This window comes from Peromyscus eremicus, chromosome 6 (genome assembly GCF_949786415.1).
Source record: "Peromyscus eremicus chromosome 6, PerEre_H2_v1, whole genome shotgun sequence".
NCBI classification, from domain to species: domain Eukaryota; kingdom Metazoa; phylum Chordata; class Mammalia; order Rodentia; family Cricetidae; genus Peromyscus; species Peromyscus eremicus.
In genome coordinates this window covers 106,295,259-106,583,616 of record NC_081421.1, presented here as the reverse complement: position 1 = coordinate 106,583,616, position 288,358 = coordinate 106,295,259, and the positions used below count along the sequence as shown (strand labels likewise).

The following is a 288,358-nucleotide window of genomic DNA, read 5'->3' as shown; positions in this document are numbered from 1 at the left end:
CTCATTAGCTAAAATATTCAGTGCACAGTGTTTTACCACTTACTCAAAAGTCCATCTAATCCAAGTCTTGTAATTTTTCAGATGCAAAAACAGAGGTCACCTTGAGTTTAACTAGTATCCAAAGTTACACACCCAGCAGTTGCAGAACCCTGGTATTTTGAATGTCTTAATACTCCTTTACTATATCGAGTCAATATTCATGTTTTAACTACTTCTCTGAATAGATATATATTTAGTTGCAGCTGCTTGCTTGAAAAAAAATTTCTTAAGACAGAGTCTCACTGTGTAGCCCTGGAATTCACCATGTAGAACAGACTAGCCTCTACCACCCAGTGAACTACTTTCCTCTGCCTCCCAAATGCTGTGATTAAAGGCATGTGCCACCACACCCAGCAAATGTTTTATTTTTAAATATGTATATATGTTTAAATATATATTTAAGTTAGGTATTTGTGTGTGCACTTGCCTAAGTTTATGTATACTGTATGTGTGCAGGTACCCTCAGAGGCCAGAAGAGAGTGTCAGATCCCCTGTAACTGGAGTGCCGGTTGTGAGCTGCCCTGTGTAAGTACTAAGCACTCTGAATTGTTGAGCTATCTCTCCAGCTTGTGTTTGAATGTTTTCAAGTGTTAGTTTCTTTTTTTGTTTTGTTTTGTTTTTTTCAAGACAGGGTTTCTCTGTATAGTTTTGGAACCTGTCCTGAATCTCACTCTGTAGATCAGGCTGGCCTTGAACTCACAGAGATCCACCTGCCTCTGCCTCCCGAGTGCTGGTATTAAAGGCGTGCGCCATCACCGCCCGGCCAAGTGGTAGTTTCTTACTTTAAGCAAATATCCCTTGCAAACCTGTGTGAACTTGTTCCATAAGACTCACAGCTACTACATTGTCCTTAGTTGCAGCAGGCATTGCTCCATGACCCACTGGGAGTGCTCAGGAGATTTCCTTGCATTCCATTGGTCACTTAGTGCTATACCACAAGAACGTTTCACTGGAAATGAAGCCTTGTACTTTTGGGAATGTTAGGAGATGTTTGCACTGGTGTGAGGCCCAGACATTTGACTGCAACTGGACAGCCCATTGAGTTAAAAAAAGGACAAAGAGACTCCTTCCTTACATCAGCAAGGGTACATGCTACAGGGTGGGCATAGCAGCCCTGTTCCATGTTGTCACAGATCCAGAGTCCATCCACCTATGTGGTAGAAGCCAGGTCTTCTCTACATTTGTGGTTTATTCTGCATAAAGTATGATTTCGAGGTACAACCACGTGGTTCGTCATGTTTATCAGGGCCTCTGGGTGATTGAAGATTGCTGGAGCCTGTGCATATTCATAGCTGGCCAGAATTCAGTAAATTTGAAGTTTACAGGTTTGATGCTGTCATTGGTATTTTCTGTTGTATAAGAGTTTCCATTGCACTTTGAGAAAGGCAGAATGACCTCAGTGGTCCTCACAAGAGGGCAAAGGGTGGCATTCTATGGCTTCCGTCCCCAGTGTTATGCAAATTAGGATCAGGACCTCCTGGGCTTTTCAACCAAGTCTAGAGAGTTCAAAGACCATTTCAGAGTTCATGAGAAAACAATACACATAAGGGATAAGGCTGTAATCTGTTGATATTTGGACTATAATAGTAGAAAGGGCCACAAGACTCCATCTGCACATGATTTTTACACACAGGTAAGGCCAGCTTAGTGAGGGTTTGGATCCTGCAATCTCCCTGCCATGAGTTAGGTGCCAAGGAGGGACTGCATACAGCATGCGCTCCTTCTGAGGTCTCTTGGAGCATGTATCTGTCATCCCCACAGTAATTCAGCCTATCCCTGCAGATACGCCAAGGTTGTGGGACTTCAGAGGGCCATTCCAGTATTACAGTTTTGATTTCTTTTGTTTTGTGTACAGCTTCAACATGGCGGACGATGATCCATACGGAACTGGGCAAGTAAGTCATCATCTCACTAACAACTTTGTTTAAATGTATTCATGTTCCAGAGTACACAGAGACAACACTGATAACTCAGTAGGAGGCAAACTCTAAATTAGTAAACATTACTCCTTTTTTTTTTCAGTTTTTCTGCTCTTCCAGGGTAGGAGAGGGCCCTTTCATATGTATTTTTTGCATAAAATTGTATGTACACTGTATACACGGTGGCCAGAGATAGCCACTGAGCCAGCTGTGGTGGTGTTTGCCTCATCCCAGTATTTGATATGATGACCATGTGTATGTACACACACACACACACACACACACACACACACACACACACACACACACACACACGATAGCCAGTGAGTAAGATTTCTAGGGCCGCTATTATCATCGCTACAAACCCAATGACTTGAGACGATAGAAATCCATCTTTTCATAGGTCTGGAGGCAAGGACTCAAAACTGGGGGCTGGCAGGGCAGTTCCTGCCTCACCCAGCTTCTGGGGGTGGTTAGAGACCCTGGCACCCTCGGCTCACAGCACACCATCACACCAGTTGCAGAGTCTGTTGTTACGTGACTTTCCTCCCTGTCTTTATACACACGTCTCCTCTGTCTTATGAACACATCACGCTTTGGATTGAGGGCCCATCTCCTTCTAGTGTGAATTCATCTTGAGTCATAAAAGCAGAGGCTGCATTTCCAAATAGCAGGAGCACTTAGGGATTCCAGATCTATGTTTTCAAAGGTCTGGAGTTAAACTCTCGATAGTCCCTGGGAATGCATGCTCTTTGAGAGCATTGACAGCATAGCTCAGCTCTGTCTTATCATTGTGTCATCACCGCTGCCATCAGTGTGTTAGCAGTTATGACACAGGTTAACTAGGATATCTGTGTCCTCCTTCTTCCTCCTCGCCTTTTCAACCTACAGAAATGTTGAACGGTCTGATGAATCCACGTTGGTTATTGGGACTTGTTTCTTTCTCTTCTCTCCAGAGAGAGAGCATAGAGACTCTGGAGAGCAGTTTCTAGACACTGGTGTGATTACAGTGGTAATATTAAAAGTGGACTATAATGATCTTTCAAATTATTTAAAACTGGTGTCTGCTTGTTCCTTAGCTATTTATTGAGACTTTATTATGTACAGACGTTAGCGTCCTAGAGATGGAGAGACAAGGGATATGCAGACGGATGGCAAGAGCTGCATTCTAATTGGAAGTTCAGCACCACACTTTCTGTAGTCAGTGGATGCTGCCATGGTTCACTGAGGGACAGAAGCATTAGCAGGGATAGCCGTTTGCTTCTTTGGGGAAAGAGCAGATTAAGGATCACTTTCCAAAGGCAGTCTAAGCTGAGCTGTAAAAGCTACAACCAGTCCAGAAAACACTCCTTACCTAGCTAACCCTGGCACAACATTTGATATTACTTCACATTTACATTTTGATGGTAAACATCTAAGACTACCATTTCCCAAATTTATGCATGCAAAGAACCAGCCAAAAATAAAACTGAAAATGAAATATTTTTAGGGGATCTGGTGTTTCTACAATCAAACAGCCTAGAACAAAATGGGCATCATGTTCTTACCAAGCCAGGTAGAGTAAGCATGTATGACATTCATGTCACCATTATCTCTTCTGATTTTGTTGTAAAAATGGTGCTATTGTATAAATCTAGAACATTTCTCTTTTTTTTTTTTCAGCATAAAAGACACCCGGCAACTAGCATTATCAAAACCCTTTGTTTTACCTTTCACTTTTAATATGCTGTTTCTAACAAAGGCCAACTCTCACCAACATGAGGGCTGTTTCTGCTTGGTTTCAAACCATGCTTTCCGGTCTATACACAGGAAATATTATCAACCAGAGATGGTCTTTTATGCCACAAAAGAGTAAAACCTGCTGAGCACAGTCATTTTGAAAGTTTCTTATGTGGGCAGTTTTGAGCTGCTCAGCAGCAGGAGTAGGCATGTTCTAATATTTTTAATTGGGGAAGGGGGGAAGAGGTCCTTGAAGTTTTGTTTGTTTGTTTTCCTGTCTTGAGCTTTGTATTGTATTTCCTAAAGTCTGCATTCTTCGGGGAAGTGCCCTCAGTGTGTTAGCGTACACTGGAGTTCTTTCTCCACTCCTCACCAAAGAAGCACCCGAGGATGCATGCAATACAGCCTCTGTCTTATCGGACATTTCCCTCGGTCCGTCATTGTGGACACTTCCATGAATACAGCAGAGGATTTCTTTTTGAGGTCATCCTTTCTGCACAGAGATAGTGGACACCCTTTGTGGCCTGGAACTTATTTTTGCAGGATGTAGTTTCCCATTCTGTATTTCTTTGCCGGCAAACAGTGAATGGCACAGGAGAGCTTTGCTAAGCATTGCATTGTAGCCCACTTTTTGCTCCTTCATTGAGAATTTGCATCCCTCAAAACTAGATTTGAAGTGATTTTCATTAAAACATCACATTTTAGGAGCCAGTGATATTTTTCAGAGAATGAAGTGCTTTCTGAAAACCTGAGTTTGACAACCCCCACCCAAACACACACACAAATGAATGTAACAAAATAATTTAAGCATTACTTTTCTTACTCTTAACTGGACATATTAGGATTTGAGGTACCCAGGAATATCCAGTGATTTACTAATGAAGCCAAAAAATACTTACAGCTTGCAAGCTGAGCAGAACAAGTGAAATAAATAATTTGTTTTCTGTGTTACATTTCAACAAGTGACTTTTGAGAGTGAGAAAGACCATAAGCTCATGAATAGGAATGTGAATTTCTAAATGAACTAGTTCCTTTTGGAATAGTTATGAATAGTAACTTATCAAGATAGAGGTTAATTCTATCAAAACCTGTTACATGTCCACTCTTTCAGTTTTGTTAGTTGTGTGTTGTTCCTGTAACAAGTTACCACAATCTTATGACTTGAAACAAGACAAATATCTTCTCCTGTAGGTTGGAGTAAGAATTCCCAAGTCAAGGTACTGCCAGGGCTACATCTTAGCAGCTGTTATTTCCAGATGAGTCCTCCCATCACTCCAGACTCCTGCCTCCGTAGTCATGCTTCTCTTTGATTTCTAACTCTCCTAAGTAGCACACCTGGATAGTCCGGGATAATCCCGTCATTTAGTAGTCTTACATCAATGTCACATGCAATACGTCTTTTGCTGTATAGAGCCTAGGTTCTTTGTATAAAGCATGTAGACATCTTTGGAGCCATTGTGCAGTGTACCACCCTCTACTCAATTCCAGGTTGTAGTAGAGAAGTAGAGGTGGGGGAGGGGAACATGAACTCCTGGCTCACTTGTATTGTCAGTTACTTTGTAAGTTGTGTAGCTACGGTCTGTAACTCTTCCACGCCCAAGAAGGAATCTATTTATCATCAAAACACAGAGATCTAAGATTACATGCATGTGTGTATATGTCTGTCTGTATGCACACATGAGTTCCTGTGAGTGTGCATTCACATGTGTTTGGTGACTGAAGGTCAATGCTGAGTGTCTCTCCCAATCACTAGCCATCTTATCTGTGGGGAGAAGATTTCTCACTTAACCTAGAGCTCGTGGATTCAGCAGGATACCCCACCCAGCAAACCCGATCCTCTCCATCTCCCAGAGCTTGTATTGCAGACAAACACGGCCATAGGCTGCTTTTCACATAGGATCTTGGGCTCTGACCTCAGGTCCTCAGGCTCGTGCGTGCGGCAAGCACTTCATCCACCGAATGGCTCCCCACCATCTGGGGTTATATACTCTCATTCCTCAGAGGGTGCAAGATTCAGATCACTCATTCAACAGATGCTGCTGAAGTGTCCACCGAGCCTGAAGCTCACTTGGCTCTGAAGAGGCACTAGCTAGTGGGATCCACAGGTCCTTGCCTTTGGGGACCCATAGCTCTTACTCTTCTTGAATTCCTTTGTTATAGACATAAGTTCCACATGCCACAGCCTAACTGGGTCTCAGAAAGTCACCTTAAAATCCTGATTTCATATAGACTTTCATTTCTAGTTTTCATTCTTGTAATTAGTTTTTTGGCTTCATGTAAGTTAGAAGAGGAATTAAAATATTTGTATTTTCTTCTTTACAGATGTTTCATTTGAATCCTGCTTTGCCTCATCCAATGTTTAATACAGAATTATATCAACCAGAAATGCCAATGTCAACGGGTAAGATAAACAGGCCCTTTTTCCTGTTGTTTTGCTTTCCCTTAAAAATAGCATTTGGGGTCAGGGATCAGGGAGATGTGGATCAACCCTAACTAAGTATATGTGAAAATACTATAAGGAAGCCTGTCACCCTGTGGGTGCTCAGGACCAAACCCAGGTCCTCTGGAAGAGCCACAAAATGCTCTCAACCACTGAACCATCTCTCCAGCCACAATGGTCTCTTTTCAAATTCAGTGATGTTCATAGGAAGGAAGTGGTGATTTATGTTTTAAAACCAACCTTTCAGTATGCTTTCTGGAAATGTATTTCACAAAAATGTTTCAGCTCACTCACACATTGTTTTAGTGAATGTGGTTTCTGGCATCTACTAGAATACTCCGATGGTATGAGGACTTTCCTTTTCTCCACGTTTTGTTACCCTCTTGTGCTCCTCTTTGCCTTGTCTCAACTCCTCAGTTCCGTACCCGGGGACCATTGTCGTGATCAGCCAGGATGCTAGACACTGGATAAACAGCACAGAAGTCACCTCCCTATTCCGATCCATCCGATAAAGCTTCCAGTCCTAATCCTCCTAACATGACTGTCAATAAACGGATCCACACACTGTTTAATGTCATACGTGCAATAGCACACACACTTCAACTCTTTATTGATTGGCTTGTGTATAACCTTGGTGTGATGGCTCTTTTCACTACTTTGTTTGCACACTCACGTCACCTGCTAGAGTTAACCCATCTTCCCTAGCAGTGTGTTAGTCAATGGAGATTGTATGTGATGTTTTATCCTTCTCGTTTAGAATACTATGGTTGCACCAGCATTTGCCTTTCATTGTTCAAATCAGAAAGTTTTCTACTTTTCCCTCTTCAGACACACACGGGAGGAAGGAGAGTTAATGTCACACCCTCACCAGCATAGGAGAAGTTACAGCACAGAGGCCTGTCTGCCTTTACCCCTAAGTCACCGTCTTTTATGTGAGATCATGAGCTGTCCAGTGTACATGCTAGGTCAGCTTCCTGTGAACAGTAAATGCAGCAGAGGCATCTCTGTTTCCTGCGAACTTCTAAACTCTGAGATCCGAAGTGTTTGCTTTGGTATTACTGTTTTATTGAAAATGTTAAGGACTTGGTTTTACCCTCAGGAAAAACACACGTGTCTATAAAATGCTTCATGAATACTAAACAGTATCCTGAGGCAGATGATTTTTCAAATGTGTTTTTCCTCTTCCTTAGGTTTATAGACTTAGAAATAAAATTATCCAAAGAATCATCTCAGGAAATAGTCAGTGTTCATATTGTGTTGTGGAAACTCTCTTTTCCATAGTGTTAGAAAATTCTTTATAGTTATACCTAAAAATACATTATTTTCTAGTGTTACCAACCCTTTGTTTTTACTGCCGTTTCCTCCTCTCTGATTCAGTGTGTTGTCCAGTTTTTATAGTCCAAGATGGACAGGTCATTTTGTTGAGATTTTAAAGGAACAGGAAGTTTGTCTAAGCCAATATTTGCTTATAATTTTCGTGTGGATTTTTTTCAATCTTCTCTGATTCTTAAAATCTCAAACTATTAGTCTTTCCAACTATGTGTTGGAAACTCTGAAGCAAGGGGTAGCCGCTGGGTCTGTGTTATTTTTCTGTGATTTAATATTCTCTGTACAACAGGAGATCATTTCTCTGGCCCAGAAATGTGGCCAATAGAAAGTTAGCCTTAAAACAATCGTGTGTATATCCAATCTAATGTTCTACTTGGCTTTGAGTGTGCTCTTAAGGGTAATAATGCCCACTCCACATGGAACTTCACATATGTAAGGCAGCTCCTAGAAATAATCCCACAAGTAAGAAGGAAGGGACGTGAAGCCTAATGTGAGGGGGCTCCCTACACCTCCACATCTCAGCAACATCCTGTCCAAATACTGCTTTCTTCCTGGTCTGGCTTCTTGGTAGATCTTTAGGATGTCTAGAGGAAATGTATGTTTGTAATATTGTCATACAAGCTGTATGGCATTCATAGCATGAAATCTTTTTCTAATCAGTTTTATTTCCTTAGAAAAAGTTAAATTCTAGCCGTTTTCTTTCTTAAATTTGAAATTACAGTTACTTTTCTAAAAGTTAAAAATGTCAAGGGATGTGTGTCCTCAGACAGAAGAATGTAGTTTGCTACTTCACCGCGCTGACCAGTGGTACCCACCGCCCATTTGCCTGGCTTGTTTTGCTTCAAATTTGGTCATTTCCTAACTGCCTTTGTACAATTTTAGTCTTTAGTGTTTCTGATTCATCATAATATTGAGAAGATAAACTATATTCTCTTTGAAGTTATAGTTTATTTAAAATTACAACTTCAACTTTTATCTCTTCTCAAATTTATTTATGCAAATAAGGCTTAAGCTTTAGCTGAGAGGGTGAATTTTCAAATGAGCACAGAAGCATTCTTCTAGAATATCTTTAGCTTCAAAGGTCTTCATTTTCATTCAAACAGATACAAAACATCCACTATGTTTGCGTGCTGCACAGCTATGGGTTATCATACTATGACAAAACAGCCAGCTGAGGTCCTCAGGGAATTTCTCATCGTAACATTTATGTTTATGTTCTCAGAAGTTGTGCCATTTATTTATTGTTATTCACTTAAACTATAAACTACTGTTAAAATGCACTGAACTTTGGGGCTGGAGCAATTGGTCAGCAGTTTATAATGTTCGTTGCTCTTCCTGGGGACCCAAGCTTGGTTCCCAGCACCACATGGCAGCTAACAACCACCTGTAACTCCAGTTCCAGGACATCAGACATCCTTCTGGCTTCCTTGGGCACCAAGCAAAACACTCAGATACAAAAAAATAGAGTAAATATTTTTAAAAATAAGGATATATTTAATATTTCAAAAGAGAACACATCTTTGTAGAATCAATAAAATTGATTTGAAACATAATTTCAGCTTTTGACTTGCTTTGTATTTCATACTAGATTCTAGAAGTCTCACAGTTTTTTCTGGTTTTCCTTTGTTGTGTTTGTTTTTAACAGATGGCCCATACCTTCAAATATTAGAGCAACCAAAACAGGTAAGGATGAAGGGGTGGGGCGTTTGTTAATGTCAGAGCTCTACACCTAATACTAAGGCTCAGGCATTGAATAATGGTAGCTAATCTGATACCAGAGGTGGTTTATCAGGATGATCAACAGCCTGCCATGTTATGTAATACCTTCCTGTGTCTACTTTACATTTTCCTTAGGCATTCTTCAAAAGGCCTTGAAACTTCAGTGAATTATAGATCTTTTGTATTCTGCATCTCTTTTGGCATAGCTTATCAGCCACTTCTAGGGAAAGCACTGGTGATTTTCACTCATAAGGAAATATTCATGTAGAGGTTCATATCTACTCCCTATTGGTCATGTCCATGCCCACAGGATACTTCTCAGGCCTTTAGAAACTCCGGCCTTTTCTGTATGTGGAATGTGGAGCCCGAGGCACTGAAAGCATTCAGGGATGATTAGAATGGACCATAGAATCCCCACCACACATGCCAGTGACCACTGACTTTAGTCCCAGCTTCTCTGGAGCAAGAAGAGGACCGTGTGTGTGTGTGTGTGTGTGTGTGTGTGTGTGTGTGTGTGTGTATAAGCATGTCAATGCAGGTCAGACCCCAACTTTTGGGAGTTGGTACCCTCCTGCTATGTGGGTCCTGGAGATCAAACTCACACCAGGCTCGGTGGCAGGCACCTTACCTGCTGATCAGTCTAGCCACCCCAGAACCTTATTTTTTTAAGCTTAGCACTATGATAAGACTTTCAATGTGCAGTTTGTTATCATGAACCCCAAAGTCATAGGTATTTGTGATTTATTTGAACGGTTAATATGGTTCCAGAATTCAAAATTTAATTCACTATGTGTGAATATATAAAATGTGAGTAAAACATTGTCTCTGTTTACCACTCTGTTTTTTATATCTAGCTTTAGTGGAAGTAAGGAGGTTGTATCTCAGTCAGACTTTTGACTGCATGGATGTGGCCTCTCTGAGGTTAATGACTCGTTTTAAGTAAATGGAGTTCCTGAGATGAATAGGGGTAGATAGCAAACATTTAATTTCAAAATGTTAGCATTAGAAATTCATCAAGATTATGTATTTAAGACATCTTATTTTTTAGTTTTTTTATTTGATTTCAAAAATTGACTTTTTTTTGAGACAACAATCTCTGTAGTCCTTGCTGACTTCAAACTGGTGGCAATTCCCCTGCCTCCACCTCCCAGCTGCTAAGATCACAGGTGTGAGTCACCACACCCAACTCAGAGTCATCTTACCATCCTAAAGAGCAATATAAAGTTCCATCTTTAGAATAAATGCCACGTTGTATAGAACTTTAGATACTCTTATGCAACCAGGAATAATACCTAGTTAAGTTTAATGGTTTGAATCACCATTAAATCACATTGATTACAGCATTAGGCATCACTCTCCATAAGGTATGAAAGTGTACGTGTACATATTTTTCCAATGCCATAAAGGAATGTTGTGATTAAAGATAAGGAACTAACTGCTGTGTTGATTTTTTGAGTTAGAAATGTTCTTTTTCTTGGGGGTCTTTTGGACACAGATTTTTTTCTAGGTCTAATGGAAATGAATCAAAGCATAGATTAGTAATATTTAGACTATTTAGTTTCATTGCATAGTTCTCAGTGTTAACTGTCTAATCATGTTGTGCTGTGTCTTGTTTTGTTTTTGAGGCAGGGTCTTACTATGTAGCTTGGCTGGCCTCAAACTCACAGAGCTCCATCTACATGCCTCTGTCTCCCAAGTGCTGGGGTTAAGGATATGTGCCACCTAATAGAGTTTTAAACTGGAGGTGTGTTTAGATTTTCTCAGTTAAGTAGGTCTCCATCTTTATGGTTAGCCATTTGTAACATCCAGGAGCTAGCTCTTACACATGCTGCTGTCTAGTTTTGGATTCATTGATTTCAAGTATTGTGCAAACTGGATTCCAAGTGCTGAGAAGACTGTCAAGTTTAGAGTAGTGTAGCACACGGACCATGTCCGTAACACTGATGCACTTTATTTGAAAAGACACGCCTGTGGCCTGCCCCAGTTCAGCTCCAATCAGAGCAGATAAAGGAACACCTTCAAATAATTAGCGTAACTATTTCTGACTAAAGGTGAAGTGGAGAGCTTGGCAGCAGCAATCTGAGATGAGAAGGCTGCAGCTGAGACAAGCTGTGGCATTGTGTCCAAAGCCCTGAACTTCTCGTCATTCCTCCTCAGCAGAGGAGCCAGTGAGGTGCTGAAGATGCAGACACCAGCCAGCATCATTGACATAATAACTTCTGGAAAGTACTTCTTGTCTCCATAATTGTCTTCCATAGTTATATGTGTTTAGAAACTTGTGTGTAACATTGTCATTGTTGTTTTAATAATTACTGCTTGTGTTCACCTCTGCAGAGGGGATTTCGATTCCGCTACGTATGTGAAGGCCCATCACATGGCGGACTCCCTGGTGCCTCTAGTGAGAAGAACAAGAAATCCTACCCTCAGGTCAAAGTAAGTTTGAAGTCTACCACTAGCCAGGGAACTGTTTTAAATGAATATGAATGAATAGGATACTCCTTTGTCCTCAGCAGAAGTGTTTACATGGTTATTAGGATTTTTGAATAGAAATTCATCTCATGGAAATGACAAATTTTCAAACACCATTAACATCTCCATTTAATTGAAATGGTTCCAATGCCAACTAAGAAAAACTTAATACCTCTCCATTGATCTTAAAGCTGTCTTATAAAATCTTGAAGATTTAAATTGTATATTCTCTGATGTTTTAGTAAAACTTTGAGCCAGGTGTCGTGGTACATACCAGTAGTCCTAGGGCTTTGGAGGGTAGGGGCTGGAGTACCAGGCATTCAAGGCCAGTCTCAGCTAGATAGCAAGTTTGAGGTCAGTCTGGGCTATGTGAGACCCCTGTCCCTAAGAAAGCCAAGCAAAAAAAAAAAAAAAAAAAAAAAAAAAAAAAAAAAAAAATGTCTTTGAGACAAATTCCAAATACTGGGTTTATAAAGATTTCATGACAGAACAGTTGACAGACTATGTAGTCTATAGAGTATATTATTTAAGGTCATAAATTTAGTCCCAAAGTGATGAGCTGAATGGGCTTCGAAGAGACTTATCCAACTGTCCAAACGTATAAATACACAGATACTGCTAGTATGTACTTCATAAAATGTTTTAGATTTAAATGAGGAAATATACTTAGGTACTCCATAGAGAGCCTGACAGGGACCCTGTGCAGCCACTCAGAATGAATTCTGTAGTATGGAACGGGCATGAGATTGGGTACAATTTCACTGTCTTTAGCTTCTGACATTGGTGATTTAATTGATAATATCATTCTCTAGTTCTGAGTTTTTTATTTTCCTAATTCAGTGCCATGTTTTCAGAGACTGATAATGATTTTTCAGGGAAACAATGAAAAATTGCAATTTAGTCATTTAAAGTTTTTGTTTGCTCAGTAATTCAAACTTAGACTAACAGTTACCAGCAGTAGAAGTTACCATCCTTCGATCTCTGTCTTCCTGCCAGCTTGTTCTGTGAACTCAGTATTCTGACACTGGGGGTTTACCTTTGGTTTTACCAGCCTTGTAGTTTATTCCTCCTTTTCATACCCCCTTCCAGGCCCAGGCCTTCCTAGTTCCTCTCCCTCTGTCTCAAACAAAAGAGCCATGGCATCCTTTATCTTTCCAGTGAAACTCAGCTCCTGGCCTGGATTCTATGAGTCACAGTTTCATTTTAAGACTCTTAGCTCCAGTTGGGGAATGAAACGTATTTTTCTTAGAAAAGGTAATTGGACATAGAAGTGCAATGTTTTTCATTTGCAGAAGGCCACAGTTATATTAGACAGTGTTTTTCAGAGAAATAGAACCAGTGGAATGGAGATGAGTGGATAGATGATGGATCAATAGGAAGGTGGATAGACAGATGAGAGGTGGAATTGACTGTCCTAATTATGAAAGACAAGAAGTCCTACTGTGGACTATCTGTAATGTGTATCCAAGGATGCTGGCAATGTTCCAAGCACAGAAGCCTGAGCACCAGGTGACTGATGGGACTCTCAGTCTAGGACCAGTGGCCCAAGAATCTGGGAGCGGCAATGCAGGAGAGCCTGAAGTTCTGATGCCCTGGGGGCACAGGGGGCAAAACTGAGGAGTGCCCCACTTTCTCCTGGGACAGAGGAAGGAGAAGGAAGAGGAGGAGAGGAGAGGATTCTCTCTGGCTTTTCGTTCTAGCAGGGCTTCTACCTCACTGGATACATCTGTCCACACTGAGGGTAGGTCTTCCATCAGTCCAGCACACTTGCCAGTCTGTCATGTGCAGACACTGGGCAGGGAAAATGCTTTCTACATTTTCCCACTGTAGTTGACTGCACACTTAAAATTATCCATCAGGACAGTCAGTGGCTTCAAGTCCTTTTTAACCTAGCTGAGGAATGCAGAACAGAACACCAGCAAAGAAAACAAATGATTTCTTCAACATCAATGATTTATCATCTATTACCTTTTATAATATTTATTAGCACTGAGGAACTGGGGCTCAGAGTTAGGGCAGGGGCCTCTCTCTCCTGCAGCTTGCTGGCCCTGCCATGTAGAGTGTGTGCTGCTGCTTGGGCGGGGGCAGGAGCTTAGGACAAGACCTGGAGGGCTGTAGTAAATTAGGGCAGGGAGGATGAAAATTCTGGACTGCAAAGAAGAAATGGGCAGAGGGCATCAGGAGTTGTCAGATCTAGAACTTCCCACCTTTCTGTGTGTCGTATATAAATACCATGTGCACTTATGTGTCTGTATCTGTGGCAGGTAACTGAGAATCACTTGTCAACGCTAACACTAAATGATGAACTAAAGATCTAATGTTAGGAGAAAAATAGGGTTTTTCTGTGTGGGCCCTGTACAAACAGTATAAGTTGTGGTCTGTTCATGAACTCTTTCCTTCAACGGCACTAGAACTTTGTGGTCCACTGTGCATGAAAAATGGGAGCATCTGTAGAATGCTGCTTCCAGGTGGTGTCATGAAATTACCTCACGTCCACCCCACAGTCCATCCCCAGAGGTGGGCGCATGCACTTACTGAGAGAAGTAACACTTCTGTAGCCTTGCACGAGCACGGCCTGTGACCTGTAGCAAGTACATTTGTTCAGACTTACAGGAAAGATGGTCGGGCTCGGCTTCTTCTTCACCCTCATCAATATCCTCTGTCTCTGAACTCGGGCCCTGTTTCCCTGCCCTGCCTCTTCAGGCACCCCACCCTGCTGTCCGTGGAAGGCTAGTGGTTGATGTGATGGGAAGACGGCAGTACGGGTTTAAGGAATGTTGGAAGCTTTGGGAACTGGTCGTGACTGGGGTCTACAGAAATCAAGCTGTACTTTGCGGAGCGTGTGAACTTCTGTCTTCTTTGGGAGTCTTCTTGTTGACTGTTCAAATCAAAGGCCCAAGGTGACTTTCACACCAACTCAAGGAGTCTCCCCAAGCCCAGCATTTCCCATGAGAAGTACTCCCATGCTTAGAACTATGGCAGATAACTGGGACGAAAGCTCTGCCTAGGTACCCTCTCTCTGCGGTACTTCCTCTTCTGGAACTCGGGCCACTGTACCGTGTGGCGATGCATGTTCCTTTCACGGATCTGAGAGGAAAGAAGCTGCTTAGCTCTCTAATCTTGCTGTACATTCTTTCTATTTCCCTCTTGATTAACTGCTCTGGGATTACTTATTCCTGTGTCCTCATGGGTGTAGTTAACGTTCTCTTCAGACTGAAGCATTCTTTCCGCTGCCTTTGGTAGCGCTGGATTGGTGAATATTCTTTTTTAAAAACTAATTATTTCACATTACAAAATATTTCAAGCCTACAAAATTTAAAATTCTATATGGCAAATACCATATACCAAAATGTCAATTTAAAGGATAGTAATATTTTCCCTATTTGCTGTTTGTCTGTGTCTTTCTCTGGGTCTCTGTCTCCCTCTCTCTGTGAACCTCACCATAGTTATGGTAGAAGCGCCCCACACCACTTTGCCCTCTTACCGTCCGCTGTTCTGAATGGCCTTTCTCTGAGATGTTTTTATATTTTACCACATAAGCATGCATTCATAACTAAAATCACTTTTAAGAGAATTACTTTTTACTAGCTTTAACCCAAAGTTTTTATTATATATGATGGCTCCTCCTTTTCAAACCAAAACAGGGTTAAAACTGATCTGCCTGAAGATTAAGCCATGATCGCTTTGATACTGTCTGTTCCCTTTTACTGTCTGAATAAAAATGTCTTCAATCACATTACAGAATTCATGCCGACCCTTAAAGCAAAAAAGTCATATTCAAGGGGAAACCTCGGGAAACAAAATACGCAGAATTTAAGGAAGCTTTCCGCTGTTTAAAAACTGAGTAATCCATTGTCTGTCCTAAAGCTCTCCCTTGGGTGTTTGCTGGGTTCTGATTTCATCAGGGAGACAGCGGAGAGCCTCTTCTGGACCCAGCCTGTCGCTGCCTGTTCTTGACTCAGCAAGGAGTGCCAGGGAAGGGTCGCTGCCATCCTTTTCCCGAAAGTGGTGCAGAAAAATTTTAAATCAAAGTGCCTTCCTGAAGCAGGTGGAGCGAGGCCAAGAGAAGCTGCATGTGCTTTAGGAATGCTTCTGCAGCCCATCGGCAGTCTCTTTGAGTCCTTCTGCACTGGCACCCTGTGCAGATTGCACATGGACATCAGTATCTTTCATTTCTAAAATACGATTTATTTGTGATCGTCAAACTCCAGGAGCTTGGAACACAGTGGTGCCAGTGTGACTGTTGCGATCAGCTTTGCAGGCCACTGCTTCGCTGCCCGCCTTCTGGGGTTGTATGTGCACTGAAAGGGTATACTGGAATGTTCCGGTTAACAGCTCCTGGCCCCTTCCTCCCACCTGCTGTAAAGTCTGCACTCTTAAGTACCTCTCACTTAAAAATCCTTAATGTTAACTTTCTGTCAAAGTTAATAAAGCCTGGCTGATCTGCTGTGTGCTTGAGGATATCAAATATCTTTGCATAAGCTCTCTTTTCTTTGCACGGACATGTCTGAATCCGGAGGCTTGCCATCCTAAAGATCTAGTTGGAATACTAATTTTGAATAATTTAGCCTGATACAGTTACCTAACATGCCAGGGGGAAAGAACACCATAACCGATTGGGCGTGCATTCAGAACCTGTTCATAGAACAGAACCTGTTCGTAGCATTTATTAGGATGTCCTTTGACACTGCTAAGATGTTTGCTCTGCTCAGATAAAAGAAAATAGCCACATTTTCTACAGATGCACACCCTGTGCTTTGTAACACACATGCACACAGATGCACACACATACACACACAAGCTTATTGAAACAAGGGCTTTATAACTCAAGATCCATGGATCCTTTCATGGTTTCAGAAAGGGTTGGGACTTGTTAGTTTACACATAGAATTTTATGTATATTCATGTGGATTTTTAAAATCTTGAACATGTATAAAAATAATGCTGAAGGGTATTGGCTTTTTGACAGCAGCTCATTAAACTGGTCTCTACAATTTTTCTTTTTCTTTTTTGGATAGGGTCTCATCATGTAGTGTAGGCTGGCCTTGAACTCACCACCCTACCTCTGCCTCCAGGGTATTGAGGAATTGCAGGTGTGCAGTTGCCTTGAATATTTTCCTTCTTTCTTTTTTCATTTCTAAACTTTATATTTACATTTTTACCCATTTTTGGTAAATTGAAGCACTTCGTGTTTCTCAACACGTAATTTAAGGTAGTTGCCCTTCAGTTTTCCAGTCAATGGAAAAGATGTGAGATTTAGTGCCAACAGCCAGAAAAGGGGAAGTCTCAGTTAGTCATCTGTCTCCGTCTGTCTATCTGTCTCTCTCCCTGTCTTCCTGCCCCCTCCTCCCTCCCCTCTCCCCCCACTCCCACCTCTCTTTGATACTGATTAAATATGAAGCCAGTCGTGGTTAAAACCAAAAAAGAAAAGAAAATTATTTCACTAATATTCACTCAGCACTGTGGCAGGCCCTAAGCTACAGACAGGTGACGTTCTCTGTATAACCATCTACATAGTCTTTCTTCTAAGTAGCCTAGAAGTTTTGCATTTGGCTCCCAGAATAAAATACTGACTTAGGAGATTTTAAAAATAGCCCTTTAAATCAGTGTTACCATTAGAAGTTGGAGAAAGCTACACATTGAAGGAAACTTTTGACATAAATCAGAGCAGTGAAAATTAATCCTGAGAATTAGGAGAATCAGGCTTATCGGATTTGCAGGTTGTCTGAATTTCTAGGCCTGGCATGGTGGCCTGCCTCTCCTGGCCTTCCTCTACCCCTCCCATGTTTTTCTGCATGTACACGTGTTCTTAGGATGGTTGTTTGTATGGTCATCTCTGATCGAAGTGGTCTCTGTTTGAAGAGGATTAATGCATCCACCATTCAATCAGGAAGCCACATATGGTCCTCAATTGTCTCCAAGCACCTTCTCCATAGTCAGGGACTTCTCAGTCTTTGGCAGGTACAGGGGTGCTGCTGCTGGCTTTCCCACAGTCCCCCTCCTTCCTCCTAAGTGGACTCCAGGTCAGAGTCTTCCAAATGGTGTTCACTTTCTTGAGGTCTAAGGGAGGTGGGATGGAGGATACATGCAGAGTTTCACTGACACCTTTGGCCTCGGTGTGCGGAACAGAGGGACGTAAGGATGCTCATTTACCCTTCTCCTGCGGTCATCACAACACTGCACAGAAGCAGCTTCTCTGATCCTCCTTTTGTCCATGAGGAAGTGGAAGTGCAGGAAAAGCTGAGCCACTCTGCCCGAGTCCCACTGCCTTTCAGGAGTGAGGCCCAGGGTTCTAGTGTAAGCAGTGTGATGTGAGATCCCATGCTTTTTAAATAAGAAGTCTCTTATTAAATACGTCACCAAGCTAGTGCTGCCATCAGCCTAACTAGCTGTTGTACGAACTTGATAAAAACTATCATTTCCTCAGGTGTAAATGTTTTGTTACTGTCTATTTCTCAGTAACAATTACTGAAGATAGTACTTCTGTATACATTATGCAAGTAAATGATTCATTATAAAACAATGGGAATTTTCAATGGTTCATTATTAAGAGCTCAGAAATCACTCAGATATAATTTGAATCTACCACACAGATGGCTAGAACCCACACTCTCAAGCACATGGAATATTATTAATTATGATACTAAGTACTTCTCTCTACTTAGATCTGTAGTTCTGAATCATAGGTGTGCATAAGAATTATTCAAGCCGGGCGGTGGTGGCGCACGCCTTTAATCCCAGCACTCGGGAGGCAGAGCCAGGCGGATCTCTGTGAGTTCGAGGCCAGCCTGGGCTACCAAGTGAGTTCCAGGAGAGGCGCAAAGCTACACAGAGAAACCCTGTCTCGAAAATCAAAAAAAAAAAAAAAAAAAAAAAAAAAGAATTATTCAAAAATGTCCAACTACAGTGATGTTTAGGGCCCACTTCACATATATGAAACACAGCATGTCATCTAGTGGACCAGGTTTCTGTGGTCATTTCCTGAGGATGTCTATTATTTTATAATGATAATATGTGCTAGCAGGGTTGAAAAGAAGTCAAGTGTCATCAAGGAATAGAATATTATATCATTGTATTTTTAAATGATAATTGAGAATCTGCGTGACCTAAAAAACTGCCGAGGATCTAGTATTAAGACAGTAGGCTTGCAAGACCTGTGAGATGGCTCAGCAGGTAAAGGCATGTGCCACTGAGACTAACAACATGAGTTTGATCTTCCGATCCATGTGGTGAAGGAAAAAAATGGACTCTGAGAGTTGTCCTCAGATCTCCACATGTATAGCATGCACTGCCCCCCAAAGCCAACACTAAATAAATAAATGTAATTTTAAAAACGACAAATAATCTGAAGTATTCCTTTCTAATAGTTCAGATATTAGCCTGTGTGCAGCCGAGACTGGAGCAAGTGTGTACACTTTAGTTTTGTTTACTCGTGAATTAAACTAAATTGCTTGAGCCCGGGCTCCTACTAGAGTAGCTGGACTTTGGACTGAAAGGAAAACACTGTGAGTCAGACTCACTTAGCAGCTACAGTATGTTTTAGCTGCAGGCAAGAGACATAAAGACACAGAACTACATAAACTGATCTCCTCACAAGCCCCATGGGAGACAAGCCAGAATGGTTCCCAAGCTTTACTCCACAGAAAACTTTCCTCTAAACTTATTTCAAGTGGTGGCTTTGTTCAGTGTCAAAGCCTTGTCTGTGGAGCAGGTGATCCTTCAGTGTAAAACACTGAGAAATGTGTCTACTATAGAAAATATAGCCCCTGTGCCAAAGACACAGCAAACCTTTTCTATAATGTGTAAATAAACTTCTAAAAAAGTAGGAAGGAGGAAGAGGTCGGGGAGAAAGATCAACAAGATGTATGTATGAATATGTCATAATGAAACATATGCCTTTGTATACTGTTTTTAAAGCACACACAGGCACATACACAGACAGACAGACAGAGAGTACTCAAATGCCATTAAAACAATGGGGGAATTTCGAAAGCACAGTAGCTTTTCATGCATACTGGGGTCATCCTGTCCTAGACCTAATTGCTGACCTGAGTAATTCAGGGGCGTGGTTTCTAGCTGTCTCACAGAAGTAAAAGGTAAGGTTTGGGTCTTTCCTGTCTGAGGTCCTGAAACTGAGTCCTCCACTGAAGTCAGGACTCTTTTTTTTTTTTTTTTTTTTTTTTAAGATTTATTTATTTATTCTGTATGTAGTGTTCTGTCTGCATGTATGCCTGCAGGCCAGAAGAGGGCACCAGATCTCACTATAGATGGTTGCGAGCCACCATGTGGTTGCTGGGAATTGACCTCAGGACCTCTGGAAGAGCAACCAGTGCTCTTAACCTCCGAGCCATCTCTCCAGCCCAAAGTCAGGACTCTTGCAGGGCTGCAGTGTCTGTTAGTGGGTGACCTTCAGAGCCATAGTGAAACGGCAGGTTCCAGTCTGGACCCTGAGGAGTCAAAAGATGTGATATCTCTCCAGAGAATCAGGCCTGGCTCTTACAAACACAGAGCTCAAGTTTATATACCCTGCAGACTCTAGAAACGCCAGGTCTAGAAATGAATAGAGTGAGTCCAGGTCCAGGGATACCCTCCATTCCTGGCAGGAAGAAACAAAATATAATCTTTTCACATATGAACTCCTGACCACAAATGAAACACATACGCAAGCAAGTCAGTATTATCGTCAGCACACCAGTGAAAAGCAGGAATAAATTTCCAGAATCTTTAGATACCCGAGTTATCAGTTGTTTGATACATTAAGTACAAAATAAGTTTGCTTGTACTAGAGAAGATTTGGGGATTGAAAACAGGCCAGGAAGAATTAAGGCCAAGTACAAGTTTTTCAAATCATATATCATTGAAATGGTCTAGACATCAGAAAAATAATCGTCAGATGGCAAAGTGGATAATGAGGTTCCTCAGAGTGGAACAGAGAGACATGGAGACCGGAAGAAAGGGTGAGCCGGAGGGTGAAGAGCAGCAGGTGTCTGTCTGAAGTCCTGGGAGGAGTTAACATGGCTGTACATGTGTGCTTCTCCGTGTATGGGTCCCAGGCTGGCATGCAGTCCTCGGCTTGTGGACAGCATAGTCAGGGTTTTAAGCAGCAGCTGTGAAGTCACCTCCAGCACTGGGTGTAATGTCGCTTCCTAGATTTACATTTATTAGTGGTGTGATGAAGCGTGGCTAAGCCTCAACTTCTTCACCTGTGAAACTGGCATAGAGAACCAAATTCATAGAATATGTAGGTAAATTCAGTTGTTCTATGCCTGGTACACAGCCAGCACTAAAACATAATTCCTTCTGTTTTTTGTTTAAAATTTCATGAAATTGAATACTATACCAAAAGCTTGTATTTAGAGGTAACACATGATGTTGTAGGAAGCTCATAGAAAACAAGAGGCAGAAAGAATTTTTAGTTTGGTTAGGTCCCTTCACTGCCTCCTGGCAGGCCCTATGCATCTAATGTGCACAGTATTATATTCATTTCCTAGGGCTGCCATTACAAATAACTGTAACCTGGGTCATTTTCAACAACAGAAGTTTATTCTCCAAAGGTTCTGGAGACTCCAGAGTCGACAGTGAAGTTGCCAGTGGGTCGTGCTCCCTCCGGAGGCTTCAGGGAAGAATCAATCCTTGCCTGTTTCAAGCTCCGGGTGGTTGCTGGCAGTCCTCAGCATGTCCCAGCTTGCAGCCCCGTCTCTGATTTCTGCTTCTCTCTTCACATGGCTGTTCTTCCTGACTTTGTAGCTGAATCTCCCCCTCCTTTCTCTTATAAAGACACCAGCCAGTGTGGTTAGGGACTGCCACATTGTGTAATAGGACCTCTTCTGACTAGTTGTGTCTATAGAAAGACTATATGTAGATGACGTCATCTTCTGAGCTTCTGAGCGGGTATGACTTCTGGGAAGCGCTCTTCTACTCACTCACTGTGAGCACCATGCCCACTGGTTAAGCAGTGTTCCTGAGAGTATGTGGTTAAGGCCATATCATTCCATGCAGCACTCAGAAAGCAACTTATGCGCATCCATGTGCAACGTTGTTATATAGTTAGGTAGTGGTAGAAAATCTTTCAGGTCTGAGGGATTTGCCAGTGCACTGGTGTTTTAAATATTGTATTCTAGAAAGAGAAATTCCTAAGGTATTTCTTTATTGAGTAGATGGAGGGTATGGTAGTGAATGTTTGACAGCAGTCTCTTAGATGTAGTGCTCTTAACTGTAACATCTGCCAGTTTCCTTCCCACAGGAAATTCCAAGGTACTAATGTGAAGTCAACTGGCTTGCAAAAAAATACAAAATAAAATAAATTTGTGAATTTAACTATCAACTCTGTGAACTACTCAACCCATTTCCAACATACTACTTCAAGATTTCATTAAAAATGATAATTTACGAAGTCACATCTTAGATATTAACCCCATGAACAATAGTGAGATCAAGAGAAGGTGATAATTTTTTTCCCATAGGAAATAGGTTCTGTACCCATATGTTGCACAACACAGTTGCCAAAGATTTGCAGGATATGAGTGAGCCGGTATGTGCTATTGTGGAGAGTTGGTCTTGTGAGAGTTAGAGAGCCGTGGGTTAGTGGGAGGGACACTGTGTTGGAAAGCAAAGCCCAGATCTCCTTCCCGATTGTGCCGCTTGCAGGTGGTGCCATCTTCAGCAAGCTGCCAAAGCTCTTCAAACTTTGCTTTGTTTACGAGTTGAAAACAGAGACAACTACTTTGCAGGAATTGTGTGTGGTTAATGAAGAACGAATCTGTTTTTAAAAGCAGCCTAGCATTGTCCCTGGCACATCTGTAGCATGAAAAGCTCGTTTGAGGCATGTGTGTAGACTGAATAAAAAGCCACGAAGATGCTTGTTATTTCCACAAGAGCAGAAGTTTGCGTGTACTGTATTAACAGCACCTGGAAGATATCCAGGCATAGAAGGTAGTCAGCGGTTACTTGTACTGTGAACAAGTGGTCCGTCAGTGTGCAGAAGCTGAGAGAATGATCTGAGGGAGCCCTAGTCCTCCCACGGTGGAGCTAAAGGAGACACTGGCTGCACACGTGTCCACCGGGTCTCCACCTGCCATTCCTGCTCGCTCTCCACCAGCCTACTTCTCTTCTGCTTCTCCAACCCAACATGACTAGCAGCCAGGACAGCCACATCCCAGTCCTGGCTAGACACTTAGGCGTAGCACCAACCTTTTCCAGGTTGAAATCGGCTTTTCTGCCTCAGTTTCTAAGCCCATTTGAATCTTCCAATTGCAAAATAAGAATTTAAAAACAAAAGCTAAAAAGGTTTAAGCAAAATGGACATTTATTTATTTTAAAAACTCAAAATTCTAAGGGAAGAAGTAGTAAGCACCAAATTCTACCAAACCTGTAGAAAAGCTTCCATCTGGCTTTTCTGCCTCTCAGCTGTCCTCTCAAGGCCGTCGGCAGCTCGGCTCACTGTGAGCAGCGTGAGTTTTCCAAAAGCTGACATCAGTGCTTGCAGTCCCCTCTGGGCTGTTCCTAGGCCTCTGTTGCTGGGTAGTTCCACCACCTGCCCCTAAAGGTAGCAGTCCAGCGACAGCCATTCCCACCCTCTGCCCTGATTCTGAAAGTGACGTTAGCCACTGACAACCAACGTGGAATGAATTGAGTGGGTGGCTCACCAAGCAGAGCTCTGTATACTAGTCAAATGCAGAGGACCCGAAGTCACAAGTGTCAATTAATTCTTCCCTCTTATGATCAGCCTAAAATGTCTAAACTCTTTAATTCCTAAAGCTGTGTAATCTGGGTGGTTCTTCCTTTGAGAACGGCTGCTCCATGTCACTCCTAGTGTGAAACTTTTGTTTAGAAATAAACCAAAAAATTATTTATTTATCTACAGATATCACTTGCATTAATAAAATTTCAAGAAACACAAAGACATATAAGTGAAGAGCAAATTCCCCTTCTGTTCAAGATTCCTTTCTTCCCTGGAGAGAAGGCTGTTATGAACTTCTTGAGTGCACTCCCAAACATCCCATGCATTTACAGGCTCACCATGTTATCTTTATGCCGGTCAGCACATTTATACTTGCACATCCAAATGCATGTAAACATAAGTAAAAGCTTATGGATGCACATGTACTCTACTGATCTATAAAACATCCATTGCTTACTTTTTTTTCCACTTAATGAATCTTAAACAATCTGCAGTACCCCCCCAAGACCTCTCAAAAAGTGAGATTGCATGAATACGCAGCAAAGCCAGATGCAAATGCAGCCCTGTCCCCTTAGTAACTGTGTAACCTTGAGCCACCTTCTCCATGCCCCTGTAAAACTAGCATCAGAATCACTCCATACCTCAGAATGTTGTTGGGAATATGAAATGAATTAGCGCTATAAAGAGCGGTATCTGGCCCAGGGAAGTGTTCTGATGTGGATTTTCATATCAGTTCACTCTGTCAAGGCTGAGTTGCTTTCTGCTACTCACAGGCTGCTCCTCCTAGCTGTTTGGGACATGCTGCCTTTTCTAATGTCCCAGTCTGCCTTCTGTCAGCGGCCAAGCTTAGTAATAATGATTGACAGTCATTTCTGCCTTATCCTGAGGTCTTTGTTGCTTTGGAATGTTTTGTCATTGAGATAGCTTTTTTTAAAAAGATTTACTTATTTTTATTTTATGTGTCTGAGTGTTTTTGCCTACATGTATGTATATATGTGCCTCATATGCATCCAGGGCCCATCGAGGCCAGAAAGAGGGTGTTGGGACCCTGAAACTGGAGTTACAGTTGGTTTGAGCAGCCACATGGGTTTGCTGTAAGAGCAGCAAGTGTTTTTAACCACTGAGCCATTCTCCAGCCCAGAGATACCATTTAAAAAATATAATGTGTAATTTTTTGTTTTGTTTTGAGATAGAGTCTTCCTATGTAGCCCTAGCTGGCTGTGAACTCACTATATAGATATTGCTGGACTTGAACTCACAGATGTCTGCCTGCCTCTGCCTCCCAACTGCTGAGATTAAATGTATGTGCTACCATGCTCAGCCCTTTTTTAATATAATACTTTTATTTTGGGGGAAGTCATAATATATTGTGATTATATTCACTCTTTCACTCCCCACTGTTTCTCCTAATTCCCCCCACACACCCAGTCCAATTTGAGCAGTCTATGTACTCATGGATGTGAAACCATCCACTGACCATGGTCATTCATAGCGATCACGTTTTCTTTTCATAAATGTTACCCCATGCATGTGGAGGTCAGAGGACAGCTTTGCGGAGAAATTCTCTCCTTCTGCATAATCTCTGTTGGTTACCACTGTGGTACATACTCCAGACTCACTGGCCCTCAGCTTCCTTCCAGCTGACTCTCCTGTGTCTGCCTCTCATCTCTCTGCAGATGTGCTGGGATTGTAGATGTGCATCATCAAATAAGGCTTTTGACCTGGGTTCCAGGGACCAGACCCAAATTACCAGGTGTGCACAGAAAGTGCTTTTACCTGTGAGCCTCTCTGTGGCCCTGAATTCTGATTTGTTTAAAACGTGGCTTTTTTTCCACTCTGTGTTGGATCATTTAGTTCTTCCATGTTTGATGATTTTTTCAATGTGATGACCCTTTCGGACAGTCTGCCCTGGTTTGTTCCCGTTCGCCAGCTCACTTGGCTGAGTTCTTAGGTCCCTTCCTCATGGCCCCGCTACACCTGCGTGTCTGTCATGCTGACTCACTGCTCGTCTCCTCATCTCTAGGCCTTATTCCTTGAGGACAAGAACCATGTCTTATTAGTTTTATGCAGGAAGACCTACAGTACATACTTTGCAAAAATTCCTTTTCATTCTTTGGGTACTCAATTATTACCCCAATTAGTAATAGAAATATAGTAGATGTAAGGCGACACGTCATTCCCATTAATCTTACTGAGCTCTTGTGGTATCTTGTTGCAAACGTTTTTCAGCTCTGCCGGGGAAGGAAGTGTTACCATCCCAGTGTTTGGTCAGGTTTGATGAACACTTGACCAAAACCAGCTTGTCTTTACCTCTCCTCTCCTGGCATCTGTACAGGCACACGCATATCTTCTAATTACTTTTTCCATCCTTGACTTCTCTGAAATCCAGGATTCAGGTTCAGCTGCTCGGTCGACTTTGTCATTTGGATGTCTGGTAGGCTTACCAGGATCAAAGCTGAAGTCTTAATTCCCTACTTGAAGTTTTCCATTCTTAGAAATGGTAACCCACCCACCCCCCCCCAGTTTCTGAGACCAAAAGGTCTTAGAGTTATTGTTGACTCTTTTCCTCTTGAGCTCCATTTGTGATCTGTCCTACTGGCTGGACCTCAGACTGCTGAGAATGGAAATGCTTGTCTCCACCTCCGCCCCTCAAGCCTGCTAGAAGCTACCATCTGCATCCTGATGGTTTCAGTATCCATGGCTGATTCTTTTCTCAATCAAATGTCTAACTGATTACAAATTTATGGTTTTCCGTTTCTGCCAATTGTTTTATTTCTTTTTTTTTTTTGTTAGTTGGCATTTATCTTTTTCCACTTTTCAAAGTATTTTTCTCTTCTCACTCATTAAAAAATATTTTTAATATAGTTTAAACATTCCTAATTTGAAAATACAAAAATCAAAAGTGCTCTGAAAGGGCCAAGGAGAAATGGCTCAGTGGGGTAAAGCACTTGTCATACAGACACAGAGACCTGGGTTTGCATCCCCAGAACTCACATTACAGCTCGATGTTCAACAGTAGTGCAAGGCTCTATAATTCCAGGGCTCCTACAGAGAGAGGGGAGGTGGGCACAGAAGACTCCCTGAAAACCTATGGGCCAGTTAGCCTTGTATGCAGTAGGGGTTGGGAAGAGAGAAAAAGAGAGAGACAGAGACAGACAGACCCTGTCTCAAATAAGGTGGGAGTTCAGATTTTTAGAAATGCCCAAACTGTGAAGTTTATACAAATATTCCAAAATTAAAAAGCTTCATAATCTGGAGCATGTTTGGACCTGATCACATCAGATAAATACAGTTTTGGATTTTTGTGTCATTCTGGGTACCATGTACCATTTCTGCCGTTATTTATTGTCTGTTTGAATTGTGCCAGTCACCACCAGTGGAAGTCTTGCATGCCAGCTCTCATGTCCTTTAGACATGGCTCCACCCACTGTTCACACTCTTGGCATGATCTAGGTTCATCCTCCCTCTTCCTACACTGTCCTGAAATGAGTCATCCGTCCAAGAAGCCCTGACTCCTCTTAGCAGAGTGGCATTTTCTGGACTTTCACTAGGCTGGATCATTGGTCTTTTCTTCAGTCTTCAGTTCAAAGCCTATTTCACACCTCTGATTGTAGCCAGCATCACAGGCGCTCCTCCCTTACCCCAGCCCAGGTTTGTGTCTCCTTTCCCCAGTAACACAGACCCTCATTTCCAATCATAGCAGTAATACCTACGCGGTTGGTTGGTCTCACAATGTTTCCAAACACACAGGGAGATAGTATACTAATATTAGCCCTAGCAACCTAACAAACAGAGTTGAAATTTTCTTTGCATTTTTTAACCAAAATTCAGAAGGGAATAATCAACCAGAATAATATTTTCTTTGGTTACATTTTTCCTGAAGTTATAGGGTTAGACTATTTTCCTTACGTTGAATTTTAGGAATTCTCCTATTCCTACTGACTTTATTTTATTTTTAAAAGTTGGTATTAATCAGCCTCACATAACCTTTCATTTGTATGAGATAAACTGGACCCTTTAGAAATTATTGTAACGTCGGTTTGTTTTGTTATCAAAGTCTTGACTAAATGGTTATTCTGGAATCTGAACCGAGTAAACTCACAGTGCTCCGTGTCATTTGGCGCCCTCTTGGCCTTCTCACATTCATGAAGTGCATACATGTATACAGTGCACTTGCTAGGCAAGGTGCTGGCTCTGAGGTCACACACATGCATGACATCGTTCCTCTGTCCCAGGGCCACAGGGAGTAGCCAAGCAGCAGACATGTATAAGATGGTATTGGAGTGTTTCCTGGGAATTATTGGAGGATGCTCTGCAGTGTGTGTGTGTGTGTGTGTGTGTGTGTGTGTGTGTGTGTGTGTGCCCGGAGTGGGTGGAGGTCTTCCTTAGTGGGAAGCACTCCTAGCTCTGTAGTCATTCCCCCGTCTCTAACGATGGGGTGCCAATGGCACACTGAGTGGTGTGCTTTTTACACTGAATGTCAGAGAGGTAGGCACATCACACTGTGTCTACCTCACTGCCTCTGTTATAAGACTTCTAGAATGCTGAGATGATGGGGAGAGACTGGAAATGCCTGCTTTGGCCCTTCAGAGATTAACAGAATCTTCTGAGCTGGTGATGTCATCCTGGAGAGATCAGCCCAAGGGATTGTTCTTTTTTTTTTTTTTTTTTTTTGTTTTTTGTTTTTCGAGACAGGGTTTCTCTGTGTAGCTTTGCGCCTTTCCTGGGACTCACTTGGTAGCCCAGGCTGGCCTCGAACTCACAGAGATCCGCCTGGCTCTGCCTCCCGAGTGCTGGGATTAAAGGCGTGCGCCACCACCGCCCGGCTTGGGATTGTTCTTAACCATTTCAATATATGTTTTAGCCTTGATGGCTTTAAGGTTCTTATCAAGTTTTTGACAAGAAGTGATAGATAACAGATACTTTAAATACAAATTAATCTTGAAAGCAGGAGCAGAGTGCCAAATTCTTAAGCCTTGATGTTGAACAGAGACACACAGGGCAGAGGAATGAATCAGCAGCCAAGCATGTACAGTGTAGTTGATACACTCAGCATGCTCCTGCAAGGCCTGCAGCTGCCAGACAAGTCACTCCTCATTAGGCGACATTAATGGGAATATGGTACATAAGCCCCAAGAGGTGATGGTCTCACGCCTACCTTGTTGAGATGTGTGCAAGCTGCTGGGCAGAGAGTAGAAGTCGCCTGTGAGTGGGTTCAGATGAGAGCAGTGAAGTGGGTGTACTCAAGCCTTCCTCACAGGAGAAGTGGTTCCTGAGCCTGGGAATAGTTACAGTGTACAGGCTAGTCTTGGGGGCCCTCAAGTATTGGAATAGCTGTCCTGGGAGAAGATAAAATGTGCCCTGTCGTCACAAGAGGGCAAAATAAGGAGCAATGAGTTGGCGTCCCAGGAGACATGGGTTTCATGGGACTCACAGGTGACATAGGACAGAGTGAAATGGTTGTCACTGCCGTGGCTCAGAACTGACCTGGAAGACTACAGAGAAGGAAGGGAGGAAGCCAAGCAAACGTGAGCTCTACAGTTGGGGGTTCTGTGGCTCTTCTTTATATGCCTTTAGAAAGACTTTTCCTTAATAAATCATAACTTTATAACAAGGGCTAATCAAGATTTGGGTACAGGGAAGTTGCACTCTTCTGATAGATAAGAAAAAAGAAAAAACAATAGATGCTAGTGTCTTGCTGGCCATTTTCTCCAAGGCTCAAAGTGCATGGCTACTCCTTACACTTGTGTGTCAGTTTATTAACACAGGCCAGACAATTTAGTTACAACTTGAAAGAGTTTGGTTTGGTTTGGTCTAGAAAGACCAGGTAGAAAGTGAAGCCATTTTTCCGCTCTCTTGCTGATGTTATCCTAGAAATCAATAGAAATGTTGGTGTTTCCCCCTTCCTGCTTTTGTTTACATCATGCTGTGCAGAGCACGCACTGTTTTGGTTAACCTCAGTCTGATACTCAGACTGTCATTTCTCTTTTGCCATGCTCCTGTCTGGGGGCGTAACATGACCGACGAAGTGTCACCAAGAAGTAAAACAAAATTTCCCAGGTCTACTCACTTGTAATTCTCCTTCTTTAGTAGGGGCTTTCCACAGGAAATTGCAGGGCTGAAGTGCTCCTGTCTAGCGTACTTTCCTCCTACTTTCCTTCTTCCCAGTGGCCTCACGTCCCTTGTAATGCAGCTGTATTTACCATGGAACAAACTAAGTTGTATTCATAATGAGGGCCCTGGCTTCTGCCCATCAGTTCAAGCGTGATTGCTTCTCTACAGTGGACTTCTATGGGGGTGATACAGTTGGTTTTCTGAACAAGAAAAATCCAGACGGGCTGGAGAGGTGTCTCAGCAGTTAAGAACACACACTGCTCTTGCAGAGACCCCAGGTTCAGTTCCCAACACCCATATTAGGCAGCTCACCACTGTCTGTAACTCCAGATCCAAGGGATCCTACAACTCTTCTCGCCTCTATGGGTAGCTGCACCCCTGTGTATATACTCATACACAGTCACACATATATACATGATTTAAAATAAAATAAAATCTTTAAAAAATTAAGAAATATATACCCATAGAATGATTATATGCCTCTAAGAAAAAATAAGTTAGTGATATTTAATCCCAAATAAATTAGGACATCATAGAATCAAAAATATTCCTAATTATCCCAAATTAGGTTAGGATCAAAATCATTTTAAGGGAAGTCTGGAGAGACAACTGAGAGCTCTTGGCTGCTCTTATAGAAGACCCAGGTTCAGCTCCCAGCACTCACATGACAGCTCACAACCATCTGTAACTCCAGGAGATCTTGACACCCTCTTCTGGCCTCTGCAAACACCAGGCACACATATGGTACACATATATTCAGGGAAAACACTTATATACATAAAACTAAAATAAATTTTAAACTATCATTTTAAGATAATGCTGGAAATTTTATATGAATTATGTCTGGTTTAGGAAATAAACAGGTCAGTGATTTAGGTTTTGTTTTGGACTTACTTTACCTAATGTGTTTTAGACTGCTTAGTTTTTAAATTTATACAAATTTTTTAAAATTTGTTGAAAGTAGCTAATTATCTCTTTGTTTGCCTGTTGTGTCCCCCACCATCATGACCAAGGCCTTGCTGGCATCCCCAGAACAAATAGTTGATTAGTGCCAGTACAGAGCTACCCAAGGCAGAGCCTTCACCAGTCACTGAGAAGAAATACCTTGAATACCTAGGCTCAGCCTTGAGGAAAAAAGTTGAAATTATTGCCTAACATAAAGGTTTTTCTTTGTCTCTAAATCTTGATTTCCATGCTTTCAGAGGCCCCCTTGCAACAGGTAATTTGAGTGTTGATTGTATGTTTTCTCGGTTTGTAATTGTGGTTAAATGTATTTAAAATACTCACAGTTTTAAAGCTGTTTACTTGGTAGGGGTTCTTTGCAGCTTAAATTCTGTGTTGTCGGATCCTTTTTTTTTTCTTTTGTTTTAGATTTGTGATTGGTGACCATTGTCCTGTGTGTCTTACATATATAGTTTAGGGAACCATAGCATTTTAAAGCTGGAAGCTATGTTAGCGGTGGGCTAGGAATTTTCCAAAGGAAGCATAAGAGACCAAAGTGGTTAGTGATTCAAACAAAATTACTAGGGGCTAAGACATCTACAGAGCACTAAAAATTAATCTAAATGTTCTTATCTGAAAATTTGTAGACTCCAAGTCAGACCTTTAAAACAAACTATATATGTGTGTGTATAACAGGGAAGTTACGCTCTTCTGATAGATAAGAAAAAACAATAGATGCTAGTGTCTTGCTGGCCATTTTCTTACATACACACACACACACACACACACACACACACACACACACATACACACACACACACATAGTTTTTACCTCAAACAGAGTAAAACTTCCTAATTTTATACTCGTGTGTGTGTGTGTGTGTGTGTGTGTGTGTGTGTTGTGTAGTGAGGGAGTTAAATATTTTTGAGAAAGGTAAGCTTTGGTAAGACTGTCTGACACAAAATCCAAAATGCTTTTGCTATAGGCAGGATCATTCTCTCTTTATACCAAAATGGAAATTTCTTAACATTCTGTAAATTTGAGAATGACAGTTCAAACTTTTAATAAGCATCCCTGTTGTTTTCTTCAATCCTGAAATCACAGTTGAAAACAGGGTAAAGCTTCCGAATTTTGTACTCCTGGATGTTTTTCCTTTACTTGCAAACATAAAAGAATGGTGTGAAGCTGGGGCGGCCTCTTGTGGGAGAAAGGCACTTGTGTCGGGAGCAAGGGAAGCCAGCCTCCTGTGCCACCCTGCTGGCCTTTGCTGATGGTGACTTGGGAGCTGCATCCAAACCACAGGCCTGTGGCCCAGAAGAGCTTGCCCTCTACCCAGTCTCATTCTGTTTTACCTAGAACCCGCTCCTGATCATGTCCCACCCAGCCGCCACTTTGGCCAGACCCTAGCACAATCAGGATGTCGTTTCCCAGGGTTGAATTCTGAGAGTTGAATTTTGAGACTTGAAAATTGCTTGAGCATTTCTGCTGCTAGTCCCTCAATGGATGAGTTATATTTGCAAGTAGAACAGCCTAAAGGAGTACAAGGATTCAAAAAAAAAAATTCCTCTTAGAAATTTCAGTGCCAAGTTAGTGTCCTTAATTTCAGTTTCCAGCCAAGGAAATAGTACAGTTTCACAAGCTGGTTGGCTTTGTGTGCTCACCTTTACTAGTACTTTCCAGATCCTCCAAATCAGATTAATGAGATGAGGCTGCCTAGCAGGGCCCCTCCCAGCAGTCCTTAGTCAGGGATCCTGGGATGTTGTCGACATCTTTTCCTAAGGTGCCAGGAGCTGGTCACCACCATCCACTCCCTCCTGCCTTATTCAGATCTTTTCACAAAGCATATTCAGAATGTTCTGGTTCTGCATCTCTGAAACGCAGTGAGGTCCTCTTGAGAGCAGTACTTGCTGCTCTGTACTGGCTAGAGTTTGTGTAAGAATGGCCTCAATATAATTGTTTATTGTTTTTTGTTTTTGTTTTTGTTTGTTTGTTTGTTTTCAATAAAAGCACACATGATCTTATGGCTCTAAAGTAAGGTAGGTTTATGTGAGTCTGCCATTCGGAGTGTTTATGGGAGGATTCCTGTCCAGGATTGGGGTGGCATCTTAAAGGTAGGCATTTGAAAGCATCTATCTAGGTAGAGAAAACAGCACCTGTAGAAAAATCAACAGGTTCAAAATACAAATCCCACAGGTTGGATGGGGATAGTGAATAGTTTGCTGCAACGAAGTGCCCTTAAAGGGACCAAGTGAAAATATTTTTTAGAAAGAAATAATAGAGACAAATTGTTAGACTGTATGTTTTTTTAAGAAAATGGATCCACAGTAGAAGTTTTATTATGGTAGAAGCACGTACTATTAAGCCTTGTGCTTCAGGAGCATAAACCTAGTAGCTGTTGCAAAAGGGTCTCAGGATGGAAAGGCCCAGGGACAGCAGTTAGAAGAATTTTGTGATTCCTCCTGAGTTAGACTTAGATTTCAAGCTAAGATGAGTAAACTGAGGCAGTGAGAACAGAGAAAAGGGGTGAGTGCAAAGTGGGGAGCCCTTGCACTGAACTTTGGCAGTTAAGTGATCATAAGAGGAAACAGAAGCAGAGCACTCCCACATGATAGGAAGGTTTGGGTACAGTCGCTCTGCTTAACAGGAGGCAAAGTAGGTTTGGGAAGGAGGGTGATTAGTCCAGCCTTGGGCACATTGAGTGGTAAACCTGCTGTAAACAAGGTATCCTGCTAATGGTGAGAAATGTCAGACATGCTCATCAGGGTGGTGAGAACATTGGTTTTGGCTTGGGGGTGGGGGTTTAAGTGTTTATTAGTGCAGATAGCGCACGCTCTGCACACTTGTGCATGAGTACAGGTGCCCAAGGAGACCAGATCACACTGGTGCTGGAATCACAGGGGGTTGTGAGCCTCTCAAGCCAACATGGAACTAAGAACCAAATTCAGATCTTCTGCAAGAGCAGTCTGAGCTCTTAACCAATAAGCCATCTCTCCAGCCCATAGATTTTAATTTAGTATCATATGGAGTAGATAATTCAACCCATAGTGGATGAATGTCGGAGACCAGAGACTAAGAACCAAGGACCATTGCTGAGACCGCTCCTGGTTGGTGGGGTGGCGGGGGAGGTGGGGGGTGGGGGGAAGCCAGCAGTGATGTGGGAGAAGGGAGGTCAGAAGAGGGACTGTGCTTCAGGGGTCATCAGTGGGGTGAACAATAAGTGACTAGTGGGTCTGGAAACATGAAGTCAGTCACAACCTTTAAGCATTTTTTATTTGAAGACTAGTAGAATTAGTTAAGTTTCAGAAGGCTTCAATTTGAGGTTCTGCTTGATAACTAGAGACGTTCTTGAACAATTGGTGCAGAGACCGGCAGGTGAGCAAGTGTGAGTAGAGTCTTAAGAACCTCTCTCACGGGCTTAGAGAAAACATCAAATGAAAAGCAATGGTTCTGCTTTCCTGGAGTAGCACCAGGCTGTACGTGTCTGAGTATGTGATGGCCTTTGTACTTCCCATCATCAAGAAAGGGCTGCTGTTTTTAGAATAAGGAAGAAAAGGGTGTATGTCCGGAACTAAGGGAAGGGTCCTTTAGATCCTTGTACAGGTGGAGAGTAATTCAGGGGATTCTAGAATAAACGTTAAGGGTAAGAACAAGACCATTGTTCCTGGAAAAAGGAACAGACACAGTTCTCTGAATTAGTGACCGGTCTTGAGCTTCAGTGACAGAAAGGAGAAAGATGTTTGTGGAAGAGCTTGCCTGCGGAGGCTTCTCATTAAGTCACAGGAAATCCCAGCAGCAGATATCTGTGAGGGCAAGAAGAGATAAAGGAGAGTTATTTTGCATCAAGAACTGTCCTAAGCTTTTTAAATGATCTCCTTTTAATCCTTGTGAAAACCTAGAGATTATGTTTTCATGTTCACATTTTTCATATGAAAAGAAGTCAAAAGTCAAATAACTTTCCCAGGGTCTGGTAATGAAGGGTCTAAGATTCAGAGCCAGTCTGTCTGACCCCAATGCCTGTGTTCCTGCTGTAAGAGGGTCCATTAGTTTGAGGTCTTGGAGGTACAGCTCTGTCTCACATCAGGATGAGATCTTTGAGGGAGGTACATCCATCCACCAAAGAAGGATCCTCTAGTCTGAGGAGTTGTGAGGCTGAGAAAGTGGGGTGGAACAAAAACATGTACCCTGCCAGTCTGAGGGAAGTAAGAAAATAAGTGGACAGGAAGCAGGTGAGGCAGGTGCAGGAGAGAGGCTGCCTCAGGCCAGCAGCAGACTGGTGACAAGAGGGAGGCAAAGGAATACCCTGGCTTTGAGGGGAGCTGTTGCCTTGCCTTGATTTTCCCAGTGGTGAGGATCAAAGAGTCAATTCCCACAGCTGCTGGGATTCCTACCTCCTGGAGGGTTCAGTACTTCCTGTCTAGTGACAAGCCCAGGGCCCCTGGCACAGGCTCAGGCTAATGTACTCTGGTATATAATAATCACATTCTAACTCAGGCAGCTTGTTAAGAGGGTGTATTAGGATCCAGGCATCTTTTAAGGGAAAAGAAAAAAATACCACTTTAATTTTCTTCCCATATTTTAGTAATTTGTCTTCACTAAATAACATTTTAATACTATCTCAATTGTTAGTTATGCACCCAGTAACAAGATAATATAACATGAATTATTTCAGGCACTAGAGAGGAGAAAGGATAAATGAAAGAATTACTTCCATTCCTATAGTTTACCATTCTTTTTGGGGGGTGAAGGGGTTTTGAGACAGGGTTTCTTTGTGTAGTCCTGGCTGTCCTGGAACTCAGTCTGTAGACCAGGCTGGCCTCAAACTCATAGAGATCCACCTGCCTTTGCCTCCCAGGTGCTGGGATTAAAAGCGTGCGCCACCAATGCCCAGTGGCACCACTGCCATTCTAATGGAGCAGATAAGACATTATTAATATAGGGAACATGTTGATGTTTATTGGTTGTTAACATATAAAGGAAAGGGCTGGAGAGATGACCCAGCAGTTAAGAGCACTGGCTGCTCTTCCAGAGGTCCAGAGTTCAATACAGGTGGTTCACAACCATCTGTAACTGTGGTCCCATGGGATCTGGTGCCCTTTGCTGGTATGCAGATGTACATGAAGACAAAACATCCATGTACTTAAATAAACATACAGAGAAAAGATGAAGCAGAGAGAGGAACAGCAGGTGGAGTGGGAAGTTTAGGTAGAAGACGACTCAAAGAACACTTGTCTAAGAAGAGAGTGTGCAAAGCCTGGAGGTAGGCAGAAGATCGCAGACATCCTGAGCAGAGTCCCAGCAGAGCACACAAGTCCAGAAGCTCTCTGGTAGGAGCTTACCTGGAAAGTTCCAGAACAGCAGAGTCTGATGTGGATGCATTGGAACTACAAGAAACAAGATCCAAGAGGAAAGGAGGAGCAGATTCCCAGCCCTGGGGCCTCCTCAACTGCTGTAAAGGCTTTTTGAGAATAGAGAGACACTAAAATGGTTTGTTTGGTTTGGTTTTTTAACATGGAAAATTGTGATCATGTAAACACGGAATTATATAATGAGCCCCTTGTGCTAATCACTCAGTTTCAACCATTTTTACTTTTGGAATTTTGAGCAGAGGAATGATGAGACTTAGCATGACTGGACTTGAACAAAACCCCTCAGCATAGATCCTGGGGGCGGGGGGGGGGGGGGGGGGGCGGGCTCACAGCCAAGGAGTAGCCCTGGAGATGCTGAAGACTGGTTATATGGAGGGTTTCTTTTGACAGTCTGGCTTGATATTATTTATATTCTAATTTCTTCAAAAGAAGAATTGACAAAGCATATAGTATAGTAAGAAGAGTAAAATAATAAACAGAAATGTTGCCAGTGAGCACTATTTATACACTTGGTTTTCTGTTTAAAATGCACTCAACTGGCAGAAGCTGGCAGAAGTGAATATTCCTAGCACCATTTATCCAGAAAACACTAGCTGCATTCCTATGTTCTTTTGCAATCATGGATTACTAAGTCACAAAAGGTGAGGATTTGTCACATGTTACCAAAGCATCAGGACTTCCCTGCACCTGAGGTGCTGAGGGAAGCCTGACCGCTAGACATTTATGTCTTATGTGATAAAATTGAAAATTAAAAGAAAACCAAAAAGAAAAAAGGAAGGCCCAGGGTCAAGGTGTGATGACATGAAACTCTCAGAGCAGGGGTGTATGAAGTAGAGGTGTTACCTACTCTCAGAGCAGGGGTGTATGCAGGGAGAGGTGTTACCTACTCTCAGAGCAGGGGTGTATGCAGTAGAGGTGTTACCCATTCTCAGAGTGTGGCGTATGCAGTAGAGGTGTTACCCACTCTCAGACAGAGCAGGGGTGTATGCAGTAAAGGTGTTACCCACTCTCAGACAGAGCAAGGGTGTATGCAGTAGAGGTGTTACCTACTCTCAGAGCAGGGGTGTATGCAGTAGAGGTGTTACCTACTCTCAGAGCAGGGGTGTATGCAGGTAGAGGTGTTACCCACTCTCAGAGCAGGGATGTATTCAGGGAGAGATGTTACCCACTCTCAGAGCAGGGGTGTATGCAGGGAGAGGTGTTACCCACGCTCAGAGCAGGGGTGTATGCAGGGAGAGGTCTAACCCACTCTCAGAGCAGGGGTGTATGCAGTAGAGGTCTAACCCACTCTCAAGCAGGGGTGTATGCAGTAGAGATGTTACCCACTCTCAGAGCAGGGGTGGTTTGCATTGTAGTCCCGGCCTGAGTCTTGAGCTACATGTGCTGTTGGTCACTGTAGTAGGGAGTGTTGGGAATAGTACAAATCCTTGAATCCCGCTAGAGAAACAAGTGTGCCATTAACAGTGAGTGAATCAAAGAGGTTTTCATGCGTCCCATGCCCTGCTTACAATACCACACCAATACTCAGAGGGCTAAGAATGAATTCCACAGTGCTCTGCATCTTGGCCCTCTCTCAGAAGGTTACATCACCTGTTGTTCAGTCTGTCTAAACTTGTTTTTTTTTATCTGCAAGATGGTGCTACTAGTGCCAGCCCTGCCTATCTCAGGGTCATCAGGGGGCCCAGGTGATCTCCACAGATAAGGAGGAAGGAGAGAAAAAAACTTCCTGGTGCCAGACACTGTGCAGGCCGTGTAACAGGCTGCCCACAATGTAGACACAGAGCATGAGCTTCGGAAGTCACCCAATTCATGTAAGATTGCAGAGTTGGGAGGAGGCAGAGCTGGGTTCGATCCTGATTAGATCCACTCAGCATCCCCTGTCTGAGCGAGAAGGGACCGACAGCGCTTTCTGTGCCGGGAGCCGTGATCTCATTTAGCGAGCTTTGATCTCTGCTTCCTGGTTACACAAATAAATAATAGAGAATAGTAAACTGACTACCTGTCCTCCTTGGGAGGGTATATATTTTCCAAATAATCTCCTATTCTCTCTCTCTCCTCCCCCCTCCCTCCTTCATTCTCTCCCTCTTTATAATTTGACTTCCATGGGGAAGAGTAAGTGTCATTGTTTAATGATAGCTGTAGAATTTTTTTTTCTTTAAATGGTAGAGACTTGCAGGAAGACAAGAAAACTTTCGAGCCTTCTTCTCACGCCTGGCTCTGAGGCCTTTCTCACAATCCACATCAGCAGTGCCAGTGAGCAGGCGGTTCTGTAACCGCCATGTGCATGTGCTGATAGGCACACAGAGCCAGAGAGCACTAAAGGAAGTTAGACACAGAGGAAAGTCACTGAGCCAGGTGGTGACGCGGTGCAGTGGAAATGTGAATCGGCGTGGGGGTGGGGGTGGGGGAAGACCGCAGTTCAGGGAACTGCCCAGTTACTCCAGTCATAGGAACCAGGCCTTGCACTTCAGCTTGCCCACTCTGGGCTCTTCCCTAGTGGCATGGGGTACCACTACTGACCCCACATGGCTGTTGTGGGGATTGCTCCCTCCCCTTCCATAGATAGAGGTTAGGAAGCAGATATACACATGCTCTGAGAAATTAACAAGCAAGCGAAATAAGACCTTGTTAACACTTACTTGCCAGTTACATATCATGTTCCCACCCTGTGCCCTCCAGTCATTTTCAAAACAAGGACAGCAGTGGAACCTTGATGGGCTAACATCATGAGGAAGGTGTTATGGAAGATTCGGGGTTAGGTCTTCTCTTAAAGAATGGGTACCATTCTCAGAGGGAAAGAGAAGAGACATGACTGTTGGTGGAACTGTTGAAGGAATGCCTCTGGGGTGGAATGAGCAAGGCCAGGCCGGGGGTCGGGAGGACTGTGAAAGCCCTGTGCATGCTCTCCACCAGCCAAGGATGCCTGCCAAACTCCCTGTTCTCCACCTGCCCTCTGCTGCACTCCACCTGCAGATCTCGCTCCTCGTTAGTTGTGCTGGAAGGATCTCTCACTTCCTGATCATGTCAAAACCCTATGAGAAATTCCTTCTGATGAGTTAGTTCTCCAGTTAGGTTTACATGGATTAGCGTCTGCCCCGATGTTTAATCCCTGTGAGAGTGGAGGATCGGACTTGTTCGGAGCAAAGTGCAGCCTGTACTCCCTGACCTACAGTGTGGAACCCTCAGGGGCTTTACAGACGTGTACACAAGAAACTGGTGAACTTTAGCTCTCAGTGAAATGATGGACTAGATAGGAGACAGTTTATATGTGGGGTTGGTGATCTCAGTGAAATGATGGACTAGATGGGAGACAGTTTATGTCTGGGATTGGTGATCCCATGGGCACCAAATGTTGTATTCACTCATTTAATCTTAAAGCAATCCTGTGATCGTGTGGTTTGGGTTGGATTTTAAAGGTGGAGAAGCTGACTCTCAGGAATGTTAAGTGTCACTCACCAGCAGCTGGGGGATTTGAACCTGACTTTCAGAGCTCTTAACCATGCCATTTTGTGTGGTAGAGAGTAAAGTCAGGTTCACAAGCAGAGTTGGGACACTGAGGATGTTCCCTTTCCCATTCATAATCACCACCATCATCATCGTGAAAGAAAATCTAAGCAGAAAAGAATGATTTTATGTGTGATGTCTTACATTTATGCTGCTTCTACTTTCTGTCAAAGTGCTTTCGCCAGATTTACCCGGAGAGCAAACTGGACTTTTAAAACTCTGATTCTAAAACAATTCTAGACCACTGGGCTCTTCTAAGCCCTTTGAAGAAGCAGCATGTGCTTTTCCACGGTTGGGCAGGTTATTTTAGGTCAAAGTGCATGGTTGACTAAGATGACATACCTGAGCCCATGGCTTCTAGTTCCAAAAGCAGCTCTGACCTGTGGACCCAGAACTTCCAGAAGAATCTTCAGTTTTGTCTGGGAGGCCAAGGAGTCTTGTTGTCCCCAAGAATGGCAGCTGCCACTAGAACAGCATAGTATTTTCTAGAAAAATAAAATACAGCAATGTGGGGAAGACTTCTCCTCGGAGGGGAAGTGAGCCTCGTATTTTCCAGCCACTCACTTCCTCGGATGTTTTCAAGGTCATCCTGGTCAGCTGATATTCCAGGCCCCATAAGTAGAGGAGTGCCAACATAATGAATGACTCAGATGGCCCTTTTCTGTCATCTGCTACACACTGCCGGGAGGACTTGCAAGCTTTAATGCATGTATTCCTCACCACAACTCCTTGAGCGTTATTATCCATTGTCCAGATAAGGAGACCAAGCAAGGTCACACAGCCTTGAGTGTGGACTGTCCCGGACCCAGCCAGCCTGTCCCTGAAGTCCATGCTCTTCCCATTCTCCTGAGCAGCTGACCAGGCAGGGCGGCATCTTTGTCTCCCTGCCTGTGTTGAATGCCTACCATGTATTTAAGAATACGGGCAGACTCACAGAAAGACCTTGCTAACAGATACAGTTGTCCTCTGTAAACTTTATTTTCAAGAGACTATTCTGTGGAGAATTTAATATTTTCATTGTCTTCATAGAATAAATTTCTAAACTCTTAGCGAACACCTCTTGGTCACCATGGCATCATAAATGATGGTTCTCCCAAGTTGTCATGTCAAGGTTTGCTTGTGCCATACAGCTGTCCCCACACTTTAGGTTCTGTCTGTCTGTCTCTGTCTCTGTCTCTCTCTGTGTCTGTCTCTCTGTCTCTGTCTCTTTCTGTCTCCCTCCCTCTCCCTCTCCCTCTCTCTCTCTCTCCCTTCCTCCCTCTCCTCCCCCCTCTCTCTCTGACAGTATCTTGGAAAGTACAGAAAGCACAGGGACCTCCCTCTTCTTATTCTGTGGTCTATGTAAAAACCAAATGATGCCATCCTGACTTGGACTCTTTCAGAAGGATCAAACAGCACATTAGTCACTGGCAGATCTTTCAGGTTCCTTACCTCAGAGTCTTCCCAGTTCCTCATTCTTGCCGTCCACCATGAAGTCAGTAGTGAGAAAAACAAATGAACACACCTCCCAGCTCTCTATCAGCGCCAGTGACTGACTACCCATTCACGGTAGCATCAGACAGTTCAGAGGCCAAAGTGACTGGCCTTCCTGGCTGAGCTCGTTCTGCCTAAGTGGAAAGCTAGCCTGATTTCACCCAAGTGAAGCGCTTCCTCCAGCCTTGCTCTGCTTCATTCCTGTGCACAGTGTCAGTGAAAAGTAAAATCACTTGTTTTACTTAGTGCTCCTCTGTTGATCATTAGCAGATCGATTTCAGATACAATCACCCAGAGCTGGCATCAGTTCAGGGACTGTGGAGGGGTAACAGTCACCCTCGGAACAAACCCAGACTTTTTATTCTTTGTCCTACACTTAAATGGGAAGGCCTTTGGCCTGTTAGGAAAGACCACTTACCAAATTCCCTTTGAGAGCTTGAAGTGCTGTTCCGAAGAAATTGGTCCATGCTTTGGGGTAGTGAGGGCTAAAGCTAGTGCAGAGATTCCTTTGAATTAGCTTGCTCTACAGCTGTGGGAAGGCAGTCCCGCAGACAGCCTGGCCCCTGGGGAAGGAGCATGTCTGGGTCTATTTCACGTTGCCATAGCTGACAAGCAATTTGCACAGAGTTAAAGTGCATTTGGCCCATGGTTCGAAGGCTGGGAGGCTTCAGATTGGGCAGCCATATCTGGTGGGAACTCTCTGCAGTCCCAGGACAAGACAGGAAATTGTATAACAAAATAGGCCAGCCTGGCTTAAGTATCTCTTCCTCTTTGTGTAAGTCATGGCTCCATTGGATGAGGGACTGGCTCTTATGACATATTTGACTCTACCTCCTACAGATCCACTTCTAGACACCGTAACTGGATTAAGTTTATAGGCCCAAAACATCTCATGAGTGTTTGGGTGGATTCAGAAGCAAACCATTATAATGCTGCATCAGGGCTCAGTCAGGGAGGCCTTTGAGGAGTCTAGGGCAGCTGCCTTGCTGGTTAGAGAACAGACCATTGTTCAGAGCTACAGTATCTCTTCTCCATAGCCTCTGGGGAATAATAGCAGCAGCAATCAACATCTCAGCTCTGACACTCAAAGGTTCCATTGGGGGAAATCCATACTGAGAAAAAGTTCTACAGAGCCCTGCCTCAGTGGAGTCCGGACCCAGTTGATGGTGATATTAGAAGTAAGCTGACTGAGGGAGGCTGTGTGTCTTTACAAGAAGCTGCATTAGCAGATGCAGGCGCTTCATGTTTATGTCGGAAGGACTTCCAGAGATGCCGTGCATTTCCAACAATAGGTGGGATCTGTGGCAGCTTCCGACTTAATAGAATTCAGAAGGGGAAAATGATGCCACCGAGCTTTTGTATTGGTGTGATTTTCATGTGGGGTCTTCGTGGGGGAAAGGATCTGTGCTGTGGAAGTCTGCATGATCAACTAGACAAAAAAGAATGCCTGGTCTCTTCTATTATTTCCTCTTCATTGCTGCTCTCATCATGTTAAACATGCACAAGTAAAAAAATGACCTTATATGGAAAACTGAACTATGTAAAATCAGAGCTGAACAACCAGAGGTGAACCCAAGACTTCTCAGTTAGGGAGAGTGCTCTTTCAAGAACTTAAGAGGTCTGAACACGTACAGTGTGAGTGACAGAGTCCATGGCTGAGGAAACTATTGAAGGCTAGTTGGGTGTCCTATTAGGTGACTGTGGGCCAAGCCCTGGGTTTGTATAGTTAAAACCAGCCTTCAGAGCCAAGTCCCTGAACATTTTCCTTCCTGGCTTAATTCCATGGCAAGGAGTTGGGATACACTCTTGTATCCACTCCCTTATGTCATCAGTCATCCATTCTCTCATGCACAGCTTTCCCAGTTTTGTCTCCAAAAACTGTGACAAGGATACAAAGAAAAACACAATGTTAGTTAGTAAGGAAGGACTACTTAAGGACTCATGTGTTAGTCCAGTCTGATGATGCATACTGTGTTTAAGTGACTTGCTTCCTGGATATATAGTCTTACACATAAAACAACTCCCACTAACATTTTGATTTATGTTCAACCTGTCATGTGTTCATAATGTATTTTTAAGTTGAGCTATAGTCACGTATGTATACATTTGCAAAATTTTATATTGTATTTATGCTCACTGGTTCCATTTTACAATAAGGTCAAATATACTAACTGTTTAAAATGTGCTTCTCATGTAGATTTGCAACTATGTGGGACCTGCAAAGGTTATTGTTCAGTTGGTCACAAATGGAAAAAATATCCACCTGCACGCCCACAGCCTGGTGGGGAAACACTGTGAGGATGGGATCTGCACTGTGGTGGCTGGACCCAAGGACATGGTGGTTGGGTAAGTGGGGGCATGTGGTGCTGAGGGGGATGGAACAGTAGAACATGAAACACGTGGATGTGAAATCAGTAAGCCCTTCTCCATTACCGACCTGTGCAAGGCCTGAGAGGGTCTCAAAACACAAGCATAGAAAGCCAGGAGAACCCCAAGGAAAAGGAGGTGACCAGATACCTGCACTGCCTAAGATAACCCTTGCATCTGTAGTCTTGGCCTCTCAGGGGTGGGTGGTTCAGTATGGATGATGTTATAATTATAGGCACGTGACCTGAGAGGCATTTTCAATATATCTCTGTGCTACTTTCAGAAGTATTTTTCTTCTCCTGGAAATAAAGATAAAGACAAAAAAAAAACAACAAAAAAATCACCACTTTAACTGTGCAGAAATGGTTACCTTATAGATGCTTTGTACTTCTTTGGAGCACGATCTCCACTCTGTGGTCTAAGCCGGCCTTGAACTCACGACTACTCTTCTACCTTCTCTGTCTCCCAAGTGTTCAAACTGGGCTTAGAAACATGCACCACCACAACCAGCTCTGAGTCTTATCTATTTGTGATTCCCTTAATAGATTCCTAGTGGGAACATTTGAGACATGAAGCAGATAAGTAAATATTGTTTCAACTCTGTGCTACTTAAAAAGTATGCAGATTGAATAACCAAGAAATGCAAAATGGTTTGAGCATTCATTAGATCTGGAATGTAAATAGAAATTAGTGTATTCATTCAAGGTCAATCAAATAAAATAATTTTTAATGAATGAAACTTTATAGAAATAATTTCTTATCAAAAGAATCAGGAAATACTCAATAAGATATAATTATGGGCTGAGAGTTAAAGAGCTTATTGAGCAAGTGTGATGACCCAGGTTCAAATCCCCTGACCGCACATAAAAGCCCATTGCAGAGCATGAAGATTAGTAACCCCAGCTCCTGAAGGGTAATGGGAGGCAGAGACGGGAGACTGTCTGGAATCCCATGCGCCACCAGCCTGCCTGGTACAGTGGACAAACAGACTCCATCTCAAGCCTGAAGTTGTTCTCTGACCTCTACATGCACACCATAGCTCATACACACCCACATTCACACACACAAATGTGTGCATACATGAAATAAAGACATCTGTTATCCTAAGGTTTTATATTTCATTATCCTGAAACACTAAAATAGCAGATAATGTAGTAACTTAACACAGAGTAAAAATTGATGTAAGCATTCAATCATCTCAGAAACAGTTAACTCCTGCTTTGGGGATTCTTAAAAACCAAAGATAAGGGCCAGTCCAGTAACTCAGTGGGTAAGTGCACTTTCCACCAAGTCTGACAACCTGAATTTAACTCCTATAAACCACGTGGTCAGAGAGAACCAAATTCCATGGATTATCCTCTGACTTCCACATGTAACAAAGGGTTATGCATGCAGCACACTCACAAACAAGTGTAATAAAAAATTTTTAATAAAAATAATAGTTGTTTTAGTTAGGGTTTCTGTTGCTGTGAAGAGACACCATGACCACAGCAACTTTTATAAAAGGAAACTTTAATTTGGGTGCTTACAGTTTCAGAGGTTTAGTCTATTATCATCATGGTGGGGACATGGCAGCATGCAGGCAGACATGGTGCAGGAGAAGGAGCTGAGAGTTCTACATCTTGACTTGCAGGCAACAGGAGTGAACTGTGTCACTGGCATAGTCTGAGCAAAGGAGACCTCAAAGCTCACCCCAACAGTGACACACTTCCTCCAACAAGGCCACACTTCCTAATAGTGCCACTCCCTTTGGGGCCCATTTTCTTTCAAACCACCACAATAGTTAATTAAAATAATTTTTAAAAACAAAAGATGAGAGCTGGGGAGATGGGTCCGTGGGGTAAGGTTTTTGCAGTACAAATTCCGGGACCTGAGTTCAGGTCTCCAGCACCTGTTGTTGTCTCTTTGAGAGGCCCACCACCCAGCTACAAAATAAATCACACACAGAGGTTTATTCTTACTTATGAATGCCCGGCCTTTGCTTGGCTTAGTTTCTAGTAAGCTTTCCTTAAATTCACTTGTCTAACTTTTGCCTCTGAGCTTTTCCCATTCTCTTATTTCTGTAAATCTTACTCTTACTCCATGGCTTGCTGGTTGTGTGGCTGGGTGGCTGACCCCTGACATCCACCCCTTCTCTGGCTCCTAGATCTTAGATCTCTCCTCCCAGTTTTCTCCTTCTATATATTCTCTCTGCCTGCCAGCCCCACCTATCCTTTCTCCTGCCTTGCTATTGGCCAGTTCTTTATTAGACCATCAGGTGTTTTACACAGGCACAGTAACACAGCTTCACAGAGTTAAACAAATGCAACATGAACAAAAGTAACACACTTTAAAATAATATTCTACTACAAGCACCCACATAAAAAGTCAGGTGTAGAAAACCAAAAACATAAATAAAATAAAAAAAGGAAAAGGCTGGGCATGATGGTGCACACCTTTAGTCTCAGCACTCGGGAAACACAGGCAGGTGGATCTCTGAGTTTGAGGCTAGCCTGGTCTACAAAGCAAGTTCCAAAACAGCCTGGACTACAGAGAGACTCTGTCTCACCAACCCTTTACCCTTGCAAAAAAAAAAAAAAAAAAAAAAAAAAAAAAGCCAGGTGTGGTGATGCACCTGAAGCCCCATGCCAGGGTGGCGGGGAACAACAGACAAGCAGATTCTTGGGGCTCACAAGCCAACTAGTCTAGCCAGTTAGTGAACACTAGGTCCAGTGAGTAACCCTGTCTCAAAACATTAATTTCCTGCCATTGCCCTGTGGCCTCTGTGCTTGCATGCAGATACACTTTTTGTTAATTTTATTTAATTATGTATAACATCAATCAGTTTTCTAATCTTAGTTTAAGTGGTGTCTGCTAAAAGCCCAGCATATGTGGGCTTTTTATGCAAAGAAAGGAATTGCTTAATCACCTGTGATGAAGTTTGAATTCCGTTGTTTTGAATCACTTGTTCTTGGGAGGTACAGACAGCTTTCATGTTCCTGGGCATTTCTTTGTTTGACTGTGAAGATGTTCAAGTGTGAAAAACCTAGAGAGAGGGAGCTTTCCTCTAAGTCACTAAAATCTGACGCTTTTTGATGTTGGGGGGAAAGGATCTAAATTAAAGGAAGAAGCTTAAGTTGATTCTTGTGTACTGTAACTTGTCTCAACATCTCCTGGAAGGGCTGTCTGTCCTGCTTCTTGGTCTTCACATTTGGTTCCCTTCCAGCTCCTGCCTGGCCTGTGAGCAAGGTGAAATGCAGGGTTCTTGTCAGTTTCAGACAATTGAGCAGTTAGTGTTTCTGCTGATTTTACCACAGCATTGCCCATCCCTTCAAAGCATTTGTCCTCTTTTGGTCCTGTTTAACCCATCTTACAATTGCATGTTTTTGAGGAAATTACACATGGAATTCTCTATTAGTAATATTTATTATTATAAAACTTCCAGTATGTAGTCTGCGTACTGTTGTGTCTCTGTACTGGTTGAATAATCTTTCATGATTTTATAAGAAATTACCGGTGGCTGTCTCTAGCTCAGTGGTAGAGGGCCTGCTTAGCGTGCATAGGGCCCTGAGTTGATCCCCAGCAGCAGCACCAATAAAAAGAACTAATGGGTATTTACGCTAGAGCCTAGGCTGGCAGCAGTGGGAGTGGATTCTGCGGCTGTGAGCAGAGTGAGGTGGTCCTTCAGTGTCCGGCAGTGCAGTGGGGTGTATGGCCCTGGGGTTGAGAGTGCTCATCATTCGTTCATTTAGCAGTGTTTTCAGCATCTCATTCCTGAGTTTGCTCCCTGTGGTTTCAGTTAGTTGTAGCTGGATGGGATTTTCTAATTTTGGAAAACTTCTCTGAGAGATGTCTTCAAGGAGATGCCACCTGAGTGATAATGAGCTTTTCTCATTGAAGGTCCTATAGAGTGTCTGTACTCACTTCTACATTTGCTATTTAGCTGAGAAAATTCTGCTCACAGTATTTCCCAAAAGAAACCATTTCCTTCATGATTCATGCATCTCTATGTCTCTGAGTTTCTAACATCAGACCCATATCTTACTTTTTCTTTCTTTCTTTTTTTTTTTTTTTTTTTTTTTTTTTTTTTGTGGGTGTAAAAACAGCATGCTAGTAGCCTGGAAGTCAACCCTGCTTACACTTCTGTCGCTGTGCTCAAAAGAAATGGGGACAAGTTGCATGACTTTGGAGGCTTGAATTTCCTTCCTTACAAAATCAGAAAGACACTCTATCTCCAGGCACTTTCTAGCTGTAACATTCTAGACCAAGCCAACATTAGCTAATGCTATAAATTAGCGTGAGTAAACTTGCCACTATCTTTCTATGGTATGACATCGATTAGTTTATTAGTTCTGACTTGTAGGCAAGAAATTTAGGAAGGCAGCCAAAGTTATTTCTTAGACTTGTCAATACTAGAAATAGAGTGAAGATAACCTGTTTTCAATAATACACATTAGACTGAGTATAGATTCACAAGCAAGGCACAGGTCCAAAACATCAAGATAAGTAAAAATGACACCAAGAAGACACATAGCTTTGAATGCATCAAAACCAGGAGACTCCCCTTTATTTACAGTGTCTTTCACACATTCTCAGTTTGAATTCTCAATGAGTTTAGTTCCTATTTTTTTCAAAATTATTTTATCAGTGTTAAAGCATTCATCTTTTAAGTTTTGATTATGGATTTAATGATTTTAACATAGGGTTATTATTTTAAAAATTTAGTTAGCTTTCACTGGTGCTCTAGTTTCTTATTCTTTTATCTAAACTTCACTACCTTTCTTGATAATCAATAATCCTATTTGGTATTTTACTTTGACCGAGAATGTTAATTTTTTTGGCAACATTCTAGTTCTTTGAAGTTTATCATTCAGTGGAAAGTGTCTGTGCTTTTCTACTTTTTGTAGGCCACGTTAACCAACAGCCACCACACCCTGTTTGTTTCCTGGCAACCTGGGTTGAAAGAGTTGTACAGTTCTTCTCTTTTTTTTTTTTTCACAACTAATTTATATAGCTTTATCAGTTAGTAAGCACTAGCGCAGCGGTTCTCAACCTGTGGGTTGTGACCCCTTTGGGATCACCTAAGACCATCAGAAAACACAGATACTTACATTACAATTCATAACAGTAGCAAAATTACAGTTATGAAGTAGAAACAAAAATAATTTTCTGCTTGGGGGTCACCACAAAATGAGGAATGTATTAAAGGGTCGCAGCATTAGGAAGGTTGGGAACCACTGCTCCAGAGACTATATAAATGTAAAAACACAAAGGAGAACCTTCGGTCCCCCTCAGGGGAACTGCTACATTCAATTACTATTTTCGAGATCCAGACTGATTGAGATTGGTCATTTTGTGTGGCTAAACATTATCCCCCTGGAGAGGCACTGACTGGAGCAGACTGGTCAGATATGGACTTAGGTTAGAAGTGTGCTATTCCAAGTTGGGGTGTGCACTATGAATCGGGAGCTGTTTTTGAATCCTGTGAAATCAAGGACTAAGTCTTAAAACAACAAATGCCAAAGAGGGGCCACTTGTGAGCCCCAACCCAGTGTCAGAGATTCGGACACATCAGGACTTCAGATGACGAGGAAGATGAAGACAGCTGGCCGACTGCTTCATGTTGATTGTGGCTACAGGGTCAAGTCAGCCTGGGTCACCTAAGTAAGACTGATGCCAGCCTCCATCCAGGAGAGTTTGATTTCACAGAGCAGGGGAAGGCCAGGCTCTCCAGCCTCGGCATTCCTCAGAATTAACTGAAGAGCTGGTTAAAACCCTTTGTTTGTTCAGTAGGTTTGGATCAAACCCCCATATTTTAATATGTTCTAAAATAATGATGTTGCTGGTCTGAAGACTCTCATGTCAGGAAAACAAGAGTAAGAAGCACGGTTGTGGTTCCAGCCCTTTTATTAGCGGGTGTGGCCTTTCTGTTTTTAAAATGTCATTGCTGTAGTAATCACCCTTTCACATGTTCATCTCTGTGAATTTTGAGAATCATATGGCCACTACCATCAAGTATGCAATGGTTCCTGACCCCAGAATCTCCTCATGCCCCTTAGTAGTCAACTCCTCCCTCCACTCGAGGCCCTTGAGAATACTGATGAGTTTTCTTTAAGTATAGTTTTGCCTTTTCAGAATTGCATGCAGTAGAATCGTACAGCGTACAGCCTTTTAAAGCCTGCCTCCCTTCGCTCAGCATCGTGCACTGAAGTCCTCCATGTTGCTTCGTGTGTCTGCTCTTGCTTCCTTCCAGTTCCTCTGTGGTAATGCATTGTACTGATGCCTGTAGTTCGTTATCCATTCATCTGTTCAAGGACATGAGGTGCTTTGTGTGTGAGCAGAAGTTGTCATTTCTCTTGGGTAAACACTGAGGAACATAATGACAAGGACACAGGCTCCTAGAGCAATATTTACAAGAAAGTGCCACATCGTTTTCTAAGGTGGCTAAAGCATTGTATATTCCTTATGTGCCCATATTTATAAGACTAACAAAATCGACTCTCGTTTTCTTTGACATTTTATTGCAAAATTTTCAAGCATTTTTGAAGTCAAAGAATATCAGAATGAGCTACTATTATGCCCTAAACCAGAATCAACAACTAATTATTTCATTTCCAAACTTTATTAAATACATTCTTACTTGGATATCTTTTGACTATGAATATCTAATTCCATTATGGTAGGAGGATATTTTATATAATTTGTGTCATTTTAAATTTACTGATGCCTATTTTATGGCTAAGGTAACAACCACTGTTACTCTAAAAGCATGCTCACTCTTGTCTAGTAGAGTAGATGATCTGTAAATGTCAGTTGGGTCCAGATATTTGAGTGTTATCCTAGCCTTATGTCCTTATGGCTTTTTGTCTATTAGTTCTAGCAGTTACCAAGAGAGGAATGTTGAAATCACTGATACATTTATAGATAGGTCTATTTTCCTTTCGTTGTTGTGAGATTTTTACCTCCCATAATGTGGAGCTTTCTGTATCAGGTGCATAAATATTTAGGATTCTTACTCTCTCTTGGTGAGTTGATATATTTGAAGAAATAGTCTTCTTTCATCCTTGGTAGTGTCATTTGCTCTAAAAATCCACCTTGGCTGACAATAATATACTTAGCATGATCTCACTGTGCATAGGATTTTATGTGTTGTATGTATGTGAACCTAAGGGCAGCATGCTTTCACTTCCTGCTCCAGGCCCTGTGCTGTCTTGTCATATATTTTACAACCACATGCTTTATCAACTCTCAATATATTTGTTTTGTGGGGTTTGTTTGTTTGTTTGCCCTAGACAGGAAAATAATTTTTAGGTAAATTGCATAAACTAGGGGACTTGAACTTGTATTTTCACACATCAGAATATGCACTGCTCTTCGTCCTGGTTTGCAGGTCAGGATCTCTATCTGGTCCCGTCTTCTGCCTGTATCACTTCCTTTAACTTTCCTCGTATTGCTGATCTGATGCTGATGAGCTCGTTTCGTTATTGTGTCTGAAAAGTCTTCTCTTCATCTTCGCTGTTCAAAGGTGGTTTTTGAAGAGCAGAAGATTCTGAGTTGGCAATGTGTTCTTTCATGTCCTGGTTTTAGGTTGATTCACTGTCTGAGGACTTGACCTGTTTCCAACAGGAGCTCCCCTGCACATCTTGCCTGGTTAGCTGTTTTGAAATGTTCTTAGTACTGTTTCTGACTTCTCTTCACCCATAGTTGTAAGCACTGAAGGTTTTAAAGGACTTAAGTATAGTTTTCTTCATAAGCTTTAGCTTCTTGGGATTCCATTTTTATTAAATTGTAAAAATTTCCAACTGTTAAATTTTCTGTCCACTGCTTTTCTGTCTGTGACCCTTCCCTTCTCTCCATCCTCCTGTTCTCCTCTCTCTCTCTCTCTCTCTCTCTCTCTCTCTCTCTCTCTCTCTCTCTCTCTCTCTCTCGGACTAGGGTTGTGTTGGCACCATTACTAAGGAAGTACCCTCTGAATATTCAGTCTGATGCTTCATGTATTTTGAGGCTTCTTGAACTGGTCCAGCCCTGTGGATCTGTGAGAACAGTAGCTCTCTCCAGCCTTAGAGGGCTTTCTCACAAACGTCAACAGCCAGCTAAAGGTATGCCTGGAGCTCTGGCTATATAAATCCTAGTCTCTATTTACCTCAAGTCCTTACCTGTCTCTGCAACTGCAGAACACTGGGCTTCCCATCCTGCAGCCTGGTTATTAAGCCAGGGAATTGTAAGAGTCGCTTCATTTATTTCTCTTTTCTTAAGGATCACTGTTCCATGTCACCTGTTCCCCAAAGCCTGAGGGTCCATCTAGCTCTGTATTACTCCGCTGTGGACTATGGCAGTACACTGACTTGTGTATTCTTTACTAGGGTAGCTCCTTCCGTCATGGTTGACATGATAAAGAAGGATGATACCTTTCTCCAGATGTGCAGTTAGGTTCACGTAGGAATGCACTGTGGAGAGAATGTGAAGTGCAGCCGAGGTGCTGGTCGCTGATGTTCCCAGATGGTCCTGTCCTCCTAGCGGGGGGGGGGGGGGGGGGGGGGGGGGGGGGGATGGTCTGCGAAGAAGGAGACCCAAAAGAGCAGACATGAGGGCTGTTGCTCTGGGAGGCCCGCCTGGACCTCCAAGCACATCAGCAGGCCCTGTACTCGGCAAGCATTCGCGGAGCACTCACACTCACATGTCCGCCTCTATGCCAGAGCTGGCGATCTCTGTCCTGAAGGAGCTATGGAAGTCCGGCACGTTTGCTTCTCGGAATGTCCGTGTAACTCACTCCACATCTGGGCTGCTGTGTCTCTTCGTTCTGTCTTCACTTCCCTTGTCTTTCTCTAGTTCATATGACCTTTGCACAGTAGCTTGTTCTTATTTGTGCAGCGAGTTGTCATATCTCTTTTATTGGAATTTTGTATTACGTTTAGCATATGTGTTTGTGTGTGTTTCTGCCTGTCTGTCTGTTTCTGTGTTTGTCATGGGGGAGGCTGTGTGTGTGCGTGCGTGCGTGCGTGTGTGCGTGCGCGTGTGTGTGTGTGTGTGTGTGTGTGTGTGTGTGTGTGTGTGTCCGTCTGTCTGTCAGTGTCACAAGACAGAAGACAACTTGACAACTTGTGGGAGTTGCTTCCATCCTCCTACCGTATCAGTTCTAGGGACTGCGCTCATGTCATCAAGCTTGGCAGCAAGCGTCCTTACTAACTTGGCCGTCTCACTGGCCTGTATCTCTTTCTTCTAGTGACACTTATTTTCCTGTCAGAGTAAAAGTTCTTACAAACATCTCTCTGCTGTGAGAGACCTGGGCCCTGCACTTTTCCCTTGGAACTTGTCTGTCACCTCTGAGTCTGCTCCTTTCCCTCAGCCCACATGCTGCCTCTCTGCCCCTGTTGAAAACACCAGAGTGGACTGCCTTGCGGTCTTCATCCGCACTCTTTCTGCAGCTGAGATATGCCTCATCCAAAATCCACTTCTTCCTCTTACCTCCCTCAGTCCTGGCCGAGCTGTGACCTTTTCAGGGTCCTGTCTGGGGTTCTCTCCTACCGTCTCACCTTCCCCCCATTCCTGTCTTCTTTTCCTTGATTACATGCTTTTCTCTCTAAGGTACACTGTGAAATGAACTTGTTGGCTGTCTGTCATCATAACAGCGTGTGCGTTATGTGAGAGCAGAGGTAATTTACTGACAGAAACACCTTGACCATGGTTCCACACTACTGACAACACACGTGAACACTTGTTGAATTAAAGAGTGTCTTCACTAAAGTGTCGTTTGCCTTCTTTGCCATATTACAGTTATTGAATACACTCATTTCGTATTCTTAAAAATGGATGATGAGAGCATTTTACATATTTTTTTCTAAGATCTTCTCAGTTGCTATATTCTATTTAACACATTTGCTCTATTGTAGACATGTAGCATTCGGGAGATAAAAAGTTCTCCAACACTGACTATGTGCATAATTTCAGGCTGAAGGCCACAAAGAATTAGAAGACAGTTTTGGTAGTGATAAGTGACTCTAGGGTTATAGGTAAGCCTCAAGGAAATGGGATTCTAGGGAGACATCACATCACATCCAGAAACCCAAAGAAGATCCCTAAGAAACATAAATCCCTCTACATGTAACACTCCTCCTATCTAAACATTAATATGTGTTTATGAGTTATAATTCTTTTCATACAGTCCTCATAGAAAATACTCTAAAGTGAAGCCACATGAAACTTCTTTAGTAAAACATATATACAAGTGTACCCCTCACACAGTGACTCGTGATTTGAAATCCACTATGCTCTGAGACCCAAGGTGCTTCGAGTTCACTACCAACTAACTCATTTAGTAACCCAGTTTAACCTGGCCCGACTCACGTGCTAAGTCTGGTTCTAGGCTCTCTGTGGAATGTTAAGGAGCTGAGTACATTGTGCGCCCCACCCTGCCAGCACTGTTGTGTGTTATACACTGTATACCATACATTACCCTCATACTGTAACAATCCCAAGTTCTGATGTTCATCCAACTCAGATTTGTGTAAGACCTGAGTGCTTGTGTATTGTTTCACAATGCCCTTTACTGAACTGAAGCCCACTCTCCTCACAGCCTGCGTAACTTGTGGTTCTTTTTGCTGCTACTCTTACTGCATTTCTCCAGCTTTGCCAACCTGGGAATACTTCATGTAACTAAGAAAAAGGTATTTGAAACACTGGAAGCGCGGATGACAGAGGCGTGTATAAGGGGCTATAATCCTGGACTCTTGGTGCATTCTGAGCTTGCCTACCTACAAGCCGAGGGTGGAGGAGACCGGCAGCTCACAGGTGAGCACCCTTGCCCAGCCTTACTTAAGGCCTTCTGTGTCACCAGAGGACGACTGTGTCCATCAGCGTGGTAGTCCCTGGCGGGAAGGAGCTACTGCCATTGAGTCGTTCCTTTCTGCACTGGACACCTCCCTCATGCACAAAGCCTTTACACACTTATTTCCCCCTTTTTAGTGCACAGTGGTGTATAGTAGGCGTATTTCACTCTATTCTCACATACTACGTGTGCTTTAAACTCTTAACCAAAGTAGAAAGGTAGATAAGGAGAGGATGGCAGAAGGCTGTTGTTACAATATTCCAGAGAAAATGCAGGTTTCCTCTGATGGCTTTAATTTTACACAATTCAGTGGGGCTGTTATGTAAAATTTTACTAACAGTTGGAAGGATTTCAGGCTGAAGTATCCAAGAGAAGACCAAAATTATTAAATTAAAGATAAAAATCAGGAAAACATTACCAGAGATACCGGCGAAATTCAAAAGATCATTAGGGCATGCTTTGAAAGCATATATTCTAATAAATTAGAAAATCTTACAGAAATTGATAAATTCAGATATATTTGGCCTGCCAGTATTAAACTAAGAAAATATAAACAACTTAAACAGACCTAAAATAAGTGATGAAATTGAAGCAGTAATAAAATGTCTCCCAGCTAAAAAAGTCCCAGTCCCAAATGGAATCACGGCTGAATTCTACCAGATCTTTGAAGAAGAGTCAATACAAATTATCCTTAAACTGTTCCATGAAATAGAAAGGGAAGGAACATTACTGAATTTATCTTCTGAAGCCAGTATTATCTTTATACCAAAACCAGATAAAAGAACAACAGAAAAAAAAAAGAGAAAAGAATAAGCCAGTATCACTGATGAACATGGATTTATAAGTTCTTGATAAAATGATACAAACCCAATTCATCAACACATTAAAGAGATTATTGACCATGATCAAGTTGGTTTCATTCTTAAAGAATGGGTCAGCATATGAAAACCAATAAATGTAAGGCCTAAATAGACTTGAGAACAGAAATTACATGTCATCTAAATAGATACAGAAAGCTTTGGACAAAGTACAACATCTCTTTATGATCTAAAAACAATTAGAAATAAGAGAACCATACCTCAACATGCTGAAGACTATATACAATAGACAGCCAACAAAAGGGGAAACAACGTATTTCCTTTGAAAGCAGAAATAAAACAAGGTGTGCCTTTCTCCACTCTTGCTCAACATAGTGCTTGAAAACTTAGCCAAAGCAGTAAGACAGGAGAATGAAATAAAAGGATACAAATAGGAAAGGAGGTGGTCAAAATATCTCTATTTGCAGACAGTATAATCCCATACACAAGAGACCCTCACGACTCCACTAGGAAGGCTTGGGTCTGATAAAGTATCAAGTTCAGAATCAGCACACAAAACTCAGTGGCTTTCCTCTATACCAACAATGAACATGCTGAGAAAGAACTCAGCAGAGGTAACAACCAAGTCTAGTGACAGCCATTCACAGTAGCTTCAAAATAAGTAAATCAGATTCCTGCCGATAAACTAACCATGTGGAAAGGCCTTTGCAATAAAAATTCTAAGACACTGAAGAAACAGGTGACAATAGATGATGGAAAAACCTCCCATGCTCCTGAGTGAACATAATTAAATCACAAAAGTATTACCAAGAGTGGTCTGTAGAGTGAATGCAGTCCACATCAAAATCTCAATGGTGTTCCTCATGGAAATAAGAAAAACTATCCTAAAATTCATAGAGAAGCACAAAAGACCTCAGATAGCCAAAGCCATAGGATAATAAAGAGTGTTGTTAGAGGTGTCACAATTGCTGATTTCAGGTTACACTGTAGAGCCGTGGTAGCAAAACCAGCATGCAACTAGCATCAAAACAGACGTATAAATCAGTGGAACAGATAATGAAGAAATAAACGTAACCATAGCCACCTGATCCTTGAGAAGATGCCAAAACATGCATTAGAGAAAAAGACAGCCTGTTCAACAGGTGACGCCAGGGAAAGCAGATAGCCACATAGAAAGGAGGAAACTGGATCCCCATCTCATCCTGGACAAAGTCAATTCAACATGGACCAGAGATCTCAGCGTAAAAGTTAATGGTCTGAAACTGTTAAGGGGACACACACAGAAAATGCTCCAGGAGGTAGACATAGGCAAGGACTTTCTGAAAAGGGCTCCAGCCACTCAGGAAATAAAATCAACAGCTAACAAGTGAAATTAAAAAGCTTTTGTACAGCAAAGGAAATAGCTGAGTGAAGAGACAACCTTCAATATGGGAAAGAATTTTTGCCAACTATGTATCCGACATATCAAAAACTCAAAAAATTAAATTCCAGAAAACCAAACAATCCAGGCAATAAATGGGCTGAGGGACAAGTAGAGAGTTCTCAAATGATGAAGTACAAGCAGCCAACAGACGTGGTTATGCCGCTAGCCATTAACATTGCTCGAGATTCCATCTCACCTTAATTAGAATGGCAGTCATTAAGAAAACAAGTAGCAGGAGCTTGGCATGCAGTGCAGGTAGCATAGGGCTTGCCTGGTATACAGGAAGTTCTGGGTTTGAGTCCCATACTCCAGAAAAACAAACAGGGCAGCACATAATCCCCGCAGCTGGGAGCCGGCATCAGGAGGATCTGCAGTGCAAGGCCACCCTCAGCTGGACATTGCAGATGATTCAGCAGGTCCCCAGGGCCTGAATTCAGTCCCCAGGGCCACATGGTGAAAGAAGAGGGCCACCTTCCTCAGCTTGCCCTCTGACCTATACACATGCACTGTGGCCAACAAATGCAAAGAGATAAAGAAATAAGAAAATCAACATGGAAAGTCCTCAAAAATAAAGTAAAAGTAGAACTACCATATGACACAGCTGTACACTCCTGTGTATACTTGCAAAACTCTAAGTCCGCATACTACACAGACATATTTACTTGCACATACATGTTTATTGCAGCCATATTCATGAGTCAAGTTAAAGAATCAACCTCGCTCTCTCCATCAACAGATGATGGATAAAGAAAGTATGATATATATGCATAATGGAGTTTTTGTCAGCCATTTAAAAAAAAGAAACATCGCCGGGCAGTGGTGGCGCACGCCTTTAATCCCAGCACTCGGGAGGCAGAGCCAGGCGGATCTCTGTGAGTTCGAGGCCAGCCTGGGCTACCAAGTGAGTCCCAGGAAAGGCACCAAAACTACACAGAGAAACCCTGTCTCGAAAAACCAAAAAAAAAAAAAAAAAAAAGAAACATCATTTACAAGGCAATGTATGCAACTGGAAGTTGCATAAGCCAGACTACAAACATCATATGCTGTCTCTCTCATCTCTGGATCCTAGATTTTATATAAATATGTAATATTATTTGCACATATGTGAGTAGGACATGAAAGTAAGAGAGGGGTATTCTGTTGGTAGGAAGGGAACTAGTGGGCTTGAGGGAGAGGGGCAAGGAGGCTGTGGGACTGAGTATTGGCAGAGGACTTGTTCTGCTGGGGTGGAGATATCTTTATAAATCTGTCACTACGTACAGAGTATATGCCAATAAAAACTTTTAAGGAAGTATTTCTAGAGGAAAAGAATTGGTCTTTAAGATGTTCTTTGTTTGGGCTTCTGAAAATATGCCATGTTAAATGTTCACACTCCCACCTGCCCTGGCATGAGCAAACTGTACTTACTATGTGACCCTAGACAGGGAGAAGGAGATCATCCGCCAGGCGGCTGTGCAGCAGACGAAGGAGATGGACCTGAGTGTGGTACGCCTCATGTTCACAGCCTTTCTTCCTGACAGCACGGGCAGCTTCACCCGGAGACTGGAGCCCGTGGTCTCAGATGCCATCTACGACAGCAGTGAGTACTCAGTCCTGAGGCAGGGTCGCTTCATCCAGCATCGAGATCAGACACCAGCTCTACCTAGGCACTTACAAGAGCCGAGGCCTGCAGACAGTGACTCAGTCACCTCGAGCTCTAGTCTGTTGTCTGCGGAGTGTGACTGCTGCAGTCTAAGGTAGAGGGTTGGTGTCCATTTAAGCATCTTAAGCCATACCAGCCAACAGAGTGCTCTTCCGTGTAACACCAATTTCTTACTTCTGAACACGTGACTGTAGGGCAACTTGCTGGTGCTCTTTAAGATGGCCTTATTATCTGCCCTGGCAGCTCTAAAGGGAAACTAATAAAAGACAATTATTATTTTTATCTGTCCTTATCCCCACTTGGTAGTACATTCATTAAAACAGGAATGCCGAGGTAACTGAAGAAATAGTATGTCAACATTCTCTTTCAGTCTGTAGATACTAGACTGTAGAGGGCTTTCACTAGCCATTAGCATTTACTGTGTAACTCTATTGTTTGGCATGCATTGGGCTTGATAAACAGTTGCTTCAGGAACCCTGCAAGTACAGTAGTCTCATCGAAAGGTTATAGAATATGATGTACTAGGAAAGCCCATGTTCCACATGCATCAGCTAGGTGATTTGTCTGATTTAAACAAGTGTAACAGGAAGTGAGAAGTTTATCAAATGAAAAAGATTCTTACTCAACAGAGAACCTTAAAATGCAGCTGTTGGAGTTTTTAAAGGGGAAGCTCCATAATACTTGCTAGTTCAGGCAGCTTTACCCCAAACCACACAGAATGCTAATTTAGTTTGGGGAAAGGAAATAGAACGTCTTCATTTTCCTTTGTAGAATTAAAAAAAAAAAGTAGCTTAAGAATTGTACTTTTCTTAAAATTTTTAGGACTTTTATAAATGGCATAAAATTATCATGAAACAAGCCACTGACCTGGCAGTTCTGGGAACATTGGGAAAGCTTCCTTCCATATCAGCCTGTGTGTTAGGGGAAACCAGATACCATCATCCAGAAAAGCAAATACCACCATCTGTTCCTCATCTGCTCCTTTCTGCCTCACCTGTTTTGGGGAGAATGAGTGGCCCAGGCCCAAGAAGTGCTCCAAGGACACGGGCAGCTACTCTTTGCTCTGTTTGTGTCTGTATAAGTGTAGGAGTGAGCTCATCCATCGAACTTTGTGAAACCAGGGCTGAACTAGGGTGTGCCTTGTTTTCTCCCTTTGAACAGAGGCCCCCAACGCATCCAACCTGAAAATCGTAAGAATGGACAGGACAGCAGGATGTGTAACTGGAGGAGAAGAAATTTACCTTCTCTGTGACAAGGTTCAGAAAGGTACGTGTACACTTCCGTCTCCAGATGTGAAATGCAGCTGTCAGAGTCATCTGTGAGTTGCTCACGGTGGACCAGGAGTGTTCTTTTTGCTGCGGGACCTCTCAGAAACATTTCCAAGTGTACACTGTGTTGTTTCCATTTTGCACAGAGGTAAAAGGACAGGGATCATACATAGAGCTGTTCAGCATGATGATACTTAGTAAACTTTGTTTCCGGTGCGCAGTTAAACTAAGTCACAGTTATTATCTGAGTTTTACATAAGGTGAAATTACAGAGCCTGTTCTTTTCTCTGTGCCGTGTTGTGATGTGGAGAGAGCTCCTCAGTCTCCTCCACATGTCACTGTGATGCCCGGTGGGAAAGAGAAGGATAACACACACAGAGTCCTCAGCACTTCCCTCGGTTTGCACTTTGAGAAGTTCTTCATGTTTTACTCTCACTAGATACAGCAAGATTGGGAAATTAGTCAAAGCTGAAGGAGTTGTTACTTTCCCAAACGTCATTTTAAATAAAATTATAAATAAATAGTCTTTATTTTTAAACATCTTTGCCTAGACTGGTGTCTTATGGTTTCTGTTGCTGGGACAATTATCATGTCATGATCAAAGCCAACTTGGGGAGGAAGGGGTTTGTTTTAGCTCTCAGCGTATAGTCCACCATCCAGGAACGATAAGGCAGAACTCAGAGGAGGAGCCTGGAGGCAGGATCTGATGCGGAGGATCTGGAGGAGCGCTGCCTACTGCCTTGGTCCTCATAGCTCACTCTGCCTGCGTTAACACCCAGACCGCCTGCCCAGGGTTGACACTGCCCACAGTGAACTGGGCCTTCCCACATTATCAGTCAAAAACAAAGTGCACCACAGGCCACAGGTGGGGACATTTTTCTCATTTGAAGTTCCCTCTTCCCAAATGACTCTGGCTTGTGTCAAGTTGACATAAAACTAATTCCAGCATGACTGGTATCAATCTACACCCAACCCACTGAACCAAAGTCATATTCATTTCCAGACCCTGGCTGTATGTGCCATGGGCAAAATTATTTGTATTTAATTCTTAATATTTATCATTACACTAATATGTCTCAACATCAGAGGCCTTAGAAGACTATCTTTTTTTTTTCTTTTTTGTTTTTTTGAGACAGAGTTTCTCTGTGTAACAGCCCTAGCTGTCCTGGAATTAGCTCTGTAGACAAGGCTGGCCTTGAACTCACAGAGATCCATCTGCCTCTGCCTCCCGAGTGCTGGGATTAAAGGCATGTGTCACCACTGCCCAATGACCATCTATTTCATACTGCCACAGTGACTTGACCACATAGTGTTCTCACACTGTCCATAATGAACCTGGGGATGGGGGTACCCTAAGGCCTGGGGACCCATGCTAGCAAGTGTGTGACGTGGTTAAGAAGGTGGGCTCAGAACCCACCCTTGGGTGCCAATCCCTGTTCTGCAGACCCTTCCCTGAGAGAAACAACTAGAAATGATAAACCACACCTTGGAGAGACATGGTATGACATTCCCAGGGCCAGACCTTTGTGGCAGGAGGCTATCTCCAGAATGTGAAGCTGGCCCCAAACCCGAATGCTCTGGACCTCCTCATTCCCTCCCCAGAACTGGAAGTCTTACTAACAAAAGATGCCACCAGAAAGTGAAACGTAACTTGTCACCAAACCATGGTCCTGACTCTGAGGTATCAGTGCATTAGATCCCTGTGCCTAAAGGAGGTAGCTAGGCCACAGAGGCTCATGGCCTCCTCTGCAAAGCATCTGTTGGTGGTTATGCAGAAGTGCCTCCAAAGGACAGAAGACTGTGAGAAGAGCTGTTAAAATGGTCAGCTAAAATAGTGACTTAGAGTTTCCTCCACACTGTGCAACGAAAATAAAAACATGATAAACTGAACGTTAAGTATCATAATACAGTTGCATTTCCCCATCACATACATAAGTAAAATGAAAAGGGTTGGAGGTGAGATAAAGGGAGACAGACAGACAGAGTATGAAAGTGACAGGTATCCTGTTCTACTAAGCCTAGGATAGACCTATCCAAAAGCAAAGAATTGGACCAGAAAACAATGAAATGATTTATTTAATCCTAATATATCTAAAATTATATTAAAATAGAAATATCAACTTTCACTAGTCAGTAGAATGGTCCTTCATATGAACTGAGAAGTAAAGTCAAAGAGATGCCAGCCTGAATAACATGTCATAGTTCTGCAGAACTAGAGTGAAAAAAAAAATCCTAGTTTCATCACAAGAGGACATGGCCATCACTGTATTTAAACCAACTGCTTAATAGGGAGTAAGGAAGTGGTGTGTGGAGGTAGTTCAGCAAAGCGTGTAAGAGCTGGGACTTTGCATCTATGATGCTTACATCCCGATTCCTTCGTTTATTAGCTATTCAACCGTGAATAACTTAAGACACAATCTGGGGCTGACAGGATGGCGCAGAGTAAAGGCACTTGCTGTCAAGCCTGACAACCTGGGTTCAACCCACAGGATCCAGGCTGAAGGAGAGAACCACCCTCCATAAGTTATCCTCTGAGCCCTGGTGTGCTCGGAGTATACATGTGTACTCCCATGCATGTGCACACACCAATAGACCCAGATGAGGACAGCATTAGTACACCTATATCACAGGACTGGTTTGAGGACTAAATGAGTTAATATTTATGCACAAAGCACTTAGGATAGCATCTGCCATGTGGGAAGCTTCATTTATGTCAAGTGTCACAGTATACATCTCCATACTGGGTTGAGTCACACCCAGAGATTCTGATATTCTTCCATACTTCAAGTTTCCCAGAAGTAAACTAGTTTAAGGGTGGAGAAGTGGGAGGTTCATGTGTTGACTAAGACAAAGCTTAATGGATTGGGTAAATCTAATACTCCGCTACTAGGAGTGAGTAGTAGATGCCCATTCCTGGAGTAAATAATGTGTAAAGAGTCAGCAACCTGTGAAAACTTTAAATGGTGCAAATCTCCTGCTACAAATTCTTTTTCAAACATTTATATTTACATGAGGTAGAGTGATGTGCTAGCTGCATTTGCTAGCATGCTCATCAACGTGATTACAGCCATTGCAGTCACATGCCTGAATGTAACCGTTTGCAGATGACATCCAGATTCGGTTCTATGAAGAGGAAGAAAATGGTGGAGTTTGGGAAGGATTTGGAGACTTTTCCCCCACGGATGTCCATAGACAGGTAGGTGGGTTGTTACTGCAAGTTTTATTTTAGTACATGTTCTGCCTTGGTGGAATTCAGTGCTCAGTTCCACATGCTGAAAAGAAACCAAGTTAGTCTCTTTAACATCCATACAGCAATGCTATTTTTATGGCTCTTCCAGAGAAGTACCCTAACATAGAGCTTCAGGCAAGGTGCTGCTGGCTCTGAGAGCCTGGCATGGTGCCTCATTTGGGGACTGTTGTTCAGGTACTGAAGGCAGTGGCCCTCAGTTCTTCCCATGAAAATGGTTAAGTATTGACCTTTATGGCAAAGCCTGAGAAGAGGGAACTGTGCTGAGGAGTCTGAAGGCTGAGGCTGATCTCATCCTGATGAGTCAGGGTCTCCAGCTGCTTATATGACCAGGGGTGAAGATGCTGAGCCACCTCATTAATTGTCACCCTTTGAGGGTGACTGAGAAATGTGTTTTCGAGGAATTATCAACAGTCCAAATATTAACCAGTAAATGGCTAGTTAGTTAGTGGGGTGTTTCTATGTGGTGAAATATCATGCAGTTACTAGAAAAGGAGAGTCTGTGAATGAACAGAGACATCAAAATAGAATGCTAAGATTTGTAAAGATTTATTGAGAACATAGTGTATATAAAAACAATTCACTGTTCATGTGCACAGGAAGCATGAGAAAATAACAGCAGATCCCTCTAGGAATCTGTACTGCAGAGGTGTGTGAATGGGAGCTAGGGAGGCAAGAAGAATTATCAGTGTATGCCAGTGTATTCCTCCTACATTTTATGAAATCTTGATCCTTGTGAATATAAAGATAGAAAAATATGAACCTAAGTGTGTCCATGCCTTTAATCCCAGCACTTGGGAGGCAGAGGCAGGCAGATCTCTATGAGTTTGAGGTCAGCCTGGTCTACAGAGTGAGTTCCAGGACAGCCAGGGATACAGAGAGAAACTCTGTCTCAAAAAACCAAATTTTTTAAAAAAAGTAAGGGTGTGGCATACTGACTGGAACTCTGTGCAGGTGCTGGGTTTTGGCACACGTTATTTGAGCTTGGAGTTTGAATGTATGCATACAGAGTGTGTCTCGTGCTCACCACCACTAGAAAACAAATGCCCTCACCAGTGTCTGGGTTTTGTACCCTGCAGTTTGCCATTGTCTTCAAAACTCCGAAGTATAAGGATGTCAACATTACAAAGCCTGCTTCCGTGTTCGTTCAGCTTCGGAGGAAATCAGATCTGGAAACTAGTGAACCAAAACCCTTCCTCTACTACCCTGAAATCAAAGGTACCTGGGTTATTTAGACTCTTGAGCTTGCTCTGGAAGATCAGTGGGTCACCTCCTTCACACAGCCTCCTAGACACCACTGTCTGGATGTGAAGGGCTTATTTTTAGAGACAAGAAGGTCATGAATTGAGATCATGGAGTTAGCCCCAGTCACTTATGATACTGTTATTACTGCTAAGCTTGTATATGATGTAGACATTTGGCGACTTAACCTTTGAATAGTAAAATCTAGGGTTGAGCTGACAAGATGGCTCAGTGGGTTAAAGCACTTGATGACCTGAGTGTGAGCCCCAAAACCCGTGTGGCGAAAGGAGAGAACCAACTACCAAAAGATGACCTTTGACCTCCACATTCGTGCTGCAGCCTGTGCACAGAAAGAAGAGGAGGAAAGGAGGAACAATGAGAGAGAGAGAGGGAGGAGTAGAGGATGCAGAGAGGGAGGGAAAGGAAAAGAAAAAGAAAGGCTCAAATGTTTTTTCAGCTACTCAACACCACCTCAAGCGTTAAACAGAAAACTCAGCCACCATACAGTGCAGAACTATAAATGAAAAGGTTTCTATACTTTTTCTCGCCAAGGACACATCAGGAAAGGTAGACTATAGTTAAAATACAAAGTATGATTTTTTTTTTTTTTTGAGATGCTAAGCATCACATTCTGGGCCTTGTAGAAGCTAGGCAGATGTCCTACTATTGAGCTGTTCTCCAATTATAGTAAGTTCTCAAAGCAAAGCATTCATAAACCTATGAAATTGTTGAGGAGACAGCCCTGGAGCCCGTGGTCTAAAGAAGCCTCCAAAATGTCTTCTTCAGTGAGAAGCCACTTGGGATGTTATTGAAGGTGAATAGAAGTCAGGGGTTCCTCTGTTTATAAAATAAAGAAATGCTCGGGGGCAGAGGAGTGACAGCTGGTGTTAGTCCTGGGAGAAGTGATCTCTGTGGGTGCTGAGATGGATGAGGAAGGCTGAGGCAGGGGAAGGAGGCCAGGTCCAGGCGGTGTGAAGGATTTTACATTGACTCTAGAGTGAAGGCCAGGCCTGCCTGAAAACTGTCTGGGATGACACAGTGAGATTGATGCAAGAATCCAGTGGGCCTTCAGGAGGGTTAGAGAGGTCCCAGAGCCTGGGAGCGAGCATCGGCAGACACTGCCATGGTGGCGCTGTGGAGACCTGGGCCTTGGCTGAAGGGAAGTGGAAGAGAGACTCAGAGTAACAGACAGTTCTAGCATTTCCAGACTGGAAACTGGTGGTGTGGTTAAATTGATAAGGCCATCAAGAGAGGAAAATCTGAGGGTGAAGGAGAAGCTCAGTGTAAACATGTTTCAGTTCAGGTCAGGTGCAGGGTGGAGGCCAACCAAAGGCCAGACCCAAGTGGGTGGAGACTCAGCAGCATCAGGAGAATCCCTGACCCTACAGAGTTTAAGTGCAGGAACACACAGCACTAGTCAGCCTCTTTATACCTCTATTTTCAATTTTTTCTTGAAATCCTTAGTTCTGAGAGGAGATCTGTAAACTTGGAGGCTACACAAAGCTCCAGCAAAATCAGCAATGTCTGGATCAGAGGGAGTGAGGCTGGAGAGGAGGAGGTCAGCAGCATGACTGCCACCAGATGCAGGGCCCTTGCTGAGGTTGGGAACACAGAGGGGCGGCAGCACCGAGGCCCACCCAGTGTTGGCTCCTTGAGGGCAGAGGGTGATGTGCTCAAGAATGTGCTGTAGCAGAACCGTTTAAAAAGCATTTCTGGGAGTCCATGTTTCTGAGCTGTGATCTCTGCTGGGTCAGATTTATGGGACATTCTGTGGCTGGCCTACTTCCTTCCTTACTGGCCTGAAGTCTTCTAGATCCTTCCATCCACACAAGGCAACGTGAAAATCCATGCTTTACCTGAAGCCCCTGCCCTCTAAAAATAGGAGAAAAAAAATTATTATCTTTCCTGAGAAAAACAATAGAATTCATCTCCTAAAATATGCCTTCAAAATAATGTTATCTTTGCTGGTGCAGAATCATGAGAAAAAGAAAAGAAAATACAGGTTAGCTACACAGGATGTGAGCCTACAGACGTTCTGAGCTTGACTCCCAGGCCGCCTTTTCTGGTGCTGTCTGCACCAGACACTTTGCTACACTAGCAAAGGCCCAGCTTCCTCAGTACTCCACCTCAGCAGGGTAGGGGCTGTCTAATAGCTGGATGAGAGGATGGGGTTCACCCAAGTTCTGATTTCCTCAACAGACTTCAAACACACCATCTATACCATCATAAATACAAATACAGCTCCATAGAGTACAACCAATGTAAAGATTATCTGGAGAAGGAGAAGTGGCAGCTGAGCTCCAAGGACGGAATGGCTGCCGTGCATTAATATAGTACAGTCCGGTTATTGTATTAGAACTCTTTTTTTTTTTTTTTTTTTTTGGTTTTTCGAGACAGGGTTTCTCTGTGTAGCTTTGCGCCTTTCCTGGAACTCACTTGGTAGTCCAGGCTGGCCTCGAACTCACAGAGATCCGCCTGGCTCCGCCTCCCGAGTGCTGGGATTAAAGGCGTGTGCCACCACCACCCGGCTTGTGTTAGAACTCTTAATTGTGGATAGTAGATTCCCTTGTTTCATTTTCTTTTCCACATTCTGGGTTTTGTTAATGGTGTTTTGCCTGTGGGTATGTCTGTACACCACGTGCATGCCTGGGGCCTGAGGAAGGTAGGAGGGCCTTTCAGATCCCTGGAATTGGGGTTCCAGAGTTATGAGTTACCATGTGAGCACCAACATAACCACAAAGGCTAAATATGCACTGGATCCATCAAGTCAGGCATTAGCATGTATGAAACATCGCCCTCTCGTTACCACCCTGAACTCTGCATCCTCTGGAATCCTTCCTTGACACCATATCTTACAAACACTTCTTGGGGACAGTGAGGTCAGCAGACAGTTAAAATAACCAAGTGAGGGGTGGTTATGTGGCGAGAAGATACTCAAGGACTTCCTGTACTCAAGCAAAGAAGGACCATAGTGAGTTTTCAATAGGAAAAGCTAGAAGTCAGGATGGAGAACAGTCATGTTTTAAGTTATAAAAGACATGACCAAGCTAAATACAGGCATTTGCCAGAGAACCCAGAAACTGAGACCAAAGTGCTTTCGAGGCACGTGCGCAGGAAAGGTCAACAGAGGCTGGGCTCCTCTCTGTGCTGCAGCTCTTATCTACGGTCATTATTAATGCAGCGTTAATGTGCAACACTGTTTCTGAAGTGTTGCCCAAAAAGTAATAGTCTGCTGTGATAGAAGGGCACTGGGCTCTGGGTCTGACCTTCTCGACCGTAAGATGAGAAAGTCACTTAACCACCCCCAGCTTCAGCTTCCTCTTCTGTGAAAGGAGATTCTGTAGAAGTGACCGTGAGCTTCCTTCTAGAACGAGCATCCACAGTGTACCCTGTGGGACCACTGTGAAAAGCAGACTGAGAGGCTGGATGGACCCGGTAAGAAAATCTCCGCCTTCCGGTCTGTGGGACTGAGACTAGCAAGTTCCTTCATGAAGGCTGTCTTGTGGAATCTTCTGAAATAGCATCTTGTCACTGAAATAATCCTGGCAATGCTATACCCAATATTTTGAAAATTATCTCTTAAAATTTTGAATTTGGAGAATAGAGAGATGGTTGAGCAGTTAAGAATGCTATTGCCTTTTCAGAGGGCATGAATTCTGTTCCCAGCACCCACATAGGCCAATTCACAACTGCTTGTAACCCTAGCTCTGGGGGACAGCACCCTCTTCTGGCTTACACAGGTACCTGCTTACATGTGGCATACACTTACACAGACACATAAACAAAAACAAACATTAAAAACTTTAAATTTTACAGTGAACAGTAAGCATCTCTACTTTAAAAGGGAGTACACAGTAAATATGAAGCCTTTTTGCTAGAAACCCTGTCAGCAAACATCATTTTGCCTGGGGGACAGCTCAGTGTGTGACGTGCTTAGCACACAAGCATGAGGCCCTGAGGTCAGATCCCCAGAACCCACACAGAAGCCAGACACGTAGCGTGAGTGATTATAACCCCAGTGTTCCCACAGGATGATGGGAAATAGGTCTTTGAAGCTCATGAGCCAGCTAGCCTGGGATACACAACAGCAAAGAGATCTGCTTTCAAACAAGAAGGAAGGCAGGGACCAACACCCCAGGTTGACCTCTGACCTCCACATGCATGCTGTGGGCACACCACGCCCGCTCACACACATGGATGGGATGGGGTATCTTTTATAAAAATTAACATTTCTAAAGATGAATAAGTTACCTGTTGTGTTTCATGCTTCTACAGTGGAACAAAATTCCATGTGAGATAACAGTTCATGGGCTGACTGAATATAGCTATTAGTTTTGGTGTAACTGGTAGGGAAACTTTACAAATCTTTCTATAAATCTTTAGTTAGGAAGTAGCCAGGGTCTCTTCCCCCCAAGTTCACTCCTTTCTGGCAGAAGCTCATTTTCTTCATAATCATCCTGGTGTGCCCGACTTTGGCTTTAAAGGGACTAGTGCGGTTCACCATACTACTGTTCTACTTTCTCCTTCAGCTGCAGTAGATGATCCAAGGTAGCCCATAAACACCAGCCTTGTGCCTCACCATGGGGTGACAGAAACACCCACAGAACTAGAAAAGTGGAGATCTTTCTGAGCATAAACTGGCATTGAAGAGTCAGACACAGGGCAGTTGTTAAAAATCGGCCTGTTCACTGCATAGAGAATGCCATGTTGACTGTTTTATGTAAACAAAAGCTACCTTCACTTCTCGGCCCCAAAGACAAAATAAACAAGTATCTCCCAGGAAACTCACAGACCACAAAGGAACAGGGACACCGTGGTAGATGCCTCACATAGTGACGGACTGAGAGCAGAGTGGCTGATGGCCACACAGGCCATGATGGAACTGAGGGCAGTCACAGAATCATAGAGGACACCTTGGCTAATGAGAACACAGACAGTGAGAAACAAGAACTAGAGAACCCCATGAGGAGCAGCAGTCCAAGTCTCAAGGCACGTACACCTGGACAGGCCACTGTCCCAGAGGCAGTCTCTATATTTGATCTGAGACCCTAGGGGCCAAACCGTCAGTCACGAACCTGTAGGCCTTCTCTGTGTTCCCAGGATCTATCTATTTCTCTTGTCACAATAGTCAAGAAGGAACAGGTCTCCATTGCTCACGTCTGCAGTCTTCCTTGGAGTTTCTAGAAAGTCCTATATACAGTGACAGATGTAGCTCCCTTACATACTGTCCTATACACATCATTCTCTGAGACATTCAGTAACTCTCCTCTAAGCAAGACCCTTAGGTTCATATTCCTGAGACTCCCCAATGTGTGTGACCTGAGTCCACCTTACTTCTCAAGAATTTCTTATACTAACTTTTCACTCCAGCCAAAATGTTTGCCTTTATTGTCAAAAGCACCCCATCCATGTTATTACTTTGAGAAATCCCTCCATGTCCGCTTGCCAGAATATCCCCTGTTCTTCTCACATAAGGTCTTTGGTCTTTACAGAAGTTTAACAGACCATGAATCTGCTCCATTAAGTTTTCACATGCATACCATCATAGGGTCCTTGACAGCAGAGATGTTGGGTCATACATCTCTTTATTCCAGCACCTAGCTCAGTGTATGTACATAATAAATGTTAGCTGGTTCATCATAATTGTCTTAGATGTGCAAGAACAAGTGTTTACAATGTTGGCTGGGTATGGCAGCGCATGCCTCTAATCCTAGTACTCAAGTAACAGAGGCAGTTAAATCTGTGTGTGTTTGAAGCCAGACTGGTCTACATAGTGAGTTCCAGGCAGCTAGGGCTATATATGGTGAGACCCTATTTCAAAATAAATAAATAAATAAATAAATAAATAAATAAATAAATAAATAAATAAATAAATAAATAAATATAAATAAATAAATGGAAGTGCTTTTTAAAAAGATTGTGCATCTTTGGGTTATCTAGATCTTGAAGAGCAATCAGCTCTTTCACAAACTTGTTAACACTGGGAACTTAGAAGATGTTGCCCAGTGGAGTTGGGTGTGTGTTGAGCTGTGGTCGTCAAGGCTGGTCTTGGTCTTCATGCCCACTGGAATAAGTATCATGCTTCCTCCTTGGGTGCCCTCTATTTCCCTTTAAGGATTTAAAAATATCCTGAGAATCAATAGTCTCTCTGTGGCTGCTGGTGGGACCCAATCAGTCTTTCCCCTCTGGTTTCCCTTCCTGTAAATACAGACAAAGAGGAAGTGCAGAGGAAGCGCCAGAAGCTCATGCCCAACTTCTCAGACAGTTTCGGCGGTGGCAGTGGAGCCGGAGCTGGTGGTGGAGGCATGTTTGGTAGTGGCGGCGGTGGAGGGAGTACCGGAAGTCCCGGCCCAGGTATGAGAAAAGTCTCTTGTGTCGAAAGCCTTTTCATGTTGGTGAGGGGATAGTTTCCTTTCCCAGGTTTCCAAGCATGTCTCCTGCTTGAGTGGCGGTGACATTACTAATTATGAGATTTTAAATTAATGGACATTTTCCTACAAATGTAAAGTTTTGTCAAAGGAGTGTGTGTTCACCTTACAGTACAGTGGCTCCTCCCCTATCCAGTTTCACTTTCTGCGGTTCAGTTGCCCGCGGTCAGCCTGAGTCTAAAAATACTACCATTGTCTTGCCGAGAGAGACCACATGCCCCAAACTGTTAGTGCAGCCTGTTGTTATAACTGCCCTGTTCCTGTGATTATTGTTGTTCATCTCCTGTCTTTTTACATTGTGAACTTTACCATAGGTCTGTGTGCATCAGTTTTAGGGGGTCTTGGACCATGTATATCAGGATAATGGGCAATCCCCAAAACTGTAAAAAGGAAAAGTCAACTGAAGCATTTATGTAGAAGATACCTTTCTCAAATAATTTTTGAGTATTACCCCCTCTTTTGGAGGAGCAATTGTTGTATTATGCTGGGAAACATTAAAACAACAATCATACCTGTTACATGGTAGATGTGTAATATATACCTCTACACAATACTGCAGACTCTAGACACTACACTGTAGAACACTGAGTCACAGAAAATCCTACCACTGAAGAGTTAGCAGGAAAGCACTATGATGCTATGTGGATGAACTACTTCTAATTTTGCCATGCATATATTACAATAAATATTTATGAGCTTCTGGCTACAGCTGTGATCCTCATGCATGGGTTTTCAACCATTTATTTATATTAGATTTTTATTATCATTACACCACAATTGTAGACGTAGAGTGATGGGTGCTGTGTTTGTTTCTGCTGTTAGCTTGAGCAGTTAGTTTCTCATGGTAATACAGTTCTTATAGAAGCATGATTAAGTATCATGCTTAATGACTCATACCAGATTGAGTGAAAACCCTTATAGCACAACTGACTTGAACGCTGTTTCCTGTTTTCTGTGTAATATGCTGTGCTGAGCATGGCTTTCCATTTCTTCCAGGTAACTTAAACTGTCACATCAGAGTGTGTGGTGTTACGTGCTGACTGCTCCTCTGGGGAACTTTATCAGTTCATTCTTCCACCAAAAAGAATGAAAATGAAAGTGGAGGCCATTTTGTCCATTAAGGCATCAGTCTATTATTGGATTTGGGGTTTTCTCACCAGGGGTCATCTTATTTAACTATTTTCATGTAGCTCTTCGTGTGACTACTTGCTGTTAGCTGTTCCCCTTCACTCGGGAGGAAAGGACCTTCTCAGCATCAACTTCTCTGAGCTGCCAGTCTGGGCACTGTGTTGCCACAGTGGAATTCACCTGTCTTTTCCCACAGTGTATTCTACTAACTCTTGGGCGAAACCTGTGTAGGCTGGCACTGTGCCACACCACGGCTTGTTCCCCTGAGTGTGTACCCAGTCTGTTAACAGTCTCCCTGATGTTCCTTTGTCTCATTGCTGGCTCAGGGTATGGCTTCTCGCACTACGGATTTCCTGCTTACAGTGGGATTACATTCCATCCTGGAGCCACTAAATCCAACGCTGGGATCACCCATGGTAAGTCAGACTTGAATACCAAGGAAGAAAATGCACAGACAACAGTGTCATCTTTAAAAGTTTTAGAAAATAACTTTCCAGTAAATTCTTATTTTTGTATAATTCTAGGACAGCATAAGGAATACTCCTAACACTTATATATTTACTGATGACATTGCATGAATGGAAATAAGGCAGAGACACAATGTAAAAAAGAATACACTTGACTATCCAAACATAAAAACATCACCTTTCCTGTCTGTCTTTTCACCTCAAGTGCTATCCTTTTGAAATTAGTTTTCATTTGAGAGGATTGGTCTTTTCCACTCACACACATCCTCTAAGTATCTGTGGTTATGGTCTGCTCGTAGTTTATATAAAGGTATATTCTTGTAGCCATGGAAATTATTCTATAAAACCTTTCATATATACTACATGTTTGTGCCAGATGCATACATCACTGTAACCTTTTTTAAAGATCTTAACTGACATTGTAGTTTATCCTATAATCAGATAATGATTGTTTCCATTAACTGTGACTTCATGACCCTTATGCAAGGAGAATACTTGTCTTGGTACAGTCTGGACAGAAGCTGCGGTTCAGAAGACACAGTGCTGGTGGTGGTAGAACTCGGTTTTGTACCAGGCCTGCCCAGGAGCCTTGGGTGGCCTTGTCCTACCTGTCACAGAACATGGTTCCATCAACAGCGTGATCAGAGGTGGAGACGGCCAGACTGAGTGGAGATGAGCTCTGTGGTTTCCCTTGTCACTCAGCACTGGGAAAGAGAAAGAATGGCCTTCAAGAACTTTCCATTTTCTTCAGCTAACTTTCAGCGTGCAGAACTTCATCTTGTTTTTCTCCCTCACAAATAAAATGAGATTCATTCCCTCTTTTTGTTTGCGAGAGAATGTCACTGTGTAACCTTGGCCTTGTGGTGTTTCTCTTGCTTCTGCCTCCTGGGTGCAAGGGAGGAGGTTATGGGGATGAGAAGCCACATCTGGCTGCAAATCAGATAGGAGTGTTTGGAAGATGATCTTTTAAATGTTTCTGAATATTTAAAATATTTCCAAAACATGCCGAGAGTTGTGGCACACACCTTTAATCCCAGCACTCGGGAGGCAGAGCCAGGCGGATCTCTGTAAGTTTGAGGTCAGCCTGGTCTACAGAGTGAGTTCAAGGCCCACCAGAGCTATACAGCAAGACCCTGTCTCCAAAAGTAAATAAATGAATAAATATAAAATATGTCCAGAACATATTGTTTATGTTATGAACATTCATATTTTTCCATTTTCAATAAACCTGCTTTCTTTCTTTTTTCTGCCCTATGTTAAAACTGTGAGTTATAGTTTGATTAATAGATTTTACTAAGAAAAAGCTGATGTTTTTGCATTTATCCTAGGAACCATAAACACAGAATTGAAAAATAACCCTAAAGACAAGAGTGGTGACGGAGAGATTCTAAATGTCTCTGAGAAGGAAACAGCAGAAGAAGATAAGGAACCTGGCATGTCCAGCACCAAGACCGATACAGTTGCACTGACATCCACCGTGGAAGACAAGGAATGGGATGCTGGGTTTCAGGGTAGGTGGGCATGCCCACAAGGGTTTCTACGGGCAGCTGGGGACGGTGCAGTTCTAGGTACAGGCAGCTGTCTCCACAACATGGGTTTCCTTCCTGTTAATCTAAAGATGATGGGTCAGCAGCTCATCTGAGCGCTCTGCAAGGTGTCGTGTGCCTTCCAAGAAGTGTCTTCTTCATGCGGAAGCTTGTAGTCCATTGCCTGGTCATATGCAGCTCTGGGTATTAGAAGAGGCAATTCACTTTGTCCCTAGCCCAGGTGACACAGAAGAGTGTCCACATCCTTCACTAGCCCCTCCCAGCAGCCAGCTCAGCTGCCATATAGAAGAAGTTTGCCTGAAAACGAGGCTTTTATTTTTGTTCTCCTGCCCTCCTTGAAAAAGCAGAATTTAAAGGAAATGTTTCCTTTGAACAGGCCTCATTAGCGTATGTCATATTTCTAGGTCAGACATCATCCGGAAAGAGAGAGTAACTCTTTAGACATGGAGGCCACATACCATTACTATCAAGTGTTTTCTTTTTTCTGTTTTTTTTTTTAATACCTCTTTTGAGATCCACAATGTATGTCCATGGAGCCATATCAAAACAGGTTAGATGAGCCCCTTGACCTTAAGAGAATGAATTCTCCAAAGACACCAGTGGCTCTCTGAGATTCTGTCTGAAGCCAGAGGGCATGTTTCTTCACTTTGACTCAGACTGGATTCCAGAAGCAGATTAGCTTATAAAACGATTGATTATTGAAAATCATGGCAAAATCCAATTACCCTGAGATTGATTACTCCCTGTAAATCATAGACACTGATTGTTTTCCTTGAAATAGCAGATATTTCTAAATTGCCCTCATGGCCCACAGACACGTTGAAATCAATCTCTTGACTATACTATCTGTCAGTGAGACAATGCCCAATTGTGCTTTTTCTAGTCACCCCAGTCCAGAAGCACCAAAAGGAGCATTTTCAACTAAAATGGTGTGCCATGCCATGCGTGTAGGGCGAGCAAGCGAATGAGACTCAGCTGTGGTTGTGGACATTGCCTTGCAGATAACCTCTTTCTTGAGAAGGCTCTGCAGCTCGCCAAGCGGCATGCCAATGCCCTTTTCGACTACGCGGTGACAGGGGATGTGAAGATGCTGCTGGCTGTGCAGCGCCATCTCACTGCGGTGCAGGATGAGAATGGGGACAGGTGAGTGACGTCAGGACGGCTGCACAGCCAGCACTGTCTGGGGACAGGGACGAGGACGAGGCATTGGCCGACATGCCGGCTAGTGCTCCTGGGAGCTGGAGTAGAAACAACGTGCTTCTCCAGGTGCACCCTCATCTGATGAGCCCTAACATATGGTGTCTCTAGGCAAGAAGACTCAGCTGTGTGGATTGCATGTTGGGTGTTAAACCCTTGCTTTATTTATCAAAATAATTGAGAGAATTATTGACAGTCCTGCCGAGTCCCTAAAGCATTATTGTCTTGTACCGGGAAGCGCCCGGTGACAACAACAGTATCAGCACAGTAAATAATAGGAAATGCCACTCCTTCCTAGTTACTGCTCCTCCTCTGCGGCCTCTGTTAATGTTCACCAGTAGGTGAGGGGATCGCACTCTGCCTCAGCTCCAGGCCATGCTGCGTGGGAGTCAGACATTCCAGACACCACACCTGCTGTCTGTTCCTGAGGTTCTGTTTGCAAAGCCACCTGGCTCCCTTCTAAAACAGTTCTCTTAGTCCTTTCATTGAGACTTCTGAAATGATCTAAAAGCCTATAAAAATAGCCAGAGCCAGCAGTCTTGAGATTCAAGTGCTGTATCTAAATGATCCTAAAATAGCATCAACACTGAAAGTCCTTTTCGGTGGAAACATTCCGGAGTGCTGTGTGTTAAGTCTCAGCTTAAAAACAGAATTTGTTAGAATTTTGGAGAATGCCAACCTCAGGGGTTTCATACAGAGACCTTTGTCCTCGTCGCTTGTGGCGTAACCAAGGATGTGGTATAACCACTGGCCTTGTTCTACAGTACGAGAGGAACCCAGACAACCTTCTCTGTGTAAAGCCCTGACTAGCAGAAGGCATCTTTAGGGGAAAAGCATCCAATTAACATTCAATAGCAAATAACCACAAAACAGAGCAGCTAACCCAGGCAGGACATGGGTGCTTCAAGTGACATCTTTAAGGACCTGCTGAATTGATGAGTTTGATGAGGACATAAATGTGAAGAAAAGGGATGCTGGTGTCTTAAGGAAGGATTGTGGAAAGGATGCCAGGCAAATGCAATCCAGCAAGTATGTGGAGAGAAAAGCAAGGACATGTGTAATGACCCTGGACATTCATGGAGCATCTGAGACAGTGGCCTTTCTTGACCATGCAAGATACAGATACAGAGCCCCCCTCGAGACTTAAACAAGCAGGCTCTCTGAGAAGCCAAGGCATGAGACCTGGGAGATAGAGGAATCCACTTAGGAGTATAGACCTCTGATCTTCACTCAATTTGTCATATTTGGCTGATATATGAGCCTCGTGACTATTAGTCATCATAGAAAATACAATAATGAAAAAATATAGAGCCCTCTGGTATTGGGGGAGTTCCCAGGAGGGTATGAGGAGCCAAAGGGGAGGGGATGCACTTCTGTGAAATGCTGAGCTGCACATGGAAATGTTTAGGCATCTTTTGAAGCAAGTCCTTTTACTCAATGTGTGAACATCATGTCTACATCACTTCTTAAGAACCTTCTGCCAGCATTCCACCAAGAGCAACAGTGAAGCCCTGAGCTGTAGGCTGGATTGTTTCTCATCAAAGTGTGTATGAACTCCTTGGGGTTAATATTGGCGTAGGGGGTTCTAAAGAGCAACTCGTGACCTTCCCTGAGAAGTCTTTCTAGTGAATGATTTCAGGGCTTGTTTAAAAATAAAAATCACTTCCCATTGTTTCGGAGGAAGAGAGCTAGGCAACTAAGATTTCCTGAGCTGTTCCTAAGCCTGGGCATTGACTTTTGTTCACTGTCTTTACATGAGGGAGAGATGGGGAGAACTGCCTGGGTCAGGGGCACAGGCAGAACTGGCCTGAACCTAGGACCATTTGGTCTTCAGCCAGGGTGGGTGCCTTTGCACTTCATGTGTTTGTTCCAGAGTCAGATGGGTGTGCCATCAGTGAGTGTCACACAGCCTGAGAAAGACAGTAGGAGAGGAAATGTGTCACCTCAGATCAGTATATTTTGCAGATTTAAAACATGATAGGGCCAAAGAAAGCCATGCACAACAGCTGGATTCAGTCTTCAATTCTAATCATTCCTTGAAATGTTTTGTTATTGTCATTTGTTAACCCCTAGTTAACTGTTGCCACTGTATTTCATTCCAGTGTCTTACACTTAGCCATCATCCACCTTCATGCTCAGCTTGTGAGGGATCTGCTGGAAGTCACATCTGGTTTGATCTGTGATGACATCATCAACATGAGAAATGATCTGTATCAGGTAGGCAGAAATCTCAAGGCAATCACTGAATTAAAAGGCATTATTTTGTAATACATCTGTGTGCTGTTTTTAGTAATGATAACAAGAAAAGGAAACAAAACCTTTTGTAGGTGATATCTTAAAAGTGTCTTCAGTTTGGAATGTTATTTTCTAAATGAGAAACTCTGGATCGTGGGTTTCATAGCAATAACCCCACACTGAAATTCAGTACCCCTCTGGAAAAGGTGAACTCTAAGCTCTAGAATTCAGAGTTGATACTGTTTGGAAGGAGAACCTAGAAAAAAAGTCACAGCTATGAAGAAAGTCAAGTTGAAAAATCAGTACTTTATAAGAATTTTGAGTCTAGTGAGAGGTACTTGGACAGCTGCATCAGGTAAAGATTCTGGAGTCAGAGCATCAGGCAATGGAAGGTTCCAGGAACAGGAAGGAGGCCCTCAGTAAGCAACTCTCTGAGCACCAGTGTTCTGTCCAGCTCAGGTTTGAGTTAGACGGGCTGCCAGAGACAGCATCATCAGCTGAGGCCAGCTGGAGATTTTAGGGTAAAGCAAAAAATAGAAACTCCACAGGTAGAACCAAAGCATAGGTACGGGATGCTGAGAGCCAGGCCGGAGCCAAGATGGCGGCCTGCTCTGAGGGCTCCCTCCTCTCTCTGCCCCTCTCATTGTCCCCAGCCCACGCCCTTTCCTACCCCTCAGGTCCCCTCTCTCTGGATCTTGCCCTCTTGTTAGCTTTTATGTTACTCTTAGCACTCACTTGACCAGAGTGTCCTTCTGATTACTATGGCCAGGATGGGCTTGGGATTACCCCAGAGCTGAGAACGCACCACATCACTCTGTTTTTAAAACAAGTCGTTTCCACTTCTTCATATCCCCCCAGTTTTTCTCTCTCTGTCTCCTTCCCTCCCTCTCTCCCTCCCCTCTTTCTCTGTCTCTTCCTATCTCCCTCCCTCTCTCCCCCCTGCCCCCCACCTCAGCTGTGTAGCCCAGGATGGCCTCAGCCTCCTGAATGCTAGGATAGATAGGCATGTGCCACAGTTCCTGGCATGCGATCTCATTTTAAAGAAAAAAATTCATTATTTTAAAAGAATAGAAAAAGAACTGGGGAGATGGGTCCACGTGTGCGGGTGTTCAGGGGTTCAGCTCCCCTGAACCTCACAGAGCCGGGTTCAGTAGCACTCCCCTGTCACGGCAGGAGCAGGGTGAGAATCTGGCAGTATGCAGCCAGGATCAAGAGACCCTGCCTCAAAGCAAGGTGGGAGGCAAGGACCAATACCCACGGTTATTCTCTGACCTCTACATGCATGCTGTGGCACACATGTGCCTGCACCCACACACAAAAAGAAAGAAATTAACTGTACACACAAAAAAAAAAAAAAATCTAAAAATTCATTTTCTTTTAAAGGAAATCATTAAATTACTGCTTATTTTTAATTCAGCATTTTTAAATTACTTTGCAAATTCTAAACTGGAGACTGAGAGTGGATCTGTGAGAGTTTTTAACTAGCACGTGCAAAGCTTTGGGTTCAGTCCTCAGCACCAAAGAAAATGCTAAAACATTGGCCTGTAGCTCTCGGGAAGGAGGTCTTCACCCGAGAGCTCTCCTCTCAGAGGAACATAACTGCTTTCCACAGCACTCCACACTTTCCGTCTACAGTGAGCGAGATGAGGGGAAAGCTGAGGGCTTTCACTGAACCTGAAATAACTGGGAAAAGAGTTATTTTAGCTGTGTATGTCAAGAACTGTTTCTCAACCTTCCACGCCATCTTGGGGTATTAGAAGTATTTGGAACGTCATTTGGCCCCAAAAGTTTCATTTCCCAAGCTTTTAGGCTGACTGCGTTTTTGCCCATCACAAGGATAAGAATAAACTAGGAAGAGGATGTTGTGGCTCCCCAGCCCTCCTTTCAAAGACCGCTCCCTCCACCGCCTGGAGGCTGGGTTCCAGGAAGCCCTTGTTCTGTTGACAGACAGGATCTGCAAAAGCAAGCTCAGTGGGGTTAGAGCTGGGCTCTGTTGTGTGGGAACCAGCTTTCCGTGTAGGGAGCCTCTCCAGAGTGCTGAAGGCAAAGGCCTCTCTGATTTGGAGCCCCTCAGGTCGTCCCCCCCCCACCCCCGTCCTCCACCTCCCCCCGTCCCCCGTCCATCCCCCGTCCGTGTCCCCCCCCCCCATCTCCTCTCACACACACACCACCCCATTTTTCCCACCGCTTAGTAAACAGAGCCTCTCCATTCCCTGCAGTGCCCTTGACTTAGCCTCAAGCACATACTGACTGACTGACAGGTAACTTTTTTTCCTCTGGTAACTGTTGGGTTTTGTTGTTGGCTTTGTGGAGTTGCTTTGTTTTTGAGGGAGGGTATTCCTGTGTTCGGAGCTAGCCTGGAACTTGATAGATAGCCTAGGTAGTGCTGGGATTACAAATGTATGTCCCCAACACCCAGCTTGTTAACTCTTTTCTTTTGATATTTGGGGTGTTTGTTTGTTTGTACAAGATACATAAGCCAGGCTAGATTGGAACTCATTGTATAGGCCAGAATGACCCCAAATTCATGGCAATCCTCCTGCCTCCACCTCCCCAGAGCTGTAATTATAGACGTGCACCACCACACCTAACTTAATAACCATTCTTGACAGAAAACTATACAGTTCTCCAAGTAATTTGGATTATTTGTAAATAATCTTAGACATTTTCCCCAAATATCTTTCACTAATCACAGTGCATTTCTGTGACCATCTGTCATGATCAAATCCCTGTCCCCAGCACTCTCTAGAGAGAGACACATTCATGCCACAGTGTGGTACAGAAAGGACTTTTCTGAAATCATTCTTTAAGCTATAGTCCCTTCTTGCATTTGCCCAGTGTTTGGCATGGGTTGTTTTATTTACGTAAATTCCCATAAGATGTTATAGGAGGTTTTCCATGCACTTATTTTTGTTCTATGTTTTTAATTATTGTAAATTCAATATATGCATAATTTTTTAAATAGCATAAAAGGATGTATTTTAAGAACTCAAAATTACCTTGCCTAGAATCTGACAGGTCCCTATTCCCAAATGTAGCTGTTATGTTTATGGGAAGAGTCCTTTCCTGAGTGTTGACTACATACATGTACATTTGAATGACATGTATTTTTTAGTATATTCACACAGTCCACACTATTATTTTATATATATACTATATATATATTTCCTTGCATTAGCCTTTCCCTTAATTTTCAGTATAAAATAACTTACAGATTCATAGTTATTGCAAAATTAAACTAAGAGCCTATGTATTTCCTAAGAGTAAACTGGAAGTTCATTTACCTAGTTTCACCCACCAGTTATATCTTGCTTAACACAATATTACAGTTAAAAAATCGCAACAGATACAATCCACATATCTGAATCAGATTTTACTAATTTTACATGTGTGTACATATGGATAGCTAGCTCTGTAGGTTTTTTCCCAAGCCAAACATGGTGGTATATGTTTGTGGTTCTTGTTATTTGGGAAGCTGAGGCAGGAAGACTCCTTGAGCATAGAGGTTCAAATGCAGCCTGGGTGACAAAGAAGACCCTGTCTCTAAAATGAGTGAATGAATACATAAACAGTCACGAGCACACTCGTAAATGTGTAAGCAGACTGGATTCCTGTCTTGGCTCTTTACAGCATTTACCTGTGCAGTTCCATGGACAGCTGGTTTATTGTCATTGATCCCAAAGAGAATGCTGTAGTGCCCCCTAACCAGCTGCTCACTGTTCACCTGGGTTGCAGCAAGGGTCTGCATCATGTCCTCCTGTAGGTTTGTGTCAGAAGTTGGGGTACTAGGGCAGTTTGAGCACTGACCTCCACAGACAGATCCTAAGGATTACTTGAGCCCCACCCTTTACAACTGTTGAAGATATAATCCTGGGGGTTAGATCTAGAAGCCTAAAATATCACCATGGCATCTTGGGTCTTGGTGGCCCACCTGTCACTACTTCTAAGCCAGGAACTGTTCCCTGCATGGGAGGTTGGGCAAGTCCTCACTGCACAGCTGGACTTCATTGTGAAGCTCTTGTGAAGTATGCAGGCTTGTCCTGAAGGAAGTGTTACTCTCTATCTGCGATCTCCAGTTCTTTGACAGACACAGTTCATGGCTGTGTTAGCCTTGCTCATTTCTGAAAACAGTTTTGCATGCATCCCATTTGTATCCATGGAAGCACAGCCTTGTGGTCAGGAAAACCTTTTGTTACCTGTTATGGACAGTAACTGCGATTGGTTTTTGCCCAAGCTTTTTTAGGGAAACTGTTGCATTGTCCTAACTACACCAACTAGAATCCAGTAGCACCTTTGATGATGTTAGGTATAGCTTGTAACAGCAGACCTCTTGAAGTCAGCCTGCAGCATTGTGTTCTAATTTAGCAAATGTAGTTCCAGGCCATTGTAGAAGGATGGTACCCTCGTTGATTTTTTTCAATAGTCTATTTATATTTCTTCATTAAAGTCACAACTCTGGTTGGATTTGATAATGTACAGAATTACCAGCTGTAGATAGAGTCCTATCAGAAACTCAGAAAAACAAAAACAAAAAAACAAAAACCTAAATTTGCTTCTAGGTGAGTTAAAATATCAACAATTGGACTGTGACAAAGCAAAACCACTAAGCATTTTAAATTATCCTGTACTCCTGACTGTTGCATGCCACCTCCCTCCTTGGGCCTTGGCGCCTGCCCTGTGAAACAGGAAGCTCCTGACAAAGGTCAAGAGTTCGTCTGGGAGTGACAGATGGCCCACAGCCATACTGCAGTGACCACTCTGCAGCCAGTGGCTGCAGATGTTCACAAGCAACCAACGACTCTCCTGCCCCTTCTCTACCCAGACTCCTTTGCACTTGGCCGTCATCACCAAGCAGGAAGATGTGGTGGAGGACTTGCTGAGGGTTGGGGCTGACCTGAGCCTTCTGGACCGCTGGGGTAACTCTGTTCTGCACCTAGCTGCCAGAGAAGGACACGATAAGATCCTGAGCATCCTGCTCAAGAACAGGAAAGCAGCACTCCTTATTGACCACCCCAACGGGGAAGGTAAGGGCTAGTTCCTTGCTGCATAACCTTCCCATTCAGCTTCTACACAATTGCTTGGCACTGGGTAAATGTGTATACCTTGACTTGGACCCATAAATGTTCTCTTGGCCAGCTGGAGTTCATCCTATCTTGTGGCTATTTCTGCTGTTTACCACAACAATCCCCTTTAAAGGTGATTTGGAGTGTTACTTAGTAAGTGGAAAAAGCAGGCCTAAGCAAACACTGGTCTTAAACTATATAAAGCATCATTTATACTGAGAATATGCTTATTTAGTAGCTCAGTATCTCCTGTGAGCATAATAGGAGCTTGTCGCTTCCAGAAGCAGAACAATGGCCCTTCAGAGCCTTTGAAACATGTCCTGAACAGAAACCGGAAGCGCTGCAAGCTAGTGGCATCCCTCCTTCCCACAGTCCAGTTTTGCCAGTCCCGCCCACATCTGTATCTCTGCTTGGCCGTAGGTCTAAATGCCATCCACATAGCTGTGATGAGCAATAGCTTGCCGTGTCTGCTGCTACTCGTGGCTGCTGGGGCCGAAGTCAATGCTCAGGAGCAGAAGTCTGGGCGCACAGCACTGCACCTGGCCGTGGAGTACGACAACATCTCGTTGGCTGGCTGCCTGCTTCTGGAGGTAAAGGACATACTTGTGATCGTGAATCAAATCCCCAAGGGAATTTTAGGGACGTCTTTTCAAAGCATGACGCCAGTGCCAGCTGTGCTGTCAGGATTCAACTCTGCTTAGCATCTGCTTAGCGTGAGTTCAGAGAGGCCACTTCCTGCATCCCCACTCCAGCCCACTCTCTAACTGGGGACTTCTTCAGTGACAGAGCCAGCCCAGTATAGCTATTGGGTGAATGATATAACCTGAGGGGCCGTGCAGATCGGGAGGTAGAGACAAGGGGAGAGGAGAGCCTTCTGCTAACTCTTCCTTTGTGGGCGGATTTAGGGCGATGCCCATGTGGACAGTACCACCTATGATGGGACCACACCTCTACATATAGCAGCTGGAAGAGGGTCCACCAGACTGGCAGCTCTTCTCAAAGCAGCAGGTAAGATGGCCTGGCGGTCACTGACGGGCATTGACATCAGCCAAGCAAACTCTGCCCGAGAGTGCAAAGCTTCCCTCTGCAGCTGGGGTTCTGCTCCTGGAGAGTGTGAGTAAAGGAAAACTACGTGGCTGGTCACAGTTACAGCAGAGGCTCTGCTTGGCCTCGTAATCCTGGGCTTACCTTGATGGTGTGTTTGTTTTCGTTCTCTGATTCATCTGTCTGTGTTGTGTTTGGGTTATTCAGGTTGAGTCAGTGACTATAGGCTTTTGAGCTGTATCTAGTCATATCACAAGTCCCCAGAAGAAAAAGATTTAAATATTTCCTTTTGTAAGAGAAGTCTCTTAGAAGCTGAAGTCATAGGAAAAGCCAATGAGCCGTGGTGTATTCATATTATCGTGAATGAGACATTAAACCCTGCTAGCATTCACTGCCTTTACTGTGTTCCAGGCACCATGCTGGCATCCTACATACACTCCTTTACCACATTTAATCCAAAGTAACTCTTTGAGATAAGTACTGTTGTTCTTAATCCCATTTTATCGCCAAGAAGACAGACTAGAAAGACAAGCAGGCCCACTCTCAGTGTCCTAGACAGCTGTGAGTCACACCTCCACAGCCTGGACCCGCACACTTCTTTCCTCTGTGCGTTGTTTCTTCCTACTCTGCTTGGGGTCCTCAGGCAGTTTTCTAGTTAGCTCTCTAGTCCTGTAAAGCATAGGGAAATATTCCAGCTCATCTTGTGTCTCCGGTGCCTTATGCATTTGCATTTACACATGGCTAATGAGATTGGCATTTCTGGCCTGTCAGGACAACCTAATATACTTCAGAAATTGTTTTGGAAAAGATCTGTGGAAGGCACATTCTTCATCGAGTCAAGCGAACTGGATTATATATGGAGTGTGTGGTAAAGATAGAAGAACAAAGTGAAATAAGCAGCAGCCTTTCTCTCCTCCTTAGTCAAGTTGAACTCTGTTTTGCCCAAGGGGCCTGGTTGCGATGTGTATGAGTCATTTTGGAAGTCACTGACTATATTGAAAAAAAAAAAGTTGTCCCTTAAGCCAGGCATTGTGGTACACACCTGTAGTCCCAACACTCAGGAAGCTGAGGCAGGAGAATTTCCATAAGCTTAGGCCAGTTTGGTCTACATAGTTCTGGACCAATCAAAGATACATACATACTGTCTCAGAAGTAAAAACGTAATTTAGAAATGTAAAAGTTTTTACTTAAATTCACCATGAAAATGTAGCAAATAATAGCTTGTGTGAATCAAAGAAAATCAGACAAAGCCTAGCCCTGGCGTCCCCAGGGTCATGAAGGTCATGAAGGCCACAGGACTCTTCAGGAACATGTGTAGCCCTCAGCTCTTCAAACCCATTTCTCCACCATGCTCCTGGCCATGTAATGCTCGCAGACTGCAGAGGGCAGCAAGACGGCACAGTGCTGGCCCAAGTCAGGTGTCCTGCCAGGAGAACTGAAGCAAATTCTTTATCCCATAAAGCTGTGCTGAGCCTGCCACTGTCCAACAAATACTGAACTGAGCTCTGACAGAGTAGCCAGGAAGGCTTTAAGAGGTAACGGGCACTAACATTTGAATTACTCCTTCTGTTTCCTTGCTGGAAGCGGAAGAACAGGCTAGATTCCCACGATTTGTTAGCACATTTTTTTTTTTTCCCATAACAACACATCCTACCTAGCACAAGGTTCTTTTGGTATTTATTTTCCTGTTGCTTAAAAATTAGGGGCCTAAAATTGCTGCACCTAAAATTGACCATGCTGTCATAGACATCAAGCAGATGGGCTGTTTTGAGCAAGCAAGAGAAGAGAGTGAGATGTGTGCATGGGTAGATGTAAATTTGAAGATTCAGGACTTAACCCCTGAAGGTGCATCCCGGCCCCTATAAATTGCCGCCTACTAATTCTTAATTGCCGCCTACTAATTCTTAGATTAAAATGCGTCATTCAATCAAATACATCCTGCAGAGTTGCAAGTCAGAGTATTTGAAGTCTTTTGTTTGTAATGGTGTCCTTGGCTGTAGAGGGCACCCTTTGATAGCTTTTCAGTAAAAGTCAATTAAAATTTAAAAAGTTGTTTTAAATTTTACTAGAAATAAACATTAACCTGTAATCGCCTCTATGAGCTAAAGGAAATTGCTGTTAGAAATATGACCCCTGTGTGCAGTTGGAAGTTGAAAGCTTTGCATTTTACATACACTGTGTTGCCTGACTCCGTAGGAGCAGACCCCCTGGTGGAGAACTTTGAGCCTCTCTATGACTTGGACGACTCGTGGGAGCAGGCTGGAGAGGACGAGGGGGTGGTGCCAGGCACCACACCCCTGGACATGGCTGCCAACTGGCAGGTGAGCTCTGCCCAGTCCATCTCACGGTGTTTGGGGGGAGCCAGTGGCTCAGGAATGTTAAAAACAGATGGCCCTTCTTGGCACTCTTCTCCCTAAAGAACAAGCCTTTGTATGAAGTCTGCTGAGCAAGAGGCGTGTTTATCTTGAAATGCCTAGCCATGAAAGATCTAGGTCAACTGAGCCCCAGCTGTAAAGCTGCTTAATCAGATCAGGGTTGAGATGTGAGAGGTTAGAAAAGACAGAAGTCACAGAAGGATTACCTTTTCTGTGCACGTGACAAGAATTCTTGCCATCTCCGTCAAGCTAGTGTGCTCAGAACTTAGGTGCAGGGTTTCTGAACATAAGATAAACTAGGAATTCTCTTGTGGATTTCCGTAAACATATTGAAACTCTTCCTTTAAACTCAGCTGAGCTTAGACTTAAGGGAGAGAGCAGTCAGTAGGTCTTTGGGCCGAGAGAAAAGAGCCAGAGAGCAGAGCAGGCAGTGGAAAGAGCTGAGACAGTCAGGTTTGTAGGGATGCGGCAGCTGCTCTCTACACTGTGCACCTCCTGGGAGCCCGCTCGCTGGACGGGGTGCCCTACAGGGAACACAGAAGACTGACCCACTGCAGTGCCCCATGACATTCCTAACCTGTGCACCATCGGCAAAGGAACTTCAGAGAACACCCGGAAAACCTCTGTGCTTAAGGACTTTTAAAAGTCATTTCTGCGAATATTTTCTTATGTTTTTCTATCCAACAGGTGTTTGACATACTAAATGGGAAGCCATATGAGCGTGTGTTCACATCTGATGATATACTACCCCAAGGTGAGTTGTGACAGAACAGGTTCTCTCAGCCAGTGTAGCCCCCATGCTGTGGTTTAGGGGAGGAGAGGAAAGCCAGCATGTTCCAGGGTGTGCTGCAGAAGGTTCAGTTCTTATCTCAGAATCAAAGAGCCCCGGTGTGAAAAGGGGAAAGCTTGGTCCTGATCTGATAGAAGCATAGACTGCTGCTGCTCAGCGGGGGCTCTGGACTTTCTAGAAGCTTCATTGCTTCCGTCAGAAGTTGAGGGAGCAAAAGGACAGTGATGGATCCTCTCAGACTGGCTGTCCCTGGAAGGTTAAAGCAGCGTGTCTCTTCCTTAGGAGACATGAAGCAGTTAACAGAAGATACGAGACTACAGCTCTACAAGCTGCTGGAGATCCCTGATCCAGACAAAAACTGGGCCACTCTGGCCCAGAAGCTAGGTCTGGGGATACTTAATAACGCCTTCCGGCTGAGTCCTGCTCCTTCCAAAACTCTTATGGACAACTATGAGGTAAGGCACCACCTTGCCATTTGCAGTTATATGTGTAACTATGCATAGTTGACTGTTAACATGACTGACCAGGGCACAACCCCCTCCCCTACATCATGATGTTGTCAAAGAAAAGCAGCCATTGCCTAGGGCACTGGGAGGTGAAGGAACCCAGGCCAAGATGGAAACCTGTCTTCCTGAGAAGACTGATTACCTACCTCTAGACACTGCCTGTTTTCAAATTCTCAGAGCCTTCTCCTACAAAAAAATGCTACTGACCACATAACTGGGATCCCTCTAAGCTAAGATCTGGGATCCCTCTAAGCTAAGATCTGGGATCCCTCTAAGCTAAGATCAGTATGCACAACCCCTGTTTCCAAGAGGGTGACCCAGGGCCATGGGCTCTTCTGTGAGGTGACTCCTACTGCAACAGTTCTAAACCAAAAAGTAGAAAAACACGGGAAGATGATTGTGCATGAGGCTGTCCTTGTTAGCTGCTGTCTCCCCTGGTTTCTGCTCACAGACATCACTGCAAGAAAACAGTCTCCCTGCCTCAGTGGACTCACAAGCTTTTTTCTCTCTTTTCCTCTCTTTTTTTCTTTCCCAGTCCCTCATCTTCTCCATCTCCCTTATCTCTCCATCTCCCTCTTCTTCATCTCCCTCATCTTCTGCATCTCCCTCATCTTCTCCATCTCCCTCATCTTCTCCATCTCCCTCATCTTCTCCATCTCCCTCATATCTCCATCTCCCTCATCTTCTCCATCTCCCTCATCTTCTCCATCTCCCTCATCTCTCCATCTCCCTCATCTCTCCATCTCCCTCATCTCTCCGTCTCCCTCATCTTCTCCGTCTCCCTCATCTTCTTCATCTCTCTCATCTTCTCCATCTCCCTCATCTTCTCCATCTCCCTCATCTCTCCATCTCCCTCATCTCTCCATCTCCCTCATCTTCTCCGTCTCCCTCATCTTCTCCATCTCTCTCATCTTCTCCATCTCCCTCATCTTCTCCATCTCTCTCATCTTCTCCGTCTCCCTCATCTTCTCCATCTCCCTCATCTTCTCCATCTCTCTCATCTTCTCCGTCTCCCTCATCTTCTCCATCTCCCTCATCTTCTCCGTCTCCCTCATCTTCTCCATCTCTCTCATCTTCTCCATCTCCCTCATCTTCTCCATCTCCCTCATCTTCTCCGTCTCCCTCATCTTCTCCATCTCCCTCATCTTCTCCATCTCCCTCATCTTCTCCATCTCCCTCATCTTCTCCATCTCCCTCATCTTCTCCATCTCCCTCATCTCTCCATCTCCCTCATCTTCTCCGTCTCCCTCATCTTCTCCGTCTCCCTCATCTTCTCCATCTCCCTCATCTTCTCCATCTCCCTCATCTTCTCCATCTCCCTCATCTCTCCATCTCCCTCATCTTCTCCGTCTCCCTCATCTCTCCATCTCTCTCATCTCTCCATCTCTCTCCCTCATCTTCTCCATCTCCCTCATCTCTCCCTCTCCATCTCTCCTGTGATTTCCTGGGTGGTTTTTGGTCTAAGACAGGAAATAGAACTTAAACACTGTATTTCCTCAGATACTCCTTTCCCTGCCCTCTTCAGACCCACCTGGCCCTCTGGAGCAGACACAGGGAAGAAGGGATAGACAGTGATGTTTGCAGTCTGCAAAGGGGCTAGACCACACAAACATACTCTCCATTTTCCTAACAGGTCTCTGGGGGCACCATCAAAGAGCTGATGGAGGCCCTGCGACAGATGGGCTACACGGAGGCCATTGAAGTGATCCAGGCAGCCTTCTGCACCCCGGAAACCACAGCCTCCAGCCCCGTGACCACTGCTCAGGCCCACGTGCCGCCTCTCTCATCTTCCTCCACCAGGCAGCACATAGGTAAAGAGGCTGAGAAATCTCCTTTTGCTCTTGGGCAGGGTGTCCGTGCTGTGATATGGTGCCACAGTTCCTTTCCCAGGCTTTTCCTGGACATGTCTTCCTATGTGGCACACACTGCCATGCTCCCATACACATGAAGGGGCAGTTCCCACCGACACTCACACTGGTACATGGGTCACTTGCATTCCCAGGAAACATTGGATATGGGGGCTAAAGAAACACTATTTCTCATACTTGTTATATTTAAAGAGAGGTTCTAAGAAGGATGAATAGCCCTGGGTTCACAAGACAATAAGCATAATGTATGCCCCTCCTTCCACACCACCTGACCTCAGGTCCTCCACCTCCTCCCTCAGGTCCTCCACCTCCTCCCTCAGGACCTCCACCTCCTCCCTCAGGTCCTCCACCTCCTCCCTCAGGATCTCCACCTCCTCCCTCAGGTCCTCCACCTCCTCCCTCAGGTCCTCCACCTCCTCCCTCAGGTTCTCCACCTCCTCCCTCAGGTTCTCCACTTCCTCCCTCCAGCCTTCTTCTTCTCCTTCTTTCACTCCCATCCACACTCATGGTCCTGGTTTGTTTTCCCGCATCAACAGTTCCACCTGTCATCCCCCGAAAACACACATTTGTAGGAGTAGATGTCGATTAGACCATGAACCCTGTATTTCTTACCATTTTGTTAGTCTCCCTTACTCAAGCCATCTCATGCTTTCTCCAACCCAACTCCCCTTTCTTCCTGCTCACCTGTACCCTAGCCACAAAACTGCATTGAAAACAGAAACAATTAGCAGTCTCTCATCTTTGTACTGTGCCAGTACCCATGTGGGAGGTCTTCCATCTGGGCTCAGTAGGTTTGTGTCTGCCCTCGACTTGGGGCATCTTCCCCCTGGGGCCTCCCTCTCACCTGCCTGATTCTTGCCTCTTTGTTCTGTATTATCCGTTCCTTCCCCCACCTTCTATGGAGAGCTACCTACTTATCAGCTATAATTTCCTCATCCTTAAAACATAAATCAGCCGGGCGGTGGTGGCGCATGCCTTTAATCCCAGCACTCGGGAGGCAGAGCCAGGCGGATCTCTGTGAGTTCGAGGCCAGCCTGGGCTACCAAGTGAGTTCCAGGAAAGGCACAAAGCTACACAGAGAAACCCTGTCTCAAAAAGCCAAAAAGAAAAAAAACAAACATAAATCAGAGAAAATAGAACATCACTTCCTTTACCACCCCTAGCTGGGTCAAGCTTCTCAGAAGAATAGTTTTAAAGCTGCTGCCCACCTCGTCACCTCAGTCCATTTCTCGACCCCTCACGTCCGGTTCTGTCTCCACCTCTCCTAGGCCTGCTCTCCTCACATGACCTCACATGTTGCCAGATTGGCCCCCATCCTGCTCCTCTCATTGATGCGTCTGTCATGGCTGATAGCCCCTTGCTCTTCAGTGTCCCCTCGGGGCTTTGTCACAGCACGTCCACCTTGCTGCCTCCTCCTCACTCTTTTATAGGCAGGCATCGTCCTAAGTGACCTTCTCTGCAGAGTTGTGTATTTGTGCATGTGTGAGGTTTGTGTGTGCATGTCCCTGTGTGTGCACTTGGTTTCCTTAAAGCATTTCTATACACTTCTGGTTTACCCTCCTCTCCCCGCCCCCCATCCCCGCCCCGCCCCATGTCCTCACTTGCGCTCTTCCTCCCTGTCTTCCACTCCCACGTGTGTCCTGTCACCCTCCCTACCCTCTTCCCTCCTTTTAAAGCCTCCTTTCCACCCCTCACAGGCCCCTTTCTAGTTTCCTGGCCGCTACCCACACGTGCTCCCACATACATACACATATGTGACTATTGGAAGCTGGCGTCCACACATAGGAGAGAACATGCAATATTTATCTTTCTGGGTCACCTTGAGTAGTGTTTTCCAGTTCCATCCATTTCCCTGCAAATTTCATCTTTCTTGATGGCTGAATAAATCCTATTAGCTGCACACAACTCTTACACAAACTCATATTGGCCACATCTGTCAGAAGTATAGCCCTCTTCCGGACGCAGACAAAATCTGAGAGTTGCCATGGACGTTTTCCGGCACTCATGTTCAGCCCGGCAGGTTTCCTTCTCTGCCTGGTCCAGCCCTTCCTCATTCCTTCCTGAACTCCAGCAGTGGCCGTTTCTTTGCTGACCCCCTCCATCTGTTCTCTGCACCACAGTGATGTGACATGATAGGGCTCCTATCATAATTAAAAAGTAAATACTTAGCAGCTAGGAAGATGGCAAGTTCGAGAGCCTGACTTTTTCCCTCCTGCATTTGTGGAAAAGCCAGGAGGGTGACAAATACCTGTCATCCCAGTAGCCGGCGCATAGAGGAAGAAGAGGCAGCAAGAGAGGTGGATCCTTGGGGCTCCTTGGTCAGTCTCAAAAGACAAGATGGAGAGTAATCAAGAAGTTACCTGGTGTGAACCTCCACACATGGGCACACTCCCCACAGACACACGGGAATGTTGATATTCCACTGTTGGGTCCCAACTCAGGAGGAGGCAAGATTTGGTTTGGGTCACAGTTTATAGGTTCCATGGTCCGTTGCCTTCAGGTATGGCAAAGCCTTCACCATGGAAAAAGCACATGGCAGAGGAATCCTGTCACTTCACGGGGGGTTTGGACAGCACACAGAGATGGGGAAGAGCCAGAGGCCCACTATCTCTTTCAAGGCCACACCCCCAATGACCTAACTTCCTTCTTTGAGGCCCTCCCTTCAAAAAGTACTACCTCCAAATAATGTCACAGGCTGGTAACCAGGCCTTTACTTAACACACAGCCTTTGGAGGACATTTTAAGATCCAAACCATAATAGACATCAAGCCTTTAAAACACTCCATAGTCTCTATTACATAACACATAGCAGACAAAGACTATTGATTGGAGTTAGCACCAGGACAACACTATGGGACTGTCATTGAAGTCTCAGGTCTGACGTTAAGATTCAATGATGAGAATTAAGCATTTTGCTTAGTGTGTGTTAGGTTTCTGTTTCCTTAGTCACTCTGTACAGAGAATAATCTGGTCTGGTCAGATCCCCAAGGATGCTTTCCAACAAATAAAATTTAAGTTTTTAGTATAGAGACATTTTTACAAAACAGCCTCAATTTCTTGCACCAAATTTTTTTCTAGGCAATGTGTATTATTTAATAGCTCATACAGCCCAGAGAAAAATCTCAGTTTTAGTTCCTACTTCTATTATGAATTTATTTTGTCTTATGTTCAGCAGTTTTCCTGGCTGTAAAAAAGTAATAGAGCAGTTAGGAAAATATGCCTCATTCCTAAGGGGAAAATAAGTATATTCTTAATGAAGAGAAATCAGAAAGGATTCCAACAAACAGAGGGCAAGATTTCAAAAGGAAGATGTCCTCTTGGCCAACTCTGACTACAGCAGTTTTTTAATGTCATTTGCTATCTCCTGCCCTTCACACCACTGTGAGCAATGCTGATGAGCAGGGGTGGCCAGGTGGGATGTGGTGGCTGGTAGAAGCTAGCAAGCACATCCCTCTCCACGGTAGTCCACAGCAGCTCCGGGGAAGGGAGCCCCACTGCTATGGAAGGTGGGTGTTCTAGCTTTATTAGGATACTGTAATACAACACTCTGACCAAAAGCAGCTTAGAGGAGGAAAGGATTTATTTCCGCTTACGGGTTACCATCCATCATTGGGGGAAGTCAGGACAGCAACTCAAAATCAGAAACCATCAGGACTGCTGCTTGCTGCCTTATAGGCTCCTGCTTAGACAGCCTTCTTACATGGCCCAGGACCGCCTCTCAGGAGGAGATGCTGTATATGGGAGGCAGGCCATCCTACTTCAGTTAACAGTGAAGACAGTCCCCTCAGACATGCCGCAGACTGGTCTCTTCTCAGGTGACTCTGGACTGTGCACAGTTGAAGATAACGGGGACAGCAGCGGGGCGGAACAAAGGCCTTGCCTGGGTGTAGCCAAGCCTCTAATGAACTTGTGCTTTGTCCACAGATGAGCTCCGCGACAATGACAGCATCTGTGACAGTGGTGTGGAGACATCCTTCCGCAAACTCAGCTTCACAGAGTCTTTGCCTGGAGACAGCTCACTGCTATCTCTAAACAAAATACCCCACAATTATGGGCAGGAAGGACCTATAGAAGGCAAAATTTAGCCTGCCGGCAGTTCCCCACACTGTGTAAACCAAAGGCCTGAGTTCCACTGCATCGATCCAAACGAGGAAGGCCGAGCAAATCCAAAGGTGCTGGAAGACAACCGGCCACCGGGTCATTCTTGATTTCATTCAAGGCCTTCTGAACTTGGCTCCCTTCCCTGGTTCTGAAATGAATTTTAGTTGTCACATACAGATGGTATCTAGCGATCCCAGCACTCAGCTGTGGCTTGGGGGAGGTGGCTTGAGCTTTTCCAGCTGCTACTGGATTACACTTGCTTTGTGTTGTTGCTGCTGTCCCTCTGCTGGGTTCCTGCTGTCATTAAAAGTGTCCCTGTCCCCACCCGGTGTCCTTTCTAGCCGTCTGCAGTACAGTTGTGCATTCAAATTAAGATTAAGGAAAAAGATATTTTTAAATGAGTTAACTTGATGAGTAATAAAAAAAAGACATTGCTTTTTCTAATGTGGTTTATCTGTGATTTAAAAAAAAACACATGAACTTAACAGTATTTAAGACATGCTACAATCATTGCTGAAAATACTATTTTCCCCCTTTTCTGCATTTTACTATTGTAAATATGTTTTCTAAATCAAATACTTTAAAAGAAAAAATGTTGGATTTATAAATGCTATTTTTTATTTTACTTTTATAATAAAAGGACAAGCACATTGTTGACCTCATCTTGTCTGATCTCTGCAAATACTTTTTCAGAGGAGTCCCTGTAACTGGGATCAGTTCACAGTCTGTTTATTACACACACATTCTCCCCTGTAACTGGGATCAGTCCATATAGCCTGTTTGTCACATCCACATTCTCCCCTGTAATTGAGATCAGTCTGTAAACTGTTTATCACATTTACATTCTCCTTTAGACACATTTTTTAAGCTAGAAATGTGCAAAAAGACAAATATGGAAAGAAAAGTGTTCTATCCGAAGACTGAAGTTGAGTTCAGCAAATTCTGGCCCAGGAAACCTCATCTGGACACATGGCAGTGACATTTTCCATTCTGTACATTACCCCTCTCCAATGTATTCTTTCTGTCTCTGTGATGTTTAACATATCGAAACTTCCACATATCTTCTGGATATGGCATGGCCATTGCATTCATGAGCACATAGTAATTATGGCTGACTGCCCAAAACCTGTACAAGATGTGACCCTTCGACCTGTATGGGGAGGGACTCATGAGTGCCACCCCCACACACAAGCAACTGGCCATTAATGGTTGCTAGGGAAGTGAGGGGTCATTTCTCCAAATCCCTGGGAGACTGGCTAAGGCAGTGCTGGCTTCATCTCCCTCTACCTTCTCACAGCTGTCTGTAAGCCAGTGCCCACATCAGGGGCCGTATCCCAGAGAACTCCAGCTGCATGGATGTTGGGGGAAAAAACCAGGATGAATTTGCATATGTTAAGTCACAGTCTTAAAAGTAACCCAAATGGGGAGTGGGGCCAAAATATTCCCAACTTACAGAGAAGAAAATTGAGGCTCAGAGAGCTCAACCTGGTTGTGGCTATGGTGCTTCTGAGTTTATAACCAGATATTTAGCTCCTAGGGCATAATTTTATTAGGACAAGAAGATAAATAATGATTGAGTCCATCAGTAGGGATTTGGTATAAGATTAAATAAAATGTCAGTGATTAAGAGATTTTTTTGTTTTCCTTTTTTTTTTATTTATTTTGATTTTATGTGCATTGGTGTTTTGCCATGAGTGTCAGACCCCCTGGAACTGGAGTTACAAACAGTTGTGAGTTGCCATGTGGGTGCTGGGAATTGAACTCAGGTCCACTGGAAGAGCAGTCAGTGCTCTCAACCATTGAGCCGTCTCTCGAGCCCTCAATTTTTTTATTAATTTTTTTTTCATTTATTTTACATCCCAACTGCAGCTTCTCCTCCACCCTTCTCCCATCCCCCCCCCCACCTCCCTCCTCACTGCCCCCTCCCCAATCCACCCCTCCTCCACCTCTGTTCAGAAAGAGGCAAGCCTCCCATGGGTGTCAACAAAGCATAGCATATCAAGTTGAGGTAGGACTTAGCTCCTCCCCTTGTATTAAGGCTGGGCAAGGCAACCCAGCGTGAGAAATTGTAGCTAGAGTTTTCCTGCCTGGCCCACAATCAGGACAAATCTCTGTCACCTGCCAGTCCCACAGCCGCTCAGACCCGACCAAGTAAACACAGAGACTTATATTGCTTACAAACTGTATGGCCATGGCAGGCTTCTTGCTAACTGTTCTTATATCTTAAATTAATCCATTTCTATAAATCTATACCTTGCCATGTGGCTTACCCGGCATCTTCACATGCTGCTTGTCATGGCGGCAGCTGGCAGTGTCTCCCTGACTCAGCCTTCCACTTCCCAGAATTCTCCTCTCTCTTTGTCCCACCTATACTTCTTGCCTGGCCACTGGCCAATCAGTGTTTTATTTATACAGAATGATATCCACAGCAAGAAATAGGATCCTGAAAGCAAGCCAAAGCATTAGGTACAGGCCCTAATCCCACTGCCAGGAGTCCCACAAGCAGCTCAAACCACTTGACCATCCCACATTATGCAGACCATAGGCTTGTCCCATGGGGGCTCCCTAGCTGTCAGCTCATAGTCTGTGTGCTCCCATGAGCAGGCCAGTTGTTTCTGTGGGTTCCCTTGTGATGATCCTGACCCCCCCCCCCCCCCCCCCCCCCCCCCGCTTATACAATCCTTCCTCCCACTGCTCAACAGGATTCCTCAGGCTCAGCCCAGTGTTTGGCTGTGGATCTCTGCATCTGTTTCCATCAGTTACTGGACGAAGGTTCTCCAATGACAAGTTCAGGCTACCTATCCATTATTGCTAGGAGTCTTAGCTGGGGTCATCCTTAGAGACTGATGTGAGTTTCTCTTGCAACAGGTTTCTACCTGACCCCGAAATGTCACCCCCACATCAAGTCATCTCTTTCATTACTCTCCCCTTCCATCCACCCCACAACCTGATCCCTCATGTTCTCATCCCCATCTGCAGATTTACCCAGGAGATCTCTTCTATTTCCCCTTCTCCGGGAAAAACATGTGTCCCCCTTTGGGCCCTCCTTGTTACCTAGTCTAAGGATAACTATTTAATAAACCAATATCCCAAGTGGCTTAATCACCAATTAATCTGAGTCCTTCCCTATCAAAATTTCCAGATGTATGAAAATTTAAACTCTATTAGACATACTACCAATCATGGATAAATAATCTGGAAGTCAAGAGGCCCTTTTAAGCAAGACTTTATTCTGTGGTATAAAAACAATCTTAGAGTGCATCACAAATAAATGGAAACTTGTTAAAAAGAAAATTCTATCTTCTATTACATTACCATTTCTCTGTCCTGACACACCCCTGTTATTCTGAGTTTTGAAAACTATAAAATGAAAAAGCACTTTTCTAGTGTTCCTTAGTACTTCTTGGAACAACCTTGCCTCCATTCCTCAGCCAGGTCCTCTCTGCGGCTGTTAGCTGCTGTGTCCCACAGCATAATGTCAATACCCATCCCACTGAGAGAGAGAGACCATCTCTTCCTGAGTCTAGGCCACCTGTGGCAGGGCAGTAAAGATGCAGAGTGACTTCCAAACTTAGGTCCCAACTTCTGCCAGCCTCCCTGGGCGTTCTCCTGGAACTCAGTTTACCACGTTCAGAGGGAGCCAAGCAGCCACATAGGGAAGCTCAGCACCAGTGTTCAGCCAACAGCCTTAACCAAGATCCCAGCCAATGCCAGGCAAGCCAACCTCTCAGCTGCCAAGTGACCCTGCCTGGCCTTTGGGCTGTCTCAGCAGACGCAGCCCATGATAGAGCCAGGCTGTTTTGCTGTTCTGCTCAAATGACAGGTTTGAAAGCAAATTAAATGCTAGTGAGGGTTTTAAGCCCTGGGTGTAGAGTGGATGGCGGGTTTCTTGTGAGACGTGAGACAGTTCTCCCACCAGAAGTTCAGCATTAAAAGATACTGACTTAAGACAGGCAACGGTGGCACACGCCTTTAATCCCAGCACTCGAAAGCAGAGGCAGGCAGATCTCTGAGTTTGAGGCCAGCCTGGTCTACCGAGCGAGTTCCATGATAGCCAGGGCTACACAGAGAAACCCTGCCTCAGAAAGCAAAAAATAAATAAATGAATAGATAGATGATAGATAGATAGATAGATAGATAGATAGATAGATAGATAGATACTGACGCAAGAGACACCAACCAGACTGCCCACGCCAATACAGAAAATAGCATTTCTATTCTTTAATAAGCAATTTTGGCTCCCCTTTGTTCCAGAAACTTCTCCTTCCTACCCAGGTCTCTATGCTAGTTTGTAGGAAGGCAGCCAGCACGGCCTGCCTCCCAATGGAAGGAGAGTCCACCTTTGCGCCAGCAGATGGGGATAAATACCAGAGGCAGTGTAGGTGATCAGGAGGGAAGCTAGAATGGCCTGAAATAAGCTTGCCCTGAGAGCCTGTCTCACAGCAGGCCGCCACTCAAAAATAGCTTCCTCAGAACTTCAGTCAACCTTTGAGGTTTCTGTACTCTGCAGGCATAACCCAGACCTTTTCAGGATCTGCAGCCTTTCTTCTTCAGCAGAAGGAAGCCCTGCCGTTGTTCATTTACCCACCTGGGTCCCCTGCGGTAGCTCTCGGCAACACAGACATTGCGGTCACCAGCACATAGTACAGACCCAAAGCCTGGTAAGTCTTAGCAGAGAAAAGCGAAGGGGAAAGAGCCAGCCAGAGTGAGCAGCTTTACACAGCAGCCCCTTTCAATCAAGAATTACTAATCATTCTCAACCCGTTTCTGATACAGAAACAAAGCTCCATTTTTGGCCCACCCCAGATTTAAAGCCAGGTCTGGCCAACCCCAAAGACTATCTTTGAGGATGCTTGGGGTCTTTGATGAAAAACTAGCTTGTGTTTATAAAAATGTGTACACCCCTGTGCAAAGATGGAGTCATCATGTATCGACCTATACCCAAAGTGAGCTGAGAATATCACCAAAAAGACATATTGCTTGCTTAAAACGATTACCAACAAGCTAAGATGCATATGCATGAATTATTCATGAGCTAGAGGCCACTGTATCTTTCTTCTTCCTATTTTGTGCTTTCCAGGAAATTTTTCTTTCTGACGTATACTTCCCCTGATAATGGATGTGGGGAGACACAGGAGTCAAAATGGGGTGAAACAAAAATTGTGTTTATTTCCTTCAGTATCACAGAACTTAGGGGTGGGAAAGATCTTAAGGTTACCTATTCAGATGCTGGGGGTGTGGCAGAGTTTAGAGCTGTTCCTACAACGCTGTGTGAAAGATGTCAGGCTGGCAGACCTTAATAGATTAATTTCTTCAGGAAGCTAGGGCCCGTAGGGATCCCACCCAAAGGAAAGGGGCGAGTTAGTCGATCGATCAGTCTCTGTCTGCAGATTGACAGCCACGGGAAAGAAACGGTGGAGATTTTGTTTATTCTCTCCAGGTCAGAAGCCTAGCAGACAAAGCAAGAGTCCCTGCTCCAGTCTTCCACTCAGCAGAGCTGGGGCTGAAAACACAAAGCTGGAAAGGAAACATCTCCCACCGGGAAAGGCTGAACCTTGATGCCGGTACCAAGTCCCAAATTGTTAGGTCTGTTCTATGGGGAAAGAGACGTTTTTCTGCATTTCAAAACCATTTTGTAAAGCCAGGCTTGTGGCACATGTTTGTAATCCCAATGCTCAGGAGGCTGAGACAGGAGGATTACCATCATTTTGAGGCAACTTAAACTACATAGTGAGATCCTGTCTCAAAAGCAGATGATGATGATGGTGATGATGATGATTTTGAAGTTCACCTTCCCATTCCCCAAAGCAACAGTGTACAACTTAAGTTACAGTATAACTCAAAGATTTGAAGGAGAAGCTTCATAGCATGGGTGATTTTGTTCTACAGCACACTTGTTTATCTCCATGTTCCTTACGCATTTGAAATAAATTTCTTTCTATGATTTGGAAACAACTATCTTTTGTTGTTGTTGTTGTTTTGAGACAGGGTTTCTCTGTGTAGCTTTGGAGCCTGTCCTGGAACTCGCTCTATAGACCAGGCTGGCCTCGAACTCACGAAGATCCGCATGCCTCTGCCTCCCAAGTGTTGGGATTAAAGGCATGTGCCACCACCACCTGGCTGGAAACAACTATCTTACAAAATTAAGCAAGTATCTTTATTTTATTTTATTTTATTTTTTATTTTTTATTTTTTGGTTTTTTCGAGACAGGGTTTCTCTGTGTAGCTTTGCGCCTTTCCTGGAACTCACTTTGGAGACCAGGCTGGCCTCGAACTCACAGAGATCCACCTGCCTCTGCCTCCCGAGTGCTGGGATTAAAGGCGTGCGCCACCACCGCCCGGCTGCAAGTATCTTTAAACGTGAGTGCTTCCACCTAAAAATATTTCCAAATACTGATTTCTGTGACACTCTGAGGTAAATGGAGGGGTTACACTTCGGGCCACAGTCCGCAGGACATATGTGCTGCTCTCTGGTCCTTCTGTGAAGAGAGAGAGCCAGACCAACTTCACTTCACGGTTTGGGTCTCAGCGTTGCTCTTTAGCCAATCAGAGTGCAGGGCTGCCTTGAAGGACAAATCAGTCACATGGTTGTGCCAGAGGAGCTGCTTGCCAGTCAGGGGCATTGAAGGACAGTACCCACAGCTGGCCAAACAGCTGGAAGGGAGCAGTCTACCAAACTAACTCAGCTAAGAACACTAAAACTAGGGAGAGCTCCCAGGACAGGGCAGGAGGTGTCTTAAGAGTGCTTGCTCATCTTCCTTCCTTCACCCTTTCTCCTTCCGGCCCCTTCCCTCTGGCTTGGGAGCCCCCAGGTGCTTGTTTCTCAACACTGCCTGGCCTTACTTCCTGGGGTGCATCCCCTTCCTTCAGTAAGTACTTAGCCCTCCAAAACCCACCCATACTCCGCCTATGCTCCACCCACACTAATACAGAATCCTGCCTCCTAACAGCAGCACAGGCAAACCCAGACAGGCCAATAGGACCAGACGGAACAGCTTTGTGAAGTCCTGCTGCAGCCTCCCAGGCAGGCGTTGCCACCAGAGCTGGTAACGACCCTTCCTGGGGCTCCACAGCCCCTGCACCTCTCCATCACTGCCTGGGACACAGTAGCGGTACCACCATCCACCCAGGAGTGAGGACAGTGTGAGCTCCCAAAATATTTGTGTGAATCACTCAGATCTATGCAAAGACATCCCTACAAGCCTTCCCACCCCAGTTTTGACCCCTTGAAGGTCACAGTCACCATTTGGCTCTGCCTTCCCCACCCTCCAGCCAAAAGCCTATCGTGACTGGGGCACAGCATATGCGCAGAGCATGCGGGCCAGCCGCCATGGTGGCTCTGAAAGGCACCGGGGCTCCTTAAGGCTGCAGAGAGGAGCAAACTGGAGGTGGAATGCCATCCCTTTCCACAGGCCGTGCCACATGCTGCCACGCAGCGGCTGACGGTCACATCTTTTCTTTTGTCGCGGAGACTTTCTCTGTAGCTCATCGAACTTCTCCCTCAGCTATTCCAGAGGCTTTGCGTCAAGTTTCCATAGAGTCACAGTAATTAAATTTCCATTAGGGATCATTCAGGGCTGGCAAGGTGGCTCAGCTTGGAAAGGCGATGGCTGCACAAGCCTGGCAAGCTGAGGGATCCCCAGAACCCACAAAAGGGTGGAAGGTGAGAACCGACTCCACAAAGTTGTCCTCAGACCTCCAGACACCACACACGCACACGCGCACACGCACACGCACATGCACGCACTTTAAAAATCACTCAGCTGCTACCTTTTTGCCAGGGTAGCAGGACGGACAGAGATGAAATAAAGTTGCTCTGCGCGTTGGAACCTTGTGACCCAGCCCTGCTGTTGCCTCTCTCTGTCTGCCAGGAGCCTGGAAAGAAGCTGGAGCTCAGCTAAGAGATCTGCAGCCCTCCTTGCTTCTCTCTCCCCTCCCCCGACCTTCTCCTCCCAACCCCGCCCCCGTCCGGTCCTTCTTGCCCTTTCTCGCTCTTCCTTCTCTGCCGCATTCTTTCTTCCTTTCTCTCTTTTCCTCTTCCTGTCTCTCTCTCTCTCTTTCTCTTTCTCTCTCCCCTTCTCTTCTCTCTTTCTCTTTCACACTCTTTCTCTTCCTATCTTCTTCCCCCTCTCCCTCCACCTTTCACTCTTCATTTCTCACTACTACCTTCCTTTCAAAACAGTCGCCCATGCACACACTCCAGAGCAGTGGCAGCTAGCTCCCACAGGCTCTTCCCCCGCCCCCCACCTTAGAGCAACAGGGTGCCGAACCCCCCAGGAAGCTTGCTGAAAGCCAGGCACTGGCCAGCTGCCTCCCAGCAGCCTCATTTCCTGCGCACAGGAGATAAGTAGCCTCTGTGGGCAGCTGCTGAGCCCTGCACAGTCACCCGGCAGGGCCCCGCCTCCTGCAGCTCTTTTCTTTTTCTTTTGATAAAACTGGACCCAGCCATACCAAAAAAAGGAGGAGGGTGGATTTGAAAGGTATTCATCTTTCCGCTTCTTCAACTCAGGTCATGGAGCTGGGGTCATCCCCATCCCCAACCCCTGGTAGTAAAGCTTTAAATGCCTTTTTCACTTTAGCCCAGAGACTCCCTAGGCCTGATGGCTTCCACAGTCTTTTGCTGAACAGTAACAGCAAGGCAGCATTTACCGTGAGCTGATCCCTGCTGGCACGGGACAGGCTGATCCCACTTAATTCACAGTGATGCTATGAAATACTTGTTATTATTGACCACGGTCTGTAAGATAAGGAAATTAAAGCTGGGATGTTACGTGACTGATTCAAGATTAACACATGTTAGAGTTAGATGAAGTTGCAGCCAGGCACCGGCAGTGGGTGACCCAGCACCCCATGGTCGAGGGGAAGCCCATGTGCCTACCCTGCCCTACCCAAGACCTAGCTATGTGTGGGACCTCAAAGCTCAGGTGATTGTGAAGGTGATTTTGATTGATTATAAGCTAAGATTGCCTAGGAGCAAATTCACCAAATATAGGCTTTACAGTTTTTTGTTTTGTTTTGTTTTTCCCTATTGCATGAAGATCAGAGACAAATAAATCCATTATTTTGAATGAACTCTCCCTTATTAAATGTTACCAGGTCATTCAAATTTCTAGAGCACTTCTGGACTCCCATCTGCTAGCCAAATGGGCTCTGTGATTTCATCCAAACTTCCTATACGTGTGTCTTCAGGACAGCCAGTCAAGGTAGGATAATAGGGTGCTTGCTGCTTCCCTTGACTCTCCCTGGATCCCTGGGTGACACTGTCCAGGCTACTGATCCTGCCCAGATGCAGATATGCCCACCTCCCTAGACCTGTCCTGTGGCTTTCATGTGGAAGCAATAAGCGTGATAGCTTACATTTGCTGTATTTGTGCTACCATTATCTGTCATCTCATTTAGTACTCACAATTAACATAGGAGGTGGGTTAAATTATACATATGCATATATATGTATATATATTAAATTATACATGTATACATATTTACATATATATACATATACATATAAACCTAAGGCAGAGAAGGGCCAGCAAGATGGCTCAGCTGATAAAGTGCCTGCTGCTGATACACGAGGCTCTGCGTTTGGACCTCCATCATCCCCATAAGAGCCAAGCATGGCGGTACACATCTTTAACCTCAGAGTAGGGAGAGTAGTGGCAAGCAGATCCTCAAAGCTCATTGGCCGGCCAGGCTTGCTGAATCAGTGAGCTGCAGGTTCAGAGAAAGACCCTGTCTTAAAAAAAATAAGGTAGAGAGAGGTCAAGGAAGACATCTGACATTGACCTTTGGCCTCCACCCACATGCACACTCACAAACATATACATATACCACACACACAAATAGAAAATATAGAAATTAAGGCACAGAGGGACTCAAAACCTGCTAGTATTGGCCCAGTATTCAAACACAAGTACCTAGTACATCTACAAGTACCTAGTGCATCTAACGCCAAAGCTCATTCTTTTACTTGAATCAGTTAGGATGACTGGTTCTCAAATCAGAAGACCTGACTGACTGCAAGTGGGTTAAACAAATGAGGCCTTTTTGGTATTCTAAGAAGACCCAAGTTCAAGGGTGGAGGGCTAGTTTAGCAGCTCTACACCATTGCTGTCCCTGTCAACACTGTTTCATCAACAGCTCTGAAGTGTCCAGTCCTCAAATAGATGTTTCTCAGTTACACCCAGCAGCAAGATTCACTTCCAGTATCTATTTACAAGGAATATTTTATGGGTATGAGTGTTTTGCCTGCCTGTATGACTGCACCCCTGCATGCCTGGTGCCTGAGGTCAGAAGAGGGTGTCTGACTCTTGGCAGTTACAATGACAGATGACTGTGAGCCATCTTGTGGGTGCTGGGAATCATAGCCCAAGTCTTCTGGAAGAGCAGCAAGTGCTCTCAACCGACAGAGCCATCTCTCCGGCCCCTCCAGGATCTCTTTTACCAGGCAGGAAAATCCTATCAAGATACCTACTTAGGTCACATGCTTAACCATACACCACCCACTGACAAAGGGGAATGTGCTTGGTATAACCAAGTATTCACTCCCTGGAGATGGACACAGCCTCCTCCACAGAGCAGACAGTCTGGCTGTTGGCTGGCCAGTCAGTAATAGCTGCTCTAACCCCTAGGAGTGTATGCTGTCTCTCAGGACCTAATCAGTTTTACCAAGGCCACAATAAATAAGGACAACAGAGTAATAAGAGGGTGCTCCCAAACATGTTAGAGGCAAGAACGAACACCGGTTTGCAAATAGAAATGTCCCCCTTCCAGAGAGCTCTGGGTAATGTGTGTGTAGAATCTTGCTCACTGCCCAGCATGAGACGGCACAAGGGAACATGCTAAATCTAGCAAAAGGGCCAAAGAATCAAGCTCCATTATCACTGCAAACTTTCCCTTTATGGCAGGACCGGCAGCCCTTATTTACAAACACGAGGGAGGATGTTTACCAAACATGAGACAATGACACAATGCCATTGTTTCTGCAAAGCCCATTATTGTTGGGCTCCTGCTCAAAGGCTCAAAGATGTCTTGGCAGGTTAGCCGACCCTCTGCTTGTACAGCAGAGCCTGGCTAGCTGATCTAGTATTCTTCCTTATGTATTAATTACAAAGAAAACCTTTAGAGACCCATTCAAAATGTTTTCATTCTATCCTAAGTTTTCCAAAAACAACTTTCCCAAAATGCTGGACAAGATGGCCTTATTGAAAGATTTCAAGTATGGGGCTCTTGGGGAAACTGATGCAGATTGTCCTTTTGGATAAGAAGGCTATTAGAATAATGATTAGTTTACTGTTGGTGAGGGTGAGGAAAAGATGCCCTCCTCCACCCCTTACCCCTGTCACCTGTGGTGGGCAAGGGAGCTGATCCTCCCCCTTACCAGCTGCAGCTCTTGGGAAAGTAGGACCTGCACCTCACCTGTTTCAGGTCTTTATCACTTTAAGAATTTGGCAAACATGCTTTCATTTCTCCAGTTCACCTTCATTCCAACAGAAAATAACATCATTCTGCTTAATTTGCAAGTGACTTCCCAGGTGTGACGTCTCATCATAAAAAGTCCAGTAAGAAGGCAGAGAGAAAAAGAATTACAGTGAATAGGAATGAGAAAGTTACTACTTGTATTGTTCTTTGGGACTGGGAGGACCCAACCCTGTGAAGTGTGACCTGGTCATGCACTCTCACTGGAATATACTTTGCAAGGTTCTATCAGTGAGACCCGCCCCTGCTGCTTCTACCTTGTCTACTGTTCCCATAAACACTAAGGAGAGCAACAGAACTCAGAAACCCAAACCCACGAGTAAGCACGTCAGACTCCACTACAGCGAATGTGGTTAAAAAAAAAAAAAAAAAAAAAAAAAAACACCTGTCCAGATCGTGCACAGGCTCTCTGGAAGAACTCTGGCTACTGCCACTCCCTAACAGTATTCATACTGCGTACGGCCAAAGAAAACTGAAGTTACTGCCCAAGGTCCTACAGCTGAAAAGCCTCAGAATGTGGGTCTAAATTATGAGAAGTGTGGCTAGCAGCCCTGCTGTCTCTGCAGCCACATCTTTGAGCTAAATTATTTCACTTATTCTGCAAAAATAAAATAAGAGGGGCTGACTGCTGATTCCATTTTACCACAAGAATAGAGAATACAGAAATTCAGCCACTTCATTCGGGTTGCAGAATTAATTTGAGGATAAACCCAATGTAAACATCATGAGGTGTGGCCAACATTGTGACATGTTGTTGTCATCTGCAAAATTCACACTAGAGAACCATGCAATGAGTTCCTCCAAAAAAGCCTCATGATTTTTAAAAGTATGTGCGTGCGTATGTATGCATGTTTGGGAATGCATGCCATTTATGTGCAGGTACCTACAAAGGCCAGAAGAGGGTATCGGATCCCTTTGACCTGAAGGTACAAGCAGTTGAGAGATGTCTAACATGAGCTCTGGGAACCTACCTCTGGTCCTCTGGAAGAACAGCAAGTTCTCTTAACTTTCAAGCCATCTCTCTATTCCCGGTGGACTAGAGAGCTCTTTTCTCTGGCAATAATAACCACACACTTCCTCTTCAGTAGGTAGCATTTCACAGTGGTATTACCCCAGAACCTCCACATTTGGTTCCACACATTTCAAGTTAAGTGATTTTACACTGTGTGCTGGATACATCTCTCCCACACGACGACGCAGACTGGATATGGCTGCTAGTCTATTCACTTCAAAGTCCACTTCACAGACTTCTCATGTGGAATCCACCCAGTTAATGAAGAGCCATTAACTCTGTTGCCCTCAGCAAGGTGGAGTCCTTGAGCAGCCTCACGTGTGTGTGTGTGTGTGTGTGTGTGTGTGTGTGTGTGTGTGTGAGAGAGAGTGAGAGAGAGAGAGAGAGAGAGAGAGAGAGAGAGAGAGAGAGAGAGAGAGAGAGAGAGAGAGAGAGGCCTGTAGTTTTTATCTTCTTTTCGGGGATCTTCAGCCTAATGCTCTTCAGTTTTAAAAACAAAACTATTACCCCCACAACAGACTGCTGGCAATGGTTGAGAGACAGCCCGAACTGACCTACTCTGGTGATGGGATGGCCAAACACCCTAATTGTCGTGCTAGAAACCCCATCCAACTACTGAGGGATCTGGATGCAGAGATCCATGGCTAGGCCCCAGGTGGAGCTCTGGGAGTCCAATTAGCGAGAAAGAGGAGGGTTTATATGAGCGAGAATTGTTGAGACCAAGGTTAGATAAAGCACAGGGACAAATAGCCAAATGAATGGAAACACATGAACTATGAACCAATGGCTGAGGGGTCCCCAACTGGATCAGGCTCTCTGAATGGGTGAGACAGTTGATTGGCTTAATCTGTTTGGGAGGCATCAGGGCAGTGGGACCGGGTCCTGTGCTCAGTGCATGAGCTGGCTATTTGAAACCTGGGGCCTATGCAGGGTCGCTTGGCTCGGCCTGGGAGGAGGGGACTGGACCTGCCTGGACTGAGTCTACCAGGTTGATCTCAGTCTGCGGGGGAGGCTTTGCCCTGGAGGAGGTGGGAATGGGGGGTGGGCTGGGGGGAAGGTGGGGGGGGAGAACAAGGGAATCCGTGGCTGATATGTAGAACTGAATTGTATTGCAAAATTAAAAAAAAAAAAACCTATTACTTAATGAGTCTCGGATAGAAATAAAAACACTCATCACCCGTCCATTCCACTAAGGAATTATGAACACTTTCCAGTAATCTTGGTTTATATTCTTCAAATTCTCTCATTTATCAAGCAGAAATGAATGGTCAGTGCAGCCTTGCACACAATAGAATGTTTATTAAATGGTGAAACAGAGTGCAGATGAACTATCAAGTTGTCAATCAATTTGTATAAACTATGGCTTTTTATATATTTTTTAAACATATAGAAAGTACAAAAGTAGTACAAAAAAGTCCGCAAACCTGTACCCAAATTAGCTACCTATCAACATTTTTTGCTACTTCCACACCAGAGTAGATGCGTTTAAATGTAGCTCATATCTTTTGATTAGAAAGCTCACCAGAATCAGTGTTAGCCTAATGGTCACATGAAAGCTTAGAGCCAACACAGGGGGAAAATTCTACAGTGTAGTCAGGGCCAGCCTTGAACTTGTGATTCTCCTGCCTCTGCTTCTAGAGTGCTAGGACTACAGGAAGGTACCAGCACAACCAGCCTATACTGCTCTTCAAAGAAAGATCACTCTCTTGGTCTTTTAATAACGAACTATACGAAAAAAGATGGTAACCAATGACAACCTTCAAGCCCCTCCGCTGTCTACCAACAACAATCAATATGGCCGCCATCTAACAGTTTCTCTTGTAACTATTGTAATCTCTATTGTACTGAGCTCCCATTTCCTCTGGCAATAGTAGCCTCACACTTTGTCTTCAGTGGGTAGAATTTTACACTGTTCTAAAAGGCCTACATTACTCAGAATCTCCACATTTAGTTCCATGCATACTGTGGGGTCACAATCTAGTGGTTCCCCAAAAGATCATCGAGTTATCTAACTCTTCTTCATTGTGTTTTAGCATGGAACAAAGTCCTAAAAACACAGCCCTGGGAGATTCAAGAACACCTGGGCATGACCTTGTCTAAGGGCACCACCTGGGTGATGAGCCATCTTTGAAAGTATTCACTGTACAAACTGGAAGAGTGAAGAGTCAGTGCACGCCAGCTAGCAGATGTGCCGTGGCTGCTTTAGCTCTGGCTGCCCTTCTTTCCAGCCACGCTTTAGAAAGGCCTCATTCCCAGTGTCCACTGAAATACCGTCCACGTCTCTTCAGTAGATATCTGCCAGGGAGGTCACACTGAAAGCCTGCTGCAGCTCACTCTCGCTGGTGAGCTTCCAAGGGTAAAACAGTACAGAACGCATCTTCTCAATCATGAGGAAGCCGTTGTCACTAAATCTCCCTGGGATGCTTCCTACATCCAACCAAACAAAGGGAGCGATGGCAGAAGTTTTCAGGTCAAACACAAACAAATCACCCTTCTGAGAGATGTCGACCTGAAAAAATAAAAAAGATAAGGGCGGTGAAGGGCAAGAAAGAACTGCAGCCTACATTTATGTCTGCAGACATTTATGTGGGCCCAATAAAACCTGCATTTCCCAGCCCTTGGTCTGAACTGCAAAGTCATATATTCTGTGCAGCTTATGACACTTGACAACATCTGGGAAATGATTTAGGTCTGTGGAAAATTACCAAATTGTCGTCTCAAGCCAAGGAAATGCATAAATGCCAATTTTGAAGGAAAATATCTCTAGAGAAGCTGAAAGCGTTATATCCTTACTAACCTTCATTAGAACACCAAGAAAGGGGTGTTCAGCATTTTGGTGGCTTCAGTGACTTTTAAAGGACTAGAAATGGACCTAGCGGCAGACCTTAGCCACAGAGCTTCTAGACTCAGGTATGAAGTTATATCTTATTCCCAAATCATGGCACCTTCTCTTCCAATGGAAACCCCAATGTAGACACAGGCAGGCTGATCAGTGGCTTACCCCACTTACCCAGGTCAGGAGGCACCAGGGAAGCACTGGCTACTATTGCAAGGCCAAGGTGAAAAGAGGCACCAGAGCCAAGCTCTCTCTGATGCCTGCTTTGAAGAAAAATGTCACAACTCTGTACACCTTACAGCAGAGCTGGGGATTGAGCTCGAACTCCCGGTTCACAGAGATACATACAATAAGTACCCCTGACAGTAACAACTAATCAACATTATTAGAAGAACAAGTCTCACTGATACACTGATGAAATAGAACAAGAAGCCCTTCTGCTGTTTTACCTCAATTATCATGAAGTAACCAAAGCTTAGCTAAGCAAGAATAAACAAATAATTTCTTTTTAAATTAAGTCTTTTAGGTGTGTGTGTATATGCACACATGTGTTCATGCATGTATGCACACACACACACACACACACACACACACACACACAGCTGAGCACACCGAGGTCACAGATAAAGGTCAAGTACCCTTCTAAATTGCCTATCACTTTATTTTTTTGAGACAGGGTATATTCAGACTTTTTGGTGAGGACTGCTAGCTCAACAATAATGGCATGGAGACTTATTAATTATAAAAGGTTGGCCGATAGCTTAGGCTTGTTACTAACTAGCTCTTACAACTTAAATTAATTCATTTTTATCAATCTACTTTTTGTCTCATGGCTTAATTACTATTACTCTGTACTGCCCATGCTGCTTCCTCTCCAGGCTGGAGACTCCCTTCTTCTTCCCAGCATCCTGTGTGCCTGAAAATCGTGCCTAGCTATTGGCCATTCAGCTTTTATTAAACCAATCAGAATGACACATCTTCACAGTGTACAAAAATATTATTCCATAACTGTAGGGGGCCAGCTGGGAGACCAGCTCCCACATTTTACCTCGGGGTACTCTAGAGGAGTGAGGGATAAGAGATTTAGATAGAAGGATAGAGGGAAGAGAAACAGAAACACAGGATAGCCTTGGGAGGGCCTGGATCCTCATCTACCAACCCGTTCTGTCTCTTCTAAAGGGCTATATATAGGAATGCCAAGGGAAGAAGCAAAAGACCTCCCCCTAGTTTAGCCAAGTGTAGACCCTTCCAATCACCTAGAAACTATGCACAGGGTCAAGCAATCCTCTAATGCAGCTCTGCTGGGTAAAACAAGCTCAAATCTAACTAGGAAACCTTTGTGGGCCTCCACACACAGCAACAAGGTCTTTCACCAAGGCTAGAGCTCTCCAATTCAGCTAGGCTGGCTGGCAAGCAAGCCCCAGGAGTCCTCCCTGTCTCTGCCTCTCCAATGCTGGGATTACAGGAACAAGCTGCCACAACTGGCTTTTGACTTGGTTTCTGGGGATCAAACTCAGGTCCTCATGCTTGCTGGCACCTTAGCAACTGAGCCATCTCCCCAACAACAACAAACCAATTTGATTTCCAAGTCCTAAGTTGATAGAGTGTGAATGGGTGTGTTATTCAGTTGTCTTTGCTATGGTGGCACCTTGAAGGCTCTTCTGTGGCTGTGATAAAACATTATGCCCAAGATAACATACAGGAGAGTGTTAAGATTCCATGAGGGCAGAGCAGAGGCCTGCCAGCAAGCAGCCAGCACAGCAGCAGAGGCACAAAGTGTGGAGAACAAACTGGAAGTGTCCTGAGGCTTTAAAGTCTCAAAGCCCACCTCCAGTGACACGCTTCCTCCTAGAAGGCTGAGCCTCTGAAACCTCCCCAAATAGATTCACCACCAGGGAACCAAAAGTTCCAACAGGCAAGCTTTAATTTTCTCATTAAACCACCACAGGTTATTTCTCTGCTTTGCTGTTTAGAAAAAAAAAAAAATGACATAAGCATATGCCAACTTTCTTATCTCCATTCTACCTCAGTATTTCCAGAGCACTTAGACTTGGTTGCGTGAATATGTCACTATTAATTTGGAAAGAAGGTATGTTTGTTTCAACTTCTTTTGAAAAAAAATTAGGTGTTTTTATATTATCATTTCTAAAGCCAATTTTAAAAAATCTCAATCAAGTAAACTGTGTAACAAATTTAAATTTGGCTGAAATAGAGACGGAAACTTTCTAGAAAAGTACTGTCAGGTTTTACATGGAGGAAGAAGAGGAAGGAGGGGCTGGAGAGATGGCTCAGAGGTTAAGAGCACTGGCTTCTCTTCCAGAGGTCCTAAGTTCAATTCCCAGCAACCACATGATGGCTCACAACCATCTGTAATGAGATCTGGTGCCCTCTTTTGGGCAGAACACTATATACATCTTTCTTTTTTGAAAAAAAAAAAAAAAGAGGAAGGAAAGGTATTCAATCAGCTAGACAGGTGCCAAGTTTACCAGCTGCATCATTTTGAGAAAAACATATCCTGACTATCCTTTTTTTCCCCCTTTGCCGATTATAAAGAGATTCAGGGATTAAGTGACTTTGAAGCTGTGACTCACAGGCAGCAAAGTGATTAATAAACTTAAAGAGTCAAAACTGGAGTGACTCGGCCCACCCCAATGCTTCCTGGGCCACAGGACATGGAGCCTGCTGCCCAGCCCTCGGGTGGACTGCTTTCTCACTGGCAAAACAAGATCACAGCCCTTCAGGGAAGGGGGGAAGCCAGAGCTTAAGCAGCAGCACCCCTAGAGCACAGCCTGGAACCCAGTGGAGATGCAATTTGTGTAGGTGGTTTATGCTGCCTCACTCCACCATACCGGCCTCGTCAGGGGAAGGGGACAGGAAAGCACAGGTGGCAGAAACCGATGACAAATGAATCCTGAAGCGGAAATAAAGATTACTTAGTCTTAGCATCCAGCAGGAGGAGAGGAGCCATCCCCAGGCCTCAGGTTACGAGCACTAAGAGGGAAGTGGGAGATGACCAGGACACAGCTTGCTGGCCCCAGAGAAGGAACACCCCGTCGGCCACTGGAACCCCAGACTTACAGTGATGTTGGCCCTGACCAGCCCTTTGGCATCCTTCAGGGAGGACAGGAAATGATAGTTGGTTGGGCTGAAAAGGTCACTGTCAGTTGAGAGGTGGAAGGAAATCACACAGGTTTCCCTCGTACAACCCCAACATTTCCTCAGCAGTTCCAGCACCGGCTTCTTGTAGAGAACCACAGCCTTCCCAGCTTTAATCACAGTAGGTGAAGTCACAAGAGAGCACAAAGGCTCCAAGGATCTCCAGTTGTAGAGCCTCACCTAGGGACGAAAGAGTGACAACGGACATTCTCGCTTATGGCTTTGTTTGTCTAATTAGAGAGTAATATTGGCCCAAGAGCAGAGCAGCAGAACTGGTTGACTGTAAACCCTGAGTTCTCATCCCCGCCCTTAAGTTCTAGCCATGTCATTAATTACTCCGCTTCCCAGAATCCATTTCGTCATGAGGAGAACTCCATTGAAAACTTTACTGCCTGTCATGAGTACTGAAAATGGTAACAACCCATTGTCAGCCCAGTACGCAGGAAGCACATTGCTGGTTTTCTACAGACAGGGCCTATTTCTAGAGTTAGCAGCATCATCTAAACTGTAGACCTCCAAGGGTCTCTAAGTCTTTCTTTTTACTTGAACTTAAGACACGGTTTATTTTTCTATATACCTATTTCAGATAGTTTTACTGATTGCAGCCTTACCACACCCTTTACACTACTTCTTTTGTGAAATTTGGACTGGTACCAGCTTCTCACAGTTATAATCTTACATTTACTTAGCACTTTGAAGTTTACACAGTTCCTCATGTAATTCTTCTATTCATTTTTTTTTTTTTTTGTCATCTAAAGGAGACAGACTAGTATTATCTGACAGTTGAAGGAACTGAATCCCCAAGACGATAACAGCTTTGCTCAGGTTATGTAATACATAGCAGATGTTAGCCTGAACACTGTGTGCCTACACAGCCCGGCTGATGCTACAAACACTAGAAGCATTCTGATATGGCCCCAAGAGTATTCCAAACAATTAAAGAAGGCATCTAAAAGTCCCCCTCAGCCTTAGACACACACACACACACACACACACTCCAAGTAACTCACGGTGAGGTGTGTGTTGTAGTCTCTGTGAAGATCTGACACACCGTAGACATAAAACACTCCTTTATCTTCAAAACCGACCGGCAGCAGCTGAGCAAAGAATCGCCGAGCAAAGTAATGCAGCATTTTCCATTTTCCTCCATACTCTGAAAATAGTCAAGAGAGGCAGGGGACACCGGGAGCAAGCGGTCAGGCCAGGCTCCATGTGAGCAGCTAGCATGGCTGGTCAGAACTTTTTTTTTTTTTTTTTTTTTTTCTCGGAACAGGGTTTCTCTGTGTAGCTTTGGTGCCTGTCCTGGAATTTACTCTGTACACCAGGCTGGCCTCGAACTCACAAAATTTCTGCGTGCCTCTGTCTCCTGAGTGCTGGGATCAAAGGCGTGCGCCACCAACGCCTGGCTTGTCAGAATTTTGTGGAACTCAGGTGTGCTGGGGGCTCTGCACAACAATTCTGGAGACTGTTTCACATCAGCCTCACAACATTAAAAAGATGAAGGCAGGTAGTAACTACTTATTTCCCACAGGAAGAAAGAGGGAAGTACTTGAATGAAACATGCTGGGGGCAGTATCTCGAGCCTAGATTTTTACCTCAAGATAGCTCTTTCTCAGAGGTAATCTTGCTTCCAGAAGTTCAGTACATCAATGCTCTTCTGATTCCTGTTTGTGTGTCTTGTTTAATACAAGATCCAGGCTAGACTTAAACCCTGGATCTTCCAACTTTTAGCCTCCTGCACGTTGGAATTACAAGGTACACCAGGGTGCTGGCTACCATTGTTCTTTTTTAATACACACACATAAAGGAGAAAATCATCAGTACCAGGAGTGGATGCTTGTTGCTAATTTTCATTCATAAGAAATATCTAGACTGGTCTCCTTTCCCACAGGTACAAAATCTCCTAAGCAAAGCAAAACAGCCACTATACAAAAATGGCTTTCAGAGTCAGACTAAACACCCAGATCCATGGCAATTAATAATACCTCCTCAAATACAATGCAAAATTGTCAAGCCTTCATAGAATTCCATGCCACATTCAGATGTCCAGCAGGCTAAACCTCCTGTACTGATTATATTTGAATTGCTGTTAAAAATACCACGACCAAAAGCAACTTACAAAAGAAAGGATTTGTTTTGGCTTAAGGTTCCAGAAAGAGAGTTTAGAGTGCAGGAATGGCATGGCATGGTGGCAGGAGCTGACTGGTCACATTTTAGCTACACACAGGAAGCAGAGAGAAGAAGCAGGAAGTGGGACAAGGCTATAAACCCTGTAAGCCCCACCTCCAATGACATACTTCCCCTATCAAGGTTACTCCTCCTAAAGGTTCTGTAACCTCCCCACACAGTGCTGCTAACGGGGGACACTTCTCATTCAAACCACCACAGCGCCACACTCAATCTTTTATTATCTTCCTCTCTCAATATCTGTCGGAGAATGAAGATTCTCCCTGATAAAGAACCATTTCTGGAGGCTGGAAGACAAAGAGAAAAAAGTGGGAAAAACCTTCTCAAGGAAGTTGATGTATAAAGTAAATTTTAATTTTGCTAACATAGGGAGTGAACTTTCTAGAAAATATTGTTAGCTACTATTTGGAGGAGGGAGAAATGATGTAAAGATTTTAATTAACTAAACAGATAACAATTTTTCCAGCTGCACAATTTTTAGAAAAACATCCTGATTGTCCATTTTTTCTTGTCAATTATAAAGCAATTTGGTGACTAAGCCACTTCAAAGCAATAAATCAAAGACAGTGGACTGATTAATAGGCTGTACTTAAAGAAACAAAACTGGAGTGATTCAGTCAGTCTCCGATGCTTTCTGGACCACAGGACATTGAGCTTGCTGCCTAACCTCCACAGGCTGCTTTCTTACTTAAAACCAGATCACAGCACTTCAGGGATGCTGTGCTGTAGGGCACCTAGGACAGAGCCTGGAGCACATTGGCACACAGCCGTGGGACAAAGACCGGGAGGTGCTAACGCAATGTGCGGTGCAAGCTGTGGAGGCAGAAGATAAAAACCAAAGTCTTCCAAGGTTTGCAAAATTCCAAGTCTTAACATTTTATTCCCAATGTTTCCTGCTTTCTGAAAACAGCAGTTGGTGGGAGCAGCGGAGTATGGAGAGGCCAGTCCCATGGGTTTCTCCTGGGCAAGTTTTCTGCGAGTGGGAGATGGTTCCTCGGATAACTACAGTCTCATGTATGACCACCACCAGAGTGGGGAGACTGCAAAATGGCCACATCACTCTTTCACCTCACAGCATCCCATTGTTCCCTCTTCTGGAGGTCAGAGACCCATTATGACTCCTTCATTTTTTAAAGGTACAAAAATAGATGAAGTCACAAACTCCATTCCGGTCACATAACCATTGCTAGTTGAAATGGTTCAGCTGGCAACCTTTCCGACTTGCATTTCTGACCCACTACCTTTTCCAAAACACAAACAGAGCCTATAACGGGGATTTTATAGACTTAAGTCAGAGTCAGCGAATGGGACACTTTCACATACACATGAACCAATCTTCTCCTTGGCAGAATTCTCCCACACAGAACAAGATCAACCCTCTTAAATAAGTTAAATGCAATGCAATGGGGACTGGGGAGATGGCTCAGTTGGTAAATTGCTTGCCATACAAGTTCAGATGCTCAGCACCCACGTAAAAGCCTGGGCACACCAGCATACCCGGCACTGGGAAGACAGCGACTGGGGTTCCTCAGGGCTTGCTGGCTGACCAACCTTGCTGAATCCATGAGCTCAAGAGCTCTAGGTTCAATGAAAAAAACACACTCACACACTCACCAGCACATGTGCAGACGCACACAGACACCACTCCACCCCACATCACACCTGGGATCTCTGTACCTGAAACACACACCTCACCAGGCTGCTTTGGCCAGCATAGCAGGGCTCATGGAAATAGGGGCAGCTGGGTGAGGAGTTCATAGAAGGTTCAGGGAATAGCCTCTTTGGCCCAGCTCTCCTTGGGGTAATCTGATTCTTCAGGCTCTGTGCTTTCCCAGTCCCTCTCCACACAGGCATTGATTTCTCTCACACAAAGAAACACTTACCAAGAGAGGCCCAGGAAGGAGCCTGCCAGATATCATTCAGCTGCCAATAAAGAGCCCCCATGGTGTGGCCTTTTCCATCCACTATCTCGCTGCGGCTGCGCATGTAGAATTCAGTTTCTGTTTTGACACACTGGGCCTGCATCACCTGATGCGAGAGGTGTTCACACATAGGTGTTATTGTTTGATGGAGGCTGTCTAGATTTCAGAAATTACAGGTTTGAGGTGGTTTGTTTGTTTTCTTGCTCATTTTTTAGAGTAAATTGGATAAACTAGAGTTGGCCTAGCAGTAGGGATAGGTTATTTTTATTAAATCTAGAGCTAGAGAGAAATCTAGGCATGAGAGAAACTGTTGTCTACAACAGTGGGTTGGAGGAAGGGGCTTGTTTTTTGTTTGTTTGTTTGTTATAACAGCAGGTGACAAAGGAAATGGGATGGTATAAAAGCTAGTAATGATGTAGGCAATGACAGAAAACAAAAGCTATTATTCCAGAACAAATCCTGCATACAGTCAAACATCAGGTTGTTTTGCAACAGCAGATTTTACAAATACATTCATAGCTTTAAAAAGAAAAGGAAATTTTTATTAGAAAAAAACTGTAAGAAAAACAACATTGTTGTTACGAGTAAATCATCCAATCTCTGTTTTCTAGTTACACTAACTTTTCACATCATGGCTTTTGATAATTAACCTACAATTTCTTATGATTCTCACTTCTTCATGAGAGCAGGACAGATGGTATTATACCAACAAACAAAGAGCAGCCAGCTTTTGTTCAAGAGGCAGGTCATTAGTTCCCACCATCGTCTCCGGACAATCGCTCCTACTTACTGCTGCTCTTACTGACACTGTACCTGTGGCCTTAGCTAGAGCTCTGCTCAGGAGGGGCACATGGGTGGTCAGAGAGCCTGGAGAGATGGTCAGAGCAAGATTTCACTCAGAGAACAGGGAGGCCTTAGAACAGGGTGTAACCCCAGAAAGGGAAAAAGAAACATTCCTAGACACTAGAAAACTAAGCGTGGATCACTTCTGTAAACAACAACTCTCAGATGAGGAAAGACCTTTCAGACAGTGGTAGGCTGGATGGGGAGGAAGGAACAATGAAGTTACTGCTCGCGTGAGTCAGACACACATTTCCGGAAGGGTGAAGTCACAACCATCCAATAAATAGTGAGTATTGACAGTACACATTATATGTTCGTGATGTTTTAAACCTCTTATCCAAGCAAAAAAGAGGATATATCCTACCCTCCTGCCTTGTATAGAAGACAGGCCAATGAGATGAGCCTCTGTGGTACAGCAAAAGGGCTTAGTAGAAAAATAAGGGCTGTCCTAAGAGAATAAAGCGGAACCTTCCAGCTAGAGAGAACAATGTCTGTGGTGTGTGTGTGTGTGTGTGTGTGTGCATGTGCATGCCTGTGTGTGGACTGGCTGAGAACAGAAGGCAGGCTAAGGTGGCCTGATCAGAGAAGGCCTGGGGCAGTGGGAGAACCTGGTAGAAATTCAAATCCTGACTAGAGAAGCCATGGAAAGCATGTATCCTAAAAGCTACTGAAGTCCTGGGATGCTACCAGGGGAAAGAGGAATGCAGCCAGCTTGCACTTCCAAAATGTCACTAGGATTTCTGAGCAGAGAAGGGGCAAGGGCAGGCTAGAAGGATCTAGGGAGACACCCACAGAGTTGGTGAAGCTTCTATTAAAGCTGTTTGTTGAGCTGCTGAAGACACAGCCATCTCATTCTGAGCCAGCTTGCTGAGACCACAGCAATGACAGCCAGAAGTGTGCCATAGGACAGTTTAAAAAAAAAAATCTCTGCAGCAAGCAGCCTGGTGACAGCTCAGAATGGCCACAGTGGACACTTGGAATGTGTTGGTCTAAATATATCTCAGAGGGGGTGAAATAAAACAATAGACCGAAGGATTTTTCTGTCAGTCAAGCTAATCTGCAATTCGACTCAGGATCACTAGCCAAGTTCCTTGTTAAAAAAAAAAAACAAAAACAAAACAAAACAAAACAAACAAACAAAAAACCCCCAAAAAACAAAAACCATTCTTGTCTGAACTAAACAGAGCAGGATTTATCTGCTTTGAGAGCTTGATACCTATGCAGAGAGAATCTGGGTCCCTGGAGTAAGCATCTGCATGTGTATTGAGTTACTGTACCAAATCAACTTAGTAGAGCAATTTCTGTGAAGAGATGCAGCCAAGAAGTGCAATCTTAGTGGAGATAGATGGGGAGGTTGTGTCGGGTCTGGGGTCTGCACTAAATATCCGTCTACGCTCCGCTGATGCCTCAGGGATCGGGAGATGGCCCAGTGGAGAAAGCCTGTGCCGTGCAAACGTGAGGACTGAAGGTCGTATCCCTGGTGCCCAGGTCAATGCAGGAAGGTGTGTCAGCTGCTGGTAATCCTAGCACTGGGGAACAGAAACGGGGGATCTCCAAAGCAAGCTGAAGCTGGTAAGCTCTGGGTTTAGCAAGAGACCTGTGTCGATAAAGTAGACAGCAATGGAGGAAAACACAATGTCAACTTCAGTCACGCACACACAGGCACCCACATACACAGGACCACACATACATACATGCAAACCATACACACATGAACACATACACACAAAATAAAAAGATTTAACCTTTCATCAGCATGGAAAGTAACCCATTTGGTTTCAAGATTTCCTAATAACATCTAAATCTACTTAAATCACTGAATCTCCAAATAATGCCTTTACAACCACGCTACATGTGATCTGTGGGGACAATACCAATTAATGCCCCTGCCAATGTAGCTCACACATCCAATGCTCTGACTGACCAGAAATCTCTTCTCACCCTGAGATTCGTGAATCACTCATTGCTTCAGGGACTATGTATGAAGGGTTCACCAGCGGTGCAGGAAGTCTCCATTATGACTCTGAGAAACAACTCAAGATCCCAAACACCCAGGACCCAAAGTATCCCCAAAGGCTGGACCGACCATTCCTCACACACCAACGAGGTTAAGAAGCATGGGACACTCTGAGAATAGCCCGGAGACCAGAGTCAGCCTCAATTCATGAGTTCCAGTGTGGAAGAAGTGGACCATTCGAGGCAGCTGGGGTAGAAGCTACACTCCGTAGATCTAGATTTATAAATTAAGGTGATTAAGAGAAAGGCAAACACCAGGACGATGCATAATCCCAGGCACCGCCACATGCCAAGGTGAGTAGAGAAATCACCTATTTCAGGCGGAGACAAAACTTTCGGGACAAAGCTACGAAATACTGAAAAGGAGTGGCTTATGCTTGATTGACTCTAAAACGAGCCACAGCTAGGTGTTTTCCTTATGGCTTTGACGGACTTAGCATGCCTTTCCCTTTTATGTAGGAGAAATCAGTTTTTATTTTTCAGGCAGAAGAAAAAAAATCTAACGAGGTCCAAATTGTTCACCCGGCTCTAAACACTTTTCAATCTCGTTAGCATATGTTACAATTCAAAAATCTTTATTTTTAATTTTTATCAGGTTTATTCATTTTATTCTGTGTGTGAGTGTTTTGCTTGCATGTGTGCGCATGCGCCTCCTGCATGCTTGATGCCTGTAGAAGTCAGAGAGGGTAACAGATCTCCTGGAACTGGAGTTACAGATGCTTGTGAACCACCATGTGGGTGCTGGCAATCAAACCCAGGTCCTCCACAAAAGCAACAAGTGCTCCTAACTGCTGAGCCACTTCTCCACCCCCTGGTTGTTAGATCTTTTAGCTTTCTGAAAGGAAACTACACCAGTCTCTGCCTAGAAGCCCATCATACATGAAATCAACATGGAAGAGGATAACTAAGACTTTTGAGCACTTCAGGCTCTAGCATAGGGTAGCACGTCCTAAATTCAGATAGTGCCAAGCCAATAACATGAATCTGACTTTACCCAAACCAGTTTTCGCCAGTTAGGAATAACGTTTAAGAATCATTGTGTGGCTTAGATAAACAACTTACGTGTTTAAAGGTTTGGTCCCCCAACTTGATACTAGACAGCTGTTAGAAATTTTAAGACATAAAGATTAATAGAGGTTTTAGTATCATTAGAGGGTATTCCCTCAAAGAGGACTGTGGAATCCCTAACTTTCACTTCCTGGTCTTAGGGTAAGCACTTTAACTTGGTGAGTTCCTGCCATGAAGGGCTACCACAGGACCAACGCAATAGGCCCAAACAGTCATAGACTAAAACCCTTAAAACTTCAAACCAAAAGAAACCTTTTCTCTTCCTAAGGTTTTTGTCCTAGATATTGGCTTGTGACTGAAAACTAACGCAAAAAAAAGAAAGAAAGAAAGAAAGAAAGAAAGAAAGAAAGAAAGAAAGAAAGAAAGAAAGAAAGAAAAGAAAAGAAAAGAAAAAAGGCACCAAGAAGCGGGTAGTCATTGCTACAGCAGAGATGCTACGGGGAACTATTGAACTGCAAACTCGTTTGCAGAAAGAGTTCGGGAAAGTTTAGGGGAATAGGCTGGGGGGCAAACCTAGTAAGGAGTAAGCGGAGTTTAATGGAAAATTCTGGTAGGGACTTAGTGTAAGGATTAGGTCCTTATTACGTCACCAGCCTGAGACTGCATCCCAGCCTAAAAAGCAGGCATGCCCTTCCACGGGTCTCTCCCTCTTTCCGGACTCTGTCTCCTCATGTTCCCTCTGTCCTCTGTGCTCTCTCCTCTCTCTCCTCTCTCTCTCTCCCTCCCTCTCCCTCTCTCTCTCTCTCTCTCTCTCTCTCTCTCTCTCTCTCTCCCTCTCCCTCTCCCTCTCCCTCTCCCTCTCCCTCTCCCTCTCTCCCTCCCTCCCTCCGTCTCCTAATAAAGCTCTAAAACGGTAACCATGGCTCTGATTCTGCCACCACAGCATCCAGCGCTCTCTTTTGTGGGCCTGGCCACCTCAGGTGGCAGCCAGCCATGAGCGCGCCACCGCTTAACCAACACTCAGAAATCAAAATGCTGATAGGAACATGGAAAGTAAAGGCCAAACTGAGGAGGTTTCATCGAGAAGTGAGAGTTCTGTTAGGAATTAGCAGTGCTGTGGCAAAGAATTTGGATGCACATTGCCTATACCTGAGACTTTGTGGGAGAGGTCTTAGCTTATTGAGCAGAGGGCAGCGTAGATCATGACAAAGGCATCACTCACCGCGTAGGCCAGATGTACAGAGCCAGAACACGGAGGAGCAGAGAAGTAAGGTTTTAAAATAACTGAAACTTGACCAGAAAAGGAATATGCATAATCTTTCAGTCAAAGCTGTACAAGGAGAGGAAAACAAGCCAAGAGCACTCTACTGAAACAATACAGGAGAGGTCCCACCCATTGCAGGCTCAGTGATGTACAAGTACAAGCTTTGTTCAAAGACTTTCAAGGGAAGAGTCTTCTGAGAAGGAACTCACAGGGTGCTCTGCTTACTCATGGCTGCCTAGGGCAGTAGGGCATTCAGAAACCACAACACCTGTGACTCCAGTGGTCCAAGATGAACTCACGCCAGCAGCAGAACTTGTCATCTCCCATGTGACGCTAGTTTGGCAGGCAGGCATCATGCAAGAGTTGCAGGGTCATAGAGGCTGCCGGTGAAGGTTTCAGAGGAAACCTGGGGGAAACCAGCCATGCTGTTGGGAGGCCAGAGTCCCTGGAAGCAGCCCTGGGAGGGTCACACTTGGAACTGAGAGAGTGAAGCTGGAGCTCCAGTGGAGACCCTGGAAATTAGAATCAGCCAGGTTCTAAGGAAGGTAGCACTCAGAATCTTGGTAGTGCACATCCAAGCAGAGTACCTGGAAGAGGCGTGCTTTAGCACATCACATTTGCCCTGTGGGATGTACATCCTCTTCTCTATCCTTGCCTCTTCTGTTTAAGCCTTTGATTCATTTTGGTTAATCTTACATGGTGTGAAGTAGGAGTCTACATTCACTCTTTTGCATGGTTCTGTTCCAGAACCGTCTGTTGAAAATTCTGTCCTTCCCACCATATCGTTGTCTTGGGAATGGAAACTATAACACACTATAGAGGGTCCTCAAAAATTGTAAAATTGGGCTTCATTACAGTCCAACAGATACACTAGTAGGTTTAGATGCCAAAGAAATTATATTAGTTAATAAAAAAGATACCTACATTTCATGTTCTATGTTGTATTATTCTTAACAGCCAAGATACAGAATCAGCCTAGGTGTGTTGTCAACAAACAAATAGGTAAAGAAAATGTAGGGTATGTATACAATGGAAAAAAGAAAAATGTATTGTTTGTGACAATGTTAGTTAACCTGGGGATGTTGTGTTAAGGTAAACAAGCTGTGTTGGTTAGTTTTTGTCAACTTGACACAAACCTAGACATATCTGGGAAGAGGGAATCTCAATTGAGGAATTACCTCCATTAGATTGAACTATAGACACGTTTTGGGGTCATGTTCTTGATTAGTAATTGATGTAGGAAGGCCCAGTTCACTTGTGGGTGGTGCTACCCCTAGGCAGGTGGTCCTGCATTGTGTTTAAAAACAGGCTGAGCAAGCTATAGGGAGCAAGCCAGCAAGCAGTGTTTCTCCATGACCTCTTCTTCCGTTCTTGCCTCTAGGTTCCCACCCTGACTTCCCTTCATGGTGGACTGGACAGGTATGTAAAAGCCAAATCCACCCTGTCCTCCTCAAGTTGCTTTTGATCTCGAAGTTTTATCATAGCAATAGAAACTTAACTAGAACGGAAGCCAACGGCAGAAAGAAAAATAATGCTTAAAATCACTTACATGTACAGTTTTGAAAAGTTGGACCCATGGAAGCAGAGAATAGAATGGCTACCAGGGGCTGGGAGAAGGAAATGCTGATACATTTCAGCTAGGAGAATAAATTCGAGAAATCTGTCATAGAAAACAAGATCAAAACTTAATAAGATTATATCACATATTTCAAAAATTCTAAGAAAGCAGATCCAGTGTTGTTAGCTCAAAAAATGATACACACATGAGATAGTGCATATGTTTTGACATTCCATGTGTATCCTAATCACTTTCCTTTCTGCTGTGGCAAAAGCCAATTAAGGGAGAAAGGGTTTGCTTTGGCTCACAGCTCTAGTTCACAGTGCACTGTGCTAGGGCAGCGGAAGCTTAAGGCAGAGATGGTCACATGCATCCAACATCAAGAAGCGGGGAATGATGAATGTTTGTGCCAGCCTCACTCTCTCCATTTATACAACCTAGGATTCCAGCCCAGGAAACAGTACCACCCACAAGACATGGCTTCCCACCTCGATGAACCCAATCAAGATAATTCCTCACAAAAAAAACACTCAGAGGCCCATATCCAGATGATTCTAGACCTCATAAAGTTGACAATTGAGATTAACAATTACAGTGCTTGTATGTATTGTGTTATATACTATAAATATATACAAGTTTATATGTCAATTGGAAGTAAACAAAAACTTAATTTTAAAAATTCAATTAACCATACAGATCACATTTATTTCTAGGCTTCTGGTCTACTGAATGAATGTGTAACACATTCTCTTGCTTCAGGAGCTTTACAGTGAGTTTTAATATTGGAAGTATAAGCTCTCCAATTCTATTCTTCTTTTTCAAAACTGTGTTGACTATTCAGGATATCTTGAATTTTCCAGATGTATTATGGAATCTGCCCTCCCATTTCTCAAAAAAAAAAAGTAGTAGAAATGTTGACAGACATTAAATCAGTAGATCCACTCAGAGAGTACTGTCATCTTAACAATTAAGTCCTCTGATTTACAGACGCTGGGAATTGTATTAATTATTTCATTCCTTTCAACAGTTTTTTTTGGAGTTTTCAGTGTTCAACTCTTATGCCTCTTTGTTGAACTATATTCCTAAGTACAGCTCGTCTCCAGATAACAGTGGTTGGGTTTATGATTCCCCAGTTTTGTAATGATGAAAAGCAATGTGCACTCAGTAGAAACTGAACCTCTGATTTTGAATTTTTATTTTTTATTTTTTCTGATGCTAACACTGTGTGGTACAACAAACTCTTCCCATGAAGCTACAAACACATGTGGTCAGAAGGGTAAACAACCGATCGATGCTAAGCTATAACTCTTGGTAGGTTAGGTGCTGTCCTAGTTAGCTTAACTGTCAACTTGACACAGCATAGAGTCATCTGAGAGGAAAGCCTCGACTGAAGAATTGTCTAGATCAGATTATCCTGTGGGAGCTTGTCTGTGGGGGTTGTCTCTATTATTTATTGATGAAGAGCCCAAGCCATTGTGGTCATACCACCCCTAGACAGGTATTTCTATGCTGTATAAGAAAGCTCACTCACTAAGCCCAAGCCTGTGAGTGAGCCAGAAAGCACCATTTCTCCATGGTTTCTTCTTTTTTTTTTTTTTCGAGACAGGGTTTCTCTGTGTAGCTTTGCGCCTTTTCCTGGAACTCACTTGGTAGCCCAGGCTGGCCTCGAACTCACAGAGATCCGCCTGGCTCTGCCTCCCAAGTGCTGGGATTAAAGGCATGCGCCACCACCGCCCGGCTTCTCCATGGTTTCTGCCTCAAGTTCTTGCTTGATTCCTGCCCTGGCTTCACTCAATGATATACGGTGGCCTGGAAGTGTCAACCAAACAAACCCTTTTGTCCCCTAAGTGGCTGTTTGTCATAGTGTTTGTCACAGCAACAGAGGGAAACTGGATCTGGCACACTTCTAGTCAGTGCTCTACTGGACATCCCAGCCAGAGCATGTGTGTGAGTAAACTAAAACAGACATCCAGAAGGGCACAGAGGACGTGAAACTATTGCTATCTGTCATGGCATGACCTTATATATGGATATCCTAAAGAACAAAGGAGAATCCTGTTAGAGCTAAGAAATTAGTTTTTCAAGTTCATAGTATGTAAGATCAAAATAAAATGTCAGTTTTATTTTTATGAAATAGCCACAAACAACATTAAAGTGCAATCAAATAAACAATACCACTTATAATAATTCCCAAAAGGATAAAATAAAGATAACCTTTTACTTATAATGACATTTTATTGAGGTAAGCTCATCATAAATTAAAATGACCATAAATTGGGTGGGGATGAACCTGGCTTGGTTAGTTGTAACGGATCTACTCAGACACTCTACTTCTTCTTGAGTCAGTTTTCACAGTGTCACTAGTAATACATTCATTTCTTCTAAGTTCCTTGATGTTACTTGTCACAGTTGTTTATAGTTTTTCCTTACAATAATTACTATTTCTGTAAGGCAAATGGTACAATTTCTTCTTCCATTCCTAATTTGGTCATTCGACTCTTCACTTGACTAGTCTATCTAAACATTGTTCATTTTGTTGATCTTTCCAAAGAACTAGTTTTTGGCTTCATCTTCTCCAGTGTTCCAATAGGTTCTGGAAATTAATAAGTCGACCAAATGCCTCAATAGTTGCACAACTTCCCTTTTCTCAACTGTAAGATTGTGGAATATCATAAATAATTTAAAAACCGAAATTTGGTTCTAGTCATTGACTTGAGTTCTTAGGCAAAAAATTACTCTTATGAACCTCTATTTCCTCGGGTATAAAATTAAATAATGGTTGCATCTGTGATAGAGGGCTTGCCTAGCATGCATGTTCATTCTCTCAACATTGCCAAAATAAAAAATAAATAAACAAAAATCCACTTTACAATATAAATGGCCAACATGATGTCTGGAGATGTTAGAATTTCATGAGAAAGGGTTCAAAACATTTTGCGACCAAGTATCAGATATTTAGTAGACACCTAGAAAAACGTTAGTTGCCTGATTATTAAATCACATGATGCCTAGAAAGGATTCTAATATATGCCATGTGCTATGTTAGGAACCGCTCTTTCATTCTCTTCAATGCAATACACACACCAACACAGACAAACACACACACACACGCACGCACGCACGCACGCATGCACGCACGCACGCGCACACACACACCTAACTTTACTGTGGTGCTTGGGATGGAACCCAGAGCATATTAGGAAAGTGCTGTATCACTGAGAAATACTCCTAGCTATTATTCATATATCTGATAAGAGACAACTGTAGTCAAGAACCTCTACAAAATAAGAGAGAGAAAACCTATCAAAAATAAGTAGAAACCTTTAATAAACACTTCACTATAAAAGCCACCCAACTAGTTAACAAATAAATGAAAATGAGCTTCAACACGTTCTTTTTTAAAAAAATTATTTGATATGTATGGGTGCTTTGCCTGCATGTATGTCTGTGTACCATGCGTGTGCCTGGTACTCACAGAGGCCAGAAGAGGGCATTAGATTCCCTGGAACTGGAGTTATGAGCCACCATATGGGTGCTGGGAAATCAAACGTGGTTCCTCTAGAAGAGCAGCCAGTGCTCTTAACCACGGACCCATCTCTCCAACTCTCTAATGTCTTTTTTTTTTAACCAAGCAAATGAATATTAAAGCCATTTAAGATGCATACCCACCAGAATTCCTGCAATTAAGGACCGACACCAGCAGCTGCTGAAGTAAAGTAAGCCAGCTGGAACTGTAAAACACTGTTAGACAAAGTGTCGCTTTGTTTAACCACTTTGGGAAAATTTCCGACAGCTTCTAGCAAAGCTGAATACTGGGTTTCCTTGTAAATCAGCTCTATACCTAAGCAAGTACACTTGTCTACTAAGAGTCATCGAAAACACTGTTTATAGCAACGTTGCTCCTAACAGCCTCCAGCTAGAAACAACGTAAGTGTCCTTTAACAGGAAAACTGCATGCAGTGTGCTCTGTTCCCATGATGAAACAGTCCACTGCAATACGAAAGAGTGCACACTGCTTGTATTATCAGTTTAGGCAACTCTCACACAGAGTGTGTTGAGTAAGCAAGCAGAAATGGTTTATGTTGAAATCCAAGTATAGGGAAGACTCTGATCAAGGCAGACAGGCACTGGGGAATTATCTGCTCATGGGTTTTAGTGAGATGCGTTTGTCTGAGTACTTAGCATTAGTAGCCAGCTAAGCCTTGGCTCAGAATTGGACTTCCTCTCACTCGGCTTTGCGCCTCGCCTTGATGCTTCCTACTTCTAAACTAGATGGGATCTCAACAAAATTAATCTGCTATTTTTCTCTTTCCCCTCTTACCTCCACCTTTCTCCCTACACTTCCTGCTCCTCCGTCTCTCCCTGTCTCTGGGAGCACCTGCCCCAGCAAGGTGGTCATCACCAGGCTAAAACCACACAAAAATTGCATAATAAATAAATAATAAAAAAAATTTAAATCCTAGAACTGAAAGCCAAGCCTCGCCAGGTAAGAGAGGAACAGGACAAATACAAGGAGACACCAATTAGGGAGACTTAGGAATTGAATAATCTTATATACAACTTTCATTTAAATTTGTTTAAATGATAGGAAGGAAGGGAGAGAGGGAAGGAATAAAGGAAGGAAGAAAGATAGATTAATTCTTTCTCTGGTTCATCCTCTCTACTCTCCCACTGTTTGTTCTTAAGGTTCAGAAGAACAGGATATGTGCCACGTCACTTTTCAAGACACTATTAGTTGGCCAAATTTTGTAACTATCAAGAGTTTGAACTGAGAAGGCTTTGCAGCAAACTTCTTCATAAACATGGAGAATGTCCCCTGGCTTTGTCTTTAAGTCACAAGTAGGTTCTTCTGCCTCTCCAGTTCTCCCAATATCCCAAAGTCCCCTCTCATTCTCCTTTCTTCTCTAGTTATAGCTGTCCCCAATGGCTGCACACCCAGACATGCTCTCTTAAGCTATGGTTCACAGCTAACACTTTCAAAGACTGACTGGAGTAAACGGCATGGCATGCCCCAGCAGGTCATCTCACTAACCACCTGTACCCGGAGGCTAACTCAGTCTTGGCCAACCCCTTAGCTTAGAGCCCCTCTACTGCTTTCCTCTGTTCCTAGCATAGTTGTTGGGCAGCTGGTGACAGCCAGAAACTGATTCTTTTTTTTTTTTTTTTTTTTTTTTTGAGACAGGGTTTCTCTGTGTAGCTTTGTTCCTTTCCTGGAACTCACTTGGTAGCCCAGGCTGGCCTCGAACTCACAGAGATCCGCCTGGCTCTGCCTCCCGCCTCCCGAGTGCTGGGATTAAAGGCGTGTGCCACCACCGCCCGGCCAGAAACTGATTCTTTAAGGGCACCTTTTGTCTTCCTGTGCCACAGGTCATTTGAGTGGCCAAACTCAAGGGGATAGAGTAACGTTGTACTGTAGACCCAGGTGTGAATTAGACGCGATTTATTTGGTAAGCAACAGACGTGATAGAAGACCCAGACCAAACCAACTACACATAAATGAATTATAACCACTGCTCCTCAACCTATAGCTTGTCCTTTCCCGTTTCTTAGTAGTGCTTTAAAAAAACAAATTCAAAAGCCACTAGTTTTAGTGAAATATAATTTATCAACATTTTCTTTCAGGATTAGTGTTTTCATTCTTTAAGAACTCTTCACCTGTCTCGAAGTCATGAAGATGCTGTCTTGTGTTCTCTCCAAGGAGTTTATTGTACCGCTTCCACAGGTCAGGTTGTTTTCTTTGTCTCAGGGATCAAACCCAAGACCTGGAGCATGTAAGTGTGGCTCTGCTCCAGACCCTCACATTTGAATCTCAGATCAGTGGTAAATTAATTTGTATATATGGAGGACTTTCAATTTCCTATAAAGCTATCCACTTGATACAGCACACTTCATGGACAACTCTATCCTTTTCCACATGAATTGCCAGACTGCACAGTCAAAACCTGAGTAACTATATCATGTGTGAGTCCATCTCTGACCTAGGGAAATTCTACTACTGCCTTCATTGCTGAATGTTTATACTAATCTTAAACAAACATTTTAATACACAATTTGTTTTAGAATTTCATAAGCTATTCTTGCAGGAGAAGCAAAGCCAAAAATTAAATGCAGGTTTTATGGGGTATCGTGACTATATCATGAAGAAAACAAAAGCCTTTATCAAGAGAATGCAAACCTGAACACTTCCCACCATACAGAGCCTACAAAATCTGCATGATCACATATGTTCAGTGTAGAACCCTGTCAAGTACACACTGAAAACAACATACCTGAGTAAGGTAGAGAGTATCTTTGAATTTGAGTAAGGGGTCTGTCCTTTGGGGGACTCGGAAGTGAAGCTGAGCCTGTTCAAGCATTTCATTGTTACCATTTACGTGATGCTGTCGGTGAAGGGAAAAGCGGCTAGTGTAAGACCAGTCCTCCTTAGATGAGACCTTGTGAATAAAATAAGAGTTACAGATCTTAGCAGTGAAATTTTTCGTACACATTCCTGACAGACCTGGAAAGTGATCTACACGTCAAAAAAGAACTTAAGGTTTGTTCTCTGCCATTAATTTCAGACATTAAAAAAAAAAAATCATTCTCATTACTAGTAAAGGACCAGCAAGGAGGGATCCAATTTGGTAACCGTGGTCTGCTTTCACATCTAGAAAGTAACATTTTAGCATTTCTCTTAAAAGCCTTGCCTAGCAAAACACAACTTTGTTTGTTAAAACACTTATTACTTCTATCTTTTTCCTGTCGTTGACTTTTGGTTTTCTGAGATAGGACCCCATGTAGCGCCTACACCCTCTAACATGTTAGGGTTATGCTGAGCAGAAATGATGCTGATCCTTCTGCCTCCCAAGTGCTGGGCTTACAAAAGCCAGTGTCAGCCAACTGGCTTCACTGTGTGTATCTTGCAACGCTGTTTCCTTTATTTAGGTAAATTCTGTTGTTAGGTTTTTAGAATTGAATAATGGGCTACAATCGATATTCTGTTTAAAATGTCATAGTTTTAAATAAGTCAAATAATGCTTTTACAATAGCAAATGTTTTAGAATTTGTTTATATTTCTTATCTGAGAACTACCTAGGCCAACAGTTCTCAACCTATGAGTTGTGACCACTTTGGGGGGTTGAATGACCCTTTCACGGGGTTGACTAAGACCATCAGAAAACATCGATATTTATATTACAGTTCATAACAGCAGCAAAATTACAGTTATGAAGTAGCAACAAAGTAATTTTACGGTTGGGAGTCACCACAATGTGAGGAACTGTATTAAAGGGCAACAGCTGGGGCTGGAGAGATGGCTCAGCGGTTAAGAGCACACTGACTGTTCTTCCAGAGGTCCTGAGTTCAATTCCCAGCAATTACATGGTGGCTCACAACCTCCTGTAATGAGATCTGGTGCCCTCTTCTGGCCTGCAGTCATACTTGCAGGCAGAACACTATGCATAATAAATAAATATTTTTTAAAAAGGGGGGTCACAGCATATACATTTCTCAAAGGAAGATATACAAATTGCAATAAGCATGTAAAGAAATATTTAGAATAATCAGTCATCAAAGAAATGCAAATTTTCTACAAAACTATATTTCCACAAAAATGTTTTTTAAATCGAAAAAAAGTGTTGGAAAGGATGCAGAAAAGGCTGGGAGGAAAGATAACCTCTCGGTGCAGTCACTGCAGAAAACAATTCTGAGCATTAAAAGGGCGTCATTTAATGATTCAGCAGCTGCACTCATAGGGTCCCACCCAGGAGGTCTGAAAACGCTCATTCAAAACCAGGCACACTAATGTTCACAACAGCTTTCTTCATGATAGACAAGAGCTGGAAATAGCATAACTGTCCATCCACAGACAAATGGGTCAGCAAATGTGGAAAATACATCCAACAGAACATAATCAGCAATAAGGAGTAATGACCTTCTAATGCAACATGTGAAGTGGAGCCAGTTTCATAACACCGTAAATGTATTCTTCTAATCACACTAATTGTGAACAACACAGAAACCTATGGACAGACACAGAGGAGTGGTGCTTAGGGCTGGGGGGAGGGGCAGAAGAGAGTAGAGAATGACTGCTAAGGGGATCAGAATCTCTCTCTCTTTCTTTCTTTCTTTCTTTTTATCTTTCTTTCTTTCTTTCTATCTTTCTTTTTGGTTTTTTAAGACAGAGTTACTCTGTGTAGCCTTGGCTATCCTTGAACTCACTTTGTAGACCAGGCTGCCCTCAGACTCACAGAAATCCATCTGCCTTTGCCTCCTGAGTGCTGGGATTGAAGGCGTGTGCCACTGAGTGATGAAATGTTCCAACATCAGACTGTGGGGATGGCTGTACAAGTTTGCAAGTACACTGGGGACCGACCGAGTTATGCATATTAAATAAGCAAATTCTTTTCTAAGAGAACTGCATCTCGTTAAGGATGTTTTGAAAAGAACACACACAACTCTGAAATTAAATCTTTGGGTATAGAGTGTATATCCATGCTGAAAACCAGATATACTAACAGGAAGAAAAAGCAGCAAGAGAGACATAAGACAGACATGAAGGAGGAGGAGGAGGGAGAAAATAAAACTTGGAAAACACAGATCAGAACTTGCTTACTCTGTTCACCTCTTCTAACATGTTTGGGTATCCAGCTCTGAATAGCTAGAAATGATTAGACCGTATAGAAAGTATCAATTCAGGGTCAGCAGGAGAGCCCAGCTGGAAAGGCTGCTCAGCCTGACAGTCAGACACCTAGACATCCCATGATAGAAAGAGAACCAGCTCCTACGAGTTGTCCTCTGACCACCACGTACATGCGGCAAGAGTAAATGCCTATAATAAATAAATAAATAAATAAATAAATAAATAAATAAATAAATAAATAAATAATTTTATCAAGTAGAGTTGTTTTCGTGCACAATTAATTTAAGTCAAGCTTAAGCTTCCATGGGCTTCTTTTAAGTGTTCCTGAAGGCACACAACTAAAAACATACTGGAAAGTCATCCAGTCAAAATGGCAATATTAATATTTTAGCTCCCATCCTCTGCCTGAACTGTCAATTAAATAAGAAGTCGCTCTCATGTGACTCTCCGCCCCTACTGTCTACTGGTGTAAATCACAGGAAAATGGAGAATGGCTTACCTTTTCTAGTGTGCTAAAGGAAGGCCATGACTGGTAGCCATATTCGGATACAAATCGAGCTTTTGGGAAGACCTTCCAATCCCAGCAGTCACTGACATAGTTATAAAAATGTACGTCACCATAAAGGCTGCTGTAAGGGTCTTCAGAGATCCCACCTTCTTCCATGGTTTTGACCCCATTGGTGGGGCTGGACACAATAAAAGGACGGGTCTTGTCTTCCTGGACACAAAAATAAAATGATTTTAAGGATAATATGTTGATTTGGTAAGTTATAAACCATTAACTTCTTTTTTAAAAAAATAGCATAAATTCCTAGAAATGCCAAAGAGCTGAGAGAACATCAACAGGGTGGTCACCGCTCTCCCTGCCAACACTGCCCTGCTCATCTTTGTTCTTCTCCCATTACAAGCACCGGAGACCATGCCTCATGGCACCTCTTCCCAGTGTTTTCAACCATGGTTTGCCTCTTTTCCTACCCCACAGGCAGTGTATCATGCCATGCAGTTTCTCAGCTTTGGTACTCCTGACATTTGGGTTAATATTAGACATGGACATGAGTGGGAGGAGTCTCTTGTCATGAGAGACATTTAAAAACATCTCTAGCTTATAACACCCGCTAGGTGTCATGAGCCCCTTCACCTAAACTGTCTTCAGTTGTGACAAATTTTCTCTAGGAACAAAATTGCTGCGTTTCAGGAACCCAGGTTAAGAACAAAAGCTATTGAGTCAAATGTACTTGGGTTTAAAACTCAACTCAGAATCTTCCTGGTTTGGGACAGGTCTTAACTTTGGGAGTTTTATCTATAAAATGAAAGAAATTCAAGGTCATGATCTTAGATGCTCGTTTAGAAGAAGATGAACCACTAGGAACTAATCATAATAATTATGCCTTGATGGAAACAACAACAGCAATTACTACATAGCATTTAACGATATCCATCTTCAAGGAAATCTGTAAACATCATCAGGACCTAGGATGAAGTCATTTGTGAAGTTTGAGACAAAGAACCTTAAGAGCTCCTAAGAGTCAGTCCCTCTTTCTAACTCAATTTTATAAGCGGAAAAGAGGATATTAAGCAAATTGCCAAAGATTACATAGATAGAATTGTGAATTGTAGGCACTTCATCACTATCCTGTTAAATAAAAATCCCGGGGGCTGGAGAGATGGCTCAGAGGTTAGGAGCACTGGCTGCTCTTCCAGAGGTCTTGAGTTCAGTTCCCAGCAACCACATGGTGGGTCACAACCATCTGTAATGAGATCTGGTGCCCTCTTCTGGCCTGCAGGCATACATGCAGACAGAACACTGTAGACATAATAAATAAATCTTTAAAAAAAAAAAAATCCCCAAACAGTAAAATCAATTTCTTGCATTGATCAGATATGAAAAATAAGTACTCTTAACTGGTAAGCCATTTCTCCAATACCCACATTGTGGCTCACAACCACCTGTAACTCTAGTCCCAGGTGATCCAATGCCCTCCACAGGCACCAGCCATACACGTGGCACACATGTATACATGCAAGCAAATACTCATAAAATAAAAATAAATCTTTTAAATATACACACTTAAAATCACTGATTAGGCATACGTAGATGTTACTTATCACATACTGTTTTTAAAAATATATTCCTTTTTCAAATTGCTTCAGAATATATCAGATCTATGATTACAGACACAAAATAGTAAAGATGGCCAAATTATTAAATTGCTTAGTAAATATTAGAGTTTTTAAAACAATCTCTAGAAATGGTTACTGAAAAAAATACTACCTTCCTCTCAGCACAAAAGAAAGGCCAATGTGTATTAGCACATACTGTTCAGCATGCCTAGTTCACAATAGTGACGCAAAGAGAACTGCCATAGAAGAAGGTCTCAAAATCCACTGGCAATAAAAACTGCCTTATTCCCATGACCCTCATACAATAGACCAAGATGTTCATATATGATACACATCAAAATATACATCAGCACATACAAGTACACAGATTCAGTTACAAACCTGTAGAGGTGGCATACCATAAAAGCATCTAACCCACAGACTCAGTAAACAGTTGAGGATCTATGCATGAACTCTAGAGTATGTGATAACCTGCAACAGTAAGTACTAATACGTGTGGAGAATCCCAAAGACAGTTTATCTTCCAAGAAATCCATACATAATCCATGTACAGGTTCATATGCTAGAGAATTATAATGAAATATTCTGAATTAATGTTCCAAAGACTGCCTTAAAAGAGGCCCTCTACTACACCAATATTGAGACCTATGCATCTTAAAAACACCTTCTTAAATTCTACTGCACCCAAACCATCACTTACTGATAAAACAATCTCTCTGATGTTTCTCACATAAAGGGTCACATAGTCTCTAATGTAGGTTTTCAAGTCATGGTGCTTAATATGAAACCAGTTGATACTCAGTGCCACTTCATTCTCATTATTACCACTCCATATGATGATTGAGGGGTGAGATTTGAGTCTCCTGATCTGAAATTTAAGAAAACATAAAATAATTCCCCATACTTAACATAGAAGAACTCAGAGCTATAATGATTAATAAAATTACAATCATTGCGTTTCCACATAGAAATTCTTGCCTACTTGATAATTCACAAAATGGCTACTCATGCACTATGGAAATTCAATTTTAATAGTTCTCTGAAAGACAAGGAGAGGTTTTTCTGAGTGCTGCAAGATATTTGATGACACTGTGTAAAGATATGTCACTGTGATTGGTTTAATAAAAAGCTAAATGGCCAATAGCTAGGCAGGAGGTATAGGTGGGACTTCTGGACAGAGAGAGCTCTGGGAAGAAGAAAGGGGGAGTCACCAGCCAGACGCAGAGGAAGCAGGACATGAAGACAGAGGGGTAAAGCCATGAGCCACATAGCAGCACATAGATTAATATAAATGGGTTAATTTAAGCTATAAGAGCTAGTTAGAAATAAGCCTAAGCTAATGCCAATTAATAAGAAGTCTCGGGGCTGGAGAGATGGCTCAGAGGTTAAGAGCAAGCACTAACTGCTCTTCCAGAGGTCCTGAGTTCAATTCCCAGCAACCACATGGTGGCTCACAACCATCTATAATGAGATCTGGTGCCCTCTTCTGGCCTGTAGGTGTACATGCAAGCAGAACACTGTATGCATAATAAATAAACCTTTAAAAAAAAGTCTCTCTGTTGTTATTTGGGAGCTGACTGGTAGGTCAGAGGAAAAACATATGGTACCTAATGACAGCCATAAATTCCCACATAGGACCTGAAAAGGTTAAAAAAAAAAAAAAGCTTCCAAACACATAAACACAGAGCCAGACATGGCTTCCTAGTCCTGCAGTCTCTGAGGCAGCCTGCAGCATATAGACACCCGGCTCCCAGCTGCTACCTGAGGGCTGGAGCCAGCTGCCAGCACTATGTACCAACACCATGCACTAAGCTGAGACCACATGACAGCTGACATGGCAGTTTACAATTTGCCTCACGTGATCAGGAAAAGCCAGGTCCAGACAAACCTCTAGAAAGGTACAGGATATTTAAAAATGTGCTTAGATGCTAAAGAAAGAAAAGAAAATGGGTATAGATAGTCATAGAAAAAAATAAATAGTTTAAAAGCAATAAAATAAAGTCTTTAAACAAAAAAATAAAGTGATATAAAAAAGAGTAAGCCACATAAAGATGGAAAATACACAGGGTGTCTGGATCCTATATGGTGCTTTGTTGGCTTTGAATTTTTTTAATGTACAAAGAACAATAACTGCTGAGAGACATTGGATTATGGAAACTGCTAAATTAAACAAGCCTATATATTTTAAGAATGTCTCAACTTCAAAATGGAAGTCAGAAAATATGTTGCATTGAGGGAGAAGTTATGCCTTTGTTTCCACAGGAAATAAAAAGTTATTATTCTCTTCAAAATTAACGAAGATCAGATTTGATTGGGGGAGATCTCCTGAAAATCTTGGCTACGGACATGAAAAAAGAAACCAAGAAAGACAACAGGACAGGTAACAAATATACTGATCTCCCTGCTATGGGAACAGCTGTAAGACTGGATGAAATACAATAAATCTTGTTGGCTACAGAGTCCTCATGACTTGTTATTACATGCCATCCTTTCATATGGCATGAATAGAGGTTTTGGTTATACAGTCCAAACAAACTTATAAAGTTGACAGATGCCTTTTACCTACTCAAACATATATCAAAAAATCATCTTTAGCTGACTTGTGCATATCACAATTCCATAGTTGTGTTAATACAGATGTGTATGTTACCTTTAAAAGTCTGTGTATTTTCAGAGCAAGGGGACCAGACACCAATGAAAATGGGTGCCCAGATGATCCAGCTATTCAGAATGCCTCTATTGCAGTTTCCTCAGAACAATTTCAAGGCTGTTAGCTGAGAAGGTCCAGCCTTACAGACTACTCTAGCCAGGACTTCAGACTAGACAACAAATGTTATAGCTAGTTTTCTTAGGACTTAACCATTATCTCAATTTTCTCAGGGTCCTCCAAAGATATCATTGCCCCCCAGACAACAGGAAATAGTCTAGAGAACACAACACCCACATTCCCAAAATGTGGGGTGAGTGGTTTTTGGTCATTCAGTGAGTTATAGATATTTGTCATCATTTAGGGAGGGTTGGTTACAAATTGTTATCAGTCATGGCCAGGAAAAAAGCCGAACCAACGATATTAGATTCAGGGGTCTCTTTCTGAAGGGAAAAAGGGAGGATATAGTATATAAATGGCAGGATAAAAGGATGGATTGTTGAGTCTACTTTTGAACAACCACTAGTCTCAAACATTTTATATTGGTATGGATTTTTGTATATTGATACAAATTTAAAGTTATTTTTGTTATACTGTATATATTCTGTTCTTGTTTAATGTATTGTTTCTATGCAGCTCATTTAAAAATGTAATATATAATTAAGAAATAAAAGTTAGTAGTTAGTCATCTAACAATCAAACTTGTAGTCATGTTATGTATGTTTTCAAGGTCATACAGAGATATATTTTTAGATAGATAGGAGATCTTCAAAAACTTCAGAGGCCTACAGATTATGGCATTTAAAATGTTTTAATAATCTAAGGCTTTTCATGACAGTGAGATATGTCTGCTCCTGATAGCACCAATTTACTTCAAAAAAGGATGATAGGCATCAAAGAACCTCCATATGAAGTCTGCTTTTATTGTGGCAAAGTTAGCCACTGGGCAAAGAAACTGCCCTTACCTTGACTGCTGATAGTACACTGTCCAAACTGGACAAGCAGGACAGAAAAGAAAGCAATTGCCAAAATTTGCCAAGACAAGGTAGGACAATTCTTCAAAATTCCTGCTTTACAGAAAAGTCTGCCAGATATTCTAGGCCTATAGGCCAAAAACGGATGCCCCAACATTGCAGAGGAACCTTGGGTGACTGTGCAGGCAGCCAGCTGTTTCTGTCATTTCTATAGTTTTGGAAGTTGTTTGCTCTATACCTCCTGTTTACTCAGGTAATAGTATATTCTCCTCAAGTCTCTCAAGGAGTTAAAGATGAGACAGCTGTAGTTACAGTTTTCCTTGTTACTAAATTCAGAAAAGAAACTCACAAAAGAGGTATAAAATATGTAAGGTTGAGAGATATAAAAGCTTAAATTGTTTATCTAAGAAAATGTTTTCAGGTCTAAAAAGATAGTTTGGGGTTGGTAATATAAATTATGATTAAAAAATGGTTTAGGTATTAAACCTTTGAACTCATCCAGATAAGTTAGATAATAGAGTAACTTCTCCAAATTTGCCAAATACAAATGGACTGGATATTATAAATGTAATTCTTACCTGATAATTGTTCTTATTGCATATAGTTTTACTATATTAGAGCTAAAACCCTTTCCTTTTTATTTAGACAAAAAGGGGAAATGTTATGAGATATTTGATTACACTGTGTAAAGACATGTCATTGTGATTGGTTTAATAAAATGCTAAATGTCCAATAGCTAGGCAGGAGGTATAGGTGGGACTTTCAGACAGAGAGAGCTCTGGGAATAAGAAAGGGGGAGTCACCAGCCAGATAAAGAAGAAGCAGGACATGTAGGAGGAGAGGTAAAAGCCACAAGCCATGTGGCAGCACATAGATTAATATAAATGGGTTAATTTAAGCTATAAGAGCTAGCTAGAAACAAGCCTAAGCTAAGGCTGAGCTTTTGTAAATTAATAAGAAGTCCCTGTGCCATTATTTGGGAGCTGGCTGGTGGGACAGAGAAAGACTCATTACACTTGAATTCTGTCCCCAGCACCCATGTCAAAAACTGGGCAGGGTGGAGCACATTTGTAATTGTGGTGCTGGGGAGGCAGAGACAGGAGAATCTCAGGGCTCACTGACTGGTCAGCCTGTCCTAATCCATGATTCCCAGGTCCCAGTGAGTGTAATAAACAAACAAACAAATAAATAAATAAAAACATAAAATCATTGAGTAGGCAGATTTGGAATGTAAAACAATTCATGGATTCAAGAGTCACATTAAATCTTTGTCCTGAGCTAGAGTAGTGTTCATTTGCTGAGGAAAACTACAGGAGTAGCAGGATTGGGGAAGTGATCAATGTGTGGCTTGGACACGTTACACTAATGCCCATTAAAACTCTGACCACACCACCAAGCGGGCAGCTGGTTACTCCACAAGGGACTCAACAGAGACTGGAGGATGGGGCATAAATGTGGGTGTGGCCAGCAAGCAGGTGATATTACAGCTATGACACTGGTGAATCACTCAGAAAATGAATTACCAGACTGCAATTTTTCATAGGATTTAGTAGAAACAACAAAAAGAAATGAGTGATTTAACAAAAGGAAAAACTAAGATGCATATGTTTTCTCCTCTTGAAGGTATAATAATAGCATACCTGGTAAACAACTTCGGCTCTCACTGACTCCACAAAGCTCTTCTCAGCTGGATAAAGGGCACTGGCAAACATGAAGTCCTGCCATACCTATCAAACAAAAGAAAAGGCAGTGTCATCGCACAGAAAGCAAGACTTCGTGCTCTCTTAGGGGGTTATCTTTCACATAAAGGAAAAGCAAGTTCTTCTGCAAATGCACCCACCTGAGTGCCTCTTTACACTGTGCCCACACACTGAAGGACTTCCCAGCATCACACAAAAAATGTTTAGAAACCTGAGAGAATGCTAAACAGGCAGGAAGGAAAGAGGATTCAGAAAAAGGAACTATAATGAGAGAGTGGGGAAAATGAAGCTTTAGGCTTTCCTCGTCTCCCTGTTCTTTCCCATTTCACCAGGCATTGAGTGGCAAGACACATACCAGACCACTAAAAGTATAGTTTGTTTAGAAAGGATTTCACTTCTTTTGTAGACAGAAAGATTACTAGATGCCCGCTTTAATAGTGAGACCATGAAGTCCTTTCCTAGGAGGCCTGTGTGGAGTGGCTGAACACAGCAAAGCCCCCAAACAGCCTGCCTTCCTGCCAGTATGGATTCTACTACACACAGATAGTGAACTATTTGGGCAAGGTATACACCTCTTCATGGGTCACTTTTACGCTCTGTAAATGGGACAGAGAACAAGAGTTACTATGTCATGAAGGCATGAAAAAAATAATAAAAACAAACTAAAAAGTGAGAAAAATAGCACTGATAAAAATGCCTGCCATTCAATGAACAGTATAGTATGTGGTTGCCATCATGCCTATAATTGCTGCTGTGATTCCAACTCTCCTCTGGTACTCTGTATATCTGATAACTGTATTTCTGGATCTGAAAATATATACAATTGACCCTCAATATCCATGAGTTTTGTGTCCAAAGATTCAACTATGGGTCAAAAAAAAAATACAGAAAAAAATCCCCCAAAATCATATATACCAAACATGCACAGATTCTTCTTCTTGTCATTAGTCCTTAAATAATAAGTATGGCAACTATTTATATCATATTCACAGGGCTGGGGAGATAGCTCAGGGGTTAAGTTCGCTTGCTACTCTCACAGGGAACTCATGTTCAGTTCCCAGCACCCACATGGCTGCTTATACCCACCTTTAACTGCAGGTCCAGGAAATCTGACTCCCTCATCTAGCCTCCAAGGGCACCAAGCATGCACATGACATACATATACATGTAAGCATTCATATATACAGTATGTATGTGTGTGTGCGTGTGTGTGTGTGTGTGTGTGTGTGTGTGTGTGTGTGTTTAATGTATCATGTTCTATGAAGTACTGTAAGTGATCTAATAATAAGATAAAGCATATAGAAGGATGTGGGTGGCTTGGTGTGAGCATTCCATTTCTTTATGTGAGATGACTGAGTATCTAGGACTGCATGCCCACAGGGCTCCTGAACTCAGTTCTCCAGAGATGTTAAAGGACAGAGGTATCTCCTTGCTTAGTCCTCCTCAAAGTAAAACTTGCATAAGTAAAACTCAAAAGAAAACATCTTTTTCTTGGTTAACTTTATTATTTTTGTTTCTCTTCAGAGTTCGTCAGAGCTCTTTAAGTTATTTAACATTTTATTTTATTTGATTATGTATATCTACATATCACAAGAAAAATTATGAAGGAAATGTAGATATACATCTGATTAGACTATAATTCATATACAATAGCTATTATTTTTAAATAGTAGAAAATTCTGGTATTTGTTAGCAACTATAGTTCATTTATCCCTTGGCCAAAATTAACAAATAAATAAATAAACATAGATAATAAGGAATAAGGAACCCACAAATAAGGAACATGACTCCCTGTTCTGAGCAAAGTATTAAAGGGCAATATCAACTCACAACATCAGAGTGAGGGATGAGTCACCTATGGATACATCAAAACTGTATCACATACTCACCATTATTCCAAGTTCATCGCAGAGTTCATAGAATTCATCCTGCTCATAAATACCTCCTCCCCAGACCCGCAGAGTATTCATGTTAGCATCCACAACAGACCGCAAAAGGAGATGCAACCTGTAGAAGGAATTGCAAAAGTAAATACTAATTCAGAAATTGGGGAACATTACAAAATATTTCAATCTGTTAAAGGAAAAATCCACTTTAAAATCAAATGATTTTGTTCTCATTAATACCAAAAAATTAGGTAAAATAACAAAGAGACTAGTTGTGACCACATTAAGCAAACAAACTGAAAAAAAAAGCTATGCATGATTTCTTCATTATGTAAGTTGTCAGTAACCTTATACTATTTCTTAAATTATTTTTTGTTTTATATTTTGACATGTAGAAAAATGCAGCAATGGGCCAGGGAAATGGCTTAGAAAGTAAAGTATTTGACCCACAAACATGAGGACCTGGATTTGAGTCCAAACACTCATCTAAGCAGCGGGATGGGCAGGCACATGCCTGAAATCTAGCCAATCAGTAAGCTCCAGGTTCAGTGAAAGACCCTGTCTCAAAGAGGAGGGAGGAAAGAGATGAGTGAGAACATCAACCTCTAGCCGCCACATGCATGCACATCCCCTGAACACGTACACACATACACACACAAAGGAAAAAGGACAGTATAAACACTCCATACACAGAAAAGTATATTAACTTTTAAGTTCCATTTTCAAAACCTTCAAAAAACACTTGTAGTTATCTTCCAGATAAAGAACTTCCATGTTTTTGTTTTGTTTTATAAATTTTATTGTGTATATATATATGTGTGTGTGTATATATATATATATATGTTCTCATATATATATATAATTGTGTGTGTGTTTAAGGTATATGGCATGGTGTTGTAGGATAGTTATTGATCTTAAAAGGTTACTATTGAAGTGAATTAACAGAGCCATCATTTTGAATTATCTATCTCCCCTTGGTTTTGTCCACCAGAAAATTTTGTTACCCAGAATCCTCATGTCTTCACATTGTCCTCTAGTCTTCAGACTTGTTCTCCAGACAGACAGACTACTTTGTGTGCTCTTATATTTTTACATTTTCCCCTCCCACCAAGAATTTTTTTAGTTCTTTAGTGAAGTAGAAAAAGGATTGATGAGATGGGTAAAGTGTTTGCTGTACAAGCATAAGGATCTAAGTTCGAATCCCCAGCACCACACAAAGCTGGGTTGTTCTACAGCACACAACTGTAGAACATTCCAGGGCTCCTATGACAAGATGAGAGGTGAAAACAGAATCCCCAGAAGCTCTTGGACCAGACAGCTTGTCACATACAGTGGTGAACAACGTAGAAACCCTCTCAGGTAAGATGGATGGTAAGGACTGACACCCAAGGTTGTCCTCTGTGTTGGGTAGTTCTATGTCAACTTGACTCAAGCTACAGTTATCAGAGAGGAGGGAGCCTCGGTTAAGAAGATACCTCCATAAGGTAGGAGGCTGTAGGACATTTTCTTAACTAGTGATGAATGGGGGAGGGCCCAGACCACAGTGGGTGGTGCCATCCCTAGGCTGGTGGTCCTGGGTGCTGTAAGAAAGCAGGCTGAGCAAGCCATAGAGAGTAAGCCAGTAAGCAGCACTCCTCTGTGACCTTTGCACCAGCTCCTGTCTTCTCCGGGTTCCTGGCCTGTTTGAGTTCTGGTGCTGACTTCCTTCAGTGATGAACAGTGATGTGAAAATGTAATTCAAATAAACTCTTTCCTCTCCATATTGTTCTTGGTGTTTTGCCACAGCAGTAAAAACCCTAACTAAGATATCCTCTCACTTCCACAAGCATGTGCCATGCATGTGAGCCTACACATACACATGAGCACAACCCCCCCAACACACACACACACACACACACACACACACACACACACACACACACACACACACAGATCATACATACAAAAGAAGTTTTTTTCAAGTAAAATATCTTAGCATAAAAAGTAAATGTAGGCCCTTATCCCTCAAAACCATGCTCAAAATTATTTAATGTATTCTTTGAAAAGCAACAACAAGCTGGATTTAAATTTTTTGAGACTAATTGGTTCAAATATCAACTTGTCGCTTTCTTTTTTTTTCTCCAGAGAAAACATATAGTAATAGTTTTGTAAGAAGTGAATAGGATGTCTTTAACAGTCTCAGACCAGCTAGCTGTAAAACCGTATCTCAAGAGGGAGAACAAATGATTGAAAACAATCTCGTCTATCCTGAAATCTCCATCATGCTATCATTCTGCATTAGCCTCGGCTCCTTCTGCCCGGAGTGAAAGAAACAGATATGAGGAACTTTGAACTTGGAGCTTAGTGGCGTTGCAGAGAGGTGGGGGAAGGATGGGCAAAGAAGCCATCACTCACAGTTCGGAAGTAACTTTATCCTGGAATGAGTCAGCTGGGATCCAGTTTGAGCCTTTCAAAAATATAGGAAGTCCATTAATTTTGAAGTAGAAACTCCGGCCAGAAGACCCTTCTATGGGCTCTTCTATAAGTTGCACTGTTCTGAAATAAACCTGCCATGAAAAGAAATAAATATTGAATGTCAACTTAGAAGTGTAAGCAAACTGGTTCTTTAAAAAGGAAAGTGCGGGGTTGGGAAGATGGCTCACAAGCACAAGGACCCAAGTTCAGATCCCCAGTACCCAGCTACACATGACCACACACTCCTATAGGCCCCACCTAGCATCGAAGTAAAACTGAGACAGATTTGCCTCCATCCCTCTCACTACCTGGAAAGATAGTGGTACTTTCCAAAGACATGTGATGTATGATGACATCATCAACAGCAGATAATAGACTCAGTCTGCGTGTTCTGAATGATCTACTTCTAAGGTAGAGGCTGGAAAAACTAAAAAGTATTTTTGTTGTTATTGTTGGTGGTGGTTTCTTGTTTGTTTGTCTGGTTGATTTGGTTGGTTGATTGGTTTTTCAAGACAGGGTCTCACTATGTAGCTCTGGCTGGCCTGGAATTCACTCTTGTAGACCAGGCTGGCCCCAAAATTCACAGAGAGTGATTCAAACTCACAAAGAGCCACTAACCTATGCCCCTTAATGCTGGGATTAAAGGTATGCTCCACCATTCCTGGCTGAAAAAGTAGGATTTTAATAGACTAATTTAGGTGGGGCCTGGGGGCATGCACCCTATTCCTTGTGCTCTGGAGGCAGAGGCAGGCAGATCTCTGTGAGTTTGAAGCCAGCCTGGTGAATTCTAGCCCAGGCAGAGCTATACAGTGAAAACTTATTTTATAAAGAAATAAAAATAAAAGATTAATTTATAGGCTGGGAATGGACTGTACACTATAATCTGCTTTCACGAGGTAGAGATAGGAGGAAAAAAAGTTCAAGACTAGCCTGGAATATATAGTGAGACCCTGTGTCAAAAAACAAAACAAAACAAAATAAAAGACTCAGTTTATTCTCTATAGTTTTCCTGAGAACCTACGAGCTTGTCCTTGGCCATCTACTCTGAACTCTGTAACCTCACTACTGTTCAATGCATCCTTACTTTGAACCCTAATGTCTTCCCAGCAACCTACACCAAAACATAAAGGTAAGTTATATTCATTAATTTGATTCAGTGATACGTGATATTTTAAATTTAAATTAATTTTTAATCATAATCAAATTTGCTTTAGAGTTAAGTAATATTTTAGCTCATTGTAAAAGGACATTTATAAAAATTTTTCCTACTCTAAGGATGAATTGCAAAAATGTGATTGGAAGACTTAAATTCTCAGGCTCTGGATGTGGTGCCACTGAAAGCCTGCCTGCCTAGTGTGCAGAAGCACACTGTGTCTCATAAAGCTGATGTGGTGGCGCACATCTACGATTCCAGAACTCAGGCACTGGAAGCAGTGGGAACAGCAGTTATAGGTCACCCTAATCTGTGCACCAAGTTTGAAACCAGACTGGGCTACAAGCAACTTGTTCTAAAGAAAAGAACGCTTCAATTCTCAATCTACAGCTGCATAGCCTACACCTAAAAATGCTGAAACTTAAAAATGACAAATAAGAGGCACTGGGTGTAACTATAAATAAGAAATGGAATTTTGATAAAAGGTATCTTTCCCTTGATTTTTCAGGAGTCAATAATTTATTATACCTAATGCAAATGTAACATCTTTTAAAAAATGTTTATGGGGTATTCTTTCTTTGGGTGCTTTTTCTCAGTTTTCCTTTATAAATCTACTTTCAGTATAAATAAGTAGGTAGATACTTTCACTATAAATAAGTAAGTAGATAGACAGGTAAGTAGATAGGTAGGTAGGGAGATAGATAGATAGATAGATAGATAGATAGATAGATAGATAGATAGACAGACCGACCGACAGAATGTTTGTAGGGGCTGGGGAGATGGCTCAGTGGGTTATGTGCTTGTCATGAAGATCTGAACTTGGAGGATCCCCAGCATCTATGTCAAGAAAATCAGTATGGCAGTGCACCCCTGTAATCCCAGCATGTGTCTATAATCCTAGCATTGGGAAAGTAGAGACAGAAGGATTCCTAGGACTGACTGGCCAGCTAATTTTGACAAATCATTGAGCTCTAGGTTTAGCGAGAGACTTTGTCTGAAAGAGATCGATAGAGCAAGACTTCATACATCACACACGCACAAAAATATTATGGTACAGTTGTGTTGTTATATGGCCAATTATTCATGGTATAAAGAAAAAGAAATCAAATATTTTAAACATAGACATAATAAGTCCTTTAAAAGTCAAGGATTGATGAACCAAGAATGCATCCAAGTTTTCACAGTGTGGACATGATGCACTGGCTGGAGAAGTGTATATATTATCTGAGAAACAAGCAAGCAGTCGGTATTGCTGTATGCCTACAGGAAGAATCAATAGTGAATGGAATCTCACCACCTCCCTCTTGGCAATACACAATAACCTAGATAATTAAAAGATTTAGCTGCAAGAGACAGAATGGGTTGACAGGCTATCTGAAGGTACTTTGCTTTACAAATGGGTGACTCTCTAGGCATTGATAGGCCTGCTATTTTGTTATATTCCCTTGTTATCAGCTTAATATATCAAGGACAATCTACTACGTAAATTTTTGGCACCAAAATATAGGAAGTATTGAACTATTCAAAGCACAAGATGATTTTTGATCCTCAGGGCAACCATGTAAATTCTGTGCTAACATCTGCACAGATGTTACAGCAGCAGAGGTAGGTGACATGGCAACTGCCTTAGTAGGAGTCATGGCAGTACCTCCAAACTGGCTGGGAGTCACTGCTTCCTTCATCTTCACCCATTAACAAGAAAAGAAATGACAATCTCACATGAGAAAATCCTTGGCAAACAGAGAATATTTTAATTTTTATAAACCCCTGTGGTGGTTTGAAGAAGAATGGTCCCCATAGGCTCATATATTTGAAGGCTTAGTTCCTAGTTGGTAGAACTGTTTGGGAAGGATTGGCAAGTGTGGCCTTGCTGGAGGAGGTATGTTACCAGGAGTGGACTTTGAGGTTTCAAAAGCCCATGCCAAATCCGTTCTCTCTCTGCTCCAGTGCCATGCCAGCCTGCATGCTGTCCCCCATCATGATGGTCATGGACTAACATTTGAAACTGCAAGCAAGCCCCAACTAAATGCTGTAGCTGAAGTTTTCCTGGTTCTGCCCAGCTACCTCAGTCAATATAACATGAGATTCTTAATCTCAGGGTCATGGGTCCGAGCCCCACATTGGGCGCCATTTGTTGTTGAAGTTTTTTTTGTGTCCCACTGGGCCCATGGTCAGGACAATCTCTCTCACTCGCCAGTCCTGCAGCTGCTTGGACTCAAGTAAACACACAGAGGCTTATATTAATTAAAACTGCTCAGCCATTAGCTCAGGCTAACTATTGACTAGCTCTTACAATTAAATTAACCCATATTTTTTATTTATGTTTAGCTATGTGGCTTGGTACCGTTTTTTTCAGTTCTGTCTTCACATCTTGCTTCCTCTGTGTCTGTCTGGCAACTCCTGACTCTTCCCAGAATTCTCTTCTCTGCCTGTCCCACCTATACTTCCTGCCTGGCTACTGGCCAATCAGCATTTTATTTATTAACCAATCAGAGCAACACATTCACAGCATACAGAGCGATATCCACAGCAAAATGCTTTCTTTGATAAGTTGCATTGTCATGATTTCTCTTCCCAACAAAAGAAAAGTAGCTAAGATAACCCCCAAAGCTGAGTACATGTAATCATTTCAATATTCATAAGACAAAATGGAAAATACCCATAGAGCATCATGTTGATAATGTCTTAAGGGGAGAGGAGCTAAGTCAACCACCATTTGAGCAGTGAGCTGAGTCAGCCATCTTGCTCAGGAAGTACCATGTTTATTTACATGAACAGTTGACCAACAACCACAGTTGTTGGACTTGAGGACATTTTCTTGAAAGTGAATTAAATATTCACTGACAGTATTTAAGGCCAATAATAAAATTCAAGAAAAATAAAAACAAGCCTTAAGAAAACTTGTGCCCACCACATTGAGCCTGAAAGCATTCAGTATTTTAAAAACATCTCAGATGACGTCAGTAGAAACACCAAGAATGTGAATGTGTACCACAGCTTGAAATGTTTCAACACTGAAAAGATTCATAACCCTCCGGAAAGCAGTATTTTTCAAATAGCCCATGCAGTGTATTACAGTACCACACATGGGAGACTCCGTTATAAGCAAAGGGCAGGGTTCTAAAGAATGCATTGAAACGTCTTGAATTCACAGTCCAACTAACTTTAAGAAACTAACTCTTGTTGGTTTTACTTTTTTAAATAGCTGCCTTTAAAATTTTTAATTATGTGTCTGGTGGGGAGCGGTATCTATAAATGAGTACAAGTGCCCATAGAGGCCAGATGAGATCATCAGATCCCCTGGAGCCATCGATAGAGTGCTGGAAACCAAGCCAGGGTCTCATCTCCCATCCCTAGAAACCAGCACTTATTAAACTTTAGTGTAATATGAAGAATATCTACAATTATCTGAAAAGACTACTAACATCTTCTCTTCCTTTCCAGCTAAATATGAATGATATATACGGTGCATATTATCCCTATGAGGTCAGAATTTCTTCACATGTTCTGAAACAACACTGCAAATTGATTGTATGTAGATGTAATGACAGCCTCATTCTCCTCATTAGAATATTAAAGAGATTTGCAAGCATGAAAAAAAACCATGTTATTATTCACCCCCAATTTTTTATTTTCTAACTATACTTTTTTCACAAAAGGAGTCAGTGTGCTAACATATCACAAACTTCCGATGGTAACTTCAAATGAAGAAGTAAGTATTTAATTCTCAATTTCAATATTTACCATGCTAAGTATCAGAACCTATGGCCCGCAGAAACATAAGCACAGCATAATTTTTTGTGAGTATAAAGTAGTTCTGTGTCAAAGATAACTTTGAGAATCACTTAAGTGGGGGAAAGGAATTATTTATTTCTCACTATCTATAAATGTTACAAAGAGGATTATCTACAAAACACAAATCTTTTTGATGCTTTTTCTGTGAAAAAGCATCTCTTCCCATCCCTCAACCCCTGCAGCGCAACTGTCCAGCAAGAGTGGAAGGCAGCTTCAAAGTACCCAGACGTCTCTGGGGGAGCCAGCTACCAGTCAGCTTGCTTCAGCACGCTGACATCTTAGAGGCCAGTGCGCCCAGGATGAGGGGCAGTGCTCTCAGGTCCTCTTGGGTCCTTCTCTAACTCAACAGGTAACATAAAAGCCTTCTACAATAGGTATTTTATTTCCCAGAACACAATGGCCTCTGAAAACGGCTTTTGAAAAAGATTCCTGAGCAATACACATGTGCATCCAGAGTGAACATATCATCCACTGATGGGACAGAAAAAAAAAATGTAAATAGCCCAACAAAGTAAACTATTACCCAAAAGTAGGGGTTTGGTTTGGTTTGGTTTTTTGGGTTTTTTTGTTTTGTTTTTGTTTTTGTTTTGTTGGTTTTTCTTTTTTTGGTGTTTTTTTTTTTTTTTTTTTTTTTTGGCTGCTTCATAAAGATTTCAACTCATAAAAATTGTTTTTAATTTACTTTGTTTTGTCTTTAGAGACAAAGTCTCATAAAGCCCCAAGGCAGCCTTGACCTCACTAAGTAGCCAAGGCTGGCCTTGGTCTCTTCTTGATCCCCCTGCCTCAGCTTTCAAAGTGCTGGGATTACAAGTATGTCCCATCATGCCAGCTATGGTTTCCTTTTTAAAACAGAAGAGTTAGCTTCAAAAGTACAGAAGAGCTCAATGCATTCTTCCAGACGGAGTTCTGGATACTGTAACCAAAGGCTAGATGAAGTTACAGCTGATAAGTAAATACCACACTCCTCAAATTTGTCTCTCTTGCTGATCAGACAGATCGTGAGTCACAAGCTCAGAGCCACGACTTGACTGTGTGTAATCAGATACTTATGAAGTTGTCCATAATTTTCTTTCTAACAACAACATTGTTTGTTCCTAAACTTTGGCAAACCTGTGCTGTCTAAATTCATTTCAGATCAACTACTATGCACTTTAGAGATAAAGACCATGTTATTTGCACCAAAAATGATCACTCACACAAAAGTGAGAAAAAAAAAATGCCTGCTCTCCACAAATAGCTCCGGCCTGTAGAAATGACAGGTGGCTTCTCTTCACTGCACCCTTGTTAACAGTAGGTAGACACTCTTCACTGCACCCTTGTTAACAGTAGATGGCCACTCTTCACTGCACTCTTGTTAACAGTAGGTGGATGCTCTCCACTGCACCCTTATTAACAGTAGGTGGACACTCTCCACTGCACTCTTGTTAACAGTAGGTGGACACTCTTCACTGCACCCTTGTTAACAGTAGGTGGACATTCTTCACTGCACCCTTGTTAACAGTAGGTGGACACTCTTCACTGCACTCTTGTTAACAGTAGGTGGACGCTCTTCACTGCACCCTTGTTAACAGTAGGTGGCCACTCTTCACTGCACCCTTGTTAACAGTAGGTGGCCACTCTTCACTGCACCCTTGTTAACAGTAGGTGGACGCTCTCCACTGCACTCTTGTTAACAGTAGGTGGACACTCTCCACTGCACCCTTGTTAACAGTAGGTGGCCACTCTTCACTGTTAAATGGCACAAACAGAAGTTACCAGGCTGGCATTTGCACAGCGCAGAGTTTATCTGATCAATTTTTAGTCAGATGTGTATCTTGTGTATCTGACGCCAAACACCCATTTTAGACACCTCTCTTTTCTATGTGGGTTCTATTACAACCAAGCAAAGCTGGGTTTGGTTGTAAATACTCAAATAGCATAAAACATGACCAAAATGAAATACAGATACTAACAATATTTTCTTATTGGCCTTTGTTTGAATAATTACACTATTTTGTTTTGGAGTGAACCAAGGTGTTTAATTAGGTTTACTTACAGGGTGTAAGGATTATCTACAGGAGCATGGATAACTTGCCAGTGGATATACCACTGAAGAAAATGTCTCCCCACCTGCAAAATCATTTACCTATAGGTCCTCTGGGAGAGGTGAGGCTTCATAAACCCTTCTCCCCAGCTAGTTTTCTCTAAGGGAGCTAAAAATTAGAGTATGAAAAAGAAAAAGTATTAGCCTAATATTAGCAATATATTATTTTCCTAAAACGTATTAGTTTGTTGCAGTAATGAATAATATTGGAACTATTGAGGTTTAATTTCTAAAACCCTATTGACCACTTTCTCAAAATTGATCATATTAGGTTTTGGTTTTTGTTCTGTTTTGTTTGTTTTTTAAGTTTTCAAGACAAAGTTTCTCTGTGTAGCCTTTGCTGTCTTTGCTCTGTAGACCAGGCTGACCTCAAACTCACAGAAATCTGCCTGCCTCTGACTCCTGAGTGCTGGGAGTATTGGTTATTTTTATGTTCCTGTGATCAAAATATCTGACAGAAACAACTGAAAGGCAGAGATTCTCAACCTGTGAGTCTTGACCCCTTGGCGAGGAGTTGAATGACCCTTTCACAGGGTTGCATATCAGATATCCTGCATATCAGATATTTACATTATGAATTACAGTTACAAAGTAGCAACAAAAATAATCTTATGATTGGGGGTCACCACAGCGTGAGGAACTGTATTAAAGGGTAGCGGCATTGGGAGGGTTGAGAACTACTGACTGAAAGGGGGTGTATTAGTTCCTTTTCTGCTGCTGTGCTAAAGCACTATGCCAAGGCAACTTATGGAAGTTTATTTGGGCTTATGGACCTAGAGAGAAGGATCCCTGACGGTGGAGCCGAGGCATGGGCCCGGAGCAGGAGCTGAGAGAACAGGAAATGGCGTGAGTCTACAACCGCTCAAAGCCCGCCTCCGGTGACACACCTCCTCCGACAAGACCACACCTCCTAGGCCTCCCAAATAGCACCACCCCAGGTATTCAAATGCCTGAGACTATGGGGGACTTTCATCACTCAAACCAGCACAGGAAGAGAGGTTTAATTTGGGCTTGTGCTTTCAGTCCGCTGTGGTGGGAGAGGCCTGACAGAAAAAAGCTCAGTCTTTGGTGGCAGGCACCTGTGGCAGAGACTGTTCACTTGGTGGCTGACCAAGAATCAGAGAGTGTCTGGAACCAGGGCTGCTCTAACCTTCAAAGGCCTGCTCCTACTAACTTCCTTCCACCAGATAGGCCCTGCCTCCCAGAGTGCACAGCCTCCCAAAAGAGCATTACCAGATGGAGAGCAAGTGTTTAAAACATGAGCCTGTGATGCGGGATATTGGATTGCACCGGGACACCGGAGACTATTAATAAAGTTAACCTTGAGTCAGGGGGTGGAACCAGTGACCAGCTGACCTGAATTAGCCATAGAAAAGCCAGGAATATGGATAGAGAAGATACAGGAAGGAGTAGGGAGGGACTTAGAGATTGCACACTCTCTTCCATCAGGGAAGTGTAGAGAGGTCAGCTGGTCTCTCCTCTGCTGCTTCTTTGATCTATCAGTTTTTCACACCCGGATATCTGATTCCTGAGTCTTTCCTGGTAATAGAACAACTTAAATAAACACAGCAAGCTAGAGGATGCTTGATGCAAATCACAGTATTGATCCTTGGCTATATATAAAGAATATACCCAGGTTTGTCAATCAATCTTGTTACAGCCAACAGAAAAACTCTTTTGGTTAGTCTTAACTTAGAGACGTTCTCTCAAGTGAAGTCAAAGAGATGCAAATTGGAAAGGATTAAATACAATGGTAAGTTTGGCAAAGATTCCCAGCTTTTGTTTCTTTTTGATCCGTTCCAACTACTCTGAAATTAAATAAATTCTTCTCAAGTGTTTCTTCTACAAAATTAGAGAAGTGCTGAGCAGGAGCAAATGTTTTCTGGCCACTGATTCTGAGCAGGGGTCTAGCTCCTGCTGAAAGAGCCAGGGCACTCTGCAATCCTATCTGGACCTTCTAGAGCAAAGCTACACTGTTTGTTACTCCTCAGTACACCCTTCCCCACAGCCGACTCTTTTCTCTTATGAGCATCTATTTCCTTACGTTTTGTTGTTGCATAGTAAGTTGTTTCCACCAAATTTCCTGTGCGCTTATTTTCAAAGAAGTGGCTTAAACCTCAATGTTGCCCTGTATGTCATTTAAGACAGCGTCTGGTGATTACCAAATATACCGTATCTGATGGCCCTCACCTGAAACTACAAGAAGAAAAAGATAATTCCAAAGAGAATAATTCATGCAGACCAGTACAAAATCTGAGCTGAACTGCAATGTCTACTTTTTGGGTTTTGTTTTGTTTTATCAGAGTACTTCCATGTCAAAGTTCAGATTAAGTTTGGGGCTATCTCCCTCTTCTGCCCCAGGTTCACAGTAAACATTTTTACTTAGGATAGAACTTCTAGACTTTAGAGAACTTTTTCCATCAATGGGGCAAAGTTCAAAAGAAGGAAGCATTTCCAAAGTTCTGAAAATGTCACATTTGAAGACATGCTCCCAAAAAGAACAAGGTCCACGAGGTTCACAGAATGAGCTTCAGGCAGCAGAGGTCAGTTTGGGGGTTGATTCCTTTGACTTCTGCATGATTTCCACAGTGATTGCTGGTATGCTAGCATTTTTATCTTAGACAATGGCACGGAATTAAGAAACATGGATGTAGTTGCTTGAATATATCTTGTCTCTGCCTCCACATCATTAGGATTACAGGCATGCATCACTGCACCCAGCTTTTACGCGGTGCATGCTGGCGATCAGGTCCTCGCCTATCAGTGGTGGTGCACACCTTATTTAATCCCAACACTCGGGAGGCAGAGGCAGGTGGATCTCTGAGTTCAAGGCCAGCCTGGTCTACAGAGTGAGATCCAGGACAGCCAGGGAAACCCAGAGAAGCAAACAAAAACCACTCAGGTCCTCATGCTTGCCTGGCAAGCACTTTACCAGCCGAGCCATCTCCGTAGTCCCTTTACTTATTCCTAACTATTTAAGTGCAAGAACATGTCAAGAAGGCAACAACTAGGTACACAAATTGTGTTCAAAGCAAACTCAAGCAGACGAACTTGCTTTAGAAAGAGCTATATGGTGCTGGAGAGATGGTTCAGCAGTTAAGAGCACTTGTTGCTCTTGTAGAGGACCCAGGTTTGATTCCTAGCACCCACATGGTGGCTCACAACCATCCATAACTTCAGATCCAGGGGCTCTGATGCCCCTCTTTGACCTTCTCCAGTACACACATAAATGCAGGCCAAACACTCACAAATAAAATAAATGAATAAATCTAATTTTAAAAACTATATGAAACCAGGGATACCACACAACAGACATTCTCCAAAGAAACATCCATGTCTATCATAATATTTACCAAAGGATCAATAATAAGAATGTGACAGATCCAGTTCTCCATACATATTATCAGAATTCAAGAGTAAACACCCCATGTGAAAAACTTAGGCCAACAACAGATGTGGGAGAAACAGTATTTTTATCACTGGCATTTTCTAGAACTTGCAAAACAATAATTAAAATTTGATAGCAAAGCAAAACAGGGCAATCTACACCCACTTACTACATGTGCTTAGGTGAACGGCTCTCACAGCTCCCTGAGGAAGCCACTGACAGTGGCCTTTTGTAAATCTGTAACTAAGCTTTCGACAGGGAGAAGGATGAAGGAAGGTGGACTGGCTTAAACATTATGTCCCCAAAATTCAGGTCTACCCCAAACCACAAAATGTGACCTTATTTGGAAATAATGTTAAAGATCTCAATCATTGAGTTTGAATGAGGTCACACCAAGCTCTAGCCCAACGGGTAGCATCTGTTTAAAGAAGGTAGGCGTGGTGACTCATGCCTGTGACCCCAGCATTTGGGAGGCAGAGACAGGGAAAAATGATGTAAAGTTTCAGACCACCCTGGGCCACATAGTGAGAATTTGTCTCAAAAACAGACAAAGTTAGAAAGAAGAAAGAGAGAGTGGGGGGTGAGGAAGGGAGGTGGAAGGATGGGCTATGTGGTGAAGGAGACAGAAGCTGGAGTCTGGCATCTACAAAGCAAGGAAAGGGCAGGGTTGCTGCCAGCAAGGAGGAAGAGGCAAGGAAGGGCCTTGCACAGGTCTGTAGGGCAGCCTGGCTTTAGATGCACGTGGTCTGCACTTCAGAGTCTGCTGCTGAGAGAGAACACACTCTCACTGTTTCCAGCAACCCACTTGGTTCGAATTCGCTCCGACACCACTGGGGAAATTAACCCAGACATAAACACTGCACAGCCTCAGGGAACTCTCTGGATGGAAACACACCTTGATTATTCTGAATTTCACCCCTGTCTGGCTTGGAGCTAGTGAGGTCTTCAGAGAGCTCTGGGTAGCACTCAGAAAGAAAAAGCAAGAACTCCATGGCTGTCATGTTCTCTTTCTGCCCTAGGAAACTGCAAAGATGGAAATGGGGATTTAAACATCAAAGAAAGGAGTGAAGTGTATTTTAAATTTAAAACCTGAGGAAATCCCCCACTGCTTTTCTAATTAGAATGGCTATTGGCAATCTTCTCCTTCTGGCTTTGGGGTATGAGATACAAGTTCTAATTGACTGCTTACATTGCTCTATCACCTTCTGACAATAATTTAACTGAGTAATCTTGACATCAGAGACAATATAAATAGACTTCGGTTGCTTTCAGCAAAGTCAGTTACCTTCCATGGAGAGTGCTGTGAGATAAGATACGCTAGAGGGAGATGGCAGCTAAGTGACTTCCCATCCAAAAACGCAAAATATGATTATCATTCAAAACTGCTTTTTGGGTCAGTGAGTGAGATGGCTTAGCAGATAAAGGCTCCTACTGCACACACCTGATGGCCACCTTTGGTTTCCCAGGGCCCACGTGGTGGAAGGAGAGAACCAATTCCACCACACTGACCTTTGACCACCAGGTAGGAGCTGAAGTAAACCGTTCCTTCTCTCCGGTGCTTCGGTCACAGCGACACAGAAGTAACTAGCACACTATAGACACCAACCACCGTGCAAACTCTGGTTCCTAGCACATCAATACATCCACTGATTTGCTCAGAGGCCCACATGTGGACCATAGCCTAACCCACAGCGGGCCACCATTACAAACTGGTGAAGTCAGACATGTCACCATTAGCGGTTGTCACAGCCACTGCCTTGACGGCCGTCATTGCTGGAACCCTTGCAATTTGGTTTCCAATCTGATCAAGGCAGCCAGTGGCCTCCTCGCTGCCAAACCCACAGGATCCTTCGGTGTCTTTCTATCATGACACCTTTGCAGTGGCTGATGCTTGTGAGCGCAGCCTGCTCCCTGAACATTCTCCCTCTAGCTCCGCACCCCTCCACACAAACCGGGTGACTCTCTACCTCTGACCGTTCCTTCTTAGTTTTCTCTACAGACTGTTCTCTTGCCATGTCCTTATTTTAATTCCTCAGGGTTCAGCCCTCTTTGTGCCCTCCCTGAGGTGGTTCACCCCCTGCCACAGCTACAATTATCTGCATTCTGCCAATTTACACATCCGTATCCCTAATCCAGTTCAAATCCTTATTTTGTTTTGTTTCGATGTTTTCTTTAGAGATGGGGTCTTACTAGATAGTCCAGGCTGGCCTCAAACTCTGACACCTTACCTCACTCTCCCAAGTGCTAGGATTAAAGGCATGTACCACCATGCCTGGCTTGCCTCCAGAGTTCTCTATTTCTCTAACGGACTCATCAACTGTCATGACAAGTGCTGCTTTAATGAAGTCACCTCCAAGGTGAATTATTAGTCTTATTAAGGTCTCAAAGAAATAAATGCAATGCATTATCCCAGTTTTATCAGGAGCATAGCAGTCAAAGCACAAGAGGACCCCAAGAGGTAACTGAACGAATAAGCACCAACAATCATGATCTCCACAGAAGCCACACAGGGAGACAGTACACTCCACACCTACACAGGAATTCAGGTACGGGCCGACACATCTTCATCCTCTTCAATGCTCAAAGGCTGACATCTTCATTCAGAGTGAACAATGGTACAACCAACATAAGCCTACATGAAAAGGAACGATGTACCACAAATACAAGCCCTACTTTTTTCTCTATAGTAAGCTTGAACAACTCATTATTTTTCACATTTTTATGAAGACAACACACAATAAATCATTATGTGGAAGAATGCACTTCCCTGGCCAAGAGAATGAGAAAAGAAGTCCAAGAATCGTGCTCAAACATGCTATGCATGTGTGCACACACTCACATTCATACTGTCTCAGAAATATGTAGCACACTTAAACAAAAGAAAAATTCAAATGAACTGTATAATGGTATATCCTATACTCAGGATGCCATCTAAGCCCAAGGAGAGGTGATGCCCATTGTGAGAGATGGCACCACAGGGCAACCTCCATCATCTGTAGATACTTAAGGTTGATGTCAGGGGAAGAAAAACTCTAGGTATGGATTATTGTCACTGCTATTTAGATACTGTGGCTGTGATAGGCTAGACCCGAGTTACATCATTCCGACTGCCCCCATTTTAACACAAAGGTATGGCACTTACAGGGTTGAGTAAACCCATATAACTAATAAGTAAGAAGGTGCAGTTCTTTGCATTTCTAAGTGCTATACCCCAAAGTGGGAAGGAGGGAAAAGTTAGAGAGCCTCAGTAGAAGCATGTAAACTTGGAAAATAAAGATAATTGGCTAAAGAAGTAAGTATAAGTTAGTGTTGCTGTTGTTGCTCTGTGGATTAGGAGTAAGAAGAAAAAGGGTTAGGCTGGGTTCCTTCTCATCATGTGATCCTTCTAATGGTATTTACATTTTAAAATTACACATATGTGTTACTTAGATGTAAGGCAAGAGCACACTGGAGAAGACCGAGGATGTGACATATGGGGAGAGACAGTCTGAGTTCCAATCCCAGCACCAAGAAAGAAAGAAAACAAGGAAAGAGTGTGAAACATGGAAGACTATGGCCAAACGAGAAATCTGATCCATTTAGGAACCCACAGCGACACACCTTTGAATGCTATTACTCTGGGAGGTAGAACTGTAAATTTTACTAATTTCTTCTTTTCTTTCAAATCTCAGTATTGCTATTTTATTAAGACATAACTTCCTTTTCACAAAATAGTGTACTTACTTACCATGGCTGACTTTTTAATAGTTAGGCTTTCATCCAGCACAAAGAGAACTGTCATGCTGTATCCAGTCTGGTTTCCATGTCCATGAGGCCACCAGGTCTCCACAGCAACCTCCTTTTAAGAAATAATTCATTCTAAGTGATATTAAACATTTTTATAAAAATAGTACAACTCATCACGTTACATGAATTTCTCAATAGTGAAGCATAAACTGTGTCCTAAAGCAGCATAAATTTCCATGCCTACTCTCTGCCAAAATCTAGCCACAGAATAACTATTTTAAAACTTTGTACTTTTATTTATTTGCTTATCTTGAGTCAGGGTCTCCTGAGCCCAAGTTGGCTCCAAACTCTCTGTGTAGCAGAGGAGGACCGTGAACTTCTGATCCTCCTGCCTCCACCTCCAGAATCCTAGGATTACAGTTTATGTGGTACTGGGGATCAAACTCAGGACTTCACACATACTAGGGAAGGATTCTACCGACTGAACTATGTTCCCTGCCCCTCCACTGAGAATATCTAAACAATCAGCATGCTGGGAGCATGGCGCAGATTACTAGACCAGAGCACCTCTGTGTTCAAGAAACAGTTGTTCCCTGCCCTACCGCTCCAAAGTGTGTTTACTCTATAGTCTCAAAACCTAGAATTGGACTTAGAAGTTGACTCTTCTACACCCAGGACTGAAGCTCTTGTTTCTTCCAAGTTGTTGTTACTCTGCTCTGTCTTTGCCTGTTCACAGTCATCAACCAGATCAATAGAAAAAAAAAAAAAAAAAAAAAAAAAACGGAAGCTAAAACCTACCCCATCTAAACATGAACAAACCTTGAGTCCAAGTTTAGAGTGTTACAGGTGGAATAAACACCAATATTCAAAGCCAATGAAAATGAATGGAAAAGAAGCACCACACTGAAACCAGAAATGTAAATTAAGGTTGTAACTGACTTCTTAGAATAAAAACTGACAAATTAATCCATATTTTTCTATTATATTAATCTTACATGTGAGAAACCATTCATTAGTTAACGTACAGAATATATGAGAAGTTAAAAATAAAGGCAAAAATGCTATGTATGGTGATATACACCTGTACACCGGAAATCTCATCACTTAAGAGTTCCAAAGGCCAGAGGATGACTTCAAGTTTGGATAGCGGTCTGAGCTACACACTGGGCTTTAGGCCAGCCTGGGCTACGATGCAAGACCCTATGTCAAACAAACAAACAAGAAAAGAAGCCAGCCTGGGCTGCTTAGTGAGCTCCACTTTGTACCACAGTATGCAATCTTGTCTCCAAAGAAAAAAATTGTAAATAAATGAAACCCCTAAAAATGAAAAAGTAGTAAGAAAATGATTAGAAAATACAAGGAGAAAGTAAATGCCCACCCTGCTCTGCCATTTCTTCCCTTGGACAACAAGTGCATTCATCCAGCATTTCCCCGGAAGTGACATCACTCACCTTGCTAATTTTCACCAGGAGTTTAACAACTCTTTGCCTCTGTTGAAGTTTAATGTTGTATTCCTGCTGTATTTTCAGTTTAGGGATGGCTACAGTCACCTCACCACCAACTGGCTTGGAGCTGACAACGTCAAAAGAAGCCTCGATTTCAATATTCCACTCCTGAGAAGTGTCATCTACAGCACAAAAGAAGAAAAGGACTCGTGCTAAGCACCAACCCTGTGTGTGACTGGACTCACTGGAAATAAGACAGGAGCAGCGGCTATGCAGTGAGTGCTCCACTGTGGCCATGCAGTGAGTGCTCCACTAGGGCTAAGCAGTGAGTGCTCCACTGTGGCTGTGCAGTGAGTGTTCCACTGTGGCTATGCAGTGAGTGTTCCCCTGTGGCTGTGCAGTGAGTGTTCCACTGTGGCTGTGCAGTGAGTGTTCCACTGTGGCTATGCAGTGAGTGCTCCACTAGGGCTAAGCAGTGAGTGCTCCACTGTGGCTGTGCAGTGAGTGTTCCACTGTGGCTATGCAGTGAGTGTTCCACTGTGGCTATGCAGTGAGTGCTCCACTGTGGCTATGCAGTGAGTGCTCCCCTGTGGCTGTGCAGTGAGTGCTCCCCTCTGGCTATGCAGTGAGTGCTCCCCTGTGGCTGTGCAGTGAGTGCTCCACTGTGGCTATGCAGTGAGTGCTCCACTGTGGCTGTGCAGTGAATGCTCCCCTGTGGCTGTGCAGTGAGTGCTCCACTGTGGCTGTGCAGTGAGTGCTCCACTGTGGCTGTGCAGTGAGTGCTCCACTGTGGCCGTGCAGTGAGTGCTCCACTATGCTGCCACAGAAGAAAGCTAAGAGGAAACGTTCCTTTAATCTGCAGAGCGGAATCCTTTGTTCTATACAACCAGAACTGTGCATTTTATACAGACTTATAGTAGCACAGGGAAAATTAAGCAGCTGGAGTTCACAAAACCTTAAACAACCAGTAATTTTATGATATTATCCGAATAGCATATAATCCTTTCTAGTCATCATATGCAGTGGGACCTAGACATAGGAGGCGCATCTCTTCCAGAATCTACAAGTTACCAGTTCCTAAATGAACCTTTGATCCTCAGCTCTCTTGTATGCAAGATTCTTTTGAAAGTGTTACTGGGAGGCAAGAGCAGAAGAAAAGGGCGGCAGGTGCCCCAGAATCCTGTCCTTCTCAGCTAAGTCTGATGACCTCTCCCTCACTCTCACACTCTAGGCCCAGACAAGAAGTGAACTCTTAAGGGAACCCGTGGGTAGGCAAGGCGGGCCTACCCTGTCTGTGAGGCTCTCCTTGGCCTGCAGCCTCCATCCTCACACCCTGTGTCCGTGCAGAAGACATTGCAGCTTCTTTTGTCCTGTGATCTCGACCCAGACGACAATCCAGAGGACAGCAAAGACTGTGGTTCTAAACAATGACTCATTTCAGGGGTTTCCCAGGGCCAGCTCATGCACTCATGCAGGTTCTTGAAAGGAAGGAAGGAAAAGAGCAAAAGGAAAGAAACGGGAGGGGAAGGGAGTCGAGGGAAGGGGAGGGGAGGGAACGGAAGGGAAAGGTGGATGAGGTTTGTCTGGCCTGGATATGAATCCATAATAATGCCAAGCAGACATACCCCCATTCATTAAGGCTTCTCTAGCATGTGTGCAACACATTTGACTGAAAATCTCTAAAGAAAGCCTGAGGGTATGACTAAGTAGGAGAGTGCTTGCCTAGTGCATGTGAAGTCTTGGGTTTCATCTCCAGCCTAAGAAAGTAAAGACTTCTCCATTGGTGAATTTCTTCACCCTCTGGGGTTTGCTTCTTGAGTGCTGGGATTAAAGGCAGTGACAGCGCACATCTTTAATCCCAGCATTTAGGAGGCAGAGGCAGTTGGATCTCTGTAAGTTTGAGGCCAGCCTGGTCTACAGAGTGAGTTCAAAGACAGCCAGGGCTACACAGAGAAACCCTGTCTCAAACAAACAAACAAACAAACAAACAAACAACAACAACAACAATTCTCCAAAGAATTCCAGCTTTTCTATTGTAACAGACTCCACTTCTTTATCTGGATGTGGCTGACAAAAGAAAAGGGGGAGAGGAGGGTTGGCTCAGCAGGTCAAGGCCACTGCCACACAACCTGAGGATCTGAGTTCCAGCCCCAGGCCCCACATGGTAGAAGGAGAGAATCGATTGACTTACGCATGCACACAGGCACACGAGTGTGCACACACATACATGAAATGAACAAATAAAATGTAATGTTTTCAAAAGGAAAGAAGCCTCTTTACTCAGCTGTCTAGAAGAAAAAAAAAAACAGTGTAAAAGAGAAATGGAGAACTGGGCATGGTGGTGCACACATGTAATCCCAGCACTTGGGAAGTAGAGGCAGGAATTCCTGGAGTTCAAGGTCACCTTCTGCTACACAGTGGGTAAAAGAGCCTTCTGAGCTACATGACACCCTGTCTGAAAAGACGTACAAAACATAAAGGAGAGAGAAGTCAAGTTGGTTGAGCTCATTAAGTCTTGCAATATGTTCCTGGACGACGTGCTTTCAAACCGTATCTTATGGGGTTGAAGAGATGGCTCAGAGGTTAAGATTGCTGGCTGCTCTTCTAGAGGACCAGAGTGATATTCCCAGCATGCATGTCAGACAGTTCACAACTAACTGTAACTCCAGCTCCGGGAGATCATACGCCCTCTCCTGGCCTTCTTGGGTACTTGCATTCCTGGCACATACCCACATGCAGACACATACAATAAATACTTTAAAAAAATACCGTATTCTAAGCCTTGCTTTAGCTTGTGCCTACACTAATAAAGTCTCAGGCATCGATGTCTCCATCCACCATATGGGATCTGGCTTCAAGAGAAACTGAGTTTTTCCACAACTCTTACAAGGTGGAAATGAGATGTCTGATTTGAGAACAAAAGGAAAGAACCATGGGACATTAGAGGCAGAAGGAACTTGGACGTCTCCTAGCTACTCGGGCAGGTTTCTGAGACCCTACCGGTAGCCCTCCCTTACAGCTGCCAAAGCCAGCAGACAGGGAGAGGCCCTGGGCTTTGTGACTTGCTCTCACAGCTTCCCACTGCAGGGCTAGGGAGGTGCCTAGCAAACAGAACGGCACTGGGGACATGAATTCGTACACGACCGATGAGGAAGAGCACAAGGACTTTCCATCTTCCATAGTGCAAGTCCAAATATCAGATACGTTCAATGTGAAACTATTGTGAGGGAAGCCCACCCAAAACCAGCACACGGTCACTCTTAAAGATGAAAATTTTTTGCCAGTCAGAGGCTGACAGGAAACTTGCCCAAATCATGCAGCCCTGAGCCGTATTGCCCTTTGTCTTTTATACACAAAAACCATATCCGAGTTGTCACACTTCAGTTAGCAAGCAGCAGAACTACAGAAGCCCAAAAGCAAGGTTAGTCATTTAAGGACTGCCCTGGACCATGGACTAGGTCTTTGGTGGATTTGGTCTTTGTTCCCATTCTGGCAGGTGCTAGGACCCATATGCTGGGTTTTAAGGTCAGAATTGTGCTTCTAACATGATGTCAGTTGTGCTAAGGTCAGGGGACCTGTTAAAAAACAAAGCATTTGGGACGCAGTAGAACATTGAGTCTGTATATCTCAAGGCTTGAGAGATAGATGGCTTAGCAGTTAAGAGCAGCAGCTGCACTTCCAGGGGACCTGGGTTTGTTTCCTAGCATCCACTTGGTAACTAACAACCACCTGTAACTCCAGTTCCAGGGCATCCAGTGCCTTCTTCTGAACTCCTCAAGCACCTGGCACACATGTTGTACACATACATACATGCAAGCTAAACACTCACACATGTAAAATAAAAAAATAACTGAATCATTTTTGTAAATGTTGTCCTGAAAGTAAGAGGAGCTTGGAAGGGAGAACCCTGAATCCCATGGAGAGTATGTTGGACCCTACACTGTGATGACATGATGCCATGCACAGTCCCTCCATTCCTCCAACACCATCTTTGTGCCCAAGCTACCTGAGAAGGGCAGGATAACAGTCCTGTGAGCATCTTGGAAAAACAAATGAAAGGCTTTTCCTGAATGATGACTGCCTGAAACTCCGGACAGGTCTACACCCTCTAGCCCACGTGCTTCTCTAACTCTAACAGTGTACCTGGAGAAACGTCCCAGTTAAGAATGCCAAACAGGCTGGTGAGATGGCTCAGCGGTTAAGTGTCCTGACTGTTCTTGCAGAGGACTGAGTTTGGGTCCCAGCACTCATATCAGGTGACTCATTATTCCTCTAGTTCCAGTTCTAGGAGACTGGACACCCTCTAACTTTCAAGGGACTTGCACATACATGATGCACATAAACTCATGCAAATACACATATATGCACTTTTTTTAAATTTGAAAAACAAAAACAGACAAGCATGGAGGCATGGGCCTTTAATCCTAGCACTCAGGAGGCAGAGGCAGGTGGATCTCTGAGTGCGAGACCAGCGGTCCACATAATGAGTTCAAGGCCAGCCTGGTCTACGTGGTGATTGAGTATCAGAAGGGCTGCAGTAATGATTCAGTGGGCAAATTGCTCACCACCCGGGTGTGAGGACCTGAGTTTGAATTCCCTGAATCTTGTAAAGCTGGGTACTCTAGCACACATCTGTAACCTCCAGTGAGACTGGAAGTGAAGACAGAAGACTCCTCAGCAGCTCGTGGCTAGATATCCTGACATACTCCACAGCGGTCTGAAATAGAACGGAAGACGATGGCTGACACCCAGAGCTGTCTTCTGACCTCCAAGTCTGCGCCCCGGTGAGAGAGGGAGGAGGCCAGACAGTACCCAGGGCTTAAGGACAAACAGAAGCCAGGAGGCACAGGCTGGTCTGCAATGGGTGATCATGGCTGGTGCTAAGAGGAGGGGATTTTATCTCACTGGCAGAGAAGGCTGTTCAGAGGCAGCTGCCTTGATTGACTTTCCCCTGCTGAGGCCCTCACTGGCTCCCTCCCACGCTCTGCCCTCCTGAGCCTTTATTAGAAAATGAGAGGCTAGAGGGGAAAGCGGTCCTGCGCGGTTGAAGAAGGCATGACCACACCACTCTGCAATCTCTGGATCCCGGGCTGTGTAAATTCCGACACCACTCCGAAGCCCCCACACCATGGAATGTGTAAACTCAGGCACCACACATTTTCCCTGACTCACATGAGAACTGCAGGACAGATTCAAGCAGCTGTTTTTCAGGGAAGCTGCCGACTACACTGGCCAGAAAGGCAGGCTCCTGGCTGATTAATACAGCCCTGCCCCCTGCTTCACCAATGGACAGAGCTCCTTGCCTATTTAGAGGAAATCCTGAACTGAAACAGAACCGAAAGCAAAACCCCTCGAAGGCAAAATCCACCCAAAATAAGGGCAAGCCAGCAAGAATGTGGCATACCTTAGGGACCAGTCAGCTGGCAAGACTCAGGCGGCCTCCTGTGGATGAAGCTATTTTAAAGGAAGACAATAGCATTTTCAGGGGAAAGTAATTCAGAAATGAAGAAGAAAGAGAATCCAAAGGAACAGAGAATGCCAATGGCTGTCTGCCAACCAGACGCTCAGCAGGACTGACACATTCTTGCCATGGTTTTGCATTATATTTTCCAAAGGAAGCCGGAGTAAAGAACAGCTGGACACTTCAGCACAGGGTCCATCGCAGGCCACAGTCTAGCTGGGAGGACAGCCCATTCCTCCACCTCACAGACAGCAGCGTGTCTAGAGTGAAGGAGGGGCCGAGGTAGCACCCACATGTGGGCAGGGCAAGAATGGAGCACCTCTGAGGTGGTGGACGAGTCTTTAACACAACACAGTTACCAACAGCCCTGCTCAGCTCAGGAAGTCCAAAGGCAGGCTGCAGAGATGGCCTGGTGGGTAAGAGTACATGAGGACCTGAGTTCAGGTCCTAGCACCGACATAAAAAGCTGAGTGTGATGGGCACATACCTGTAACCCCAGTGCTGGGGGGCGGGGTGGAGACAGGAGGATGGCTGGGGCTTGCTGGGGGGCAGGGTGGAGACAGGAGGATGGCTGGGTGTGGTGGTATTGTGTTCCCCAAAATATTGTGCACCCTAATAAACTTATCTGGGGTCAGAGAACAGAACAGCCACTAGATATAGAGGCCAGAAAATGGTGGCACACACACCTTTAATCCTATCACTTGGGAGGCAGAGATCCATTTGGATCTCTGTGAATTTAAAGCCACACTGGAAACAGCCAGGCATGGTGACTCACGCCTTTAATCCCAGGAAGTGAGCCTTTAATCCCAGGAAGTGATGGCAGAAAGCAGAAAGGTATATAAGGCATGAGGACCAGGAACTAGAGCTGGTTAAGCTTTTAGGTTTTTAGCAGCAGTCAGCTGAGACCTATCTGGATGAGGACTCAAAGGCTTCCAGTCTGAAGAAACAGGATCAGCTGAGGAATTGGCAAGGTGAGGAAGCTGTGGCTTGTTCTGTCTCTCTGATCTTCCAGCGCTCACCCCAATACCAGGCTCTGGGTTTGATTTTATTGACAAGACTCTTTAAGATTCCTGCTATAGCTGGGGCTTGCTGGCTACCGCATAGCTAGAGTTTTGTGGAGAGACCCTATCTCAAGGAAATTAGTGGAGATTGATAGACAGGGGTCCCCTCTGGCCTCTGTATGCACACACACATACTTACATACCATATAGACACTCACATAAAAGACATTTAGAAAGAAAGAAATACACAACATAAATACAAAATTAAGAACAATTAAGTGTAGAAGCAAGGAAACTGGCCGTGGAAACGTGGCTCTGAGGAGAGCACTGGAAGCCTAACATGGGGTCGGAGTCGGTGATGGGGAAGGGTGGCCAGGGCAGAGGGATGTCTCAAGTGTGAGGCAGCCTGGGCTACAGAGTGAGCTCAAGCAAACCACCCAATCTTCCCTCCCTTCCTTCCTTCCCTTCCTGTCATTTTTTTTCCCCAAAAAAAAAAAAAAAAAAAAAAAAAAAAAAAAAAAATTCTAACAGCTATCTACCGACAGACCTGGTTTATACTGTAAATTCTCACGACAAACCATTTGTCTCAATTTCACACCAGATACTATTGTAGCTATCTATAAATTGGATATACTGCATTATTTTAAGAAGTCCCTGAAAAAATATACTGATATCCCAAATTACAAACACGATTTTTGTAATAAGAAGAAGACTTAAAAAAAAAAAAAAAGAAGAGACCACAATTCTTGGCTTACCGTATATTGTAGAAAATGTGAGGTAATTCAGATGACTAATATTATAGGCTTCAAGTCTGACATCTCTCCAGATTCCTTGAGAGGGGAAGGAAGGTCCCCAGTCCCAGCTGAAGGAACACTGCTCCTGCAAGTTCAAGGGAAGGAAAAGAGAGGCACGCTCTGGTGACTTGAAAACTTAAACATTAGAAAACTCTTTTCAAGAGGAGTGGCCAGTAAGAGCTAACTGTAAGACACACGTGGGTGAAAATGTCATGACGCATGCTAAATGAAAAGGTTAGTAAAAAAGCAAAGATTCTGTCTCTAAAATATTATATACACACTCATTTATCAGTTTACTAATGATGCCATAGCAAAAACCCCCGGGGCTGGACAGGGAGGACCTCTGTGCCTCTCTCCCCTTCCAGCCCTCCCATCTCCTGCTGTCCAGATTCCCTTACCCTAAACACCTCGGTTAACTGAATCACCCTTAATAAGAATGACTCCAAATACTTGAGTAGAGGGGGGGGGTTACAACTTCAACATTTAGTAAGTTTGGGGAACACAGTTCATCCCCTAACTAATGTGTGTGTGTATGTGTGTGTGTGTGTGTGTGTGTGTGTGTGTGTGTGCACCTGAGTGTGAGCACACACAGCTCACAAGTCTCTCTTCTGGCGCTTGTGCCCCCCTGTGCTCACCTCCCTTGAGCATGGGCTAGATTAAAGAGAACCACTTCCTGTGACTGGAATATAGCAGAGGTGATGTCATTTCCAAAATTAGACTGCGGAAGACTGGCCCTTCTGTTTTGGACCTGCTCCCATGCTCTCTTTGGGCCAAGAGGGAAGCCAGCTGCTGTGTCCTGGAGCAGCACTGTGGGGGGCCTGCACGAGAGATCTGGGAACAAGATCTGAAGCCACAGTAAGCTCAGAATTCAGCCCTGTCAGGCACAAGGTGATGGCTTGATTAAAAGCCTCTGAGCTATCGGTGCCCAGCCAATCTGTATTCGGTTCCCGACTGACAGAACAAGAGTAGTTTAGGCTGAGGAATGCTGGTTTAGTTTGCTATACATGATTATTATTTGCTGTACTTATCATTATTATTATTATAACCAAAATATCAACCTAAGTGCCATAGTAAATTTATCAAGAAGAACATAAAATCTAGTTATAAATTACTTTACATTCATTCTTCAAGAGCCTATTATATCAGAGCAACATTATTTTATTTTGCTTTTTGCTTTTCAAGTGGCACTACGGAGCCCAGGCGGGCCCTAGTCCTGTGCTCCTCCCAGATGGGCCTGTAAGTGCTGGGGCTACAAGCCGTGGCCACCACCCGTGCAAATGCTTATTCTCTCTGAAGCGCTCCCAAGCACTGCTGGGCCTAACCACTGTATTCAATATAACAATGCGAAGAATGAGCAGCCTCATTGAAATTAAAGACATTATTAACACGTTTAAGAAAAACAAAACAAAACAAAACTAGCCTTGGCCCCTACCTCATTAAGTATGAACTCAACAGTCCTTGTTTAGGAATACCAAGGCAATCACTTCAGACTTGAGACTCTGACCCCGGTGGCTACCTGTCTGAGAGATCTAATCTTATCTGCCAGCTACCTGTCTGAGAGCCAGGACACTAAAAACTTCCAATTATGAAGTTACAAAGGTTCAGATTCAAACAGCAGCAGATAATTCTGTAAATATAACTTCCCAGGGGAGTGGAGGAAAGAGAGGATGATGGAATCCAAGGGAGAAGAAAGAAGGGGAAGAGACCCCCTGGGGACAGAGCAGGGGGGCACAGCGGGTGGTGGGGGTGGGGGGTGGAGGGGGACCTGCCAGGAACAGGCAGGTCCACGAGGTGAGCAGTGGGGGAGGGGGATCAACTAAGAACAAAGTGGAAAGCCACGCGGGTCTGAATGGCCATAATGAAACCCGTACTTCATGTGCTAATCTAAAATTTTAAAAAAAGAAAGAAAGAAATCCTAACAAGCAGAAATTTTTCTTTTACTTCTTAAGAAAAAAAAAATTCTCACAATAATAAAATCTATAACACTATGAGCTCAGCTTTGAAAACTAAGGCCTAAAAGAAGCACCCTGAGCTTGGGAATCAAGGTATCTGTCCACAGAGGATCTGGCCAAACTGCTCTGGGTGAAGTTTTATTTCCTTCTCTCTAGATTTAGGTCAGAGAAAGATAAATGTGTTTCTACTATAGAAGAAAAACAAGCAATAAGTGTGGCTGTCACCACCCATCAAAAAGGCTTCTCTTTTCGACAGGCAGAGACCATTCCAGAAAACTACAACTACTAAAATACAGAGAACAGCTGGTCGTACGGTTGCCAGTCATAGGAAATACACGGACAGCACAGCCCCTGCCCCTGACGTCCAGGAACTGCTGAGGAAGCAGGGAACAAAGAGTGTAGGGTCCAGATGATCTCCAAGTCTGCTGGGACCCTATGCCCTAGAAACCTCGACAATGACAGTATGGCTGTCTGAACAAGACCTGAACAATGAAAAGACCATAGATGTGTGCTGTGGGATGGTCTGTATGTCAAACGTGTTGCTGATTGGTCAATAAATAAATCACTGATTGGCCAGTGGCCAGGCAGGAAGTATAGGCGGGACTAACAGAGAGGAGAATTGAGAGAACAGGAAGCTGGGAGAGAGAGACACTGCCAGCCGCCGTCAGGACAAGGAAGGTGTAAAGTACCGGTAAGCCACAAGCCACGTGACAAGGTATAGATTTATAGAAATGGATTAATTTAAGCTGTAAGAACAGTTAGCAAGAAGCCTGCCACGGCCATACAGTTTGTAACCAATATAAGTCTCTGTGTTTACTTGGTCGGGTCTGAGCGGCTGTGGGTCTGGCAGGTGAGAGAGATTTGTTCTGACTGTGGGCCAGGCAGGAAAACTCTAGCTACAGATGTGAAAGGGGACATTGTCACAGGGCCCCACCCCTAAACAAAGAACAATTGGTCACAAGTGACTGCTGAGAGAGAAAGAGAGAGAGAATTCATCTTCCCCAGGAATAAGATCCCTAATTGGTCAAACAACACCAAGTGGTCAGCCCTGAAATCATGTACAAGCACTATCAAACAGAGTCAGCAGGTGGTATTTATATACTTATGCATTTATATAAACATACGTCGATAAGATCAAGGAAAAGGAGGCCATGGATTTTTAGGGGGAGGAAGGGCAAACATGGCAGGGGGTGGAGGGAGAGAACACATGAGGGGGAAATGATGTAATTATATTTCAATTAAAATAAACATATTAAGAAAAAGGGAAGCAGAACAACTGGAGTTGCTTCCTGGCATCTACATCTGTCTAAACTTACCACTTAAGAATCAGATCTTCACATCTGGAATGAAAACCATCTTGAGGATCTTTATGGAACATTTGTAAAGGCATAGATAGGTTCAGACCTTCTGCTGGCCTTGGGGGGGGGGGGTGCTGGGTAATTTTATGTCAACTTGACACAAACTAGAGTCACCTGAGAGAAGGGAGCCCCAACTGAGAAAATGCCTCAGGAAGACTGGGCTGTACAGGCAAGCTTGCAGAGCATTTTCTTAATTATTATGATTAAGAAAAGTGATTATGTGGGAGGTCCCAGTCCATTGTGGGTGAGCTCATCCCTGGGCTGGTGGTCCTCACGAGGAGCAAGTCAGTAAGCAGCACCCCTCCACGGCCTCTGCATCAGCTCCTGCCTCCATGTTCCTACGCTGCTTCAATTCCTGCTCTCATTAGTTTTAATGATGAACTGTTACATGGAACTGTGAGTGAAATAAACCCTTTTTTATCCCCAAGTTGCTTTTGGTCCTAGTGTTTCATCACAGCAAAAATAACCCTAAGACAGGGGAGGGCGGGGAGGAGGAGAGAACAAAATATTCGACATCCCAGCAAGCTTCAAATCACTTAATTCACTCAGCCACTCCCAACAGAATTGTCACTGACTCAGAAAGCATTTGGGACACACTGTGTCTCAGGCTGGGGTATTGTTAACACACAGCACTGTAATGGGTCCTACTTGTGACGCTCACCGATCAGCAAGGGAAGTGGGTACGGAATAAGTGATGCCTGCAAGGTGAGCTTTATAAAGGAAATAGGGAGCTAGAAGCCGGGAGGCAGGGTCAAGGATCTACACAAGTTTCCTTTAAATAAATAAATAAAAAGAGAAAAAGGAAAGAAAGTTTGAAAAAAAAGAAAACTTTTAAGCTAAGGATTTGGCTCAGTAGTGGAGTACTTGCCTAAGTCTGCACAAGACCCCGAGTTCCATCCCCACGACAAAACTAAATAAAAACTTTTCTTGCAGGGCGGGTGTCTTTCTCCACCTTGAATTAGAGAAAGGGGCGTGGAAGGGCTTTGTCAAAGGAAGTGTGTGCACACGTCAGCACGATGTCGTCCCAACAGGGGAGGAGGGGTGAAGACAGCTGAGAGCTGTGTAGACATCAGCCTGCTGCTGGTGCGAAGCTGTTGAAAGATGACACGATAAACAACTTAAAATATATAGCTAGTCTTATCAGCCCCTTCCTCGTTAAGTACGAACTCCGAGGTCCTTGTTTCTGTTCTAAATAAAGGATTGCCGGGGTCATTTTGCCTGAAAAGGCCATGCCAGCCAGCTGCTCCATGGATAACTAATTAAAGAGAGGCGGATGACGCTGTGGGAATGCCAGTCAGACAGACAACCAGGGCCGCGGGCTGTGCAAGGAACGCCTGGACCCAGATTCGAAGACTAAAGGCTGTATTGGAAAATGGTGGGGACTAGGATGTGGGGCTCGCTGGAGGGAACTGACCACTGACTCAGTCACTCCCTCAGTCCCCCGTCCCCCCACCCCCACCCCCCCCCACCCCCCCCACCCCCCCCCCACCCCCGCCCCAGATGCCATGAGGTAAGCGGCTTTGCTCCACACTCCCTCCTACTCTACCTCAGTGTTCTTCCTCCCCGCAGGTGCAGAGCCAGAGGGCAGAGACTGACCCCCCTGAAACCGAGAACCAAAAGAAATGCTCCCTGAAATTTGTTTATCTCAATATGTTGCCATGGTGATTAAAAATGACTGACACAATGGCAAGAGGGGAGCTGACAGGATGGCGGACAGAGGAGGAAGTAGAAACAAGAGAGGCTTTCTGTGGACGTGTTAGAAGTAGAGGGTCAAACAGTTGACGAAGCAGAAGAGTAACATTTTCCCTGCCTCTGCCTCCCGAGTGCTGGGATTAAAGGTGTGCACCACCACCGCCCAGCACGTTTTCCTTCTTAAAAATTAAATGTCTCTCAGAACTCTGGAAGCAGAAGCAGGAGGATCTCTGTGAGTTCAAAGCCAGCCTGCTCTATATAATGAGTTCTAGGCTAGCCAGGGCTATGCAGTAAGACACTCTCTTAAAAAACAAAACAAAACAAACAACAAAATCTTAATGGTACATACAATCATAATACAATAACCACACATTCGTATAAGTTCAAGTCCTGTGGAACAGACTAAATTTCAAAGAAAAAAAATCATCTGTGGACTATACCTTTTCATTCTTTTTCGTAAGATACTAGCAGTAAAATACAAGAACATCTCAGAAAATATGTATCTTTTGAGCAGGTGGCTAGTCACAAGAATAACTAATAAGTTTTCATATCTGGTAATAAGTTTGACAAACATAAATGTTAAAAAATAATTTACAGCCAGGCGGTGGTGGCGCACGCCTTTAATACCAGCACTCGGGAGGCAAGGGCTGTGAGTTCGAGGCCAGCCTGGTCTACAAAGCTAGTTCCAGGAAAGGTGCAAAACTACACAGAGAAACCCTGTCTCGAAAAAACAAAAACAAAATAATAATAATTAATAAATAAATAAATGAATAATTTATAGAGATGAGAATGTAGCTCAGTTGGTAGTGTTAGCTCAGGGCTCTGCCTGACATGCACAGAGGGTTCCCTCCTCGGTACCTCATAAAACCAGACATGGTTGTACACACTTGTAAACTTAGCATTCAGCAGAGAGAGCTGGGAGGGTCAGAAGTTGGAGGTCATTTTTGGCTTCATAGCAAGTTTGAAACCTGCCGGGGCTAGATGAGTCCCTGCCCAAAATAAAAATATAATAATTTATAAAAGTTCTATTATAAGCCAGCCATGGTGGTTCATGCCAATAGTCCCAAGATGTGGGAGGCTGAAGCTGGAGTATTGCCTCTTTTAGCAACATAGTAAGTTCTAGGCCAACCTAGAATGCAGTATCAAGTTCAGTTACCCAGTTTGTGTGTGTGCATGTGTGTGTATGTATACCTAAATTTTGAAACATGCTTCAGGAAGAAAACCTAGAAGAATGAAGATTCACCACAAAAATTCAGAAAATCTTCAAGTCTGACTGAGGGATCAGGAGACTGAGAACCTTTGAGGTGCCTCTGGAAGGAATCAAGTTAAGTACTCACACACTAGCCTCAGAGCACATGCACTTGAAAGAGCATTACCTTTCGGATAAAGTTGACATGACATTCACCGTTCTGCTCCTTCGGGGGGCAGTCTGGGGGCACTGAGTAGCGAGTGTGAGCTTTGCTCCGAAGCTCGGCATATTGCACGGCTGACTGGAACCGTAGCCTTAGGGAGTTCGTGTCTCTGACCATACCAGTAACGTCAAAGCTCTGAAGTAAAGAGAAAGAACACACAAACCCATGTGGAGGAAAACGTCTTGTGTATAAAAATGTAGATAAAGGCAGACTACATGAAAGACACACGCAACAGGCAGATCTAGACTCTCCTCATAAGCTTCTCTCTGCCATAGAATTTAGTGGCCTACCTTTAGTTATAACTCCAATCTCCTGTCCGAGCACAGGCTTCTAGGCTTCTCCTATTTTTACTGACAGAATTATGATCCCAGAGAAATATGCAGAGCAGAACGTATCTTTAGCCCTGAAATGTCTGCTCTGGCTTGTGCATGCCGCCTTGAGCTGCCAGGGATTCCTGGACATTTTATGACAACCTGACTCTCTAGGATGCATAGTATGCATTTCTAAGTCATAAGCTATTTTTGTTTTCCAAAGCACACCCTTGAAACAGAAGGAAAATAAGAAGGATACAATTTCAGAAAGAATGTCTTTCAAAATTGTCTTTCAGTGGTCATTTCCTATGAACTGCGGGACCACCAGACCACAGAGAAGTGAACAGTAAAGCGGAAGCTGTAATTTACTTCCTCAAGGCCTGCAGAACCGCCATGGAATTTGCATTGCCCCTATCACCCTACCAACAGGGCAGCTGAGAAAGACAGGAATTTACCCAGTGTTCCAAAGGCCTTGTACTTGACCCATGGCCGATTATGTGACTAGCCTTCCCTATTCACACCAGGAACACAAAAGGCACGCTCATTCCCTTTAATCTGGAATCTTCATGTACTTACATATCCAGTGAACATGTTGTTTGTCTTCCCAATAATGACATTGTTGAACAGGATTTCTGCAACTGTATCAACTCCTTCAAAAATCAACTTTACTTTCTGCCATTCACTAAAAAACAATTAAAGATCTTAAAAGCATGATGTATGAAACATTAATTTAAGTCTCTTTGTAATCAGTTAAGAACTAACAAACTAAATATTTTACAGGAAAATATACATCTTTAACTGGCAACTTCCATCAAATTTCAGGTGTGGGGGATGGCTATATCTGTAATTTCTTTGAGCAATCCAACTCATTTTTCTGCATGATGTGTCAAACCATTGTAATAAAAATCAAAAGCACAAATTATAATTTCAGAATGAGTTGATTTTCCCAGATACTTCAGAGTTCTTAGGTAACACAAAAAATATCTGTCAAAACCATTGCATTTGCTGACACGATCCAAGAGAACACATTAACCATACATTTTATCCATGAGTGAGAATTTTGTGTTCATTACTCTGCTCAGCCTTGTAAACAGATATTTTCTGTCCCAACTACCCAGTCCCAAATAACCAACTCAGAGGTTGAACATGAATTATAAATGCTCCATCAATAGCTCAGGCTTGTTACTAATTCTTACATTTAAATTAACCTATTTCTATTAATCTATGTATTGCCATGTAGCTTATGGCTTTACCTGTCCTCTAGCAACTCTTGCTTCCTTGGCAACTGGCTGGCATCTCTCCCATCATTCTCAATTTGGCTTTCCTGCCTAACTTCCTGCCCAGTTTCCAGCCTGTCAGCTTTTTGTTAACCAATGAGAGTAATACACATTCATAGTGTAGAAAAGGATTGTTCCAAAGCACAGTCTCACAGGCACAACCTGGGAATTTGAAGAGTTCATAGTCTGGATGGCATTCAAGCCTAATACTCGGGAAATCAAACAGAAACTTCTTGATCTATTAGACAAGGACTATCAGAGGCTTATTGTGTAAGGAAGACTTCAAGAAGAAAGTAAGAACTCAGCCTGGCAGTGGTGGCACACGCCTTTAATCCTAGCACTCAGGAGACAGAGGTAGGTGATTCCAAGGTTAGCCTGGTCTACAGAGTCAGTTCTAGGGGCAGCCAGGGCAACACAGAGAAACCCTGTCTCAAAAAAAAAAAAAAAAAAAAAAAAAAAGGAAAGGAAGAAAGAAAATAAGAACCCAGAGAAGTTAAACAGAATGTGACATAACCAAACAATGGAATACTATTCAGCAATAAAAAGGAATTAGGTGATTATGAATGCTACAACACTAATGAACTTTGAAGCAATTATTATGTTATGTTTAGAAAAAGAAGCCCTTGTCTCTGAAGTGCCAGATCGATAAGTCTACAGAGAGGGAAAGTGAGTTAGTTACTGGTGGTCTAGCCCAGGACAGTAGAGGGAACGGAAATGACAGCAAATGGGTAATGGACTGTGGTTGGGATTTTTGGTTTTTTTGTTTGTTTTTTGAGGGAGGTTTTTTGGTTGTTGTTGTTTTGTTTTGAGACAAGGTTTCTCTGTGTAGCTCTGGCTGTCCTGGAACTCACTTTGTAGACCAGGCTGACCTTAAACTCACAAAGATCTGCCTGCCTCTGCCTCCCGAGTGCTGGGATTAAAGGCGTGTGCCACAACCGCCCCGGCGTGGTTGTCTTAATTAGGGCTTCTATTGCTGTGGTGAAACACCATAACCAAAAGTTCCTTGAGGGGAAATGGATTGGTCTCAGCTTATAGTTCTCAGGTCACACTCCATCACTGAGGGAAACCAATGCAGGAACTCGAGGCAGGAACTTGGAGGCAGGAACTGAAGCAGAAGCCATGGAGGAGTGCTGCTCACTGGCTTGCTCCTTGTGGCTTGTTCCATCTGCTCTTTTATACAACTCATGAACACATGTCCAAGGGGTTATTACCCACAGTGCACTGAGTCCTCCCACATTAACTATTAATTAAGAAAGTGCTCCCACAGGTTTGCCTACAGGCCAGTCTTATGGAGGGATTTTCTCAATTGTGGTTCCCTCTTAGATAACTCCAGCTTGTGTCAAGTGGGAGGGGAAAGGGGACAGTGGTGGTGGCCGCAGAACTCTGCGAATACACTAAAAACCATTGACTTGTACTTTAAGTAAATTTCATGTTATATAGATCAGAGCTCAATAAAACTTTTCATAAACATAAGAAGAAATGCCTAGAACCAGCCCACTGGACAAAGTCCTAGAGCATCAGTTCCTTTAAAGAGGAAGACTTTTTATTTGGACATACCCTGGGGCTGAGGAGCTGAGAAGGAGAGATTGAACACATGGTGGCTGTACAAAATCTCAGGGAGCCCAGAGTGACTTGGAACTAACTATGTAATGGGAGACAGGGTTCTTGTGAGAAATATTTTAAGCATTATCTGAAAATAAAAGCATGACACACAGGAGCTCCATGATATTGATCATAATATTCTGGCTTGTTTTTCAGCTCTGGGCATTGAACTCCGGGCTTACGCACACTAGATAAGCTCCCTACCTCAGTCTGTGGCTTTAGATTTTTAAAGAGATAACAATGACCAAAATGCCATATACAAGATAATTTTTAAAAATTAGTAATAATCATGGCTTATATACTTGCTTACATTCTGCTTCACCTAGAAAAATTTCCTAAAATAACAGAACATTACTGAAAATAATATTTGTACTTTTCTTCATGGCCCCATGATGTAGTATAAGGTCAAGGTCCTAGTATCAATGGTTGTTTAGCACAACATAGAAAAAAAAATGATGTATATCTGATCTTACTAACAATACTATAGAGCCATGGACAGAATGTGATGTATAAAGTTCTGGATCCAACTACCATACATACACACACACACACACACACACACACACACACACATACACACACACACAAACACACACACGTTGTGGTGAGGGAGGCCATGGTCAGTAAAGTAAAGCACTGGCCATGCAAACATAAGGATCTGAGTTCAATCCCCAGACTCACATAAAAGGTGGGTGCAGCAGCACCTGCCTGTGATTACTGCACTGGGGAGGCCGAGACAGGAGGATTCTTGCAGCTCATTGGCCAGTCCAGCCAAACTGGAGAGCTCAAGATTCAGAGAGAGACCTTGTCTTAAAAAGCAAAGTAGAAAGCAATTGATTAAGGCACCTGGCATCTACCATTGACCTCATACATACGCACATACATGTGCGTGTTACACACACACACATAAAAAAAATCAACAAAATGACTGCCAATCAATACATTCTCCTAGTTACTGGGGAGGTAGAAAGGAGGAAATTTATATAAAAGAATTGACAGGGTTTAAGTGGCTCCAGTATACCCACTGGAGAAATGATTCCCTCAGACACACTGTGGATCAGTGGCACCATCCTTACATAGAAACAAAACAGAAATTGTACAACCGCTTCACCGACACAAAGATATAATCTGATTTAATTCTGACATACAACCTAGGCAGACAAACATAAAAGAAAATCTCTGGTAATAATATAATATATATGTACAATATATGATATAGAATATACAAACACATACACACCTGACATTAAAGGGGATTTTAAATTCTGTGCTGTAGGTCCAATTATCTAAGGAAATCCATCTGTAGTGAAGGTCATTATATCTGTAGTATGGATCCTGTTGGTACAAGGTAAACATTAAAATCATTAATCTTAGATTTATGATTAAACATTAGATCACTAAATATGCTAAAAATGAATAGGTAACAAACAAAAGCTATTGATTACCTAAAAATTAATGAACTCTTGGCCTAGGTAAGTTAACACTGAGTGGGGGTTATAGCTCAGAATCTGAAGGCAAAGAGCCCAGTGGTGAAATGCTTGCCTGATATACACAAGCCCCTGAGTGTGGTACCCAGTGCTGTAAAACACCAAAAATACAGGGGAATATCCAGCCATACATCTGAAATGAAAGAGCTCGGGAATACAAATTATATGTTAATTACCAGAGAACATGTCTGAGGATAGACACTGGCTCTCTTTGCATTAGTTGTTTTAAATTTATACGTGTGTGTGTGTGTGTGTGTGTGTGTGTGTGTGTGTGTTCATGTATGCACACATACATGGAGGTCAGAGGACACCATGGGAGAGTCAGTTCTCTACTTCTACCACGTGGGTTCCAAGGACTGAATTCAGCCATCAGGCTTGGCAGCAAGCACCTTCATCCACTGAACTGTCTCAATGGCCCTGATGCCTCCTTTACAACCAAACATAGAACCTCCCCAGTATTGACAGCAAATGAAAACCAGAAGCTATGGACACACAGCCTTCTTCTCCCATGGCCTGGTTCTTTGGTCACTGTTGCCACTACCCCAGATGGCCTCCAGGGGGAGCACATCTACCCCAAAGTTCAGCAAAACTCCCATTCCGTGGAGTCTTTAAGCATTTCCAAATTACTTTTCCATGCTTTCCTGAGTGAGCACTGGAAGGGCCTGGGTGTAGTACACTCACTGCCAAACTTACAAGATTCAGCTTTCCCGTCTCATGCACGTTAACAACCTGCAACCCGTGGGTTTGCGTTTGTGTGGCAGCCAGACAAGGACCATATGCTGATAACTAAAGGTGTGGAGACGGCTTGTTGCAAAGGCATGAAGATCTCACTTTGATTCTCTAGCACCCCCATACAAGCTGAATGGAGGGGCTGGAGAGGTAGCCCAGCAGTTAAGAGCACTTGTTGCTTTTCCAGAGGACTAGGATTTGATTCCCAGCACTCAAATGGCAGCTCACAACCATCTATAACTCCATTTCCAAGGGGTCCAATGCCCTCTTCTGGCCTCCCTGGGCACAGGGCACACATGTGGTGCATAGACATTCATATGGGCAAAACACTCATACATATAAGATAAAATTTTTAAATCTAAACATTTTTTAAAGGGCAATGAGTCAAGCTTTCCAGGGCTATAGACATACCAGATAGAATAGTCATAGCCACCCTGACTTTAATACAAAGAAAAACTATTTATAGAAATCTATTACTCTAGCCAGGCAGTGGTGGCACACACCTTTAATCCCAGCACTTGGGAGGCAGAGGCAGGCGGATCTCTGTGAGTTCAAGGCCAGCTTGGTCTACAAAAGTGAGTTCCAGGACTGTTACACAGAGAAACCTTGTGGGGAGAGGGCGGGGGGAGGAAAGAAGGAAGAAATCTATTATCTAGACCAATCAGTAATTAAAGCATTATTTTTCTGTTAAATCTAATCCACTGGGGCTGGTGAGATGGCTCGCAGGCAATAGTTCTTACTGCTCCTGCAGAGGACCCCAGCTTGGTTGCCAGCACCTACATCAGGTGGCTCATAACCACATGTGACTCCAGCTCCAGGAGACCCAATGCCCTCTTCTAGCCTCCTCAGGCTCCTGAACATAAGTGGTACACATAAACTCACATAAGTGCGTGTGTACACACACATGCGCGCGCACACGCGCGCGCACACACACACAAATAAATACATACATACACACATAAAAATGTAAAACAATTTAAAATCTATCCTACTATCAGATCCCCTCAAATTGTTCTTTGTGTCTCTCCACATAATATATAACAGTCCAAAGGGCCACACCTCAAGGGCAAGCTAGGAAGGATGACCTACTGAAACAAACATGTCCATGATTTTCCTGCATCTCACCCTTCCTAAAGTCATCGATTGGCATAATCATGTTATTCTTACTGAACCCCCATGAAGCAGGGTTCCCGGCCAGTTCCTATGACTGAAAACCCAACACCTCCTCCCCACCCAACAAATAAAATAGAAGAGTCTTATAGCGCCTCTTAGGCAGGACTATGCCCATCATCAGTATGAAAGTAGTGACAGAAGATGGTTAATCATCACCCTTCTGCACCCCAAAAAGACTTTGGGATCCCAGCTCCCAGGTGGGGAGTAGGAACCGGAGAAAGTAGCATCAATAGCAACATGAAAGACACCAGTTTTGAAGAGATAGATAAAGCCATTCCTTACCCTGATGTCATCTAATAGAGTGTGGCCAGGCGGTGGTCAGGCATGTCTTTAATCTCAGCACTCAGGAGATAAGACAGGTGGATCTCTGTGAGTTTCAGGCCAGCCTGGTCTACAAAGTAAGCTCCAGGACAGCCAGGGCTATACAGAGAAATCCTGTCTCAAAACCAAAAAAGAAAAAACAGAGTATGCACAAAATGTGTGTATCTGTGTGTGAGTGCACGTGTGTGTATGTGTACATGTGTGTGTGCACTCCCGTGTGTGAACGGGATGGAAAGGAGTGTCAACAGACCATATACCACATGGCCAGATGCATTGGTGCTCTTTATCAGTTCACCCACTTCCATTCTGTTCTTTGGAGTACCTTTTCCATTCATATATATATATTGGTTGTGAGCCTAGCCTTTAACAGCTGAGCCATCTCTCCAGCCCATACCTTTTCCATTCTTAATAATCTATTTCAAACTTAAAAGACATGACATTTTCTTTATCTCTGCTAGTTGCCAAGAATTTCACCTAACCTGTACCAATTTTCTATTAAATTCGAATATAATTTTTTCTTAAGCTTCAAATAATAGTAAGGTGGAGAGTGATAGAGGAACACCCTGTATCAACACACAGGAACACACATAAACACGTACACATGCATACACCACACACACAAAGAAAGCCTTAGTGAGCTCAAGTCACACCCATGCTTTATGCATTATGCATGGCTGCTTCATGCTCCAGCGGCAGAGGTGAGCAGACAGGACAGAGACCAAATGATCCCCAAAGCCTGGTATGTTCAGACCTTTTACACACACATCTGCCACCCCCGGCCATAGGTGAGTGACCACTCACATGTTCACAGATTTTGTTCTGTTTGAACATCCAGCCCCAAGTTCTCTCTTGCATCATCCCTAGGTCCTTCTTTCCTGCCCCTTCCCCATCTTTCCTTCCTCAGAAGGGCTGTTCCTCGGGGAAACAGGACCAACAGTAGTAGGTGTGAACAGTGACTAGCAATTGCTGAGGCACACAGGTCACCCGTGAACATAAGCATGGCTACAGAGAAGGAAGTTGGGGAGGCCTCTGCCAGACAAGGTGCCTGGGCTACTGATAACTGTCAGCTTGACACACACTTAGTCATTTCTAGGAAGGTGGAGCTGTAAATGAGAAAATGCCTCCATCCAATTACCCTGTAGGTAAGTCTCTGGGGTACTGTAGTGGGTAGCCATTCCAGCTTTGATCTGGAAGTTCCAACCCCCATTGAGGCTTCGGTAACTGTCACGCCTACAAGACGGGGCCAAGAGAGGACCCTGAAGACCCGAGATGCGGATGCGCTGCCTCTCTTGGTTCCTGTACCCTGGACGTTGGAGGTAGACCGAGCAGAGTTCTCCAGAGAACACCGCCGGACTGCGACTTCGCTATGTCTTCCCCAGACCCTGCAACCTACCTATCCCCTCATTTGTAAGTTACGCCACTAAATAAACCTCCCTTTTAACTACGTGGAGTTGACTTAATAATTTCACCAATAGAGTACTGTCTTGATTAATGATTGATGTAGGATGGCCCAGTCCACTGTGGGTGGTGCCATGCCTAGGAAGGTGGCCTTGCTTGTATAAGAAATCAGATAGAGCAAGACACGAGGAGCAAACCAGTACGCGGCATTCCTCCAATGCATGTGCTTCAGTTCTTGCCTTAGCGTCACTCAGAGGATTGTAACCCGGGATGTGTGTGCTGAGTAGTTTTACACCAACTTGACACAAGCTAGAGTCATCTGAAAGGAGGGGACCTCAGCCAGGTGTGATGGCGTACGCCTTTAATCACAGTACTTGGGATGAAGAAGCAGGTGGACCTCTGTGAGTTTGAGACCAGCCTGGTCTATATTAATCGTTAGGACCCAGCAACACATAGTGATTTCCAGGATAGCAAGAGGTACATAGTGAGGCCCTGTCTCAAAACAAAAACAAAAACAAAAACAAAAACAAAAACAAAAAACAAAGGGAACCTCAACTGAGAAAATACCTGCATAAGATCAGGCTGTAGGCAAACCTGAAGAACGTTTTCATAATTAGTGATTGATGGGGGAAGGCCTAGCCCATTGTGGGTGGGGGGCACCCCTGAGCTGTTGATCCTAGGTTCTGTGAGAAAGCAGGCTGAGTAAGCCACAAGGAGCAAGCAAGCCAGTAAGCAGCACTCGTCCATGGCCTCTGCATCAGCTCTGGGCTCCAGGTTCCTGCCCTGTTTGAGTTTCTGTCCTGACTTCCTTTGATGATGATCTATAATGTGGAAGCATAATCCAGAAATAAGCCCCTTTCTCCCCAAGTTTCTTTGGTCATGGTGTTTCATCACAGCAGTAGAAACCTAACCAAGACAGGGCTAGGTGTTATTTCCTCAGGGGCAGCATCTCTGGAGTAGAAGAAAAAGCCAGTGTCATCTAAGTTCCATTGAAATGAGAGCTGAATGACCATGCTTGACTGGTAGTGGCCATCTGGGTACTGTCCAGGGTTCCCACCCATAAAGAAGCACCATAGTATCCCTAGAGCAGTAAACTAAGACCAAGATTCCTATCTGTGACACATTGCTCCTAAATAGGGTGATTTGACAAGCTGCTGTGGAAGAAAGTAATATGTGAAATTTAATGCTACCAAACAGGGTTTTATTTTAAGTTCTGCTTAATGGTGAGGCTCTGCTAAATGGTGTGTTTAAATCACAACTAACTTGCTTCCTTTTTTTTTTTTTTTTCTCTTTCTGAATACAGGACTGAGCCTCTCCAGCAAATAAACACAGATAAATATTTGAGGACACAGGCTGGAAGAGAAGCTTAATTATTAGCTTGTCCAAGTGTCTCCACTCAGCCCTATTTATAACGGCTGTGTGGACTTAAACCAAGATAGTTAAAAATATCAGGAAAAAAATACCAGGGAACTGTGAGGGCAGCTCAGCCAAGTACCTCAACATCCTGAGCCCCAGGACTAGCTGGCCATCTGTCTAGCAGGGCTTGGATCTCCTTCCTGTCTCTCGGCTACTTGTAGAAAACTACATGGTAAGCTCAAGAAGAATAAATTATGCTAGATTTATTCTCTCTACACAAACAGAATTTACAGGGTAATTTCTCCCACTTGTAGGATTTCAACTTTTTCATTTTACTGGTTTATGTCGGGGGGAGAAGGCAGGGAGACAACTTCTATGACACACGTGTGGAAGTCCGAGAATAACTTGGAGTTGGGTCTTTCCTTCCGCTGTATGGGGCTCAGGGATTAAACTCAGGCCATCAGTCTTGGCAGAAAACACATTTATCCTCTGAGCCATCTTGGCAGCCATATACCAACCTTTAAAAACAACTAGTCTGTAAGCACAGTTGGAGAGGTGGCAGAAGTTAGCTACAAATTCAGTGAAAAAGTTCTTGTCATTCCAGACACCAGCAGATGGACACAGGGCCAGGATATAACCCTCTGAGGGGTTACTGTCAAGACTCTGTATGGAATCTCCCATGCCTGAACCAGTTCCTGAAACAAGTAAAAAGTTGTTCCATGATGCTGAGTGGGTGGTGTCTCCAGTTACACTTCATGGGGTGGTTATGCTCTGACTGGCTCTCTGATCCATAAATACTTTGTAAGCACTCTGTTCCAGCCTCTGCTTGAAAGCTGAGGGTTACTAACCACACAGGGCAGAGACCAGCTGAGTTTCTAGAAACAGGACACCAAGCTGTACAGACCTGGTCATGACATGGCCTGGCACTAACTATGCAGCTACATTGGTATACCAGCTGGCAGAGAGAAATGGGAAGATGGGAAAATTCCAGGCTTTGGAGGGGTCAGGACAGAACACCCCAAACTCAGGGAACACATCTTTCAACATCCTTTCCCTATACTACTAATGACTGGGACACAGGCAGCCAAGATCGCTTTCGAATGTGGGGGTATTTCAATCTTTTGATATTGTAACATAATGTAATGTAATGTAATGCTGAGTGGGTGAACGAAGTTCACATTCAAGAACTGTGCAATCAAATTGAAAATAAATAAACAAGTCACACAAAAATGTCTCATAAAGTTTTAAATAAATTTTCAATTCTGTGTTAGACCATACCCATAGTTATTTTTGTGGCAACTGTAGCCCATGGACCACAGCCTGGACATATCTAGATATTTGGCAAAAATTATGGGAGGCTCGGGGCCTCCAAAACAACACTACTGCCATTGCCCTTGGAAACCCACTCTAAACAGGTGGTAAGACCCTATTTCTTAAGATGCCACAAACATGCTACAGTATCAGCTTACCAGGTAAAAAATGCCCACTGGTACAACGGTGGCATGACAATTATGAAGGTAACCAGGCGCCTTCTGACTGGGTTCTGAGCCCTGCTCCACAGGAGCAAATGCCTGCCTGGTACTGAAAACCTGGTCTAAAACCTTCTCATGGCTGGAAAAGCCATATTACTTAGATCTGTGCTATGCTCAACTTTGGTCACCGAAGCCTCTATTCGCAAATGGCGGGAGTTCGTGCTGAGACTCCCAACTGGCTAAAGTGCTGAGAACAAGTGACTAGGGAGTGCTCAGTCCTAAAGAAGACATTTACATCAACCCCTGCCTTGGTCTTTACTGCTGTATAAGACACCAGGGACAAGGCTGGGGCTAATGGTTCCAGAGTTTAGATTCCATGACCATCATGGCGGGGAGCATGGCAGCAAGCAGGTAGGCAGGCATGGTGCTGTAGCAGTAGCTGAGGTCATACATCTTGATCCATAAGCATGAGGCAGAGAGTGAGAGCCCCTGGGAATGGAGTGGGCTTTTGCAACCTTGAAGCCAGACCCATGGGCACACCTCATCCAACAAGACCACACCTCCTAATCCTTCCCAAACAGTTCCACCAACTGGGGACCAAGTATTCAAACATACCAGCCTATGGGGGTGATTCTGAACCAAACCACCACAAACCTTCTCCTCCAAGGGTCAAGGAACATTTCAAAAGAAGGGGTGGAAAGAATGTAAGATGGAGGGGAGAGCCATGAAGTGCTGTCTTCTGGACAAGCCATGGCCATTGTACTCATGAACTCACTGTAGTTACAGTTACCTTCATAGGACCTACACAAAATCATGCTGGTCAAAATTCTAGCATGGATTAGGGAAGAGTACACAAGGCCCCAGGGCTAGCCGAGGAGCAAGTGGTAGTTATAGTTGCTAGGAGAAAAGTCATTTTTCTCTTGGGGTCCGGGTACAGTGGATACCCAACACTTATCTGTGTGGACGCAGCACTAATTGGGCTCAGTGGGTTATTTATAAAAGAGGAGGAGGAGATGAAGTTGGGAGGGGGATATGTTGAGAATATCTGGAGGCAGAATTGGAGAGTGGAGTCAGGGATGGGTATGATCAAAATGAGTTCTCAATGAATAAAATTATTATATTAAGAAAAATTAGAAAGGCCATTATTTTGGATGGAGCCCCAACAGACCAGACCAATAGTTACACATAATCAAATAAACTTAGGGGCACAGACAGATACTCAAATATACGAGTATTTCCTAAAGATAGAAGGTTCTAGATCACCTGAGTCAGTGCAATAATGGCAAATTTTGACTGTCAACTTGATTGAACTATGAAACATTTGTGACATTAGTGAAGCAAGAGGGTCGGTTTATAAGAGAAGACACACCCTAGATGTGGGCAATACCACAGACTGAGTTCCAGACTGAATAAAAAGAGGAAAAGGAGGAAGCCAATTAGCCACCAGCGTCCCCTGCTTTCTGTGTCCCGGCCAGCCCACAGGAGGGGAGGCTGAGCCACATATTCCCGCCCCACGAATTCAGCCAGACCCACCCTGCACCTAATCCATAGTCCATGGACTCTACCTCTCAAACTGTCAGCCAAAGTAAAGCCTCCTAAATTGCTTTATGTCAGGGTCTTGGTCACAGGAACCAGAAACATCTCCTTCTCCAACATCCTCTCTGCTTGGACTCTTGCAAGAGAAGTAACCTGGTGTTAGCAGATCCGTTTTGGACAAACAGTACTACATAAACTAAAAGGCATATGTACAGCAGAGGAAGAGAGGGAGCAGACAGCTTACAGAATGGAAAAAAAATTTGTCAGCTCTATATACACCAGGGAAGGGGGGGGTTGTTAATAACTAACTATATAAAGAACTACAAAAATTAAACATCAAAACTGCCTGTCAACAAATGGGCCCATGAGCTAAACAGCTCTCAAAAGAAGCAATGTAAACGGCCACCGAATACTTTTAGAAGTGTTCAGCCTCCTTAGTCATCAGGGAGATGCGAATAACAAGTGCTTGGAGGTAGGGTGGCTCAGTGGGTGAAGGTGCTCGCCTGCTCAAACTGCAAAGCCTACGTTCAAGTCCCAGGTTCCACAGCGGAAGGTGAGAACTGACCTCTGACCTGTGCCCATGGCATGGTCAGGCACAGATATGCACAACTGCCGCCCCCCAATGAATAAGTAAATATTAAAAGTTGAAAATTTAATTCAAAAAGTCATCAGTATAGCTATCATTGATAAACCAAATGCTGGTGAGAATGCGGGGAGAGAAGGGCCTTCGGTCATTGCTGGTGAGGATAGGAACCGGTACCGCCACTGTGGAAACCACTGTGGAGTCTTCTCAAAATCCTACACACAGATTACCATATGACCCAGATATACCATGATTCTGCACATCGATGTTTACTGCTGCCTTATTCACACTATCAAGGAGATTAAATCACCCTAGACGTCAACCAACAGAAGACTGATAATTAAAATATGGCATATATACACAATAGAACATTGCTCACCTATAAAGAAAACTGAGATTTGCAGCAAAAATGGATGGAACTGGAAAATGTTACATCAAGTGAGGAAATCCAGGCTCAGAAAGCCAAACACGGCGTGTTCCTGTGCAGATCCTAGAGATTAATGTTTGCTTATGTGTATGTATGCGGGAGAAAAAGTGTAAAAGCCAGGAAACTGGAAAGGGGTCCATGAGAGGGGGTTAGAGGCTTTGGGGAAGAGATGGAAGAATAATAGAATACATGTGACATGACAAGTTGGGATGTAGCATGAATCTTAACAGTTCTTATTAGTAAGATCAAACCCAGGGCCAGTTGTTGGGGTGAAATGCTGGAAGGTCAGAGAGACAGAACAAGCCACAGCTAACCTCACCTGGCCAACTTCTCAGCTGATCTTGTTTCCTCAGACTTGAAGCTTCTGCGTTCTCATCCCAATGGCTCTCAGCTGAACTGCTGCTAGAAGCCTGAATGCTTAACCAGCCAAATGCTTAACCAGCCAAATGCTCTAGTTTCTGGTCCTCACGGCTCATATACCTTTCTGCTTTCTACCACCCCTCCCTGGAATTAAAGGCTGCTTTCTGGGATTAAAGGCGAGAGTCACCATGCCTGGCTGTTTCCAATGCGGCCTTGAACTCACAGAGATCCAGAGGGATTTCTGTCTCTGGAATGCTAGGATTAAAGGCGTGTGCTACCACTGCCTAACCTCTATGTTTAATATTGTGGCTTTTCCGTTCTCTGACCCCAGATAAGTTTATTAGTGTGCACAATATTTTGGGGAACAGAATACCACCACATTGGGAGGTGGAAGGAACACCCAAACCTGGCACTCTTGAACATGCCAGAGCAAACCTCTTACTTTGTATGCTGGTTAAAAATAAAATAGGGAGAGTGAGATGGCTTAGCTGCTAAAGGTGCCCTCTGCTGAGCCTGACCACCTGACCTCAATGCCCCGAACCCACAAGGTGGAAGTATGAACTCCCACAAGGTGTCCCCTGACCTCCACACGTGCACCATGATGCACACATGCCCACATGCATACAAACACATTCACACAAAATAAACAAATGTGTAATTTAAAACTTTAATAAAGTAAGAAAAGATTTAAAAAAATACACACGTATAGAGTACAGGCTTGAATCCCACACATATACACACTAAATGTGCCCATATGCTAAAATAAAATAGTAAAAAAAAAATCACTTTTGGTTCTTAGTAAGGGAATATATTATGAAAAATGTTTCAGAGGCTCAGATTATATTTATAATAGCTATTCTAAATGTTAATCAAGCAACATAATTTGGCTCCAGACTAGCTGACCTGCTTTGAGCCACATTAAAAATCCTGCTTAAAGTGAACAGCAATTCAGGGACACCTCTCCCGACCAAAAAGGAGCTGTGCAAGCTGCTGCGTTTCTAAGCAACCCACAAGTCCTCAGACTGATAGAGCCCAGCCTTTAAGGTAGGCATTCACATCTACATAAGGAATGCAGTGCTGAGTACCAAGTTGTAGAGGAAGAAGCCTAGAGCTCCAGGAGGTGAAGTGGCTTTCTAAGGTCCTACACTTTTCTGCCCAGTGGAATCTGCAGCAACAGCAGCAGTAGCTAGAAGAGGCTGCCTGTGGCCCTGGAGGCAGGTACTGTTAACAGTCCCATTTGCTACCCCAGAATTGGAGGCTCAAAGTCAAACAGCACTCAGGCTAGCGTCACGGACACTATTGATAATTACAGTGTCGGTGCAAATTAAGAGCCATGAGACAGCCATGTCATATGTGAGTCCCTGAGGAAGCTATTTGCAGTTGATAGTTATCGCACTTACATCATCTAACCATGTGAAGTAGCATGTGGTGTTGCATGTCTGTAATCTCATCACTTAGGAAACTGACGCAGGAAAGTCACAGCAAGTTCAAGGCTACCTAGTGAGATCCAGGCCAGCCTGAACTGCAGAATGAGATTCTGTTTCAAAAAAAAAAAAAAAAGAGAGAGAGACAAAAACAAAGCTGGGTGTGGTGGTACGTATGTGCCTATAATGCGGGCACTAGAGAAACTAAAGCAGGAGGATTGCCGTGAGTAAATGGCGAGGTGGGTTCAAGATCAGCTTAGACTACACAGCAAAACACTGTCAGAGGGACAGCGAGGAACCTCGGCTTCCCCCTTTCCTCCTTGGCCTCTCCACCTGCATGGATACTAGCTCTGTCACACACTGACACATGACATGACATGCCCCCCCTCCAAGGCCTAAAACAGCAAAGCTGAGTGATCTGAAATGAGGCCTGCAAAACCAGGAGCCAAAATGAGCCTTCTGTGTTTCCAAGATGCCACAAAGCCAGCAGGCATGGTGGGAGAGGCAGGCGCTGGGACTGGGGAGTGGGCAGGTGACTGCACAGGGATGTGTGGGCGCAGAAGCTGGAGAGTGGGTACACGGTGTTCATTCAATTATTAGGGTTTAAAAATCAGAGATGCAGGGGGCTGGTGAGATGGATCAGTGGTTACGAACACTTGCTGCTCATCCAGAGGACCCAAGTTTGGTTCCCAGCACCCACATCTGGCAGCTCACAACTACATGTTAGTCCAGCTCCAGATGATCCAATGCCCTCTTCTGGCTTCCATGGGTACCACACACAGAGGCAGTATACACACAGACATTTAACAAGATACTTAAAAATCACAAATATGTGTGTGCATATAACCTTTCATGTGCTAAGCACTAATGTGCTGATATCAATGGGATGCTAAGCTAATGCAAACCACATGAAGGTATCCATGAGGTCCATTCAGAAAATGGTGTGTTCTCCAAACTTGAGTTGCTCCATTGTCAACTTTCATCTTCACCTACAGTCCTTATTTCCAGGACATTTACTTATTTACCTTTACCCAAGGCGCATGGGTATAGCCCAAGAGTGAATCTGAAAACTGTATTTCTAAAGTCCTTCTATTTGTAAATACTGCTTCCATTGACCAGACCTCTAGATGAAAAGCAACTAAAACTCAAAGAGACCTCTTATTTTTCTACCAAAGTGAGTTCAATTTAACAGGGAAAACAACACAAACCATTTTCTTAGTTTACTACTATATGCCAAGGGTTCTGCAAGGGGCAACAGGAGTCACAGATATAAGGGCTTAGACCTCTGACTGTAGTGCAGCAGTGAGTTCTGGTGCTGGAGCTCATGAAGGTTAGGACAGATGCCCCGAGCAATTGTTAACTAGCAAAAGGGTCAGGGCTGGACTGTGCTGGGCCTCCTCCATAGAGACAGCAGCTGCTTCTGAGATGAAGCCTGAAGGTGCGTGAAGCCAAGGTGGAAGAGACAGCGGGCTAGTCAGTTTTGAACATCTGAATTAGCCAGACTGCCTGTGGGATACATGTGAAGGGCAGAAAACATACATTCAGAGGCCAGCAAGATGGCTCAGTGGATAAAGGCACTTCTCATCAAACCTGAGGCCCTGAGTTCAATCCTCAGAACCCACACGGTAGGAGAGAACTGACTCTTCAAGTTGTCATCTGACCTCTGCTGTGGGATAACCCCTCTGTATGCTGTGAATATGTTTTATTGCCATTGGTTAATAAAGAAGCTGCTTTGGCCTATAGCAAGGCAGGATAGAGCCAGGTGGGAAATCCAAGCAGAGATACAGGAAGAAGGGCGGAGTTGGGGACAGATGCTGCAAGCCGCCCAAGAAGCAAGATGTGAAAGAAGTGGTAAACCATGGGCCATGTGGTGATACATGGATTAATAGAAATGGGTTAATTTAAATTTAAGAGCTAGCTAGTAATAAGCCTGAGCCATCAGCCAAGCATTTATAATTAATATAATCCTCTGAGTGATTATTTAAAAGCAGCTGTGGGATGTGATGGGATGGAGAAAAGCCTCTGGTTACATACCTCTATATGTACCCCATGGCTCATCACTCACACCCCTGCAATAAATAAAAATGTAATGGAATTTTCTTAGAAAGAAAAGTGTGGGACAGTGGTGGCACATGCCTTTAATCCCAGCACTTGGGAGGCAGAGGCAGGCGGATCTCTGTGAGTTTGAGACCAGTCTGGTCTACAGAGCTAGTTCTAGGACAGCCAAGGCTATACAAAGAAACCTTGTCTCAAAAAACAAACAAATAAGAAAGAAAGAAAGAAAGAAAGAAAGAAAGAAAGAAAGAAAGAAAGAAAGAAGGAATGAAGGAAGGAAAGAAAGAAAGAAAGAAAGAAAGGAAGGAAGGAAGGAAGAAAGGAAGAAAGAAAGAAAGAAAAAGAAAGAAAGAAAGAAAGAAAGAAAGAAAGAAAGAAAGAAAGAAAGAAAGCAGCTTTGAAAGACTGACTATACCCCACCCCTATCCCCACACCCATGCACCCCACACCTATTCCCCCTTCCCCTCCTCTGAGAAAGAAATTATTTCTCAAGGATCACAAAGACTGGGGAGGTAAAATTGCTTGGAGCTGTTCTTGGCACAAAATGAGCATCCAGTCGTGATAGCTAGCATTTCCATTTACAGAATGATCTAGAAAGCTTTCTAAGACTTATCAAGTGACATGTTGGTGTAAAATAATGGTCACAGAATGTCATCATTTGTGGGAGGAGGAGACAGACACATCTAGATAAGATGCATACCTGCATATGTCTATAAAGCAGAGTTCCCAAGACGTTGTTAATTGTGGTTGTTTCTGAGAAAGAAACTGGTGATCTGGAAGGCAGGCCTAGAGGAACTGCACCGGGCTGGGCGATGGCTCAGGGGGCAAAGGTGTGACTGTACTAGCCTGACAGCCAGGGTTTCCTCCTAGAACCCACGGGAGACGCGGAGAATTCCACTGAGCCAACAGGAAGAATGACTCCCCTGAGCCAACTCACCAGCTCCATCAGTCTTTATTTAGATAAAAATTACTAAGTTCCCTTACACCTATACACCTAGGGGTTGGAGATTCTGTTGGAGGAAACTCTTGGACAGTCAGCTTTGAGACGGCCAAGGTCGGTCACAGAGCCGCTCTGTAAATACAAGCCACGAGCTCAGGTACAAATCACTGATGCTCTTTTAGGCTCCTCTTGGCACTACTGCTCACATCCAGTTTGTAAACAAACCCAGCTCTTGGTTCTCCATTTAATGGGTGCACCCACAAACTAGTCAAGCCAGGTGTGCTGGCACGGAATCCTGGCACTTGGGAGACTAAGAAAGAAGCTCGCCTACAAATCCAAGGCCATGCTGGGCTACAGAGGGAAACCCTGCTTTGAAAAACAAAACAGGGAGGGCCAGCAAGATAACTCGGTAAATAAAGGCACTGGCTGCGAGCCTCACTGCCTGAGTTTGATCCCTGGAATCCATGTGGGAAGGAGAGAACCCACTTCTGCAAGTTGTGTACACACACACGCGCACACACACACACACACACACACACACACACACACACGCATGCGCGCGCGCGCGCACACACACACACACACACACAGTAAAATGAGACAAGAATAACAACAACAACAAATCCACAAAACTATTCTCTTCATTTCCCTGCTCCAAGACAGAAGTCCCCAGGCCTCAAGATGGCGAGTGTCCCATAGCTGACCCCATGCCTCCCTCCATCTGTGAGCACAGGAGCCAGGACAGTGGCCTTTTCCAAGGTAAAACCAACTACGCTTCTCCAAGCCAACGCACTCAACAGTTTCCCATCTGTAGAAGAAAATCCAAACTGTTCCATTTGTGGTCACACCTTGGTGATCTTGGAACTCATCTTCTCTCCAGGGCTCTGAGTTTCCTGGTCTCTCTGCTCTGCTTACTACGGATGGAGCCTGTGAGGCATGTCAGTTCCTTCTGGCCGACTCCCACCCTTTTCTCTCCCAGGCTAAAAATGTACGTCTCCTCTACAATGAAAAAGTTCTCTGCTGAGAAAAATCCATATAAAAATGGTTATCTCCAGCCACAAAAAACAAAAAACAAAAAAAAAACAAAAAAAAAAACAACCAAGGGTTGGAGAGATGGCTCACAGGTTAAGAGCACTGACTGCTCTTTCAGAGGTCCTGAGCCTGAGTTCAATTCCCAGCAACCTCATGGTGCCTCACAACCATCTATAAGGAGAGCTGGTGCCCTCTTCTGGCCTGCAGACATACATGCAGGTGGAACAGTGTATACATAATAAATAACAAATAAATAATCTTTAAAAAACTAGCAACTTTCCAGCCTTCTCTGCCTTTTACCTGCTAAATTTTTTTCTTCAGTATACCCCCTATATTGTAATTTATTAACCTGGTAACTAACTATGTCTTTAGAATGTTTGCTAGAGTAAAACTTTTTCTTTACTGTTGTATTTCAAGCACTTAAAACAGTGTCTGCTACAATCTGAGGCACTAAATGAATACAGGGTAATTAATTAGACAAATGGATAAAGAAATAAATGGCTTTCCCAAGATAAGTTTCAAGTTCATATCTGGTCCAGTGTCTGTGCCAAACCATAGACTATTTCTCAAGGTCAACACCAAACAGGGATGTTATAATAACACAGGGTAGCAATGTCACCTCACTCAGTTTGAATAAAGTCTTCTTCCACAATTCACCAACGGCCCTTCTCCTACCTCCCTGCCACTAAGGACTCCAATCCCCTTTATCTGAATTTAGCTTTTCTAAGAACCTGTGAAGAGGTTACAAGGCCTTGTCAGTTACCCCCATGAAGAAGTGTTAGTTATTTCACAACCCAAGCAAATGTCTGCAGTCAGAAGTAACGGAGTTTTTTCTTGGTAGGTAGCCCTATTGGACAATCATCTGATTTGCTAAAGTTATGATTTCCTGGTGGCTTAATTCAATTACTCAAAGGAGGCAAACTGAGAGTCTGCAGATGGGAACCTGCAGTAAGCTTTGGCCTGCCACGTGCACTTAGGTTTTACGGGTTTTATTATTTGCATACAAAGAATTTGGTTTCATTCTGGCATTTCTTTCAAACATTTTGTTTTAGTTGCTTCCCTTCCCCTCCTCCCCTCCTGCCCTCCTCACCATCCCCTCCTCCTCTCTCCTGACTCCTCTTCCCCTCCCCCCTCCTCCCTTGTGCGCTCTCCCTTCCAGTCATTCCTTTCCACTTTCATGTTACATGTCACTTTTTACCTTCCCCTGTATAATCTGTTAACCAAGAATACACTACTTAAGTTTCAGAAAGATTTACCTAAAAAGTACACCTAAGTTGTAACATTCACTTTCTTTCTGATATATGGGATGAAAAACACAAAGACAGACAGACAGACATGTGTACCCAATCAGAAATTTTACATAATCCTAGTTCGTTCGACTACTTCAGCATTTAGGGCAACTATAAATGTCATCACAACAGTCAAAGACAGTATGTGTGTGTGTGTGTGTGTGTGTGTGTGTGTGTGTGTGTGTATGTGTGTGTGTGTAGGATAACAAGTTACAGGTCACCCTGGGATAGTCCATGAATTCAGGACCAGCCTGGGCAACTTCATGAGACAATGCCTCAAGCTAATAAATAAACAAACAAACAAACAAACAAGAAAAGGTATGATTATCAAAATGCCCTAATTTTAGCTCGTAGTGCCGACTCTAGGCTATGGAGTCAAGGCAAGGCTGGGTTAGGACTCCATCTCTGTCAGCTGGCTGCTGTGTGATACTGGGCATTTTCCTCTAATGCTCTGAGAAAGGAATGTCACATTTACTCATACCCTGGGAAGCCTTAAAAGCTATGTGGGCCGGGTGCTGGGGACATAGTTCAGCTGGCAAAGTACTTGTCTCACAAGGAAGACCAGAGTTCAGGTCACATCTGTAAGCCTGGCAATGGGAGAGTGGATACTGTACCCAACTAATCTAGCCAATTGTTGAGCTCTGGAGTCAGTGAGAGACCCTGTCTCAAAAAATAAGGTAAATATGACTGATGAAGACATTCAGCCTCACTCTCTGGCTTCCATGTACACATACATAATACACACACACACACACACACACACACACACACACACACATATACATGTGAGTACAGACAATTGTGTCCACATATACCACACACACAATTATGCAGGTTTACTATGCAAATCAGTATGGAGGTTCTTCAAACCATTAAAAATAGTGATAGATACTCTATCTCAAAAACAATAAAAATAACTCCCCATGGGAGACCTCGATTTGGGGGATGTGTGGATGCGGGGTGGCTTGGGAAAGAGGGCTGGGGGGTGGGAGGAGGGAGGAGGGGGGGTCTGTGGATAGCATGTGGAGTGAGTAGAAAATTTCTTAATAAAGAAAAATTTAAAAAAATATATATAAATGAAAAATTAAAAAAAAAAAAACTAAGACTAGACCTACACTACAATCCAGCTGTACCACTCCTCAGTATGTATCTGAAGGATCCTAGGGCAACATACTGCAGAAATACCTGCATATCCATTTTATTGCAGCATGATAGCCAAGTGACAGAACCAGCCCAGGTACCATTAACAGACAAATGGATAAAGAAAATGTCTCAAACACACACACACACACACACACACACACACACACACACACACACAAACACACACTTATCCATAAAGAAAAATGTAATTCGACTGTGCATGGTGATGCCCACTTGTATCTCCAGCACATGAGAGGCAGGGGCAGGACGATCAGGTGTTCAAGGTTACCCTCAGTTTCATTAGGAGTCCAAGGCCAGCCTGAACTACATGAACTACTGTCTCAAAAGGCCAAAAAAAAAAAAAAAAGGTGGGGGTAGTTAAGAATAACAAAACCAAGGAAATTTGATCAAAAAAGAATGGAAATAGAAATAATCACATAGGTAAAATAAACCAGACTCAGAAAGACAAATATGAAATGGCATGTTTTCGCTCATGTTGATTGAGTCCAGCTGTAAATCTATGGAGGCGTATGTATATAGGACACAATAATGGAACAAAACTACTTGGAAAGAGGGAGGGATCAACTGAGGTAAGACAAAGAAAAAGTGAGTATTAGCAGAATACATGGTGCGCTCACATGAAAATGACACTGGCCGTTACACTGTTGGATGAATATACCCCATTTAAAAAAATCAAAACATTATTTAGGTTTTAGGACTGGGGTGTAGTTCGATACAGTTACCTGTGTGCTTAGCGTGGCTCTGGGTTTCATTCCCAAAACACTCACACACAACCCCAAATAGTCAGGCTGTACATGAGCACCAATAAACCAAACTTTATTCGTGACTTCCCAATCCCTTGAGTTTATTTCAAACCACACTCCCCGAGGCTTCAAAGCGAACACGAAAACCCGAGACGCTATAGTCAATGAACTATGATTAACTAAGGGCTCCTACAAGCGTCCAGATGATTGAAACAGTAACCCTGTCCTTAGAGAGAGGTAAGTCCTCTTATCGAATACTTGAGTCGAGAATCACCTCAGCAAGCAGACAGCAGACATGCTGTTTGTTTTCTATAGGCAACTTCCGCCTCTCAGGGTCACCGATGGCCCAGTGAGGGTGGCTAAGTGTCCACAACTGGCCTGAACCCCCACTGCCAGGCCATTTTCCCAACTGCCCACAGCAGCACAGACCGACCTGGACTGCACGGAGGGGTGGCAGCGAGTCCTACCTGGATCAGCCCGCGCTGGTACAGGGCGCTGTGCACGCAGCCCGGGACGGTCCCCGGTAGCTTCAGGGAGCCGTTCCTGTTGCTCACCCGCCAGCTGCCCCGCAGGCTGTAGCTAGGACCCGCCGCCACGCAGCACGCCCCGCACAGCGCTAACAGCGGGAGCAGGTGGAGATGCATGCTGAAGGCTAGCAGCAGGGACCCGGCAGTGTCGCCCCAGCCCTCGCCAAGGCTTGGCCGCTCTGTCCCCGCCCAGAGCCCGGGCCCGCCCCCAGGTCAGCTGAGCACCTCCTGCACCCTTGCAGGGAGGGGCTGCGGCGGGGACCCGCCACCCGGGTGGAGGCAGAGCTCAGGGCTTGGGTTGCTGCGGCCTGCCTGCGCGCTTCTGCAGCTCCAGCTTCCCGTTTCAGGTCGACGCTGTAAGTGGGACGGCAAAGCGACAGAAAAGCCTGGGAAGCCGAGCCTGACCATTTGGGAGACCACAGGTGCACGTCCTCAATCGTGCGCACACCCTGCACGGGGAGCCCTCCCGCCACGCCAGCCTGGAAGATGGTCCCAGGCCACAGGGTCTGGATGAACCTGCTGGGATTAAACAGTGCTAACTAAAAACTCGTAGGGTTGCTTACACGGTTAACTGAAACGCTCCATCTACTCCCTGCTAGCCTCCGCTGCGTCAAGTCCTAAACCCTGTGGAGTTCCTCCTGGGGTTCCCAGGAACTTGCATTAGTGCTACAGGCGAGTCTGAAATCCCCTCCCTCGCTGCAGTGGGATTGGGCAAGCAACAGAATTCCCACTTCTTGAATTTAAAAAATGCAGACAATGGTTTCGGAGGCACAATTCTTCTTTTAAACAAACAAAACATCCCATATTTGTTTTCTTATTAATGTCATGGTTGGAGGGGATTCCTGCCACAGCATGCGTGTGGAGGTCAGAAGACAGACTGTCAGAGGAACTTACTGGAGTGCTCATCTTCCACCACGTGGATCCCAGGGACGGAACTTGGTGTCAAACTTGGAGGCATCCTCCTTTAACTGCGGAGCCGTCTCATCAACCCCTGAGTTCTTCTCACAGATCTCCACTCAGGTGAAGCCAGGATCTTAGGCCACAGACAAGAATTTCAGAAAGTCCATGTGAAGCAAAACTTGGTTATCAAGAAAATATATTCTCTAGCTTAAGCAAGGGCGTTGAGAGAAGCCCAAGAAAGCATGACAAAGCCCAGTTGAGGAGGTTCGGACTTTTCAAGACAGAAAGCAAGCCTGGGTTTGGAAGTTACACTGTCTAAAAGAAAGATTAAGGGAGGTGCAGGTGTGGGTAGTGGCTTACACCTGTAACTCCAACGAACGATAAACTGAGGTAGAAGGATAGCCTCTAGTTTGAGGCTAGCCTGGGATACAGAGGAAGTTCCAGGTCACCCTGGGCTTGAGCCAGACGTTGCCTCAAAAAACTGAAAAAGAAAAGGAAATTAAGATACATTGGTATGCTTATTTTTATCTAAATAATTTTTCTTCAATAAATGAGGTTATAAGGTTGTTGGAATGTTGTGTTCAGGGTTACAGGCTTATAAAACAGGGCCCAGGAGATGGCTCAGTGGGTTATGGGGCTTGCGACTCAGCCTGAAGACCTCCATTCAGTCCCTGGGACCACAAGGTAACTTAAACTACACTCCTGGTTGAAGGGCTCCTCTTCCTCCTATGCCCGCTTGGCTTCCCCTGCCCGTTATATCCTGCCTTACTCTTGGGGTTGATAGTCACATATGCTCCCTGACCTACCTCCCTCCTCTGCCCGCCCCCTTTTCCCAGGGGATTTGTTATTACACTGAACTTTCAGAGTTCAGAGGGAATTCCATACTGTGCAAAGTATTTTTACATTGTTCGTGTTATTGTGAGCTCTCCTCTCAAAAAAATACGTCTTCCTTCCCCTGCCTCATCACTCTGGTATCAACTGAATCTGCTAGCACAGAATTGGCATTTTTAAAACCTTGGTATTTTGACTTAGGAGCCCCAAGTTTTCCAGCCCCAGCCCATGGATCTCAGCTGAGAGATTTGATTGAATCCAAAGAGGCCAGCTGGTTTACCTGTCACACCACAGCAGGCAAGACCAAAGTCCTCTCTGCTCTCCTGGCTGCTACTTGCCTTTAAGTAGATCCGCTCTTATTCCATGGTAAAGGCTCTAGCTGGTTCAAACCTTCCTAAATCTCCAGGGCAAACTTCCCTTTGACATGACTAGAACTCCATAAGATGCCATGTTTCATGGCATTAAATGGCCAGCTGTGGTCTGTATAACACTTAATAACAGAGTTTTTGGCAACCAGATTGGCAAAGAAATTTTTGCATAAACCCTGGACGTACCAGGAATCCAAATCAAAGGGAAATTCACCTGAGCCAACCTGTGGGTAGAGTCTCCTTTCTACACGTTTAAGAGGAATCGTTTTCTTGGAAAATGAAAAGAGAGACATCCTTCTTCCTCCCATCCCAGCCTTCCCACACGGCACACTTAGGTCACGGCACTTGGATCACATGTGTCCATGAAGAACCAACACCATCAAAAATGTCCTTTCTAAAACTGGGATTGGCATACAGGACATGCTGGGCTTTAGTTTCTTATAGACTCATTTCTTTTTTCATAATTACCTCAAGAAATAAATCTTATTTGACCATAAAGCTTCTTGACAACGCAATTTAAAATTGGGATACCAAATGCAGTTTTAACTTTAATAGTCATGAGTGTTTGTAAATGTACATGGCATGAACAGATTCCATTTTCACCATCTCATCTGATGCCTTCCAAAATTTCAGTTATGTAAGACAAATGATAGTCCCTGATTTAAAGAGATCAATAAGTTTGCCAGAGGTGAAATTCATAGGGTCAACATCCTGAAGGACCATGTAATAAAGGCTCTTCGGCCCTTTGTTGTGTAAAATCATATCCTTCATGTCTAAATACATTAAATTACTAAATACAGAACTTTGGGATGTAACCAGGACAAGGATATTCTAATTCCATGTGATAACTATAGAAGTAACAGGAAAAGGGTGAGCGGTGAGATGGCTCAGCAGGTAAAGGTGCCTACTGCCAAACCTGATGACCTGAGTTCAAATCCTGGGACCCACATAGTGGAAGGAAAGACCCAACACCCACAGCTTGTCCCCGATCTCCACCTGTGCACTGTGACAATACCCCCTACACACACACACACACACACACACACACACACACACACATACATACACATACACACACAGAGTAAACATATTTTAAGTTATATGAAAAATAAGAAAGTAAAACTGTAACGATATATCGAGTGGATATTCTCCTTTAGATCCAGTGTCTGCTTTCTCTCCAGTAGGCCACAGATGTTTCTCTCAAAGATTGTTTCTGGTTTTCTGTGCTGGGGATTGAACCTAGGGTCTTCGACCTGCTACATAGGTACTTTACTACTAAGCTACACTGCTAGTCCTCACTCACAAGTTTTATTTATCAGGGAGTGGCCATACTGGTGCTTGTACTTAACTCTCACCAGGCCATGAAGTCTTAAATAATCAGAAGGTTAATTGTGGCTGGCTGTAACCTGTAATCTCAGCACTTGGGAGACACAGGTAGGAGGATCAGGAGTTCAAGATCATCCTTGTCTACATAGGGATCTTGAGGCCACCCTGAGCTACATGAGACCTATCTCCAAAATTAATAATAGCTGGGCTGGAGAGTTGTCTCAGTGGTTAAGAGCACCTGTTCTTACAGAGGACCTGGGTTCAATTCCCAACACCCACATGGATGCTCACAACCACCTGTAACTCCAGTCCCAGGAGATCCAAGATCCTCTTAAGACCCCTAAGGGCACCAGATACACATGTACTGCACATACATACATACAGGCAAGACATAAATTCACATGAAATAATAAAATAAAATTTAAAGTAATAATAGAAAGGAAGATTAAGTCTGTAGGTCTAGGTAGGGAATGCTCCAATAGAACTTCTCACAGAGATTAGAACACAGAAAAGAGTTTGGCAGCTCATTCCCCAGTCAAAAGCTGCAACTGTCGAAATCTCTAAACCCATCAAGAATGAGGCGGGGCCCTGGCAGTGGGATCAGGATCCATCCCTGGTGCATGAGCTGGCTTTTTGGAGCCCATTGCCTGTGGTGGGACACCTTGCACAACCTTGATGCAGGGGGAGGTACTTGGACTTGTCTGAATGTCCTGTTCCAGGGGATCCAAATGCCCCCCTCTGGCCTCCTTAGGCACTAGGCATGCACACAGTACACAGACAGGCAGACCTGCAAGCAAAACACCCATGCACTGAAAATTAAACAAAACAAGAAAGCAGAGAGTAAGGAAAGCTGCTGCTCTCTGGCTTCTGGTTTTCTTTTTGTTCAGTTTAGGACTTCAGCTCTTTGGGACGGTAGCATTCATATTCAGAATGGTCCTTTTCTCAAACTTCTTGGGAAGTACCCTCATAGACTGTGCAGAGCCATGTCTCCTAGGTGACTCTAAATCCAGTCAAGGGCCAGTGAGATGACTCAGTGGATAAAGACACTTGCCACCAAGCCTGATAACTTGAATTTGCTTCCTGACCCACAGGATGGAAGGTGAGAACCAATTCCCAAACGCTGTCCTCTGACCTCTTATGTATGTGTATTGTGGTACACACATGCCAGTGTGTATGTGTATAAACACACACACACAACACACACACACACACACACACACACACACACACACACATATACACCACTGCCAGCACTTTAGAAGCTGTCTTTGAGTACAATCAACTCATCAATAAGTATATATAATATGGCTGAGAGAAAAACTTCTGAGCTTGGAAATGTCAACAGAAACTTTCCAAAGTAAAGATTAAAGCAAAATAAATAGGCTGAAAAGAATTAGACTATCCAAGAGTGGGGAGGCAGCTGTGGAAGCTGTAAAAGACATGAATTAGTGATCCTGAAAGCTCTACAGGCGTGAATTAGCGATGCCATCGGAAAAAGACAGAAAGGAGCACATGATATGGTGAGGAAATACTGAGAACTTCACGCCACAGATGCAGGAAGCTCAGAGAACACTGAGTGAAATACATGATAATGAATAAACAAATATATCTAGGTGCTGGTGGCCCTGTCAGAGGAGCAGCAGGTGGCAATTGGAGTTCAGGTGTTAGCCCACCAGGAGGAAAATCCCTGATGAGTAAATATGGGACGGACAAGGCCCTGAGACCACAGACTCCAGAATGTCTTTTGCTTCTACTGTGCCTTTACATGTTCGCCACTGCTATCTTTCTCTCTCTTTATGGTGTAAATGTGTGTGGGGAGATCCCTATGGCCTGTAATGTAGTGTACTTATCTTATGGAAACATCTCATTCTGCTTTGCATTTTTACCTGTGGATTACTATGAAAATGATTTCTTCTTAAGCTGTACTGTCTAATTGATAATAATAATAATGTTAGTTTAAATGACGATAAAAAATAAAACAAGAGCCGGGCGGTGGTGGCGCACGCCTTTAATCCTAGCAATCGGGAGGCAGAGCCAGGTGGATCTCTGTGAGTTCGAGGCCAGCCTGGGCTACCAAGTGAGTCCCAGGAAAGGCGCAAAGCTACACAGAGAAACCCTGTCTCGAAAAACCAAAAAAAAAAAAAAAGAATTCCCAAAGAATGTGGAGTCTTTTCCTGAACTATTGTCTCCTTCTGACTGCTAGGGCATTAACACAGCCTGGTGCACAGCTAACTACTAAGTGTCTATCACCAAACTACACTCCTAGTTTCCACACAATGCATTTGAACATGCCTACCTACCTTACTGGGTTCTAAAATTTATCATCTTTACCCCCTCCCAAATGGTCTTAAATAAAAAAATTGCTGTCTTATGCCTTTCCTCAGTTCATACCTTTTTGTTTAGTTCTAATGTTTTTTTAAAAAAAAGTTGGACAAGTACCGAGCTACTTGGTTTATTTTAATCCCAGAAAATATTGTTTCATACAGTTAGTTTTGTATTTCTCACAACTATCCTACTTCAGTTCCAGAGGATCTGATGCCCTTTTTTGACCTGGCCACCAAGCACATGTGTGGTGCATATACATATATGCAAACATTCATACACATAAAATCTAAATATTTTTAAAATGTTGACATATGCAAAAAACTCATAATAGAACCTGGAAACTAAAATATTATGGTGTTATCTATTATCATTTGTGCTGACACTCCCCCCACCCCAAGACACGTTTTCTCTGTTTAACAACTTTGGCTGTCCTAGAACTCTTTTGTAGACCAGGTTGGCCTTGAACACACAGAGATCCACTTGCCTCTGCCTCTGGCATGTGCCACCGCCCAGCTGTGCTGATACATTTTTAAAAGGGAGATTGATATAAAATTAACCATTCAAGATTATATGGATTATTATAGTGTATTTAAAATATTCCATAGCTAACACTTAGGACATTTTCATTATGCACAAAGGTGACCCTATTCTCAGTAGGCAATCACTTCTCATTCTTCCTTCTTGGTACTGGACACACATTAGTAGTAGAAAATGTGTCTTGGGGTGAGGGGAGTGTCAGCACAAATGATAATAGATAACACCATAATATTTTAGTTTCCAGGTTCTATTATGAGTTTTTTGCATATGTCAACATTTTAAAAATATTTAGATTTTAAATATAAAAATATTTTAGACACACTGTAGATTTAACTGTTCTGGTTGTTCATATAAACAATCATATAATATGGTGTCTTTGGTTTTGTTCTCAATGGTTTTAAGATCCAGCCACATTCTAGTGTATAGAATTGACTGAACATAAAATTATTCAAAAATATAAACCCAAATTTGTCCATTCATTTCCACCTTTCAGCATTTATGAGAAATGTACATATGGGCATTTATTCCCATTTGTTTAAATGCTAGTTTTCATTACTCTTACATCTTTAGGAATGGATTCCTGAGTCACCTGGGGCTGGAGACTGCCCCCAGGACCTGGTGTATATAAGGCAATTGCTGTGTTACTGAAGTTGCATCCTGAGCCAGTCAGCTTTTGAGGAATTGCCAAGCTCTTTACATAGGTGCCGTACCTCTTAAATTTCTACCAGCAAAGCCCAAAAGTTTGCTTCTCCAAATCTTCAGCAACACTCTCCATTTTAAAAGTGCAGAATGTGGATATTTTGTCTGAATGTCATGTCTGTGTAGCACATGGGGTTAGGGTTAGTCTAGAGGGTATCAGATCCCTTGCGACTGGAGTTAGAGCCCTTGTGTGTTGCCATGTGGGTACAAGGGCTCTAACCAGACTCCTCCACAAGAGCAGCCAAGGCTCTTAACTGCTGAGGAATCTCTTCAACCCCACAAATTAGTAACACCTCATTGTGATTTTTATTTCCATATTATTGATATTGTTCAAACTTTTTTCATGTGCTTGCTGGCCATTTGCACATTTTCTTTGGAGAAAATTTTTTTGAGCATTGTTTAATAAGGGATTTTTTTAAAACAAATTCATGTTTTTGGATTCTAGATCCTTAAAATTTGGAAGTGTTTTTCATTCTGTACATTTACTATTCCAATATCCTTTGGCACAACTGCTGGCCTTGAACAACTTGTTATGACCCTTCTGCTTGTGCCTATTAAATACTAGGATCATCTTACCTGGCTTGGACTTCAATCTATTGAAAGTCAACTTTATGTGAGGCAGGGGTCCAAGAATATTTATCTGGCTGTCTCAGCACTTTAGCTGAGACTACTTTCCTAGTTGAATGGTTTTACTATGTGAAATTGAATTGATCAGAAATGCATGGTTCATTTCTATTTCAAGGACCTATCCTCCTCCTAGTATCATGCCATTTTGGTTAGTGATGTAGATATGATAGGATGAAAGGGTAGATTATTGAATCTACTTTTAAAGAGCAACTTGTTTAAAATGTTTTACATTGCTATGGATTTTAGTTTATTGATACAAGTTTAAACTTAATGTTATACCATATATATATATATATATATATATATATATATATATATTTCTACTCTGAGGTATTATGTTTATGTAACTCATTTAGATTGTAATGGATAATTAAAAATACAAATTAATAATTAGTCTTCTATGATAGTCAAACTTATAGTCATGTTGTTTTCTAGGTATACATAAATATAATTCAATTAGGTAGGTAATCTTCAAACACTTCAAAGACCTACAAAATATGGCATTTAAAATGTTTTTAAAACTTAGACTTTCTGGACAGTGAGACATGTCTGCTCCTGGGAACACCGATTTACTTCAGAGAGGAGGATGGACATCAAAGACACTCAGTATAGAGTTTATCTTCTTCTTGACAAAAATAGCCATTTGGACAAGAAACTGTTCTTGCCTGGACTGCTTGAAAAAATGTATCGACTGGACATACAGGACCCATAGGAAGGTGACCACTGAACTTTGCTTGACAAAATGGTCCTTCAGGTTCCTGCTTTGCAGAGGAAACTGCCAGACATTCTACAGGACACAGAGAGAAGTGACTGAGAGACTCTAGGCCTGTGGGCTGAAGACAGATGCCCCAACTTTACAAAGGAACATTAGGTAGTCCAGGCTGCCAGGTGTCTGTCTACTCTCACAAGACTCTTAGAAGTTGCTTGCATCCTTCTCCCATTTCTCAGGTAACATTATATTCTGAGGTCTTTGATGTAGTTAATGACTAGATAGTTATAATTTCCTTAGTTATGGTAAGACTCACAAATATTAAATAGGATATTTTCTTTAATTTTGCCAAATACAAATAGACTAGATATTATACACTAGGTATTACAACTGTAATTCTTGCTTGATAATTGTTTTGTTATATGTAATCTTACTATGTGAAAGTTAAAAACCTTCCTTTAAAAAAAAAAAGTGCTGTGGATATCACTCTGTATAAATAAAATGCTGCTTGGCCAGTAGCCAGGCAGGAAGTATAGGTGGGACAGAGAATTCTGGGAACAGAAAAGCTGAGTCAGGAGACACTGCCAGCCGCCGCCATGAGTACCAACATGTAAGATACTGGTAAGCCATGAGCCATGTGGCAAGGTATAGATTTATAGAAATGGGTTAATTTAAGATGTAAGAACTAGATAGCTAGAAGCCTGAGCCATTAGGCCAAACAGTTTAAATAATATAAGCGTCTGTGTGTTTATTTTATAAGTGGGCTGCGGGGGCTTGGAGGGAGCTGGAGAGACAAACTCTAACTACAGGTTAGTGTAGCTTTGCTAACTTGTAGTAAGTCTAGAAAGTGCAAAGTTGGAATCTTTTGCCTTTCTTTGTAACTTCATGTAAAATTTAAAATATACTACAGAGAACTAGGACTTTGAAAGGAAGAGCACTGAATCTAAATTGCTTTGAGCATATGAGCTCAACAGCATAAATCTAATGCACAAATGTCCCCACCCTTGGACTTCCCAGACCTCAGAAAAATTTTATTTTCAGTGTATAAGTTTGCACGCCTGTGATAACTTATTCTCAAATATTTTTTGAAGCCATTTTAATTCTTAGTATTTCATTTGTACCATATAACTGCTTTAAATGGTTTGTATGTGAATTCTCTAGGAGTTCCCACATACATTTCACTTACAAAGTTTAACCTCTTCCCATTTGAGCAATTAAACATGTCGATGTGTGTTGTACATGCCACACCTGTTCATATACCCAAGACAAGAAAGGGTCAGAGCCCTCAAAGCTGGTTGTGAACTGCCCAGGTGTGGTTGGTTGCTGCTAACAGTTGGATTCTCTAGAAGAGCGTGCTCTTAAATGCTGAGCCATCTTTCCAGCTTTAATATTTAAAAAGTTGTACTTTTCTCATAGGCTACTCTATTTTCAGACTGTTGGCCTTCAAATACTCTTTATTTTGGATGTTCCACTGACTTCAGACCACTTTAAATACTGGGTTTTTAAAATAAGAGCACTTATTTTGGCTACAAATCTTCACCTAAGCCTTATTCAAATTACTTTGTCCTGCAGTTTTAAGCAAAACAGCAAAGTTGAAGGTAATGGACTAATATTATCAAGAATGAGTTTATAGAATGACACCATTTTGGTGTCAAGACCATGAAAATTAATACACTTACGTGGTACTTGAAAGGGCTCATGCAACTAGCCTCTGCATAGGTTTCCTGTTTTGAGTTTATTTTCACTTTGACTTTGGCTTGAGAATGCTTCCTTTGCCCCATGGGGTCTTGCTATGTAAACAAGACTAGCTTCCAATTTGTGATGCTCCCCCCTCAGCCTCCCAACTGCTCAACAACTGTGGACAAGTTGACATTTCTCTAATGAGATGACTGACATTTCGAAGTTCTTCCCAAAAATGTTTTACAGAATTGTCCAGTTTGTAATCATTCAGACTAATAAAATGTACTCTACTGTGACTTCATCTACAGTACTTTAGAGCTAAGACTCTTAAATGACTCACAAACCCTTATGGTAAACAAATATGGGGACCACAAACAAGGTCAACAACAGTAAACATGTACAAAATGCAGCAACCAAAATAAGCAATCCAGAGTCAAGCCTGTAATAAATCCAGGTATAGATCCAGGTACTTCTGGCAGTGTTCTGATGACTCACTTCATACTTCACATGGGTTCTCTAGAACATGAACTACACATAGCAGTAATCCACAACCAGCAAATGATGCTTGTATTAATACATTTACGGTTTTCCACTTACAGAATCTAGTTTTAGTTTGGCGCTATAGTACATCTGCATGCCTGTAATCCCAGCACTCAAGAAGCAGAGGCAAGAAAAGCATTGCAAGTTTGATAGACCAACTTAAGTCAATATAAAGTTCCAGCCCAGGTTATGTAGTCGACCTCCATCTCAAACAGTATCATAGAAAATAGGAACTAAGCATTTTTCTACCACCACTCAGCATGTAAACATCAACTCATTTTAGTATTGAGTTGGAATGTTTGGCTTTTATTAACTGCATTTACTAATTTGTTTAAAACCTGTTATATTTGGCTTAAGATTAGGGTAAAACTTCCAAGTTCTGAGAGGATTCTAAATATATTTTTGCCATTTTTATTTTGTATTTATGGGTATTATCCTCATCGCTGACAATTTGAAAAATTAAGTTTTAATTCTGATACAACACTGGAGATATAATGGCAACACCCAACCAGAATTTATGCAAAATAAACATTCCCACTTCAATGACTCATCTTCCAAGAATATTTAAAATGAAGATGTTTGATTTGTACTATATACCCAGAATTAATTTGGGGGTGAAAATAAGCCCTGTTCCAGACAGCAAAGATTAGAAATGTTTGCTAAACAATTACCTACTAAATGCCAGTTATCTAGTCATTCAATATAAGAGTAAGACAAAACTTGCCCTTATGGAGCTCACATTCCAGGGCAGATCCAAACAAGATTAAGTATGCATTACACACAAAGTGATAGCTCCAATTTGCACTCTATATAGTTGATAAAATTGTTTAACATGAAATGCTTAAGAAATGCTACTCTAAGTGACATTAGAGATACGTAAGGGGAGAAGCCATGCAATACGGTGTAAAACTCATCTTTTGGGCTGGAGAGATGGCTTAGTGATTGAGAGCACTGACTGCTCTTCCAGAGGACCCGGGTTCAATTCCTAACACCCACATGGCAACTCACAACTGTAACTCCAGTTTCAGGGGACCTGACACCCATGGCAAAACACCAATGCACATTAAATAAAAATAAAATAAATTTTAAAAAAAGGAAAAACCCCTCATCTTTCTGCACATGGAGAAAACCAGCTGTGGTCGTGTCAGCAAGCACCTGGGTAAACAAGAATTGTAATGGAGGTGGAGCAAAAGTAAGTTAAAAATCATGTGACGTTAGACTCAAACATCTGACTTTTTACTCATATTGAAAACCAGGCTGAGTATGGAAGTGCATGCCTTTAACCCTAGGCAGAGGCAGGGATTTCCAAGTTTAAGGCCAGTCTGATCTACATTAAACAAACTCCAGGCTACACAGTGAGACAGTCTCCGAACAAAACCATGGCATGGTACCTCTAACATCTTTGGGTCAAAATTATGCATGGAATAGGCTGCTCCCATGTTGAGAAGCGGGGAGACTGCAATAATACAAAATTTGTAAATGGCACTTTATAGCACAGTCAGCAGAATGGTTTATGGCAGAACCTAGATGAATCATTTTGGTTAGAAAGGAAGATGCCTTCTGCTGGTCAGTACACTGAATACTTAGAGGCTAAGAGGCAGAGTATGTCTCCAGAGAATTTAAAACATTCTAAAGATGCGCTCTATATAGCCAGGTGTATGACAAGCTAAGTGATATGAACAGCCATTTGCTTGACCTATGACCTTTGTGCTTATAACACAATTTGGTTATGGTAAGTAGACATTTTAGAAAGTTGAAGACTGTATAAGAAACAACTAGCAGAAACCATGTGCCTAAGTTAATCATTAAATACTCTTTAATAGCAAGGCTAAAGTCCAAGTAGCAAGAAACAGTTCAGTGGTGGCCAGAATCCCATTTTGTCTAAGAAACACTGCACTCTAGAGCATTTGCAGGTGCCAAAAGTCATTTCTAGATATTTACTGCTTATTTTTCACAATGCATTGAGAAAATAAACGTTTTACTAACTGCCTTACAGTACAATTAACCCATAAGCTCAAATTCTACAAGCATTCTTCAAACCTTAACTTCCACTGTGAGAAGTCAGGTAACCACCGTCTAATAATTAATAATGATCAACACGTCCTCTACAACTGCCAAGTACCTAGAACTTTTCACAAGGTAATTCTTCAGGCCAGTCTTTGAATCATTTGGTCTTTACCTGTGGAGCTACTGGCTCCACATTTTGTAATTTTCAATCAGAAGTGGGGTCAGGACCCATTGGCTTGCATTTTAAAACATCCCAAATGACTCTGGTTCTGAATCACTTTGTAACCCAATTCTGTACCAATCCTTCCAACACCAGTTTCTTTATAATGGCTACTTCAGTATATGTTCAAAACTCAAGCTCCTACAATTTTAAATTCAAGTGTAGACTTCATGTTAGCTGAATTACTGAGTAAGACCAAAGTGTGTTTAAACACAGACTTTAATGGTAACAATTCCTTTAAGCTCAATTAACTTTAGCTATTACAAGTCTTATGCAGATGTCACTATTAGACAACATTTAGTGACTTGCACTGGGTTCCTCATAAAATAGACAAATTCACTTAAAAGTGTAACCAACAGTCATTGAACAGTTGTTATGTCAACACAAAACATGACTAATTTTAGTACTCCCCACCCCCCCCCAAAAATCACGAACACAGCATGATCAGTGTCTTAAGTATACTTCAACTAACCCATTAAAATAAAAAGTGAGTGTTTCACTACCCCTGAGACCACTAGTTAACTGTGGTTCATACTTTTAAATGTGAGTACACCCACACAAGGAAACAAAGTAATCAGTTAAAAAAAAAAATCTGATTATCACATTGCAAACCTGCCCAAGAAAGAACAGTCAAAACAAAATTTACCATTAACAGGCCAACTGGACTCCAAAGACAAATTTAAACTCTTAAAAATTTATGCATTAAAAGTATAGGACACACAAATGGTCTACACCAATATTTGACCTAATACTCACTTTAGTCCTATACCTGGCACTAGTGATGCCAAACACTACTGGGTAGGGTAGAGAGCAAATTCTTCAATTCTTTTGAAAATCTCATCATGGGTGATCCCAAGTCCAGTGTCCATACATTCAGAATGTTGGTTTTCCAGGTACTCTACTGTTCTCTTAAACCTGGAGAAGCCTCTATGGCTTTTTCCCTTAGAAGCGACATATGAAATGTTGTATAAAGCATCGAGTCAAAGATAAAGAGAACTGGACGTACCCATTAGTTCTGACAATCAGTTTAAGGAATTCATCTCTGTAAATACCAAAGGCAAAGGGGGGAAAAAAAGCATCAGTTTGAAAGCCAATCAGGGATCCACTGCTTTATAAAAATGTTTTTGTCATATTTGGCTTTCAAAACATAGGCCTACTAAAGCTGTTTTGAGTACAAGAGTCTCAGAAAGGACCATTTTTGTAACAGAGCCAAAGAATACTATTCTTACCCTTGTGGGAACACTTTTTCATGATTTGAACCCAAAAGTTTTAATTAGCATAACACCTACACCCCACAGAACCCACAATTTAAACAAAAGGTAAAATTGGGGATGGAGGGCTCACTGGAAAAAGTGAATAACTGAATTGGTTATTTCCCAATGCAAATACTTATTACAGAATAAAGCCAGAACATCTTCAGAAGGCATGCACTTCACTTCCAGTTTAGAGAAGAACCTTAAGTCAACAAATCATGTCCAAATTACATATTTAAATGTTTATAAAAAAATTAAGCTTTTACATTTATTTATAGCTTTCCACATCTGTGTGCAGACAAGGAGTAAGATTGCACATGAATATAAGCAGTGCAAAAATGTGGAAGTGGAGACATCACATGTGCTAGAAATCAAATACAAGACTAAGAAATAAAGCAATGGATAAATCAAAGCTAGAAGGAAAGTGAAACTACAGGTTCAGAATTAGGGTGAAGAAATGATAATGCCCTTATTACTACAGAAGATTTAGTGGCACAGATAGCACTTGTCAAACAAACAATCCAATAGCATTGACTTTTATTCATTCATGTTAAGTCACCTGAAATGGTATCTGTTGCATTTAAATGCTCATTAATGTAAATGGCTGAACAAATCCATCTCAATGGATAGTCAATATCCCACAGTTAAGTCACTTCAACACAGCCTCATGACAACTCCCACACCAAAACAGTACTTTATTTTGTAAATTTTGACCCATTATTACTCCCAAGTTTTATATATATATATTTTCAGCTGTTAAGTGTACAAGATGAAGAAATTTTAGTTAGAAGGGGATGCACCTGGAAAATAAATTTCTTAAAACTCCATATACACGTTTCAAAACTGCTGATTCCCAAGTCCATTTATGAACTCTAGGGCTGCCAGAATCATGTGCAGCGTATTAAAGCTACACTATCTGAATAGCTTATTAATTCTGCATAAATCAGGTCAAGCAATGTGTCAACCTGTAACAGACTGTGCACTTTAACTGAACATGGCAATATATTCACTCTTTTGAACTTTACATCATCATTTGATGTCAAACAATGAAGCAAATCCCAACAGTATATACAAAAACAACTTTGCATTTACAAAGGATTGTTTCCCATACTGATTAATCCAGGCAGCTAACTCATTGGTTTATGCAACTTTATTGAAGAAAAATAAATCAATTACTAGGAGAGCTATTAGTTGATCACTCATCCATTGACAACTCGCATCATTTATTCAGTGCTATATTAAACAGTATTGGAAGATAGATTAACTAATAGCTCCAAGCCTCCTAACAATTTAAATGAAAATTACAAAATGTTTTGAGACCCTATTTTGGAATACAAAGGGTGTTTGACTTCCAATTTCCATTCTCTGTAGAACAAGAACAGGTCATTCCTTTATTGACATGCATAAAATACATCACATTTTCTGTTCTGCTGATGCTATAATTCAATACCAATTCTCCAGCCACATCAGTTATGAGCATAAAGTATATCATGTAACCTCAAATCTCTAACAGTGGAAGGCTTAAACAAGTATGGATGCGCTAGAATAATGCTTCCTTTGATGTGACAGCTGAGCATCCATCTCCCTCCCCCTCAGATGGTTTCTTCAGCATGTTAGAGCAGTGAGGATTGGTTTAGTCTCATAACCAAGTTAGAGTGAAGACATTGGCCACATAATACACATGCTCCAGTTTTAAAAAAATTTCTGAATCTTGGGCAACTGTTCTCTTGTTAACTACTTTACAGTTTCTAAAAGCAGTTATTGTCCAAAGCTGGAAGAACTTAAGTCTTCTCAGATGAGCATGTGAATGAATGGAGGGAGGTAAACAAAAAATAAAATTAAAAAAGATGAGGTCTGATAGGGGAGCAGCCGGATAAGAAAAATCAAAAAAGGAACAGTAATTTAAAGTTTATTCCAGCTATAATGCAGGTTATTCTGACTTTAAGGTAGCATCACATGGCATACTTCTGAGTCCATTCCCGAGATATTCTGTTGTACCTGTAAATAAACAAATAAGCTATTAAAAAAATAAAACTGAAATAGAGAATTATTAGTACTGTAAAGGCAAGGAGAACATTTCTATGTTACCTGTGGATTTATCATGTCACCTGTAATGGCTATAACAGACTAAGAGACAACAAGAGATAGAAATAGCAGCACCAGTATTCAAAGCAGTGTGGAAGATGAGAGCCACGAAATTAGTGTTCTCTTAGTAAAAGTGGTGCTGAGATTGGGAAGCTTAACAAGGACCTCCCCATTAATGAGGTAGTATTCTATCAAATTTTTAAGTTGGTTGTACAGTCTGACCAAAACAAACAAACAAAAACCCCTACAATCTACTACTGTCAGAATATTATGTATACACATGTTGCATATCAATAGAAATTTTGGCCAAGGTCAGAACTATGCATACATACACTGTTACTGAAAATTGAATCTAAAACCTAGGTTGAGAAGTTAGTTGGGTATCGAAAAGAAAATGCCTTTAAACTTAGGAGACATTGGAAAGGGTGATAAAAACAGTAATTTTCAAGGAACAGGCTTCAGTGGTTGTTATTTTAAAAGTTTAGTAGTAGTGACTGCTGTTAATCCCCATTGAGACCTGCTGAAGAATGGGACTCTCTATGAGTGCAACCACATTTCTGTTCAAAAATAACAAGTAATTCATCAGTGAGCCAGGTTATTACTGAGGAAGATCACTAATACTGACAAATACCATTTCTCCCTTATAGTACATACTCACATCATACAAGCTATTTACTTCATCCCAACAAAAAAGTGACAAAAGCTTAAGAAATGAGTGTATAACAAAGGATAGTGGAAAACTTTTAACAATATTACTAGTTTCATCTCAAACCAAGTATATACAGTTCAATTATTTCTACAGCTCAACATATAAACTTTTTTCTAGCAATTCAGAGTTAAAGAATTTAGAAAACCCTCTTCAAACAGCCAGCACTTTAAAACAAACGGTTTAGCATACAAAGAGCCACAAAATACAGCTAACATTAATTCATGCTTGTCAGTACTCAACATTTAGGTTGGAAGCTGAGGTTTAAGTGTTTCCCTTATATTACTACTATCTTCCTGGTAAAATCTGAGTAAAACCACCACATTCCATAGAATTGACAGAAGGTTTAAAAACACCACGGTTATTTAATAAGGATAAAGATACTCTTACATTTCTACTATATAACTTTTATATACATACATACATATATATACATTTCAGCTATATAACTGCTTTGCCATGCAAGGATAATCTCAAGCAGTAATGAAGACTAAGTATATACTTTCACACTAAGAGAGATCAAGCAGTTAAAGTAGTTTTCAGAAAACTGCCATATCTGTTACCTTTGGTTAGTTAATACAGTGCTTTAAAGCATGCAGCACTCAAGTGCTGGCAGTACCATAAATAAGCGCACCATAGAGTGCAGATCCTCTTACCCTACAACATAGCGTATTTCTCTGTCCACTCTCTTGCTAACCTATTGTACCTAATTGAACAAGCACACTTAGCATTAATTATAACATACAAAAGTTAAATGGTTAAGCTGAACATATAATTCAAATATTTAATACAGACCAAAAATTTTCCATTAGTACTAATTTTTTTTGAGAAACATTGAAAAGTGCTTTATTTCCCCAAAAGTAATTATGCAAGTGTTTAAAACATCAGAAAATAAACATTTCAAAGGAGCTACTCACTGTCATATACGCTAAGACCATTTACTTATTTGGCAGGGTCTCATTAGGTAGCCCACGCCAGCTTCAAACTTCTAAATGTTCCAGTCTCAGCCATTACGCTGGCCCTTACTGCTTTTCTTAATTGTGTTTTAGTAACTACCTTTCCAGAAACAAATATAAAAAAGTACTGTCACAAATTTCAGCAGAAATAAGCCCAAATTGTTAAATAAAACCAGTTTACAGTCATTCGTTAAACAACTTCCTACTTACTTATCTCTGTCTGTTTTATAGATCCGTGCAATCTCTGGCACTAGGGGGTCATCTGGGTTTGGATCACATAGCAGTGAACAAATGGATAAAAGAACTACAAAATAAATAAAATAAAGTTATGCAGTTTCAAACATGTGGATAAGCAAATGTTAGAACTTAAAAACGTATTCTAGACCTCAAGTCATACTTTATTAGCCTGCACCATTCTCAAAAGTTCTACAGAAAACAAGTTTCTATAAATAAGAACTTGCACAACTATTAGAAATGAAAACTGTTGGCATTAAGGCCAGTAATAATTAGGCCAAATGTTTATAAAGGTAGTAGTCAAAAACAAAACAAAACACACACAAAAAAAACAAACCAAACAAACAAAAATATCGACCTATGTAATGGGCATCAATATTTAAGGATTTTTCTGAATACTTTGAGGGAATATAAAACTCTTAGTATTTTAACAGTTAACACCATGTCCTACTATTTTTAGTGTCAAGGATGGGCCAAAACAAACACCAAAAATCCCAAAGAGACCCATTCTTTGATCTACTGTAGAAAAGGTTTCTCACAAAAACTACAAGAGTTGCTCTACTCAATGCTTTATTTTCTTGAATCTGAAATCAATCTGGTCTGTTCTACATAGACTTAGAAAATGCCAAGTGTCATACAATAGATTTTTTTTGAGTACTTACTATGTTCTAGTCATATATATCAATAGAAGCTATTATATATAAATGCCCAAAGTGGTTTGAATAAACCACTGGATGAATAAAACCAAACAGCATAAGACAGTTAACTATCACATAAGCCAAAATTTTGTGTGTGTGTGTGTGTGTGTGTGTGTGTGTGTGTGTGTGTGTGTGTGTGAGGGGGGGAGAGAGAGAGAACAGCAGCAAATACAATCTCAAATTCAAATGAGTGGACATAAAAAAATTATAAAACACAGTAACTCAGAAAAAGGTCAGCTTCTAATTCTTGACTTGTTAGCTTAATGTCAAAAAAAACAAGTAACTTTTAAGAACAAAAACCCATCAACTCAGTCTGCAATTGAAGAAATATAATTCAGAATCATGGTACATCCCAGCAGTTAAAAAAAAAAAAAACAAAAAAAAAAAACAAACAGGAACCTGGCATTTAGATTATGAAAGCAACACTATTTGAAAAGAGGTTTAAAATTTAGTTTAAAAAATTTAGTCTAAAGGAATAAAAACTGCATTGGGGAAATCTTGAGTTTGAGACCAATCTGGTCTACAAAGCAAGTTCCAGGACAGCCAGAGCTGTTACACAGAGAAACCCTGTCTTGAAAAACCAAAACCAAATAAAACAAGACAAAAATTGGGAAATACGCCAGGCGGTGGTGGTGCATGCCTTTAATCCCAGCACTCGGGAGGCAGAGGCAGGCAGATCTCTGAGTTTGAGGCCAGCCTGGGCTACAGAATGAGTTCCAGGACAGGCTCCAAAGCTACACAGCGAAACCCTGTCTCGAAAAACCAAAAAAGAAAAAGAGAAATACTGCAAAGTCCCTCTAGAGAGTCAAAAGCATTTTAACAAGCATATGAAGGAATGTCTGTGTGATGTGCTGCCTGTAAACAAAACATACCTTCTTCACTCTGCATTTATTCACAAAACATTTTGGTAAAATACTAACAATTATTCCAAGTTTTAAGAATGATGCATTTCAGCATGGAGTCTGAAAATAATAATGGTTAATACAGAGGTGCTGACATCAGATTATAATTATCAGCATTAAAAACTTGACTTAACGTAAGAAATATTAAACAAATACCCAAGCCCGTAAATCACTAAAAGGTAGAGTCTCATCATTAAAATGTTTGTGTACAATTTAATTTGCTGAGTGGAATGTCAAAAACCACTTGTCATTTAGAAACCAGCAGCTGAAGGAGTTTTGCAAAACTATCTCCATCTGGGGTATCCCCGGAGATCTGAGAACTTGTTAAGCATAACATTTCTATTTAAAGTAGATCAGACTTTATATAGCAATCTTCCCCAAGTTCCCTAATTATAGAGAATCATTATTAGACACAAAGCAACTATCATAGTTAAGTAATACTCAATTAAAGGTATTTTCAAAAACATACAGAAAATCCGAACCAGATGTCTATTAGAGTAGAAAGCTTAAAGATTTTAAAGCTATATCATGTCTGGATATATTATCCTATCTTTGTTAAAAAGGCGGCTAATAGAGGCTAAAGAGATGGCCCAAGCAATTAAGAGCACATACTGTTCTTAGGGATAACAGTTTGGGTTCCCAAACACCCATTCTTGGTGTCTCACAGCTGCCTGTTAACTACAGCTGCTGGGATCTGGCATTCTCTTCTGGACTCCCAAAAGCACCTGCATTCACATGCACAGCACCACCTACACACCCACAATTAGTTTAGTAACAGAAGAACAAAGTTTGTTAAAATTAATTTGAGAGCTAAGGCTCAGTAGGTAAGAGCTCTGGCTATACAAACATAAAGACCTGATTTCAAATTCCCAGCATTCGTGTAAAAAAGCTGGAAATAGCTAATTCTGTGTTCCTGTACCCCAGAGCATTGGTGGGTGGAGACAGGTAGACACAAATTATTATTTGCGCATGCTAGGCAAGCACTCTATAGGCAAGCACTCTATACCAAATGAGCTATATCCCAGCCCTGCAAGCAACTTTTTATTAAAATGTTGGCACATTATCCAAGCAGATTCTAAGACAAAGCCCCTTAACTATTTAAAAAATCAGAGTGGCTGAAAACTACTCCATTGAAACTACATTTTACCTTTAGAAATAGTTAAAGCAGGAGACCACTGTGATCTTAGAATATCAAGACAAATGCTGCCATTACTGTTAATATTTGGATGATAAATTCTTGTTGTAAATGCAACCTAAAAGAAACCAAAACACACAGCACAACCTTTAGATAGCTTTTCCAATAAAACAAGTACCTTAGAACTTTAAAAATCAAGGCATACATTCTAAATCATACCAGTGGAAGGGAGAAGTGACATTATATACATATGAAAATCTCTTAACAAAACCAATTATTTTAGATAATAAAAGCTAATTTTAAAGTTAGCATAAACCCCGAGAGGGGCAGGGAAAAGTCATTAATTTAGATCTGAAGGTTAACTCTGGTACTACATTAACTATCAAAAGGCAATCTGTGAAAGGGCATTTAGGATACTCAAATTACACAGGTACATCATATTCTAATTGTATTTCCACTACAAACACAACAAACTAAAGAGTATAAGCTTTATAACCCAAAGGAACTATATTTATTGCATTGCCTTTTAACATGACTAAAGGACCATATGTTCTGAACTCATTACTCTCCTGCTTCAGGCTACCGAACACCAGGACTACAGGTATTGTGATTAATCCAGCCTTTGATTCTACAGTTTGCTAAATTGTAAATGTGCTAAGTGCACTGCACTTGAGCACAGAAACACTTGAGCCTTGCCACTTCAAAAAGGCAAATCTTACCTACGTTTACAGAATTCAAATCTGTGTCTAACTCTTAATCAGAGGTTAAGAATTGGTAATAGCTCAGTATGGTAGCACACTCAACCTTAGCCCTTGAAACTAGACAGAAAAATTCCAGAATAGTCTAACAGTCACAATGTAACTGCAGCTTAATTCTCTATGTATTATTTTTATTCAATACACAAAGCTTAAGCCTCAATTACACAGAAACCTAAATTTCTATGAACACTCGATTCTTCTGAAACAATCCATAAATTACTAACAAATTTCTGAGGGATAATACTTGCCTTAGGTGGTTTGAAGGGGTAGTCTGTAGGAAAATGAATTGTCAAAAAGAATACACCACCTTGATATGGGCTGTCATTCTGTAAAGAGAAAAATAAATTTAATATGTCAAGATATTTTTAAAAAGTCCATTTTTCTAATGAACCAGAATTATCTGCTGTTCACACTGCAAAGAAGAAATTAAAATACTAGCCCTTGTACTACTTTCGTTTTCTGAGCCAAGATCTTGTTTCCCCAAGCTGATCTATCTTATCCTTCTCAAGAACAGGATTATAGATGCCACTAGAGCTCTCTGCAAAATGCTCACTAAAAAACAAAACCCACCTCAGACTGCAAAACACATAAAAACTGCATGAAAAAAAAAATTAAGGCAACCAAACGGTGGCATCACATGAGTTAGTGAAAATAATCTATGGGGCTAGTGGGTGAGATGCTTCATTTGATAAAGGTTGCCTACCACCCACACCAGGTGACCCGAGTTCAATCCCTGGAACCTCAGGCAAGGAATGGTTCAAAGAGAGCTGACTTTCATAGCTGTCCTCTACTTTCACATAGGCACCATGGCACATCCATACATATGTGCACATTCACACAATATGTTGAATAAAAAATTAATTCAATAAAAAGATCCACTGCTGAAATTTAGGCACAGCCAAATATTAAGCAACCTTAAGGGGTTAAAGTATTTCAATGATACACTAAAATTCCACCCAATCAAAACAAAACCCAAACCAAAGGAACAAAAAATGAATTATTTTGAGCAACTGATTGACTTCAACCTTTGAAACTGAAAATTAACAGATTCTTTAGAATCTTTTTACTTTACTTTTATTCCTCTCGGTTTCTTTTTCTCCCTTCAAGAATTTGTTCTCTACGGCTTTCATGAAATTTTGCATGTGTCTACAGATCCATTTTTTTGCTTCTAACCTCTGACCTCATATTTTACAGTCTCCGTTTTCTTCTATAGTGTATTTATTCACCCCTGAGCACATTTTCAAGCCTACTAAAATGTATTATCTACTTCATGACATGCATTCTAATCTCATTACTTCTATGCCTTCCTCAATCCTAAACCACAAGACAAAGGAGAAAACTAGGTAATTCTTAACACTCTCATTTGATTGAATCCCAAAGAACTTGAAGATTATCAGGTATAGTGGGGCTTTTGCCTGTCATCTCTGTACTTGGAAGGCTGAAGCAGGAGAATTGCTATGAGTCTAAAGGCAGCTTGAGATATAAGGGTTTTAAGTTCTAGGCCAGGCTTGATTACATAGAGCAAAACCCCGTCTTCCACCAAAAAAGAACTTAAAAAATTTCTTGAATTAGCCGCTTCTTTTTGGCCACTGCTGCTGTTTTAGCTCAAAGTGTTACTATCTTTTGTCTGTATGTTATGGCAATGGCTTATGAATGTATTTTCCTTTTGCTTTAGCTCTACCTTCTAGTTTATTCCTACACTCTATTGTCAAAATGAATTCTTAGAGATACCACCATGTACTCTCTGCTTTTAAATTTACTATAGCCTTTAAGTATACTCTACAGTACAGTGTCATGGAGGCAGTACAACTCTCACACTCTTTCCTTTCTCTATTTGGAATATCCTGTCTTCTTATTGTAGTGGTATTTGCTCCACCCCATAACCTTGGGCTACAGGGCCTGAAGGAGGCAGTACTTCTTGCTGTTTTAAGTGACCCATTTAAAAGGAAAGGGAGAAGGTTCACATGTCTCTTCTCCCTGCTGCCTGTAAGGTGATTTCACTCCCGGACAGATCAGAGGACAACTTCAGCTGTCTACTCCATTCTGTATTTCTGAGTGTATTTCCCCAATTTCTATCTTAATAAATAAATCCCTACTACCCATTAAATAGACTCATGTGGATTGATCTGAGTGGCGCCCATGTGACAAAAAGACCCACACTCCCTGTGGCTCTTGCCTACCACCTCTGTAAAAGTTAAGCCATGCAAAGATGGAAATTACAAAGAGTCTGGAATGTGTTGTCTTTGGAATTAACTCGAAAGAGACATTTGATTGTAAAAGCTGCTGAGTTAAACCAGTATGTATATTTTAAAGGTATCCTGACTTCAAAATTCATGTCTAAGGATACGTTGCTCTGGAAAAGAGGTTCTGCTTTGTTTTCACATTAGATGAGAACCTGTGCATTGCTTCCATGCTAATATGGTTTGATCAACCAAGAATCCTTGAAAGGTCAAAATAGCCTCAAACTACTACAGCCAAGATTTAACTATAATTCTTAATTTTCTCAGGATCCCCATGATTGCCAGCGCCCTCAACCAGCAGGAAGTAGTATGAGATGTTACGCCCAAATTCCCAAAGTATTGTTTATAAATGTTTATTTTTATTTAAAGGGGGTTGATTATAAATGTAATCTCTAAAGAGGAAAAGGGGATATAGATATGATAGGATAAAGGGTAGATTATTCAATCTACTTTTAAAGAACAACAACTTGTTTAAAATGTTTTACATTACTATGGATTTTGGTTTATTGATGCAAATTTGAAGTTGATTTTGTTATACTGTATATATTTTTATTCCTGTTTGGGGTATTATGTTTGTGCTGCTCATTTCAAATTATAGTGTATAGTTGAGAAATACAGATTAATAAGTCATCTATGATAATCAAACTTGTAGTCATGTTAGTTTTCTACATATACATATATTTCAATTAAGTGGGTAATCTTCAAAGACTTCAGTACGTTATATAGACTGGACATGCAGGACACATGGAAAAGTGACCACTAAACTTTGCCTAAACAAGGCGAGATGGTCCTTCGGGTTCCTGCCTCACAGAGGAGACTGCCAGACATTCTGCAGGACACATGGAAAGTGACTGATGAACTTTGCCAATAGGCAAGACAATCCTTCAAATTTCTTGCTTCACTAAAAAGTCTGTCAGAGACTCTAGGCCTGTAGGCTGAAAATGGATGCCCCAACATTGCAAAGAAACTTTGGGTGACTGTCCAGGCAGCGAGATGTTGCTGACATTTCTAGAACTTTGGAAGTTGCTTATAATGCACTTCCTGTTTACTTAGGTAATATTATATCCTTATAGGGTCTTTGATGGAATTGAGGACTAGGTAGTAATAATTTTCCTTAGTCATGATAAAAGAGAAATTAGATATGAAACTTTTAGACTCAGAAATAGGATAGATGAAAGAATATTTTCTTTAATTTTGCCAAATACAAATAGACTAGATACTTTTAACTTTAATTCTTGCTTGATAACGGTTTAGTTATATATAATTTTATTATGTTAAAGTTAAAACCTTCCTTTTTGATTAGACAGAAAAGGAGAAGTGCTGTGGGATGGCTTTCTGTATGCTGTGAGTCTGTGTGGCTCCCAGTGGATGGTAAATAAAGCTATTTCGGCCTATGGCAAGAAAGCTTACAGCCAAGCGGGAAATCCAAGTGGAGATACAGAGAGAAGAGGGGCGGAGTTGAGAGAGATGCCGGCTGCAGCCAAAGGAGTGACAAGATGTCAGCAGATAGGTGACACCATGGCCTTGTGGCAACATAAATTAATCAATAGGAACAAGTTAATTTAAGATAAAAGAGCTAGCTAGCAAGAAGCTGAAGCCATAGGCCATACAGCTTGTAATTAATAATAAGCCTCTGAGTGATTATTTCATAAACAGCTGCAGGACCACAGGGCCAGGGGAACAACCTATGGTAGAATAAACTGCTTCCTTAAAGGGAAGCTAATGACTGCTTTTCATTGCCATATATAAAACAAAAACAGAGGCAATAAAAAGTATTTGGTGGGTTCAGAGATGGTATACTACAGAATATCATCACAGACACATACATTTAAGGAATGCCATTTCTTATTTTTTTAAAAGCAGTGTTAACTATGATATGCCAGAAATACAGTAACGCTAATATATTAAGGCCAAAAATCTAAAAATTGTGATAAAGTGAATACTTATTTTCAATGAAAAGCAAAATTGAAATACTTACAGGTCCCATAATTGTGGCTTGCCAATGAAACACTAGAAAGGGGAGGAAAGAAAAACAAAACAAAAACTCCATTATTCCAAAACCATACAACCCTTTCTAAAGTTAGTCATTAAAAAGAAAACCAAGATACTTACTGTCATCTCCAACTGGACCTGCAGAACATTGTGCTGGAGGGTCACGGGCCAAATCACTAAGTTCCTAAACCAAGACAAGATGGTAGGTTATGTAGTCTAAATTTAAGAAAAGATATGCAGTTAAATAGTAAACTTACTCCCTTAAAGGGACATGCATTCATGGTTTAAAAAAAAAAATCCCATTAGCAGAAAAAGAAATCTTAAGTAATCTTAAACCCAGTTCCTGGAATGCAAAGCATCACTTGCTTAATCAGATGCATGCTAAGAGTAATAATATATATACACCATTGAATTTTTATTATAGGAACAAAAGTTAACCTCTGGACAAAGTATAGTAGTAGCAAATGCCTTCAAAAGTTTAAAAACTTAGGCAAGGCCGAGGTCAACAGATTTGATGAACTAACTTTCCAGACCATCTTAGAAGCTCCCTGTTACCTGTCATAAATCCCTTTTCGTCCCAAAATCTGACTCCATTTTCCATCTGAAACATCTCTTATACAGGGTTACATGCCCTTTCCTGATTAATGTAACCTATTAACTCAGTGCTCATTTTTAACTGTTCTTCAATGACCCACATGAACATAACACTTTGTATAAAAAAGTAGTTTACTTTATTAGATTTACAAAAACCAGTGATATGGTTCTGCCTTACTAGTGTTTTATCATCAAAAAATATCAAGTACATAAACTCAACCCAATGTTAATGTACTGCTGCCTTCAACACGTACTTACATTTATCTCTATGGCCCAAGTCAGTAAGAGCTACTTCCCTTCAATATCCAATGAATACAGGGGTAGCTTAAGTTCTTTATACCTATCACATCTAAATATGGAAGTAGTCCATAAACAGATTCCCACACAACACCCCCCCACACACACCAAAAAAGCAATTTTGCTTGCTCTGGGCTCAATCTTCTAACATTAGCCAGTCATCAGACCCTCTCTCTTTCCAAGTAGCCCAATTAACATGTATAATGTTTTGTTCAATTTCTGATTTTAAAAGACAAAGAATCATCTTGGCTTATAACATATCACATCAATTCATTTAACTGAACACATTAATCTCTCCTCTCAATGAAATTTACTAAACAATTCATAAAGTACGAAATAGTCTGAATAAGCACACCTCCCTCAAAAACACAAAGAGAAATTTCCAATTTAAATTCCAGAAAATCAACCGCCTTGGCCAAAGAACACGAAGAACCTTAACAGCTCTTACTAAGAGCATATAAACATGGAAAATATCACTGTACAGTAACCAATTCAAGAAATTAGTAAAAACAATGCAGTTTTTAGTAATGTATTTTGTAAAAGGGATGCCAGCAGAGAGGAGGGAAAAATGGCTATACTGATGATCTGATCCAAGACAATGTTTTTTAAATCCCTGCCCTCTTTTTTCATAGGCTGGAGATTCACAATCCAGCAAATTACCCTCCCAACCCCCCACCTGCCCCCATTCTATTGGTTTAGGAGGCAAGACTTTATTTAATAATAAGTTTGGGCTTGAGACTAACCCCGTTTCTGACCATGGTTCAACTCACAGAACAGACTGCCTGTAGCTTTCCATCTCTCAGTTTTAAGACAAGCAGGCAGCAGCTGCCAGCAAGGGGAGGAATGGACTAAACAGACTCCTCTGCAACTGGTGAAGTGTATGTATCTCATACTGAAAATATATCCTAGTTCTTACATAAAAAAGCTATATGGGGGGCTGGAGAGATGGCTCAGAGGTTAAGAGCACTGATTGCTCTTCCAGAGGTCCTGAGTTCAATTCCCAGCAACCACATGGTGGCTCACAACCATCTGTAACGAGATCTGGTGCCCTCTTCTGGCCTGCAGGCACACATGCTGTATACATAATAAATAAATAAATCTTTAAAAAAAAAAAAAAAAAAGCTATATGATCAGAGGAGCAACACACTATCTAGAATATGTCATTCTACTCAGTGTTCTAGAAATCCAGACTTTTTATAGTTTATATTACTAACTTCATTTTGTTTATTTTGGATATAAGACTTAATGTATATGATGTACAAGAATGAAAAATTCCATTATCTCAAGTATGGATATTCTACCACGTGCTATATTTAAACACTTTAAGCATAAAAACCATACACAGTTGTTTTGTTTGAGACAGGGTTTCATCATGTAGTCCTGGCTAGCCTGAAGCTCTTTGGCCTTAAACTCAGGTATCTCCTTGCCTCTGTTTCCCAAGTGCTGGGATTAAAGGTTGTGTGCCATCACTCCCAGTTGCACGCACACATACCCTTTTATTGAAAGTAACTACACAACTCATTTATGTCATGCACCAGTAAAAGAAAACCTAAGCTTCTGAATTCAAATTTCTAAAATGACCACTAGGGACTGTTTGCCTATTCAAGTCCCGTGTATCTTCCCTATTATATAAGACATGACCCCAAGTTTAGACCTCCTCCCACTCATTAGGGTATTAACTGCATTAAATATACCAGAATCGATAGGCACAGTGGTACACACCTTTAATCCTAGCACTCAGGAGGCAGAAGCAGGCAGATCTCAAGAGTTTGAAGCCAGTCTGGGATACACAAAAGACTGTCTTACGAAACACAAGAATATCAGAATGGGTATAAAGGACCTTTACTTTGCATACTCACCAGATGCTGCCTTGGTTTCATCTACTAAAAAACATATGAAGTGAATAGAATTCTCTCCTTAACATATGATTAATTGTAAAATTGGCACGCCTCATTTCCTGGTCCTTTTCAGACAACCACCACCTCCTTTTAAAGGACTGCATACAAGGCTCAATGACACAAGTAGATGAGAGCTCTTACTAACCAACTCCTCCAACCTATGTGAATTGAAATTTGTTTCTGCTGGCTACATAGTATGTACCAACTAGGTATGCTATGGCAATGGCTTCTGAACTAAATTAGCAATGTGATGTGTAAACCAGGAGTGGTTGTAAGGCTTAAGAGTCAAATCAAAGCTCCTAAATGACATGATGGCACAATTTCATCCCTTTTCAAAATACCAGTGGTATTTTGATAAATAATTCTATATATTTATCTTTAACTGTTAAGATTTTGTGATTGTATGAAAAACTAATGGCTAATATGTCAAACATATCAGCAAAATGAGAACTTTACAAATACAAGTATTTTAATTCTAGACTTTTGAAAGGATTGAAAACAAGGCTTGTCTTTTTTCCTCTTGTAGTCCTGGAAACAGAACCTACTACTGCCTCACACACCCAAGGCAAGCTCTTCAGCACTTTATCATGGGTTATATTCCCATTCTAAACACAAAACTTTCCTGGGACAATTCAACAGAGTACAAAACACCTGACTACTTCTGTGCAGTTATGCGTGCCTTCATGAGCTTAGGTATACTCCATTCATCTAGGTGTCCACAGAAGCCAGTGGGCATCAGAATCTCTGGAATTGCAGTTATAGGCTACTTGTAAGTGATCTTAACAGCTAAGCCATCTCTAGTCCCCAACAATATTCTTTCAAATGAAGGAATTTCAGAAGCACGCTTTTAAACTGTTGTGGTCTATTCTAACAAAAATGTAAAAGGGCTGGAGAGATGGCTTAGCAGTTAAGAGCACTGGCATCAGTTCAGTTCTGGCACCTGACATCCTCTTCTGGCCGCTGTGGGCACCTACACATATGGTGTTCACACATGTACACATGCACAATTCTTAAAAACAAAAAATTGTCAAAAATTTACAATAAAAAAATACACTGAGCAATGCAGCATGATACATGCCTTCTCTATCCTAATCCTGGGTAAAATACAAAATATCCCAAACTCAACTAATTTTTTTGTTTGTTTAATGTTTCAGTGTTTCAAGAACTTATATATAAAGTGACGAAGTTCCATTCTGACATGGTCTTGAGCCCTCTAAATTTTGTTTTTGTTCCAAGTCCATTGGAAATCTTTAAGTCACTCAATTGTTGCAAAAAATCATTCAGTTTTGAATAAAATGAAATTATGTGCATGTGTGCTCATAGGCATGCAGACCTGGGTTTGTAAAGCTACCATGTGGATGCTGGGAGGCAAATAAAGTTCTACATGAACAATAAGTGCGCTTTTAACCATTGAGCATCTCATTAGCTCCCACAGTAGTAACTTAACTGCTCTAATGTGTTTTGGAAAAGCAACAACAAAAGTCTTTCTTTCCTGTATCACCCAGATTGGTCTCATCATGGGTTCAACTAATCCTTTATGTCAGCATCCCGAATAGCCACAACTATAGTTGTGAGCCCAATTAAGAACTAGGTTGCTGTGGGATGTTCTGTATGCTGTGAATCTATGTTGCTCTGATTCGTTGTTAAATAAAAAGCTGATTGGCCAGTAGTAGCCAGGCAGGAAGTATAGGTGGGAAAAGCAGATAAGGAGAATTGTGTGAAGACCATCTAGGGAGCAGCATGTAATGGCACACAAGTAAAGCCACAGAACACATGGCAACACATAGATTAACAGAAATGGGCTGAGTTTAAGTGTAAGAGCTAGTCAGTAGTAGGCCTGAGCTAATGGCCAAGCAGTTTTAATTAAGTCTCTGTGTGTTTACTTGGGTCTGAGTGGTTGCAGATCGGGTGGGACACAAAAAATTCAGTTACACTAAGTTTTAAATGCAGCTTTTTAATAATGCCACTAAAATGTCTCCAATTTGCTTTTTAATAAATGCTTCTTAAAAAATTATAATACTAAGCAACAGCTGGGTATGGTGGCAGACACCTGCGATCTCAGTATTAAGAAGGTTAAAGCAGGAATATCACTGAAGTTGAAAGCAAGCACGAGATTCTGTATCAAGACATGGTTCATAAATGTGTAATTCAACAATCTCTGTGGACTGACTCAATGTGTGAAGTAAAGCTAATACTAGCCGGGCAGTGGTGGCGTACTCCTTTAATCCCAGCACTCAGGAAGCAGAGGCAGGTGGATCTCTGAGTTTGAGGACAGCCTAGTATACAGAACAAGTTCTAGGACAGGCTCCAAAGCTACACAAAGAAACCCTGTCTCAAAAACAAAAAAAGACAATACTAAAAAGAAATAAAGCAAAAAATCAATTAAGTAAACTGGTTAACATGTAAGTGAAGAATCATGCAGGAAAATAGATCCCACCCAGTTCATTCAATCAGGATATGAAAAATCTAAGTTGGAGAGGACAGCCTAGAAACAAATTATCAAATATTTATAGACATTAGGATTGGTTTCATATACGCTGATAAAGTTCTAAGAATGCATTCCGAAATAATTCAACACTAAGAAGAAATCGAATACCCTTAAAGTGGCTAAGAACTTCCTTCAAGGAAGGAAGAAGGGGAAAAAAAAAAGGCAGTTGTCTAACAGTGAAATATCCAACTGCTCAAGAATAACCAGTCTAAGATTTAACTATACTAAAAAGTCAATTTAACAGACTAAATAGTCCTGGTACACTCTTGCCATTCTGTTTCTGAAACACAGGGCCAGCTGCTTATATAGCTACCAAAAAGCAAAAGATCTCTCAATCTACAATCTTGATCAACCCTTTATATGCTTTGCCAGGAGCACATACCACTCTATTCCCAACATATTCAATAGGATAAAATTCACCTTAAATACTTAAACCTCTGACCAGTTTTACTGAAATACCGTATAGGAAAACAAACAAAACTAGGGGCTGAAGAGGTGGCCCAGTAGTTCCCAGGACCCACTACACCCTTTTCTAACTTTGTAAGGCACTGTGTGACAGACAGACAGACGCACGCACGCACGCACGCTCACACTGAAACCTCACCAAATAATCATACCAAGTCAAAGAAACAATATTCATACTAAGTAAAAGTAACATGTTGCTTATCTCAGGCAAGTCAATTTTATAGGAATGTTTGAAACAAGAAGTGTCTCAGATTTCATACATACATGTAAAATTCTGTAACAACTGCATATGCAGAAGATATCGTGGGGCCTAAGTCCAATCACGCACAGAATTTTAGTCATATATACCATCTATGCCAAAGGCATTTTACTTTTAGTGAAACCCATAACAGGATGTTGGGTGTACAATTTTCCACTTAAAGCTTTAAGGTGTTCCTAAGAAGCTTGAATTTTTAGGTGGGCTCTTTTCAAAAACTGAAGGTTGTTTTGTTTTTTAAATCAACCAACCAATCCAGTATTAAATGACTTTTTAAAATGCATTGTTTTAAGCCGGGTGTGGTGGTGCACACCTTTGGTCCCAGGCAGAAGCAGGTGGATCTCTGAATTCCAGGCAAGCCTAGTCTGTAGCTGAAGTTTTCTCCAGTCTTGCCTGGCCCACGGTCAGGACAAAATCTCTCTCACCCGCCAGTCCCACATACGCTCAGACTCAACCAAGTAAACACACTTGCTTATAAACTGTATGGCCATGGCAGGCTTCTTGTTATCTAGTTCTTTTATCTTAAATTAACTCATTTTTATAAATCTATTCCTTGTCACATGGCTCGTGGCTTACCAGTATCTTACATGTTGGTACTCAGGCAGCAGCTGGCAGCATCTCAAGTCTTCCTGTTCCCAGAATTCTCCTCTGTTAGTCCCACCTATACTTTCTGCCTGGCTACTGGACAATCAGTGTTTTAGTTATCAATCAATCATCCACAACACTAGTCTATATGGTGAGTCCCACGACAATCAGGGCTACAAAGTAGAGAGACTGTGTCTCAACAACAAGTTATCAAGTCTCATAGAAATGACCTGCTAATCCCAGGAAAACCCAAACTTTCATTAGTTATAATAACAATCTCCATTACCACTACTTCATTGTATATAAGAATCAAAACAGTAAAAACAAATTTGTGTCTCTGTGTGTATACTCATTTAACTGTATAAATTGCAGCATAAACTCTTAAGGATTGGGGAGGGTCTATTTTAAGGTAAAAAAAATTCACCTCCAAACTCTATGCCCCATACATCTTACCTATGCAATACAAATAGCAAAAACCATTTAAAAGATGGAATATGTGCTTTCTCTGATGTTATCAGTTTGGAATCTTTTAAACTACCCAAACCTAGTATTTCCCATCCTGTTTCAATTCTAAAATAGGAATATCTATTTTAATGTGAATTTTAAGACAAACAAGACTTTAAGAGGCCAAATAAAATAGCCCTAGCTCATTTAAATCTCCAGACTATATGATCAATCTTTGTTTAGCAGTCTAAAATATCCTTTAAGCATCTTAATTAAAATTTTGAATCAAGTGTTAAAAAGTCTTAAATTCAATGACATTTGGGACTGGGGAAATGGCTCAGTTGATCAACTGCCTGACTCAAGAATGAAGAGGACCTGATTTAACACCCCTAGAATTGAAAGTTGGTGGTAACCCTAGCTTTATGATAGGGCAAATATTTCCAGACCTTGCTGATCAGCCCATCTAATCTATTAATGAGATCCAAGTTCCACTGAAGACCTGTCTCAAAATATAAGATGGAGAGAGAATACCTGATGTTGGCCTCTGGTCTCTAACAATTAGAGGAACACCTCTAATTCAATGATGGTTAGCCTAAACAAAAAATCTACCAAATAGTTTTAAAATTATTTCAATTATAAATAAAGATGATCAGAAAACAGTAAGGTTGAACTATAATATAATAAGGTACTAATACTACCTGAAAGAATATGTGAAAACTAGTTTTCTACATGCTGCTATTTATGAATCAGTAAGCCTTTAAAAGCTAACATTACCAGCCAGGCGGTGGTGGCACATGCCTTTAATCCCAGCACTTGGAAGGCAGGCAAATCTGAGTTTGAGGCCAGCCTGATCTACAGAGTGAATTCCAAGACAGCCAGGGCTACACAGAGAAACTGTCTTGAAAAGCAAAAAAAAAAAAAAGCAAGCTAGCATTACCATTTCTTTAGAACAAAGGCATAATTTCAGAAAGTTTCAGCTTTATCTCTTTCTTACTACTCAAATGATTTTCTTCTTTCCCCTTCAAATAATTTCTAAGTGTCTATTTACCAAATTTCCATGTCCAAGATACCTCTGCAGCAATAATCAAAGATCAAAGTAAAATCTTACTCTATAGTCAGCACAAATTTAGGTCGAGGGTTTTAATAACAACAAAGAAAAGCAGCAGCATGTCTCTAGTTGTAGCATTTGGGAGGCAGAGACTGGAGGAATACATTCATTCTGAGTTATGTGCCTCAAAATAATCTTGCCACTCGGGTTTTATGTAGTGCCCACCAATGATAAATAATGCTTTTAAGTTAACAAACTGTGTTCATGACAGGCACAAAGAATGAGCAGATCAGAAGGAATATATCAGGCAGCAAAACCAGAGCTGACTTTGCAAGGTACCAAATACGCTAGATCTCAAAATACTAAGAAAAATTAAAACTAAGCACAAGTAGGCACAAGACAAAAACAAACAAACAGTAACAAAAAACCCATTTAATCTTAAACTGAAAGGTATTCAAATGTCCTATACATCTTGAAAAGGCAATCATTATGTTTGCCAGGTAGTTATTAAACAGAAAAACCCAGGTAATGGTAGGGATTATCAAAGTATACAGCTTGAAAGTTTCCTAGAAAACCAAGCACTAAAATATAGTTTGATATAACTGAGGATCAGGTAAAAAAAAAAAAAAAAAAAAAAAAAAAAGTTGATTATGCTTTATCTTTAAGAAGCATATCCCAAAAGTAATAAGATACTGGAGTTTTTAAGCATAATGAACTAAATCTGGATTTGTTGAAATATACTGGAAGTACAGTATTAGAAGTGATATTCTTAATCACGTGCATTAGTTTGATCTACAAACTGATTTTTTTTTTTTTACAATAGATCAAAAAAAACACAGACAACAATGTTCACAAGATCAGCTCCCTGAAGCTATTCACTGTTAAATCTGCATCACACCAGACTCTGAATTTACTGAGTGCAGTGATAAATCTTTTTGAAGTTATATGGTCTTCTTAAAAAAAGATTTTATTTGTATGTTTTTGCCTCCATGTATGTCTATGTATCACATGTGTGCCTGGTACTTGTAGAGGTCATAAGAGGGCTTTGAATCCCCTGGAACTGGAATTACACAGGTTGTTGAGCCACTATATGGATACTGGGAGCTCAAAGTCCTCTCTTAGAACAAAGACATGCCATCTTTCTGACCCTATCCTACATGGCCTTAATGAAAGCTAATTGAGACAATGACTTGTTTTATGCCAAGGGGAACACTCAGGTGTGTTCTTGGCCAATTATTATGTAGACTAATGAAATCAGAAGACAGCTGTTGGAGAGACTGGCAGATATTAGGAGTTGCTAAATAAAGGCTCCATGTTTCTTGAAGGGATAAAAAGATCAAATAAGAATATAACATATCAGTAAGAAGCAGCTGTACTACCTATTTAGAAAGAATTACCTTCCCCTGAACTGCTTCTCTTGAAACTTGGCACACACATGGGTTAGTTAACAGGGAGAGAGCTAAACCCATTTCCTACTGACAAGCTATTTTTCTTTAAAAACCTAAAAGATCTAAGAAGCCGAGGAGGCCACTCTACCTTTTTCCAATCCAGAAAAGATCCTGAAAGCTCTCACAAGGTCTAATTCACTTCCTTAGGTTAAAATCTCACAAAAGGACTGCAATAAACACCACATACCCCACCTATTTCCTGAAGTCTTTTTAGGCAGCACGGCAAAAATTATTTGTGTACTAAGCAAAACCCTAGCAACCAGTGGCTAGATTACTGGATAGGGCAACAGGCATGACCATTACTAAATTATTTTTATTTTTTGTGTATAAGTGTTTGCCTGAATGCACATGCATGTGTTTGTCCAAGGAGGCCAGAAGAGGAGATCGGATGCCCTGGAACTGGTGCTACAGTTAGGAGCTACAATGTGGGTGCCGAGAACTGAATCCTCATCTTCTAAAGAACAGCCAGTGCTCTTAACTGCCACTGATCCATCTCTCTAGTCCCCAAGTTTTTATTCTGGTAAAATTTCTGAGATATTGCTAAGAGAAAGTCCACAGAGTTTAAGAGGATCCTTACTCCAACAATTATGGGATAGAGGATCTCTTTGACAGTTCACTACTGAAAACTTGAAATGGCTGACAGCAAGACCTACACCTAAACAATATTGTACGTTTTTTGTTTTTTTTCTTCCATTTTTGTGCCTCTACTGTCTTATTTTGGCTGGTAATGGGCTGTATGTACCAGCAGTAAAGTAACAAAAGACTACAGTAACAGCTGGCCAATGCATTAAAAACACTCAAAGACCTAAAGAAATAATATTGGGGAAAAAAAACATGAAATGATCTGTCAGAGAGCTAAGTGGAAATATAAGATTGTGAATAATGAAGCTGTACAACTACATCAGATAAGCCTCTAGTTAAGATTCCATGCCTCTATCATAGTTTACCTCAAACCTATGAACTTATTTTTCATGATAAACATTACCTGTCACATCAACACAGTACTATGAAAGTGAAGTTTCTACTAGTAACTCTAATATTAAGGCCTAACTCCATAAACCTATTCAACTTTGCAGAGTTCTGCTATAATCTGAAAGGCCTGTCAAATTTTAATTCATACAGAGGCAAGGCCAAGTTCATGAATTACATCCCTAAATACAGTACATTACTAGTGCACCACCATGTTATAGTATCAGTTGTCCCAATCTGACTCTATCTTGTATTTTAGTACATAACAAAAGGTAGTAACAGATTTCCTATCAGAATCTTTACTATTTTTCAAACTTAATTTCCTATATTTTACTTGGAGTTCACTTTTCCGAAATTCAATCTGACTTGACTTACAATGGAATCAAAATAGCCCTTTCTGCACACCTATTCTGAATAACATTACTTCTGAGATGACACAAGGCAGGAAGCAGAAATAGAAAAACCTCCTAAGTGTTGAGATTAAAAATCTTACCCCAATTGCCCATTACAACAACTGCCGCAACTTGAATTTCTTATTTAACTAAAATGTCAAAGAAACAAGGTTCTCAGAAATTTATGGTTACTAGAATTATTTCCAGAAGATACTTGGCAAAAGATTATGATCTGAACAAACTTCACAGAACTGTAGACATAAAGAATCAAAAGGAATCATCAATTTAGCTGGCATAGTCCAGGTAGGAGGATGAAGTTTGAGAAAGGCCAGAACACAGACTATTTCAAAAAACCCAAACCCAAAGCACCACAACAAAACCCACCCCTTTTAAACTCAGTTTGTAACCTTTCCTGAGGAAACCTAGTTTCCTTTATCCTAAGGATTACAAGGTGGGTTCTGTACACTATGCTGCCTTACATCACTGACAAGGCATTAGCTTCCTGTTTAGTTCTAATTATAGGTGACACAAGTATGCTTGTTTATTAGACAAGGTGCTAAGAATGGCTTGAGTGAATAATACTACAATTTTCCTTCCTTAGATCACCCTTGAAGGTAAGTCACTTAGGATTATTCAAAGTTAGGCCCAGTGACATGCAGAAGTAGTCCTACTAAGTCTCTATCTCAGAAAGAGAAAAATCTTTTTGTAAGTAGTATTGGAACAGACCAAAAGAAAGCTTTAATCCATGAAAGCAAATCAGGCATTTCACAGATATGAAAAATAAAGTTAGCAGCAACCCAGTGGTAGTAAATACTCAGTCATTAGGATTAAAGTTAATGTGAATAAGCATTTCCATCCTGAAACATCTAACCAAAAATACTAAATCACAACTGAGAACTTAAATAGGACAAAATCAGCCACAAAGTTACCCCGAAAGGTCCCTAGAAGATAAAATCGGATGCTTAGGTATAAAAATATAAACTTTTCCCCTTCCCACCCCACATAACAAGCCTGAGGACAATTTGTTTTGTATTGAGACAGGATACATGGCTACATTGCCAAAGCCACCTCCAATTTGTATTGCCATACCTTAGTCCACAGAATGTAGACTACAGGCACGTACTACCCTAGCTGCCCGAGGAATTTTAAGAATACATGCTACAAGGCAAACAGGCTATAAACCAAGATATTAAATGTACTCAACATTACTAAAGTCTGAATTAAGATCACTGTCATAGCAGCAAGCTCCTAAAACCCCCATTATGATACCAAATAGCAAAGAATTTTGATAAACCTTGGAAAATAAGTTATACAAAGCGATAAACACATGAATGTGTTTAATGCTTATTATTTTTCCAAGCAAAGCAGATTCTCATGAATGATGGATGGCCTTCCTGAGTTTTTATCCACTGGTAACACATTACACAATTACAACCCCAGTGAAGCACTGATGAAATTAACCCCCAGAGGTTTCTAACTAAGACCAAGTTTAGAATCCCTTAATGAATGTCTTCAAAATCACGTCTTTCTAAAGTTGATTTAGTAAGATCTCACACTGATGTATTCTTTAAAAAGCCAGAATTTTCTGAAATAAAAATGTCCTGTCAAAACTTACCTACACAACAGCTCTTGTATACAGCAATAGAAATTTCTATTAAGAACCACAATGCAGCTGGGTTTGGTGGCACACATCTGTAATCCCAGCAGGGAGACAGAGGCAGGATTGCTCTAAGTTTGAGGCCAATGCTATAAGTCAAACCCAACTTCAAAAAGCAAAACACAAAAATAAAAACATGAATAAAATCTGCACAATCAAGCTGGGCATACTGGCCCAGCCCTCTAATCATCATAATCTAGCACTCAGGAGGCTGAGACAGAAGTGCCTTATTCCAGATCAACCTTTTTGTGACACCCTGCCTCAAAATTTAAGCTGGAACATTTTTAATCAACATTAAAAAGCTCATATGGCTCATATTGCATAAAGGCGCTTGCTTAGAAAGCAAACCATCTGAGCTCAATCTCCAGAACCTATGCTAAAGGTAGGAGACACAAACCTGACCCCAGAGGTGCTCGTGACTTCCACCCTACAAAGTGCTTCCCCTCACTAATAGCATCCCAAGAACTCAAAAATAAAAAAAAAACCCTGAGAATTGATTTGAATGTTAACAGGCACTTGAACCCAGGAAGCAACAAACATGTAAAGCTTGACAATGTAGTTACAGATAGCTTTCTCCAGCGCTGAATAATTCAACTTAACCTTTATGAGCATAACAAAAATGGAATTTAAGACAGCAGATAAGCATGAGAAAAGATAAGCCTCAAAGAAAAAAAAAAAAAAAAAAAACAAACCCAAAACAAATCAAAAATACCACCACACAGGACAAACCTATCAGCCTGCATAGCTTGAACCACTACTTTGTGTAGTTTAAGACAATCCCAGCACTTAACCAACACACAGCAGTTTCTAGCCCATAATGAAAACTACCTAAGAATTAAATATATTCCAGTCTTAATTTACAAATTAGCTTTAACATAAAAATCAGACTAAATCCTCATTATTTCTATGAGGTAGAAATCAGCATATCTTAGAAAAAAACATTTAGTAGGAATTGAAATGGTTCAAAAGACACATCTTTTTTAGTGTTTCTGGAGATGAACTACCTTATCAGAAACCCATTCTCACTAGTTGTGTGACTGAACAAGTCAAAAGTCAACTTCTGTGTCTGTTACCTCATCCATAAAATGGGAGTATCTCACATGGCTGTTTTGAGGCCTACTACGCAGAGACCCTATGCTAGGTATTAGCTACCACAGAAACCTGAGTGGTATAAAAATGCAGTGGTTACCAGAGCAGAGAACTAGAAGGCCTGGGTTGTAGCCTCAACTCTGCTACATCAACAGCTGGATGAGGTTTTTGTTTCTTTTTTAAATTTAACAGTGACTTAATTCTTACTTCATAGTGAAGATGTCAACTGCACCTAATTTTCCACATTTGTTGTAATAAAAAAAAATTACAAATTATTGTTTAAAAGTTATGAAACATTGCAAATACTTTTAAACAAAATTTTTGGCTTAGTTTATGTTTAGCTCTTTAATGTAAGTTCTGAAAGTTCCCCAAATATCTAACAGTCATTTTTTGCTTTAGAGCAGCAAAATTTCTTAAAGCTCCCAAAAGAGATTTGAAATTCAGCTTTTAAAATGCCTGTTTAACAAGACCACACTAGAATTTGGTCCAAATAACAAATACAACAAGAGAGTAAGTGTAAGGTTATCTGGTCTAAAAAACTGACTAAACAAAAACATTTCCATTATCTATGGAAAATTAAAAAAAAAAAAACACCCAACAACTTGCTCCAATTGATTACTAAAGCTTACAGTGGTATAATACAAATTCTAATAAAATACAGAGAACTATAGGCATGTTAACACTTGTTGGGGGAAATCACAAGAATTCAAAACAGGGAGCAATAAAAACAACGAGACAATGGCTAACTGGCTCCTTAATTTTAGAGAAATGATGCCTTAAGAAAAAAAAAAAAAAAAGGCATCCTCTTTCTGAACTTTCAAAAACTATGCCTGCATCTGGGTGCCATTTTAGAAAAAGTCTCATGATTCTGACAATATATTGGGGGCATCAAACAGGTAAGTTGGAAATATTCTACAGGTTGAATCAGTGATGTGGCATATAAATAGTTCTCTAATGTAGAAAGTTTACATATCAACACATAATTCTTCAAACTTAAAAGATTTGCTTTCTCTTGTTATTCCAGTATCTAGAAAAATTCCTGGTGTCAATTAGGCACACGGATAAACTTGCTTGATTCTAACTCAAGTGTTTTCACTACAAATGTTCACAACTTAACCTACTGCCTCTAGAGCTTTTAAGTCATTAAAATGGTGCCAGAGCAGCTGGGCATCACCTGTAAAACAAAAAGAACCTGTAAGGCCTTCCGTTAAAGTGTTTTACATTTATAAAAGAAATCTAAGGATCTGAATTATTTTCATTTGTACTGAATGTTATGGTCTCCGTATTAAGTATGCTGCAAAGCACAATAATCCATCTCTAATGTGAGATTCACCCTCAAAATTGCCAGTTAATTATTCTAAAGTTACCTATTCAAAGTCTTGAGTCCTAAGGTTTTCTCTCCTTTGCATTATCATCAAGAATACAAACAGTTCAGTTAGTGTTTTGCATAAAACTACAATGATTACACAGTGACGTCCTAAAAATCCCAAGATTTCAGCATCTGTATATTCAGGTAAGATTTTAACTTTCATGAAACTCTAGCCTTGCCAATTAAACCTAGCAAGTTATACATATTAAATAACTAGAAATAAAGTAGCACCAGACAGATCTACTGTAGTCAATCCAGATCAGGGCCCTTCTTTCCAGAGTCTAAACACTATCCTACAAGAGCCCAAGTTTCTAACGCCAAACCTTCCTATTTTGTCTTCTATTAAGATGAGTTTATTCCACGACATTTTTTTCAAGTTAGCTGTAAATACTCCACCCTCTCGATTGTGCAAGAACCAAATACACCACACACACACAAATTAAGAGAAATTCAGTCTGAGAGTTTGAATTTAGGTTAAGTCTTGGAAGCAGAGGATCTTAGAACTCCCTACAACCAGATAAACGGTTAACGCTTAACAGAGAACATTTTTCGTATTAATAGAAAAGGAGATGCCAGAAAAAACCCGAAGCAGTTAAAGCAGCCGCCATCTTAAAATGCGGGATAGAAGTTAGAGCAAGAAAATGAGACTAAACCACCCGAGGTGGTGGTTCTGCTCACATTATACCTCTGAAAAAAACCTTAGCTTCTTTCCAACTTAAACCGACAACTTATCAAATTATACTGGCCTGCTGAAACAAGCCTCCGTAAGGGTTCTAAGCAAAACAGTCGGTCCATCCAGTCTTCCTGCACTGTCAAACACCCCCACCCCCACCCCCCAGGGAGCTCTCTGAAGGCATTTACATCAGTTCCCGGTGCCTCAGATAAATAGCTTCGGGTGAAAGCTGCGACCACACAATACAGGAAGTGGCAACAGTGCCACCTCCTCCCAACCCCACTTGGTCTTGTGTAACTGCCCAGATTGGGTTAGGCTTCTGGGCAGACTTCGTCACTACCTTTTAGCAAACCGAGGTATGTTTATAATACCCTGACCCTCAGTAAATAAAAGTTCGGAACAAAACGTTTTCTCTCTCATCTGTTTCGTTCCTTTCTTCCTAGAAGGTCTATAGCCACAGTACAGCTAAATAAGTTTTGAAGAACCAAGAATAGGAAGCAGTACTATGACATCTGCCCGAGGGCCTCTACACAATTCCACTTCCCAAACCGGACTAACTCTTCATGAGGCCGAAAACCGAGGCGCCTAGAAGCCACGCTCCCTCGCCCAGATTCTAGTAAAATTCAGTCTAACATTTCGCTTGCCAAAAGCACTCAGTTCCCCCAACTTAAAGCTCATTTCATAAAGAACACCCGCGTTCGAGGCAGCCCAGCCCGAGAAAAGGTACTTCAGAATTGTGTCCCATTCCCACACTTTTCTCTGGGGCCGAGCCTTCCTTTCTTCCCATGACCCCGTCCATACCATTCAGCCCCAACAGTTTACCTTATTAATCCGTTTCAGCGCCATAGTCTGTGCTTTTCGCCGGGCTCCTCACTATCCCGATGTGTACTCAAAGGTCCGGCCAAAAGTCTTGATCAGCCCGGCGGCGAGGAAGGATTGTCTCTTCTCACACCGGCTCTGCCAGACACAGGCGCCTTTTGCAAAAACGGAGCAGGTCAGCCACTCGCCCAGGCCTCGGAGAAAAACCCTGCCGATTCCAGCGCCCGGAAAACCGTCGCGATCCGGGCAGGGCGGGGTAGGTAGCAAAGCCACCAACTACTTCTCTCCGCGGTTCGCCCCGAGAGGGCGAGGGTGACGGGAAGAGCCGAGAAGAGGAGGTTACAAGTTTAACTTCCCGGCCTCTTGAAAAGGAAGAGCGAGCCCCGGGTGGGAGAGGAAGAGGCGGAGGAGAAAGGGGTGGGTGCGGGGCAGGGTCCAGAGCCGGGCAGAGGAGGAGCCGGGGCCTAGTCGGCGCTAGGCCGGCGTCACTAGGGCAAAGAAAGGCAAAGGGGGAGGGGAGCGGCAGGCTCCGGACCGGCGCCGGGCCCCTCTCGGTTCCTGCTCCAAAGGTCGGCGGGCGGGCGGGCGGGCGGGCCGAAGGCAATGGGACTCGCGGGTGCCGCCGTCCCCCGCAGCTAGGGCTGGTTCTGGGTCGCCCCCGACACCACCGCCTCACTCCCCGCCTCACAGCGCGCTGCTACGTGCGCGCGCCCAGCCGCCTCCTCCTCCTCCTCCTCCACCACGCGCCCGGCGGCCGCGAAGCTCCGGCTCCGGCGCGAGGACGCGCCCATGTCCCCCCCCCCCGCACCGCACCCCCAGGTCCCCCAGCCTCCAGCCGGGGCCCGGGCCTCGCCGCCCGCCCGCCCGCCCGGCCGCCCGGCCTCCCCACCCCACCCCACCCAGCCCAGCCTCTCGGGCTGGCCCCCTCGGGCCGCCCCCCCCCCAGCCCCCGGGGCGCCGCGCCGGGCCCCGGCCGGTCGCCCTCCCCTCTTCCCGAGCTGTCCACACCCACGCGTACACACAAGAGGGGCCGGGGCCTCCTCCCCGCGCGGCAGCTGGTGCCTCCCCGGCCCTACGGGGCTCACGCGCACGGCACAGCCACAAGATGTCCGCTCTGACGGAACTACTGCCAGCTGCCACGCTCCGCCCCTCCCCCTCCCCCCCACCGCCCGCCCGCCTATTCACCGCCGCGTATCCGTCCGCCAACGCCGCCGTCGCGAGCGCGGGGCGAGCCGAGGGGGTGGTTGGCAGGGAGCGGCTTGCTGCCCGGGGCCAGGCCGAGCGGACGCGCCACCCTCTCTCTGCCGTCCTCCGGGCGGAACGGCACCGTCTTAACTAAACCGATCGGAGGTCGGACCGGGAGGGCGGGGGACGGAGGCGGGTCATGGGCTGCGGCGGGGGGGGGGGGGGTTGGGGGAGGGAGGGTGGGTGGGTAGACGAGTGGCGGAAACCCTGAGACTCAGAGAAGCATCGAGAACCGGAAGGAGACCTTAGGAGGAAGGTAATGGCAGCGGCAGCTGCGCGGTGGAGGCCCCCACGCCCCTCCCTCCAGCGGCCCCCGGTTTCCTCACTTGGCAATGGATGGAGGCGGCGGATCTCGCGAGAACCTCGTGGCCGGCTAACCGGAGCTCCGGGGCTGCAATGACTTAAGGGCAGTTTTGTGCTCTCTTCCTGGCTGGGGCCCGCCCCCAAATCCGCAAGGTATCGCGAGATGCGCCGGGAACCCCAGGTTCTCGCTGGGCGGGCCTTGGGCGGAAAGCACCGCCCCTGAGTGCTTATGCTGGTGGGCGGGAGAGGAAATGGAATTCCCCAGGCTGGCCGGCGCGCGCGCTGACACGGCCCTCTCTCGGGCCGGCGTCCAATCGGGAATGGGCTGTGGGCGGGGCCGCCGGCCGGAGCGGGTTCCTGGTTTCCGGTGGCCCAGGTGATGGAGATTTCGTCCCGTGCTCCACCGAGAGGGTTGAGCAGCGGGAGGAGGCTCCCCTCAAATTAGGAACGGTAATTTAAAACAGGCCCAGGCTGAGTGCCGATAGCACCGCCACGTGCGGGGTGCTGTGCGTTGCAAACCCTCAGGGCCCAATCTGGGCCGCGGCCTGCAGGGGCCTGCGTTGGCATAGCCTTAACAATGCAGCTTAAATTGTGATCGGATTGCATAGGGCCTTGGTCCCCCGACGTCAGGCAAACTTAGGTGTGGAGCCTTAGAATCTTCTCTCTCCCGTTGCTGGCTCAGTTTTTGAACCCCAAAGTGGCAAAACATTAGGGAATCAGCCTGGATTAAATTCAGTGGGTGAGAGCTCTAAGTGTTTTTAATCTGTCGTGCTTAAGGTGTAGAGGGCCGTTTGTCATCTACTATATCCTTTGGTTAAAAACTAAGACTTTAATTTTTTGAAAGGCATTTAAAGGCAGAACGGATCAACCTGCTTTAGGGTTTTCTAACACCCATGAATAACCCCACTTAAAGTGGAAATCCTTAAGGACTACATGGAAAAAAGTTGAATTTTGAAAACCTGTTGCAGACAATAGTCCCTAATTAAAATGATAAAAGTGACGAAGGATCTAAGAATGAGGGTATATATCGTGTGTATACGTACACATATATAGCTGCATATATACATAAAAAGTGATGAAGGATCTAAGAATGAGGGTATATATCGTGTGTATACGAACACATATATAGCTGCATATATACGTATATATATAAAATGTCACTAGAGCAATTAGTGGGATACAGCTGCTTCAACTAGTGCCCATAGGAATCACCTGTAGTTTAGTTTAAACTGCTGATTTTGATTTAGTAAGCCCGAGTAGGAGCCCAAGATGATACATTTACAACAAGCTCCCAAGTGATAGAGATTATTTGAACCATTTCTGAGTACTTACTTCATGCTCTCCTGGCCACCTCTGACACTTCCTCCTCCCTGAAAACAACCCATTGTTCTCTTCAGGCTAACAAGTTAAGGAGAAGCAAAGCATTAGGCGCGGGGTGGAGGGAGAAACCCAGATGGGAGTTCTCCTGACTGCTTTTTTCTATTTAGGATACTGGTCTGGTTCCACATCTTACAGCTTTGTTTCTTCCCCACCAAGCTAGATGAGTAATGCCTGCCCTCTCTCAGAGTTGCTGTGTTTCAGATGTCATAATGTGAAAAGGACACTGTACAGGTTATGTCAGTGTTTACTCTTTTATGATAACATACAAATAATGGGTCTCCCTGTGACAGTGTCACATACATATATGTCAGACATTGTTCTTGTTACCCCCTCCCTACACACACTGCTACTACTCCTTGCTATCAGCCACAGCTCAGACATTTAACTGAACTAATACGTGACTGTGAATATGAATTATATTGAAGTAATAATATAAATATATAGAGAGATTATACTTAGGAAAATTATGTACCAGGCACTGTTATTTTTACAAATAAGCACTTTCTTACAAATGAGGAAACTAGGACACAGATTGTTTTTATACCAAGGGGACAGACCAATTGAGTGGCAGAAGCGGAATTTGAATGCAGCTGTTTAACTGCAGAGTATTTACTGAATGCAGTTTTATAGAACAAGTTTTAGATTTGTGTTTTTAATTGACATCTGAATCTGACTTTTTTCCCATTTGTTTTGTACTTTCAGAAGCCGGGGTGCAATGACTGGTGGGAAACACTGGACCCTACCAATCAGGAACTCTCAACATATAGGGAGGACAATGAAGAAGTTTCAAAGAAACCAGTTCCTGTGCCCTAATCTAACAAGTTTCAACATAAAAGTGCACTGAAACTTCACTGCTATGCAACAAAGCACAGCATACTGGAACAAATATGAGGTCAGAGTTCTTGTGTCTAAAAATATGTGGGTGGTTCAGTAACGCTGTTGACCCTTCTCAAAACAATGTTTCATATGTAAGTACACATATTTAAATAGACATATATTGAAATTCATACTCTAAAGACATTTGAAGTACAGTTAGAAGTTTTAAAGAAAAAGCAAACATGGTGTGAGTAAGTTTTATAGACACAATAAGATTAGGACTGGGATATATCTCAGTTGGTACAGTGTGTGTCTAGCACTCATGAAGCTCTAGGTTCAATTCCCTAGCACCTATAAACTGGATGGTAGCAGCATTCCTGTAACCCAGCACTTGGGGTTGGAGCAGGAGTGGATGTGGTGGAGTTTATCCTCACCTTGTATCAAGCTCAAGGTCTGCTTGGGATATGTAAGATTCTTAACCCAAAAGAAATAAAAATAAATACAGTAGGATCTAATAAGTTAATAAAGACTCAAATTTTGAAATAATGATACAAGAGAATGATACTGCCAGTATTTATTAGAATTGTAATGTGGTGATACAAAGTTACACACATTGAAAAGTAGGTTTGGCTAACACTATGGTGTTTATCTCCTACATCATTAGTTGAAGAAATACAAAATTTTTCTTTACTGATTAGTAAAAAAAACAAGATAAAATGTTTTAGCTGGACATGGTATTGAAGGCCTATTATCACAGCCTTGGGAGGTAGAGGCAGAAGGATCAGGAATTCATGGCCATTCTCAGTTACATGAAGAGTTGGATGCCAGAGGCTGGAGAGATGAGTCAGAAGTTAAGAGCTCTTGTTGCTCTTCCAGAGGACCAGGTTCAATACAAAGATCTTCATGGTGGCTCACAACCATCCGTAACTCCAGTTCCAGTGGATTTGATGCCTTTCCTGGAACTCACTCTGTAGTCCAGACTGGCCTCGAACTCACAGAAATCCACCTGCCTCTGCCTCCCGAGTGCTAGGATTAAAGGCTTGCGCCACCAATGCCCGGCACATCTTTTTAAAGTTTGGGGCAAGAATGAGTTAAAACATGAGACCCTGTATTAAAAGTGCCCTCAGGCAATACATATCATATACACAATAAAGTATAAGATTTTATATTCAAAGCTCATTTGCATATTCTGCAAATACATGATTTGGATCCCAAGTGAAACAAATATATTGCTTGCATAAAAATCCAATTTTATACTCTCTGGTTTACAATATCATTACAGGAATTAATACTATTTGAGAAAATTGTATTTTGGCTGGGCATGGTATCACATTCCTGTAATCCCAGCACTGAGGAACTAGGGAAGGAGAGCTCCAGTTGGAGGCCAACCTGGGTTACATAATGACACTGTTTTGAAATAAAAGCTGTGTTTTCATGTTGAAAACGTCATTTTGACCTTAAATTGGTAGGGTTTGGGCTATAATTAGCCATTTACAAATCTTTGAGATAAAAAAGAATTAGTGTGTTGTTTTTTTTTTCCTACAGAAAACATACACACAAATGTTCATAGTAACTGTTAGTCAAGATACTCAAAAACAAATAACCCTGATACTTAGTGGTTGATTTAGGTGATGTATCTGTGGATCAAAATTGCACTAAACAGAGCAGAATGCTGGCATCTGGTGGCACACACCTGTAATCCCAGCACTTAGGAAGCAAAGCAGGAGGATCATGAGTTAAGGTCAGCCTGGGCTGCTACTGAGTTCTAGGCCAGGCTAAATGAGGTATGGCAGAAATAAGTGGGAAGGAAAATGTTACAAGCCAATAAACTAAAAGTAAGCAGGGAAGCTTTTTTCTTTGCTTGGCATGAATTATTTTTTATTAATTCATGTGTGTGTGTGCATATACTTTTTATATACAAACACAAATATTTACCTTTCTTACTCTATCAGATTGTACAATATGTATTAACACTTTATCAGTATTTTAAATACTATTTTATATCATAGTATTTAAGTTAGAAGAAAAGTAAACATCATTCAGAAACCTCTTCTGGGGAAGGGACAGTGTTCCAACTATATGAAAATACTTGTGATGGCTAACTTTGACATGTTATGTGTCAGCTTGCCTGGGTAGAGGGATGCCCAGATGGTTGGTAAAACATTTTTCCTGGTGTATCCATGGGATGTAATTGAAGAGATTACCCTTTGAATCAGTGGACTGAGACCAAAGAAGACTGCCCTCAAGGCAAACAAGAATTTTTCAATCCATTGAGATTTTGAATAAAATTAAATTTGCTTCTTGCTTATATCCATCTTCTCTGGCCCCAGATGGACATCAATACTACTGGTTTTCTGACCTTTGGATTCACAATGAAGCTTTTATAGCATTCTCCTCTCTCTTGCCTCCAGGTCTTCAGACTTGGACTGAACTAGATCACTAGCTTTACTTGTTCATCATTATATAAAAATAGCATATTTTGTGGCCTTCATGATAGTGTCAGAGCCAATTCCAATGTTTCTTTGGAAAACCCTAATTAATGCATTCCTCCTTGCTGAAGCATGACAGGGCTTTTGCCTTAGAACACAGAAATTTGGTTTAATACTACTATAGTCACTTAGTTTCACAAAACTTAGGTAGCTTTTTTGTGTTTGTTAGCTTGAAATAAAGTCACTGTAACATTTCTATGTTTCAAAGGCATTCTGCCTTTCAATAAACATTTATTTAGAAGTACACTTTTTTTTTCACAAATAAGACTTTTATTTGTCACTATTAAAAATCTGGAATTCAAACAGATTCTTGGACTGGTGGTTCATATCCATCCGCTCGTTCAACTTTAGCTCCTGTCTCATCACCAGTAGTCTATCCAGAACTACCACCTTCACCATGGAGCTCCATGAGTATTCCCAGTTCAAACTTGGGTGTCTTCAGCATTTTTACTTTTCTAACGAAGACATCATGAAGAGGATAAATGGACTGGCAAGCCTTTTTTATGTCTTTCCCAGTGCTCTCTGGAATCAATTTATTAACCACTTCCTTCAAGTCATCTGTCTGCACTTCTCGGGTCATGATTTCCATCATCATCTTCTGGATCTGGCGGACCTGCTGGTGCTGTGCATAAGAGGTCTTGTGTATCTGGTTGTTGCGTTTTTTAGTGAAACCAACACAGAGCAGACGGAGCAAATAACCATCAGTTGTCTTGACATCCACATGAGCTTCAATCATGGTCTGCCACTTTTTGACCATGGAACACATTTTGTCCCAGGTAAGTAAGATCCATGCCATGGAAGTTAGTCAGACAGTTTTTGCCCTGAACGTCCTCGGTAATTAGCTTGAATTTTCTAAACGCAACTTCGTCATTCTGTAGATCAGCGAGGCTCACTTCAAACACACGACCCTTGAGGCCATCAGATGCGATTTTGGTTCCTTGAGTCCTCGTGACTAGTGTCTTTCCAATGTTTCTAATATTGAACATAGCCGGAGCTTTCACATCATACCAATCTTTCTTCGAAAATGGATCAACCACTTTCTTCTTGGCTCCCTTCTTGCCGCCTTTCGTCAGGTGCTTGTTCTTGCCGACCGCCATGGTGCTGCGGAGAGAGCCAAAAGGCTAGAAGTACAATTTTTAAAAACAAGCTCGGGGGCTTGAGAAATGGTTCAGCAGTTAAGAGCACTGGCCTCTCTTCCAGAGATCTGGGTTCTCTTCCCAGCACCCACATTGTGGCTCACAGCCATCTGTAACTCCAGATATAACCCAGGAGATCAAATATCCTCTTCTGATCACCACAAGCACCAGAATGCATGTAGTACCTAGATACACATGTAGGGAAAATACCTATACACACTAGAAACCAAAAACAACAACAAACCACCACCACGAATCCACTTATAATTCGAGACTGACCTCAAACTAAACTCATGTAACCAGGCTGGCCTAAAAGTTGTGATTCTTCTGCCTCAGCTTATGGAGTGCTGAGATTACAGGGGTGCATCACCATGCCTAGCTTAGACCAAATGTTAACATAGTACAGATCTGTTGATAGAATAATTTGTCTTCTAACCAGAGCAGTGTAAGTGAAAAAGTGAGGCAGAGCTGGGAAAAGGAAACTTCATAGGCAATAGGAAAAAAACATTGAAAGTCTCAAGATGACCTAGTAACTTTGGGAAGCGACAAGTACTTTGGCTGTGTGTGTGCCCTTACATGCATACATGTACATGCACCATTGAAATAAGTTTGAAATAGATGACTAAATCTTGAGATCCTTTTATTCTGAAGTAGATGGAATAGGATAATTTTGTTTACATAAAAAGGCTTGATTGGATTTCATTATCAAAAAAATCACTATGATAGCTATGTGGAGGATATATCAAAGTGTGATGGAAGAGTCTTTGAGAAGCCCACACCCATGCTTTCAGGTATGTCTTTCTTAGCAGTACTTTGTTTTGTTTTGTTATGTTTTGGGGAACAAGGTTTCTCTGTGTAACAGGCCCAGCTGTCCCAGAACTCTGTAGATCAGGCTGGCCTCGAACTCAGAGATCCACCTGCCTCTGCCTCCCGAGTGCTGGGATTAAAGGCATGTGCCACCGCCACCCAGCAGGAGTACTTTCTTTCAACTCTTATGTTTATAATGTTAAATATAACCTGGGTTTGTAAGCCAAAGGAACACTTTCTTCTTTAAGTTGTTTTTGTCAAGGTATTTATTAAAGCAACAGAAATGAAGCTTTGATAGGTTCTAGTAAGGGGAAACATTTTTTAAAAAGTACTTAGTTCAGAATAAAGGAATTGCCTTTCCCTTATCTCCCCGAATATGCCACAGCTGGAGTATTATATTTTTAATAGCTTTAAAGAAACATAACTGACATGTACAAATCATTGTTTAAAGCATAGAACTTAGTAACTTACATTTTTATATAGCAGTGGAAGTACCACCAAATAAAGTGAGCATTGACACAAGTTACTTTGTGCTTGTGTGTGTGTGTAAATTATTTCTCATTTCCCTTTTCAAAAGAAGCCACTGACCTGTTTTCTTTTTTTGTAGATTAGTTTGCATTTTCTTTTTAAAAATTTCTTTCATGTCTTAAAATATTTATTTTGTGTCTGTGTGGGCATGTGTGCCACGCACGGTCAGAGGAGAATTTTTGGGAGTCAGTTCTCTTTACCATGGTAGGTCCTGGAGATTGAGTTTAGGTTGTCAGACTTGGTAGCATCACTTTTACCTGCTGAGTCATCTTGTTATCCCTACTTTGCATTTTCTAGAATTTTATTTGCGGTCCACAGTATATCCTCTTTTCTGGCTTTTTTCACATAGTGTAGCTTTGAGCTTTTATGTGATGACAGAGCCCTCCAGACTTCACTGACTTAATGTCTATTAGGAACAACTAAAGCTGCAATTACTGGAGAATTCAACTTCATAAAACTTTCTGCTACAGAATAAAGTTTCCAGTATCGACTTTTACTTCTCATCTCAAGGTTCCTTAAGGTTGAGAAACTCATGTCTTACTACTAGATAAGAGGAAATGTTAACTCATTTCTAGGAACTCAAGTAAAAGCGTAAGACTTTTATTTAAGGTAGAACTAGAAAGGATGTTATTCGTAAACTTTTGCTGGGCATGAAAACAAAATAGGCCAGTAAAATATCTCTGTATAACCACAATTCTGTACAACCAAAAGTCAGTTCATTTAAGGGGAGTTAGAATAAAATGGCAAGGACAAAGCTAGGCCTGGTAACGCACAGCTGTAATCCCAGCACTTAGGAGGCGTTGGAAAGAGGATCGGGAATTCAAAGCTAGTTTTGGTACATACTTTGAAACTAGCCTGGACTCCAAGAGATCCTGTCTCAAACTCACATGGTAAGAGGCAGAAGATATACAAGGAAAGTTTGTTCCAACCCCCAAGCCTGCTTTTTAATGGATGAAGTGCTACTACCCAGTTACCACTGAGCAGTTAATGAGTTGCTATGCCAGCCTAGACATAACCACATAGATTTAGTGTAAAGATAGAACAACACCAAGAGAAACTAAATTTTTAAAGAGGAACAGAAACTATCTTACATTTTGTGTCTAAATGAAATGTGGTTATGTATTATGTCCCCCAATATACTGTGTCTCCCAATAAAATTTGCCTGAGGATCAGAGGAAAAAGCTAGCCACTATATTAACATAGAAGTCAGGCAATGGTAGCACATGCCTTTAATCATATCACTTGGGAGACAGGGATCTGTCTGGATCTCTGTGAGTTCAAGGCCACACTGGGGAACAGAGCCAAGCATGGTAACACAGGCCTTTAATCATAGCACTAACCATAGAGGTCTGTACAAACAGACAGGAAATGACAGAGCTGGGCAGGAAGAGGAAGTGATATAGCTGGGCTGAGAGAGCCAATGAGAGAACAGAACAAAGGAATATAGGCATAGGTATACAGGAAGCAGGTCTCTCTTTGGAAGCTGCAGTTGGTGAGGTTAGGTTAGCTGTGGCTTTCCGTAGTCCTCTGATCTCTCAGGTTCTAACCCTGATTTCTGGCTCCATGTCTTTTATTTAATAAGACCATTTAGTGATTCATCTACAATGAAAGGCATAGACATTTAAAAGAAACACATCGTGCATATGATTTTTTAAATTATAAACTTTATTTAGTTCATGCTTCCCAAAGCTAGGAAATGCAAGATCGATGGGACACATCCGGCGAAAGATCTTCCTTTATCATAACATGGTGGAAAGACCAGCAAGCACATGTAAGACCAGGAGAAAAGGCCAGAGGAGTACAAACTTACAAATCCCTTTTTGAGAACCAATGCACTCACTGGATGCTATTAATCTATTCCTGAAGGCAAAGATCCCATGGTCTAATCTTATTAGACCCTGTCTTTCAATGACTGCTGCATTGGGGATTGTTTACAATATAAGAACTTTGGAGACATCAAATGTGTAGGTACAGAGAACCCACACTTTATGTGTTGTGATTCTAGGGAGTAAAGCAGGTAACATGGAGATAAGCAGGGTCTGGCCTTCAGGAGATCCTTCATGCATAGATGCCATGGATGGCAAGTATTGCAGATAATCCATAGATACTGATAAACTATTTCATTTAGAAATTATATTGGGGAGAACAACTCACTAAATAGGATAAGGCAAAGTTGTGGTAGAGTTCTGGAAGGCTGATGTCCTGTCCCACGCTTCTCCTATCACCTGAGTCAGTCCACACCATCCAAGCCCATGAGGGAGAGAAAGGGCCATGCATACATGCAGCTTAAGCTAGCCCTGAGGTCATGCCCTAGGGGCTGGTGCTTCAAGGCCATAGGTTGAACAGGTACCCACTATATTTCTCCCCTTTTGACTAAATAATAAAGTTCTAACAGGTGTACGCACCCCTCAGCTTAAACTAGCCCTGAGGCCTCCAGGGGGGCGGGGGGGGGGGGGGGGAGACGGTGCTTCAAGGTCATAGGTGGAACAGGTACACACTACAGGCAGGAGTATAGTAAGACCCTCATTTAACTAGTTACACAAGTTGAAACTGATATTCTGAAGCCCTTTCCCTCAAAGTGAAAGAGAAGTTTTTTTTTTCTATTCTCATGAGTTCTTTTCCCCTTGAGTTGGGATAAACTCTGTAATGCCTATGACCAGTAGAATACAGTAAAAACAGATGTTCTTCCATGACCAGACACTAAAGAGCTATGAGCCCCTACTAAGGCCAGGGGAGTGTCACTATGCTGGAGCGACTACTCTTCTGACACACTACACAGGTGAATGAAGCCATCTTGGGGGTCTCAAGTCTAGGCTATCACTAACTGAGTACCACTAGAGAGCTTCAAACAATGACACAAGGAACAGAAGTCATCCATGTGAGCCCTACCTAAATTCCAGACCCAACTTCTGAGCTACAGACATCCTAAGCTAATAGTGGTGACAACTAACATGATACATATGAAGAATAGCAACTAGGGAAGGACCTAGAACATCTTTTTTATTCAACAACTCCTACATGTAAGTTGATGCACTCCCCCTTGGACCACTCACCAACACATCTCCTTCTCACCTTCATGATCTTTTCCTAGCAAGTGTTCAATTCTACAAAACAGACCAGAGTAAGTGAAGTGTGTGTGTGTGTGTGTGTGTGTGTGTGTGTGTGTGTGAATTTTTGTTGTTTTTAAGTGAGAAAATATAGATCCTCTTGGAGATAGCATCTTCTGAAGAATTTAAAAATTTGTGAAGAGTAAATAATCTCACATTGAAAATACCTAAGAATGTATTAATATATTATTAACTAACTGCCTGCTGGACATTTCTTCAATTAAAATTAAACCACTGTTTATTCTTTAACCCTAGTCTTAATTTTCAAAAATCATTTCCTATCCTGACTGACCTGCTTAGGGTGAATATCTTTTTCTAGTCATTAAGACTCAACATATTAATCTGTCTTTCATATTTTTCCTTCATCTCCAATGAACACTGCATTTTAAATTTTATAATGTATTTTTCACCACTAATGACAATTCCATAGGTTAAACAGAAGTGGTTAATATTTCATCCAAATAGTTTAGGACCTATGAGGTGACTAGTTGTAAATAAGGAAGCAGCATCACACAGGTTAAATGACTTAGCAGAGGTGACAGGATCCATGTAATGACCAGTCCTGTGACTCCAACTTCAGCATTCTTTGCATTCTCTATGGTGACTCTCATCAACTCATATTTGATCCATTACTATAGATGCCTCTTGGGCTTCTGTCTCTACTCTTCCTTCTCACGTCTGTTTTTGCGTATCACCACCATATAAAGCATGGCTTTCATTACAGTGTTGCACAATGAAGTTTTCAATGTTGTGTTATTGTATAGAAAATAATCAGAGGCCAGCATGGTGTGTAATGGCAGTACTTCCAGCACTCCAGAGGCAGAGGCAGGAGTGCTCTAGTTTGAGGCCAACCCGAGCTACCTAGAGTGAGACTCTGTGTGTGTGTGTGTGTGTGTGAGAGAGAGAGAGACAGAGAGAGACAGAGAGAGAGAGAGAAACAGACAGAAAACAGATGGGATTCTTTAGGTTCTACTTCTGATAGTGAAGAACTAAATTTTGCTCATACTTTCGTTGCAAACAATGAGAAAAGCTAAGGCAAAATAAAACAAGCATACCTGTTTTAATGGCATTGGGAAGCTACCAAATTAGTGAAGACTGCAAGAGTTTATTCAAGAGTATTACAAACAGGAAGAATCAGAACTAAGCCCCAATAATTGAAGCTTTTTCCAGAAAGCCATCTGGCTCTTCCAAGCAACTGGAAGACAAAGTAGAGCTTGCCACAAGTTCACAGGACTGAGTAGGAAGTGGTATTTATGTGAAATTCAGAGTTCATCAACTTCAAGCTTTCAGTTAGTATACGTAATCTAAGAACCCAAGTGATATAAAAATAGATCAGAATTTGTAGAGCCTGAATCATTTTAGGCCCCAACTAAATTCTGGTGGGCTTAGTGCGCTAATGGCCTTAGTCTAGCCTCACACATGGTAGAGAAGAAAAATAAAATAATCCATTTTCTAGATCCCACTTTTCAGCTGATCATATTGTCTACATTCCCAGGCATAGCTGCTTTTGTTTACATGCTAATATTCTCTCACTCTGCCAACAAGTAAGTTGAATTGAATTCTTTACTAAGGTAGGGTGACTGAAACGTGCTGCTGTAAGATCTGAGTCCTAGTCAAGCCCCTAGGAGATTACTCCATTTCTCACCCCCCCACACCCATACACACACACCTATGTATTAGTGGACTAGTAAGCCATGCCAGAGCATACAGAGAAGAATCTTAATGAAAAATCCTATGTTCCAATACTATTTATTCCATTGAGTAGCAGCAATCCAAATTCCTTCTGTTAACTGGGATCCCTCACTCCTACCAGGAGACTGCTCCCTTTCTCTACCTTTTGGTTTCATGTTGTAAGAAGCCCAAACTTGGGACTGGCGAGATGGCTCAGCTGATAAAGACCCACATAAAAAGCCTGGTGTGGTATGTGTCTGTAATCCCAGTGCTGAGAGTGTGAGACAGATTTCTAAAGCTCATTGCCCAGCCAGCCTATCCAAATCTATGAGCCCTAGGTTCAGTGAGAGACTATATCAAAAATAGAATGAAGAGGAATAGGGAGAAACCCAAAGTTGACCTCTATCCTCTACATGTAACACACACACATACCCATGTATGCATGCATGCAGAGATTCACAGGAACATGTATACACAACACACACAGAGCCCAAAGTTGCCAATAAGTAGTATCTGTCTCATTCATTGAAGCCATGCTTCCTGGGAAGCATTCTTCCGTTTCATATTTGACCTACTTTCATAGTGACCTCCAAAGTCACAGGAACCTAAAAGTTCTACCAGTGAGTTAATTAGGTCTAACAGAATCACCAATAAAATGCACATAGGAGCACACTAAAAAATACATACAAAAATATTCCTAACAGCATGCCTTCAACCAAACAGTGGAAACATATCCAAAAACCATTAACAACAAAATGGATAAATTGTGATATACTGATAGAATAATATGTAACAGTGAAATAAATGTACAACTGCTACAAGTAACATGGCTAGATCTCACAATGTTAAGTAAAGCTACAGAATATACTGTGTATAATTCAATTTACATAAAGGTTAAGTATTAGTAAATACAAGATTTTGTTTTAGAGTTCAGAATATAGTGACACTTGGGGACAGACAAGTAATAATTAAGAGACAATAATATAGTTGTGTATGTTGTGGTTATATAATTACCTTTTTTATGATGCCATTAGTGCAGAGCAATTTGTATATTTTTCTGTATGTATGTCATGCTTGCATTAAAAGTTTATTTAAAATATTCATATAGGGGCTGGAGAGATTGTAGATACCAATATTTCTTGATATCTGCATAAGGATCTCATAAGAATTTTATACTTACCAAAATCTTAAGTGTTCAATAGACATACCAAGTATTGATACATTATGGATTACAATATTCAGGCACCCATGTATCATGTAAAAATCAAAAGGAAAGCTGGTATGTGCATAATCCTAGCACTTGGGAGGCAAAGGTAGGAGTGATTTTGAAGTTGGCTTGGGCTACATAAAACTCTGTCTCGGGTAGTTTTTTAAAGATAACACATTAGTGCTAATAAAATCAGAATTGGTTGAGTACTATGTGATTAAGTAGATAAGCATGTCACTTCTCTTTAGAGCATATTTTCAGGTGTTGTTTTATGAATACCCAATGTACTAGAGTTCTATAGAGGAACAGACTTATGAATGAATGAATATCTATCATCTATCTACCTACCTCTCATCTTTCCAGCTAAATATCTTTATCTAGCATAGCTCTCTATATCATCTGTCTGTCTATCTATAGGGGACTTCTCAGAATGACTGACAGGCTGTGGTCCAGCTAATCCAACAGTGGCTGTCTACCATTGGAAGGTCCAGGAATCCAGCAGTTGTGTAGCAGGAATCTTAAAAGTTCTTATTAATAAAATCAAACCTGAGCCAGGTATTGGGGTGTACACTGGAAGATCAGAGAGACAGAACAAGCCACAGCTTCCTCACCTGGCCAATTCTTCAGGTGATCCTGTTTCCTCAGACTGGAAGCCTCTGTGTCCTCATATCTGAATGGCGCTCAGCTGAACTGTGCTGCCAGAAGCCTGAAAGCTTAACCAGCCAAATGCTTAACCAGGCCAAATGCTTCTAGTTTCTGGTCCTCACGTCTTATGTACCTTTCTGCTTTCTACCATCACTCCCTGGGATTAAAGCCTCGCTTTCTGGGATTAAAGGCATGTGTCACCATGCCTGGTCGTTTCCAATGTGGCCTTGAACTCACAGAGATCCAGAGGGATTTCTACCTCTGGAGTGCTAGGATTAAAGGTGTGAGTGCCACCATTTTCTAGCCTTTGTATCTAGTGGCTGTTCTGTCTCTGACCCCAGGTAAGTTTATTAGGGTGCACAATATTTTGGGGAACATAATACCACCACACAGTTGTTCAGTCCACAAAGCTGGATGCCTTAGCTGGGCTTTAGTCTATACCAGAATCCCAAAGAAGGCTCCAATGTCAGTCAAGGAATGGACTTGCCAGGGAGAGTGAAAGCAAGTAGGCAAAAAGAGTAAGCTTCCTTCTTATATAGGCTGCCAGCAGAAGGGGTGACCCAGATTAAAGGTAGATCTTCCCACTTCAAAAGATCTGGATTAAAGTTTGGTCTTCTCATTTCAAATTATTTAAGGAAAAAAAAAATCCATCACAGGTGTACCCAGTAGGGTTTTAATTTCAGATATAGTCTAGTTGACAGCCAAGAAATAACCATCACACCCAAGAAAGCAGGATTGTTGAAATGAAAAACAATAAAATGGGAATGTACCAGGTGTGGTGTATGGACTACCTATGACCATTTAGAAAAAAGAAATAAGGGGCTGGACAGGTGCTCAGTGGTTAAGAGCACTAGCTGCTCTACAGAGGACCTGGATTTAATTCCCAGAACCCACATGGTAGTTCACAACAGTCTGTGACTCCAATCCCAAGGCATCTTCTAGTCTTCATAGTTATTAGGCATGCATGTGGTGCACAGACATACATCCAGGCAAAACACCCACACACTAAAAAAATATTTAAAAAGAAAAGAAAGTGAAACAGGATATAAATTTTGAAGGCAATCTAAGAAAATATCCCCAATAAGGATCTTATAGTTGGTAGGATCAAGAGCATGTTTGTAAATTTTTTTATATTTTATGTATGAGTGTTTTGTATATCTACCTGCATTCCAGAAGAGGGCATCAGATCCTACTATAGATAGTTGTGAGCCACCATGTGGTTGCTGGGAACTGAACTCAGGACCTCTAGAAGTGCTCCTAACCGCTAACCATCTCTCTAGCCCCACATCTTCATAAATTTTTTAAAAAGATTTAAGTGTATGAGTGTTTTGCCTGCATATATGTCTATGTACTGTGTGCATTCCTGATACTTACAGAGGTAAGAAGAGGATCTCAGCTCACCTGTGACTGAAGTTATGGATGGCTGTAAGCTATCATGTGGCTGCTAGGAACTGAAATCTGGGTCCTCTTCAAGAGCAGCAAGTGCTCTTAACTGCTAAGCCATCTTTCCAGGCCCAGGACTATCTTAGTGTAGCTCTTGCCATGCAACAGAAGTAGCTAATATATGATCCATATTTTTTCTAGAGTTCAAGGCAAAAAAGTTTTAGCCATACAAGCGTCCATCAAAAAATATCAAACCAGTATCTACAAATACTGCTAAGGGGAAGCTAATCACACACACACACACACACACACACACACACACACACACTCTACATAAAAAAAAAGTGTAATTCCTTTTATATGAAGTTCAAAAACATACAAAACAGTTGCAATGGTAGTATTGCAAGTGTGGATATAAAGAATACAAAGAGTCTCTCTGGGTATTAGGCATAGCCTATATGTTGACAAGGGTACTGAGTACATTGAATTGTAATCTAGCACTTGACCCTCTTATTGTACTTCTAAGAGAGGTATCTACTTTTTATCCTATATGAAAAACTGTAGAGGCCTTAAGAATGCCATTCAACAAAGCACACTTTGCCTTTGTCAAAGTGAATTGAAATAAATATCCAATGTCTTTTCTCAAATGTTCTTCAAATTACTCTACTTCCAACTTAACCTGCTACCTCAATCATTTCCACAAGGATGGTACACCTGATCAGCAGAGGTTCAAGATAATAATAGACAGTTCAGAGGGCAAGAATGCTTAAATTCCACCCTTTTAAGACAAACAACTTCAGGTCCTTTTTTTCCTTCAGACAAAAAAATAAAATAAAGAAAAAGCACTGGCCTTTGAATAATGTGTATCATTTCTGTTGCTATACCATAGCTCATGAACACTTATCTATATCCAAACACCTGCAATTTCCATTATACTTGAACAATCTAATCTGGTTAAAAATGATAGGAAGTCATTTTTTTTTAACAAGGTTTTCATTACCTGCTACTTTTTAGTGTTTTGGTGAAAGATGATCAGAGATTAAATTTAAACAGTTCAAAGGACGGTTTAGTATTTCCCACTTTAAAATACCAATAAAAAATAAAACATTGATTACAACGTGATGTTCTATTGGCATACCAAATACTGTATGCTGTAGAACACTAAAGTTCTGATACTTTTACCAGGTACTCGCTCTACTCTCTCAGGTCCCTAGTCCTTGTGATAAGTTGAAAAAATTTAGACAAGACACAGGGTAGTGGGGAAGACAGATTGTATTGAATGGTAAAGTAGGGCACTCACAAAGGGTGAAAGTGAACAGCGACCAAAGGGAACATTTTCAAGAGGTGACAGTGGACAATAGCTAAAGAAACTATGGTGCTGCAACATGTTTTGAAAGTAGGCTTTGGACTATTTAAGTTTCTAAGTTTCTTGAACAGTTTCCCTAGGGCTTATTTTCCTGACAGTTTATCTGGACGAACTCTTAATGGAGGGGAACAATGGTTATGTCCTTTGTTCTTAGAAGAAAGCCCTCCACCTCATCAGCATCAGATAGCAAACATAAGATCTTTGGGTCAGTTTAGAATGTCATGTTTTCACCAAGGCCAGAGATGTGATTCAGATCCCACTCTTTGTGACCAGAAATCAGAGTTGCAGTTCCAGTTGCTAGTACTGTAAGGGGCAGATTGAATGAGGGGTCCGTCTTCAGTGACCTTCTAGCCTGCTGGTCTAATTAGCTTACCCAACAGTAGTTTTGGTCCAAAGGAGCCCTTAACCTCACAACAAATGCATTACTTTGGTTATTCTGACTTCAGCCAAAAAAAGTAAAACTTCACAAATACTTTTACATTTTAGAAGATGCAAGTCCTTGTAACAAAGAAACTCCACAAGACAGGCGCGGTAATCCCAGCATTTGGAAGCTCTAGATAATCAGCTTCCTGACCTTGAAGTCAGCCTGGCTTACGTGACCGTCTCAAAAACCAAACAAGAGGTAAACTCTCATTTTTCCTTTAAACAAAACACTTCCCTGAAGCGTTTTGGTTAACTCACCCTCAGAAGGAACTGAAAAACGAAATCTAACCACGGACTATTATAACTTGTCACAGTAGCCGAAAGGAAAAAAGAAGCGTCAGGATACTTGAGCAGGACTGACTAAAGTTGCGGAGAAAAAAAATCACTAGGTAGTTCTCGTTTTGGGTTTCCTTTAAAACCCGGCTTACAAGGAGGGTGAAGCGGCGGGCCTGAGCACTGCAGGGTTGGGGTGCTCTCGCTGAGCTTGCATCGCCGGGGCGGGGTCCGCAGCCAGCTGACCAGCCGTGACCGAGGGGCCGCGCCAAGCAGAGGAGCCGGGAGACGCTCCCTTGGGGAAGGCGGCTTCCGGGGAGAAAGCCCCGTCCTCGCCCTGCCCGGCGCGGGGCGCCGAGGCCAGGCCGGGCTCCGCACGCGCTCCGCAGCGCGCACGTCACTCGCCGCGCGCCAATCGCGGCCTGCCTGGCCACCTCCCGCCCGAGCCCGCGAGCCCGCCGGCCGCTTCCGCTCTCACGCAAGCGCAGCAGCCGGGCGGCGGACGGCGCCGGCACGATGGTTCTGGACAGCGTGGCCCGCATCGTGAAGGTGCAGCTGCCCGCCTACCTCAAGCAGCTCCCGGTCCCCGAGAGCATTACCGGCTTCGCCCGCCTCACAGGTAAGCCTCCCGCACCCGGCCCATCCCCGCGCGCCGCCCCGTGGGGGTGGGGGGTCGGGGAGAACCCGGCGAGGCGCGGGGCGGGGCGGGGCGCCGGGCCCTGGCACGTGACCCGCGACCCGTGTGCGCCTGGGCGGCGCTGGGCGGCCCGGGCGTTGGAAGGGGTGGCTGTTCCAGGCGACCCCGCAGGCTAATGCAGAAGAGAAGGTGCTGAGTAAGGAGCGGCGGGTCTCATTCCTAAACTCGCTGCCGCGCGCATATGGTAAAGCACTTGATGTCCCTGTCATGGGGCGCCCTGCGCGCCGGGGAGAAGTACAGCCGCCACGCACGGCGTGCATGATGCTTTTATAAAGGAAATCAGAAGTGACCTCTGTTCTCGATGGCTGGTGGAGCCTTGAGGTCACTTAGGGAGACATTTGAGGTCATCTCCAGAACTACAGTTCCTGGAGCAAGTTGAGGGGGAGAAGAAGTAGTCAGAAAGTAGTCCAAGGCTGATATGATTTCAGAACATGAAATTTAGTGAATTAAGGTCCTATCTACATGAAAAGGTTCCCACAACTCAGTACTTCGCATCTTGACTAAAAGTCCGCAGATGGCTGTCGATGCTTGAAAGATTGTGTTGGGTTTGGAGCACTACAGTGTGAAGTAGATCTCTCTACCCCGTATCTGCAGATTGTATAGGATGGTGACAAAATCAGGAGCCCCGAGTATCTGGGAATGCAAACATGAATTAAGATAATTCTGAGGTAAGTAGGCTTGATTATCCTGCAGCCTTCTAGAGATAGCTGAATTAAAATACAGTAATTGGAAGACTGATGGAAGAAAAATAAAACTGAGTCTCTGAACTAGAAGATGGAATTAATACCAAATTGGTGAGGAATATTTGGAGACTGGTGTCAGCTCCATTCTAAGGAAGTTATTCTGTTTTTGCTTGAGTGTTTCCCTCACACAGGTGTGCATTTGATGTTAGTCCCTCTCAGGGACGAGGGGTCACAACAGAAAGGACTTGTCATAGATTTAGATGGGTAAACCGTCATACAGACTTTAACAGACTTAGGGATTGTTGTCAGTGGCGGCTGCTCTGCAAATGCATAGGTGGAGTTTTTAACATTTAAACATTAAGAGACCCAGTAGAGTGTGTGAACCTGATTAGAAAGCACGGTCGCTGACTAATAAACACTAAAGAAACATGTAGACACCCAAAGTGACATAAAAATAACCAAAAATAGTCCAAATTGTCAGTGCTCTATAAACATCAAAAATCTCTTATTTTAGATTTTATTTTTAAAAAACATAGCATGTAAAGAATCGACTTTCTCCCCTTTATCATTTCTTTACTTAAGCACTATTTTAAATGTAATCTGCAATTGTGACAATTACTAATCTTGTACTTTGCCATCATATCGGGGCGGTGGTGGCGCACGCCTTTAATCCCAGCACTCGGGAGGCAGAGGCAGGCGGATTTCTGTGAGTTCGAGGCCAGCCTGGGCTACCAAGTGAGTTCCAGGAAAGGCGCAAAGCTACACAGAGAAACCCTGTCTCGAAAAACCAAAACAAAACAAAAAAACTTTGCCATCATACCCCTGTATAGCTTGACATTTAGATTTCTATATTTAAAATAATTAGTTGTAGTAGTTTAATGTTAAGTATGCATAGACAGTTGGTTTTCCCCTTTGAATTATATACCCTTAAAATATACACACTAAATTGGCAATGCTAAAGGGGTGTACTCATTTTGTGGCATTGTTCTGCTTTGCCAGTTTATTCTAATAATACACATTAATTAGGTTTTTAACAGTCCAAAAAGAAAAGTTCTCTCACCTCAGTGTAGGGCAACTTGGATTATACTTGTTGGTTATGACATATTAGTTTCAATTTTTTTATAGATGAAATGTGCTTGAAACAGATAGTATGACACAGTTTAGTGACTAGAATACTTTATAAGCATTATAAGCATTATAAGCATTATTTCTTATAGATCCTTATTAAAGACATTGAGGAACTTCAGCCATAACTTTTGCCATCCTAAATCAATGATGTGTAATGACGTTCACATTAAAATATTTAGTGTTAGGACTGTTTACTAAAAGTAATGACAACTGCGATGTCTGCTTTGTTTTCTTTTCAGTCCGGGTCTCCCGTAATGCAGGCTGGCTTCAGACTGTAGCTGAGGACAACCTTGAACTCCTGAGCCTTCTGCCTTCGCCTCCCTCTTACAGGCCCAGTTCAGTGTGGCGTCTTAGTAGTAGCTATTTAAGCCCCAATACAGTGTCTATAAATCCAGTTATCATAAGCTGTATTGGTAATTTGTCTAAGAAGCATTAACCTGTAATAATGGCTTCATGAGAACATTCTGATTTGAACATGACAGTAGCAGTGATAGGGTCTGCTTTGGACTATTGATAAAAGCCTTCAAGCTATTTTTCACTCAGTAGATTGTAATCGCTAATGACGTTTTGTTTTCTTGAGTGAGCTACTTGTAGGTTCTATAGTATAGATTCTCATTGAAATAAAAACTTAGAGGACAGCTTTTCAGAAAGTCATTTACATGTTTAGGAGACCAAAAGTATCATTTTCTTCTATGAAAATTAGTCAGAAAGGTTGTAGTTCATATTATTTCTCTCCCTATTTAGATTTAGCTGGCTCTCCTCCCCACAGTTCTCTCATGTTGAATCTGTGTTTTTAGAAGACATATGGAAATTCTAAATTACCACACAGGGTTTAAATATTGACAATTTTGATATGTCAGAAACCATCTTTCTGTTAAATTCTCAAAATATAAGGCCTTAAAGGTAAACTAGTGTAATTCTGCCTTTTGGAAGCATATTACATTGACCTTTGAAACCTTTTCTATCGTCTTACAGACTTAAAAGTAAAGCTGTAGAAGAAAAATGTTTTTCTGCAAAAGTCAGAAAACAGTTTATTTCTAGATTCATAAGCTAGCCATGACATTTTGGCTCACATGAATTAGTCCACTTCTTTGAAATGTGACACAAATACTTAAAAACCAACAAATGAGCCAGGCGGTGGTGGCGCACGCCTTTAATCCCAGCACTCAGGCAGAGGCAGGCAGATCTCTGAGTTGGAGGCCAGCTTGGTCTAGAGAGAGAGTTGCAGCATAGCCAGAGCTACACAGAGAGACCCTGTCTTGAAAAATACAAACTGTGTTTTTTAGAGTAACACAAGCATACCAGCCTGTAATAAGTTCATTCCTGTTATTTGTCCAAGGGACCAGTTTTGAACCTGTAATTTCGAAGCAGGATAAGATTGAAAACATATATCCACATAAGGTCTTGTTTATGTATATTTGTATCACCCTTATTTATAATGTTCTTCCAAACTGAGAGCAAATATCTACCAACAGGAAAATGAGTTATGTTCACAAAGTAGTGCAGTGGTCAGCAATAAAGAGGAATGAGTTTCTAATTCACTAGATGAACCTCAACAAGTTTTTGGTTGGTTGGTTGGTTGTTTTTTTCAGACAGGGTTTTACTGTGCAGTCCTGGAACTAACTCTGTAGACCAGGCTGGCCTAAACTGACAGATGCCTTCTCTGCCTCCTGAGTGCTGGGATTAAGGGCATGAACCACCACCACCCAGCGAATGTCCACAACTTTATGGTGGATAAGAGAGTATTTGATTACAGAAATCAGTAGTAGAGGGGCTGGAGAGACAGGAGGCCTGCTGAGACAGTATTGGAAGTTTGAGACTGGACTGGACTACTTCCTGAGTTCTAGGACTACGTAATAGGAACCTATGTTATACCCCACACTTCAGTCTTTTCTCTTCCCTCCTCTCGACTGTCTTTTCTTCTCTCCTCCCCTCTCCTTCAAAAAATTATTTTTATGCTGTGTAGGTATTTTGCCTACATTATATCTGTAAACCACATACATATGTGTGCCTGGTATGTGCCTGGAGGACAGAAGAGGGCATTGGATCCCCTGAAACTGGAATTACAGTTATAAGCCATCCTGTGGGTGCTGGGAATTGAATTCAGATCCTCTAGAGGAACAGCCAGTACTCGAAAGATCTGAGCTGGTTCTCAAGCCCTCTTTCTGCCTGGTGTGGTCACTGTAGCTTAGACTGACTTGGAGCTGATGGCCCAGGCTGCTTCACATTCACGACAGTTCTCTGGCCTCTAGTCGTGGCCCACCACACCCAGCAACAAAATGGTTTCTATGTTTGAGAAATAGAAATAATTTTTGTGCTTTAGCTTTAAATGATAGATTCAAAATTTTATAAAGAAAACAGTAATCAAGATTTTTATGGCATTATAGGTAACTTTTTGTAAATTTGAAAGGGAAAAAAGTGACCTAGTTGCTTTTTTCTTTTTAATAATAGCAAATGATTTATTGGTTAAATGATCAATCATGGAACTTCTTGATAACAATATAAAATAAGTGGATAATTCACCAGAAGCTGGGTTGAGGTACTAATTTTAATTATTCTGACAACAAAACTTACTAACAAATGCCTGACACGCTCCCATTCTAACTGTGAGACAGTGAAATCACTGCTGCTGTATCTGACCTTTGGACAACAGGTGGTAGACCTCCCAAAGGACAGGTGAGCAAGTACTAATGGAATGCTGTGTTTGCTAGTCTAGCACCATTATTTCCAACCTTAGAACCTCCCAAGTAGCTGGACAGAAGATATGGGGAGAGGAGAGGCTGCTGGGACTGTGTGATGTGACTTCTCTGGCCCACGTTGTTTCTGAGCAACACACGGTGTCTGAGACTAAAGGGCACCACAAAAGCTTTGGGAGGTGGCTGTAAGGAGGCAGGCCTCTCGAGAGGGAATCAGTGAGTCTAGAATTAAGTGCTGGGGTGGGTATCAGACACTGGGAGGTTTCTTTTTCACGGCCAAGTCCATTTTAATCTCTTCCGGTTTTTCAGCCAGGTTTAGCAGGTCATAGTTCTGAGCCAGATACATTCTAACCATGTTGCCCAAAGTAAATCCAGGCACTGGAGCATGATGTCAGTGGGTAGGCAGGACCCGGAGCAGAACTGGAGCGTGATGTCAGTGGGGAGGATGAGGAGCGTGTGAAGGGCTCTTCAGCTACAGCTGCCTCCTCTGAGAGAGGGCCTGTCCTAGTTTCTTAGAATAGTCTTCTTGAACTGGGGATGTAGCTCAGTTGGCAGATACCTAGTATTAAAAAGCCCTGGTTAAATTTTCACCACCACGTTAATCTGGTACATGCCAGTGATGTCAGCATTCAGAAACAAGGCCAACCTGGGCTATAAAGCACCCCGACCCCCACACACACACTCATTTATATTCCTTACTGAGATCCATGTGTTTGATGTATACTTGAAATGTCTTTACAATGGTTGGTTAGGGTTGGGCGTTGTAACTCAGTGGTAGAGTATGTGCTCCTCTGTGTGAGCTCTGGAGTTCAAACCCAGCACCAGAAGGGGCTGCTTTGACCTTTTGGAATATTGCTTGCTCTTCTTGTTGTTTCATTTTCTGCCTTGTTTCCCTGGTGATGCCAGTTCTTCTACCTTAATCTTGTTAGTTATCATAATTGCTGGTTGTAGAAGTCACATAACTTGGGCCCCTGCTTAGTAACAGTGTAAGTATGTTCTGAGTTCATTCTTAATTAGGAACAGGTCATTTTTCTTCCCTTTAAATTAGAAACAGGAAAAAGAAATTGTCTGAGCTCCTTTATTAAGAGAAAATTTTAAGAAAATTCAACCTTTTTACATTGAAGTGCAAAGCAAGTGTTGCCTGACTGGTTTTGTTGTTGTTGTTGTTGCTTGTTTGTTTGTTTTTGTTTGTTTAATAGATTGGACGCAACTGTCAGCCAGTTCTCTCTGTGAGATAACCTAGTTATAGCCAGAACGCATTTCTCTCCAACCTCCAGTCTCCTTTAGACTTTCACCTTCCGATCCTGGCTTGTTTCCTCACCCTTGACATTTCTTAAGAAGGTGCCTGCTTCCCATAAGAGAATAAAAGCTTACTCTGAGGAAAGCGCCTCATTGTAGCTCTACTACGTGGCGGATGCCTTTATCCCTCCTTGTCCTTGTTGGCTGGATGTAGCAGGGAGAGTTGGTATCTTTCTGGCCTGCACAGCTCCTTTGGCTCAGACCCTTTCAAAGGGAGCCCTGCCTTCCTTTAAAGCCTCTGCTGTCCAGTCGCACGGGACAACCCATGCTCCTTTTGCTGTTGTCTGTGGGCCTTTACTCTCTGCTACCTTAAGGATGGTGACCTGTTATTTCCTCCCTCTGTGTATGTGGTCTCCTTCTGCTTGGAGGGGCTCTTTTTAGATGTTTTCTTGGGGAAGGTAGATTATTTCATACATTAGAGACCTCCTTTCCTATATAAAGTAACACAGGAGCCTCGCTTGTGTCAGCTTATGTTCTGTAACTCATCAACCACCAAGACCTATTGATTCCACTATTTAATGAGCCGGGGGTGGTGCCTGCTGTGCCAGGGCCAGCCGGGAGACCCAGGCAGGGCCATCTTTGGTGTAGTCATCCTGGACTATATAACAAGTTTCAGCCTGGCCTGGACTTCATAGTGAGTCCCTGGGTCAGATCACAGTTTTGTATTTCTAAAAGACAATGGGAGTTTTTCATAGACCTACTCTGAGTCTCTGGACAATCCTCAGAAAATGTACACACACTGTTTATCAAGTTTTACAGAACCTCAGTATGGATCATTTTTCACGATTTACCCTTTCTCTTTTTTAATGATCTACTACTACCTGAGATGCAGGTGGGATTAATTTCTTTTGGACCCTGTCTTTGTGGGTATTTCATTTGTTTTTGTTTTTTGAAACATGATTTGTAGCCTAGGCTGGTCAGATCCTACCTCTGTGGTTCTCAGAGTGCTGGGATTATGAGCTTGCATAACCACACCAGGTCGTTATATTTTCAGTAGGATTCTCGAAGCCTTGTCCTTCTCTGCTTTTCCTCACGGCCCTCCTGCTATCCATCTCCCATCAGATTCCAGCTTGACTTGGTAAAAAGGTAATGGTCTAAGTAGATTTACATACATCAGTGCTTGCCTATCATGCACAGGGTAGATTCCTACCTACCATTTGCATATCAGAACTTCTCATCATGTGGCACCTGCTCATGCCTTTAATCCTTCTCTTCTTCCATTGTATTCCAAAGATAGCACAGCATTGAGTTTCCCTGGCCTTTCGTGAGTGTCCTGTTGGCACCTTATCTGCAGTTCTCTGCTAGGTATGCTGCTGCTCCCTTTATTTGCCTGTGAACTGTTACTTACTCATCATTCAGAAAGGTCCATCGTGGTGGCAGAAGCTGAAGTTTTGTTCATCTCAGCAATGAATTGTAATCCTTTTTAATATCTCTGATTCCATACAGATGGAAAGCGCTTTGTGGCAGTTCTGTCTATGGTTTTGGTATCTTCAAAACCCATACTTCACCTAGCATGTTAAAGAGGGTTCTATTAGTTTTAGAGGTATGAGAAGCTTTTTTATTAAATGTCTTAAAGCCTTTCTCTACCTTAATTATGTAAGCTATAGAGAAAGGTAAACAAATACAATAGGAATAATCTAAATACCAATTTGATAAAGAGTAAACTCAGTTTAACTGAAGTTCATTGTAGTGTCTGTCTGTTTTTGCATGTCTGGTGAGGACCGGGAACTGGGGTCTCTTGGAGATGAGACAGACGTCTACAGAACTGTCGCTTCACAGTAGACTGTCCCTGTTTTCCTTCCAGTAGTGCTGTGCAGTGTTTGCTGAAGGATACAGGCTGGAAGGCTTGACATGGTCTCTGCCTTGAATCTTTGAGTCTTTGGCTTCCCACTTTTCAGGTCTCTGCCCAGTTTCTTTTCTTTTTTTTTTTTTTTTTTCCAGAAACCTTTCCTGGCTCCCTGACCTGAGGTTGTGGTCAACTCATTACTGTGCCACCAGGTTGTTTGGTTGGTTGGTTGGCTTGTTTTGTTAATTTTATGTCACCTTGTTTATTTCCTTCATGGCCCTTAGTGCAGCCTGTGACTGTATTATTTGTTCTGCTTCCTTGTTGTCTGCCCCTCCTCTGATTCTCCATCAGCAAGCCTGCCCGTTCCTAGTGCAGTAACCAGAATGTAGGGTTCGTAATAACTTGTTCTTTAACCGAATGAACGGTGGTTGTTCCTGTTTTACAGACAGATGGAACCTGGACTTATACTAAAGATAAACAGTGGTTGAGGTGTTGGCTGCATTGCTGTCTGTCCCAGGCACTGCACTGCGTGCTGCATGCAGAGAACAGCCAGCAGCTGCTGTTTTGCATGGCAGTGTCTCCACAAAGTGGGTGCTTAATACGTACACAGTAAACCTTGAAAACAACTTGATTGACAAGAGGAAATTCGTGAGACTATTCAGAAAGTATTTATTCTGCACTTAGATTTTTTTTATGTGTGTGTGTGTGTGCATGCTCATATATATGTGTGTTGATGCACATGTATGGACATGCATGTGGAGGTCAGAGGGTAACCTTGAGTGTCATCCTCAGAATGCTGTCCGCCTCCTCTGAGACACAATGTCTCATTGGTCTGGAACTCACCAAGTTGAATTGGCCATTGAGCCTTCCAGATCCTCTTGTCTCTGTCTAATGCCGGGATCACAAGCACATACCACCACCCCTGGGCTCTGGGGACTGGACTCAGGGCTTCATGCTTAAAAGGCAAGCACTTTAACAGACTAAGCTATCCTAACCGTCTGCCCTGAAGTCTGTAGTCTGAAACAGAAGCGGGTGGGGAGATGGCATGTGGGGTAAAAACACTTGCTGAATTAGATCTGCTTATTCCACAGTGGAAGGAAGACTGAGTCCAAACATTGGTTCTCTGACTCCACACATATCCAGTGGCAAACTCCCAAACCTCATATACATTAATAATAATAAATAAACAACAACAACAACAACAACAACAATAATAATAATAATAATAATAATAAATCAGAAAAGGAGGTTTGTAAGGTATAAAAGCAAATATTCTGGATTAGTAGACATTACCTGTAGATAGAAAGAGCATACTTTATTTTAGGTGATGTCTTGAGTTTCGTATAATTTCAGAACTCATTGTTGAACCTTAAAGCTAAAGAAACTGAAGCATAAATTATGTATGTCTCAGTAAAAAATAAATTTGTATATTGAGCCAGGCACTGTTTAGATACTGAGGATACAGTGGTGACCCAGACAAGTAAGGCCCATGCTCTCGTAGACCTTTATTGTGGGTGGGACACATGGGAGGTGAAAGAAACCATTAAAACCCATGCTCTCTTCCAGAGGGCCCAGGTTTGATTCCCAGCACCACAGTGGGGCTCACATCCATGTGTAACTCCAGTCCCTGGAGATCTGGAACCCTCTTCTGGCTTCCATAGGCACTAGACATGCAGATGGTACACAAATGTACATGTAGACAAAGTACCCCCCCACACAAGTTTTTTTAAAGTTCTTCACAAAAAAAACTTTTCCAAATGTCTTGATGGAGTTGGAAAAATGATAAAATAATCTTATATGTTAAAATGTAGGATATGGACTATATAGATAATAAAAATAAAAACATCCCAAAGTGTTACCAATTCTTTTTTTTTTTTTTGGTTTTTTGAGACAGGGTTTCTCTGTGTAGTTTTGCGCCTTTCCTGGAACTCACTTTGTAGACCAGGCTGGCCTCGAACTCACAGAGATCCGCCTGCCTCTGCCTCCCAAGTGCTGGGATTAAAGGCGTGCGCCACCACCGCCCGGCAAGTGTTACCAATTCTTGATAGTATGATTTTGAATAACTTTAGTTTTTATTCTTTTCTAAATTAAAATTTTATACTATCCATGTTTTATAATTCTAAAACAATAAAATTTAAAATAAGCATTATAGGGGCTGGAGAGATGGCTCAGTGGTTAAGATCAGTGGCTGCTCTTCCAGAGAACCCTGGTTCAATTCCCAGCACCCACATGGAGGCTCACAACTGTCTGTAATTCCAGTTCCAGGGGATCCAGAATCCTCACACAGACATACATGCAGGCAAAACACCAATGCACATAAAATAAAAATAAATTATAAAAAAGTGCATTATAAGGAGTACATTTCTTCAAATTATTTTGTGTACTATTTATAATTAGTGATTCCCCCTCCCCAGAGCGAGATCCAGGACAGGCACCAAAACACAGAGAAACCCTGTCTCGAAAAACCAAACCCAACCCAAACAAAAACAACAAAGGAAGAGTAATTACTAAGCTGATGTTAGATGTTAGTGGTTAAATAGCAGTGTCTTCAGAACAGTCTTACCAAGAGACAATATTTAGATCTGTGGAGTTTGAGTCTGTGACTCAGAACAGGCTTTGGATTTAGGCTGATGAACTAATCCAGCTTAGCTACATTTTATCTACAAGTGATAAGAGAATAATATTAAAATGATGCAGTTGTCCAAGCTAACAGCCTGTTAAATGAGTTGGTTCAGCTGCACTCTGGGACACAGCCCATCACTTATTAATATGTGTTAGCATGCTTTGGTACATGATCTTTTCTTAGCTAGGCTGTAGTGCCTAGAGGGTATGGGGTAGGTCAGCAAGGGCACCCAGAGGCGACAGGGAGCACTCTCAGACCTTTGAGAGTCAGTTCATTTGCACTGTTTGTATTTCATATGTTCTAAAGACTGACTAGATACTCTAAAAGGTATTTAATAAGTATCTTTCTTTAAAGATATTTTATTTATTATGTATACTGTTCTGTCTGCATGTTTGCCTGCACACCAGAAGGGGGTATAAGATCTCATTATAGATGGTTGTGAGTCACCGTGTGGTTGCTGAGAATTGAACTCAGGACCTCTGGAAGAGCAGTCAATGCTTTTAACCTCTGAGCCATCTGTCCAGCCTCAATAAATATCTTAAAATGGGAATATTCAATATGTAAAGGTTTCAAGTCATCAAAATAGCCTTTTAAAAGGGTTTTTTACTTTAAACGTAAGTTGAAACATTTGAGGTTATATTCTGTCTGAAATTGTAAATCAGTAGTAAATTTTTGTGGAATCTCCCTTGTATGGTTTTAGACATGGTATTAAGGAGAAAATAGTGGAAATGTTTTCTAAACTTAATAAGACATTTTTGTTCATAATTTATGTTGACTATAAGTCCAGATAAAAGTAAATACAAGCACAAATATCTTTAGCAGGTATAATGAGACAGGATATTTAAAATAGTACCTGTTCCAAAAATTTCACGTTCACAAATCGAGTTAGCCTACAGATAAAATAAGATAACCTAGTAGGGCTGAGTCTGTTCTGTTTCTGCAGTTTACAGATAAGGCAGACAGGTTCCTCTGAGAAGTGTAGATCAGCACACACTGGTGAACTTGACAGTCTTTGTGTTCCTCACAAGAGCACTGCAGATTCTGACACCCGCGCGTGTTTAGTTTCAGAATGGCTCCGCTTACTGCCCTTCCTTGGCGTACTTGCACTCCTTGGCTACCTTGCAGTCCGTCCGTTCTTCCCGAAGAAGAAACAGCAGAAGGATAGCTTGATTAATCTGAAAATACAAAAAGAAAATCCCAAGGTGGTGAACGAAATAAACATTGAAGATCTGTGTCTTACTAAAGCAGCTTATTGTAGGTGTTGGCGTTCCAAGACGGTAAGATACCCATTTACACATACGGGTAAATTGTTGGACTTAGGATTGTTTCAATCCCTACTTGTGAAATTCTGAGATTAGGGATTTTTCCATACTGTTCAGTATTCAAAGCTGATATTCCCAAGTTGAAGTTTGCCCCTTTTTTCTTGATAGTGCCTGAATTAGAAGGGAGCAGAGAGCAATGAACTCTGACGCTCTCACACTGCTCAGCATTTGTCTAGAGCTATATATTTTAAATAGTTTTGCTTGTTGTTTGCTTGTTTGTTTGTTTTTTTAAGAGAGAGTATTTAAAATTTAATGGAAAGGAGCTTAAACTTTGATGTCAAAATAAGTAATTACTAAAATTAGATGTCAGTCTGTCAACTTGGGCAGGTCAAGCAAATTGCCAGGTTGGTTTGGTTTGAGCCAGTTTCTCTGTGTCTCTGTCTGTCTCTCTGTCTCTGTCTCTTTCAACAGGGTCTCACTATGTAGCACTAAATGGCCTAGAATTGGTGGTATTCACCAAGCAAGCCTGGAACTCACACAGACACTGGCTGCCTTTGCCTCCCAAGTGCTGGGATTAAAGGCCAATATGCCTACCCTGAATTACTAACCTTTAACCTCTGGTTTGAAGATTTTGTTTTGTTTTTTTATTCTTCTTGTTGTTTGTTTGTTTGTTTTGTTTTTTCAATCTTCTCTATAGGTATTGCAGATATTTTTGAAGATTTAGTGAAATGGTACATGTAAAATACCTTACATAGTGTAAGCTAGTAAATGTAACTAGCCATAGTAACATAGGTTTCAATGAGGAAAATGAATTTGGGGTGATAAGTATTATAGTTGGTAAAAATCTGTTTTGTGTTTGATGAAGGTTATTTGAAACTTTAAGTATAATGTTTTTGTTTCTTTTTTCATTTTTTGTTTATTTTTTATTTATTTTTTTGAGACAGAGTTTCTCTATATAGCTTTGGAGCCTGTCCTGGATCTCGCTCTGTAGACCAGGCTGACTTTGAACTCACAGAGATCTGCCTGCCCCTGCCTCCCGAGTGCTAGGATTAAATTCGTGTGCCACTACCACCCGGCGTGTTTCATTCTTTTTAACAGCAAAGTTTTAGAAACAACACAATAGGCAACAGTCAACGTACAAGAAGTCACACTGATGGGATATTGGGGAGTCAATACAAATCATGTTTGAAAGAAATACTAAGTGTGGACATGGTTCTGTGGATTAAGGTTTTGCTGCACAGGCATAAGGGGGTGGGGGTGGGGGACAGCAGAGACAAGGTGCTCCCTGGCTAGCCAGGAGTGAAGTGACAGGTTCCATGAGAGCCCCTGTCTCAAATCAATGTGAAGTAATTGAAGAAGACATCACTATGTCAGTCCCTAGCCTCTACATGTGTCCCCATGGGCAAGCATGCATACCCTGTGCACAGACACCCCAACATGTAATGACATGAGGCCCTGCTTTAATAGAAGAAAAGCATATTACAAAAGGATCACAATTTCACTTTTCAAAAATGAATGTCACAATAAATTCAGAGGGAAGCCTTTAGTAAAATACTGATTATAACTATATTTGGATGGATTGAGCATTTAATAACACATTTTTAATATTTTTCACAAACTTTACACTATGAGTTTTATAAGGAAACATTGTAAAATTTACTTTGAATGTACATTTCTTTTTTTCATTTAAGAAATTAGCTCAAACATAGAGCTCCATGGAGAACAAGAGCTATTTTGACCCCTTTTTAGACTTTTATACTCACTGAGATGGATTCAGCCAGAGATTTGGGTTTGGTTTGGTTTGGTTTTTTGTTTGTTCTTCGAGACAGTTTCTCTGTGTAGCCCTGGCTGTCCCGGAACTGGCTCCATAGACTAGGCTGGCCTCGAACTCAGAGATCTGCCTGCATTTGCAGGCTGGGAAAGGTTCTTCTTTGTTCTTACCATTGCCTGCATGCATGCAGTGTGGAGTGGTGGGCTGGTAGGTGTGGAGTCTGTCAGGAAGCTCCCTGAGGAGCTCTGCTTTTAGTCAGCGGCACACTGGCTTCTTAAGCATTTCACAATGTCTCTACTTCATGTTGTAAAATAACATTTGCAATTCTTTTTCCCTTTTAGTTTCCTGCCTGTGATGGGTCCCATAATAAACACAATGAGTTGACAGGCGATAACGTGGGTCCACTCATACTGAAGAAGAAAGAAGTATAACAGTAGCCATTTATGATTGAAACTCTTGTAATATTTCTCATTTGTTGTGTACAGACAAGTCTTTGGAGGTTTTAACTCTCAGTACTGATTGAATAATTATTTCTGCCAATTATTTTCTTGCTACACTACTACTTATATTTGATACTTTATATATCCAGCCATTTATATAGAAATCAAATGGTCATCTCATTCTGGAATCAAGAGTTAATGTGTCTTTCAACAATAAGTCAGTACTTCGGATTTTAATTAATTGGGAAGTTAAAGTTTGGCCATGGGCCAAAAGTTATTTCTTTGAATATCAGTATTTCAACAGAATGTATATATTTTTAAAAAATTCTCCCCTGTTCTGTTAAATGTATTTTTGTACTGTTTTGTTTTGCTCACTTGAAGTAGTTTGCCATTCTTTGGCATTTGTGGAACTCTGCTGTTTTTAGATGAATTATGAAAAATATTGCCATCAAGAATTTCCTTTGAGGCAATAAAATCCTTTGTGTTATAGAGATTTTTGTCTCATTACTATTATTATCCCAATTTCTAAAATAAATCAGATATAAAAATGTTCCAGTAAGAAAGTTATTTACATCATAAAAACTTGATTCACCTTACAAAAGCTTGGTCTGTGTGCTTGTGTGTGTGTGTGTGTGCACTGTTTACCTTGTTGACAACTGGGTGGTAAGAGCACTTACAGCTAAATTATACTTAGGAACTACAGTTTGAAGGTCAATTATATATAAAGTATATCTGAATTTGCATTAAAATGACATAGTTCATTGCTCAATTACTTTTTCTCTTTTTGTAGTCAATTATAGAGAAACAGGGCAACAGGATATTAAGTCACTTGTAATCTTAAGTTGTTGTTTTTTATTGCATTAACTTCACAAATATAGATAAAATATTTGTGTGCATAATGACAGGAAACAGTCTGCCATGGCATATGACACAGCATGATCTGCATATATTCTGAGGACGATGACTTGGAAAGCAAGGCTTATTGCTTTTACTTTCCATTTCTCTCCTGTTTCCCCCTATCCCCCCCCCCCCCCAATTTATATACTTTAAAGTGGTTTTTTGTTGTTGTTTTGTTTTTTGGTTTTTGAGACAGGGTTTCTCTGTGTAGTTTTGGTACCTGTCCTGGATCTCGCTCTGTAGACCAGGCTGGCCTCAAACTCACAGAGATCCGCCTGGCTCTGCCTCCCGAGTGCTGGGATTAAAGGTGTGTGCCATCACCATCCGGCTAAAACGTTTTTTTTTTTTTTTAACCAAGACTTTGAATAAAATTGTCAAACACAATTAAGCTCTTTAGGGCCATCTAATGAGACCTTAGATTGATTGTGTAAAGATAGATGGGATGGAGGCAGCATTGCAGGAAGCATAATGCACAGGTGGATTCCACAATAGCTGTGCAAGGAAGGAAGCCATGCAAGTGTTCCTGGCAAATACTGCAAACAGCAGCACAACAACAGAACCACTCATTTCATTTTCTGGCTCATAAGTGAAATGATCCACACCATGAAGGGTAAAATAGGGATATATAGCAAAGGGTGACATTTAGTTTAGTATCTGAACTCTGCCATAAACCATGTTACCTCTGGGAGCAGCGGAAAAGGATGGCAGTTAAATTTGGGGGCACTTATTTGTCAAGTGTGCTGGGTTAGATGGGTCCTCTCTAGGGTTTCTTATTTATTTAATGAGCATATAGTGAGCCCGGTGCCACATACACAATATGTTCTGTTCTCGTTCATTAGCTAGTATGTCTTGCAGTTTGAGAGAGACGAGTGATGGCAAGCCAAGCCTCCGTGCTAAAAGGAAAGTGATTACAAGTCAACTTACCACGTAATTAAATTACACTGACACATTTTATAGTCTTAATGTTTGTGTATTGTGAAGTGTGAATAATATTAAAACAAATAGACATGTTTTAGAGAGACTTATTTTTATTCTTTTATGTGTATAAGTGCTTGTCTCTACATATGTATGTCTGTACACCACGCGTATGCCTGATGCCCAAGCAAGGCAGAAGAGAATGTTGGGTCCCTTGGAACTGGAATATACAAATGGTTGTGAGCCACCATGTGAGTGCTGGGAACTGAACCCTGGTCCTCTGCAAGAGCATCCAGTGCTATTAAAAACTGAGCCATCTCTCTAGCCCTGCAAAATTTTTAATAAAAAGAATAAACACATTTGAATGAAGAGGTAGTGATTGTTTTGAACCAGAAGTCAAGAACTGGAATGTGAAGGGAGTCATAATGTTATGAAAGTCGAGTGGTACAGATTTGGTTTTGTTCATGCAATTACTTTTATGGTACTAGGGGTGGAGCCAGGGCTTCACCCATGATGGCAAGAGCTCTTTACACTGAGTTCCCTTTTGTGTTACATTTTTTTAATAGTATAAACCATTGAAACAAAATACAAGAAAGTTTTCGTTACAGGTTTACTGGAAATTTTGATTATTTGTAATTTTAGCCCACTATCAGGAGTCGCTTTAGTTTTATTTTACACTACAGTTCTCATGTAATAGCTATCCATAAACTATTAAAGATACAGTCCACTCAGCTCCTGATGTTTTCTTGTTGTCTGTCTGTATATGTGTGTATACACTTTTGTTTGCAAATGCGTGGACCTGTGAGCATGGAGGGCAGAGGTCAATGTGGGGTATCTTCCTCAATTGTTCTCTTTGAATCTGGAGCTCAGGGATCGAGCTGGGCTGTCCAGCCTGGTGAGCCCCAGAGCTGTTCTTGTCTCCACCTCCCCAGCACTCAGATTACAGTTATGCATTGCTGTGAGCACTGGGGATCAGAACTCGGGTTCTCATGCTCATGTGGCAAGCATCTTACTCACTGAGCCATCTCCTGAGCCTGTCATCTTTTTCCATGGAGGTACAGGAGACAGGCATTCAATTATTGTGGTAATTAAAGCTAAGAATTACTGAGAATCTGTACCGGAAATTACGTTAAGTATGTACTGGGATCATAAACGTATCTCATGTCATGGCAGTGAGTTCCACTGTGTGATCGTACCTTTCTCAGGACCAACAGCAGGATCCTAAAGCTAGAGTTGGAAAATGTCAGTGCTGGGGGAGCTTTACAGGTCCATGCCCAAACTCTAAACTCTTCTTCCTGCCTACCGCTGGGGGAGTAGTAGAGCGGTAGTCTTCTGCGGCTGTGAGGTGGGTGGGGTGGTTGGTTTGTTTTTGTTTTCTGAGACCATTTATTCAGGGCCTCTAAGTGTCAGATTAACCAATTATTTTTCCACAGTTGGTCACAAGACTTTGGAGGTAAAGTCCTCACCAAAAGGTTGGATACCTTGTCTCTGGTTATCCTGCTTCTCTGTCTGTAAAACCATTTACTGCTAGTCCCTTTTTTTTTTTTTTTTTTTTGGTTTTTCGAGACAGGGTTTCTCTGTGTAGCTTTGCGCCTTTCCTGGAACTCACTTTGTAGACCAGGCTGGCCTCGAACTCACAGAGATCTGCCTGCCTCTGCCTCCCGAGTGCTGGGATTAAAGGCATGTGCCATCACTGCCCAGCACAGCAACATTCTTTTAAAAATGTTCTGGTTGCCATACTTTCTGTTTCACAGAAGGCAAATTTATTGGAAATTGGTAGTCTAAAATGAAGTGATCGACTTTTAATTTTATCAAATAAGAGTAGTGAGAAAAGTGAAAAATTTTCCAGAAGATAATTTTAGTGCCCTGAGAGTAAAATGGTTTTTCCACTTTAGAACATACTAAGTTGTTCCTATGCCCAGAAATCCACATCCGGTAGCAGGCTGGTGTTTTAATAAGCTTTCACATGAGCATTAGAGTGGCCATCATCTGCAAATTCACAGAATTCCTTCCTATGGACCTTACATAGGCACTGAATAACCAAACATATGAGTTGATAAACCACTTGGTTCTTAAAGTATGCCCTGAGTGATGTAGAACCTTTGGGAGACAGCTTTGTTGTTACTCATGACTGTTGTGAGGGCTACCTATCCTGCTGACTTGGAGAACTACTCATTCCTCACTCAGCAGATAAGCACCACCCTTACAGAAGAATATCAGGCTCGAGGTAAATGACTCAGTCGTGTGGATAATTAAGCAAGTTGTGTTGTGGAAAGCACGTTACAACTCAGCTTTGAGTTTGCTACCTCATGGTGATTCACTGAAGTGCTTTTGTATTTTGTAACCTAATTTGTTAATAAGTTTATAGGAAGCCAATTAAGCTAGCTACTGATCTGTATGATTTTTCTCAGTCTTTGATTAGAAGTGTACTTAGACTATATTCCTAAACAAACAATTGTAAAGCTCCACTCTAAAAGACAAAACAAAAATAGGTGACTTTTATTTGATACCGACCCTACATGTTTAACTTACTGCATTTCATTCATTTAGATTCATCAGGGGCTGCATCACCAATCGGAAAAAGTGCAAGGCTGGGTAACTGCTCACAGTGTTCGAAAGCCAGTCAGTGCCTGAGCCCTCTTCCATTGTCAATCTCAGTTTTCCTTCACAGCACATCCCAAGAACTTTGTTACCTTTTTCTGTTCCTAAACAAATCACCAGTATCAAGAACATTCTCACCACAAACAGGTAAACAATGAAATATGACTATGAAACAATGAACTATGACTGCCAGTAGGAAAGATGACCAAAAAAACAAATGAAAATTGAAAATGAAAGGCTAGTAACTTGAGATTTAACCAAGAACCATGTATCTCAGCCCCTGAAGACATCTCCATGATCAAATTATACAAGGAGTGTTTCATGATAAATTTGCATGAAGTAGTGTGTGATAGTTGAGAAGGCAAGATGTTACATTCACTGATACCAGTGCCCACTTTGAGTTAAAAGTTTAGTGCTTAGCAGGCTATATCAGGTGTCTAAGATGTCCTTGATATGTGGGGGCTTTATTGTAGGAAGCCCCATTCAGTTGAAACGTTTTCATTCAAACTTACTAATTTACCACATAATTTAACTTCCTAAGACATGGCAAGAGCTAAATCTGGCAGGTGGGATTTAAATCACATAAAACGGTGCTAGAGAACTTGCCTACTCCAAGGAAAATGGAAAGTCCTGCTTCAAAGCCAGGTACACAGCCATTCTTTGTCCCCGTGCCTTTGCTGTATGCAGATTGGGGTTAGGGAGAACACCTGTGGCTGCTTTGTTGACTTAACTGCTCCATCTGACCCCATGCTTTAGTTCCTCATCACGGGCTTTGACTGGAAGCTTGTTTGTTATATGCACCAAGTCAACTAGTTTATCTTTTGCACAAGTCTAGTTTAGTGAATGCATGAAGCAGTCATTAAATACAATACATACACTGGGAAGTGCATATTATTAACAAGTACACATTCCTGTACTGTTTGGTAAGGACACTGAAAATATGTGGAGAAAGGCAATACGAGGGTTTTGAGCCAAGGATGGCATCACTCTAATTTTGCAGGGGTTTAAATGCTCAGATTCATTGTTTACTAAAACAAAATGCAAAAACATGCTTTAAACAATCATGGTGAAAGCATATTTGTGACTATTTTCTTGAAACATTAGTCAAATGGATCAGCCATGACAACCATTCTTTAGCACTATAATGTTGTAATTTCCAAAAACTAGAAAAAGGAGGAACTTGGTAAATTGCATAATTACAAAGAAGAACTTTACACTAGGAAGAAAATAATCTGTAAACAGTTCAGTAAAATTTCCGTCGGGGTACTTCCAGTACATTTCCTGCATGAACACACTAGGCTGGAGGAACATATCAGTCACGTTCATTGACAGATTTAAGAACAAAGCTTAGAAGTACAGAACTCTGAAGAAAATGCTCCCAGGAAATGAGGCAAAGTTAGATACCTTTGAAGTAGGTAGCAAAGGACTGGGAAATCCAAAAGAAAATAGAAAATCTAGAAAAAGCCATCTGACTTATACTGATCCCAGCAAGGAAAAATAATGTTTGACCAATTGCCGAGCAGAAAATGGAATGTGTGTTTTTCAAACCCACAATTCAGGGTTCTGGGGCTATAGCTCAAAGCACTAGCCTAGCTTCACAAGGCACAAGTTCTGTCCCTAGTGCTGAGAAAAAGCCTAATAATTAAGGTTGCAAAAAGAGGTTACGTCAACATTCTTTATCTTCTTTAATTTCAAGAGAAGGTCTGCCCCTGAGCTTATGATCCTTCTGCCTCAGGCTCATAATACAGGTATTACAGGTGCCACCACATCTGCTGTCCTCCAGTTGTAAAGAAACACTCCATTATTTGTTTCATACAGCTAATATAGAATTAACATGAAAACCTGCAAGAGAAACAAGCAAAAACCCAACAGAAGTAAACCAATCTCATTTATGAATAGGAATGGGAAAATAAACCAGCATTGAAAGGAATAATATGTTTTGGTAAAGAGCGTCTATTTTAGAACATTTCACCATCAGCTCATGTCTTAACAATCGTGTAAATGAATTAAAGACCAGAAGATATAGCCACAGCCGTGGATGGGAGGGGTCCTGAGAAGAGCCAGCTGCCATTCCTAGTGAAGATTCTTGATGGGAATTATTTAAACATTTATTAAAATTCTACAGTATCCATTTCCCATCACAGAACACTTCAGCTAACATTAGGAACAACCATGAATGTCTACTGCCATTGTTAATGCCAAAGACTACCTTTAATATATAGCAAGATATTAAAATCAACTAATCATTACAAATATGGGAAAATAGAAACTTTGATATGATTATATGTCTAAAAAAATCAGTGATTAAGCTGGGTGGTGGTGGCACACACTTTTAATCCCAGCACTTGGGAGGCAGAGGCAGGCGGATCTCTGAGTTCGAGGCCAGCCTGGTCTACAGAGCAAGTTCCAGGACAAGTTCCAAAGCCACACAGAGAAACATGTCTGGAAAAAAAAATCAGTGATTAAGTAAAACAGATGCAAAAGGAATTTTGATTAGTGACTGCAAACCATGATTATACAAAATTTATTAATAAGCACTTGAAGACTGTGATGGTAAGACAGTTGATTCACAATAGCAAAAGTAATAGATTTACTTGTTTCAAAAATGTCAAAACAACTGAGACTTAAACACATGAGAACATTTAATACTCTAAGAGTATAAATCTAAAATTACATATAAATCCAATAAAGTTCACACTAGACTCATAAGCTCATTTAAAATTTATTAAGTAGTTTTGAAATTCATATAGAAGACAAAGTCATAGGAAAAAAGATTAAGGTACTTTGCTCGCCAGATGTTAATACATGGTAGGAAGTTGTTGAGATCAAGTCAATTAACTAGAAAAATAATTGTATTAATAACAAGTAAACCATGATGGGGGGGGGGGATGTTCCTGGAGGTAGTAGTAGAGTGGTATGACCAAAAATGCACCTGTGTGAAATTATCAAAGAATAAATTTAAAATACTACATTTTTTTCTTTAAAAAAGAACAAGCAAGCCAGGTGTGGTGGCTTTCACCTATAATCCCAGCTTTTGGAAGGTAGAGGCAGGAGGTTGGTAGTTCAAGCCCAGCCTGGGCTAGTGAGTCTCAGTTTATGAAAAAAACAAAAACAAAATTACTCCCTCGGAGGCTACGGCAGCTTGAGTCCTGGTGTTTGACACCAACTTGAGCCACAGCAAAACCTTGTCCCAAAGGAGAGGAGAGGAGAGAACAAGGATGCTGGGAAAGAATTGACCACTTAGTTATAAATGGAAATGTGAGACAGATGTACTGTTTGAATAGAGAAAGTGGGCAATGGAACTGTGACATAAAATGATTAATTCTTAAAACTTTTTTCTTTTGGTTTTTTGAGACAGGGTTTCTCTGTGTAGCTTTGGAGCCTGTCCTGGATCTCGCTCTGTAGATCAGGCTGGCCTCGAACTCATAGAGATCCACCTGGCTCTGCCTCCCGAGTGCTGGGATTAAAGGCGTGCGCCACCACCGCCCGGCTTTTTAAACTTCTTTATTTACTTGGGGTGGGGCACGTGCCGTGGTACACATGTGGAGATGAGAGGACAACCTGCAGAATCTGTTTCTTCTTTCCACCATGAGTGTCCTAGGAATTGAACTTGGGTTTTTATTCTTGGCAGCAAGCTCCTCTACCCACTGAGCCATCTTGTCAGTCCTAAAGTATTTGTTAATGATGTAGATATATGGAAAGAGTAAGTGAAAAGGAAAATGAGATTGAAAATGGAAATCCTTTGTGGCAAATGATAACACATAATAAAATCAAATGTCAGTAATATATAATAATATGGGGGAAATTCCAAATGGGAAAACAGTAAGTGAACATTTTTTTTTTTTTTAAGACAGGGTTTCTCCGTGTAGCCCTGGCTGTCATAGAACTACCTCTGTAGACCAGGCTGTCCTCAAACTCACAGAGATCCACCTACCTCTGACTCCTGAGTGCTGCATTAAAGGTGTGCGCCACCACTGCCTGGTGAACATACGTATTTTTTAAATGCTTGATGCTCATGGAATACAGAAGAGGTCATTGGATCCCTGGAACAGGAGTTAAAGAAAAGAAAAAAAAATACTAAATTCCTGTTACAAAATCCCATTTTGAAATTGCACAAATATGTGCATACAATAAATTTAAAACATAAAGCAGACCAGCTAGCATGAAACTTACTGATGACTCTACCCAGAACAGCTTTGGCTGAGGAAGACAGTGAGTGGAGTGAATAAATACTGGGACACACTGAATAGAGAGTGAGTTACAGTGGACCGTAGTGTGCTGAAGTCTTAGTTACCAAAGGACATCAGTAAAAACACACTTAATATAATAAGCTAGCAACAACCAAGGGTAACAGGAGTGTGCTACATAAACAAGGGAGAGGTGGCCTCTGTGCTGGTCCTTTTGTGTGTCCTTTATAACCCGCTGAGACCATTCTCTTAAAGGCCCACCAGCAGTCAGTCTATGGGTGCATTGGCATTTTTTGCTTTTGTGTATGTTACAGGACACATGAACAGAATTTGTCTAAAAGCCTCCAGTTCCATTCATTGTGCTACAAATGATAGGATTTCATTCTTTTTTTCTTTATGGCAGAATAAGCTCCATTTCCATCATGAATTGGTGGACAGCTAGGCTGGTTTTGTATCTTAGCTGTTAAAATAGTACCACAGCCTGACATGGCACACGCCTTTAATCCCATTACTGAGGAGGCAGAGGCAGGTGGATCGCTGTGAGTTCTAGCTAGACCAGCCTGGTCTACAGAGTGAGTTCCAGGCCAGTCAGGGCTATGATAGTGAGACTGTCTCAAACAGTGCTGCAATAAACATAGAAGTATTGGTATCTCTTTAATTTGCTAATTTCATTTCTTTTGAATACACAATCATAAATAGGATAGCTGGACATACAGTAAAACTAGTTTTTTAAAAAGAACTACACTGTTCATCATAGTGGCTGTTTGAACTTTCCCAACAAGAGTGTACAGAGTGCCCCTTCCTCTACGCCCTCGCCAGCATTTGTGGTTTTGCCTTTATAGATGGATCTATTTATTCTGACTGGAAAGAGGTGATATATCTCATGGTTTTGATTTGATGGAGGCTGAGAAGTGGGAGAAAGAGAGACAGAAGGAGTTTAGATAATAGGTACCAAGCCACTACTAGAAGGATTAAGTTCTAGTGCTGTGTAGCCCAGTTGTTTACAATAATCTGTCACCTCCTTTATGAATAGCTAGGGACAAAAATAGTTCAGAGGCTTCAAACGCAGTGAAGACAAGAAGATAAAGGTGTTAATTACCCCGACTCCATCAGTACATCTTGTACACATTTATTGAAATATCACACCACGTTCTGTACACCCTGGGATAATAAAGACCAGAAGCCTTTGCTGCCCTTTGATGTTCTCTCAAAGACTCCATGTCACGATGCTGAGTGACATCACTAGGACATCTGTGCCCTTTCTCTGGTCTTTCTCCCACCCCAGCCCTGGGGGCCCTGAACCTCAAGCCCTCCTGGTTGGCCTTTTACTTTCACCAGGTCGGGAACCTCTCAGGGATCGCCCATAGGAATTGTGTGTGTGCTGATGCCTCCTTGTGGTCATAAAAATTCACTGCTCAGAAGCCTAAATAGAGTGCATTTCCCTGGGCCACATCTGAGCAAGCTACCGCTGTTGCTGGATGTTGTCCTTAAGGGATCTGCCACAGTAAAGAGCAACATAGGCTTCAGTGTGGCAGATCCCTTAAGGACAGTAACTAGCCACATGACAGTAAGTTGAATATATTGGATTCTTCCCCTGCAGGAAGGAGAGCAATTCATCTTGACTAGAACTGAACTTACTTAGTCTAAGCATTGCTCTGTCTTTGTTATTCTCGAGGTATAAACCAGGACCAGTGTGCAAGGACTAACCACATACTTGGTCCACCAGTGTGCAACCCTGCACACCACTGCCTTGTACCAAGGAGTCCCCTTCCCAGCGCTGTAGTTGCAGGGGTGGTCACATGACCATGTGATTCAGCAATACAACACAAAGCCACAACAGCCGGAAGCTGTCAAACTGATAAGCTGATGGGACCACATCTAGCAGCAGTTCCTGGCCGGCCTGGTCTCCAGAGCTAGTTCCAGAACTGTCGGGGCTACACAGAGAAATCCTGTATCGGAAAAAACCTACCAATTCTTTTCATCTTCTAAATAATCAATGAAGCGAAGCTCACCTAGTCCTTGTTCGTTTTCCTTAACTCTCCTTAGCAGTAGATTGTGCAAATGAGAAGGATGGTGGAACCAAAATTCCTCCTGTGTAAACGAACCTGGTAAACATTCAGGAAACAGGCAGTATGAACCTTTTGAGTAACGTTAAGGCCACTTTTATTGTTATAAACATTTTCCACATTTATTTTGTGTGTGCATATCTGGGGCGGAGGGAGGTACACGTATCATAGAACAGCCCATGACAGCTGTCTCCATCTACTATGTTGAGTCTAAAGACTGAACTTGCCATGGCTTGGTGGCAAGTTCCTTTAGCTGCTGAGCCATCTGGCCAGCCCTAGGCTGTTTCAAAATGTTTTATTTTATGTGTATGGCCGTTTGTTTCTGCATGTAGTCTGTGCACCATGTTCCTGCCTGGTACCCATGGAGGCCCCTGGAATTGGAGTTACAAACTGTTGTGGTCCTCTGGAAGAGCAGCCGGCCCTCTTAACCACTGAGCCATCTTTTCAGCACCCCCGCTCCACAGCAATTTTTAAAGACACAGCACTTATAAACAAGAAGAGAATTTGAAATAGATTATTATACTTTCTATGATTACATATGTTTCAAATCAGGGTTTCTTTGTGTAGCCCTGGCACTGACTTTGTGACCAGGGTGGGCTTGAACTCACAGAGATTCTCCTCCTCCTGCTTCCTGAGTGCTAGGATTAAAAGCATGTGCCACCACTACCACCCGACTCCCACTTTGGTTTTTTATATAGAGTCTCTCACTAGCCTGGAACTTATAAAATAAGCAAGGCTCACATTGGAAATCAATATGGTGGCTTCTCAAAAAATAGGGAACCAATCTACCTCAACTCCCAGCTATACCACTCTTGGGCATATACCCAAAGGATGCTCAATCATTCCACAAGGACATTTATTCAACTATGTTCATAGCAGCTTTATTTGTAGTAGCCAGAACCTGGAAACAACCCAGATGCCCCTCAACTGAAGAAAGGATAAAAAAAATGTGGTACATTTACACAGTGGAGTATTACTCAACTGTTAGAAACAGTGACATCAGGAAATTTGAAGGCAAATAGATGGAACTGGAAAAGATCATCCTGAGTGAGGTAACCCAGACCCAAAAGGACAAACATAGTATGTACTCACTCATAAGTTGATATTAACTGTAAAGTAAAGGATATCCATGCTATTATCCACAGACCCAGAGAGGCTAGGTAACAAGGAGGGCCCAAGGGGGGGACACATGGATCTCCCTGGGAGGAGAAATAGATGAGATCTCCTGGATGGACTGGGAGCAGGTGGGGATGGGAACTTGAGGATTGAGTGTGGGGATGGATGGAGGGGGAGAGTTCTGAAAGAGATGACTGGAAAGGGGGTGGCATTTTGGGGTCAGGTAGAAACCTGATGCAAGGGAAACTCCCACAAATCTACAAGGATGACAAGTTAAGACTCACAGCAATAGTGAATAACCTAGCCTGAACTGGCCTTCTCCTATGATCAGATTGGTTACCACCCCAATTGTCATCAGAGAGCCTTCATCCAGCAACTGATGGAAACAGATGCAGAGACCCACAGCCAAACATTAGGCCAAGCTTGGGGAACCCTGTGGAAGAGAGGAAAGAAGGATTGTAGGAGCCAAAGCAGTCAAGGACATCAAAAGAAAACCCACAGAAACAACTAACCTGGCAATAGGAACTCAGAGTCTGAACCAACAACGAGGGAGCCTACATGGGACCAATCTAGGCCCTCTACATATATGTGACAGTTGTGTAGTTTGATCTACTTATGGGACTCTTAATAATGGGAGCAGGGGCTGTCCCTAATGCTTTGGCTGGCTCTTAGGAACCTGTTCCTCATACTGGATTGCCTTGCCCGGCCTTAATACAAGGGGAGGAGCTTAGTCCTACCTCAACTTGATATGCCATGCTTTGTTGATATCCATGGGAGGCCTGCCCCTTTCTGAACAGAAACAGAAGAAGAGTGGATTGAAGGGAGGTGGAGGAGAGGTGGGGAGAGGCAATGGGAGGAGAGAAGGGAGGGGAAACTGCCATCTGGGTGTAAAATAAATAAATAAATGTATGTTAAAAACAAATGCAAAAGAAAAAAAATAGCACACAAGAGCAAAGGAGTATTTTATCATTTGGTCTCAGTCCATCATTGAGGGAAGTCATGGTGGGAACTCAGAGCACCTTGAAGGAGGAACCACGGAGGAACAGGGTTTGCTGGCTCAGTCTTTGACTTGCTCAGTGGCTCATGCTTAGCTTCTACAGGCTAAGACCACTTGCTCAGGGATGATGCTGCCCACAGTACTGAGCCTTCCTGTAAAATTAGTAATAAAGAAAATGTGGAAACTTAATGCAGTAGAAACTCCCAGGATTCAACAAGGGTGGCCCTAGTGAGTAGCCAACCAATGACTGGTCTAATGTGAGGCCCACACCACAAGAGGGACCCATTTAGGACAATGCTGTGGAGACTTGTACACTGTACACTGTAAAGAAAGATATGTCACTCAAATTGGTTTAATAAAAGCTTACTGGCCAGTGGCCAGGCAGGAAGTATAGGCAGGACAGCCAAACTAGAATAATGATGGGAAAAAGGGCAGAGTCAGAGGAGACACCAGCCAGCTGCAGAGGAAGCAAGACATGTAAAAAAATGAGATAACAAACCATGAGCCATGTGACAAAGCATAGATAAGAAATGTGGGTTAATTTAAATGTAAGAGTTAGTAACAAGCCTGAGATATTGGCTGATCATTTATAATTTATATTAAGTCTCTGAGTCAGTTATTTGGGAAGTAGCTGCCAGTTATTTGAGAGCAGGGAGTTGGGACAGGAAAACTCTGCCTACAGGACAAGGCCTGGATGACCAGGAACTGGAGGCTAGATACCCTAGAGACCTAGGATTGAAAAAAAAAATCAATGAAATGATTCCTGAAAATATTCTGCTATAATCATAGGTCAGTGCCTAGCCCAATCATCATCAAAGAGGCTTCCTCCAACAGTTGATGGAAGCAGATGCAGAGACCCAGAGCCAAACATTAGGCAGAGAGAGAGAGAGACACACACACACACACACACACACACAGAGAGAGAGAGAGAGAGAGAGAGAGAGAGAGAGAGAGAGAGAGAGAGAGCAAATTGGAGATCTCCATCGGGTCTCTCCCCGGTAAGCCGGGGGAAGAGAGGGAGGAAGAATTGTAGTATGCTGTGGGATATCTTTCTGTATGCTGTGGATATGTGTTGCTCTGATTGGTTGATAAATACGGCCGTTTGGCCTATGGCAAGGCAATTTGGAGGAAGGCGGGAAATCTAAGCAGAGAGACAAGAAGGCTGAGAGAGACGCCAGCCGCCACCGAAGGAGAAGCAACATGCCAACAGACCAGTAAAGCCATGGAACACGTGGCAAAACATAGATTAATAGAAATGGGTTAACTTAAAATGTAAGAGCTAGCTAGTTAGAGGCCTGCCATAGACCATATAGTTTGTAAGTATGACTGGACGGGACACAGGAAAACTTCAGACTACAGTAGGAGCCAGATGGGTCGAGGACACCAAGAGAACACAGCCCACAGAATCAACTAAGCAGGGCTCATAGGGCTCACGAGACAGAAACTGCGATCACAGAACCTGAAGGAGTCTGTACTAGGTCATGTTTGGTTGATATCCCTGAGAGGCATGCCTTTTCTAAAGGGAAAAGGAGGAGTGGGTCTGGGAGAGAGGGGAGGTGAGGAGGAGTGAGAGGAGTGGAGGGAGGGAAAACTGGGGTCAGGATGTATTGTATGAGAATTTTTTAAAAGTTTGCATTCACACACACAAAAAAAATAAAATAAGCAAAGCTGGCCAGCCAGAGAGCTCCAGGGATCTGTCTGTGCCTCCCAGCATGGGGATCACAAGGGAACTCACCATACCTGGCTTTTTATTTGAGATCTTCATATCTGCACAGCAAGCCTCTCCTACTGTTTTTGTTTGTCTGTTTGTTTGTTTGTTTGTTTGTTTGTTTGTTTGTTTTCAAGACCAAGGCTCATACAGCCTAGGACTGCCTCACACTCACTATAGATCCAATAGAGACCTAGAACTTTGGACCCTCTTGGCTCCATTTCCCAAGTGTTGAGATTATAGGCATGTGCCACCATGACAAGTTTTATGAAGTGCTGGGAGTCAAATTCATGTATTCATGCATGTGAGATGAGCACTCTACCAAGCCACAACCCCAGCACTTGTAAAAGTTCTTTTAAAATGTGTATATGTATGTGTATGTGTGCCTGCGTGAGTTTACATGCACCATGTGTATTCAGGTACCTATGGAGGCCAGAGGGCGTTGGATCCATGGGAACTGGAGTTACTCACAGTTGTGAACCACCACATGGATGGGAACTGAACAAGGTCCTCTGCAAGAACAATAAATGTTTTTTTGTTTTTTTTAACATTTTAAACAATTGATTCTTTGGGAATTTTACATCATGCATCCCAGTCCCACTCATTCCCCAGTCCTTCCATGTCCACCCTCCACCCTTGAGGCCTCCCCCAAAAAGTAAATTTTAAAAAAAGAAAAAAAAAAAAACACTTCACTCCTCCATCTTTCCAGCCTCTTCATCACCTTCCATTCGTCTTAGTGGCCTTGGGAGCTGTGGTGTATCATGCAGTATACCCCTTTGCTCAAAGAGCTTTACTTGCAAATGTTCATGGCAAGGAATTGTTCACCTGGCTCAAGGCCTCTGGCTTCTGGTATACCATCAATACTGGACCCTAACTGAAACTTCTCTCAGATATCCTGCTGTTCCCCTGAGTCATGGAGATTCTGTTGCTATGGTTCTGCAGGACCAGTCTCTTCATGTGCTTCAGCAGGTCATAGATGAGGTAGATGTTGGGAAGTGCCAACTCAAAGCCCTAATGTGGGCCTGGGTGGTATCTGAGTTGGTCATTCTGGGCCTTCACTGGGACAGACCCCTCCCCCTCAGGGAGGGGCAGGGGCAGCTCTCTCCCATGGCCCCAGGTGGTAACATCATCTCAGATCCCTGCTTCAGTAAGGCCACAGACACAGACATGGTCATTGGTCACAGCTCAGGCCCAGACGTCACCATGGTCTCAGGGGGCAGCACAGACTACTCACAATGGTATGGTCTCAGGTGGCAGCATGGCCTTCAGACATCAACACGGCCTCAGGTGGTGGCCCAGACTCTGGGGTATCTGTCTGGCCTTTGGTGTTAACAGGGGACATGGGTGTCAACACAAACTGTAGTTGGATTCCTGCTGAGTCAACCCACACACCCGTGCCGTGACAAACAGCGACAACAAACCCCCAGCTGCAGTAGGGCAATGGACCCAGACATGGCCCTTGGCAGCAGCACAGGCCCAGACATCACATGGCCCCAGGTGGCAGCATAGGCCATCCATATCAGCCTGTTCCTCACCACCGTCTTGTCTTCAGTTCTGCTTCTTTCCACAATGCGCAGACTGCTCAGCTTCCCCTTCCCTCCTATTTCTCCACCACATATCTGGTCATCACAGTGGCGCCTGCCTGCCTGGGCCTGTTGCAATAAGTGTTCTTAATTGCTGAGCCATCTCTCCAGCCTCAGTAAAAACACTTTTAAAAATAAAGTATATTTTGTGATAGAATCGTAGCTCAGGCTGGCCTTGAATTCCCCAAGTAGCTGAGAATGATTTTGAACTTTGAATCCTCCTGCCTCCACTTCCTGAGTGCTGTGGGATGTTCTGTATGTTAAATGTGTTGCTCTGATTGGTTAATAAATAAAACACTGATTGGCCAGTAGCCAAGCAGAAGTATAGGTGGGACAAGGAGAGAGGAGAATTCTAGGAAGTGGAAGGTTGAGACACAGAGACATTGCCAGCCTCCGCCATGACAAGTGAGATGTAAGGTACTGGTAAGCCACGAGCCACATGGCAACTTATAGACTGATAGAAATGGGTTAATTTAGGATATAAGAACAGTTAGCATGAAGCCTGCCATGGCCATACAGTTTATAAGTAATATAAGTCTCTGTGTGTTTACTCGGTTGGGTCTGAGCAGCTGCGGGACCAGCGGGTGAGAGAGATTTGTCCTGTGGGCCAGGACCAGAAAAACTCCAGCTACACCTGAGTGTTGGGGTTAGAAGCACATTTGATTATTCCTGGTTTATTGGTACTGGGAGTGAATCCTGGATCCCAGTAGACAAGCCGTTTATCAGCTGAGCTATGTTTGCAGCACCCCACCTCCTCCCCTCCTCCCCCCACACCAGAGCAGAAAATGGTAAGTTTAAAGCCCTGGTTGCTGACACTTACTTTGAGCTCACTATGTAGCTCAGGCTGGCCCTTTCTGTGTGATCCTCCTAACTGCCAGGATTATAGAATCCACCGCCACTCCTGGCTTCATAATTTTTTTTAACATTTTAACTTATTATGTTTATGTATATGGATGTTTTGCCTGCATTGTGTCTTAGTTTGAGGCCAGCCTGGTCTCCGTTATAAATTGCAGGCCACATAATATAATAATAATTTAAAATAGGAAGTTGGGGCTGGAGAGATGGCTCAGAGGTTAAGAGCACTGACTGCTCTTCCAGAGGTCCTGAGTTCAATTCCCAGCAACCACATGGTGGCTCACAGCCATCTGTAATGAGATCTGGCACCCTCTTCTATACACATAATAAATAAATAAGTCTTTTAAAAAATAAAATAGAAAGTTGATTTGTTTTGGGAGAGCATCTTACTGGGTAGTCCTGACACTCCTAGAACTTGCTGTGTGGACCAGGCTGGCTTTGATTTTTAGCACTTGCCTTTTGAGTACTGGGATTTAGGTGTGGGGGACAGGCTCTTCTTGGACAGGATCTTGGCTGGCTTGGAACTTGCTGTGTGCTGAAAGTCAAGAAGCCTGTGTTGTGTCCTAAAAGTGCATTAAAAAAAAAGATGAGACAATTGTAGCTACTGCCTTGCTCAGAATTATCTGAATTGGTTTAAATTTTTGTTAGGTCTGGTTACATATTTCTCAGAACACCTTGGTCTTAATAGGAGTGACAGAGTTGATTGTTTTCCATTTTAGTTGCATCCCTAGCACTTTGGTGTGTGATTCTTTCTACATTCGGTGCCCCTTCAATATGTTGCTATGTCAAAGACAAAAAGAGGAATTGCATTAACATTAATTTCTGCACTGGGATTTTGTTAAGTCTGTACAATTTTTAAGAGGCCATGCAATAAGGCAAACTGAGAAACTTTTATTTTTTAAAATACATATTTGCACGTGTGAGTAAATGTGCCATGGCACACATAGAGGCCAGAGTACAACTTTGTGGTGTCAGCCCTCACCATCCCGCTTTCTGGGTCTGGGGAGCAAACTCAGTCGTCAGGGTTGCAGTCAGACGCCCTCACCAAACCGCAAGCCATGCAGCTGTCTCTTTGGAGAAGCTGTTGCATGACTCTTCCTAAAGAATCTTGCAATCAACTGAAGCCGCACTTGGTTTGTAGCAAATTTTCGGCTGGCATGGCTGATCCCTTCTGCTAATATTGAAAAATACTGCTGCTTATGAAGAGCAGCTTCAATGGAGACTAACCGACTAACCCTCATTTCTGCAGACTGCTTTTAATGGACAGGTTGAAAGTATTCAGTTCATTACCATTTGTGCCTTCATCTTATGTCTGCAGTTGACTACAGACAGTGTTTCATCTAAAGCTGGTAAGGTTGTCACAGAAGTGATCTAAGCCTTGGTTCTGTCACCTGTTTACCCAATACTTCAGTCTCCTCAGAGACTTATGGGAAGTTCGAGTGTTATGTTCCTGTAGAGTTTGCTTTTTTGGTAATTTGTTTATTTGTTCATAGGTCTCTCTATGCAGCCCTGACTGGCCTGGAACTCGATGTGTAGATCAAGTTTGTCCTGAACTCACAGACATCCTCCTGCCTCTCTCTCCAGGGCTGGTGTGCCGCCAGGCCTGGCCTCTAATGGTGGTTTTGCTCTTC

At 42.5% G+C, this 288,358-nt stretch overlaps 4 protein-coding genes, 1 long non-coding RNA gene, 1 other non-coding gene and 1 pseudogene across 16 annotated transcripts in view; 3 read left to right on the top strand and 4 right to left on the bottom strand.

Moving 5' to 3' along the window:
* The window catches only part of Nfkb1 (nuclear factor kappa B subunit 1), a 115,529-nt gene extending 22,593 nt beyond the window's left edge, over positions 1-92,936 (top strand). Inside the window, exons 2-25 of the mRNA XM_059266309.1 lie at positions 496-564; positions 1,895-1,934; positions 6,000-6,078; positions 9,092-9,129; positions 11,500-11,598; positions 42,912-43,060; positions 53,685-53,848; positions 57,547-57,705; positions 58,930-59,034; positions 62,141-62,232; positions 63,363-63,501; positions 69,736-69,879; positions 71,408-71,497; positions 72,877-73,059; positions 74,097-74,238; positions 76,395-76,509; positions 81,350-81,551; positions 82,011-82,180; positions 82,496-82,598; positions 84,831-84,955; positions 85,697-85,763; positions 86,082-86,254; positions 87,939-88,116; positions 92,098-92,936. Coding sequence (XP_059122292.1) covers positions 1,902-1,934; positions 6,000-6,078; positions 9,092-9,129; positions 11,500-11,598; positions 42,912-43,060; positions 53,685-53,848; positions 57,547-57,705; positions 58,930-59,034; positions 62,141-62,232; positions 63,363-63,501; positions 69,736-69,879; positions 71,408-71,497; positions 72,877-73,059; positions 74,097-74,238; positions 76,395-76,509; positions 81,350-81,551; positions 82,011-82,180; positions 82,496-82,598; positions 84,831-84,955; positions 85,697-85,763; positions 86,082-86,254; positions 87,939-88,116; positions 92,098-92,258 — 2,910 coding nt within the window. The 5' untranslated portion in view covers positions 496-564; positions 1,895-1,901 and the 3' untranslated portion in view covers positions 92,259-92,936. The remainder of the gene's footprint in view (positions 1-495; positions 565-1,894; positions 1,935-5,999; positions 6,079-9,091; positions 9,130-11,499; positions 11,599-42,911; positions 43,061-53,684; positions 53,849-57,546; positions 57,706-58,929; positions 59,035-62,140; positions 62,233-63,362; positions 63,502-69,735; positions 69,880-71,407; positions 71,498-72,876; positions 73,060-74,096; positions 74,239-76,394; positions 76,510-81,349; positions 81,552-82,010; positions 82,181-82,495; positions 82,599-84,830; positions 84,956-85,696; positions 85,764-86,081; positions 86,255-87,938; positions 88,117-92,097) is intronic.
* A 13,104-nt stretch (positions 92,937-106,040) lies between these two features.
* Positions 106,041-194,590, bottom strand: Manba (mannosidase beta). Its single transcript, XM_059265022.1, has 17 exons — positions 194,360-194,590; positions 175,644-175,738; positions 172,101-172,206; positions 171,178-171,348; positions 164,761-164,884; positions 157,550-157,725; positions 156,100-156,210; positions 141,894-142,045; positions 139,503-139,620; positions 137,554-137,640; positions 132,993-133,160; positions 130,671-130,889; positions 127,821-127,985; positions 114,824-114,968; positions 111,764-111,906; positions 110,676-110,933; positions 106,041-107,270 (listed from the first exon to the last, which is right to left on the bottom strand). Exons 1-17 carry the CDS (start codon positions 194,534-194,536, stop codon positions 107,046-107,048), a joined length of 2,640 nt encoding a protein of 879 aa, XP_059121005.1. The 5' UTR covers positions 194,537-194,590; the 3' UTR covers positions 106,041-107,045.
* On the bottom strand, positions 181,843-181,975 carry LOC131913920 (small nucleolar RNA SNORA71). The gene has a single exon (XR_009379991.1). It is a non-coding gene; the product is annotated as a small nucleolar RNA SNORA71 (small nucleolar RNA).
* A 14,986-nt stretch (positions 194,591-209,576) lies between the features above and the next one.
* Positions 209,577-239,735, bottom strand: Ube2d3 (ubiquitin conjugating enzyme E2 D3). Of its 9 annotated transcripts, XM_059266300.1 has the most exons (9): positions 239,679-239,714; positions 239,519-239,584; positions 236,642-236,793; positions 220,268-220,331; positions 220,134-220,165; positions 216,164-216,241; positions 215,170-215,275; positions 212,399-212,492; positions 209,577-210,439 (listed from the first exon to the last, which is right to left on the bottom strand). In XM_059266300.1, the coding sequence occupies exons 3-9, from the start codon at positions 236,663-236,665 to the stop codon at positions 210,394-210,396; spliced, it is 444 nt and encodes a 147-aa protein (XP_059122283.1). In that variant the 5' UTR covers positions 236,666-236,793; positions 239,519-239,584; positions 239,679-239,714; the 3' UTR covers positions 209,577-210,393. The 9 variants fall into 9 exon arrangements, with proteins under 9 accessions (XP_059122283.1, XP_059122282.1, XP_059122286.1 ...); XM_059266299.1 differs by having other exon boundaries at positions 239,519-239,735; XM_059266303.1 differs by lacking the exons at positions 239,519-239,584; positions 239,679-239,714 and adding an exon at positions 238,210-238,442.
* On the top strand, positions 238,058-252,177 carry LOC131913588 (uncharacterized). Of its 3 annotated transcripts, XR_009379925.1 has the most exons (3): positions 238,077-238,636; positions 240,269-240,534; positions 251,745-252,177. It is a non-coding gene; the product is annotated as an uncharacterized LOC131913588 (long non-coding RNA). The 3 variants fall into 3 exon arrangements; XR_009379926.1 differs by lacking the exon at positions 251,745-252,177 and having other exon boundaries at positions 238,058-238,139; positions 240,269-240,573; XR_009379924.1 differs by lacking the exon at positions 251,745-252,177 and having other exon boundaries at positions 240,269-240,573.
* Positions 243,119-244,011, bottom strand: LOC131913586 (small ribosomal subunit protein eS1-like; annotated as a pseudogene).
* Positions 252,178-255,877: 3,700 nt separating the features above from the next.
* Cisd2 (CDGSH iron sulfur domain 2) lies at positions 255,878-270,293 on the top strand. The gene is made up of 3 exons (XM_059266298.1): positions 255,878-256,036; positions 267,392-267,606; positions 269,704-270,293. Exons 1-3 carry the CDS (start codon positions 255,934-255,936, stop codon positions 269,791-269,793), a joined length of 408 nt encoding a protein of 135 aa, XP_059122281.1. The 5' UTR covers positions 255,878-255,933; the 3' UTR covers positions 269,794-270,293.
* The last annotated feature ends 18,065 nt before the right edge of the window (positions 270,294-288,358 follow it).

Bases quoted from the DNA above. Each gene is read 5' to 3' on its own strand.
- Ube2d3 (XM_059266299.1), bottom strand. From the start codon at position 236,665: ATGGCGCTGAAACGGATTAATAAG. The intron at 220,332-236,641 runs GTAAACTGTTGG...GTCTTGGTTTAG, and splicing joins CGCTGAAACGGATTAATAAG to GAACTTAGTGATTTGGCCCG. The intron at 215,276-216,163 runs GCAAGTATTATC...GGTTTCTTTTAG, and splicing joins ACCCCTTCAAACCACCTAAG to GTTGCATTTACAACAAGAAT.
- Cisd2 (XM_059266298.1), top strand. From the start codon at position 255,934: ATGGTTCTGGACAGCGTGGCCCGCATCGTGAAGGTGCAGCTGCCCGCC. The intron at 256,037-267,391 runs GTAAGCCTCCCG...GCGCGTGTTTAG, and splicing joins CGGCTTCGCCCGCCTCACAG to TTTCAGAATGGCTCCGCTTA. The intron at 267,607-269,703 runs GTAAGATACCCA...TTTCCCTTTTAG, and splicing joins GGTGTTGGCGTTCCAAGACG to TTTCCTGCCTGTGATGGGTC.
- Manba (XM_059265022.1), bottom strand. From the start codon at position 194,536: ATGCATCTCCACCTGCTCCCGCTGTTAGCGCTGTGCGGGGCGTGCTGC. The intron at 175,739-194,359 runs GTAGGACTCGCT...TTGTACCAACAG, and splicing joins ACCAGCGCGGGCTGATCCAG to GATCCATACTACAGATATAA. The intron at 110,934-111,763 runs GTGAGTTACTTG...TTTCGTCCCTAG, and splicing joins ACTACAACACACACCTCACC to GTGAGGCTCTACAACTGGAG.